Raw genomic sequence first — 250,447 nt, forward strand, 5'->3', positions numbered from 1 at the left:
TTGTAGTTCAAGCCCCCATTCTCTCTTATAGGCTGGGGTACCTGGAGGACTTCATCTCCCATAACGCAATATGGATTTCCCTCTTATTGAGTTGTGTGGAGCATCATGGAACACACATGACTTCTTTTCAGCTGAAAATGTTTAACAAAACATTTTGATGTTTCTAAATCTAAACTGTTCAGAATTTCTGTTCTGCTAAAAGTTTCAAACTTTCAGCTTTTTGTCCCAATCTGTGATGAAACAAACATTGAAATGTCAAACTATCCCAGGGGTTGGAAATTCCCAGTTTCATTGAGCTCTGCTTAAAATGTATAGAAATGGGTCTCCAAAGTGTGGTGTCTGGAGCACTTGCTAGCTGCGCACATGGGGCAGGCTCTCCTTGTTTCCAGCTGAGATCCTGATACTGTTTTGCCAAGTAGACGATAGCTGCAGAAGCCATAGCATGAGAGGCGGTGGCCTATATAAGAGACAACCACCTACTCTTGGGACAGTAGGACCCACGTCGTGTCTCCTTTCCCTCCACCCCTCTCAGCCACAGACTCCAGAAGATAGGAGAAGAAGCTACCAAAGCTGGGATTGCTGCACTGGAGGAAGAGGGTAAAATGGGTCCCAGCCAGGGCCACCCCTCCTCTGAGAACTTCTCAGCCCAGAACTGTGTAGGAAAGACCCTCCACATATTGGGGTACTAGGACCCAGGTATTGTCTCCCTCTTTCCCCCAAGTCCCCATGCGGAGGAGGTGACTGCACAGAGGAGCCATCCAGAGACTCCAGTTGGTAGGACCAAGAGAGAAATTCCTGTACTTTTGACTGGACTTTCTCTGTCCTGTGCCGATTGGCTGTTTGCTCCAACCTTCTCACTCCCTCACAGTCTCTTCACCTCCGCTTCATTCCATCCCACTGCCTCTCTTACCATTTTCTCCCCTTCCCTTGACCCCTCCTCACCCCCTCCTTCCCTTTTCTTTCCACTTGGCTTATCCCCTGCTAAATTCCCCCCACAAATATGGAACTAGCTTGTTTGCTGCCATCGCCTTGTTAATTTGCCTGTCTCCCCTACCCTGTGTCTGTCCTGGCTAGGACTCTGCAACAACTGAAGCAGAGAGAGCTGCCTATAGAACTGATGCTTGGGTTTAGCTGAGATCCAGGACATGCTGGGATTGGTGGGGTTTAATTAGTTGTATATAACTATGCACCCTGAGCAGCTGGGATGCATGAATAAAGCTTGAAATTAGTTGCTTAAATACTGAATCTATGGGCCTGATAAAAGCCCATTGAAATCAATGGGAGTCTTTTCACTGATTTCAGTGGGCTTTTGGATCCAACTCATAAGAGTTGTCTACCCTTTAAATGTTACAATGCCACCGTAGCTCTTCAGTGTAGACATTACCTACACCAGTGGGAGAGGGTCTCCTGTCGGTGTAATCAACCACCTCCCCAAGAGGCGGTAGTTAGGTCCATGGAAGAATTCCTCTTTTAACCTAGCGCTAAGTTGGGGGTTAGGTCAATTTAATTATGCTTCTGAGTGAATAGTTGAGCCAACTTAATTTTTGAGTGTAGACCAGGCCTTAGTGTATTAAATTAGGAGTTGAACTCCTAAGAAATCGGAGTCCCGCATGTATGTTAAAAAAAAAATTTAAAAAAAAGTTAGGCTAATATCTTGGGCTAGTTTTCTTTCCTTTTCCACCTATCTCAATCCTCCGAACATGCCTCTTTGCTCTACATTGAGGCTCTATATTGAGGCTTGTCTGAATTTGATTTTTATTTTTGTATAATTTTGATGGATAATATCGATGTTTATTTTTAAGCATGTCTATTTTTATCTATTTACATTTTCACAGTTGTGGGAAACTGGAGGGGTCAGACAGTTGGGGAAGTCAGATAATTATTTAATGACTGCAGACACGGAGATTCAAAAAGTTAAAGCTTTATAACCGCTAAAACACAAACTGTCAGCATCACATGTTACAATATACAAAGTAAATATCCTTAAATCAAACTCTAAGTTCTCACGCAGCTGCATTTTCTTTACTTTGCCTATTTGTAAATGTTTATCATCAATGGAATACATTTTCATTGGTTTGTGAATGTGAAATTCATAGAATCATAGAATATCAGGGTTGGAAGGGACCTCAGGAGGTCATCTAGTCCAACCCCCTGCTCAAAGCAGGACCAATCTCCAATTAAATCATCCCAGCCAGGGCTTTGTCAAGCCTGACCTTAAAAACTTCTAAGGAAGGAGATTCTACCACCTCCCTAGGTAACGCATTCCAGTGTTTCACCACCCTCCTAGTGAAAAAGTTTTTCCTAATATCCAACCTAAACCTCTCCCACTGCAACTTGAGACCATTACTCCTTGTCCTGTCCTCTTCTACCACTGAGAATAGTCTAGAACCATCCTCTCTGGAACCACCTCTCAGGTAGTTGAAAGCAGCTATCAAATCCCCCCTCATTCTTCTCTTCTGCAGACTAAACAATCCCAGTTCCCTCAGCCTCTCCTCATAAGTCATGTGTTCCAGACCCCTAATCATTTTTGTTGCCCTTCGCTGGACTCTCTCCAATTTATCCACATCCTTCTTGTAGTGTGGGGTCCAAAACTGGACACAGTACTCCAGATGAGGCCTCACCAATGTCGAATAGAGGGGGACGATCACGTCCCTTGATCTGCTCGCTATGCTCCTACTTATACATCCCAAAATGCCATTGGCCTTCTTGGCAACAAGGGCACACTGCTGACTCATATCCAGCTTCTTGTCCACTGTCACCCCTAGGTCCTTTTCCGCAGAACTGCTGCCTAGCCATTCGGTCCCTAGTCTGTAGCTGTGCATTGGGTTCTTCCATCCTAAGTGCAGGACCCTGCACTTATCCTTATTGAACCTCATCAGATTTCTTTAGGCCCAATCCTCCAATTTGTCTAGGTCCCTCTGTATCCTATCCCTGCCCTCCAGCGTATCTACCACTCCTCCTAGTTTAGTATCATCCGCAAATTTGCTGAGAGTGCAATCCACACCATCCTCCAGATCATTTATGAAGATATTGCATAAAACCGGCCCCAGGACCGACCCCTGGGGCACTCCACTTGACACCGGCTGCCAACTAGACATGGAGCCATTGATCACTACCCGTTGAGCCCGACAATCTAGCCAACTTTCTACCCACCTTATAGTGCATTCATCCAGCCCATACTTCTTTAACTTGCTGACAAGAATACTGTGGGAGACCGTGTCAAAAGCTTTGCTAAAGTCAAGAAACAATACATCCACTGCTTTCCCTTCATCCACAGAACCAGTAATCTCATCATAGAAGGCGATTAGATTAGTCAGGCATGACCTTCCCTTGGTGAATCCATGCTGGCTGTTCCTGATCACTTTCCTCTCATGCAAGTGCTTCAGGATTGATTCTTTGAGGACCTGCTCCATGATTTTTCCAGGGACTGAGGTGAGGCTGACTGGCCTGTAGTTCCCTGGATCCTCCTTCTTCCCTTTTTTAAAGATTGGCACTACATTAGCCTTTTTCCAGTCATCCGGGACTTCCCCCATTCGCCACGAGTTTTCAAAGATAATGGCCAATGGCTCTGCAATCACAGCCGCCAATTCCTTTAGCACTCTCGGATGCAACTTGTCCGGCCCCATGGACTTGTGCACGTCCAGCTTTTCTAAATAGTCCGTAACCACCTCTTTCTCCACAGAGGGCTGGCCATCTATTCCCCATGTTGTGATGTCCAGTGCAGCAGTCTGGGAGCTGACCTTGTTAGTGAAGACAGAGGCAAAAAAAGCATTGAGTACATTAGCTTTTTCCACATCTTCTGTCACTAGGTTGCCTCCCTCATTCATTAAGGGGCCCACACTTTCCTTGGCTTTCTTCTTGTTGCCAACATACCTGAAGAAACCCTTCTTGTTACTCTTGACATCTCTCGGTAGCTGCAGCTCCAGGTGCAGTTTGGCCCTCCTGATTTCATTCCTACATGCCCGAGCAATATTTTTATACTCTTCCCTGGTCATATGTCCAACCTTCCACTTCTTGTAAGCTTCTTTTTTATGTTTAAGATCCGCTAGGATTTCACCGTTAAGCCAAGCTGATCGCCTGCCATATTTACTATTCTTTCGACTCATTGGGATGGTTTGTCCCTGTAACCTCAACAGGGATTCCTTGAAATACAGCCAATAAATTCAGCCAGTAAATTGATGTTTACCAACATTTATTGATAAAAATCTAATCCTTCCAAGCCTAACTACATCCTATCTCTTACATGGAGGAGTGTCAGTCTGTTGTGCTTTCATTAAAATTACATAGGTGCACAATGAGTGTGTTTATTGATTTTATTTGATTTTGGCAAATTTGTGAATGTTAGAAATTGAAAGTTGCATGAACATGGCATAGCTTCCAGCAAAATTGTAGAAATGCTATATTCTGCCACTAAGGCCTTGTGTGTACTAGAAGTCTAATGAATTAGATTTTTTTAAACCTATTTAGTTAAACCAGCACAAAACCCGAACACACATACACTTAAAACGGTTTAACTGTTGGTTATATGGATCTAGCTTATGTAAATTACTGATTTTAAAAGAAATTGATATAAGCAAGAGTTAAACTGGTTTGTGTGTCTAAGTGAAGAGTTTGGAATGGTTGAACGAGATTGATTTGAAACTACTGCACTTTTTGAGAATAGATAAGGTCTAATTTTGACTTTCAAATCTATCTTTCATATATCGTAAATTCCAGGGAGTGAGAAACTTGAGGGAAATAACTGCCTTAGGAACTGAGCAGTGAAACAACCAATTTAGGTTATACAGTATAAAGAGTCCTGTGACTAAGGCTACTAATTGGTTTGGACATCTCTGAATTGTTCACACAGCTAGCGTGTATTAAAAAATTCTCTTACTGCCACTGCGTCTTCCCTCCCCACTCCAGCCTTTTTGTCTCACCCACCTGTTACATCTTGTCTTTCAGACTGTAAGTGCTTTGGGGCCAGGCTATATCTCTTATTTGTACAATGGAACTCCAACTTGGTGGAGGCCTCCAGGTGCTATCCTAATACAGATGAACACTAGTGAAAAGTCTAGTTCTACCAGACACTGGAGGTAGTTTACAAACTACTTACTAAATGAACAGTGCCAACTTGTAAGTCATGACAAAGCCATGGTATCCATGACTGTAAAATGACATCAGCACTGACCTTCTGTGCAACATTATAATGTGTCACTTAGATGCCAGAAAAAGATAAACCTATGCTGCTTTTTGTGTGTGTGTGTAGTAAGACTATACTGCAACATCCAGGCAGAAAAATAGGGCAGAACAAATGTAGCTTCCCTTGGTAATGGAAGTCAAGCTGGCATGGAGGGAAGAGAGTTTATAAACTATTTTTTTTCTTTACATAACTTCTTATTAGAGTGACAGAAACAGACTTCTGTTCTTAACTGTTGGTTATTAAAAACAAAAAAGTCTTGGAAAGAAGTTGGTGTCTGAGGACACAGCAGGGTTGCAGGACGCTTAATAAATACCCTGTTGTTATAATAGCCCTCATTTTAGCATTTACAGCCTCATGACTTTAGTTGTCTCATGATCACAGCTATGTTCTGTAGATTAGGGGAGAGAGAGATTGCTAGACTTTTCAAGTAAAAGCTTTCTGCACAGCAGGGTGCTTTAACCTCTCACATCCTGAATGCTATTGTAAAGCAAGCGGGCTGAAAGGGATATTGAAGACGACTGCCATGCCAACAGAGCAGGAGGGAAGCTGAAGCAGTTGGGCTCTGCATGGTTTGGGTTTTCTTTGATGCCCAGAGAAGCTGGCAGAGTCAAAATAACAGGAGTTCTTTTATTCTCATTTTACTAAAATTGGATTCTCCCAGAAGCAGGGCCGACTCTACCTTTTTTGCCGCCCCAAGCAGCGAAGCAAAAAAAAAAAAAAGCAGCCACCGAAGAAGAAAAAAATAAAAAAGCTGCCCATTCTGATTTGCCGACCCAGGCACCAGCTTCCTTAGCTGATGCCTAGATCTGGCCCTGCCCAGAGGTTCTCCCTAGGGAGAACATTCTACCTGGAGAGGAGATTTCCTAAAAAGGCTCAAGAAAATGGACATTCTGGACCATATTTCTGCTGCTGTTGATTGGTATAGTGCCATTCAATTCAATGGAGCAGCACCAATCTGCAGCAGCAGGAAATTTGCTCCAATACCTTTATTCACTATAAAACAATGCTATTAAAACTCTTCAGATGGACCAGAACCAACTGCATAAACATGAAGTCCTGAACAGCTACCCCACATCACCTCCTTTGGTGCTCTCATGCACCTCCCTTGCATAAAGATATTTTCCTTTCTAGAGGAGAGAGATTTTTCCATATCACTTGTAATTCTTCAGTTTTGTTTTTAATCTTAGAAGGTGCTCCTAGGAAGCAATTTCTGCCATGTACACATATTTTTAATTTAATTTTTAAATTTTCAATTTAATTTTTGTATTTTGGCCTCAGTGACCTGAAAGCTGTTTGCAAATCATATATATGATACCACTGCAATGCATGGACTGCTGATACACAGCCTGTTAGATAACAGAGGGAGGAAAGGATATAGTAGTCATTGCTAAGGCAAACCCCTTCTCTTAGGGAAAATCTCATGGGACCTTTACTGTGTATGCAGAACAGACAGGACCCATGTTTTGAAAGTCTCACCTGAGAGATCCACACCTAGTTAATTGCATAGTGCTCAGTTTAATTCCCTTAGGATGACGAACAGATAAGTCTTCAAATATGTTAAAGGCAGTTATAAAGAGGACAGTGATCAATTTTTCTCCATGTTCACTGAAGGTAGGACAAGCAGTAATGGGCTTAATCTTCAGCAAAGGAGATTTAGTTTAGTTAGAAAGTTTCCCCTCATATGTATAAGGGACATTAAACTCTGGAATAGGCTTCCAAGGAAGGTTGAGAGATCCCCGTCACTGGAGGTTTTTAAGAACAGGTTGGACAAACACCTGTCCAGGCGGGTCTAGGTTTACCTGGTCCTGCCTCAGCACTGGGGGCTGGATTTGATGACTTCTTGAGGTTCCTTCCAGCCCTACATTTTTATGAGTCTATGAAACTCTGTTCAATCGTGCTGAGAATCTAATGCAGGGATTGGCAACCTTTGGCATGCGGCTTGTCAGGGAAATCTGCTGGTGCGCCAGGACGGTTTCTTTACCTGCAGCATCCGTGGAAAGATGCAGATAGATGCCTAGCAGGATTTGCAGAAGGGTCTTAGATGGTTAGGTATCATGGGAGTTAAGCATCTGACCTGCTAAGGCTCTTTTGAAAACCCCATTAGATGCCTATCTGCTTCTTTAGGAGCCTAAATACCTTTGTAAATCTGGCCTATATAACCTGTAGGAGCTTAAGTCCAGTTGACTTTCAATGGGAATTAGACTCTTTTCTAAATTTTATTCCTCATGCTAAAAGGAAACAGACTTGAAAACTGCTTTAATGTGCTTGCAACTTCTATGACTGTTAATGAAATGAGGGCAGATGGAACACAGAGAATGGAACCCTAGCTATGTATTTCAGTAGTAGCACTAAGATCTTACAGTTAGGGCTGGGGTGTAATAACTCAAATTATTTTTTAGAATAAACATTGAACTAAATGATTATCTAATGCTTCAGACAAACACTATCCCGTAGTGCTCACAGCGGTTCTCAAACTTCATTGCACCATGACCCCCTTCTGACAACAAAAATGACTACATGACCCCTGGAGGGGAGACCAAAGCCTGAGCATCACTGCCCCGGGCGGGGCGGAGGGGGTTGGGGTGGGGCTGGGGCTGTAACCTGAGGCCTGTCACCTGAAACTGAAGCCTGAGGCCCACTGCCCAGGGCTGAAGCCCTCAGGGTTTGGCCCCAGCTCCAGGCCCCAGCAAGTCTAACACCAGCCCTGGCGACCCCATTAAAACAGAGTCGTGACCCACTTTGTGGTCCCAATCCACAGTTTGAGAACCGCTGTTAGGCTGACAAAACAAAGATTTTCTTTTTTAAACTAAAACAAAACAAAGCTGGCTAGGACCAACCAAAGCATCAATTTTCAATTGAGAAACCATGTTAATTTCTCTTTTTAAAATTTTCTCTTTAAGAAAAGAAAGTAAGCAAAATTCAACATAAAAACACCCTGCTGACGCCTGCCAATTTTTCAAACTTTAATTAGGAAAATCACAGTGGTGCCAATCAAAATGTCTTAGATACTATGGCAATGGGTGCTCTAGAAAGGTCAGAGAGTATGTTAGATGCATGGCCTTTTCTGGTTGGATACATACTTGTAGTGCACATCTAGTGGCATTCCTTTCAGTGTACTCAGCAAATAACTAGGTTCCAGTGGTATGGACTTGAGTGCCTTATAAGCTTGTGTTGTTCACTAGCATATCTGTATGTTGAGGTGTCCACGTGCAGCTTCTCTGTTGTGTAAGTGGTGTCGTAGGGCAGATCTCTCTCGAGTTGCTTTACAGATGATTAGACTGTACGCAGAGTAGGAGGGGTGGGTTGATTGCCAGGTGATTGGAGTTCAGGAGATTGCAGCAAGCAGCTGGAAAGAGGGCAACTAAGTAGAAGCACTGGCAGCTGAGGGCAGGGAGGAAAGCAGCATCATGAGAGTGAAACTGAGCTTGAAGTCTGCAAGTTGGTGGGTGTACCTGGCTAGGCGTTGGTGGGCCAGGAGAGTTGAAACTCTGAAAGGGGTATGTGGAAGGTAGGTTTCCTGCAGCAGGAGGGACTCCATTTTGATGGGGCTGTTCTTTATAGAGGATCCCCAGAATATTTTGCATGACAAAGAAGTTTGCCTTGGAGGAAGAGATCATTCTGGAATGAAGATACATTTATATTAAGGTAGCGCCCAAAGGGTGCTAGGCACTCTGCATACAAATACAAGGAGACCCTAAAGAGCTTTAAATGCTGATGTTTCAAGTCCAGGACACTGAGAGCAGCTGGAGCAAAGGGAGGCAAGTGAGAGCCCTTTTGTTTGGGCATCAGGAAGGCAGTGGTACCTGAGAGAGAAGCTCGGAGAACAAGTGTCTGGATTTCAGCAGAGTGCTGGCACCTCAGTGGGCCTGGCCAGTAACAGAAGTTCAAAGGATGAACTGGAAAGGGGAACAGGCTGGAACGTTGATATTTGGGGGTTGGAAGGGTTGTGGAAGCTCAGTAGGGGAATTTGTGATTGGGAATAAATCAGCTGCTGAGGTGGGAGGGGAAATTGTCCTTGCGCTCTGTAGCTGGGTGGGACTCACCCCTGCGGCACCGCCTGCTGGTCATCCAGGGAATTAGTGTTTCCAGTCTCTGGAGCACCCTCTGCAGGCTGGTGTCCCACTTACCTCTGGGCCCGAGTCCCTCCTGGACCCCGTTACCCCTTGCAGGCCAGGGTACTGCCCCTGGCAGTACCCCCACAGATCTGGGTCTCCCCTCCCCAGGGAACCTCCACCCTCTATCCCCACCTCGCCTCAGTCTTTGGCCACTGCCAGTCACCAACTAGCCCCCATTCCCTGGGGCAGACTGCAGCGTAAGTGCCACTCATCACCGGCAAGGGGGGTTTGGACCTGCTGCCTCTGCCTACCCTTGGGCTACCCTCTGCAACCCCAGTACCTTTCTTTGGCCTTTAACAAGGTCTGCAGCCTGGGGGGTTTCCAGGCCAAAGCTCCCCAGCTCCTGTCCCTGGAAAAATCATGGAGCAGGTCCTCAAAGAATCAATCCTGATGCACTTGCATGAGAGGAAAGTGATCAGGAACAGCCAGCATGGATTCACCAAGGGAAGGTCATGCCTAACTAATCTAATCGCCTTTTATGATGAGATTACTGGTTCTGTGGATGAAGGGAAAGCAGTGGATGTATTGTTTCTTGACTTTAGCAAAGCTTTTGACACGGTCTCCCACAGTATTCTTGTCAGCAAGTTAAGGAAGTATGGGCTGGATGAATGCACTATAAGGTGGGTAGAAAGCTGGCTAGATTGTCGGGCTCAACGTGTAGTGATCAATGGCTCCATGTCTAGTTGGCAGCCGGTATCAAGTGGAGTGCCCCAGGGGTCAGTCCTGGGGCCGGTTTTGTTCAATATCTTCATAAATGATCTGGAGGATGGTGTGGATTGCACTCTCAGCAAATTTGCGGATGATTCTAAACTGGGAGGAGTGGTAGATATGCTGGAGGGGAGGGATAGGATACAGAAGGACCTAGACAAATTGGAGGATTGGGCCTAAAGAAATCTGATGAGGTTCAATAAGGATAAGTGCAGGGTCCTGCACTTAGGACGGAAGAACCCAATGCACAGCTACAGACTAGGGACCGAATGGCTAGGCAGCAGTTCTGCGGAAAAGGACCTAGGGGTGACAGTGGACGAGAAGCTGGATACGAGTCAGCAGTGTGCCCTTGTTGCCAAGAAGGCCAATGGCATTTTGGGATGTATAAGTAGGGGCATAGCGAGCAGATCGAGGGACGTGATCGTTCCCCTCTATTCGACATTGGTGAGGCCTCATCTAGAGTACTGTGTCCAGTTTTGGACCCCACACTACAAGAAAGATGTGGATAAATTGGAGAGAGTCCAGCGAAGGGCAACAAAAATGATTAGGGGTCTAGAACACATGACTTATGAGGAGAGGCTGAGGGAGCTGGGATTGTTTAGCCTTCAGAAGAGAAGAATGAGGGGGGATTTGATAGCTGCTTTCAACTACCTGAAAGGGGGTTCCAAAGAGGATGGCTCTAGACTGTTCTCAATGGTAGCAGATGACAGAACGAGGAGTAATGGTCTCAAGTTGCAGTGGGGGAGGTTTAGATTGGATATTAGGAAAAACTTTTTCAATAAGAGGGTGGTGAAACACTGGAATGCGTTACCTAGGGAGGTGGTAGAATCTCCTTCCTTAGAGGTTTTTAAGGTCAGGCTTGACAAAGCCCTGGCTGGGATGATTTAACTGGGAATTGGTCCTGCTTCGAGCAGGGGGTTGGACTAGATGACCTTCTGGGGTCCCTTCCAACCCTGAGATTCTATGATCCTCTGGCCTTCCCCCAGCCCTGCTCTAGTCTTCATACCCTGCTTAGCTCCTAGCAGCCAGGCCCATCCCTCTCCACATCTAAAGTGAGAGTGAGTGTTTGCACCTGTCCCACTGCCCTCTTGTAAGGGCCAGCTGGGCCCTGATTGGGGTATGGCCGCATCTGTGGCTGGTTCCTCAATCAGCCGAGGCTTGCTGCTTTTCCTAGCAGCAGCCCTTTCACCACCTCAGCCCTCTCCCATGGCTGATTTCAAGCCCTTCAGGGCAGGAGGGGGTGGCCACCCCGCTACACGCTCTGACATTGGAGAGGTGGAAGACAGTAGGAGGACTGGACTGGCTGCTGGTGTGTGCAGGGGTTGGATGGGGTAGAGGCAGCTCACTGGGAGAAATGGGCTAGAGCAGTGGTTCCCAAACCTGTTCCGCCACTTGTGCGGGGAAAGGCCCTGCTGGGCCGGGCCGGTTTGTTTACCTGCCGCGTCCGCAGGTTCGGCCGATCATGGCTCGCAGTGGCCGCGGTTCGCTGCTCCAGGCCAATGGGAGCTGCTGGAAGTGGCGCGGGCCGAGGGATGTGCTGGCCGCTGCTTCCATCAGCCCCCATTGGCCTGGAGCAGCGAACTGCTGGGAGCCGCGATTGGCCAAACCTGCAGACGCGGCTGGTAAACAAACCGGCCCGGCCCGCCAGGGGCTTTTCCTGCACAAGCGGCGGAACAAGTTTGGAAACCACTGGGCTGGAGAACTTATATACCTAGAGATTTGCAGCTCAGAGAAGGAGCTGGATCAGAGCACTGATGTGTAAGGGTTAGGAAGGTGTTGGCAGGGGAAATGGGCTCGTGTTACAAAGGTTTAGACGTAAGGATAGGTATCAACTTAGCTTATGGCAGTGACTATGCTAATGCCTGTGCTAAACCTCTGGGCATGCTGGGTGTGAGCTGGATGGTTCCTGGAACCTGGCCAGGCACTGACTTGCTAAGTGTTCACTTAGTTAGTAGAAAAATGCTGTACTCTCCCTCTGCCTCCAGCATGTTTTTAAATGTTACAGGGAGGGGAGTGGCAGCTTGGGGTGAGATGTGGCTGTTGTGTTGTTTAGGGACGGTAAGTCTAGGTTCAGCATGGGGGAGTTATCCTGCTTGGGCACTAGTATGGACATGCCAGTTGAGCAGTCCCACCCGGACATGACCTGTACTTGCAAATAATATCAACCTTTTACTCCAACAGTGGCTTGTCTCCTCCTGGAACGGCCCAGTGAGCACCCCAGAAAACACAAGTCACCCCAGTGGAACCCTCCCATACCAGAGTTCTTCAGATAGCCAATGTCTTTGAGAACAATTGCTATCATGGAGGTGGAGCTTACAAACAAACAGAGCTGTAGGGCTTGTCTACACGATGGGGTCATGTGGTCTATGGGGGTGTGATTTTTAAGGCACACTACTGTGGTGCACATTAACATAGTGCTGTTTGAAACAGTACTCCATGAAAGCACACTAGGGAGCACCATGAAAGTACTGGAGATTGCAGCAAGCTCATAAGCTCATAAGTACATAAGCACACTCCATGAAAGCACACTTTAGTGCACACCAGCAGGGTTTACACAGACTGATACCACTTTGTGTAGCTAAGCCTGTTGTCAGGCTCATCAAGGTTTCATCTGTTCTTTTGAGAGGAAAATGGCCCAACAGCAAACCTGTTACTCTAGCAGTTGCCGAAATGCTATAAATTGCCCTTTGCAGAAATGAAACCACTATTGCCAAACACATCCCTCTAGAATATCTGAGCAGCACAATAGGCATTGTTAGCAGGAGAAAACTGACAGCACCAATTTCCAATGCAATTAATTTTTACCAAATCAGCAAATAGGTCCATAATCTTCTACCCAATTTTTAGGGCAGTGGTGGGAGGTAGCTTTCCTGTCAGGCAAGCCCTAGCAGTGAAATAAAGGGATCCAAACCCCCATGAATTGTGGGAAAGTTCAGAACAGATCTGCATCTGAACTCTTCATGTCAAGACCACCAGTACTAAGAATGACACTGGCTATTGAAGAGACTGGATCAGTTAGTGCCAGTGCTCCAGGGAGCTGTCCTCATTTATTTATGGCTACAATATTCGCTGAGACAAGGGCGATGTGTCATGGGTTTCTGCAGGAAGGTGATAAGGCATTTAGAAGTAGATGGAAAGGTGTTCACCAAATAAATTAAAAGGAAGAGGCAGTGGTGCAAAATTTCTCATGTTACTAAAGCATGCAACAGTGCATGGAAGAGAAACTGGATGAGAAATGACATGACATGGAAGTAAAGTGACAAGCCACATCTGAGCTGCTTTCTGTGTTCCCAATGCTTTTTGTTCTGCCTGTAGCAGGACAATCAATATCCCTTTGTCACCATTTAATGTTCCATCCCTGAAAATGATGATGTATTCACAGGATAGGGAAAATTAAGTAAGGGTGACTGTAGTCTTTTATCAGGGCTGGCTCGGAGGTTCTTACCTGCATTATACAAACAGGAAAGTTAGAGATGGGCCTGAACCAGAATGTCTGCTGGGAACACCTTTGAATCACAGGAAAGGCTGGATCTGGCTTCGTGCCCAAGCTTAAACTGGCCCCTGTTCTTTGCTGGGCCTAAGCAAAATCCTAGATTTGAACTCACAGAGACTTTGAGGAAGTAACACTTGGGCTGAGCTTTGCCTGTTGAGCTCATCTTGCCGGGAAACATTTGACTCACAGACAGATATGTACACACTAAACACCCTGCTGCCTCTCTTATTGCATCACCCTAGTTCCTCATGGAAAGAGTCCTCTTGAATAGTGATTCACCCAATAGGCTTATAGAAAAAATATTCTAAAATCCTGTATATTTTAGAGAATAGTTTTACTTAACTCACTTATAGAATTCCACAGCAGGGATATTATCTCTTAAATTATACTGAATGAACTTGCCCCAAAAATCTAGAGTTAGGTTCTGATTTTCTCTTCAGTTCTGTAGGACTTTTCCATAAGAGGTTATTTGCAAGTGTGCTGAACCTTCTGCTTCAGCAAAGATACCCAGGGACCCATTAGGATAATCTAGAAGGTGATTGAATCCACACATACCCTACCTTCCAACATAGGGGAGAGAGAGTGAGGTAGCATGCCCATAAGACTGTGTCTGAGTACTCAGTGTGGTCATGTGGTAATCAGTAAAGAGGATGTGGGGGTTGACAAGGGGAGGCAAGATAAGTGAGGAAACCTCTGGAAGACAGGGGAGGCAGACGGAAGACAGGAGGAAGTCTATACATTTACTAGTGCAGCTGGTAGCGGCTCTGAGAAACTTGTATTGGCTGGAATGGATATGATAGAAACAGCTGGAGAACGTGCAGCACTTCGCAGGTGAGGTTTTCAGAAGCACTCAGCACTGGCCGAGCTGCCCCCATAGAAATCAACGAGAGTTTTACTGTTGATTTTAGTGGGAGCGGAGGCAGGTCAGTGATGAATGCTTTTGGAAGCCCACCCTACAGGGAACTGCAGTTTGCTGTAGGGGCACATCTGCAGGTGCAGGTGACTCTCATCTGAAATTCCAGCTTCTTCAAAGATGTGGAGTGACAGAGTTCCACGTGGCAGGCAAAATAGTTTGCCTTGGAGGCCTGACAATAGCATGCTATGCAAGGTGTGAGATATGGGGTCAGAGAGAGGCTCCCCTATTACTCCCTGTATTAGTAGGCAAGAAGGGACTGTGGAATGAATTTCCTCAGCAAAACAGATAAGAACAGGTCCCTTTCTGACTAATGACCTGCTGGGTGGCTGCTCCCACCATGGCTAGAGAATGGGTGTTGATCTTCAAAGACAAAGCACTTTTGTGGGAAACAAAGAGCTTTTTATTCTATTGTGTAATCCTGATATGCATATAGGGAAGGACAGCAGCACGGCTCTGGCTTAACACTCTTCATATGGAGATGAAGTCGTTAGCCAAATTTAGCCTTGTCCTAGGCAGTCACTACTCCCATTAAATTCAGCGGGAGCTGACCCTGTCTACGCAAGGATGTATTTGGTCTTGTGTGCCTAATAGGAAAAGGAACTTGCTTGAAAGGAAGAGGAGAAGTAAGATAGGGTAAAATTAAAGGATTTATGCAATTGGCTACATGGAATGCTCTGATGCTGTGAAAAAGGAAGAGGTGCTTCCAGATTAAGGGCCTGATTCCCAGGTCTCTTACTGAGAGGGGTATATTGTCTTTTCCCTGTGAATACTCTACTTGGGCAACCTAATATCATAGAATATCAGGGTTGGAAGGGACCTCAAGAGGTCATCTAGTCCAACCCCCTACTCAAAGCAGGACCAATCCCCAATTTTTGTCCCCAATGCCTAAATGGTCCCTTCAGGGATTGAACTCACAACCATGGGTTTAACAGGCCAATGCTCAAACCACTGAGCTATCCCTCTCCCTCATGTTGAAAAATAATCAGGCATTGTCTATTTGGGGATTTTGCAATCGTCTGGTGTACACTGGGGCATAAATTTGGGGCTGCTGTGAACTTTCACGGCAGTAAGCGCTGTTTGCCCAGTGGAAGCATTGCAAGATGCATTACAAACATCACTGTGCTGGAGCAAGCCAGCAGGTTATAGGAGGCATTTCCAATGACTGAGAGCTTTTTAGCATGCATTGATGAAAGACTTAAGGATCTGATCTTCTTTGATCTTCTAACTCCTGGCTGTTAATAAAATGTTGTGTCTTTATCTTGGCATGTTTTAAAAAAACAAACAATTTTTCTTAAATGCCCTACTGAGAAAAACATCAGTTAGCGTCACAGATTCCTAGGAGTTAGAGCAATTTGCCAGAGTAAGAATTGCAGGATTATTATGTGCTATATTTGTAAAAATGTTTGTTTGTTTTTTTTAAAGGAAAGAGCTAAGTTCACATTGTCCAGGAACCCCCATGCAGAAATATTCCCTCCATTATTTTTCTTAAAAACTCTCTCTGGTCGAGTTTTAAACGACTCAGACCAGAACTATCAGGTCAAATGAGTGAGTAATTAGATCCTGTAACTGAATGGAAGCTATGTCTCCATTGCCTTTGGTAACTATTATGAGCGTGACAGTCTCAAGGACATACTATTAAGATATAATACAACTGGGAAAAGGCAACTGGACAGTTCTGATTAATTGTGATTAATTTTTATTTGTAAGAGAATGTGGTGCTTTACGAAATCTAATAAGCCCAGATCCCCGCTGCAAATAATTTACACTCTAACACAGAGTAATATAATTTAATGGGAATGAAATGCTATTATTTAATATAGCATAACATTCCTTGTACCTTTTTATGTAAAACTGTTGGATTTGGAGTTATTGTTAAGAGTCTGGAGACAAATTAGAGTGCGTGCACACACGTGTTTGTTGGGGCTGACTTCCTTTTCTGAATGGTAAAATCAATTGCTTAATTAAAATGACATGGCCCCGCTGTCATTGAAGGCAATGGTAAAACTCCCATTGACTTTAATGAGGAAGGAGCAAATCCTTACCTTTTAAATTGCTTGGGACAAGGACCAACTTCTGTGTTTTGCCCTGTGCTCACTAATGATGATAACAGCAGCAGGAAGAGTTGCTATTTCTGGCCCAACTACCAGAAAGCCTGTTCTTACCAGACTTTCCATCCAGGGTTGCAGATGTAAAATTCTTCGGTGGAATATCAGGGTACACATCTGAGCTGAATCACTTAGGCTCGGTCAGCAGCTCATAGTTTCCTAATTCGAACACACAGGGCTGAGAAACACATAATCTCCTATATGTTTCCAACATGGGGGTGCTGAGAGAATGGAAAAGTCATTTGGAATGATGCCTGGTCACGAGCGCTCATATTTAGAAATACAAATAGTTCCCGTGTAATCCTCCAGGAGTTTTGCTGCTATATGTCAGTTGACTCTTCTTCCTATAGAATGTATGTGGCGCCTCATAATCCCATTCTGTGATACTGAAACCCTCCTGACTTAACTACACATTTCTAATGTGCTGATGGAGCAATGGCCAATTTCTCAGACAGCGAGTCTGTCAGGCTGGGGGTGGGGGTTGTTTTTTTTTCTTCTTCTTTCAATCCCATAGGTAAGGATCAAGTGGCTTCCATTTACTTTAATCCAGATTGCAGGCATCTCGGTGTCTTTCATTCCCTGAGTTTAGTGGTGGAGACTGGTTTAGATCAAATCTCCAGCCCAAAACGCTCTGGTCTTGTCTAAATTATAAAGCGGAACCGTTAATGTTAACATCATTCACAGTGCTGAGCATCATTCAGCGGTAAGTGTAGACAAAGATAACCGTGTCCAGCACCATATTAGCTAAATGTTGCTGCTGTTAACTCTTGGTCGAAAGTGAGATTAACAACATTTAGCTGACATAATGATGAGCATGTTCGCCTGCAGTCAGTATTAATAACTGTTGTCAGCAATAGTGATAGGTTGTGGTATAGACAAGGCCACTGGGAGAGGTCAGTGCTGACTCCAAACACAATTAGAACCAGATCCAATACCCATTGAATTCAATAGGGTTGTTTCTATTGGAATAAGCATTGGACTGGGCCATTGGAGAAGAAGGGTAAAAATTTAAAAACTGTCTGAGCCCTGATGTACACCACAGAATTACTTCGGTACAACGTGGCTCAGGATGTGTATCATCCACCCCTCTGAGCGATGTAGCTATACTCACCTAAGCGCTTGTGTAGACAGTGCTATGTCAGCGGCAGAACCTCGCCCACCAACATAGCTACTGCTTCTCACAGAGGTGAATGAACTAAGCCAGTGGGAGAAACTGTCTCCTGTCGGCTTAGAGAGCCTTCGTCAAAGTGCTACTGCAGCACAGCTGCCTCGGTGCAGCTGCACCAATACGGCGTCCGATGTATAGACCTGCCTGTAGCGGATTTATATCTTCCATGAAAATTAAATACGAAAGGAGATGCCTGAATGTCTTAGATCAGTGGTGGGCAGCCCACGGGCCGCACACGGCCTGTCAGGGTAATCCGCTGGCAGGCCGTGAGACAGTTTGTTTACATTTCAGAGTAGCAGCTGTGTTAGTCTGTATTCGCAAAAAGAAAAGGAGGACTTGTGGCACCTCAGAGACTAACCAATTTATTTGAGCGTAAGCTTTCGTGAGCTACAGCTCACTTCATCGGATGCAGTGATGCAGAGCTGTAGCTCACGAAAGCTTATGCTCAAATAAATTGGTTAGTCTCTAAGGTGCCACAAGTACTCCTTTTCTTTTTGTTTACATTGACAGCAGGCAATGGCCCCTGTTGGCACGGCCCCCTGCAGCTCCCAGTGGCTGCGGTTCACTGTTCCCAGCCAATGGGAGCTGCGGGAAGTGGCGGCCAGCACGTCTCTGCAGCCCAAACCTCAACCCAAATGGCTGCATAAGATCCCAGAATCTTCTCTTCTCCCTTCTTCTACTGTAAGGATCAAGAGTTTTGTAAGTGCTCAAGTCTGATAGATGACCTGTATGCAATCACAGCTGAAATATTTCCCTGGTGTGTTGATCCCTGGCTATTTCCATCAGAACATTTTAATTACTACATCCAGTCTGCAAGTTACATTAGTATCTGTCTTTAGCATTTCCTGTTCTTGGGGTGGAATTTTCACCTGTGCCTTTCCTGGTTTCATACATTGAGGAAAATAATTGTGTGTTTGAGATTGAAAAGTGGGACCTAAAACACTATCTAATGGGCTGTTAAACTCTGAGTCCTCTTGTATGGATAGGGGAAAATGGGAATCCCTCCTCTCCCTTTATTCTTTCGTTCTGTGTTATTTTTGTTTCTGACTCAATGAAATTCTCCAAACCAGAGAAATGTATGCAGCAGGGCAAGGAAAGTATGTGGTTTGGATGCTGGGGGAGAAGTGTAAAATGCTGACAGTACAGTAGGAATAATCAGAGAAACATGCTGACCAATACAGACTCTTTTATGTATGATTGCTTATAGCCATGTGACCGCTAATGTACAAGAAAGGGCTTCCTTAAAAGGAATCGTCATAAGGTTTCATTTCCCGACAGCAAATTCACATGATATCAGAATGTTTCTGCTCTTCCCCATTGCATGTGTGCCTGCAGTGCTGATGGTTTTAAGCACACTGGCTGGATTGTGCAGCCAGTTAGCTGATGCTAAAGTTTTCCTAAGCCAAAAGCCTGTGGACTTAGCGTGAACAGTTATGTGGAATCATTCCAGAAAATGTATTAAATAAAGCTAAATACACAGAGCAGTGCTTGAGTCTGCGGAACCAGAACACTTCGCTCAGTTCTGAAATCTATGCAGTCAGTTGTGGGCGCTTAATTAATAACAACCCATGGATGGAGCATTTCCTGAGAAGTGATGATTTCTGGAAGGATATGGAGACTAGGTTCAGTGACTGATCTAATAGTGCTTAGCACTTAGGAGCCGAAATATCTTTGTGCATCTGGGCCTAAGCCTCAAAGCTACAACTGTCTGTCCCTCCTCTCTGGAGGGAAGGTGCTGAAATGGGATTGGGGAATCAGCTGTAACAAGGAATGAAAAAAGAGTTAAAGCAAACCACAATCAAGGCAGAGGAGAAAGCTCACATTGATTTTCCATGGGGACCCTTGTTTTAATAAGTTATCTTTTTCATAAACACAAGGAAAAAACCCAATAGATGTATTTAACCTCCTATGTCGAGAAATTTGTTTGTTCAGCCTGAGCTAATCTTGCCCTTTGTTTCCTGGAGCCATTAGAACCCTCCCAGGCAACATACTATCCCAGGAGGTAAGATGTAAAGACAATCCCTAGCCACTCACCTCTCCTACAATCAGCAGAACTTTGAACTCTGTTCTCCTGTTAGTTATAGTGACTGAGGTGTTGAAGGTGATAGTTAAAGCTGGACTGCCCAGATTTCGTGTGATTTCACAAATGGAAAAAATAGATATAATTATCACCGATTAAACTTTTTACACAATTACATTTTCCTTAAGGGCCTGAGGTGTCTGAGCTGTAAACTTCCTGGTTTCTCTGCGAAGGTCAATGACTCCATGGTTACTGCCAGTATGGGGAGGTTGAAAGAAAATCTTCATTTCAGTTTCTTTTGCCTATGTTAGTTACTCATTCTGACAAAGAAACCAGGGAGGGTGCATCTCAGATTTTGGGGATCTTTGAACTGTAATATTGTTAAAGTGCAAAAGATACTTTTCATTGAACTCTTTGGGGGTGGGGACTGTCTTTTTGATCATGTGTTTGTACTGACCCAAGCACAACAGGGTCCTGGTTTTGACTTGGGCTCCTAGGCACTACAATAATACAAATAATAGTTACAGCCATATACTTTCCCCCTCTTCTTGAGTCTGACTGACAAGTTGTATAACTTTGTGCCAAGCCTGTGCAGTTTATCGCTACAGTTAGAACCTCACTTCCATTATAGCATGACACTTTGGGCTGGTCTTCACTATGGAGCAAAATTGGCGCTGCTGCAATCGATGAAGCGGCATTGATTTAGCAGGTCTAGTGAAGACATGCTCAATCAATGGGCAAGTGCTCTCCCATTGATTTCTGTACTCCACATCAACAAGATGCAGAAGCAATGTCGGCAGGAGAGCGTCTCCCGTCGACATAGCATAGCATGGACCCCGTGGTAAGTAGATCTAAACTACGTTGACTTGAGTTACGCTACTAACATAATACAAATTGCCAAGCTTAAATCAACCAGCAGCTGTAGTGTAAATAAGCCCTTTGTGACTTAAACACCAGGCTGGCTGTTGGGGTAGCTCAGATCTGTTCCTGGTTTTGCCATATCCTTCCTGTGTGCCCTCATCCACTTCGCTGTGCCTCAGTTTCCTACCTTATAAAATGAGAAGACCAAAACTAATTTTACCCAGTGGGGTGTTGTGAGGCTGAATTAATTTAATGTTACATTCTCTGAGGTGTTTGGACAAAAGTAACCACAGAACTACAAAATATGACTCTTTTTGAACCTCCTTATCAGCTGCTCATAAATTCATGAAAAAATATTAATTTCTGTTTGATGTAGGTTTTTATACTGCTCCCATCGGCTCCTGTAATTGTCAAAGGTTGTGTATTTGTAGGGCTCAAAATGTATGTCCTTTTATTAGCCCAACGGTTAATTTGTGTTTTTTGAAGCTTGAGAAAAATCTATTCAGTCATTTTTGAGTTAGGTGAGTGAGAAAACAAATATAGAAGTTGTGGTGGAAGAACAAGGCGTTTGAGCGGGAGATACTTCTGAAGCTAAAATGTCAAGTTCTGGGGCAGTTTGAAACATTTGTCAATCATCTGTTAACTGATAAATATTTTATTTTCCAGAATTGGTTCTATTTTTTTAATCTCTGTCCATTGCAGTTGACAAGGGCGTAACATCACTAGGAGAATGGGAGGAAGCAGAATTCCATGAGAGGCATAATTATTAGTTACATAATGCTGTAGGTGTGCAAGAAATAGTTTAGAAGGAATGAGAGGAGCTGGCAACTGTTGCAAACGTCTGAGCGCACCAGCTGATTCTGGCAGGCCTACAACAGCCCAAGGATTAGAATACAAAACTTCCCTTTGAGGGAAAGAGTTACACCCCCAGAAATGCAATTTACAAATGGGATTGAGGTTCAAAATTGAAGAAGTCTCTAGAGGTTACTGCTGTGACATCTTCAAAAGTTTCCGTCTGATCAACTGGTTTTGAGTCAGCATTCTTTGCTCTTCACTTGTTATATGCCAATGCCATCCTAAAGCAATTGGACTTAATGGATGTCAATGTTTTATCCTGCTGACCTAAATGTTGATTTCATTGGCTGGGTCCCATATTACTATACAGCAAATGCCCTCGTATAAACACAGTACTGCTGACAAAAAAAGTTTTTTTGTCAGCTTACTCCATTTGGGGAACTGGAATAAACTACTCTGGGAAAGACACTCTATAGTTGGTATAAACTGTGTCTTCCACTAGGTGGATTTGCCATGTTGCTAAGCTGGTATATCTATACTGGCAAACCCTTTCCAGTGTAGACAGGGCCTTCGATAAAGGGCTACTGAAAGCAGAATGAAGTGACCTATTAGGCTATCTAACCTACACACCCATAACACTGCAAGATTGTTCCTCAGATTGTGTGAGTGTGTGTGTGTGTCTCTGTTTGGGGAACTCGTTTAAGTTACACACTGACAGTCTGAGGAATAATCTTGTAGTGTTAAGGGTGTGTAGGTTAGATAGCCTAATAAGCCACTTCAGTCTGTTGTCAGGAGCGCTTTATCTAAGGCCTTGTCTACACTGGAAAGGGTTTGCCAGTATAGATATACCAGCATAGCTACATAGCAAATCCACCCAGTGGAGACACAGCTTATACCAACAATAGAGTACCTTTGCTGGTGTAGTTTATACCAGCTCCCCAAATGGAGTAAGCTGTACTGCCAAAAGAACTTTTTTTGTCAACATAACTGTGTGTATGAGGACTTTTGCCAGTATAGCTTAGTTAGTCAGGAAGAGGGGGAAATCACACCCCTAACCAATATAGCTATGCCAGCAAAACTTCAAGTGCAGATCAGGCTTAAGAATCACTTACCTTTGTAAACAAATTACAAACACCTTCAAAATCTGTTCATTAGAATCCTGGCCCTTCGAAATTCTAACTGTCCTGCAGAAAGGCAGTGTCAGGTTGCAGAAATTCAGTGTGATTCAATGGACTTCTTCACCCTGTAGTGCAGGAGGAATTTGAAAGGTTCGAGGATTGCACCTATATTCAAAGGCCAGATTCACAGTTGCTGGTGCAAAAGGTCCATGGGGCAGGTGTAAAAGACTCCCAGGAAATATTCCTAGCACAGAAGGCTAATGTGCTGTGCTCAGAGCTGTCTCTGTGCCGCAGCAGCAGCAGCTGCAGGTTCAGGGGCTGGGCCATTGTGCTGTGGGCATGACCAGAAGGGAGGCGGAGCATGCACTGACTCCAGGAGGGAAGGGGATGTGCTGATAGTGGAGGGTGGATCTTGGCTCTTGGAGATTCTGTGCTCCTGCTGTGGCCCATAGGGCGGTCCTAGTCTGTGCTGGGGGCTGATCCAGTCCCTTCAGCCTCTGAACAGGGAAGCTCCAGTTCCAACGCAGGGATGTGTATCTCCACTGAAGAGTCTTCCCAAGCCCCCTTGGCGCCATCTCCTATTTGCCAACTGTTCACATTTTTCTAAAGCTTTTTCCTAACAGTCATCCTCCATCTCCCCTCTTACCACTCAAATCCCACTATTACTACTTCTTCTGCTCTTGCTGGCTACTGAGAGTAATTGACCTCAGCCTTATTTAGACTCATGCTTTCTTCCAGATGGACAATGCTAATATCTCCCCTCTGCTCTAGCTCTAGTCTAGAGCATGAATTCTTCCTTAGCTTTTCCTTAAGGTTCCTGATGATCATTTGCTAACATTTCTAAGTGGAGTGGGGGGGGAGTTGGGTCTCTTGTTCCCTGCATTCATCTGCATGACTCTCATTGGTTTCAAATGAGGTTTTATGTGGGTGTCAAGGGCGAGAGTAAAACCCATGGGAAAGAAGAGCTAAAAGTTACCAACAGTGAGGACTCAGACAGACCAGGGTAAAGAGAAAACACAATTTGCCATTCAAACGTTCCTGTTACTTTAAATTACAAAATATATTGCTAAACAAACATGTGGAGGCTGCAGTGTATCCGAGCTGAAGGCTTCTAAGCTGTGAATAAAAGGGAGCTGAGTCATAGATTCCAAGGCCAGAAGGGACCACTGTGGTCATCTAGTCTGCCCTCCTGTGTAGCACAGGCTATAGAACTGCCCCCAGAATAATCCCTGGAGCATAACTTTTAGAAAAACATCCAATCTTGATTAAAGTTGCCAGTGATGGATAAAAAGTCTTTGGTGAGATCAGCTGGTCTTGCAAGATTTCTGATGGTGTCTGAAATGAAACTGGAAAATAGGCCCCTTCACTATTGGATTCTGCCCAGAATGAGGCTTTGGTTCAGGAAATACAGATTCAAACATCTTCCTTCCCCTTACTCTGAAGGGGGTTCAGATTTGAAGTTCTGTTCTGGTTTTGACCCACTCTGCCACAGAAACACTTTAAACCAACTTTTAGAGCAGAATTCTCAATCTCTTCCATGGTGGGCCCCCTCACTGAGGAATATGGAAGGTCAGGATGGTCATGACCCTTTAACAAGGGGTTGCTTACAAACCCTAGGTTGAAAACCTGTATCTTAGAGAGCCAGATGGCAAAGGAATAGAGAAGAGCAGATCACCTTTTTTAATTATAATCTGTTATGCACTGTTATTCTCTCAAATTGTCTGTATTACCTCCTTATTCTGCACTAACCTTGAGCACTAACCTTCCATAGGAGGCAGGGTGAACACCAAAGACTCTGTATTAACTTCCTTTGCTCTCTAAAATTAGAAACCCTTAGTTTTGGTACACCCATCGAATAGCTAAAGGACACTCCAAGCAGCATCACACCTGACCTATGAGGGTTGTCCTTCAAGGCACCTCACATCTTTCTACAACAGTAATTTTCAGTGATCAGCATCAGACATTGCTATATACAAGTATGTCTACAACAGTGGCCTATTTCCTAATATATCTGCAGTCATGTTGACAATGCTGGGATGGATACACGGAAGCTGATGTAAGGAGGTATAATCACACTTCCATGAACTACCGAGGTTTGGAACTAGGAGTGTGTGTGTGGAAGGGTGCTGCCATGCCCTCTGACTTGAAGTGGAATCCATTATATACAGGGTTTACAGTTTGGTTCAATGGCTCTCAGCACTTCCCACTATAAAAATTGTTCCAGCATCCCTGCTATGCTGAAGCAAGGATTCCCCCAGGCAGTGTTCCTACCACCATCCCTTTGGGTTCCCAGCATAGAGAGCAGCTTTAACTCCCAATGGGAGCACGACATTCTCTGAGCGGGCCCCATTCATGGTCAGGACTAGCTATTTTTTGTCTGCCTGCAAAAGAGACTCGGGAATTACTCTATCCTCTTAAACCTAAAACTTGTAAGGAGTGGTTGACAACTGCACCTTCCTCTTTCCTCTCCTGTCTGATCTGTCCAAAAATCCATCATGTCCACAAAGGGATTTGTTTAGCAATAGTCCTAGTGTCACGTTGTAAATTTCCTTGGGATTCCAAAGTTTGTCCGAGATGGGAATTCAAACAGGAGGGCAATTAAATAAGCTACAGGTTATCAAGGCATTAGGTTTCTATTTGTCCTAGCAAAATGAAAATTATTTTAATAAATTATTGTATGTAACTAATCTGTCGCACTTTGAGTTTTGTGACATTTTCATAAAAGATCAACTAATGATTGAATAACTAGCTATCAAACGTTTACGCCTCTGGCAAAAAAGTTAGAAAATAAATGGATTTCAGGATTGCCCTTTCTCCGAGAAAATATAAGATTAACTCTTTTCTTCCTCCTACAATACTGGATAATGACATCCTGAGATATCATGGTACAGGGTAATAACAATAGCTGTATCCTAGAAATTATGTCTTCTTGTTGTAGCAAGTATTGGTAAAGGGACAACGCTGTTCACTTGAATTGTTTTAAATTGATAATTTTTTTAAAAATTCCAGGTTCTCGCAGAGTGAGCTCTTTCAACAGGATGTGCTGACATTTTTTAAAAATTTCTTAACTTTTTATAACAAGTGGTTCTGCTTTCTTGCTGATGTTTACAAGGGTCTTTTTGGAAAGAAGAGGCTGATCAAAGTGTGAATCCTGCAACTACCTGTATGCGGGTACATCCTCCAGCTTCACAGAGCCACGTTAGAGTTGATGGGTCATATAGACACAAAGGTGCATATGTATGCAGTTAGTTGTAGGATTGGGGCCTGAAGAGCTGATCCTCCAAAGACTTGTGCACATGCTTAGCTTTCAGCACTGTGCTTCACTTTACACTTGTTGAGTTCAATGGAGCTATGTATGTGTGTGACATTGCACTCCATATGATTTTATGAAAATATGCTAATAAGTGTGAATATAATGTAACTGGAATATGCTTCATGCAAAAGGTATCATTACAAAGCTTAGAATCTACTGAGTGTGGTCATCCTATTTGTATAAATGTATCACTCTTGTATCTGAAACTAGAAATATGAAATATAACTCTGGGGTCCTATTGTAATTATGCTAAATGTGGGCCATTCATGGTGGTTTGGAATCATGATGGCTCCCATCAACTAGGACAATTGACTGTAGATGGCTCTGTTTACTTGTAAGTCTTCCTGTGTACATGTGTACTGGCAAGTGGGTAATGAAGTCTTACAGTGACATGTGATCATGTCACCTGAACTGGAATCCATCTTTAACCTGGTGCTTTTCCATTTAGAAGGAGGTGTGGGAACCCAGAGAGGGACAAAGGATTCCCACCTTGTGCAAAAGGGGGTGGAACAGAACAAAGGGGGGGGCAGTCATGAGAAATCCCCTAGCTACCACCTGAGCTGGAACAAGGACTGTACCAGGGGAAATGATTGTGCCCAGACTAGGAAGGCATCCAGTTTGTGAAAGAAGCTTATTGAAACATCTCTGAGGGTGAGATTTTATCTGTATTCAGTTTTCTTACTGTATTAGGCTTAGACTTGCGTGTTTTATTTTATTTTGCTTGGTAATTCACTTTGTTCTGTCTGTTATTACTTGGAACCACTTAAATCCTACTTTTTGTAGTTAATAAAATCACTGTTTACTGATTCATAGATTCATAGATATTTAGGTCAGAAGGGACCATTATGATCATCTAGTCTGACCTCCTGCACAACACAGACCACAGAATTTCACCCACCCACTCCTGCGAAAAAAACCTCTCACCTATATCTGTGCTATTGAAGTCCTCAAATCGTGGTTTAAAGACTTCAAGGAGCAGAGAATCCTCCAGCAAGTGACCCATGCCCCATGCTACAGAGGAAAGTGAAAAACCTCCAGGGCCTCTTCCAATCTGCCCTGGAGGAAAATTCCTTCCCAACCCCAAATATGGCGATCAGCTAAACCCTGAGCATATGGGCAAGATTCATCAGCCAGATACTACAGAAAATTCTTTCCTGGGTAACTCGGATCTCACCCCGTCTAATAGCCCATCACAGGCCATTGGGCCTATTTATGAATATTTAATTACCAAAACCATGTTATCCCATCATACCATCTGCTCCATAAACTTATCGAGTTTAATCTTAAAGCCAGACAGATCTTTTGCCCCCACTGCTTCCCTTGGAAGGCTATTCCAAAACTTCACTCCTCTGATGGTTAGAAACCTTCGTCTAATTTCAAGTCTAAACTTCCTGATGGACAGTTTATATCCATTTGTTCTTGTGTCCATATTGGTACTAAGCTTAAATAATTCCTCTCCCTCTCTGGTATTTATTCCTCTGATATATTTATAGAGAGCAATCATATCTCCCCTCAGCCTTCTTTTGGTTAGGCTAAACAAGCCAAGCTCCCTGAGTCTCCTTTCATAAGACAAGTTTTCCATTCCGTAGATCATCCTAGTAGCCCTTCTCTGTACCTGTCCCAATTTGAATTCATCCTTCTTAAACATGGGAGACCAGAACTGCACACAGTATTCCAGGTGAGGTCTCACCAGTGCCTTGTATAACGGTACTAAAGCCTCCTTATCCCTACTGGAAATACCTCTCCTGATGCATCCCAAGACCGCATTAACTTTTTTCACGGCCATATCACATTGATGGCTCATAGTCATCCTATGATCAACCAATACTCCAAGGTCCTTTTCCTCCTCCGTTACTTCTAATTGAAGCGTCCCTAGCTTATAACTAAAATTCTTGATATTAATCCCTAAATGCATGACCTTACACTTCTCACTATTAAATTTCATCCTATTACTATTACTCCAGTTTACAAGGTCATCCAGATCCTCCTGTAGGGTATCCCTGTCCTTCTCTAAATTGGCAATACCTCCCAGCTTTGTATCATCCGCAAACTTTATTAGCACACTCTCACTTTTTGTGCCAAGGTCAGTAATAAAAAGATTAAATAAGATTGGTCCCAAAACCGATCCTTGAGAAACTCCACCGGTAACCTCCCTCCAGCCTGACAGTAGGACCCGTTGTAGTCTCCCCTTTAACCAATTCCTTATCCACCTTTCAATTTTCCTATTGATCCCCATCTTATCCAATTTAACTAATAATTCCCCATGTGGCACGGTATCAAATGCCTTACTAAAATCTAGGTAAATTAGATCCACTGCGTTTCCTTTGTCTAAAAAATCTGTTACTTTCTCAAAGAAGGAGATCAGGTTGGTTTGGCACGATCTACCTTTTGTAAAACCGTGTTGTATTTTGTCCCATTTACCACTGACTTCAATGTCCTTAACTATCTTCTCCTTCAAAATTTTTTCGAAGACCTTGCATACTGCAGATGTCAAACTAACAGGCCTATAATTACCCGGATCACTTTTTTTCCCCTTTCTTAAAAATAGGAACTATGTTAGCAATTCTCCAATCATACGGTACAACCCCTGAGTTTACAGATTCATTAAAAATTCTTGCTAATGGGCTTGCAATTTCTTGTGCCAATTCCTTTAATATTCTTGGATGAAGATTATCTGGGCCCCCCAATTTAGTCCCATTAAGCTGTTTGAGTTTTGCTTCTACCTCAAATATGGTGATGTCTACCTCCATATCCTCATTCCCATTTGTCATGCTACCATTATCCCTAAGATCCTCTTTAGTCTTATTAAAGACTGAGGCCAAGTATTTGTTTAGATATTGGGCCATGCCTAGATTATCCTTGACCTCCACTCCATCCTCAGTGTTTAGCGGTCCCACTTCTTTTTTCTTTGTTTTCTTCTTATTTATATGACTATAGAACCTTTTACTATTGGTTTTAATTCCCTTTGCAAGGTCCAACTCTACTTGACTTTTAGCCTATCTCACTTTATCCCTACATGTTCTGACCTCAATAAGGTAGCTTTCCTTGCTGATCCCTCCCTTCTTCCACTCCCTATATGCTTTTTGCTTTTTCTTAATCACCTCTCTGAGATGCTTGCTCATCCAGCTTGGTCTACAACTCCTGCCTATGATTTTTTTCCCCTTACTTGGGATGCAGGCTTCCGATAGCTTCTGCAGCTTTGATTTAAAATAGTCCCAGGCCTCCTCTATCTTTAGATCCGTAAATTCTTTAGTCCAATCCACTTCCCTAACTAATTTCCTTAATTTTTGAAAGTCAGCCCTTTTGAAATCAAAAACCCTAGCTGCAGATTTATTTTTATTAATCCTTCCGTTCAGTTTGAACTGAATTAGATCATGATCACTTGAGCCAAGATTATCCCCGACAACCATTTCTTCTATGAGGTCCTCACTACTCACCAAAACCAAATCTAAAATGGCATCCCCTCTAGTCAGTTCAGCAACTACTTGATGAAGGAATCCATCAGCTATCGCATCTAGGAAAATCTGAGCCTTATTATTATTGCTAGCACTCGTCCTCCAGTCTATATCTGGGAAGTTAAAGTCTCCCATGATCACGCAGTTTCCATTAGTATTTACTTCATTAAAAACATTAAAAAGGGCTCTATCCATATCCAGATTAGATCCCGGCGGTCTATAGCACACCCCAAGCACTATCCCAGGGGAGGCTCTAATAGTTTTCTTCCCCAATTTAATTTTTGCCCAGACGGACTCAGTCATATCCATTTCATCGCTTCTTATTTCTTTACATTCTATCTCATCATTGATATACAATGCTACTCCACCACCTTTACCATTATTTCGGTCTTTCCTAAACAGCACATACCCTTCAATACCTGTAGCCCAGTCATGACTACTAGTCCACCATGTTTCTGTTATCCCTAGAATATCTGGTTTCGCTTCCTGCACCAGTAGCTCTAGTTCCTCCATTTTGTTACCGAGGCTCCTCGCATTGGTGTACAAACATCTTAATTTTTGCTGTTTGGCCTCACTCACATTCTGTACCCTATTAGGCACGGTCATTTTACTACCAGTATAACCTATTAGACTTGTATCTACACTGCCCTTCCTCCTACCCACGGCTGTATCCACTCTTACTTCATTTTCTTTCCTCTCAGTGCTAAATTCTGGTGTGGAGATTACCTGGACATCTCCCAACCATCTCCCCCTAATTCCTAGTTTAAAGCTCTCTTAATCAGTTGTGCCAGCCTCCATCCTAGAAGTCTATTTCCTTTCCTACTCAGATGAAGTCCATCCCGAGAGAACTGTCCTCTATCCATGAAGGCCCCCCAGTGGCCATACATCCCAAAGCCCTCCTTATAGCACCACTGCCTAAGTCATCTGTTGATAGTCATAATCTTGTCACACCTTTGTTGCCCTTCTCTAGGAACAGGCAGAATCCCACTAAAGATCACCTGAGCCTGAATTTCCTTAAGTGTCTTCCCCAGCCTAGCATAGTCTCCCTTAATACTTTCCAGCGAGAATCTAGCCGTATCATTTGTTCCCACATGAAGGATAATTAGGGGATTCTTTCCCACTCCCTTTAGAATCCTTTTCAACCTCAGGTCTACATCCCGTATCTTAGCACCTGGAAGACAGCACACCCTCCTATTCTTCGGATCAGCTCTGATTACAGGCCTATCTATTCTTTTCAGTAAAGAGTCTCCAATCACATAGACCTGTCTTTTCCTAGTGACGGTGCTATTCTCCAGTCTATCCCGTTCCCTCTGGCTGCAAGTTCTTTCCATTTCTATTCTCCCTTGTAATCCTCTTTAACCCATCCTGTATCGTCCTGGGGCTCATATTTGGTGTAATCTCCATTAACTCTTCCCCTTTTCCTATAGGACTAGCTGCTCTTCTCTTCTTCCTTGCCCTTCCACCTTCAGTGACTACCTGCTGAGCCCCTTCTTCATTTTCCAGTTCTGCATACCTATTCCTAAGCTCTATTTCTCCTTCACTAGCCCGTCTTTTCCTCTGCCTGGTTCTTTTAGTCACATGCTTCCAATGACCACTTTCCTCACCCAGTCTCCCCTCAGAATTCCCCAGTCCTGCTTTCATCTGCAAGTCTGAGCTTTTCCCTTCAGATACCTCATGTCTTTGCTCCATAATCTGCTCAAACCCCTTTCTAAACTCTACCAGACTTTCCACCTGCATCTCTAAACCTCGGATCTTTTCCTCCATCAGCTCTATCAGACGGCACTTCATACAGACAAAACTCTTACCAGGTGCCCCCTCCAGGATCATGTACATACCACAGCTTCCACATCCAGTCATCTTCATTGTGTCTTCCGCTACATGGGTCACTCCCACTGCTGCCTCTGTATCTGTCATTGCCTTCCCACCTAAATCCTGTTAATCTGGGAAACACAAACCACACCAAAACACCAGCACCCACAGCAAAAAAACAAGCACCACGAGACAAACTCCCACTCAAACTCCCCTGTTTACAGCTCTGTTTGCTAGCTTCTGTGCCGCTGCCTGACTGGCTGCTACCTTTTAGGACCCCTAGTCAGAGAAGCCCTGCCCCCTAATCAGGGCTCAGCTTCTCTCCCAGCACAAAGCCCCTACAAGCCTCTCCACATACAAATTCTACCAATACAAAACCAAACACAAATACCTTCTCCTCCAACAGAACTGCCAGAGTGTGTATTAATACTGGGGGGGGAACAGCTGTGCATATCTCTCTATCAGTGTTATAGAGGGCGAACAATTTATGAGTTTATCCTGTATACGCTTTATACAGGGTAAAACGGATTTATTTGGGGTTTGGACCCCATTGGGAGCTGGGTATCTGAGTGCTGGAGACAGGAGCACTTCTTAAGCTGTTTTCAGTTAAGCCTGCAGCTTGTGGGGGATGTGATTGAGACTTGGATCTGTGTTTGCAGTAGGCAAGAGTGTCTGGCTCAAACAAGGCAAGGCACTGAGATCCCAAGCTGGCAGGGAAAACAGGCTCAGAGGTAGTCTAGACACACCAGGTGGCAGTCCCAAAGGGGTTTCTGTGATCCAATCCGTCATAATGTGCATGTGTGTAAGGCTCTGCAGGGACAATGCCTCCCTGACTGGATGCAAAGAACTGTCAAGTGCACAACATAAACAAGCTGGAAAAAAACAGGGAAAATATTTGTCCTTACTAACTTCTTCAGTTAGAGTAATCTTAGGGGTCATGTCAATCAGTGTAACGTTTTCAGACAGAAATGTGATTTCCAGTCAAAGTTTTCCCTTTAATAAAGTTTTTAAAAAATCTATACTGCAATTCAACAGGAGAGAGGGATGTTAGGCCCCAATCCTGCAATTCACTGCCTGGATGCAAGGAAGATTTCAACAGTGCTCATGCAGTCACAGCAGTCCTTCAGCACATAAGTTGCAGGAGAGGGCCCCTAACTGGTAGTAAATGGCCTCCAATGTAGCACAATAGGGATTCAAACCTTTTCTTGCCCCCCCCCCCCGATCTGTTAAGTGCTGATGCTGAAACATCATCTCAAACCAAATTTTATGTTTATTTTTTATTGAATAAATACTTGGACCCCTAACAAAAGGCACAAGAATGGGGCCTTTTGCTATATGGAGGTAGGTGTAGCCAGAGACTCAGGGCTCCTGCTCTCCAAGCTTTGAAAGGTGTCTGGCTGGAATTACAAAGTCCTATTCTACCATTAAACTTTTCTGAGGGCATAGTCCTCTTTCCCTGCACTAAGCTGAAATCAATCTTTTTAGTGCTCTGTACTGCTGACCTCAGTGATAACATGACTAATGGAAAAAGACTAACTCTGTGCTGGCTTGCATATGTAGGTGTTAGGGCAAATGTTTATCCAATTCCCGCTCATGTGGGGTCACACCCTAAGTGAGGAGCATGCGTGCTGCTGTTCTTGGACCTGAGTTTAGGTGAGGGCTGGGATCTGCTAGCTTCATTGTGAGTGGCGCTGAATGCAACACGCAGTCAGGCAGCAGCAGGCTGCTTCCCAAGCTCAGGAGGGGTAACAGGCCTGCCTTTGAATCTCCTGGTAACTGAGGAGGAGTTGGAGGTCGAGAGCATATGGAAAATGTAATGGAGCAAGCTTTAAAACGGCCAGGAGAGGAGGAAAGTGGGATCAAGGTACAGAGCAGGTAAAGGAGCTTAGAAATGGGTGAAGGAAAAATGGGGAAAGCAAAGTGAGAAGACGTGCTAAAAATGGAGGGAAAGGAGAGGCAATGGAAAAACAGGAGGGACAAAAGCATAGAAAAAGCCAAAACCCCAGAAGGATAAGCTGGGGAGATGATGGTGTGTGTTTGTGGGGGGGGGAGGGGTGGGTTTGAATGTCTGGCTTCTACATTTACCCTTTGTCCTGTAAATCCTGGCCGTAGCCCTCTTTGTACTCCCTGAGTCTCACTTTGATTCTTTTTTTTAATCAGACCCCAAGATCTCCAAGTGAAACTTCATTCAGCCCTCCAATTTTGGGCCCAAACTATGTGAAACCCTTTGAGTTTTGGTGTTCTCACTCCAAAACCATAATTATGGCCACAGCCCCTCAGAAGTGGCCTGCACCTGCCTTTAGGCTCATGAAATTAGTCCATATTTGGGGTTTGCAATAAAACCAGGTGAGAGCTCAGTCTGGCCTGCGGTTTCAATAGCAAGGTTTTACAGAGTTATAATAAGCGCCCTTGACATGAAACTTGGACACTCAGCCAACACTGTTAATTTAAATGGGCCAGTCACATAACATCACTTTCTGGATGATGGTATCTTTTAAGTTGCTTTTAGGAAGTGGGTCAGAGATAAATAGGGGACTGTTTACTTAGCACCCCTCACCCCACCCCTCCGTCCAAGATTATTATTATTATTATCATAATTAATAATAATTAATAATAAGCAGTGCTCACCTATGTTTGCCAGGGGTATTTCTTACTGCTTTTTGTATCACTCAGCATCTCCCAATAGTGTTGTATGAGAAGAAAAAATAAGGGATTGTTGGCAACCCTAGTCAGAGAGGAGGATGACTGTGTCCTGTAGTGTTACACAAGCCTTGGAAAGGCTTAGGAAATCATTTGTTTTTAACCAGAGTAAGATAATCCTTTATGAATAATGAGTCTCAGTGTAGTGGGATCTCTTGGATTCTCTTGAGACTTGACATTGAGATACATGGATTGTGTCTGCACTTCATAAAGTAGACACAGAGCACTGGTTAAACTACCTGGGCCAAATACATCCCTGGTGTAATTCCACTAAGGTCAATGGAAATACATCCAGGAAGAATTAGGCCCCAGCCTCCTGTCCCATCATGCACTGGACAATCTTCTCTATGGCAGTGTGCTGGTCTAACATATTTTTAGAGGACATTTAAGAATGCACACAATATCTGCAGTTCTCCAGGCCCCCACCCTGGGCTCCCACTGTTCATTCATCACTGCTATTCACTTTTCTTCTCAGATTTACAAGAGATTATATTGGCTCCACTCCCAGCCCCTGTGCTTTAGCCAAAGATGGAATGCCCTGGGCAAGGGATAGCCATTGCGACAGGAATGGCAATTTCCTGGAATGTCCTGGACAAACCCTGTTGAACTACGTTTAATGATCTGAGGACTTCATTGTACTAAAAACTCAAGTGTTTGTGTATTATTGTGGAGTCTGAACGACTGAGTCCTACCAGAGCTTTTGTTGGAGTTGGCATGACCTCTAGTAAGCTTATCAGCATGTGTGTAGGTTCTGTTATCATTTGAATATGTTTTCCACATAATGCTTTCACCTTACAAATAAATGTGCTTGCTTAGCAAGGGCTGTGTGTTAATTTTTAACTGTGGGCAATTACGCTGTTTGTAGCCTGTAAAGAGAAAGCAAAGCAGGCCTGCTTAGGTCATCTGACTTGCTGGGGAACTCTCAGTGTAGGCAGGGAGCTCTGCAGCCTGGAAATATCCCAGTCAGGAGGGAGAGAGAGATGCAGGTCTCTATCCAAGAGAGGTGATGGCTGAAGAGCCAGGAGCCTAAAGTGAGCACCCTTGCTGGACCACGAGGAGGACGTACAGGTACAGTGCCATGAACTGTGACAGCCATGTTCAGTACGGCTGTTGGCATGTCCCTAGGACTAGCTCTGCTCTTCGCTTATTCCAGGTTCTGGTCAGGACTATGGAGGGAGATCTCCCCAGGACAGGCAAATAACAGTCTCATCTGGTATGCTTGTCTTGGGAAATAATCCCTTCCATAAAGACAGGCATAGTAGCGCTAGCTTGAAAGGCCAGTTCGAGGGACAGGTGAGCAGTATGGTCGCCTTGGGTGCCAACTTCCAGGAGCACCGTACCACTGTTCCACTTGGCTTTAAAAAAATAGTTTTTTGGCTCAGTTTGATGGGGGGGGGGGTGGCACAAAAATGTTTTCCACCTTGGCTAGCAAAACTGCTAAGGCTGCTCCTGCTGGCTTGGCAGAGTTTATGGAGCCATACTTCACTGTTGGGGTCACCTTCTTTCAGGGTTATTCCTGAGTCACAATAAAGCTGCCTGAATTGAGGCAATGTTTACACTCCGCAAAGTGATTAGCCACAATAGGTGGACAGCGCCCAGAAGTCCCTGTGCATATGGAACAATTCAAACCTCCCAGAGTCAGCAAAATTTAGCTGGAAATCAAGGCCCCAGTTAATCAAAACACTTAAACACAAGTTTAACTTTAAATTAAATTTAATGTTGTACTTCAGTGGGATTTAAGCACATGCTTAACATTGAGCATGTGCTTAAATGCTTTGCTGAATGGGAATGGGATTATTCAAATGCTTAATGTTAAGCATGTGCTTACATGCTTTGCTGAATCAGATCCAAATGGAGTCAACTTTTCTAATGTGAATTCCTGTGCTTGTCATTTCCACATAGTCCAGGGGTATAGTTATTGTTTATCATTTGTATTGAGGTACCAGGATGGGGGGCTTGTTGTGCTAGGTGCTCTACCCATACCTCTGTCTTGTACCGTTCAATCACTTCTGTTTATTACCCCTATTGAAACTAAGAAGTGTGCATTAAAATAACAACAGTGTTTTAAAAAAAAAGGCAATTGAACACTTTTGAACCTAGGGAAAGTTTTTCAGTGTGGGTTTGATTTGAGTTTTAGGAGAAGATTCAAGTACGCATTGTCGCTAAACTAATTTACTATCCCCAGAAGACGTGGTGTCACTTCATAATGTAGGACCATCATTCCCTGATGCAATATTCTACCTGATTGTTTCACATTGCACATGCTGATCTTACAGGATCCTGTGAAACTGTGGAGCATCTGGAAATTTTTTTTGCATAGTGGCGACTCTGTGTTGTCCTGCGTGTGGCCTGGTTGTGGAAGTATACTACAGGCATCTCATGAGACGGGCTTAAATTGGCATAACACAAAGGAAACAGCACTCAGCCCTTGATGGAGTGGAGAAGGGCAGGGGCTATCTGTCCAGTGAGCATTTCTTATACTTCTAAATATTTTGGAGGTAGAATATGATTGTAATCGCACTGAATTCTCTCTGGGGCCTTTGGTGTTGTATAGTTAATCACGGATGTCGTCCTAAGAGAATTGCTGATGGGATCTGGTAACAAGAAAGAAGAGACTGATTTGCTTAACCAGTTTGCTTAGGGTGCTATGGTTTAATCACAATGCACCTGCTGGTGGAATATAGTCTGTCAAGAATGTATTTCCCAGTGCACTTGATTGTCCATGTGGATAATTTCGGGACTTTTTTTTACTTGAAAATTGGCAATTTTTTTGTAAAATAAAATAAAAATTAGATCTCAGAAACAAAATATTCCTCTCTCACCATTCATTAGATCTCTCAAAGCAGTTAGCTCTAACCAGAAGATCTTATGGACTTTGACCATGTTGGGACCATGTTCCTTTAGGAATTAGCATCCTTTCTATGCTTTGGATTCCTACTAAACATATGGCTCATCAGCATGCCCAAGCACCTCCTCTAAATTCTGCGTCCCAGTAGGTTCCTTCCTTTGACTATGGCAGTGGTTTAGTTTTCCTCTGAACACAGGATTGGGGAGCGAGAAACCCCTGACTTCTAAACTTTGCTTTGACACGGACCCCCTGCTGCAAGTCCCTGTACAGGATTCAGTAACACAGTGCTGAGCTGGAGAGCTTTCTCTGAGGGTATGTCTCCTAGCTTTACGAACACTGGTGCAAGAGCATTGCTATTAGCAATGGTTGGAATGTTTTGTAAATATTTCCTAGCGCAGACGAGGCCAAAAGGGCAAATCCAGCTTGCATTTAATCTGTGTAACTTCACTAATATCAGTGGGGTTGCAATTAAGAACAGAATTTGGCCATTAACCTCTCTGGCCATGCTCTTCAAATCTTGGGGCTTCTAATTAGTTGCTGCTAAATAAGTGACCAGATTTTCAAAAGTTCTGAGCACCCATTGACTTCAATGGGAGCTATCAGAGATCAGTTCCATGAAAGGACTCAGGAGCCTAATTTAGACACCCATGTTTGACAATCTAGGCTTCTGCCTCAGTTTCTCCTCATAAGGCTTGCCCACTAACAGGGAAGTTGTGAGGGTTCATTTGTTAACATTTGCAAGTCCTTTGCAGATTGGAAGTGCTAAGTCTCAATGTTCTTCCTTCCACTTGAGCCACCAAGATCCCATTTTTTGCCATGATTCCTCCTTTTCCCTAAGGCTGCAATCTCTCAGACCAAATCATTGATCTCCACAGGCATTGCAATAAGCCTACCCAAAAAAAATGCTTTGAGTAGTGCCACAAGGGATGATGATGCCTGGGAGATTCAATGATGGTGGTAACGTTTGTTAGGCAAGCAGAGTTAAGTGTCACACACTTTGATAACCTGCGTGTGTCAAATATAGTGAGGTTCTGGCCACATCCTTCAGCATGATGGTGAACACTAGCAGAGCTGAGGAGGCTCTAGTTCAGCTGTAGGCTGATGGCTGATAACGATGAAGCATGGCTAACAGCTTCTATCATATAAATACCCAGGTGTTTGTCATGTATGTCACAGCATAAAACTTTGAATTGCCTGGGACATTTCTTACAGTTACTGATAGGAGCTATACATCACCCGTCCATCCCTCCACCCATTCCTCACTGAGTACATTTCCCTGTGCTATGAATCCTTTACAAAAGTCTGCCTTACTCTCCTCTGCAGATTTTTTGTGGTACTATCAACTTCTCTGCATTTTGCTCCTTATTATGCTAAGAGGTCAGTGGCGAGGCAGATCGGCCCCACACTGGTACGGAGGGGGTTAATCCTTCCCTCCTAGCAGAGGAAGCCCCACCCCTGAGGCTCTGCTGGGCATGTGCCACCTGGAAGTCAGGTATAAAAGCCTGCAGAGCTGCTCAGTCAGAGTGGACTGCTGAGGAGGAAGGACAGTTGGCAGGGGCTTCAGCCCAGGAGCTGTTACAGCCCTTACCTATGGGGGCGGAAGAGCCAGAAACCTGGACAAGAGGCCTGTCGCTATCAGAACCCCAGGGAGTGTCTGGTGCTGAGGAGCCTGGGGACTGTAATACCATAAGGACCACTGCTGCAGGAAAGCTGGTAGGAAGTGACCCAGGGTGGCTAAGGGAGTGGTACCTCCCACCCTTATGAGGTCAGCGTGTTTCAGTAGGATTCCCCACTGACCCTGTGGCAGACCACGCCACTGCTGACAGGGCTCTGGGTTGGGGCCCAGTGGAGGCTGGTGGGCCCAAGCCCCCCCTAATGGGGACTCTGGCCACTAGGCTGTGCTACCCCATTAGGGAAAGGGGAATTAGGGGACCTCTGGCCATTGGACTGCCCTACCCTACGGGCACATTGAATGGACTCTGGCTACTAGGCTGCATTACCCTAATCAGGAAGAGGCAGTAGATTGACCCTGGCCATTGGGCCACACTGTGCTGACTACCAGGGATGGGTTTAGAAAACAGATGTAGGCATAGTGAGGTGGGGTTACCTCCTGCCCCCCGACTTAAGGGATTGATGAGGTACAAAGCCCACCACAAGGTCTCTTTATGAATGTAATGTGAATCGTGCTGCCTACTGACATGCAGTGTGGCTTCTGTGACCTTTATTACCCCACTCTTTGTATACAGTACAAATTAAGGTGTTGAAAAAAGTAACCATGACGCTTATTCTGTGAGGTGCTCAGCACCACCTGTGAGGTATGGAGACCCTCCTCTACCTAGCTGATAGGAGTTGAAGTTGAGGGGAGCTGAGCGTCACTCCCCAATTCATAGGAGGTTCAGCACTTGACAGTAGTGGGAACGCACCTTTGCAAATGGACTATATTTAACAAGGTGAAAATAACACATTTATTTCCTCTTGCCATCACACTAAATGGAATTGACTTGATTGATAAGCATTAGAGATGGGCCAGAAGTTGAAACCCATCAGACAGCTCCTTTGGGGACTTTTGGCAAGTTTGAATCTGTATTCAAAGCCACAGCTGGCTCCTTGTCAGTTTAATGGGCTGATGGAAAACCCAAGATGTGAACACTCTTGAACCTTCATAAAGCTGAGATCCAGTCTGAGATCTTAATATACACTTGACTGCTTGGAACCATCCCAAGTATCCATGGTTTTGCTTAGGCAGTGGTCCAGCAAGGAGCTGGCTGGCTCAGGCTTCTGGCTCTCCTCTTTCCAGCTGCTAAATGGCACTAAAAGAAGTTAAAACACATTGACTATTTCCCTAACATTCGGTTTCCATGTAAGCAATAGATGTAGTTTTCCCAGGATGCTGCAAGATCACAAATGCGAAGGGAGTTGGTCTGCATGCTGGCAAATGAGAGGAAGTGGTCCATAGCTTATTCTCTTCCCCCCCACCTCTCCCTCCAGCAAAATATTTTTATGGACTTCCCCCTTAGCAAACACTTACAAGATGAACTACTCTACTTATTTTTATTTTGTTTCTTTATGAATTGTATATACCTTTATCCTTAATAATTTTAAAATTGATGCTATGAAAAGATTTGAGACTCCCTGTGCTAAGGGATGGGCAAACTGGCCTGGAAAACTTAAGAGCTAGCCTTGACCAAAAACCACAAGGTGAGATTATTTTTGAGTCTAAACATACTGGATTACTTTATTGCATGTGTTGTATTATTTTTTGGCAGCTCTGCAACTCCTGGCCCTTGTTGGGACTAGTGAAGGAATATCCTTTGCTGTTTCTGGTGCCATAGGAGGCAGGGCATGCCAGAAATCTCACAAGAGAATCTGCTCTTGTGAAATAACCACCCTCATTTTGCAGACTGACGCGGTCCTGATCATTTGGATAAATGACATCAGAAACACAGGATTTACCATACCACAGCCTTGCCAAATTCTGCCCACACGCTTGTCCTAGGTGATTAGCTTTTTGATGAGTGAGTAAAATGTGTGTAGTTTTTTTCCCTTATCCCCCAGTTGTGGGTGAATAACTTTTTGTGCTTGGGCTGGTAAATGTTTGTGACAATTATGAGCAGCTGCCAGATTGGGTCAGAGCAATTAATTTGTCAAGTCTGGTATCCTGCCTCTAGGAGTGGCCAATAGCAGATGATTCAGAGGAAAGCAAAATCCCTTCAGAGGACCCTTGGCCTATAGTGTGTGTGTGTGTATAAGGAATAGAAAGGGGAAGTTCCTTTCTCATCCCTCTAAGTTTTTGCCCCAAAGCAGGAGGTTGATTACCCCTTTAAGGACAAATATTGTAATAGTTCATAAACGTATCCAGCCCCTTTATACAATACAATTCATCTGGTATTTGTGGTCAATCCTGACATAAGGCTACACGTCCATATATGGCTGCTCAAAAGGCCACAGCCAGGAAGGGCAGTGTAGGATGCATCTTATGCCCAGATCCTGACTCTGTCCAAGCCAGTGGAGTTCACATGACTAAGCTAATGTCTGTGCACTAGAACATTGCTAGAGGCTAATCATCACCTGTTGCTACATTAATGCATTGGCATTTATGGAGACTTGATGTGAAGCTGAGACATTCATTCTCCAAGCAGGAGATCCTCATCCTGAGACAGTACCCTAGGCTTTATTTCTCTTCTACCAAATGATAGATGTTGATGCAAACACAGCTGTACACTAGAAACTGACTGTCAGGATGCATGATGGCATTCCATGTTTATGCTGCAAGCTCTTCAGGACAGGCAATATCTCCTAGCATTTCCCTCTGCACTAGGCCCAGCATGGAGCAGCAACCTGTCCCCAACCTGCTTGGACCTGTAGGTGTTCTTGCAATATGAATAATAATCGGTATTCTCTCTTGGTGGTTCCAGATCAGATTTGCTCAGTTTACAAGGTTTGTAGCCACCCACTAGGCCATCCACAATGTGGTGGGTGGCACACTTCAACAGATTTGATATTCTATCCAGCAGAGGGCAGTGGTAGACATGTGCACTGACCAGTAAGGTGTAACACTTAACTCCCATTGATATGCATGGTAATTATATGCATATGTAGGGTGACCAGAAAGCAATTGTGAAAAAACAGGCCGGGGTGGGGGGGGTAATCGGCGCCTATATAAGAAAATACCAAACAATAGGTCTGTCCCTATAAAAATGGAACATCTGGTCACCCTATGCATATGGGAAACAGCCGAATAGACACCTGATCTAAAGGAGGATTAGGATGAACTGCTCTGGGACACCACAGGCCTAAATACTAGGGATTGGTATTCTCAGAAGAGAGAACATCCATGGCGAATGGAAGTGAATACTCCTGTTTTTACATCCTGGCATTCCTTGGAGGGCAGGGTAGGGAGAGAGCGTCCTGGTTAATTATTAAAGTCTTATACATAAAGGGGAAAACAGCAATATGCTAAGGGCTATTTCATCATTTTCAGGAGAGTACAAAGGCTGTGATTTCATATTAACCATCCTATCTTCTAAAAACACCTCTGCCATGATGCCTTCAAATAGCTACCAGATGACATTGGCCAGGAAAGTGATGAACTGAGACTTCTGGGTTTATGCTAAACTCTGTTTAATTATTTGTTTAATTGTTACCTCATACTTCCAGCCCTCTCAGCCCAGGCCCATGAGTTTGTTTTATCTATCTGTTTTGTACCGTCTTAGGCCTCTGGGGCAGGGATTGTTGTCTTTGTTATCTGTAGAGCTGATTGCAATTTTTCCAGTCACAGAATCATAGAAATATAGGGCTGGAAGGGACCTCAAGAGGTTTCCTAGTCCAGCCTCCTGCACTGACCTAGACCATCCCTGACAGGTATTTGTCTAACCTGTTTTTAAATCCTCCAATGAAGGGATTCTACAACCTCCTTGGGTAACCTGTTCCAGGACTTAACCTTATAGTTAGAAAGCTTTTTTCCTAATATCTAACCTAAATCATGCTTGTTTCAAACTAAGCTGATTACTTCTTGTCCTACCCTCAGTGGACATGGAGAACAATTGAATGCCCTCCTCTTCATAACACTTTATGTATTTGAAGACGGTTATCATGTCCCCCCTCAGTCTTCTCTTTTCTAGATGAAATGTGCCCAGTTCTTTCAACTTTTCCTCACAGATCATGTTTTCCAACCCTCTGCAATTCACTGTGCTTATCCCAGCAAGGCTGATTTTAGTCCAGTGCCTGCAGTTCTGCTCTCTGCCAGGGGCAATGAGTGGTTACCAGTGACCAGCCAGCTTTCACAAAGCACAGTATGTTTATTTTTAGGATGAAAGCATTAAAGAGACAATATATAATAAAAGAAAAGTCTACATGAATGCTGGCTTACTAGGTGTCATCTATCTTGTGCATGAAGACCCTGGCAGGTTCCAGTCCTTCATGTACTTTCAACAGGGTTTTGCCCTCTTGGTTACAATCTCATGCCAGTTTTTGGATCACAATGAAGGAACTCGGTCAGTTTAGGCTGACCCATTATAGCACAAGTCCTTCCTTTGTCTGAGTTGCCTGAACCTGGTCTGAGCTGATATATGAAATTCACCACAGTTTGGGGCAACTGAACCTGGTATTCTCCCTCCATGGTCCTGCAAGGGTGCCTACTCAGTGCTCCAGGATCCTCAGCAGTCACTTCTCTTGAGTAGAGACCCATATCTCTTGTCCTCCTGACTGGGGTTTTTGCAGGCTGCACAGTTCACCACCTCCACTGCATTATTCTCAGCAAGCCAGATTGCCTAGACAGGCCAATGTCTGCACTTTGCTTTCTCCTGAGAGGCAATGAACTGGTTAATTTCCAGTAGTGTTAAGTTATCACCCAGCCCTTTACATTTGTTCTTAAGGTGAAAGTATTACAGCAAAAACATATTAAAATGATAAAAGAACCGACCCACATGCTAATAAGCTTACCAGACATCACCCACCATCTCCAGCAAGGGCTCTGGCAGGTGATCAGTCCTTCAGAAAACCCCCTTGGTGGAATTTGTGGTTTCAAATTCATCACAGCTGTTGGCTTAGAACAAGCACACTCATGAATCTTTTTTCAGAGTAACAACCATGTTAGTCTGTATTCGCAAAAAGAAAAGGAGTACTTGTGGCACCTTAGAGACTAACCAATTTATTTGAGCATAAGCCTTTGTGAGCTACAGCTCACTTCATCGGATGCATGAATCTGTAAGTCACTCCTTTATACAGTTGGGCCTTTAATCTTGGAACCCTGGGAATGGGTAATCAGGGGACCTTTGTCTGCTGCTCAGGGAAGCTGCAAAAGGCTGAGTTCTTGCATAACCACAAGTGGTATATTAGCATTCACCTTCCACTAGCAATTTCCTTGGAAAGTCACCTAATTCTGTGTGTCCCATACGTTTATTCTTCTCTCACATTGTTTCAAATAGTCCTCTGAAGTTCATAATGCTTCCTGGGGTTTACCTGGGTCACATCTTCCCCCTATAGAAGTTACATAAACTCTGCATTTATAGTACAATGGACTCCAAGGCTATTTAAACTTAATTCACAAGGTCTCCCAAAGATACTGCAGCATCTGTCACAGATGGTACATCTCTAGAGTAGTTTATTTATCTTGGGATCTGAAGTAATAAAGAACATAAAGTGGCTATTCCAAGTCACATCTAGCCTCATCCTGTCTTCCCACAGTGGGAATGAACAGAACATGGCAGCTTATCAAGTGATCCATCCCCTATTGCCCAGTCCCAGCTTCTGGCAGTCTGAGATCTAGGGACATCCAGAGCACAGAGTTACACATCCCTGACCGTCTTGGCTAATAGCCATTGATGGCCCTATTCTCCATGAACTTACCTAATTCTTTTTGGAACCCAGTTATACTTTTGGCCTTCACAACATCCCCTGGCAACAAGTTCCACAGGTTAACTGTGCATTGTGTGAAGTAGCACTTCTGTTAGTTTGTTTTTAAACCTGCTGCATATTAATTACATTGGGTGAAGGGATAAATAACACTTTTTCTCCACGCCAGTCATGATTTTCTAGACCTTGCTCATACCCCCCCCTTAGTTGTCTCTTTTCTTAGTCCCAGTGTTTTTAACCTCTCTTCATATGGGAGCTGTTTCATACCACTAATCTTTTTTGTTGCCCTTCTCTGTACTTTTTCCAATTCTAATATGATTTTTTTTTTTGAGATGAGGCGACAAGACCTGCATGCAGTTTTGAAGGTGTAGGCATACAATGGATTTATGATATTTTCTGTTTATCTTTTTTGCTAATAAGTCCTAATATTCTGATATTTTTTTTTGACTGCCGCTGCAGATACTGTCAGAGAACTAGCCATGATGACTCCCATATCTCTTGAGTTGTAATAGCTAATTTAGACTCATCCTTTTGTATGTGGAGTTGGGATTATGTTTTGCAAAGTGCATTACTTTGCATTTATCAACACTGAATTTCATCTGCCATTTTGTTGCACAGTCACCCAGTTTTGTTAAATCCTTTTGTAGCTCTTCCACTAGTTTTAGTTCCTGGAGGAAGCTACGTAACCCTTCCCCAAGGGGCTAGAATACAATCCCTAGCTCAGAGATACATGTAACATTTTATAGGTACACAAGTTTGACTAATCCTTCAACCCATAGTCTGGCATATCTCAGTATAATAGTCATTTGAAGTTTCAATGCTTCCAAGATCTCACATCTGTCACATTATAGGTTTGCAGAGATTAAGACAGACTTTTTCTTAGTCTCTGATTACTGCAAGAATGCATTTGAATTTATATCACTTCCCCCCCCTCAGAGGGGTTCAGACTATATAGCATATTTTCTTTCTCTCCTTTATTTTTGTGCTCTTCAATTTCTCTCCCTCCCTCCCCACCCCCCCACTTTTTTTGGTACCTGTTCCTCTGGGGCAGTGCCATTGAAATACAGCACAGAGTTTTTAATGAGAATAGTGTTGATGCAAAGCATCGATGTGATGCTAATTATATAACCAATATGTTATTTAAGGGATTTCTTTTTCCAGGGATAGATTAATTGTGCATGGGGAAGGCGAATTGAACATTCCCCCGATTTGCCCTTCCCTTCAATATGAAGATGCCTGAAAGCCTTGGTCTAAATCAGATCTGGATTCTTCAGCTGTGGATGTTTCACCTCTAACCCATTGACACTGATGTGCCCTTTGTAGGTTGAGAGTCTGATCTGTTCAACGAATAGCCGGAGGACTTGAAACCTAACTGCCTCTGAAGCCTCATATTCCAGCAGTCTCTGATCCCAGCTGGGCAGAAAGGGAGGATTTTAATGTATCACCAGTGGTTTTCTACTCATGCAATTTGTTTCTTTTCACTAGCCCTGGCTATATCCTCACGGATGGATAAGATAAACAGCATGCAGTAAAGAACCGAATGGAGTATGATCTTGGATAGAGTGTTGTGGTTAACTCCCATGAAGTTTCTCCTAACTTGGAGCAGGAGGGGATCTGCTCATTAGCACATTTGTAGCTGCTGGAAAAAAGTGGGAAACAAAATGTTAATAGTCAGACTGGTAAAAGTATCACCATGGGATACCAATAGTAATCTGCTATTGAGCCTTTCACCTCCAGATTCAAATAGTCTAGGTCATTTGTGATTAAATGTTGTCACCAAATCATGGCAGTTAGATCTTGTACCAAATGGGTGAATGTCACACCACAGTTGGCAGTCTCAGCAGCAATATCAAGGACTGAAGGGATATTTGAAGCTGAATGCCCTGCTCATTCCTAGAGGTGGTCCCTCCTAAACAGAGTTGAGGCATATTGGTGGACAAGCTATACTTGTCCTGTGGGTGAATAAGTGACTTGAAACTCCAGGGATGTCAACTGATGTCTTTCATGACTACTAAATTCACTAACTTTGGGATACTGTTCTGTACCTTTAAGGGATGAAAAGGCCAATAACTTGTCCTCTGTTATTTCAGGAAGTCATCAGTTGAGCCGCTGAACTTTTGTATGAACTTTTTATTTAGCAGGTGACTTAGTTGGTTCCATAAGGTTCTATTCTGCCCTTAATTATGGTCCTCAGATCTGACTTCTATTTCATTTGGACACAAGTGTTGCCAAGTGCCTTTGTGATTCAAATCCAATGAAGTTGGCATTCTCTCTGCTAGACTCTGGAAGTGTGCCCATTGTGCATGCCTGGAGGTGACAGAGTGGAAGGAGTGGATGGTATATTTCCCAAGACAGGTTGAAAAAGGTGGAGGGACTGGCCTGGCCCACACAAACAAGTAGAGTTACACTTCATTTCTTCCTTTAAATTCCTAGAATTCAGAGATTATGCATAACTGATGGGGGGGCACAATTTAAAGGTTCTGGTGGTAATACAGCATGGTACAGGGCAGGGATGTAAACCTTGGCAGAAATCAGGGGGGCCATGCCCCCCAGCGCATTGCCTGTGCCAGAGTTCCAGACTAAACTGAGTGTGTAAATTTATTCCAGCAAGCCTCAGGCAGGTTTCATTTTATGCAGCCAGTTTTGCTCAGCAAATCCGTGGCCTAACACTCACTGGTCTTGGCAGTGTTTGGAAAATAAACTCTTTAGAAATCTCCACCACTCAAACAAGCTTTTCTGCAGCATCAGGCATTTACATGTACTACTTTCAAATACATATGTTGGGTGGCAATTGAATAGGTGAAACTTGCTCAGCTGCGGATGGCTGAGTTCCTTCTAGGGGTTTAATAAGAGCAGATGAGCCTTAAAAGTTGGTGTGCTCAGGAGGAAAGAGCACAGGGGGAAGCACCAGATAATCCTGTGTTCTAATCCTGGCTCTCACTGTGTGTCTTTACACCTTGCCAAGATTCTCTTTCCTTTCTCCATGTATCCTAATAGGAGAATAGTGACACCCCAGCCCTTGTGAGAATTAATTAGATAATGACAGTATGGTGATTTAAACATGTAAATATGCTCTTATTATCCTTCCCTCACTAAGAGGGAAACTGATCTGAGTGAGGTTAAGTATCCTGCCTGTCTAGTCACTCCCATTCTGGTGCCCTGTCAGCTAGACCAGGGGTTTTCAAATTTTTTTTTTTCCTGGGGACCCAGTTGAAGAAAATTGATGCCCGCAACCCAACAGAGCTGGGGATGAGGGGTTTGGGGTGTGGGAGGGGCTCAGGACTGGGGCAGAGGGTTGGAGTGCAGGGGTGAAGCCTGCAGGGTGGGGCCAGGAATGAGGGGTTCAGGGTGTGGGAGGGGGCTCTGGGCTGGTGCAGGACGGGGGCAGGGCTCTGGGTTGGGGGTGCAGGCTCTTGGCTGGGGATGAGGAGTTTGGGGTGCAGGATGGGCTGCAAGTTTGGGGAGGCTCAGGGCTGGGGCAGGGGGTTGGGGGGCAGGGTTGGGGCACGGGGTTGGGACACAGACTTATCTCTAGTGGCTCCTGGTCAGCAGTGCAGCCAGGGCACAGAGGCAGGCTTCCCACCTGTCCTGGCACCACAGATCGTGCTGTACCCCAGAAGAAGCCAGCAGCATGTCTGGCTCCTAGGAGGAGGTGCACAAGCAGCTTCACGTGACTCTCGCCTGCAGGCACTGCCCCCCTCCTGTTCCCAGTGGCTGGTTCCTGGCCAATGGGACTGCAGAGCCGGTGCTTGGGGCAGGGGCAGTGTGCAGAGCCCTGTGATTCCCCCTGCCTAGAAGCCAGTCCTGCTGCTGGCCGCTTCCAGGGTGCAGCGCAGTGTCCAAACAGGTAGGCACTAGCCTGCCTTAGCTGGGCAGCACTGCTGACAAGACTTCTAACGTCCTAGTCGGCAGTGCTGACCAGAGCAACCTAGTGCCTGACAGGCTACGACCCAGTACTGGGTTGCAACCTGAAGTTTGAAAAATGCTGAGCTAGACCACACTGTCTTCTCGTTTCCTTCTCGCTCAGGATAGGCAAGAAATACAAAAGCTTGCTCTGTAGTCATGCTTTTTAGGTCCTGTGTTAGAGCCCTCATGGAAATGCCAGTGCCCACAGCAACTAGCAGATAGTGTGGTTTCTTTTTTTTTTTTTTTTTTTTGTAGTCTGAAGGAATGACTGGAGAGACCCAGCCTGGAGAGACTGTTGGTGTGTAGAGAGACCCAGAATGTGCCATCCCGTTCTCTCAATAGCCTAGCAACAGGAGACGTGTGGGCAGCAACTTTCTGGTCTTCATGAAGTAGCTAGAGATGGGCCTGAAGCAAAACCTGAGAAGCCCCTGCTAACTCTGGAGAAGAAGAGGCATCTGGATCTAGATCAGGTCCCACGCAAAGAGGAGCTCCATTTGCAGGTAGTTTGCTGAAGCAGGTTTCCCACTCATTTCCTAAGGATTCAGTATGCTTCCCATGTGACGTTGCAGTGAGGAGGCATGACATCCCTCAGTGTGACAGGAGGGACCACAACACACCCCCTGGTGGGCCAAACCAGGAAAGTCACATCCGCCCTGTGAAGCAGAAGGGCAGCACAGGAAGGGGAAGTACAAAGGGCAGGTCCGGCAGCTCAGTTGTGGTGGAGCCACCACAGGAGATGGACATGTCCCGCCTGCTGCTGGAGCCTGCGGAGGAGCTGCCTTCTGGGAACTAGCCAGAGCTCTCAGGACCATTGGCCGACCAAGATGCTGCAGAGCTGCCAGGGCTGCTGCCTGAGGACTGGCCAGATCTCCCCGGGCTGCCAGCTGACCAAGATGCTGAGAAGCTGCCACGTGGGCAGGGTCCCCCCCGAGATGATGGACTCAAGTACGCCTGAGGGGGAGAGTAGGAAGCAGCCCAGGGAAACCAGGCAACTGTCTCGTAGGTAGCTGACCTGATACAAGGTCAGCGTGTTGCAGGCGGATCCCTGCTGACCCAGTGGTGGCCATTCTGCCACTGTTGGGGCCCTGAGCTGGGATGTGGTGGAGTTGGGCAGGCCTGCATCCCCCCCGCACCACCCTACCCTGGGGGTCGCAGTACTCCCCCCTCCTTAGGCCAGGAGGCCTGCTCTCCTCAGGCAACCCTACCTGAGTCCCATAGACTGTTGTTGGTGCTCAACCCTGCCTGAGCCTTTAGACTTTACTGATGCTGACCCCTATCGGGGCTCATAGACTGCTTAGCTGCTCAGCCCTGATTGCAGGCCAGAGCCTACCCATTGCTTTGCTGCCCTGCCCTGACTGGGCCTAGCGCTCATAGACTGCTGTACTGTTCTGCCTGGCTGGAGGGCCGGAGCACTAGGTAAAGCTAATTCCTCCCCCCCCCTTGAGATCACCTTTACAAGTATGCAACAGCAAGCAGGTGTGGCCTCCCTCAGACTGACGGAGGGATGGCCACGCAGCCTACAGATGTGAACTGGGAGCAAAGTTATAGTACACAGTGAACCAGCCTCCTGGGTTGACAATTCAAGATGTGCTGCTATTTTCTGTACAACTGAGGTGCATGTGCCTTGGGTGTGCAAGCCATGATTGGGATAACAGAGGCCGTTTGGGCTGCATTTACAGCCTCTTGTGGCTCCAGCACCCTCAGTCCCTTTTGGTCGCTGTGGCACTATCAGCATCCAGACTCTACCATTTCCTAGTCAGCACCTAGTCAGTTAGTTGGTTGTGTGTTTTTTTTTTTTCTGAAAAAGGAATGTTATGCTGTAGCTAGGGCTCCACAAGCCACGCAAGAAGCAGCATGGTCTAGTGGAGAGGGCACTGGACTGGGCCACGGGAGAGATGCTGTTCTCTGTTCTGCCACTGATCTGCTGAGTGACGTTGGGCAAGTCGCTTCCCCTCTCTATGCCTCTGTTTACCTTCCCACCCTTCATTTGCCTTCTCTATTTAGATTGTAAGTTCTTTGGGACAGGGACCACCTCTTACTATGTGTGTGCACAGTACCTAGCCCAACCTTTGTTAGGGCCTTTCGACAGTATTGTAATGTAAACAATAGTGCCAAGAATGGTGCCAGCTGATCATTGTTTGAAATACCCTATCTTAAAGAGTAAGGGGAGAAGTTTATTTTCTGGTGTTCCGTGACTGGACTCTTTATGGATGTTTGCAGCTCTAGAAGCAGAATGTAATGAGTGGTCATTGACCTCATTCCATCAGGAATCCATAGCTACTGCATGCCCATCAGAACTAAAAAAAAGATGCATTGCATTTGTTAACTGTCCTTAGCACCACCAAGCAGTTACTCTTGAGGAACAGCTGCAGTAACAGGCTCTGCATAAACTCATGTCGTCGTCATTCCTTCAGGGCAGAAAAAAGGGTTTTTATTAATACAAATAGACTTGTTTTGTTCTCCTGGTCTACCTATTGAACTGCCTGAACCACCCTCTGCACATGATGCCAAAGTTTCATGACTCGCACAGGTGTAATCATCTTAATTTATTTGTAGCAGATAGATGAAGCTGTATTGCTTCTGCATAAAAGGATTGTGGGGCAACATGGATAGAATGGTAGTGATGTATGAGGACTCTAAATCTACGTAAAAGGCCAGAGCAAAACTTAGAGCAGCATTGAGCCATGCCAAAGGTATACACCTTCTTTAAAAACAACGATCAGTGTGTGTGTGAGACCATACTTAAGCAATGAAGTCTGAGACTTTGTTATTTTATTAATAATAATTATTAGCATGTATTCTCTGTATTACAGTTGCCTAGAGGTCCTATGCAGGTTGGGGCCCATTGTGCTAAGAACTGTACAGGATATAGTAAAAGATGACAACATTAGTTTAAGACAGTACATTGCAGAAGGATGAAATAAATGACTAGGTTGGGAGGTAGTGATGTGGGAGGAAAGCTGGCGTAGCATTAAGACGTTTTTTCACCGACCAACTGTGTGCTCAGTTTATAGGTGTGGTGGTTTTGTTGGTGTTAGTGCTTGTCTTGTGTAGGCATTGTGGCAGAAGTGAAGCTTCAGGAGGGATTTAGAGGAAGATAAGGTCTTGGCTTTACAGATTTTTGACAGGGCGGGCATTCCACACAGAAGGGACAGCATGGAAGAAAGTGCAAAGGTGTTTGTGGGAGAACGTGCTGAAGGTGTTTGTGGGAGAATCCAGTGGGCAATGGAGGATCCGACTGCGATGGGGTTGAGGGTAGGTCATTTATGCAGGGAGGTTAAATGCTCTTTTGAATAGAGGAATTGAATTGTTCTTTTCCTGGTTTCAGAGTAGCAGCTGTGTTAGTCTGTATTCACAAAAAGAAAAGGAGTACCTGTGGCACCTTGGAGACTAACCAATTTGAGCATAAGCTTTCATGAGCTACTGTAGCTCACGAAAGCTTATGCTCAAATAAATTGGTTAGTCTCTAAGGTGCCACAGGTACTCCTTTTTCTGTCATTTTAGTTTGTTTGTGTGTGGAGCACTTTTAAAGCAAACATCCTCTACAGATCATAGATTCTGTCATGTTAGAACTATTCAGCCCCAGGTATAACTGATAACAGGATGTCAGCAAAGAGCTTCATGTGTGATCCACCATGCTTATTTCTTTTTAACAACAAGTGAACTCCAGCCCCTGAGGTTTCACTGAGTCCCACAGCCTGTATTGCAAACCTAGCACATTCCGTTCCACACCACTAGATGTCACTGCTGCTTAGAATTCAAAGCAGTGATTGCAGGTCAGATGAGAAGGCTTGATCCTGAAATTGTAGGGGGCTGCAGAGGTCAGTTGTGGAGCAGACGAGCCTCAGTAGATCTGGAAAGGGACGGTTCAGTCCCGAGAAACACCCTAAATCAGGAATCCTTTCCCAAACCTTAGGGATCTGTGGAATTATCCCAGAAATCTCATGGAGATCAGGCTTTCCCAGCAGATTTCCTTTGTTTCCTGGCTCTTGGCAGTGCCAGCCTTGGTTCTATGTGGCCAAATAGGGCCCTACCATTCCAAGGGTCTGCACGCTGTGCATGCATCCTGTCTTGATTGCCTAGGTGTGGACCTGTCTGACACACCACCGCCGTAGTGGAGACTGAACCCCCTAGTGCACACCCTTATTGGAGTAGAACAACTGTGAATAGCAAAAAAAATCTGCAAATGTCTCCATCGGTCTACAGACCACTGGCCAACAGGGGATATCCTTCACATATCTGGTATATGAATAGCCCAAGCAGCTCTGCTCAGCAGTGAGTACTATGTGGGCCCAAAGGGAGCTGTCAGAGGTGTGGGCAGACTGTAGGAGGTGGATATGGGAGGAAATGACAGCAGGGCTGTGCTATAGGTCTGGATTTCTGTTTGACTTTGTTATATTATTGATTTTTCACTTATGCCCTATTGTGGGGTTTAGAACAACTTCCAAACTGAGCTCTAATTGCTATAAACACACACAAATTCCTTCCTCTCCCTTTCTGTTGTGCTTGCTGTGCCTCTCACATGAACTTACCTCATTTTAGTCCCAAGACGCCTTACATTTTGGACAAATTTGCTGTGCCCTCACATTGACTGACAGTTATTTACATCAGAAACAAAAAATCATGACATGGTTCTTGAAGGAGCTATTTATTTGCAAGGAAAGATCCCATCGCATTTTAAGTTTCCTGCCTGAGTATTTCTGTGTATGCAATATTGTTGTAGCCATGTTGGTACCAGGATAGTAGAGAGAACAGTTGGTCCAATAAAAGATATTAGCTCACTTACCTTGTCTCTTTTTTTTTTTGCCCTTCTTTTTGGGTCTTGTCATGCCTTGCATCTTGCTTTTGGGCCTTGGCAGACTGAGATGTACATGCCTGAGTACTACTTTCTCAGAGTACTGTCTTTCTACAGGACTCAGACTTGGAGAGATCTGTTTTGGAATGAAGCCACTGTTGAAAGAAACACAATTTCATGATCCCTTCCCATTGCATGTGATAGTCACTCACATGCTGAATATGGTGAACTTTCACCTTCCTGCCAGAGCCAGTTCAGCATGGTGACTGTTTGTTTCCAGAGCTGAGCCCTTTGTCCTGTCAAGCACATCTCATGCAGTAACCCCTCTCTCGCATAGTTCAGAGGCTGAGCTCTGACCAGATCCTGTTAGTTTCAGTTTCTTGTTTTCTCTACTTCCCCTGAATTCAGAATTTCATCAGATCATTACAAAACCTGATGCTGGTTTCCTCTACAGGCTGTCTAAATCACCAGATGTAAAACAGGACGCCAGACCGGATTTCATGTAATGGGCATGCTCTGAACCAAAGCACTCGCAGCCACACAGATACGGACAAGAAAGATTTGGAAGAGGTGGCCCAATACCTTCCTAGCATATCAATATTCAGCACCTACATAACTGTGTGTGTTCAAATCACTTTGCACATACAGAGTCACACGACTTGGATGGTCTGCAAAACCTTAGTGATGGGGAAACCCCCCTGGATTGGAGGCACAGTGGTGCAATCAGCTTGCAATTCCAGCTCAGCTGGAGTCCTGGAGCTGGCCAGTGCTGCCTGGTGTCCCTGAACAGCCAGAGTGGGAGCAGTGCCAGGGCACCTGGGAAATGGGTTTGTGCCAGCAAGTTTCTTAAGTCCTATCTGGAGTTCAAGGCTGCCCTCCCTTGGTAAAGGAATCAAGAGCTGCCAATTATCATGCAGCTCACATGACACTCATGCATCTGGCAGCATTGCCATGCATTCCTGCAGCTTAGCTAGGTCCTTGCTCATCCAGCTGGCCTGCAAGCACCATTTGCAGCTCCTACTGCCAGCTGCTAATGTCTGCTATAGCTGCATGCTACTTCTCTGTGCTTTTGTGCCTAGCCAGCACAGAGCCCCAAAGAGGAGGAGATGGTGGCAGCAGGGGTAGGCCAAGAAGGGGCCTAAATAGAGGCTGTGAAGCAGGAGAGACTAGGACAGGGGCTGAAAAGAAATAGGAAAAGAATGGGGGGTGAATAGTGAGGAGACTGCCTGCCCCAGGCTTAGTATCATCCACTTCCCTAGGGAAGTGCAAAGTAGATTCCCCAATTGTCTATCAGACTTTAGGGCTGGTGACTGGTGTGCAAACATCTTCACGCAGTTAAGGCCAGATTCTGCCCCCTTTGCTCGCACTTAGTGGTACCTTGCCCTGTGAGGAGTGCCATTCGTTCTAATGGGGCTCTTCACAGGGAACAATATTACTTAGTCTCACATAATTGGGTGTTTACTTAAAGCCCCAGCTCCTGGAGTCATGGGGTTATGTGAGGGGGGGAAAAATTTCCTGCCCTCATGGTTGCAGAGAAGAGCTTGAAAATGTTACCTAAGTGCTCCCTGAAAGGCTCAAAATCCAAAAGGCAAATAAACTCCACATTTATTAAAAATTCTTGCGTTTTTTTAAGCCAATTTCATGATTTGGGGGGGCCGGACTCTTGCTCTTCCAAGAGTGTCACAGCAGCTTAAATGAAATTGACTGTATTTGACTCAGAAAAACAGCATCTGAAGAAACAGAACCCCACTTCTCCTGTGTAAGACCCACTCATAGGATAGGTAGAAAAGAAATCTCATCCTAGAGAAATATAGAACAGTCCTTGCTCAGGTAGGACTGCTGCCGTCCTGAGTGGGAACTGCAGCCTTAGATTCCTAGGGTGAAATCTGGGACCCACTGAAGTCAATGAGAGTTTCCCCATTGACTTCAATGGGGCCAGGATTGCACCCATAGAGCATAACTGAGTCCTACATGAGACAGGTCCAAGACACAAAGATCAGAGGTGTTCACATCAGGGATTTTGGCTCATCTCATTACAGAGATATGGCTACAGTCTCCAAATTCAAATCTGGAGCAGAACTTCACTAGAGTCTGGGACTTTTCATCTCTGAGGGTTTGGTCTGGATCCAGCCCTTGTTCAAACCTTAATGCTGGAGTGTCTTCTATTTAGCTGTTGAACTCATTGCTTTTTTATGATAACGCATATGTTCTGTATTCTTCAGTTAGATATGTAGGGCCTGATTCTGATCTCATATACACTGGTGAGGCTCAGGAGAGAGGAAGGATGGTCCTTGGGTTAAAACACTGGTCTGAAACTTGGGAGCTCTAGCTTCAATTCCTGCCTCTGCCACAGACTTCCTGTGTGACCCTGGGCAAGTCCCCTAGGGGTGGGATTCACAAGAGGGATTTAGGCAGAGCATTATAGCGTCTAAGGCTATGTCTACACTAGCACTTTTGTCAGTAAAATGTATGTCACTCAGGGGGTTGGAAAAAAAAAAAAACCACACTCCCCTAAGTGATGTAAGTTACACTGACAGAAGTGCGGGTGTGGACAGCGCTATGTTGGTGAAAGAAACTCTCCTGCCAATGTAGCTACCACAGCTCATTTGTGGGTGAGCTTTATGTTGATGGGAGAGTTCTCTCCCATTGGCATAGAGCAGCTACATGCGAGATCTTACTATAAGAACTTGCTATAAGGTCTCTAATGTAGACATAGCCTAACTTTTAGATGCTCTGCCATCTAGTGGAATTCATATAACCCCAAGTTACATACCCAAGCTCTCCATACGATGCATGGGGAGAGGTAGGCACCTAAAAAGGGGATTTACGGAAGTCAGCACGCTGAGCAGAGAGCCACCTAAACCAATAAGAAATGCCCAGGAGAGGAGCCTGGTGCAGAGGAGGAGAAAATAACTGCAGTACACATTTGGGAACATTAGAGGGAGGTTAGGGAAGTGAAGGGGACACAAGAAGTGGAGAGGTGGACAATGATAAGACATTGGGGCTATAACATTTGCCAGTCTGCTTGAATAAGGTATCCACTTCAACCTTCTTAACTACATGATCGTGTTCAAGGCCCTTTGCTGGCACATTAGAGCTAAACTGATGGGCAAGAACCCCTGATTCGTATGGTAGGACTGCAGTGAATTCTGGTTCATTGTGTGACAGTATTAGCTGATTACAAAAACCTTTTGATCACTGGGAGGCTCCTAACTGGCCAGGTACTGCCAGTAGTCAATTAAACCTTGTCTTGAGGCTAGCCAGGGGAAGCCTAGCAGGAAGGAAGCATCTGGCTGCTGGGACTCTAAGCCCGCCCACAACAGAGCTCCACATCAGGCGAAGGTCCCTTCGACATGGAACTCCTAAATTCTGCTATGGGGGCTCCTTAGATGGCTGCCTCCCCCTGCTTCCTTCAACACTGCGCTTCAGGTCAAGATCCTCACAAGTATTTGTGCACCTAACTCCTATTGATTTCCGAGGGAGTGAGACGCTTCAATATCTCGGAGGATCTGGGCCTCAGCTCCCGCTGCACCTCCTGCTGTGGCCTGATCCTTTCTCCCTCACCCCCAGCGCCACGCTATCCCCATCCTGCAAAGTTCCTGCAAATGGCAGGGGACAAGCTGAGGAGTTGGCAGGAAACAGACACATTTTGGATTGCTGCAGCATGAACTGAGGTTTGTGAGACTTCTGGATGACAAGTAAATTATGCAGCCATTTGTGAAGTCACATAACTGCCTTCCACAAGGCCCTGTTCACTTCAGTCGATGGCAGCAGGGCCGTTCCCCCATGGAGAAATCACTAGATATTTGTGGGATTTAATATAGGTTGGCTCGCCTCTGAAAGCCTGGCCCTCTAAGAACAAGGATGTGTGGACAGGGTATGGCCTTGTAAAATGTGGCCACTTCCTAAATTATTTATGCATATAAGGAAATTGGAAACCAGAGTGTTTATAATTGGCCAGAGTGACACATCTCAGGTCCTGGAAGTATCAGGTTTTGCCATGCAGCTTTGGCTCAAACCACACGCATACAGCTGTTCAGAGTGACTGTTCCTGTGCTGTCCGGTGGTGTCACCCTGTTCACTTCCTAAAGAGGATCCACATTAACGGACAAGTAATTCACATAATGCTGCTCCCAGTGCAAATGAAGGGAGATCAGAGTTAATCCGGCAGAAGGCTGGGAGGGCATGCTCTGTGTGGGAAGGGGGGGAGGGGTGCAAGGGAAAGATTTGATGAAAGAGAACAGTTAACAGGATTAGAGCAGATCAAAGGACAGCAGGACAGAACAATGTGCCTGTTTCCCAGTCGTCATACACCATACTGTGGAATAGCAGGGAGGGGGATTATCAAGCAATCACTATGATGAAGCTTTCTGAAGGGTCATGCCTTAACAGCAAATCTCACCACGAAAGGATGGCATCTAGAAACCACATACAGGCTCATCTTTTGCTGTTGCAGTTGAATGCACTGCTTCTTTTCCCCTCTGCTGGGCTTCACCCCTCTTTGTGAGGTGAGTTCTTCCAGCAGGTTTGTCTCATGAAACTATAAGTAACTCCAGAACAGCTAGAGAGACACCAGCAGCTCGAGCATGCTAAGGGTGCTAAGACTGCTCTTTTCTTAATAGCAGAAATTATTGTTTAAATCAGTGGTTTTCAACCTGTGCGGTCCTCTGGGGTCCGCACCTCCATTTGAAAGCTTTTAGGGGTCCGCACATGAAAAAAGGTTGAAGACCACTGGTTTAAATACAATAGGAAAAAATACTGAAAAAGAAAAGACAGAGACGGAGAAAGGGGGAACAGATGATCTGAGCATGTTTTCCCTTCAGTACAGCAGCCCTTGCCATGTCTTCTCCACATGTGATTATAATTATTATTTGTATTCCGGGCACACCTACATGCTTGAGCTGAGATCACAGCACCATTGTGCTAGGTGCTGTACAAACATGGAGTAGGAGACAGTCCCTGTCTCCAGAACTTGAAAGTCTAAATAGGCAAGACAATTTCTTCTTATTGTGTCCTCATACTGCTTTCCACAACAGCTGTGCAGATGCGATTGCCCAATCATTGCACTCTGCCAAGTCACTGGAAGTGCATTCATGTTCAAGCATGGCATCATAGGAGGCTGTCTACCACAGTCACAGGTATTGAGACCAGTGATGTAGCTCCATTTGATCATCATGTCTTTAGATGGGCCAACTCCAGTGTGGCATCAATTAAGGCAATGCCATGTAGGCCAGGGCTTTTCTGCACTGGGTGGTAGGTGCTTGACTGGTGGGAGCTGGAACTCCCAGGCTGCAGGGTTGTTCTCTACTCTTTTTTTGCCATAACTGAACCTTTGTCTGTTTGGGTGACAATGTTTGGGGTTTAACAGTGGCAAGAAAACTTTATTATGACTTCACTAACACTCAATGTCAGTGTTCTATCATATAGCGGGTGTCTTGGATCTGTGCACTGTCTTATGCACTCGACTCTGCTAGCAACTTCCTGGGGTATAAGCAATACCTGGAAGGACGTAGAGACTGTTGACATGGGTGGGCTTAAGGCATGCTGTCATTTACCAGCAGGAGGTGTTAAGTTCAAGGTCTAGCTTCTTCGCATGAGGGAGTCACGCCCACACTGCAGAGGCGTATTCAGCAGAGGAGTAGCACAGTGCCCGTGCTGTTGATCTCAGAGTGAATGGGTCTGCACCCCACTGTAATGTAACCAGCTTGCTGAGACTGTTGTTTCGTATGCTAAACATGGCTCTAGATTTCTCGATGTGGGTGGTAAAGGAGAGCGGGTGGTTGACAGTAACACTAAGGCATATGGGATTTATGGAATCAACAAATTTTGCCCCCAAGCCAGCTGCTGTTGAGTTTGGGTTTGGCCCCTCAGTTTTTGAGATAGGATGCACTGACTTGCGCCTTCGCTGGGTCTGCATGCGGTTGGTTGGCTGCATAGTACTTGTCCTCGGTGCTAAGTGCGTTCACCAGAGTACTCTCTTATGGCAAACCCCTTGTGCTGGGTGGTGACGCACAGACCATCTGCATAGGTAAAGCACCTTGTGCCAGGACACTTCGGCTGGTGGTTTGTGTAGATGTTGAGTAATGTGGGTGCTAAGACTCTGCCTTGCGGGAGGCCATTCTTCTGTTGTCGCCATCAGATCCGTTTGCCACAAAAGTTCACAAAGAATCTTCTGTTCCTCCAGTATGGTCTGAATTAAGTTTGTGGTGGTTCTTCATTCTCATTAGCACTTTGGCAAGGAGCCTGCGATGATTGACCATATCATAGGCAGCTGAGAGATCAACAAACACCGCTCTTGTAATCAATACTCTTTCATATCCATCTTTCAATTTGTTGTGTCAAGTTCAGAAGCTGTCAAGTGGATGACCAACCCGGGCAAACATGGCCTGTTTGTTGATAAGAAGTGGTTCAATAACTGGTGTAAGTCAGTGATCAAACAATTTTACGCTATCACACAAAAGTGAGCTAGGTTGAAAGTTTTTTTTTTTTTGAGTTGGATAGTTCCTTACCAGGCTTTGACAGGGCCACTACCGTGGCTTGTCGCCAGATTTTCAATATCTTGAGCTGGATGAGACAGGTATTGAACATACTCAGGCCCCTCTACTGTGTGTGGGGGCTGACATTTTTGATATGCTCAGTTCGGATGTTAGCTAGGCCTGCTGCTTTCCCTATTTTCAGAGCATTGATTCTGGCAGCCAATTCCTCCATGGAGAAGGGTGCTGTAAGATCTAGCTTGATGGATGCAAATACCAAATAAATGGATGCAAATATTCTCTGCTAGGAGAAACATACCTTATAGTTATTGGACAGAATATCCCCCCTGGCCTAACACCCCAGTCAGCCATACTTCATGAGGCTTTCAGGTGAAAATTCCAAGAAGACCCCTTTGGAGATGACACAATAGCCACTGGTGAACATCTACTGTTGGAAATAGTTTGAGAATACTTAAAATCCTGGCAGAACTTGATAGAATCCTTGGATATGACCCATAACCGCAAAAAAGCAGGTCACCCATACATAAACTCTCTGACAATACAAAGATAAGTGGACATTTCAACATCTCAGCTGATCAGATTGCCCACCAAATGCTATTCAATGAGAAGGTTAAATACCAACTGGTCATCACTGCTTCAAATAAAGGGTAAAGAGAGGCATGGAATGAAGAATTGACTTGGCTCAGGTCACACAGCAAGGACTAGAACCCAAGTCTCCTGAGTCCTGCTTCAATGTTCCAGCCCCTGGTCCTTTACAGACATACATGAGCTGCTAATTTTGAAGGAGTTTGGTCTAATGTGTAGCTGTGTCCCAGTTCAGGCTAGATTCTAATCTCTTGTCAAATAGTAGTCTCATCTTCCTGCTCCCTGAGTCCCCCCCATACAGTGTTTGACAGGTACTGATTAGTGTGTGATCTATGGACCTTAATCTCCACAAATGCTGTTTCTGAAGAATTAAGATCAGGCTTGGATTAACACAGGGCCATGTGATCAGGAAGGGAGTGGGTAATGGGAAAGGAAAATAAATCCTATCAAAAACATACAAGATTGCTATTTATTAATAATTAACAATTGATTTATTAATAAGCATGCCAGCCACCCCCTTGCAAATTGCTTGTGATGTTGTGCAACACCCTAAAACTTACTTCCTCTAAAAGCTTTAACAAATTAAACCCGTACAGGGATAGTCTGAATCAAAGAAGGGAAAGTGGAATTGGTTGGATTGATAAGTTAATTGAATAGCAGTTTTAAGAGTGGGGGAGATCATTCGAGATTAATGAAGTGGGGGAGCAGGTTGTGCATCCTATGATCAAGTACAGCAATGACCCAATCAGCTGCTGATTTAAGACCCGTGGTAGGAATCCAAAAGCAGTGGATGGCGTCTGAGTGCAGATACTCATCTGGACACGGCTCTCCAAAGATGTCCTGAATATTGGCAAGGGCTACAACATTAAAGGCTTTCCAAGTCAACGCTGTCAGCTCAAAGTCAAATCCCTCTCTATATAAGGCAGTTAGTGTGAAGAATGCAGGTGCTCATAATATGCACGATAGCTCAAGCCAGGGAGCAAATGTGCCGCTTCATTCTGCGCAAGCTGGAAGTGTCGTTGAAGCTAGGCGGTAAGCCCTGCTCAGAGGGAATTACAGTAAGCAGGCCTTGTGGTCATGAAGGCATGTATTTCTGCTGTGAGATCTTGATACGATAAATAAGGGCACAGCCTACGCAAATTGAACAGCTGACCATAAATCCACCTTTGAACCATATCTGGATACATGGGGCTTTCCAAGGAAAGAATGTGGTTGAAAAAGAACACCATGATTTGCAAACTGACACTGTCCCTTGAACTAGCCCTCTCCAATGGGGGCCTGAAGGATGGGAAGGATTCTTCATTATGATGGCTTCTACCAAGCATCAAGACTTCTATGTACTCGGTCTTGAGGACAAGCAAACTCTGCTTCCTCCTCAAGGTCAAAAACTGAGCCATCCATAATTATTAGTCACTGTTGCAAATCTTGGCTTTAATTTAGCATGAGAGGAATGAAAGTCTGTTTGTTTGCATTGAAGCAACTCTACAGCTTCACTGCAGTATAAGCAGAGTTGCACTTTGTCAGATTCTGTTATAAGCAGGTCCCACTCGATAGAGATTACATTGCACAAGCCAATTTTTGCCCATAATAACATACCCAACAAACAAAACCGAAAACAAAACACAGCAATACTGAATCGTGCTATTATCACCACATGCACTGGTTTTCTGTATACATTTTTGGTCATTTTAATTTTTCATAGTCATACATTTTAATGCCAAAAGGGACCATTAGATCACCTTGTCTGACCTCCTGTATATCACAGGCCACAGAATTTCATCCACTTACTCCGGTATTGAGCCCAATAACTTCTGTTTGGCTAAAGGCATCCTGTCTTGATTTGAAGATATCAAGAGATGGAGAACCCAACAACTTCCCTTGGTAGTTTGTTCCAATGGTCAGTCACCCTCATTTTTGCCTTATTTCTAATGTGAATTTGTCTGCCTTTAACTGAAATTAAGCTTAATTAAAAGGTATTCATTAATATGCAAACCCAGCTAAATGCACGCTCATTGTACCATGTATTGTTAGAAGTACTTCCTTTTATTATCATGTTCACCAACAATCAATAAAAGTTTACAGTTTAAAATCTAAATTAAAATATAAATATTCTCCATTGGTTATGATTAAAACATGTTCGCAGGCATGTGTGCACACACACACACAGTGATTTTCTCTTTGTTCTACCTTTCCTGAGTGCATCCCACTATCTGAAATGAGAACAGGGCTAGTCAGTTAACTAAGTATTATCCTACAATTCAGAATAATGATGCTAAAAATGAAACATAAAATTAGGCTGTCATTTTTCTGTCGCTCACTCAAGATATTAAATGTCCTCCTGTAACGCTCTTAATTTCCATTAGAATACCTTGCTGACAAACGCGTATCATTTCAGAAATTCCCAGAACCCCACTGCAGTTTGGGTGCTGACTGCAACATTCTCTTTGTTGCACCCCACAGATATATGGTCACTCTACTCACTGTTCATTTGAAGGAAAACTCCACTTCTCCCACCACAGGTGCAGAGCTCTTCTTGGAGCAGAACAAGTGTAGTTGCCCTGCTGAGAGGACACAGGATTTCAGGAGGCTGTGTTATGGGTTGCCTACACCCAGTACGACAAGTGTCCAGCTATAGAGAAGTTCCCTGTGTGGCCACAGGCAAGGGGTTTGGGGTCAGGCAGGGTTAGGGCTGATGGATTCACTGCTATATGGATCATCCAGTCCATCTCACCCGTGGGAGAGTGTTAGGGCTCCAGAGGTTACCCCAGCTATTCCATTATGCGGGAGTAGCCTCCAATGTGGCACTGGGAATGAACATGTCCTGCCGGTCACACCGCTCCGAAATCCACAGTACCTGGGCTGTGGGTGGATTTCCCCTGGAGGAAGATGCTTTAGCAATTTGCTTATTATGCTGCTGCTCTAAGCCACTGAAGTTTGTTAGCCAGCAGTGATTCAGTAACAACTGAGGTGCAATTTGAAAACCTTGGGGGCAGGATCTGTTTGGCTCAGCAAAGGAGGGGCTCAGCAGGGACCTGGTTATGGCCCTGCAGTTCTCTGCCCCAGTGGAAAGCAGTGCTGCTTCAGCTATGCTCCCCTCTCATTCTTGGCAGGCCCCTTATGCTGGGACTATGCTGGGGCTGGCATAAGTGACTGATTTTACACAAACTAAAAATTCCCACTTGCTGTGGGATGTCTCAGCTGGCTAAAGACAAGCAGTTCTGCATGGTGCTGAGCAGCATCAAAAAGTTGGAAGGAGGAAGAAAATCTGGCCTGTGATTTCAGTTTATGCAATCTGGATGCATCCATCCTGGCAACAATCCCATGTGCCATACAGCACCACCCCATGGTTCCATCTGTGGAAGCTGTTGTGTAGGCAGAATTCAGACATTTTGACCACAGTAGCATCTAGCATAGATAGAGCTTCAATCCCTGTGCCCTGCCTAGCACCAAAGGAGCAGTACAGTGACACAAGATACGGAGTCTTGCACGGTGTGGATGCAGTCCTTCATTTGTGTATGCAGATGATGGAATTTACCTGCCCACAGCTCACGCAAATTCATAGAATCTCAGGGTTGGAAGGGACCTCAGGAGGTCTTCTAGTCCAACCCCCTGCTCAAAGCAGGACCAATCCCCAATTTTTGCCCCAGATCCCTAAATGGCCCCCACAAGGATTGAACTCACAACCCTGGGTTTAGCAGGCCAACACTGAAACCACTGAGCTATCCCTCCTCTAAATTGAACACCAGTGAACACAAGTGAATTGAACACATGTAAATTCCATCTCGTCTGCGCACAAGGGAATGCAAAAACAACACAAGCTAGCAACTTTGCATGCAGATAAATCTCTGCTGATGCCACTTTGAAAGTCTGGCCCTAGGTATTTATACTTCAGGTGATCTGTCAAATTTGATCAGTGTTTTCATCTGAGTTAAGGTGGTTGGTGTTTTTCCCGTGTGGATAGAATTCAAATTTGGCTGCTCTTGGTGACTGAGACAAATGTGTCTGTCCTGATTCATTAGGAGCTTTCTTAGGCAGGTCAGCTAATACTTCAAGTCCAGATCTGTAAACAGCAGCAACATCTTGAGTTAAAGCCTGTGTTCTCACTTTGATTATCTATTCCAGTCTGTTTGGAAATCAGCCACATCAGATTAATTAAACAAAAATGCTTGCCTGTTTTTTCCCTCCTGGTGATTTGTTTGCATTGCACTTTAATATATCTTTTAACATTTACATTTGAACCATGATGGTTAAATGGAGCAAGGGAGGGAAATTTATATTTTTATTAATTTTTTGTTTCTAGTTTTATCTGGAGAACGCTTTTTGTATGTCTCACATTTCAATCCAAAGCCCTTTGAAGCCCTTCACTCAATATAGATTCATGGATTTTAAATCTTAAATGAAAGACCATTATGATAATCTACTCTGACCACTTGCAAAACCCAGGCCATAGAACTTCACCCAATAATTCCTGCACCAAGCCCATATCTTGTGGCTGAACTAGACCGTATTTTTTAGAAAGACAGGCAGTGGATCTAATCTTCACCTCTAGAAAGGGTCAAACTGAAATCCTAGATCCAAATTTAACTGGCCCCCTCTTGGATTGTCAGCGAGGGACCTTCAGTGCTGAAAGCGTAAGACTGCACCACTTGAACTGAAGGACTGAGACCCATAGCCAATATCTGTAGCATACTCATTAACCTCTCATGCAGCCCCAACACTATACAGAGACAAAGACTCGCACTTTCCTAGAAACACCATTGAACTTTGAATCTGAACTTTGCATCTCAGGCCAACTCTAAACTACCACCTTCACGAGCCCCAAATTCACTCACAAATTTTAAACATATACAAATTATATCATAGCAAAAAACAAAAACAAAGAACTCAAGAGTGAAATTAATCTTGCTGACCATTTTGACTCCAAACAGTTCCTATGCACATGGCTGCACTCATGATCCAGTGGGAATAATGGTGAAATTTCCTAATGATAGACCAGCTCCTAGTCCCATTGAAGTCAATTAGAATTTTACCACTAATTTCAATGGGAGCAGGATCAGACCCTTGCTGTAACTAAGAGGCATTCAGGGACATGTCCCTGGTGGTCTGTCGCCTATACAGACATGTTCAAGCATAGCTGCAGCCTAGTAATGAGTATTTGAGCGCTATGCTATTACTAGTTCAAGCTTCATGTTCAATGAACGTGTCTGTTCCTAATGATGCTTACAATAAGTGCAGAAGGAGTGGTGAACAATAGAGTGAAAAAGGACACGTGAGGAAGGATTTTCTTGAGAACCAGGCTGGTGTTTGTAAAAGTCCTAACAATGGCGAATGAATTGTGGAAACTTTCCAGTGGCTCACAGTCTGTTCATCTATTGTGTGAAGTTCTCAGCTATAAAGCTGAACCATCTTTTAGGAAATATACCTCTAGTTCTAACAGCATCATATATGTTTGTGTTTGCTTAAAAACTGTGTGATTTTGGTGCTTCTGATAGTGAACAGCTTCTGGTTTTACCAGTGCACCTTGTTTTTGATCTGTAATATTCTTGCTAGTCTCATCCTGGTTTTTTTTTTCCAGCAGAAATTGTCAATCAGGTTCAATTATTTGAAGATTTTATGCTATAATTAGATAACAACCACTACGGACTGAGGCTACTTACCTCATTGTCATCTCTAACATGGGTTTCCTCAAGGCAGAATGCTCTCTTGTGAATTCTCTCTGGTGCTTGGCCAATTCCCAAGTTCCTGGAAGAGATAGTCAAGAGGGGCTCGTAAATGGTGCTATAACTGGGATTTAGAGATGGGCCCAAGCTGAGAAATTTGAATCCAAACTTCCCCAAGCGTGGCGGAGTTCAGAATCCATTTGGTTTGGAGCCTCTCTCCTTTCAAATGGACTCTAGGTATTCCAAACCAAAGGCTTGTGCCATTAACTTGACAAAGCCCTTAAAATGTAATTTTCAGTTACTTTTATGTCTGGCCATAGAATAAAAATGATTTCTTTTACAATTCCACTCCAGGCCGCCCTGAAACCTTAGCTAGATTTTCATGGTACTGACACTCTGATGTTACGTATGACTGTGACGTGCCTAATCCACCAAGTAAGGGAGCCCAGAATCAGAGCCAGGCATATGAGACTCTTCAGCCAGCCTATCTCAAGCTTCCAAAGAAGAAAAATGACTCATTCCCCCTTCATTCTGCTTCTGACACCTCCACACACCTGCTTGTGTTTTTAGATTTGTGTGCCGGTGATGATAACAGTTTGTTTAAGTGAGGCAAAGCAGGGTTTGGGGCATTTCTGCCACTGATTAATAACATTCATGTGTTCCTAGGGCATATGAAATCATTTTGACATTGTCAGTAGTATTTTAAAGGGGAAACTGTCAGGTAATTTAGGCCCAATATTACAGGATACATTCAGTAGGCTAAATTCAGACCTCAGTTGCACCACACAGCAGACATTACTGAAGTCAATGGGTTGCACAGAGGCAGAATGGGTCTAGCTGATAGACACAACACAGACAGGTTCATCAGAACAAATTCAGAAAAGTGGGTGCACTGACTTCAGTGGAGATATACCATTTAAAACCAGAGATGAATTCTGCTCTCAATTATAGGAGAGTAAAGCTAGAGTCACTCATTTGAAGCTAGTGGGTTTAAGATCAATGTGAAAACAGGGGTTGGTCCCGCATGATAACTTCTCTGAACTGACACCGCACTCCCCAGGTGGGGAGGTGTATGAGTATGCACCTTATTCAAAGACCATTTAAGTCAATGGGCATCTTTCTATTGACTTCAGTGAGCAATGGATAAAGCCCTACCAAGCACCTTCACTTCAGAGTCAGTTACTTGCTAGTTTCAGGTTTCCTAATTAGACATTTTTTCAGATCAGGTATTTGTGGCCTTTAAATCTGTGAGGGTCTCCTCCCTTAAATGTAGATGCTAAACATCTGTTCAGAAAAAACAAGGATTTGTATTTTTAACATCTCAGTGTTTGTGAGGGGCAGCTATAGAATGCAGTAGAAAACCTTCAGTTTTCTGGTATTTCCTTTATTTTCAGGTAAGGTTATCCCAGGCCATACCCTACAGGGGTTCACAATCATTATAACAATGTTGTAATCTGTAATGTTTACAGCAACTCAATCTATGTAATTTCTTATTTGCTGGCCCAACAGACTCACAGCCTACATGAATTGGTGTCTTTATCTCCAGTTCATACATAATTCATGCAGTATAGTTCCTGACTCCCAGGCTACCTGAAACACAGTTTATCCCAGGGATAGCTCATTACAATAAAGTCTTATTTCTCAGCCCAAAGCCTTACTTAGATGAGAGCTACAACTATAGAGTCAGCTCCCAAAATGTATCATATAGGAACTGTTTATATGCCACCCTTCTTTCCTAGATATGATCATCATGAAACCATTCCAAACTGTTAAAAGGCACAGTACATATTTTCATTTACTATAGCGCAATCATTCATTACAAGTTCCAAAGCTAACATTCTGAGAAACCACTTACTAAGCAATAGACCGGGTGTAGAATGGGGAAAATGTCATCTCTATTGTTGCACATCTTTTGATATCTGCTGTTTGACCCGTGCCAAATATCTATATATACCAGCAGCGGCACCAAGTTTGGTTGTATAAAGGGACACAGTACACTCGGTCAAGTTGTACTGCTCCTATTAATTGCAGAACCAGAGAAGTGACATATGGGGCCAGATCCTCAGCTGGTGTAAATCATTGTAGTTCTGTTGACCTAAATGGAGCTACATTGATTTATACCAGTGAAGGATCTTTCCCATTAACTAGGCTGACAGTCTCAGTCTTGTTCCTCTTGGCTAGGTGTCTGCATGGCAACTGCCACTTATTTGCACCATTGTTGGCAGTCAGGCGGAGAGGTCAAGGACTTAGTGTCAATGGTAACTGAATGACGATGCTCTTTCCTCCACAGGTGGTCCCTCCTAGTCAGGGTTGAGGCACATGGTAAGAGTAGGAGTTGTCCATACTGGACCTGTTCTTTGAATAAAAAGAGGACTGGTCTTCAGAATGATTAAACCTTTCATGATCACTATAATAATAAAGCACGCACAAGGCACCTATTGGCTCAAACAGCAAGAAAGTTTCTTAAAAATGAAGTCCTCAGCTAGATCCTGTCACAGAATTCACTTGAATTATGGAACCTCCAAATCCCTGGGAAATTTAACCAGCAGTGTTTCTGCTGAAGGTGGCATTCCTATTTCTTATTAGGATTCCATTTAATTTGCTATTGTCACTCAGAAATCCACTTATCCCGCCTTTTGTCTGTCAGAGACCAGTATACCTTGACATGAAAATAAAATGCTATTCTGTGAGCACAGTGAACTCCTCCACTCAATGAAACCTCATGTTTTCTTCATGTTGCTGCTGTTTTGAGTGTTGAACCTTGTCTTTTAAAAGATACAATAGTGTCACAGCATCAACCTGTTGGCTTCTTTTCTACATTTTTAGTACTTTACAACAAAGGACTCAGTCAAAGCTGGTAGGTTTAGGAAGACCAATAACTCTCCCACACTAAATGATGTCCACTGCCTTCAAACTGACTCCCTATGACACTGCTGGAATAGGAAACAGTGCACACAACTGCACGTATGTAACCAGCCCAGCTTGAGCTGACTGCGGAATTGAACCCAGCACTTGCAGTGCTAAAAGCTTGTACCACAACCACTTGTGTTAAAGGTCTGAGAATATGAGTCAGTGCTCATTGAACTCCATGGAGAGCCTTCCACTGACTTCAATGGGCCTCATATCCAGACCTTAAATAGAAAAGTCTATACTTTATTCCTGCTGTTCTCAGCCCTGGTACTTCAGCTGCCAAAAAGGCACCATAGATTTTAAGGAGCATTGCATGTGATCACATATTTAGTGCATTTCTAGAAAGGGTGCTTCTAGTTGCTCTTTGTCTATTTTACACGTGTGGGCAGCGGCCAGTTCTCTCCCTGAGGGATACAAGTAACTCCCATTTGACTCCAAGAATTGAGCCCCATGATTCAGTGTGACATTCAGTGTGCCTCTTCCAAATCCACAACAAAGCATTTCAGTAGAGTTAATGAAATGTTGTTCTGCAAAGCATTGTGCAGTTTCTGGAACACTGGACTCAGACATTACAGAGCTAATCCTCCTATAGCTCTCTACTCTATCACTAAGAATACATGAGCAGTTGTCTCTGTCAGCGTCTTAGTATCTGATCTACTGTGCGGGATTCTTTCATTCGCTGACTCGTGTTTCATGACTCATGACAAACCCCTCCGTAGAGATGATCATTCTAATCTTCTATTATTGTCTCCTGAAGCATTAGGTTTGCACTGGATAAATGTTTACAACAGAGAATGGGCCGACCTCCAGATCCCAATCTCCCCAAAGTTCAAAGGAGTTAAATCTTGGTGTTCCAGTTTGGGCTCATCTCTAGTCTACAGTTTACCTGGGATTATGACGGACACAAATGACTAGGTGAGGGGGTAGGCAGGGGTGAAATGGAGGCAAGGAAGAGAAGGCATAGAGCAAAGATAACCCTGAAGTATGCATTGTGACCCAGATTCTTAGGTGATGTGAATCCACTTAAGTCAATGGAGCTGCACTGGTTTATACCAACTGAGGATTTGGCCCATGACATAGAAAGTTATCAGATAAAATCCACACCAATCAGAAATGTACTGCATCAAAAGAACTAGATAATTCAGTTATATATACCAAAGTCACCCCGTTTAGAACTGCCTTGACTTTCAGGGATGAATCTCACACACACACACACGTTTTGTCTCATACCAAATCACTAACTACAGATGACTCCTGCCTTGTGTATTCTGGAGTGTCAGCTCATATTTAATTACTAGCTTGCCAGAAAATATTAACAAGGACTCACAGCTCATCCTTGTGTATATTTGAGGGCAGTCCTCAGATTTCACTTTTGTTTTGAAGTTCATTTTATTCTCATTAGGATTTTGGACCAAAACAAGAAAAGGAACAGAAACCTCCATATCCAAGCACAGTGCCAATCATTTACAGAGAATCAGAAGAGCCTCAACTTCCAGACAGCCAAGCAGAAAGACCACAGAGTGTTTGAAGAGCAATATTGCTTAGGCAGAGTGTAAGTCTGGAAACTGGTATTTATAAGAAAAAGTGGCCAAATTGTGACTGCCTTTTGTACATAAGCACCTGGCAGAAAAACATGCCAAGAGGGGCAGTGAAGGAGTGTAGCCAGACAGTCAGCCCCCCCCCCCCCCCCTCAGACCAGCATTGCTGGAAACACAGGAGGAAGCAGGAACAGGGCACTTAACATATATTCCAGCACAGCCTTTGAAGCTGTGAAAGCACAGGTGTGCTGCTACAATGTGCCTCTGGGAACAGATACAAGGATTAAGCTCACAGCAGGCAGAGGCCCTGTGACAGACATGGCTCTTAGCCCCAACTAAATAGCATGATGCACACACACCAACATCCTAGGTGGGAAAATATTTACCCTGATAAAAGTAATGTCCAGTAGTCGAAACTTATTGTTTCTCTCCCTTGCAAGTGTAAACTACTCTTGCAAAAGCTGGCGTCACCCCGACAGACCAGCCTCAATTTGGCATAAGAAAGGAGAAAGAGAATAAAGGAGTACAGAGGTATAAGTAGGGGACCTACAGCACCATGATTTTTGAGTGCTTTTCACTATCTATCTGCTGGTCAGATAAGTGACAGCCTCCCAAGGCTTCTGCAGCTAAGAGGGTCCCTACGCCTTGTCCCTTATTCGTCTTTCCGCGGAATTGAGTGACCGATCCTGGCTTGGCACCGCTGGAATCGAGAGATGCAAGGAGGGTAAGAAGCACCCACACCTGATCTCCTATCTTTAGTGTACACATATTTTGAAATAGAGCTCTATACTTTGTTTTCTTTCTTTGGGATTGTGGCTTCAGTTTTGTAACTTGTTTGTGTGTGTAACATCTCTACATTTAAATAAGTAGGCACTAGCAATTTTGTAACCACATGATTAGAATCTAGCTTAATAAATTTTGGTAACCATTTATGCATAAGCCTGACTTGTTTTCTCTGGTTTACTGTAAAGCAGCCAACACAATTAAAGAACCTCAGCCGTTTTGGCTCTAAAGCCTGGCCATTAGGTGAGAGTACTAAGAGCCTAGCGTTGAGTTGTGCCGCCTCCACGGGGCAAACTCTTGGGGCACCTGTCAGTCAATCCTGGCTGCCCGCTGCGAAGGAGCTCTGAGCTCTAGCAGTTAAAGTCACGGGTGGTTAGGACCTTGGGGCATCCGTCAGCCTAGCCCGGGCTGCCCGCCGCGAAGGGACAGTGTGTCCTAGCGGTTAAAGTCACGGATGGTATAAACGGGCATAGCTGGCACCTCACCAAACATCCTTGGCCGTCGGCTAACAAGGAGCTAATTTTTGGCCTCCCCTCCCCCCAGTTCTGGCTCTCCCCAGTACATACAGAGAAGCCACTGGAAGGCTCTCTGTCAAAGGAATCACATAAGGACATTATGGGGCAGAGCTCAGTACTAGGAGCCAGGTGGTACAGTCTGTTTGTTACTGCTAGAAGTGTAGTAAGCCTGGCAGTAGCACCTGCTGCAGTTTTGACCAAGAGGGGCGATATTAGGGCCCGCTGCTGCATCGCAGCTAGGAAAGGAATCTGACGCCATGTTGGCAGCACATTGTACTGGAAGCACTGCACTAACGGACTCTTGAGACAGCTCACAAACTGTAGGACATGGACAATGTGATAATGTGCACATCTGCTCTTTGGTGACAGGTCATTTTGCCCTTAGCTGTCGGCAGCTGTAAGGGGAACTGGCCATTTTTTTGCCTCTGTTATTTCCACGGGGCACTCTCTCTGTTCTAGGTCAGGTGTTATTGGTGCTGGTAAAAGCTGTGCCCGCAGAGAGCTAGAGCCTGAGCTCAGCAACACCTAAATACCTTTCAAGATTTGGACCATTATTCTTATTATTTTCAAAAGGCTTGGTCATTCATGCTTTTGTCACATCACTATTAATGGGTTGTCTACAAGGGGAAATTGACCAGGATAGCTATTGCACTCAGGGAGCTCTCTTGGAATTCCACAATAGCTGTTCTGGTCATTTTTCCCATGTAGACTAGCCCTAAGGTGCTTTGCAAGCAGAGAGTTGCTGTTTTTTAAGAGCGCTTGTATTCGGGAGGGATGAAGGTGGGTTATTTTTTATAATCAGTCCCCCACCTCACATATTTACTCAGAGAAATCCTGCTCAGTGACAGTGAGCTCCTGACGGTCTCTGTTCAATTCAGCTGTGATTTTAAAAAAATGGTGTGAATTTAGTGCTTGCACATGGTGCCAGACTGTCCGCCCTGGGAAGCCTCTCTCTATCCTCTGAGCAGACACCACACAGGCAGTGGGCGGTATAAGCTTCTCTGTACGCTACTCCCTCATAGTGTTTCAAGCCTGACCTGGAGGAGTCACCTTAAAACTCTCCCCTTGGGTATTTTCAAAGCAGCACCAGCTGACACTGGTGAGGCAAGGGGTGAGCTGATTGTATTCACTCACTTTACTGTTGCCTCGACCCCTGTTATGTCTCATCCATCTGTTATGTTCTAAGAGATTGTGAACTTTTTGGGGCAGGGACTGTCTTTTTACAGTAAATTGTCCTCCAGGTAGCAGCAAACGTGCACTCAGTATTTTTTGCTAACCCCCACAGCGTAATTATTGGTTTGTTTTTTCTCTACGGGTATGGGAACCTGAAACAAAGGTCTTATGCAAGAAGGATGACAGCTTTTTACCTCTGAAAAGAACCTCTCTTACTAGACATTTGCTATCCAGACAGAATCTGCTTCAGCTCTCAGTACTATCTGATCATCCAACTCTTCCGGGTTTGAGCAATCCAAGTACCTTCACTTGAATAGGAACATTTGATCTGATCTACTGGGTTAATGTGATCCACAATGCGGCTGATGCTATGCAGTGCTCCTCAGATCTGTGATCTCTTGACAGGAAAGGTACACATGAAATTCAGTAGTAGTACCTTGCAGAATCAGGTCCTAAAAGCTCTGGGCTTTCTCCCTGAGATAATACCAGATAAAGGAAACAAAAGCCTCTTGTCTGGCCCAGCTGGCACCAACATATTTATAAAGTCAGTATTCTCTCAAGTTTTTTTCTCTCTAAGCTGGTACAGATAAGCCTGAAACAAATCTTTCTTGTCATGAAGAATTTTCAAACGCATCATATCTGCATCTGGGCAAGATTCCTGTCATGTAAGCTACCAGTGCAGGCTTGGTGTATAGAGATCTGACTGGCTGGCCTTGCAGTGACTATGGACTCTGACTGACAGCACCTGGCAAAAATGCTCCTCACCATACTGTTGATATATGCAGTTCCTACAAAGTAGGTGACCTAGAATGGATTTCCTCCAGCTTGACTGCTGTGGATATGTCTATTGAGATAATGTGGCTTGGGGATGGCAAATCTTAATCACATGGAAGCCAAATTCTGCTCTCAGTTAAGTGCAGGCACCCCATTAAACTCAGTGGTGTTCCATGGGTGTAACTGAGGGCAGAATTTGGCCTACACAGAGCTAAGTTTTACCACGGCTAATTAACAGACAAAGAGAGGTAATGTTGTTGTCTAGTGATTAGAACAGCGACTGGGTAGTTAGGCTATGTTACCTTGGACAAGTCATTTACGGTAGCCTCTCGGTGCCTCATATGAGCTACTTCTAAAATGGGGATGATGATAATAATGATGCTAATACCACCTTTGGTGGGGAATAGGAATTCATTTTGTTTGAAAAAGTCTTTTAAATCTTGAGCGAAAGGTGCTATATAAATACCAGCTAGAGAGAAGATGGTCTTGTGGTTAAGACACAGACACAGGCCTCAGAAAATCTGGGGTCAATTTCCATTTCTGTACAAACTTCCTGTGTTACCCTGGGCAAGTCACTTAATCTCTCTGTGCCTCAATTTTCCACCTGTAAAATGAGGATAACAATAGTTCCTTTATATTTAGATTGTACGTTCTTTTCAACAGGGACAGTTTTTTACTATGCATCTGTCCAGTGCCCCCCTAGATATGACTGTCAGACAAATAACATTTTTATTATTATTATTTTTCCAATTTTGCCATGTGGCACAGTATCCGATCCATAGGGGAGTGTGTAAGGCCCAAGTGAGTTGTGCCATCATTTCAAATATAGCTTATATTAAAACTCCCATAGAGCGGTTGGCAAAATGCACATAGATTTTTTTCTGGCTATGCTTTCTTCATGCCTTAGTAGCAGCTAGGCCAGTGGTGGGCAAACTTTTTGGACCGAGGGCCACATCTGGGTATGGAAATTGTATGGCAGGCCATGAATGCTCATGAAATTGGGGGTTGGGATGTGGGAGGGGGTGAGGGCTGCAGCTGGGGGGGGGTGCAGGCTCTGTGGGGGGTCCACAAATGAGGAATTCAGTGTACGGGAGGGGACTCCAGGCTGGGGTAGGGGGTTGGGGTGCGGGGGGGGGTGAGAGCTCTGGCTGGGGGTGCAGGCTCTGTGGTGGGGCTGGGGATGAAGGTTTGCGGTGCAGGAGGGTGTTCCGGGCTGGGACCAAGGGGTTAGGAGGGCAGGAGGGGGATCAGGGCTGGGGCACAGGGTTGGGGCATGGGAGGGGGTCAGGGGTGCAGGCTTACCTCAAGCAGTTCCCAGAAACAGCTGCATGTCCCCTCTCCAGCTCCTACACAGAGGCACAGCCAGGAAGCTCTGCACACTGCTCCGTCCGCAGACGCCGCCTCTGCAGCTCTCGTTGGCCGTGGTTCCTGGCCCATGGGAGCTGTGGGGGCGGTGCTTGGGGCGGGGGCAGCGTGCCAAGCCCTTTGGCTGCCCCTACATATAGGACCAGAGGGGGGACGTGCCGCTGCTTCTGGGAGCCACGCAGAGCCATGGTTCACGCTGAGCGGGGCAAGCCCCTCACCCTGCTCACCAACTGGAGTGCCGAAGCGGGGCAAGCCCTGGACCCTGCTCCCTGGCAGGAGCTCAAAGGCTAGATTAAAGTGTCTGAAGGCCTGGATGCAGCCCCTAGGCCGTAGTTTGCCCACCCCTGAGCTAGGCTATGGTGACCTTCTGAAGAATGATCACACTAGCTACTAACACATGTTTAAAAGGGTTACACGACAGCCCGTTTTCTACATTGACTCAAGTCCATAATGGCAGCACAATGACTCTCTGTTCTTGACCTTTTCTCTCTCTCTTTTAATAACTGGAAAATAACATCAAAAGAACTACCCAGTTTGTTGAGAGGGGAAATGAAAAACTGCACTCTATATTCTATATCTTACCAAGAGAGCTGACAACCCCCCATAGCAGTTTCAGCAGGGTTAGGGGGAAAGCTCTGCAAGCTGGCTTCTGATATGTGCCATTCAATGTTCTCTACTCATTTACATCACCTTTATATCTGTGTGACTCCACTGACTCCCAAAAACTGGTGTAAAGGTGGGGGGGAATCAGTACCTTTGGTATAACTTTTATGATGAAAGCAGGATTCTCATTCAGTGACAAAAAGAGACCTTCCAGTTTACTGCTTTAAACTCCGTTTCAGGAAAGATCTCCAGTACATACTTAAGTGCCCAAGTAGGAGTAAGGGTGCAGGAGTTGGTCCTTTACTCAGCACAGCTTGTTTCACAATTATATAAACTTGCTGAATCTTTCCCAAGGAAAGAGAGGTCTAAAAAGGCACTTCACCTACAATGGGCTCTGCAAAGTAAAGTGGGGACGTGCCTTTCTTTTTGACATATATCAATAAGAGAAACCAGAGCACTGAACAGAATAGAAGAAAATAATTTAAGAGAATTGTATTTGGAAGCACTAATGTACATTTTGAACAGTTACATCTCTGCTCAAAACAAGAGCGTTTCAGAAAGTTGCCAAGCAACACAAAAGCCATATATTGTGAGCACTATACAACCCAGACACTTGTGTCTAAAAAAAAAATAAAACTCTGAAGGCCAAACTGGAAAAAATATCTCCTTTGTGAGCCTTTGTTGTAGTTTCCTCTCTCACACACTTTCCCCACCCCCAGGTTCATTTCCTGAGCTATGTACAAAGAAAAGCATTATCCAAGGAACAGCAGCAAAAAGAATGGTACGGACAATGTACACTCAATACTATGATACTGCAGCTCGCTAATAAGGAAATGCCAACTACGTTAGGCACTAGTAATCCAGTATGGACCAAACAGTGTTGCCAAATAAGTCTTGATATATACACAATGGGTGAAATTCTTCCCTTCGCAGAGGGACAGCACAGGCCCTTCGAGCCATTTATGTCCCTCTGAGCCCAGGAGGCGCAAAGGTAGGAGCTACACTCCTCGGGAGAATTGTAGCTATCAGAGCGGGGGCATTACTGGATTTGGTGAGGGGACCAGTGTATGTATGGGAGCATGGACAGAAGGATATCGTGGGAGGGGGAAGGGAGTATACTGTAGTCTCAGCTAGCATTTTACAACTGGATTGCCCGCTGAAGAAATACAGATTTCCCAGGGGGAATATGGGAACATGGTTGGAGGGGAATTTCTGGGCAGGGAGGAATCTAAGGGGGACATTGCTGAAAGTAGGAGTTTAATGCTACCTTTGCACCTCCTGCTGCTTCTGGTCGTACTTTGCTGGCTGATTGGGAGCACTATCAAAGATGACAGCTGCCAGAGTTGACTGCACTGTGTTGCATACCCATTCCCACACAATCAATTGAGGCTTTACTCCTACAAGCTCTCAGGGTAACTTCAATCAATTGTGTGGCCTGCCTATCAATCAACTGGGGTACATTTACGTGTGGACACAAGGTGAATTTCAATCTATCGAAGGCCATTACAATTGATTGATCTCTCTGAGGTGAACAAGGCCTAGTTCAGGTGAAGAAAAGCAGCATAAGTACAGCCTTACGGCGGGGGGGATTCAGATGCATCCAACTGAAATAGAGGGTTAGTTACCAGCTCCCCTCTGTAGTATAACCTGTCCAGTCGAGTTTGTAAAGGGCAGTGGTGTACAAAAATACGAGTCAGTTCATTACTGCACATGTGAGTGTGAGGAAAAGTGGCAGGTGGTTCCTTGAAATCCTTCCACTTTTCCACCATGTTCCCACACCAGCACACACACTGAGTAATTACCTGGCTCGTATGTCTGTGTCACCTCTTCCCTACACTGGATGCAAATGGAACTGCTCAACTGTGTGTCATAGTCCCTGTATGCCTAATAGAATCATGTATGCAGTGTTGTAGCTGTGTTGGTCCCAGGATATTAGAAAGACAAGGTTGGTGAGGTCATCTCTTTTATTACAAGGGTTCTCAACCTTTTTGTTGCCCCCCTCAGCATGCTATAAGAATACCAGGCCTCTGGGCTGGGGCGGGGAGACATAGGTGTAGTTTTGGGTATAGGTGTAGTTTTACTTCTATTTGGGGGGGCCCAAGGGCTGGCGGGGCTCTAGCCAGTTCCGCACAGCAGGGTCCAAGGACAGCACGCCACCTCCACCTCCGACTCACTCAAGAGGCCACCCAACCTGTCTGGGCTGTGGGGGGATGCAACCAAAAAATATAACTCACAGGGGGCACTCAATTCAAAAAGTTTGAAAACTGCTCAGAGTGCAGGGAGGGGTTAGCTAGGGGCTGTGTGAGGTGAGGGGAGTAGCTCAGGGTGCAGGGAGGGGGTAGCTAGCGGCTGTGTGCGAACAGGGGGGTAGCTCAGGGTGCAGGGAGGGGATAGCTAGGGGTTGTGTGCAGGCAGGGGAGTAGCTCTGGGTGCAAGCAGGGGAATAGCTAGGGGCTGTGTACGGGCAGGGGGGGCTCCCAGTGCAGCTCCCAGCTTCAGCAGAGGGGAGCACTGGGGCTCCCAGCTTCAGCCCTGCGCTGCTCCTGGCTTGTGGGGAGAGGTTTGCCGGCTTCAGCCCCATGCTGCTCCCAGTTGGGGCGGGGGGGCTGCCGGCTTCATCTCCTGGCTGGGGGGAGGGGGGCACCCGCTTCAGTCCTGCGCAGCTCCTGGCTTCAGCACTGGGGCTTGGGACACCAGGTTTCAGTTGCGGGGCTCCGCGGACCCCCTGAAAGGGCTCATGGACCCCCGGGGGGCCATGGACCCCCAGTTGAGAACTGCTGTTTTATTAGACCAACTTCTGTTGGTGAGAGAGACAAGCTTTCGAGCTACACAGAGCTCAAAAGCTCTGTGACCTGAAAAAGAGCTCTGTGTAGCTTGAAAGCTTGTCTCTCCTATGAACAGAAGCTGGGCCAGTAAAAGATATTCCCTTACCCCCTTGGTCTGTCTAATAGGCTAGTGAACAGCCATTCTCCTCTAGCTCAAGCAGCAGGGAGCCTTTGCTTCAGGAGCAGGAGGGTCAGTTCGATCCCTGCTGCTCCTGTGGGGTTCTGAGCAGTCATGGTGAGTAGCATGGCTAATGACAGCCAAAGAGTTCCTGTATGCCTGTGGATTTGTTACAGTATCAAGACTGACCCGCCTGGAGAGCACACTGTCTTATGGATTGAAATGGCAGCTTCAAGCATTATCTATCCCTCTTCCTGACCCAAAGGCAATAGTCTTCTCAATAAACAAAAAATTCCAGGAACCTGGGTATTACACTGCCCCTCTAAAAACGGAGTGCAAGAGAAGAGCAGTTTCTCCTCACCCCAGGAGCTCCCTTTCTCAAGGAATCCCTTCTGCTCTCACCTCCTCGCCTAACAGGCTTTTTTGAAAGTAAAGTTCCCTCCATTAAGGTGAACTGACAGCTAGGCACCTATGTCTCTCCAACCCCATGTTCCCTTTTGCCAGGCCTCAGTAGAGTTGCTACCATCTCTCTCTCTCCTCTTTTTAGCTTTCTTTTTCTCTGGATGGCTGCCCCCTCTATCTTGCCTTCGCAAGCCCTTGTGGCTCCATCCCACTCTCTCACATCATCAGTTGACAACATGTTGCTCAGGGGTGCGGCGGTCCCATGGCCAAGGACAAGAGAAGAGAAGTTTGGGCTGCCAGACTGCTGCCTAAGCCTGTAGTCCTGTAGATGTGAAATGCTCATGTGGCCAACTGCATTAAGGGTTGCTGTGCAAATGAAGGAAAGGCTTTAAAGGAGACACCTGGCACTTTTATATATAACTTTGGGAGTACATGTGTTGTGTGTGTGTAGGGGGGAGAGAGGGGTTGATCTAGGGTCATATAGCTTGCACCTTCCCCACTACTCCTCCCTAGACTGATCTCCAAGTGGAGAAACACCATCTGAAGTTCTCTTACATCACAACTGCTAGTAACTGTTAACTGAGACCTCTCCATTCTTCTGCTGGCAGTTACAAGTGGTCACATATCCTATATTTTTGCAAACTTTACTTGCTGTATATCAACTGAAGTGCCAGAAGAAGAAAGTTGAAAAATCATTAAGCTGCTAAATGTTGTTAATCTTCAGACAAATACCCTCTGAACAGCTCACAAGTTGTCTTGTGATTATACTGTAAACAGTCTGTCAGTTGGCTTCTGTGGGTAATCACTGATTTTTCCGAGATTAGAGCTTAAGCAACACTCTAATTTAACTGCATACCTTAGTCCTAACCATATTACAGAACAGCAGATTACTGTTACTGGTATATAGCTTGTTTAACCATTTAGAATGGCAACAGATTTCAGAAAGCTGCTACGATACAGTGACAATAGCAAATGGGCAGTTACCTCCCAAATAGTTTTTCTTGAGTTAGAATGTAAACATTTCCTCGTCAGATTGAAGGGTTACATCATATAGAATAGAGGGTAATATGGCAGATGAACTGCAAAATATTTAATGCAGAAGAGGATCTCTACTAGGCAGAGCCTGAATTATCCCAAATATAGCTTTGACAGTTGCCGATCAACAGCTGTTGTATATTCTGCTTCCATTTTCAGCCTTCACACTGCATGTGTGTAACTTTACATTCCAATGGTGCAGCAAGTAATCACACAATGTGATGCCACCCATACCTGCATGTAAAGCTTCAGAACAAATGAATGATTGCACCCTGCTGTAGGGAATACAGTTTGCCACAGGCATTTGCTTCCATAAATCATTGTCTGCTTATGAAACTGGGAGGGGATGTCATTGCTGAATAATTGTTTTTAACTTCACCGGTGCAACCTTTTTGGGGCATCCAATGATGTTTCACTGGACTGTTGGGTAATGGGTACATGGGACAGCACAGCAGATGTGACTTGGCCTAGAGAAAGAAGAAATTGTTTAACCCAATTTAGAACCCAGCCAAAAATCACAGGTTCTAACTTTAGAATAAAGCTCAGAATTTTGGGAACCAGAGTTTTAAATATGACTTCCCTTTTTGCGGTTGCATAAATTGGTCCATGAGTAACTGATTTATGCCTGCAAACCAAGTAGAAATTCCACTACACTCCATCAGCATGTGTTTCAATTGGAGGAAATGCAGCTCTGGAAACTAGTAGATCCATAGCTGTTGCTATGTTACCAAAACCTAGCTGAACAATTAGAACCAGTCACAAATCCTCACCTGGAATTTCTACTAGGATAGACATCTAAATGGAAAGAAGAGAAGCCAAGTTGAGGTCTAAACATAAGTTTTCAGGCCCAGATCCTCAAAGGTATTAAAGTGCCGAACTCCCATTGATTTTAATAGAAGTTTGACACCTAAATACTTTTAAGTATGTGGGCCTCAGTTCCTGCTGACTCTGGCAAGAGACAAAGTCAGGGCCACTCCTGCAGATTTTTAGGTTTATTCCCCTGGTGGTGCAGAAAGCAGGGTGAAAATGCCTTTCAGACAAGGATTTTTCATGTTTGCCAAGTACAGGCTTCTTTATAGGTAGAAATACCAGAATATGGGGTTCTAGCATTACATTCCCTTTGAAAAATAATGGCTTTAACAGCAGGGAAATTTGTTCCTTGAAATTCAAAGTGCAACAAAGGCCACACTTTTAAAAAGCAAGTTTGAGCGGGCTTGAAAAACCCAAAGCACCCTCATCCCTAGCTTTGCCTCAGGATGCTGACTCATTAGGGCTAGATTGTGACTTCACACAACCGACCCTCTGCAGGCTACCCAGACCTTGGGTGCACAGTAAGAAGATGCTGAACGATCAGTTCATGCCTCATACAGCAGGTGAGCAGGGAATGGACAGAGCCTTGGCTGTTGGCTCCATCCCCTACTTTTGCCCACACAGCTAAGCCATTGTTCTAATTTGTTTCTGGTAGAGGCCAGCTGAAAATGTCTACCCCCATACCCACAGCAGGAGCAAGTGTGAATCAGCAAGGGAGTGGTTCTGAGGCACAATGCCTTCCACGGCTGGTCCATGGGTGGCACAGTTTACGTTCACCCTTTCTTCAGAGCTGTGCCTGAAGGTGCAATCTAGGCCTTAGGCAACATTCAGAGGCCTGGGAGTGTGTGTGGGGGGGGACGCAATGCGGGATTGTACCTCAAGTGATTATGTTAAACTCCGTTTACAGTCCATTGCTTTCCAAGTGCTGACTCAGAGAATGTGTGCCATGGGAATAACACTGGTGGCATAAACAGTATCCCAAAGGTCTTGATCTGAAGGGCTGCTGAGCACCACTCAGGATCAGGCCCAAAGTAGGCTCCCTCTGTGCATCTGAACATTGGACTTTCAGGACCTTTTATTCTTCTGCAGTTATTGTCAATGGGAAAGTGTGACACTTCCTGGGGGTACCCAGGGTTGTGAGGCACCTTCCTACACTTGCCCTTAGCATCAGAAGCCTCGTCTGTGCCTGCTAGGGAATAGGGTTGCTAATTTTCTAATCCTACAAAACCAAAAACCATAGCCCTGCCCCTTCCCCGAGGCCCTGCCCCGCCGCTTCCCCGAGGTCCTGCTCACTACATTCCCCCTCCCGCTGTGGCTCTCTGTCCCCCACCCTCACTCACTTTCACTGGGCTGGGGCAGGCGGTGGGTGAGGGCTCTAACTGGGGGTGTGGGCTCCGGGGTGGGGCCAGAAATGAGGGGTTCAGGGTGTTGGAGGAGGCTCTGGTTTGGGGTGTGGGAGGGGGTGAGGGCTCGTCTGGTGGTGTGAGCTCTGGGGTGGAGCCAGGGATAAGGGGTTTGGCATGCAGGAGGGAGCTCCAGGCTGGTGAGTGGGGCAGAGGGGTTCAGGGTGTGGGAGGGGGCTCTGGGCTGGGGCAGGGGGTTGGGGTGCAGGGGGATGAGGGCTCCATCTGGGGTTGCAGGCTCTGGGGTGGGGCCAGGTATGAGGGGTTTGGAGTGCAGGAGGGAGCTCTGGTTTTGGGGGGGCTCAGGGCTGGGGCACAGGCTTACCTCCAGCAGCTCCCAGTCGGTGGCACAGCGGGTGGGCTAAGGCAGGCTTCCTGTCCTGGCACCCTAACCCTAACCCTAACCCAGCAGGTCCGCCTCCTAGATGGAGGTGCATCAGGTGGCTCTGCATGCTGTTCTTGCATGCAGGCACCGCCCCCGCAGCTCCCATTGGCCATGGTTCCCAGCCAATGGGAGTGCGGAGCTGGTGTTTGGGGTGGGGGCAGCACACAGAGCCCTGTGGCCCCCCCGCCTAGGAGCCAGACTTGCTGGTAGGTCTAGCCTGCCTTAGCTCCACAGCACCACCAACCAGACTTTTAATGGCCCAGTCAGCAGTACTGACCGGAGCTGCCAGGGTCCCTTTTTGACCAGGTGTTTCGGTCGAAAACCAGACACCTGGTTACCTTACTGGGGAGTCAGCTCCCCAAATCCACCAGCTGCAGGCAACACAAGCACTGCCCCCCTAGACCTATATAGGCTCTGCTGTCTCTCTACAGGTTAGTGATGGGCACACTCCAACCCTCAAACCCTTGGAGCGTCTCCCTGGACTGTCCACTGGACACTCACAGTATTTCCAGATTCGCTGCTTACCATTTCCACCTCAGATCATTGCTCCGCTGAACACACAGCACTTAGATATGTTTATAGTGGAAACAAGTAAAATTTGATTTACCGTACCATAGAGATTCTATTGATAGCAAATAGAAGTATTGGAAACAAATGGTTACATATAAAATAAAATCATAACACTCAGTCTAGAACCTAGACTTACTTACCTAAATAATCTCCTGTCTTACAGAGCAAGGCTCACCCAAAGTCCTTCCAGCATTTTATGGCCAGGCTTGGCTGTGATCTTCCATTCATGAGACATGTCACGTTGTCAGCTTGCCTCCTCGGTGAAAGATTCAGGATGTCTCTTGGTACCCTTAGATATATCAGGAGAGTCCTTTATTCATTTCCATAAGCAGCACACTTCCTGCTGATTGTTCTTTCCTGCGGCTTCCCTCACTTGTTGATTTTGAAAACTTTTGCTTAGCATCAGGCTTAGTATGCAAATAGACCACCGCTGTGAATTGGACAATACACAATAACCAGACAGGGAGATAAGCATCTGTTTGTACCCTCTATCTGAAAGGATCCTGTTTGAGACATTTCACTCTCCTGGTTACCTGTTTTAAAACCATAATTTTCAGTTTAGACATATAACTCCTTAAATAGTATCCGTACACACATTTTGCAATGATTGTGTTGACCAGTGGGCTACTGGCTCTCGGTAGAGACCTCGCCTATCACTCTCTGGTGCATTATGCTTATATCTGACTATGGGGATTCCTATAAAACTCTATGTACCCCCTGTGCCCTCTGCCAATTGGCACCAAGAGGTTCCTGGGGTACAGAAAGTCATGCGTCTACCCATTTGACTTCAGCCTCACTCCCTGTCATTTTGTCACTAGACTTGAAAATCCTACATTTGCTTACAGTACATCCTCTAAAAAAGACCCCCTATAACCTTTTGGAAATACAGGGCGTATTTGGGTTTGCAGTGGGAGAGGAGAACTTCAGTTATCCTGACATGTGCTATTTCTTAACTGCAATCCTCATGGGGACTCTTGAACGCTATGAAGGAGAACTTTATGACCCAGAAGCAAAAGCCACCAACTGGGAGAAGAGAAGCTATCCAGAGGGAAGCAATGCTGAGAATGTGAGAGTATGAGGGAAACTTGGCACCAAGAATTATGAACTAAATGAATTTTGAAGGAGGCTGTGTTCATGTACACAGTACTATGGTGGCAACCAGTTAAAGGAACAAGTTTTGGGGCATTTGGAAAACTAATAGCCAGGGTCCAATGGGTAGAAGTATTAAAATCTTATGCTCCTGAATTGGATCTCTGAGACTTGTCCAGATACATTCCATCCTCACTTTTCCCTGGTCTAATGGTCAGTAGTACATGACCAGCATTGTTAGTTTTTCCTTTGTTTTGCTTTGTTCTTGATTCCTGAATCAGAGGATTTCTCCACTGGTGCCTCCTCCAGTCTCATATCCCATGTTACTGCTTTCATAAATACCTTTGCTTCTTTTCCCACCAGTCTCTCTTATAAGGACCATATTTGTTAATGTTGTTATTCCTGATGTAGTACATCCTATAAAGTTTCAGTGATATGATTAGCTTGCACTCTCCATGTGCAGCAGCAATTATATTCCCCATATGCCTTGCATTTGTATAAATAGAAACTACAGCATTATCACATTCTTTTCCTTGTAAAGTTCCTTTTCCTTTTGTTTTGTGGCCCATCCCCAACTTCATTAAGTACCGGATCCAAAGTCGACTGAAGTCAATAGGAGTCTTTCTGTTTGACTTCAGCAGGTTATGGATCAAGATCTAACAGGGCAAAATTCTGGTTCTATGGAAATCAACGGCAACACTCCTGCTGAATTTCATTGAGACAGAATTTGGCCCTATAGGAATGATCCAAAGCCCACTGAAGCCAATGGGAGTGTGTCCACTGATGTCATTAGCGTTTGGATCACGGTCTATAAGTGCAGACTCAAATATGTAGACAAGTGCATATCTGGGCAAGAGGTAGAAAAAAGCTTGCAAGTTTTATGCTGAAGGAAAGAACGTGAGTGCCTAATATTCTAGTGAAATTATGACCCCCCATAAGGCCGACATTATGGGTTGTGATGTAGGTTCATTTTCAAAGTCAACAACCTTGAGGGTCCTTTTGAGATTTTTTTTTAAATAGCTTATATTAGAAAATCTGGAATCATGCAATCATAAAGAATGCAATTAAGCACATAATCTTGGTTATTTTTGACATCTGTGTACAGTTAGAGTCCATGGCAATTTTTTGCATCTCCCCACCCTGCAGCCTAGTGTCTTCAATTAATTTATCAAGCACCATCTGTGCTGTAATATTTGCTGCTCTGTTTGTGTTTCTGCATCTGTGTTGTTGCTGAATATTCCATGACACTTGGCCATTTTCATTGATGCTGAAAAAAAGCATGGAACGAATAGTTGCTTAAGATAATTATCAAGTACCAATAAGCAACTAAACAGAATTACATTTGCAGTCAACAGATACTAAAATCCCACTGAATGACTGTTTAGAAGGTGAATAGAAACATGGAAAAGAAATGCTGATAATTTTAAAATTGCACACCAGATTCTCTGGTAAAGATATAGCCCCTTTGTGGAGCTTTGGTCATTCACAGGGGCAGAAAGCCACAGGATGTTCCCAGCTGAAGATTTCACCCAGCTCCTACACCGCCCACTCTGCAGCCCTCAGGACAGAGGGTAAGTTGGGGAAGGAGGGGCATTACCTGTGCTCTGGTTATTCTCCACAAGCATAAGGGTTCTTTGAGGCCATGGCTAACCAGCATACATTAGAGCAGTCCCAGGTTGCTATAAAGCAGGGATCTCAAAGTCCCGGTCTGTGGGCCATCTGCAGTCTGAGAACCTCCCCAGTGTGGCCCATGGAGGAGAGACCCCTGCAGCCATGCTGCTGGCTCTGTCTGCTGCAGGCCCCGCCCCACACAGTGGCTGGGAGAGAGGGACAGAGATATCATCACTAGTTGCCGGGCAGAGTCAGCCATGGAGGCAGGGTCACTTTTTTCCACAATAAATGTAAACAAGTCAAAATACCAAACACAACTTACCTTGCTGCAATCCTGAAGGTTTCAACTGCTCAGTCACTGAGGCCAAACATCAACAAATTGACAGAACTGAAGCATTGCCAGGTGTCTGGCCAACACTAAAAACTCCCTGGCAGGCAAAGAATTGTATAAAGTTGTATGACACTTTTATTATTTCTAAGAAATTCGAAATAAAAAATACAATATAAACGTTTTCTTTTCTGAACACCATCTTCAGTGACATTATTGGCCCGCTGGGAGGATTTGGCCCGCTGGCACTGGCCCTAAGGTAAACTGAGTTTGAGACCCCTGCTCTAAAGCACAGCAGGGTCAATGTATAGCCAACTCCTTCCCCCCACCAGTTGTGCTCAGGCTGCTCTAAAGTATGCCAGGGTCAACATACAGTTAGCACTAGCTGGGCTCAGCAGACAATGGATGCAGCTAAGAATGCCTTGTGTATTTTTAATTCCTGGCATCACAGACGTTAAAGAGAGAAACTCCAGTTAAGTCATCCAGCCCATCCCCCTGCAGGGAAGCTCTTTTCTCCACCAGACATTTTTTTAGTGTTTTGACAGGACCTGCATGAATGGGACTTCTTCGCTTGGAAAACTGTTCCCCAGTCATGTAAATCTCATTGTCTGAAACCTTATCCTGATATCTGCTACAGTCCTTAATTTCCTTAATTTAATTTGGTTACTCTGAGTTATACCCTTTGTATTATGCTACATAATCCCTCTCCATCCTTGACATTTCAGGCTCTTGTTTTTTGTGGGTCCATCCTAACAATCTCACTAATTCTAAATTGGAGCAGGAATAAGCCATACAGACATTGCTGGAGATGGGAGAAACAGTAGTTGGTTTTTCAAGACCTCCCTTGTTTAGTTAGCTAAAGACCCTATTGTTTTCTCCTAAGAAAAGACAAAAAAAGGAAGAATAGAGAGGAAAGGCATAATTTGTGCATACCAGGACATAATAGCATGTCTATTCCTCTTCCTCTGTCAGCTGAAAGGGTAGTAGAAAGAGGGGAATTCACCCACTTTGGAGGGCTCCTCTTTCAAGGACAAAAGAATATGCTTATTTGAAGACAAAAATCCCATACGGGGCATATCTCTCTACCTTTAACACGTCCCCAGCTCTCTGTTTAACAGGTTTTTCTGAGGTGGTCCATTCTTCAGTCCTTCCTCCAACTCCGCCAGAATGTGAGGTCCCATTGAAAGTCTCTTTTGTCATACTCAGTTATATGAGACAGTGACTCCTTTCTGAGCTGATGTTTCTCTGCATCATCTAAAATGCATGGATTTTTTCTCTTTGCTGATAGTGTACTTTTGCATGGGCAGACTGACTGGATTTGAACCAATTAACAGGAAGAAACACTTCTCTGTGACTGAAAAGACAACTTTACTGAGAGAAAATAAATGCTACAAAAATACAGCTATGGATTTGGCATCTTTCGCAACCATAGGGCTTTGAACTTCGAAAACAGTAATGTTGTCCCAGTCCTACTTTTTCTTTCAGCAGGGTCTATTATATTTGCCTAGTAGAGCACACATCATTAATTTAGCCAAAAAAACCCAACCAACGGGCCAAATTTTGTTCTGACTTGTAAACCCAGTGTAATGTAATGTAATGTACTGGCTTTGTGTGAGTGAGCGAGTGAGTGAGGTTGCCCTTTTGTGGCTGGGCCCACAAAGAAGATAAAGAACCTACTATTGCTTCTAGTTGAGGGAATCATTCTTTACCTCCAGTGTCCAAGGCCTATGTTCTTAGAGCTGAAAGACCAAGGTTCTATTTTTAACTCCACAAGGATGTGGTTGTGATTTATGTAGTAACTGTGTCTGGATTTATTCCAGTGAGTGAGTGCAGACTTTGGTGTGCTTCTAAACAAACCAGCTAAAACAACTCTACATCTATATAACTGTGAACAGTACAGTGAAAGTACTTGCACAAGATGCCACCTCTTCTCTTAAGAGATTGCTTCAACATATCTTCAAAAATGTACTGAGTACAATTGTGCTCCATCTCTGTTAGAACGAAGAACATCTCCATTAAGCAACTGATTGCTGTTTCTCTTGAATGGTTGTTTAAGAAAGTTTCAATATAATCTGAAAATAGCATGCCTTAGATTTCACCTGCTGGGGTGATTTTAGGAGATTTGAATGATTTTTCTATTATGAGGCCCCATATATTCCCCCCAAAAGTCATAAATTGTTCCTTAGTCATAAATCTTTGCGATTCATTGCAGGTCATTCCTGAGAATACAGCATGTTCAAAGTATAGTAACTAATTTACTAGGCACTTAGAGGTTCCCAGCTAGGGTTTGTTCTGCAGTAGAGATGCAGTTAGAGATAGTTATTTTTGAAAGAAATTTTTGTGGATGTGAACCTAAAGGACTTTAGCCATCTATAGTGATGTTTGCATTAAATTAAAACCCCACAATCCTGTGCTGGATAGAGCATATGCTGAATGTTGTTATAAATCGCTGTAAACCGGGGAATCTGCTGGACTAGAGTTGAGGTTGAGGACAGATACATAATCCTCTCTGATTAATTAGAGCAGAAGACTCTGCTAATCTCTGTGTTAGTCTGCTTGTGGTATTCGATCTAATAATAAACAGCATTTAATAAAAAAACCTCATCATGTTTTTAATTTCATCTGTAATATATATTGTTACAGGGCTCAACCAGGGGACTGCCTAGCTGGTCTGCTCTGAATCTTTGGCCATCCAGTCTCTTTCTTTTGCTTTATTCATATCCTCAGAACCACTTCCCTGTAGTGATATATACATTGGGCCAAATCTCCACTGGGCACTTTGCCTGAGTAAGTACTATGTAGATAATGAGTAAGGACTTCACAATTTGGGCCCTGATTCAGGAAAGCACTTAAGCACGTGCTTAAATCCATCCCTGTTCAAGACAGCACATAAGCATATGCTTAAAGTCAGGCACATGTTTAAGTCTCACATATGCTTAAATGATATCCTGAACAGGGATGCTCTCCTGAATCAGGGCCTTGGCTCAGTGATTATTTGGCCTGGTGTGGCTCCCTATGAAGTCAATGGGAGTTTGGCCACTGACTTCAGTGGTTTCAGAGTATTAGTTAGTCTGTATTCGCAAAAAGAAAAGGAGTACTAGTGGGACCTTAGAGACTAACCAATTTATTTGAGCATAAGCTTTCGTGAGCTACAACTCACTTCATCAGATGCATTCAGTGGAAAATACAGTGAGGAGATTTATATACACACAGAACATGAAAAAATGGGTGTTATCATACACACTGTAAGGAGAGTGATCACTTAAGATGAGCTATTACCAGCAGGAGAGCGGGCGGGGCGGGTACGGGGGGGGGACCCCGAAAAGGACTGGATCCTTAATTAATTTTCAGTCTGCTGTGTGATGCCATAAATCGTCTGTAGCATAGAGAAGGTGAGAGCTAATCTGCATGGGATGGTGACAAGCCATATTCTTCTCCCTTTGTTTCATATTTACCTATTGTGCCTTCCCTGCACACAGTACAAGGTGCTTGATGATGATTAATAGACTCTTGTTCTCATCTGACTCCACTGAGAACTCCACTCTTTTTCCACCTTGATTGAATTGGCCTCGTTAACACTGGATCCCCACTTGGTAAGGCAACTCCCATCTTTTCATATGCTGTAATATATATACTGCTTACTGTATTTTTCACTCCATGCATCTGATGAAGTGGGTTTTTACCCACAAAAGCTTATGCCCAAATAAATTAGTTAGTCTCTAAGTGACACAAAGACTCCTAGACCTGGTCTACAGTACGTGGTTATTTCGGAATTATTTCGAAATAAAACTGATTCCGTCCACACGACCAAATCAGTTTTTTCGAATTAAAGGGTTCTTTAATCCGATTTATGTACTCCACCTTGGCAAGTGGAGTAGCGCTACAATTGAGATCGCAGCTCCAGGTTGCAACTACTGTGGACGCAATTCGACGTTATTGGCCTCTGGGAGCTATCCCAGACTGCTCCCTTGTGACCGCTCTGGACAACACTCTCAACTCCGATGCACTAGCCAGGTAGGCAGTAAAAGCCCCGGGAACTTCTGAATTTCATTCCCTGTTTGGTCACCATCAGCATAGGTGACCATCAGCACAGTCCACCATCACAAGACACCACGCAGTCCCGGATTTGCAGACGAGCTCCAGCATGGTCCGAACGGGAGGTACTGGATCTCATCACATGTTGGGGAGACGAATCTGTTATGGCAGAACTACATTCCAAAAAAAGAAACGCAAATACGTACGCTAAAGTCTCCAGGACGATGACGGAAAGAGGCTACTCCAGGGACACAGAGCAGTGTCGTACAAAAATCAAGGAGCTCAGGCAAGCATACCAAAAAGCCAGGGAGGCGAACGGGCGCTCTGGGTCACAGTCCCATACATGCTGCTTCTACTGTGACCTGCATGCAATTATGGGGGGTGGCACCACCACTATCCCACAACTGTCTGTGGACACATGCAAGGGGGGAGTTGCACAAAGTGAGGAGGATGAGTTTTTGGAGGACGAAGAGGAGGAGGAGGACAGTGCACAGGCGGCAAGTGCGGAATCTGTTTTCCCCCCTAGCCAGGAACTATTCTTAACGGTGGAGTCAATAGCCTCCTCCCACTCCCAAGGCAGGCTCCCGGACCATGACCTTGGAGAAGGCACTTCTGGTGGGTGAGAGCTTGATCAGAGAAACGTGGTGGGGCGTGGGGGAAAACGCAGCCATGCTGGGCTGTTCGTGTTAAGTTTAAAGGGCTCATCCCTGCTCAGAGCCTCATCGGAGCCATGCGGTGGGTGTTGGGGGAAGGTGTTGTGTGAAGCGATCATCCCAGAAAGCCCGCAGGCCCTCCTTTTATATGGCAAACCCACCAGGCATTGCTTGCTATGGGAAAGGGGGCCCAGCAGTTTGAAAGCATTGAAAAGAATGTGGAAGAAGCAGAACCCTGCGTGCCCCTAGGGCTTACCATGCCTGCCTGCAAGCTAAATTCTGTTGCCCGGCCACATGTGATGGCTTACTCACACCAAAGTGGCAGGCACTTCAGTATAAGAGGCAAAATGCGACCTTGTACAGAAAGAACATGTGCTGTGTACTATGAATTGCCTGTTTCACTGAGAAAGAGTGTCCCCTTTGTTCTCTAAAATGTATCTTTTAAAATTACCCTCCCTTTTTCTCCTCCCACAGGTGCAAATGTTTCAATGCAGTGTTTCATGTCCCAGAGGCTGGTCCAGAATAGAAAGCGGAAAAAAAGAACTCAGGATGACATGTTCGCCAAGCTCATATAGTCCTCCCATACTGATAGGACCCAGCTGAATGCGTGGAGGCAAACAATTGCGGAGTACCGTAAAGCATTACATGAATACGAAGAGAGGAGGGATGTGCGCTATGAGAGCAGGCAGGATGCTATGGTCAAGCTCATGGGGGAGCAAACTGACATGCTCTGCTGTATGGTGGATCTAATGCGGGAAAGGCAGCAAGTCCACTGACTGCTGCTGCAGCCCCTGTATAACCGCCCTCCCTCCTCCCCAAGTTCCATAACCTCCTCACCCAGACGCCCAAGAACACAGGGGTGGGAGGGGAGGCTACGGGACCCACACACTCAAATCCAGAGGATTGCACAAGCAGCAGAAAGCTGGCATATCCGAAATTTTGATTTGGTTTCTAGACTTGTCCTTCCCTCCTCCTTCACCCCCCTAACCCAATACCCGGCCCCCTCCCCCCCGGTCTACCTTCTAATTTCTCTCAATGTTTTGTGCAACAAATAATAAAGAACAGTTTTAAAACAATTGTGACTTTATTTCCTTTCATTTATAAAAAGGGCAGGTAACCTCAAGAGAAACAAACACAACTGTCACACCGTACTCTGGCCAGTCATGAAACTGGCTTTCAAAGCTTCTCTGATGCGCAGCGGACCCTGCTGCGCTCTTCTAATCGCCCTGTTGTCTGGCTGTGCGAAACTGGCCGCCAGGCGAGTTGCCTCAACTCCCACCCCACCATAAACGTCTCCCCCTTACTCTCACAGATATTGTGGAGCACACAACAAGCAGCAATTACAATTGGAATATTGGTTGTGCTGAAATCTAACCGAGTCAGTAAACTGCGCCAGCGCGCTTTCTAATGTCCAAAAGCACATTCTACCACCATTCTGCACTTGCTCAGCCTGTAGTTGAACTGCTCCTTACTACTGTCCAGAGTGCCTGTGTATGGCTTCATAAACCATGGCATTAAGGGGTAGGCTGGGTCCCCGAGGATAACTATAGGCATTTCAACATCCCCAACAGTAATTTTCTGGTCTGGGAAGTAAGTCCCTTCCTGCAGCTGTTCAAACAGACCAGACTTCCTGAAGACGCGAACGTCATGCACCTTTCCCAGCCATCCCACGCTGATGTCGGTGAAACGTCCCTTGTGATCCACCAGTGCTTGCAGCACCATGGAAAAGTACCCCTTGCGGTTTATGTACTGGCCGCCCCAGTGTTCTGGGACCAAGATACGGATTTGCATTCCATCTATCGCCCTGCCGCAGTTAGGGAACCCCAGCGCATTAAAGCCATCCACAATGGTCTGCACATTTCCCAAAGTCACTACCCTTGATAGCAGCTGGTCAATGATTGCGTTGGCTACTTGCAGCACAGCAGTCCCCACAGTAGATTTGCCCACTCCAAACTGATTCCCGACTGACTGGTAGCTGTTGGGCATTGCAAGCTTCCACAGGGGTATGGCCACTCGCTTCTCAACTGTGAGGGCTGCTCTCATTTTGGTGTCTTTGCGTTTCAGGGCAGGGGACAGCAAGTCACAAAGTTCCATGAAAGTAGCCCTATGCATACGAAAGTTTTGCAGCCACTGGGAATCATCCCATACCTGCAACACTATGCGGTCCCACCAGTCTGTGCTTGTTTCCCAGACCCAGAATCGGTGTTCCACAGCATGAACCTGGCCCAATGCCACCATGATCTCCCAATCGCTACATGCCATGCTTCTAGGAATGTCTGTGTCCATGTCCTCATCAGTATAGTGATCGTGCTGTTGTCGCTTCCTCGCCTGGTTTTGCAGGTACTGCACATACTGCTGGATAATGCTCGAGGTATTTACAATGGTCAAAACTGCAGTGGAGATCTGAGCAGGCTCCATGCTTGCCACGCTATGGCGCCTGCATGGATAATCCTGGAAAAGGGGCATGAAACATAGGGGAGAGCAGAGTGGCAGTGGAAGAGGTGCTGTTCGGTTCACAGTAGCTGAAAAAAGGCGGGAAATGCTTGTCTTCTGTAGCTTTCACAGAGGCGGGACCCCAGGACAGACAACATGGAGAAGCTCGGTAGTGCAGCAAGAGTAGGAGAGCAGAGTTGACGGCGGAAGCTGTGCTGCTCGGTTCACGATGGCCGAGCAGAGTTGACGGCGGAAGCGGTCGATGAGGAAGAGAAAGAGTAGATACTTATAGAGATTATATAGAAAGACGAGAGGAAATGCAAGGTGGATTCATAGTATTAGGAGAGAAGCGGTGCACCATCTGCTGAAAGCACTATGGCGTCTGCACGCCAAAAAGGCGCGAAATGATTGTCTGCCGTAGCTTTCACGGCGGGAGGAGCAACTGATGACACACGCCCAGAAACACCCGTGAGAATGTTTTTGCCCCACCATGCACTGGGAGCTTAACCCAGAATTCCAATGGACGGCGGGGACTGCGGGAACTGTGGGATAGCTACTCACAGTGCACCGCTCTGACATTTGATGCTAGCCTCGGAACTGTGGACGCACTCCACTGAATTCACGTGCTCTAGTGGGGACACAGAAGACCGAATGTATAAAATCGCTTCCGAAAATTCGAATAGAATAATTTCAAAATAATTTCATACTGTAGACATACTCCTACATACTTGTTTTTATTCTTTTTCCTGACTCCCAGGCAATCTCAGTTTCACCTTTGACTCCTCTCTCCTGCCCCCATAGTTGGTTTTCTGCTAAATCTGGTCACTTCTTTTTAGGATTTCCCTAATCTACACGTCCCTTACTTTCCCCACTGCTCTTCTACCTTTTCCACATTTTGGTCACCTCTCATCTTGATTACTGCCTGTCCCTCACTCTCCCACCACTACTGCCTAAGTCACCTTTCCTCTCTTTGCACTCTGACTATATCACCACCCTCCACTCCATGAAACCCTCCATTGGTTTCCCATCTCCAACCACATCAGATTCCAGCACCTTGTACTCAGCTACTAGGCCCTATGTTATCTTCCCCACACTCTCACCTCTGCTGTCATTCCTCCACTTCCCTTCTCTCTTCCAATCCTCTTGCCTTATTGCCTTCTTCCTCTCCATTTCCCACTCCCTCCTTCTGTATCATGCTGCCCTTTGCCAGGAACAGCCTCACTGCTTTCATCTGCCATGCACCTTTAATTTCACCTTCCATCTTCAAGAAACCACCTTCATCTCATCAGTTATCCTGAGATTCTCCCTATTTTGAACTGTTGCTCTGTCTCTTGCCTGTGTTTGTTTTAGCCAGTTCTTTGGGGCAGAGAAGTATTTGTTTCTATGAGCCAGATTCAACCTGGCTCCAGCATGGGGGAGTAAGCAAGAGGGACACAAAGATCCTGTTCCCACCCTGAGTAAATGTACAGTGATACAGAAATGTTTTATCTAATCATAATCATTTAGATGTCATTGTCCATTTCCCCCATCCCTTCCAGACACACCCGCCTTTCCAGGCCATCATCCCTCAACCTCTGTGCCTCTCAACCATCCCTACCAGCCCATCCCTTCTCTGTCCCCAGGACCCACCACCAATAAAAGATTTGTACTAACTGCTGTGACCTGACAGGGCTGCATTTCGCACAGCTGTAGCTGTGTGTTATTAAACACCCTGGATTCAAAATGGTATCAATTTACTCTGAAAAATTGCAGATTCCATGCCCCAGAGTTTATCACTGTATATTGAAGCTCCAGCTGCGGGGCCTGACTTATTAAGACTACGCTGGCGATGCAGACTTCATGCCAAGGTAACCGGTGCCTTAGCAATTTGGCAACACAGATGGTAACAAAATAAATTAGCGTCTCTTCCTCCCAGACTGCTGGGGAATTTAGAGATGGTCTCAAACCAAACCCCCTGGCTCTGAGCATTTCCAGACTTCGGGAGTGCTTGGATGCAGACGCGAACTTTACACATGGTCCCATGGGCTGACCCGAGCCGCTGGACCCGGACCCCTAACCGTCGCGTCCAGGCCTAGGAGGGCGCTGCGCTGTGGGGACGAGACCACCGAGGAGTCTTGCGAGGCGGGTGGCCGCAGAGCGAGTAACGCCAAGCCGGGACGGCGATTGCAGCGGCTCCGGGGAAGCGGCGCGCGGGCCCCCGCTCTCAGGGCCACGTGGCACCGAGGCGAGCTGTCAGATCAGAAGCTGGCGGGACCCACGTGGGGCAGGACTGGGGGCCCGCACCCTGACAGCCAGTGGAGCAGGTGGCCCCGCGCTCCCGCGAGCTCGGCCTCACCCCCATGCCCCGCCCCGCCCCGCCCCGCGGCTCCTCCCGGCCCAGCCCCGCTCTCAGCCACCTCGGCTTAGCTCGGTCTCTATGGCAACCGCCGCTCAGGAGCTGGGCGGGGGCCGGGCGCTCAGCGGAGGCGGATCCCGCCGGCCGCGGCGACCCGGCAGCGCCTGCCGCCTGTCCCGCTGCCCCGCCTGTCACTTCGGAGTCTGCCGCCGGGCGCCGCGCCGCGCCCCTGGCCGCCGGGCTTCCCGCCGCGCGGCTCCGGGCGCCCCCGCTCCTCGCCCGAGTCCCGCCGCGGCCCGGCCCGGGTAAGGAGCGCGGCGGGGCGCGTGCCGGCGGGGCAGAGTCCCGGGACCGGGACGGTGCGTCCAGCCTGCAGACGCGCGCGGCGGGGGTGCCCACCGGCCTGCCCTGCCCAGCGCCCGGCTCTCGCTGGCGTGCCCGGGGCTAGCCCGCCTTGCCGGAGGTCGCGGCTGGGGGCAGCCCGGGCACTGTCCCCCGCGGGCCGTGTCCTCCGGGGAGCGCCCGGCGGAGCGGCCCTGCCCGGCTCCCGGCCATCGCTCCCCAACTTCTCGGCGGGTGCCAGCCCGGGCACATGCCTCGGGCGGGGCTGGGTCCCCTCCGCGGTGGCCGCCCGGGGACTGCAGCGGCAGGCAGCGCAGGGGCGGCGGTGGGACCCAGGGGGGCGGCGGCTGGGGTTGGGCAGGTGCCAGGGGCGGGGAAGCTGGAGCGCTTCTAAAAGGCGGCCAGTCCCCGGCAGGCGGCACAACCCAGTGGAGCGGTGGGAGCTGGCCCCAGAGGCCGGGCTGGTCTCCAGGTGTCCGGGCTGGGTGCTGCCGCGTGTTCCGCGCACGGGAGCTCGGTTCGGGCGCTGGACGGAGCCTGCGGGGCTTTTCCTTTGCCCGGAGCGCGGGGACCCGGTCTGCTCTGGTTGGAGGTATGTTCCTCTCTTGCTCCCCCTCAGCCGCCTTTAGGAGTTTCGAAATTGGCGGTCAGTATTTACCACTGACTTGGCATAGAAAGTGCCCGGAGTAGGTTCGTTTGTATTTGACTTTCCACCTTCCAAGGAATAAACGAGCACAAACAAGTGACTCGAGACTACTGCAGTCTTGAAATCAAGCAAAGTTACATTTAACTGAGGGAATTCTACCAGGGGAAAATGAGTTAGAATTCACTGGGCAGCCTCTGTCACAGACCATCCATTGACTGTTGTGACAGTCATTACAAGGGGTCATGCATCCACATGAAATCAAATCTTGGTATACCACTGTGCTTGTTTTGGTCGTTTCCCCGGATGCTGTGCTTATTTAAAACACAATTTAAAAACTAGGAGGCTGATTCCTTTCCCAGTAACTCCAGTTTTACGCATGGATAACTCAACCAGACTCTGTGGCAATGACTACACCTGTAAAACTGGAGTGACACGTGAAGAATTAGGTCCTAAAATATTTGTTGTGCTGTCACTTAGTGAGATGAGGGTAATAAAATATCATATGCTTTTATGCTTTTTTTTAAACTAACCCTCGGCTGTTTTTAAAATGAAAGTATATGTCTGTCTATCTAGGACTTATATGTGCTTCATCATAGTATCTTATATCATCCTCTAATTGAAAATTAAAAAAACAGAGTTCTCTGTCCATAAAAACTGTAGGTCTGATCCAAAGCCCTTAAAAGTAATGTGAATAATTCCACTGATTTTAATAAGGATTGGATCAGGCCCTGTGATCTTCTGGTATTTTCAGAAGAACATGGGTTACCAGCTCAGATGTTATAATTGAACTTAATTTAAATAGTGGTCACTAAGATGGTGGTTTAAGCATGAGGTAACAGGGTACATATAAAGAAAAGGAACACAAGAGAAAAGCAATGTTAGCTTCTAAGTATTGTTCAGATCAAGATATTTGTGCGGAATTGTAAGCAGCTGGTATTTTTTACACACTCCCAGAACAAATTCTGCTCTCAATTACATCTGGGTAAATCCAGAATAATTCCACTGAAATCAGTTGTGTTATTCTGCGTTTATTCCAGTGTAATGGAGGCACACATTCTGCTCTCAGTGCTAATTAACGCAATTTAGTTTCAGCAAAGGTTGGTAATGACCAAGAGCAGTTACCTCCTGGAAGGCTGCTTGGAGTCTCAGTGGACAGGTACGGCTGTCCTAATGGGCATTATTGATAGGCTTCTCTGCAGAGAAGCTCGGGACTAAATGGGTTTTGCAGAGTAAGGGAAGCTTGCCTGCTTTTGTCTTTTCTGTACTTGTTCTATGGAGAGAGGAGTTCAGTTTTCAGTGCTGGAAAACTGGCATTGTTGTCATGAGCACTAATTTCATATCAATACGTATTTTTAAGCAGCTACTGTGCTACACCAAACTTTGAGACTGAGCCCAATATCCTGCAATATTTACACAGGCAAAATTCCCATGTAGTAATCTAGGAGTTTTGCCTGTGTGGGAGTGAGTGAGATCTTCAGGATTTAGCCCACAGTAAATATTTTCAGTAGGAATTTTATTAGTTTCATGATGGTGGCTCTGTTGTACACAGATACACATGCTCCTGTGAATATATATTCCCACCATATGCCACTATGGTATCTGTTGTGAATAAAATATCCCTTCAAAACTTTCCAGATGATGGATTGGTTATAGAGTTCATGCCATCCCATCTGCATATTCTGGTTTATGATGGGAATATAGAAATAATATAGGAAACTCTAAAGACTAACAGATTTATTTGGGCATAAGCTTTTGTGGGCTAGAACCCACTTCATTGGATGCATGGAGTGAAAATTACAGATGCAGGCATTATTATACTGACACATGAAGAGAAGGGAGTTACCTCACAAATTGAACCAGTGTTGACAGGGCCAATTCAATCCGGGTGGATGTAGTCCACTCCCAATAATAGATGAGGAAGTGTCAATTCCAGGAGAGGCAAAGCTGCTCTTGCAATGAGCCAGCCATTCTCAGTCCCTATTCAGGCCCAAATTAATGGTGTTAAATTTGCAAATGAATTTTAGTTCTGCTGTTTCTCTTTGAAGTCTGTTTCTGAAGTTTTTTTGTTCAAGTATAGCTACTTTTAAATCTGTTATAGTGTCCAGGTAAATTGAAGTGTTCTCCTATTGGCTTTTGTATGTTACCATTCCTGATGTCCGATTTGTGTCCATTTATTCTTTTACATAGGGACTGTCCAGTTTGGTCAAAGTATATGGCAGAGGGGCATTGCTGGCACATGATGGCATATGTAACATTAGTAGACGTGCAGATGAATGAGCCTCTGATGGTGTGGCTGATGTGGTTGGGTCCTCTCACCTCCACGTCTACTAATGTTAGCATCTGTAATTTTCACTCCATGCATCTAATGAAGTGGGTTCTAGCCCACGAAAGCTTATGCCCAAATAAATCTGTTAGTCTTTAAGGTGCCACCGGACTCCTTGTTGTTTTTGTGGATACAGACTAACACCGCTACCCCTGATAGGAAACTCTGTTAACCTTAACAGATCCATTGATATAAGAATTTGTAATTCGAGGCCACAGCGCATGAGCAATAACTCTGTTCATTTAATATGAAGATAATGTGTTGTGTTTAAATAAGCCTGTGGTATAAACCACAATGCAAGGGATTCCTGAGCTGAAGTTACATCCTTGACTCACCCTTTTGTGGCTAAGGAATACTGTTACAATAACTAAGGATTAACAATGGGTGAGTCAGGGATATATATTTAGTTTTAATTCTGAAATCCTTTAGTATTGTGGATTTACACCAGATCCTTAACATTATTTGAACATATCTTTAAAATTAGATAAGCTACAAAATGACAGGAAAGAGATGTTGCTAATGGTATGTGTTCCAGCGGGATTCCTTTCTACCTCTTTTCAGAGTAGCAGCCGTGTTAATCTGTATTCGCAAAAAGAAAAGGAGTATTTGTGGCATCTTAGAGACTAACAAATTTATTTGAGCATAAGCTTTCGTGAGCTACAGCTCTCTTCATCGGATGCATTCAGTGGAAAATACAGTGAGGAGATTTATATACATAGAGAACATGAAACAATCAATCACTTAAGGTGAGCTAGTACCAGCAGGAGAGGGGGGAAGGGGGAACCTTTTGTAGTGATAATCAGCAGTTAACAAGAACGGCTGAGGAATGGTGGTGGGGGGGGGGTAAACATGGGGAAATAGTTTTACTTTGTGTAATGACCCATCCACTCCGTCTCTATTCAAGCCTAAGTTAATTGTATCCAGTTTGCAAATTAATTCCAATTCAGCAGTCTCTCTTTGGAGTCTGTTTTTGAAGTTTTTTTGTTGAAGAATTGCTACTTTTAGGTCTGTAATCGAGTGACCAGAGAGATTGAAGTGTTCTTCAACTGGTTTTTGAATGTTATAATTCTTGACATCTGATTTGTGTCCATTTATTCTTTTACGTAGAGACTGTCCAGTTTGACCAATGTACATGGCAGAGGGGCATTGCTGGCATATGATGGCATATATCACATTGGTAGATGTGCAGGTGAACAAGCCTCTGATATTGTGGCTGATGTGATTAGGCCCTGTGATGGTATCCCCTGAGTAGATATGTGGACACAGTTGGCAACGGGCTTTGTTTACCTCTTATTTACGGCATAACTGGGTGCAATTTGATAGTCTGTATTATGCAGGAAGACAGACTACATGATCTTTTCTGGACTTAAGATATATGAATCTAGTGATTACCTGCTCCATCCCAGACATGCAGCCACTTCTTGGGTAAAATATGGCAGCCCTGAAGCAGCAAACATCAACATTATACAATTGGCCCAGGAGGCTGAATTAAGGAAAGGGTGTTTGTCTTAATTCTGAACTTCCTGACTTATTAGGTTTAAACCACTCCACTGATATCATTTGTATTATTTATTTATTTGTTTATTGTGGTTTGCATTAGAAAATGTTTAGTGCTTGAAGTCTGTGTGGGAAATTGGCATGAAAATAGTTCTGGGTCTTGGCAGATGAACCTGATTTGCTCTGATAGGTAGGCAGACTGAAATGCTATTATGCATTTGAAGCAAATTGTGAAAAACAAAACAAAAACCCTTTTGCTTCTGCAGATAACATAAAGGTTAGCTTTTGTGGAGATTCCTAGCCATAGTTAGGGATCTACTCTGTTGGCTTTTTTTATTTGACATATAAAGGTCAGCTGCCGTAAATCAACATAACTCTTGGCTTCATTTGAATTATGTGGATTTACACAATGTAGTTCCATTAAAGTCAATGGAACTATGGCTCTTACATCAGCTGTAGATCTGGAGTAGATATATTTTTTTCTGCTTAGTAGCACATGGTCCTTGTTATATTTTCTCATAATCAGCCAAAACACATGCTTTCTCTATAACTTCTGATCATGACCGTTGCAGTGTTCATGTCACAGTCCATGTCATGTTCCTTTACTCTCTTGTAATTAAAGTGTATGTTGAAAACACATTGAAAAAAGTTTTTCTTTTATAACAACAAATCTCTAGGAATCAAAATATTTCAGAAATTATACAATCATACGGAAGGTCATGTGCTTTTAATTTTATAAAAAGGTTTCTTACATAATCTTGTGGGTGCCATTAAATGTAGAAAATGCAACACTTTTGTAGTATGCATCTTGGAAGAAATTATGATGTCTTTATATCCCCTGATTTGTGTTTAGCCTTTTATCTCACAGCACCTTGTGTAAGATTTTCTTGTTCTCCCTTAAATTACCCTTTAAGCGGTACAATATACACTGGGCCAGGTCCTCTGCTCAGTGTATGTACATCTACTCCATAATATAAAATACAAAAATGATATGCTGTACTTGGAGCTAAAAATGTACTCATCACATGCCGCTGAAAGTTACTGTCAGTCATGTCACATCTCTATCAAAAGCAACCTAATATAATGGCAGGGCCCAATCCTGACGTTGACTTGTTCCATTGATGTTACTGACTACTTGAGTCAGTAAGCTCTACTCATGTAAGAAAGGGATGGGAGGATAGGGCCTTACCTGGAAGTCGACTGCTAGCATTCCAAACTGTCACCTTCGAATTAGCTCATCCCTAGAAATCATGTCAGACTATTTACAGCCCTGCAAAGCCTATAGCCAGGAAGACTGACAATAAATACGTTTCACTTAGACCTGGTCTACACTTAAGATTGACTTAGCTATATCAAATGTGAAAAATCCACACCCTTGAATGCCAAAGTTAACCTGACCTAAGCCGCAGTATAGATACGGTTAGGTCTACAGAAGAATTCTTTCATCAACCGAGCTACCGCCACTCTGGGAGGTGAATTAACTACAGTGATGGAAAACCCCTTTCCACCAATGTAGGAAGCCTCTACAATATGGACCTACAGCAACACAGCTGCAGCACTACAACTGTGTGACTGTAGCACCCTTAGTGTAGACATGGCCTTACAGTGTTACACTTACAGGTACCTCAGTTATCCAAACCTCCCTGGTATTTGAAACAGGGTCATGTCCTCTGACATCTGTTAATTACTTTGACAATTCCCTTTGTATCCCATATCTTGTTTCCTCCATAACACTTGGATAGTCCAGCTTGTAAAGCAAAACAAACAATATTTTGTCCACTGTGGTACAAAACAGAATAACTGAAATGTGCGCAAGAATTATGCCTTTTAATTCCACTTGTCGGGAAGAAGAAAGATGTTGCATAACTCATTATATTTGTCCTGCTTTGTAGGTGAGACGGTCAATGTGCTTGACGGCACTAACGAATTAAGCCTCACAACATCCCTGTGGGATAGATACATGTGATTATGCCCATTTTACCAATGAGGAAACAGAGAGGTTAAGCAACTAGTCCAAAATCACACAGGAAGTCTGTGGCACAGCGAGGAATATAACCCAGGTTTCCTGACTTCCAATCTTGCCTCTTAAGTACAAGACTTTCCTTCCATTTTTATGGTTTATTACATAGATTGGCTTCTCAAACTGCGGTCATGACCTCCAAGGTGGTTGCAAATAGGTATCAGGAGGTCATAATCACTTTGCCCTTCCCCTATTGCTAAGTATAAAGGTGGGAGGATCTTGGCTAGATGGGAAGGGGTGGTGGTGCTGGGGGCCCTGGTATGGAAAAAGAGGTCCCCGTATGGAAAAAGTGGAAAACTTTTGATGTAGTTCATTCTACTGAAAACTATGGGAGGAAGAAAGCAGATATTTTTATTACAATTGTATGGCATGTTATATAATTAATATTACAGAGGCGTCAGTAGCAACTTCATAATTAGGGCTGTGCTGAGCTTTTCACTTAAAGCAGGATTAAAACTCCCATTTGAGATGTCAGTGATTGAATTTAGTCTCCAGATTTAACACAGTTGCTGTTCAGAGGACAGTTGGATTGATGATCACAGAATCATAGAATATCAGGGTTGGAAGGGACCTTAGGAGGTCATCTAGCTCAAAGCAGGACCAATCCCCAACTAAATCATCCCAACCAGGGCTTTGTCAAGCCTGACCTTAAAACCCTCAAAGGAAGGAGATTCCACCACCTCCCTAAGTAATGCATTCCAGTGCTTCACCACCCTCCTAGTGAAAAAGTTTTTCCTAATATCCAACCTAAACCTCCCCCACTGCAACTTGAGATCATTGCTCCTTGTTCTGTCATCTGCTACCACTGAGAACAGTCTAGATCCATTCTCTTTAGAACCCCCTTTCAGGTAGTTGAAAGCAGCAATCAATAGAACTCTATAGTAAGTTTGACAGTGTGCCCCTCCAAGATCCAAACCCTGCTTTTCAACCCAATTTGACTGCCAGTCTCTCCTTCTGCCTCCTCCCTCCATTTTGTTTGTTGCTGTCTTCTTGTTAGTGTATGTACAACGTGCCTCAGGTGGCATGTGATCAGGATTCATCACCAAATTTGGTCTGCTGGTTAGATGATTAGCTTTCCTGTCCCAGGCCAGGTAGTGACCGGGAGTGTGACCTGAACACTGATTCATGCCCCCTTTTGTTGGTGTTGTAGGCAAGGACATGGTGTCAGGGAGAAAGGGAGAACTTTGCTTGCTGAACTCTTCTTTCTGCCATGGAAGCACATTCTCCAACTGATAAACCTCCTGTGATTCACAACACAGCAGACATCTTCTAACAAAACTTAGCAAGTTTGTCAGACTGGGTTGAGCATGACTGATCTCTAGGACCCTGAAGGGGATCAGGGTCTGTCTGTCTATATGTGCAGCCTGCAGTCAGAATAGCCTCCTAGCTAGTCAAAGAAATGTATACCACAGCTCAGTAGTGGGTCTGGGGGAAGGGTAGGTAGCTGACCTAGGAAGCCACAACTAGGGTTGCCAACTTTCTACTTGCACAAAACTGAACACCCTTGCCCTGCCCCGCCCCTCCTCTGAGGCCCTACCCATTCCCCGCCCCTTCTCCAAGGCCCTACACCCTGCTCACTACATCCCTCCTCCCTCTGTTGCTCACTCTCCCCAACCTCACTAACTCGCTCGTTTTCAATGGGCTGGCTTGGGGCTCGGGTGCTGGAGGGGGTGAGGGCTCTGGCTGGGGGTGCGGGCTCTGGGGTAGGGCCAGAGATGCAGGGCTTGGGGTACTGGAGGAGGCGCTGCTCCCATTGGCTGCGGTTCCCAGCCAATGGGATCTGCGGGGATGGCACTTGGGGCGGGGGCAACGTGCAAAACCCCTGGCTGCCCCTACGTCTAGGAGCTGGAGGGAGGACATGCCTGCTGCTTCCTGGGAGCTGCACGGCATGGCGGCTAGCAGGGAGCCTGTCAGACCTGCTGCATGGCACTGCCAACTGGACAGTCAACAGCCCGGTCAGCGGTGCTGACTGGAGCTAACAGGATCCCTTTCTAACCAGGTGTTCCAGTAGAAAACTGAACACCTGGTCACCCTAGCCACAACACACATAGGCTTGGTACTTTCCTGGCTCCTCAGTTCATTGTCTGCATTAGCTCCCCTATTGATTTCCTCCCTTCCTGGCTCTTCCTCTTCTATATCTTTATATTTATAAATGTTTAAGGGTGGAACAGGGAGCCAGAGACAAAGAGCACAAGGGGGAACATTGAGGGAGTCAAGGGAGGCAGACTTGGAAGAGGAATGGAGGCAATCACAGGGAGCTGGTGGAGATACAGGGGATGGAGTGGGGAAAGGATGGGGAGAGAGGCCTGGAACATATAGAAGCAGGACACAAGAGGGTGGGGGGGAAAGAAATCCAGGGGCAGTTGGTGAGTCAGAGCACATAAGTGGTGTTGAGAGGCAGGTTAGGAGACTTCATTTTATTTATCATTAACAATACAAGGAAATTCCTACACAGAAAGAGCTGTTAGTTTACAGCTAAGGTTACTCAATGGCATTTCCTCTGAATGCAATCACTGACAATTAAGGAAACACCCATTAGGCCAACATTAACATCCAGCAATGTATAGAAGTATTGTATAATCCAGTTACATGTACATCTAGATACAGTTATAGTTATACATGTACATTGAAAAAGCAACCATGTAAAATATACTATCTGATGTCAAACATGGTCAACTCTGAGGAGAAGGTGTTATTTCCAAAAGGAAATATAGAGTTGAATAGGCAAAATTCCTGAAACTCTACACTACTTCTGGAGTGGAGCTTTTTATGAACAGTTTATATTTTTAATTTATTAGTATTTGACCAGTTTATAAACTGAGCATGGTCAAAGCCAGCTCTCTGAAACATGAATGGACTACTCTGAGTAGCAGCAAAACTGACTTATTGTCCAACAGAAGGATTTGTATCCAGATGCAGCACTGTTTTTATTTACCACAGATGCCCCCTTGGTCATCAGCATCCTGCAACCTGACTGTAAGCCCCAGTCCTTTGTGTCCTTCCTAATAGAAAAGACATTTAATGTTACTTAATGATTAGCCCCAGTGTGAACTTTGAATTGAAAACAGTTGCAATTAGTGGAGTCCCTGGTCCTTTCCCTGGGCTGAAAAGACCAATGGCAGGATGAGTGGGGGTGGCTTGTCAGTTCCACTGAGTGTGGCCAGTTTCCAGTACTAGAAAGGAGGAGGATGGAGAAACAGCTTCATGCAAACAAGAACCACCTCGGGACAACTAGCACTGACTGTAGCTTTGCATGAGATGTTTGGACTGGATTTTCCCTCTGTTCGAAAACAGGCAGTGTGAATTGCAGGTAATCTGCTCTGCCTGCCCTACACCCTTCTTGTTGGGGTGTGTGATTTTTCAAAAGCACCTAGGACACTGAGGACTACAAGCCCTATTGAAAGCCTGTGGGACTTGTACTCCCAAGTCACTTAGGTACTTAGTGGGGATTGGACAAATCAACTCGCAGTCCTTGCTCAGGCCAAACTCCCTTTGATGCCAGTGTGCCTGAACTCTTTTCCTAAGTGATTATCATCTTGCGGCACAGCTCTGATGCCCTGCTACAGCAACACCTTTCAAAGGTGTACTCCCTCACAGCACTAGTCTCTTTGATAAAGAGCCACTGAAACAGATCAAAAAGCTGAAGGCCATAAGAAGAGCTCACCACATTGCAAGATCATACCCATAGTGAGTCTGTGGGAATTAAAACCCAGGTTTCCTGACTCCCAGTTTCCTGCCCTATCCACTAGGGGCCCTGCTGCCTCTAATGAAACAGCCAGCAATGGAAATAGCTGGAAGATGTTGGAAGGTCATAATCTGTTCAGCTTCACAAGTTACCCGTTCAGGGCCTAGCTCTTTTCTCACTAGGCTGTGTGTACACTGGTGCGTATATACCAGTGTGAGGTCAGACTCAGACAGTAATAAGAACAGGCTAATTGACAGTGGTGTTTTCAGTTACTTAAAAAGTTTTCAGTTACTTAAAGCTGAAAATTTGTCTACCTTTTTATGAAAATCCAATTTTCTTGTCACACAGATGGACACTTTTCATAAAAAAATTTTGATTTGCCAAAAAAAAAAAAATTTCCATCAAAGAAAGCATTTTGGCAGAACATTTTTGACTAGCTCTATTATGAGGCTTTCATTCTGCTAGTGCATGGCTGCTGCTGCCTTCTATGTTTTAAAAAAAATAGACTAAACTGTTCAGAAGTGTCCATTAATTCTGCCAGGCTTCATTTTGGGGTGCCCAACTTGAGACTCCGAGGGACTGATTTTCAGAAGTGCTGAGGATCTGAAGTCAAGGCCTCCCATTGGACACTCAAAACCTGAACCATCCCAGATCCCTGCCTTCTTTTGTAAACATGCTGTTAGCAGGGTCGAAAAGAGACCCTGGGGGCTCCGGTCAGCATTGCCGACCAGACTTGCAGCGCTAAGGCAGGCTAGTCCCTACCTATCCTGGCTGGCACCACGCTGCCCCCTGGAAGCAGCTAGCAGGTCCAGCTCTTAGGTGGGGGGTCATGGGGCTCTGCGTGCATGAACCGGCCAATGGGAGCTGGGGGGGCACTGCCTGCAGGCGAGAGCTGCGCATGGATCTTCCTGGACCATGGCCAAGGAGCCGGACCTGCTGGCCGCTTCCAGGGTGCACGCAGCACAGTGCCAGGACAGGCAGGCAGCGTGCCTTAGCCCCTCTGCTGCCCCGCTGACTGGGAGCCGCCCAAGGTGAGCCCACGCCCCAACCCTGAGCCCCTGCCCCAGACCTGACCCCCCCAAACCTGGAGAACCCTCCTGCACCCCAAACCCTCAGCCCCACGCCAGTGCCCGCACCCCCAGCCCAGAGCTCTCACCCCCCACACACACCTCAACCCTCTGCCCCAACCCAGAGCTCCCTCCCACACCCCATACCCCTCATCCGTGGCCCCAGCTGAGAGCCTTCACCCCCTCCTGTACCCCAACCCCATGCCTCAACCCGCAGCCCCCTCCTGCACTCCAAATACCTCGGCCCCACCCCCCAGCCTGGACCCCCCTCCTTCACTCCAAACCACTCATCCTCAGCCCCACCCCCGACTCCGCACCCCCAGTTAGAGCCCTCACCCCCTCCTGTACCCCCAGCCCAGTGAAATTGAGTGAGGGTGGGGGAGAGTGAGCCACCGAGGGAGGGGGAATGTAGTGAGTGGGGGGCGGGACCCCAGGGAAGGGGCAGGGCCTTGGGGAAGGGGAGGGGCTAGGGTGTTTGGTTTTGTGTGACTAGAAAGTTAGCAACCCTACTTGTTGCTCACACAGCAATGGATGAAGCTGATAAATGACACTGAGATATTTAACTGGTGCCATCACAACATTTGGATCATGATGCAATACTCTTCATTTTGAGGGCAAACCCTTTCAGAGTGTTAGGCCTGGATCCACAGATGTAGGAACACCCTGTTGGAATCTCGTCCTGCAAGCTGCTGAGCACTAAAGCTGTTTGGGGGCAGGGGGAAATCCCCCATGGAAAATTTTGACTTTTTTCATCAAAAAAACATAACCACAGAACCCCAAAATGTTCAGCTAAAAACTAAAAAAAATGTGGGTTTTGAATTTTCAGTTTTCTGTTTAAAAAAAAAATGGTGACAAAAGCAGATATTTCCTGTGAAAATCTTCATTTTGTTGCAAACAATCTTCCATTGGAAAAAAATTTAAATGAAAAATTTTTGGCCAGCCTACTGAGCCTGCTCATTGTATTGACTTAAATATTTCTTCATGTAAACATCTCTCCACCCTCTGATTATTCGGTTAGTCCCAAGTGCTTTGCAGGATCAAGGCCCTTAGCCCATCACCTGGTTCATATGCCCCTTTGAGTCATGGCATGTCACCTCCTGACCGAGCTAGAACTGGTTGACATTAGCCTCTCTGTAACCTCCACTGCTGATATCCTTTGTGCCCATCCCTGAGGACTAACGGACAGAAGCAGCAAGGCATGTAAGTGTGTTAGGAGAAGAAATAATAGATGCTGTTTTGTGCATGCTCTTCTTCATGCTCTGAGCATCTGCTTCGGACTCTATTGTGTCAACAATAATCGTCATTACAATGGTCGATACAGAGTGCTGTTAAAATGACTACACTAGGAGGAGCTGGTTGGTGTTGTATGTTCTGCCCAAATACAATATAAACACATCCAGCAACAGTTGCATTTAATTTGAAAATAATAGTGCAAGCGTATGCATGCTTTCACTTCCCCCCCCCAGGACAGCCCTTGCTGTTCCATTAATAGTTGATATTAATAGCTGATATTGCCTGCTTGTACAGTTCCAGCACACCAGAACAGTCAGGCCACCTGTTTTTAGAAGTCAGTGGGGGTCCCAGGGCCTTCCCTCAGTGCATGTAACTCCTCCGTTTAAATCAAAAGCTCTGCATGACACTATGGTTACTACTACTGCGACTAGCAATAATATAATTAGGGATGAGCTGACCCCCAGCTCCAAACCCCTTCGTATATTAGACAGGAGAGGGTGTTCACATTTGAATGCCCTGTTCCAAACCTGCTTCTCTTGTTTTGGTTCTGGGTCAAATCCCAAACCTATCTTCAGATGTGGCTGAAATATGAGAGTGGCTGGTCTTAGCTTGTTCCATGACATGGTGGAACTCTCAACACTCACAACTGACTCAGGTTCAGCTGAAGCAGTTTCAGGCTTTATTCCAAGAATACAACACAGCACGTAGCAAGTAAGGAACCAGGCAGCCGTTGTGTTGAGCAGACTGTGACTGGCACTCACTGAATTCTTCTGTAGTTGGCATGGGCAGCTTCTGGTGGGCAAAAACCAGTAGGGGTAAGGTATACTGATTCAATTACAAGTCTTGCACAGGCTGCCTGAGTTCCTTAAACTCTAAGCAGGAAGATGGAACTTTTGTGGGATCAACTGATCTTGTGAGGCTTCTACTACTTGGTGCTGAAATCTTATGATGGCAGCTCATAAGACTTTAGCACTATTGAGCCCAAAGGCAGGATTCAGCCTCAAATCCAGGCTCCAGAGCTGAGCCTAGATCTAATCTCCACCTGCACTCTGCTTCTTCAGCCCATCGTTACTGTCACAAAATTGTCCCTCCAGTGCTTTTCAATTGAGGATCTCAAAGAACTTCACAGATGTTATTGGCCAGGCAAAGCGAGGCCCTAAACACAACTTGATGGCATTTCTCTGTTTGTCTGTATGCAACGCAATAACTTTTGAAGGCCATGTCCAGTGAATTCCAGAACTTCCCGGAATGTGCTAGGCATCAATGGGCAGAATCCGCTTGATTTTGGTGACAATCAGAAAACTTGGAAAACCATTTGTAGGAGTGTCAAAGAGACAGACACAGCCCAACCCAGTTCTCGCATGCGAGTGGCTTTTCTTCGCTGCACTGCTCTCAGGGCATTACATGGCACCCCACACACTTCTGCCCCTACACAGGCAGGATACTCGCCAGCCCCATGATGGGGGGGATACACTTTGTTGCTTATGTAGTTGAGCTGTAGTGTTTCCTCATCCCTCCCCACAATCCCTTCTGGGTAAGGTGGCCATTCACACATTCCTGGAACACTGGGTGTTCCAGTACTTCTGGGAATGGTGTGGGCCTGCCCATGCTGGTGTGTCATCAAATGTGCAGTGTGTGCAAGGTCACGCTACACAGGGGGTGCCATTTTTGAAGAGCATGATGCTCTGCCCCCGCCAGCGTGATCTGTGCAGAGCAATACTCTCTTCAAAAGGGCATCCCCCATCCAATACTGGACAAAACCACGTGTGGTTTTGGGGGACAAACCCTAGAAAAGCAAATGACTGTTCAGTTTAATACTGAGTGAGTGGCCTGCCTACTTCTCGGTCCCTGCTTCCACCACTAAAAATGCTTCCTCTAAGGCTTGGGAATGGGGGGGAAGCAGGGACCTGGAGGGGAGTGAGCATTGTCAGGGGAGAGGGAGTGGAGTGAAAGGAATACAGCTCTGCCTACCTAAGCAACATAAGCAATGAAGTGTGCAACCCTCTAGGAAAGGAGACACATGCAGAGCCCCTGGCATGGGATTGTGGGGGGAGAATGGGGCACCCTGGTATGGGGGAAGGGAGCAGTTGGGGAACAAAGAACCCCTGGCATAAGGGAGGGTGGTGGGGTGCAAGGAATAGCTGAAATAGGGAGTGGGGGAAGGGTAGCACATGGAGAGCTTGTGGGGGGAATGGAGAGATGCAAGGAGCCTCTGGTGCATGCAGTGAACTCAGCTGACAGAAGCAGTGGAGTGTGTGACCCCCATCCCCCATTTTATCAGGTCTCACAAAGCTCCTGTGGGGCAGGTCAGTATCATTGTCACCATTTTACAGATATACAAACCAAAGCACACAAAGGTTAAGTGACTTGCCCAAGGTCAGGCAGCAACTCAATGTCTAAGCCAAGAAAAATCTGTCCAAAGTCCTGGGTGCCAGCTGTCTGCTAACCACTGCCATTAACTAGGAGGAATTCCTTATGACAAGGGCACTAAGATATATCATCAGATACAATAATATGCTGGTCATTAACAGGATGTGGCTGCATCTGCACCTCCACTAGGGGGCCACAGAAGGCTGAAAAGGGAGTGTGGCCAGAGTGAGCGCAGGATGTGTTAATTCAGCACACTGCCTCAATCTACTGGCAGGACTCGGGACCCCTGGCTGCAAACTGGAGCTACCTCTGCCAGTGGAAGCTCCAAGGGAGGGTAGGGGTGGTAACACAGCTTGTCCTTCTTTGGCGTGAATACCTCCTGGGGTGGAAGCTTTTGCTGGAACAGGAAGGTGTGAATGGTAAGAAGGAACCATAGTAATCGTTATGTGTTAAAAACATGAGAGAGAGTATGTGTGTACGTGTACATACAGGAGAGTCCCAGCTTTGCCACTGACTTACTCTATGACCTTGGACAAATCATTTTGCCTTTATGTGCCTCAGTTTCCCCATCTGTAAAATGGAGATGATCATACCCACTTTTGTAAAGCACTTTCCTATCATCAGATCCTCGGTTGGCCAGATGTGAGATATTACTGTAATTCACACCACTTTCGATCAGCACCAGTGAAGCTGCCCCCAATACTTGATCAGCTCCTGAGAGCTCCATTGCTACTGGAAGAAAACTGCAGGAACATTCAAGGCCTAGGTTGGGGGTGGCGTGGAGCCTCTCTGTCCCATAGGGAGTGTGGGGAGAATTGTCCTATAGGGCACAGTCCCTCTCTCTCAGCTCTCAAATATGCTGGGGTTTGGCAGTGGAAGTTGCTCAGGCATTGGCCCTGCCCCTGTTCCCTTTAGTGCATTATTCTTCCCCATGGTTAAATGAATAAAGCAGCAGGCACTGGGCTCTTCTAAACTCAGACGCTGTGATTGTGACCGGTTGGCCCTTTAATGGGCATAGTAGGGGTCGGGGGGGGGGCAGTGTCTCCTTGCACCTTCCTTCTCCCCCCTGCAAATCTGCACAAAGGCCAGGCACAATCAGGCCCCTATTGATGAGATTTTCAAAAGTTCTCAGCAACCAGCAGCACTTACTGGTCTGGGTGGGGAGGTGCTGGGTGCTGAGCTCTGGAAAGTCCAGTCCTGCAAATTGGAGAGATGCAGCAAATGCAGTGAAAGCATTAACAAAAATGTGGTTTTTCTTTACAGGTAAAAGAACTGGGGAAGCATGTCGCTGGCTTCCTGGTTCAGATGGAATGAGCCACCGAGCCGGATTCCCCAAAGGAACCCCACAGAGATGGTGGTGGAAACACTAATGATGGAACTAGGCTGGCAGATCAAGCAGGCAGAGAAACAGCAACTAGAGAGAGAGAATGAGTATCGCAAGATAAAGACGGGCGTAGACTACGGCTGGCTGGTTAGCTACCCAAAGCCTAAGCACAACTATGACATCAGCCCAGGGGAGCGGCTGCAGCTGGAGGACATGTGCACCAAAATACATCCCACCTACTGTGGGCCAGTCCTACTCAGGTATAATGGAGGCTTTGTAGACACAGGACTGCTGCACATCCCACACAGTGAGGCAGATTTTCTAGTGGTTAGAACACAGGACTGGGAGTTGGCATACCTGTGTTTCAATGCAGGCTGTGACAGTGACTCACTGTATGACCACTGGCCAAATAACCGTTATGCCTCATTTTCTCCATATGTAAAACAGGTATAATCATACTTGCCTTGCAATGTTAGTATGAGAGTCAATTAATGTTTGGTGCTTTCAGATACTCAGATGAAAGGTGCTACAGAAGTATTAAGTATTATGCATTATTATTAATTGTTATCATGAGAACCTTGTCTTTCAAATTCACAGTCAGAAAGCAACACTACATGTAGGATCACGGTGATATTTATTGCCATTTACTACAGCTGATTATTTCAAATAGAAGCAGAACGGTTCAAGTGGAAGTAGTCTTGGAGGTTGCGGAAACAAAGATCTAATAGCTTAGGGTCAAAGTTTGTTAATACAGGGGTGAGAGATGAAAGTATTTCCTGCTGCAAAGAAGAGATGCAAAAAGCAACTTATAGCTGAGACAGGCTGAGAAGGAGCTCCAGCAAAATGCTCCCTTTTGGCTTACCTGGTAGAGTTACTATGGAGGGACCACGAGGGTCTGTGTTTGAGGCCTGTAAGGTGCACACAGCCTGCCCAGCCACTGGTTGGGGGAAGCTCTGCTCACTGTTGAGTCAACCTATGTGGCAGTCACACCACTCTCCTATTGTGCGGATGGTTTCAGATTGGCTGAAATAGATCTGAATCTGTAATAGGGCATCAAGCTTGAGAAGAGAGAGAATTATTTAAATTTGATATTAAAGATAGGGTCTGCTTCTCTTCCCATTTATGGCAGTGGAGATCAGTAGTGACTCCACTGAAGTCAATGCAGCGAGCCTGGTGTAATCAGGAGTGACTCAAGTGAAAGTAGTATACTTATCCTGGAGTAAAACTGATTCAAATGAAAGGAGAATCAGGCCCTGAGCCTCTCTCCTCTCCCTTTGTTTTTGTTTTTTTAAGATACATTTCCCATTCTTTTGATTAGGAAACAAAAGATTTTGGGGGTGGGGGGAAAGAGAGCATATACCTTTTTACAGGCACTGAACATATATCCCAAAGTGGTTAACTGCTCTCCTGTTTCCCTCTCTCTGGCCACCAGTGCCAACAATGCAGGGAAGTGAGCCACAGCACACCCTGGGGCCCTTCTGCTGCTGCCCAATGGGATCAGCTGCCCATGCATCCTTCCTGCAAATGTAAGGAGACTGGGAAAGGTGCTCCTCTTCCCCCGTTCGGGAAGTTGCTTCTCTTCCTGTGGGATGAGACGGGGAGATAGTCAGAGGCTCCTCTGTTCCCTTGCAGGACTCCCAGGTGATGGCAGAGTCAAGAATTTATTGATGGTTGAAACCAAACTGGGCAAATTGGCCCCTGCAAGGTTTTACCAGTAATATTCATCTGAAAGCAGAACAGTTCAAAACAGCACTGGCCATACACTCATTTGCACCCAGAACACCAGAAACCATTATAAGCCACACAGGAAGGAACGGAACCTGAGCTCTTTTCCCCTTCTTCTGGAGGACTGAGCAAGGATCCCCTTGCAGATGGGCATATCTCATGAGACTGGCTTCCTGTGATGGCAGTGGGTGGTTACAGGTGAAACTTGAGGCCTCCCATCTTCTAAAGTATAAACCAAAAATCAATCTGACTTACAGCATGATTCATTTTCTCACTGGGTTGGATCACAAGAGGAGCTGAGCATTTGCATCTTCCATTGACTTCTGTGGCTCCTGCAGGTACTCAGCACTGTTCAGGCTTTGGCCCTACATTGCAGCAAATATATCTGCTCCCTAGTACGAGTTGGCTGTGTTTGTGAAGCAGTTGTGACTAAAGCCAATAGGACATAACCTTCCTTATTAAAAAGGATCCATCATCATCATTAATTGTATTACAGTATCACCTAGAGGTGCCGGCCACGGCCCATTGTGCTAGGCATTGTACATGCACAGAGTCAGAGATTCTCCCTGTCCTAAAGAGCTTACAAACTATTAGACAAGACAGGCAAAGGATGTACAGTCAAACCTCGCAATAACACGCCCTGCGATAACGTGAATTTGGATATAACACGATCATAAGTTGGCTCCCCTTTAAGGCCGTAATACTGTTTGCGTTTTGCCAGAATACTTCTTTTACAACATTTATAAATAAACAGCGTTCTTCCAGTCTTATAGGATAAAGTGACCGTGGCCATTGCAGGCCCATTGCACTTGGTTCTCGGGTTGTACATGTGTATGGTGTTTGCCTATGAACTTGTTTTTAATTTCCTATATTTTTAAAAATATTTTACCGTTATGGATATGCTAGTTTGCAAACACAAGTCATTTTCTGCCCAAGAGAAATTGTATGCCCTGGATCAACTAAAGAAGAGCAAACAACAAACTCAGCTTCCTAGAGATCTAGGAATTAGCGAGTCCACTCTGCAAGGGTGGAAAAAAGAAGAAAAGCTCTGTATCCTATCCTGCATTCTTGAAGAGGAAACTGGTTTACAGTGTAAAATGATCAAGTTTGCTAATGACGAAAGCCTAGATTCAGCCTTGTACCAATGGTTTGTCCAGGCTCGCTCAGAAGGATTTCCCATTTCTGGCCCTATTCTGAAAGCTCAAGCCGAGAAATTTGATCACCTTATCAATAGAAATGAATCCAAATTTAAGGCGAGTAACGACTGGCTGGACAGATTCAAGAAAAGGCACGCTATAAGCCAAGTTCTTGTGTCTGGGGAAATCTGCTCAGCTGATAAAGAGGCTGCCAATTCCTACCCAATTGAGCTTAAAAAGCTGCTGGAGGAAGGTTGCTACACAGCCGATCAAGTTTACAACTGCGACGAGATTGGTTTATGTTTTAAAATGTTACCTGATCTCACCCTCGCAACCAGGACTGATAGTCACAAACGAGAAGGCTTTAAACAGAGGAAGGACCGAGTCACTCTCTTGTTTTGCGTCAACAAGTCTGGCAGCCACAAAGTCAGACCTCTGATGATCGGAAAAGTGAGGTCTCCCAGATGTTTTCATCGTGTTAATATGAAGCCCCTTCCCTTTGAATTCACCAACAGCAAGAATGCATGGATGAACAGCTCCATATTTGAAGACTGGTTCCATAAAACTTTCTTGCCAGCCGTTCGGGCTCATTTGTGAAAACTCAAGCAGGAGCAAAAAGCTCTTATCCTGTTGGATAATTGCCCTGCCCACCCCCCAATGGAAAATCTTGTCAGTCGTTGCGGCAAGATTAAAGTCTCTTATCTCCCGAAGAACACTACGTCAGAAATCCAGCCACTGGACCAAGGCATCATATCGGTATTTAAGCAAAACTATCGTCACAAAATGATCAAGCAGATGGTAGCGGATAACAACACCCCCATCGACACATCACTGGCGTGGCTCAACTTGAAAGAAGTCTGTCACCTCAGCGGGAAAGCCTGGGATGCTATTGCTGCACGTTGCATTGAACGATGCTGGTTAAAGGGTCTTGGTCCAGCTTTTCCATCATCTACACACGATGATGGGAACGATGACGAGCCTGAATTTACAAGATTCATTGAAGATGACGTACGTTTAGCCGAAGAAGCACTCAGAGAATATGAGCACAGTCATCATGATATCCTCAACTGGTTTCAGCAGATGACATCTGCCCCATATATGAACACATCTCAGATGACGAAATTGTCGCAAATGTCAGCGGGAAGAATGAAGCTGCACCACCAGAGCCCAAAACCAGTGGCAGTAATGACGACGACGACAATGATGGCACCTCAACTCCCCCACCAAAAGTGTCCGAGGCAGTAAAGCACCTAGAAGCCAGTTTGCGGTGGCTGGAAACTCAAGACGTGGACACTGTCAAAATCCTCCAACTCAGAAGCATTCTTGACTTTGCTAGAAGCCAACAGTCTGCGGCAAATAAGCAGACCACACTAGATAGCTTTTTTAAGAAGTGATGAAATTTAAAATTATGGAGTCATGCAACCAGATTGACTTTGCGCAATGATTAGTATAGTCAATTTCACATGTTTCTTTCATGTACATATAATTAAATTACTACTTTTGTGTTTAAAACATGCTGGAATAACCGTTGTTTTTTTTACAAGACTTAAACTGACCAGCTTGAAATGGTAAATTTTCATAACCCCGCTATAAAGCGACCCCACATTTTTTGCGATCGAATTTTTTGGACCCCAATTATTGCGTTATGGCGGGGTTTCACTGTATTATCCCATTTTACAAATGAGGAACATAAACTCAGGGAGATTAAGTGACTTGCCCAAGACCACACAGGGTATCTTTGGCAGAGCTGGGAATTCAGCTCAGAACTCCTGAGTCCAGTGACTTAATCTCAAGACCATCTGACTCTCAATCCTTCCTCTCAAGAGCATCCCATAACATTCTGTCATGCCATAAGTATAAAGATCACTATTAGTTTAAACACAACTGCTTGTAAAAGAATCATCTTGCATTTAAAAAGACCCACAAACTTGTAATTGGAAATTCAGAGTCTGCACAAACAGTTGTAGCTTAGAAGAGGGAGCCTTTAAGAGAGACAGCATACAATTCTGCAATCTGCATAATGTGTTACAGTGAAGTGCAGATAAAAGGTTCATTAGGATTGCACAGTAGCTTTTCCTTCCAGCTCAGGCATTTGAAGGGCTACTGTCACATTTTGATACTCAGCAAGTTGATTATAATAGACTCCATTGTTAGGGACCATGTCATAAAATTGCAGGGTTCATTCTGTTCATTGTATTTGCTATTGTTGGGCAGGGTCTCTTCCTTTGATAATGTGAATTGCTAAATTAAGAGTCATACTAAGAAAAAAACTTCCTATATCTTTTGTCAGCAATGCCATGTGCTCCTCTAAAAGACCCAGGTGATTTTCATATGATCACCCAAGTCATCATTTGACTGATATCTAGCAAAAGCTCCAGGTTGCTTTTGCTAGATATCAGGTATATGCCTGCAAATTCAACTCGATTTGGATATTAAAGTTTTTAAATTGAGATTGTCAGGTCAAACTGGCCTAGAATGTAGGTATTGTACAAAATGAGCATTTGCACAACCTAACAAAAATAGATGTTTCTTTGGTGGATTTTTTCCTTTTCAAATTCAAGAGGGATCTAGAAATAGGCCCAAAATGAAACCTTAAATTCAACTACCTTTTCCATCAAATTCTAAGGGATTCTGATTCATCTCCTTCCAACATAAACCTACCTCATTCAGTTTTGCTCTGTGTTGAATTCAAAACCAAAAGAGACCTGTTTTATATATCTAGGGTGAAATCCTGGCCTCAGTGAAGTCAATGGGAGTTTTGCCATTGACTGCACTGAGTCTATGATTTCAATCCCGGTACTCAGATGCTAGAGTGATATGCACATTAGAAATGCTGACATTAGCCTAGACGGGCTGATTGATCCAGTTTAGATGCATCATACAATGGTGAAGTTTTCAGGAGCATAGTTGATCTCACAAGATTTCTACAGTTAGAGCTGAGATTGTGCAAGAACAGCTTGTTGGATTTCACTGCTCTTGAACTTCAAACCTACCCCTAATCCAGATCTAATCACTGCCTGTTTGGCTCATTTCTTGCCGAAAGTGAAACTGACTAGAAACAAAAGGGAAACCACCAACTCTGTTTACCCTGTCCAAGATGGAGAGGAATGTAAAAAATTGCATACTTAAGAGCAAATCAGATTTTACTAAACTAAGGTATCATTAATACCACAAGTTATTAAGGGTTATAACTTTAGTAAGGATTATAAATAAGGAAGCAGATTTTATAGTTTACCTGACATTGAATGAGAAACAAATTACTGAGATCAAAAATTTATTTGCTCACAATTTATTGGCTTAGCTGCAAAGCTGATTTGTTTGGAGGGTGGGGGCTGGTGTGAACAATGCAATCTTTTGACCGTTAAGTAATTTTCCTCAGTAAAGCTGTTTATTGCTGCAAAGTATAACCAAAATGTCGTTTAACAAAATAACTTTGGGAATCAACTAGCAGCTAATCATCAGCATTTAGCAGTTAGTAGGTTATTTAAGCAATTCAAACAATTTATAGTCCCAGTTCAGCAAAGCACTTAAGCACCTGCATAACTATAAGCAAGTTCTTAAACCCCCCTGAAACATTACTTAAAGTGAAGCCTCATACTTAAGTGCACTCCTGAATTGGGGTCATAGAAAGAACATAAGCAGACAAGGTTAGTGCATTGCTCACAAAATGGGCTGGCATACAGCACAACCTGAATTAACACCAACTTCCACTGGACAATTCCCTGACCTAAGAAATTACTTTTAACATCAGATATTTTAAAGAATAGTTTTGTTCACAAATTATACTTTGTAAATAAAGAGGTAATCTTCTGATGAGTAAAAAAATGCTGTTGCCTACCCAGCACGATGGGTTTTGCTAAACATAAAGGATTGTCTGCTTTGAAATTATTCTCTGACAGAACACTAGGGTGTTAACCCAGCCTAGAAGAATGGTGACCCGGATTCCACTGAACAACTGCATGTAAGAACTCTGTGCCCTAGTGTAACAATAGACACTGGAACTGATGGATACTAACCTTTTGTGCCTTGTGAATAGTCTTACCACTGCGTTTGTGTCACACCTTTTACACCGAAGCCACCATACGTGCCAACTTTTCCCGGCGCCAGTGGGTGCTCAACCTACCCCCGGCCCGGCCCTGCCTCTTCCCCGAGTGCCACCTTCCCCCTCCTCCCCGCTTCTTCCCAGCGCTTGCCGCCGCAAAACAGCTGTTTCACGCGGCAAGCGCTGGGAGCTAGGGGGAGAAGTGGAGCTGTGGCGCACTCAGGGGAGGAGGCGGAGCGGAGGTGAGCTGAGGTGAGGGGGCTGGTGTAGAGAGCTGCCAGTGGGTGCAGAGCACCCACCAATTTTTCCCCATGGGTGCTCGGGCCCTGGAGCACCCACGGAGTCGGTGCCTATGGAAGCTAGTACTGTTGGATCAGTAAATATTGCATTTGACTGATACTCCTGCTAATCTGACTAATACTGGCATGGAAATGCTTAGTAAATGATGGTCTCCATATCTGAGAAAAGATTCAGGAATGCACCTAGTGCAATTCTGAATGGCATTAGGGATGCTGACTGCGGAGATATCTGAGCCATTAGTGATTATCTTTGAAAAGTCATGGAAGACAGGAGAGATTCCAGAGGACTGGAAAAGGGCAAATATAGTGCCAGTCTATAAAAAGGGAAATAAGGACAACTTGGGGAATTACAGACCAGTCATGTTAACTTCCATACCCGGAAAGATAATGGAGCAAATAATTAAGCAATCAATTTGCGAACATCTAGAAGATAATAAGGTGATAAGTAACAGTCCACTTAGGAAGGAACAATCAGTTGCACACATACAAAATGGAAAATGACTGCCTAGGAAGGAGTCCTGCAGAATGGGATCTGAAGGTCATAGTGGGTCCTAAGCTAAATATGAGTCAACTGTGTAACACTGATGTTTACTTTTTTTGCAACATTCTGGAATGTATTAACAGGTAAACAAGACAAGAAGTAATTCTTCCAGTCTACTCTGCACTGATTAGGCCTCAACTGGAGTATTGTGTCCAGTTCTGGGCACCACATTTCAGGAAAGATGTGGACAAATTGGAGAAAGTCCAGAGAAGAGCAACAAAAATGATTAAAGGTCTAGAAAACGTGACCTATGAGGGAAGATTGAAAAATTATGTTTGTTTAGTCTAGAGATGAGAAGATTGAGAGGGGACATGGTAACAGTTTTCAAGTACATAAAAGGTTGTTACAAGGAGGAGGGAAAAAAATTGTTCTCCTTAACCCATAAGGATAGGTCAAGAAGCAATGGGCTTAAATTGTAGCAAGGGCAATTTAGGTTGGACATTAGGAAAAACTTCCTAACTTTCAAGGTAGTTAAACACTGGAATAAATTGCCTAGGGAGGTTGTGGAATCGCCATCATTGGAGATTTTTAAGAGCACATTAGACAAACACCAGACTGGGATGGTCTACATAATACTTAGTCCTGCCATGAGTGCAGGGGACTGGACTAGATGACCTCTCAAGATCCCTTTCTGTCCTATGATTCTGTGTGCTTGTTTTGGTATGGAAGGGAACCCAAACAGTTTAGTGGGGAACCATAGTGACCCTGATTTTTTGATTAAACACTCTGCTCTGGGCAACCTCTGTAGCAAGTGTATCTGGTTCTTTCTTGGCATGAGATGGTACTTGCCTGACCATTCATCCCTCTGTGGTTGGTGATGGCTCATCCCCTGCAGCATCCCAGTTAATATGACTGGGGAGCCATGCAGATTTCTTACCAGGGAGGCAGTTTGTTAACCATATGCCAGCTAAGCATTAATTCCCTTGACAAAGTCCTAGATGATGGGCAGTGGGGTTTAGTGAGTGGAATGTTCTGAATCCCTCCTCATCCTTCCTTCTTGTGTTGGAAGCTGTCAGAATTTGATGTTTGCACAATTACTATGTGCACAGAAGAACATGTCTGTCATTGGTGCTGAAGAAGGGGGAAAGGTACACGAGAAAAAGATGCACAAACCCATTCTAGATGTTGAAATATGAGAAACAGGACCTGATGTGGGAAACCACCACCCTGCACACAATGTATTGATTACACCCCAGTCGCTTGAAGGATCCCTCAACAAGTGACAAACTTCAGGCCCAATCCTGCAGTGCTTACTCAAGAAACGCTCCTATGGAGTTTTGCCTGAGTCAAGACTAAGGACTCTTATCTTACTGTAAGAAAGCACAGAAGTAAGATGATTATAGCTCATATCCATCTTGACTCATCCTAAGGAGCCAAAAAGCAACAAAATTAAATTGGAGATGAGGAGGAAAGGGTCTGAGACTGATAGTCAATCCTTTTTTTTTTAAATTGGAAAAATTACAGAAAAATAAATGTTTTGCAATAACTAGCTGTTTACAAAAGTGGCTTATGGATGAAAAAAAGTTTGCTGTCATATATTTACTCTGTTAAAAATAACAATAAGGTGATTTGTCTCAGGAAAGGCAGTCTCTCCTGTGATGCACAAGTTGCCATGGTTAATACATATTTTTGTCCAGCAGCAACATAAATAGACATGTAAACCTCAGCTGGAGAGTGAGCTGGCTCCTGCCTTGAGCCTGTGATAACCTGCCCACTCTTCCTACTGAGAAATAGTTACCTCTTTGTTCCACATACATATTTTGCACATTATATCTAGGAACACCCCTTCCTTGGTGTGACCAGAGTCCCAGTGGGGGCCAGCTATAGTCCCTCAATTAGGGTGAACTGCACAGAATGGGGCAGACAATCCCCATAAAGGTGGTGGATATTCCAATACCTAAATTTACCAAGTCAGCATAAAACAGCTTCTTTATTACCTTACTGGTTACTCAGAAGTCCAAACAACACAGTTCCCTTAAAGTGATCCAGCCTCAGGCCTCCGTCCGGGTACCCATGTCAAATAAGATTACTTATTTCATCATATAAAAGAAAAGGTTCTACCAATCCCAAAGGATTGGACACATTGCCTCCCAGGTTATTAATATTACAGATCTTACCCAAATACACGCTACAGCTAATTCTTATTAACTAAACTAAAATGTGTTAAAAACAACAGAGAGAGAATATAGTTAAAAGATCAATATACTTAGAGACATGAGTTCGGTCCACTGAGGTTCAGATTCATAGCATAGGTGGTGAGCTTTGTAGTTGCAAAGAGTTCTTTCTGAAGTAGTTCATAGGTTATAGTCCAATGTCCAAATATCATATTCAGAGCATACCAGCATAACTGGGACCTCAGTCTTGTCACTCAAACTTCCCTGATGAAGCCTAAGCAGATCTGAGATGACAGAATCAGGACCCAAGGATCTTTTATACAATTTCATGTCTTTTGACAAGTTGGAGTTCAAAAGGTAATTAGCATGACTGTTAAGGAGGTCCATCTCTGGTACTAAGCTATAGAATTAATGTAGGCAATTTGCTTGTTCCTCCACCATTCACGGTACATTTCAAAGAGAGATGAATACCGAGATATCCCATGTTTACAATTCATTTAAATGCTAGGATGTTCTTTTGATCTCTGAACTATCAGAATACACCATAGACAGGGACTGTTGGTTACATTGTCCACACTACTTATACGTATGTAAATACACAAAAATACAAACATTATCTCCCCACATGACTTTTGAGGGTTATTTATTTTGCAGGAGGTTTAACCCGTTCTAGCTATGTGTCACCCTTGGCAATTCCTTTTGCTGCACTTATGTGCCCCTAATGTGCTGACATTTTAATGGACAGAGTCAAGGAGCTAAATCTACATTCCCATTTTGTTTAAAAAGCACAAAACCTCAGATAAATTATTTCAATCTTTTTTTAAATGTCAGTGAAAATAGGCTTTGGGGTTGTTTATGTTCATTGAAACATGCTCCTATTCCAATGCTGTAGACTTTTGTTCAATATCTTCATAAATGATCTGGAGGATGGTGTGGATTGCACTCTCAGCAAATTTGCGGATGATACTAAACTGGAAGGAGTGGTAGATACGCTGGAGAGGAGGGATAGGATACAGAAGGACCTAGACAAATTGGAGGATTGGGCCAAAAGAAATCTGATGAGGTTCAATAAGGATAAGTGCAGGGTCCTGCACTTAGGACGGAAGAACCCAATGCACAGCTACAGACTAGGGACCGAATGGCTAGGCAGCAGTTCTGCAGAAAAGGACCTAGGGGTGACAGTGGACGAGAAGCTGGATATGAGTCAGCAGTGTGCCCTTGTTGCCAAGAAGGCCAATGGCATTTTGGGATGTATAAGTAGGGGCATAGCGAGCCGATCGAGGGACGTGATCGTTCCCCTCTATTCGACATTGGTGAGGCCTCATCTGGAGTACTGTGTCCAGTTTTGGGCCCCACACTGCAAGAAGGATGTGGATAAATTGGAGAGAGTCCAGCGAAGGGCAACAAAAATGATTAGGGGACTGGAACACATGAGTTATGAGGAGAGGCTGAGGGAGCTGGGATTGTTTAGCCTGCAGAAGAGAAGAATGAGGGGGGATTTGATAGCTGCTTTCAACTACCTGAAAGGGGGTTCCAAAGAGGATGGCTCTAGACTGTTCTCAATGGTAGCAGATGACAGAACGAGGAGTAATGGTCTCAAGTTGCAGTGGGGGAGGTTTAGATTGGATATTAGGAAAAACTTTTTCACTAAGAGGGTGGTGAAACACTGGAATGCGTTACCTAGGGAGGTGGTAGAATCTCCTTCCTTAGAGGTTTTTAAGGTCAGGCTTGACAAAGCCCTGGCTGGGATGATTTAACTGGGAATTGGTCCTGCTTTGAGCAGGGGGTTGGACTAGATGACCTTCTGGGGTCCCTTCCAACCCTGATATTCTATGATTCTGTTGTTCATGAAAACACAGAAGTGAAACTGACCATCCCAGTCTTGTTGGCCACACTGTCTAACAGATAGTCAGGATTGTGAGAAGTTAATTTGATTTAGAAAATTATTTCAGTTGTACTAATCTGAGTTCTGAGTACTAACACAAAAATGTATCATCAAATTCATTCCTGTGGGGTGAAAGATCCCTTGAGGGCACTTTTCCTACATGCTGAGGCTACTTCATTGGTGTTGAAAGGACCTCATTTTTGGATAGTCCCGTCTCTGGAAGTTTAGTTGGACCAAGCAAAGAGACAAGAACACAGTTTAAGGGCACTACTTAAAAGCAACACTTTGCCAATGTGACAGCAACATTGTCTCTGTCAATTAACACCATTACACATTAACCCGTAAGCATTGCCCCTTCCCCCATTTGTTCAGTCCCTGCATCTGAGTCGGTTCGGCCTATTATTTTAAATGGTAAAAGCGTGTGCTGCTTATGTGCATCCTGAACACTCATGTCAGTATGGGTTGGTGGAATCAGACCCTCTCAGTCCAATCGGGAGAGTGCAGGGGTTCTCAGAGCCTCTGTTACTCAAAGTTCATAAGGGCTTTGTTTACTGCATTAAGGAACTGTTCCAAAGTCATTGAAGTCAATGGGAGATCTTCCATTGACTTCAGTGGGCTTTGGATCAGAGACTATAGGCTCAGTCTGGGAAGGTGCTCAGCACTTTCAACTCCCATTAACTTTTATTGGAGCTGAGTGCACTCAGCACCAGGCAGCAATGGGCAGTGTTCATATATGTTTACTGTGCTAGCATTGTAAGTGAAGCACATTGAGATGTTTGGCTGTGTAAAACTATTGTTAAAACACTCATTCAGTGCCATTCACCAGTATAGTCGTGCTTCACAATGATATTCTTGCACAGTAAAAGTCAAACAGTTTGAATTTTCACATAGATTTACTTCATCCCATATGGAAAAATCCTTTGGAATACAAGGGAATGATAATCTTTCTGTAGGATTTTAAATGAAACTATACAATTCTATTGCAGAGATGTAATTTCCCAGTACATTCCATAGGATGGTTCAAAAACTTATAGAAAGAACTTAATTCTTCAGGTTTTTAGGACAATTTCTGCAGCATCATATTTAATTTCTAGAGAAATCTATTGCTTTCATCACTATTAAATTCTATAGAAGAATCTACAAATGCTTTACAAGCATCATATAGTTTTGGTTTTATTAAATATATGCAGTCCTCAGCATTAAACAGTTATGTCTGTCTGTTTATGGGTGTAATTCACTAGCATTTAACTAGAACTAGAATATATATGCTACCAGTATGTGAGTCAGATGAGTGGAACTACATGCTCTCCAAGTGCAGGTGGGCCTAGTGGTTAGACCACAGGACTGGGAGTCAGAAGTCGTGGGCTCTGCACCTAGTTCTGCCACCGAGTCACAGTGCGACCTTAGGTAAGTCACTCTGCTTCTCAGTGCCTCAGCTTTCCTGCCTCTCAAATGAAATAATACTGTCTCTCTATCCCCCAGTATTGTAGTGAGGCTAAATTCATTAGTGTCTGTAAACTGCTTTGAGATCCTCCCTGAAAAGGTACCATAGAAGCATTATTATTTTAGATACACCGTGATTTGCAGCACAGACCAGTGCCATACCAAATTTGTACTGGACTAACTGTCTTATCATATATTATGAGCTGATGAAATATCCCCAAATTAAAGTGATCAAATCCATTCCCAATGGGAATTGAATTTCTATATCAAACTATGGACTAATGCTCAGCTTTTTAAAAATTAAAGTTGTGCATTGATTGTACTTTTTCAGATTCCGGCAACTTATTGCTGAATATGAGCCAGAGGTACAGGAAGTAGCCCGGCTCTTCCGCTCTGTCCTGCAGGAAGCCACTGAGAAAATCAAAGAGGAAGAAGAGGCCAAGAAGCTTGCGAGGCAGTGGAACACAAAGCACAAAACCAGCCTGTCCCTAATGACATTTAAATCCCGGGCCAGGATTTCCCCATTCAGCAGCAACATCAAGACCATTTCAGAAGACGTGGAGCGAGGCACTGAGCCAACCAGGAGAGTATGGAGTATGCCGGAGTTTAGGAGTGCCAAGGATTACTGACTTTATTAATAACCAGAATGAGATTTGAGAGAGAGCTGGTTTGGTTTTTAAAGAATAAGTTAACCATTATCTAGCCATGTGTTATTTCACCTTCATCCCAGTTCTCTCTCTTTCTGTCTGCCTCTGACTGTCTCTCTCTTGGGAGCTGTGGTTATAGTGACAGATGGTAATGCACATAGTCTCTCACCTATCATGCTAGCTTTAGCTTTAATTTAGTGGTTTACAGTAACTTGATGGTCAATGGTCATTTCTTATTTCAGTTTGATTGTTTCTGCTCTTTGGAGAACAGTTTGGTGCATGGGGCATTACCATCATCCTCCCAGCCTTCTACATGGCTGTCTGCAAATGCAGTGCACCCGACCACGTGAGACTTGTAGCCCCATTGAGTTAAATGGGATTACTCATGTGAGCATGCATCAGTAAGGCTTGCAGGATCTGACCCACCAAGTCAGGGTCCCTGATTTAGCTGTCTGAGACAGACATTAAACTCTATTCATCTCAGCGCTATAGAGAAGCCTCCTACATCAACACTGATTCCAGCCTATTTCTACTCAGCTTGATTGTAAAATAATCTGTTGCTTCATGCGAAATAGATGACAAACTTCCTAGACATAGAGGGTCACATTTTCCAGAGCAGCCGATTTTTGCATAGAATTGTGGATGCTCAGTTTTTTGCATGTGCAGGTCAGTCAGATGTCTACCTACCAGCTTTGCAGACACATGCTGTCTGCATGCAGTAACATGGACTCTGGCACACATACAAGGCTGTGCGTGCACATCTGAGGATCCATTAAAAGCCTCTGAGCCCCCCTTAATTTTCATTTTTGTTGCAAGAAGAGATTAGGTTATAAACCCAAGTATTAAAACCCAACTGGATTAAAACTGTCTCATATTGAGACTCCCAGGCAATTCCAGTAAGTGCTACAGCTCATATTCCAGTTAATAAGTAGATGCATTGAAATGATTGGCAAGGCTGATTCCGAAAGCAGATTACTGGAGTATATGACCAGGGGAAAAATCAGTATTCACATCTAGGGATCTTTCTATGTCCCAGAGTGTTAGAGGTCATTCCAACAAATTGCTGATGTAATTTATTTCCACCGTAGGGAAAGAATGTAGGTTCATGTCATAATCTTTTTGTTCTGGATATCAAGAGGAGAGCTTTTCTGTGTATAACCGGTTTATGGCCAGTGAGGCAATCAATCTTTTCAAGGGGGAAAAAAATCTCACAGACTATAGCAAAACAGAGGTTCTGAAATTGGCCCTTTGAAGATGCAGGAAAATGCCATGGTAGATTTCTGAGTGAGGCCCAACCTGCCATCCTTAGGGAGAACTCCAAGTGGGAGGACTGGCTCTGCTGTCTGAAAAGCCTCTGATTCTGCATCAGTGCTAAATCTTAACACCTAGGGGTTAACACCTTCAGCCAGTGGGAAAACTCACAGGGAAGGACATAAGGTAAAGAGTCTTCCTGCAAGCTTTGCTTAGGGCAGTTTGATCCCAGATCAGCATGCTGGAAGGAGGGTTTGCCCCACTCCCAGAACCTGCTCATCACCAGATATTGGCTGGAGGTGAAGCTTATTCACACAAGGGCCCTGTGTCACTGGACTCTCCATTCACCCGCCAGCCCACACCCTGGCAGTGGGGTTTCCTACACTGGCACATGGCTCCAGAACTCTTTCTCTGGGGTTGGCAGCACCCTATGGGTGCCCTGGAGAAAGTAATGCAGTCTCAGGCTATGTTAACTCAGGTAGCTTTACCATGACAACGCTCATGCCCCTTGCTCAACCTCTCCCTGTACAAATACACACAGAACACTCAGACATAGGTGAGAGGTTTTTCGCAGGAGTGGTGGGTGAAATTCTGTAGCCTGCGTTGTGCAGTAGGTCAGACTAGATGATCTTAATGGTCCCTTCTGACCTAAATATCTATGAAAAAAAAAAAAAAAGAACCTCAGACTGCCTCCTTAGGGCCCCACTGGAGCACAGGGCAGGGGGGATGGTGAGTGGAGTGGCCCTGTGTGTAGTGGCCCTTCCATGGATGAGTCCTGGGGAAACAATCCACCCATTAGCCTATTAGGGCTACGCCAAACTATTGAGCAATTTAGGGTTAAATTTACTATTGGCACAAACAGGCACAGCTTCAGCCAGGTCCCTAGGGTCATGCCTGCCGACAGCAAGGGCACATTCGGCCCTTTAGCTGGCTTTAGTCAATCTTTGAAAGGAACAATTGAAACAGAAACCTGAATTTTTCCCAGGGAATAATTTGTATTGTGATAATGTTAGTACCAGAATAGCTTGTTTTGTTCATGGGGGGGAGGGGGGGATATGCTTGTTTTATTCATGGGGGGGAGAGGGGGGATATGCTTGTTTTGTTCACGGGGGGGAGGTAGCTTGTTTTGTTCATGGGGGGGAGGTTACTATATTGGTACAAAGTGCAGCTTTGCTGGGAAAGCTGCACCCCACGCTAGGAGAGCTTTGCTGGCGTAGCAGACTGGTCTTCCTATACCGGTAAAGTGCTCCTAGTGTGGATGTAGCCTCAGGTGGGAGGTGTGGGAGGGGGGCATGTGTGGATATTATAAAAAAGCAGCTTTTTCTAGCTGTAGCTTGAATTTCACGGGCTTGTTTTGGGCCACTTGTTCAAGGGGCTGGGATGGCCCAGGGGCTAAGTCTGACTTCTGCGGCATAGAATTAGAACATTAATGGTGTGGCTGACTAGAGACATTTTTGTGACCTCAAACCATCTTCTATCGCTTCAGGAAACTCTTGTGCTCTCCCATCGTTCTGGCTATAACTTTGCCATGTTGTCTGTTGAGAGAGGGGGCAGCTAATCTGAAACCCACCACACTGGGTGCAGGAAGAGAGCAGTTTGGAGTGCATGGGTCACAGACCTTCTTCTCTCACGGGCACAGGGCCAGCATCAGGTATGGCTGTGGTGTTCACTTGAGCACTAGGCAGATGAAGTAAGGGTCGGGGGGAACACCTCAGCCAACCAGCAACACTCCAAGGTGGAACGGGCAGCCCTCTTGGGACGATGGCCACCTTCCTGACTGCTCTGCACAAACGGTCTGGCCTTACTCACATGCTCAAAGCCACTGAAGTTGGTCCCGCAGTGCTGGGGGTAGTTGGCAGAGAAGGGAAAGCACATGGTGCAAGCTGCCTGGTGCATGTAGGGTTTCTCCAGGACCCTCCACTCAGTTACTCCTCCTACATCAGCATGCCGTATGCCCAAATCACAAGCTAAAAGCAGATGGCAACAGAAACTAAGGCCAGGACCAAATCTTCAGCAGCTGCCCAAGTATGTGCTGGAATAGCTCCTACATCCACTCTACGTGAACCACTCTGGGCTGAGTATTCTGACTAGACGCCCACTTTTGCACAGTGCTGGAAATTCTGGTCTCTGATTAGACGCATGGGCCCTCCTAGAGAGAGTGAGCACAGAGGCTCTGGCTGCATTAATGAAACTCAGGGCTTCCAAAACTGAGATCCAGTTTGAGCTGGGCTACTTCCACTCAGGGTCAGAGAGAGCTGAAAATCTGACAATCAGATCATTGGTTTGCGACTTGGTGTTGTGTGTGTAGTTACACGTGATAGTGCGTGTTTGTTTGGTTTAAGATATAGATTTTTGAGGACAGAATTAGTTGGTCTTAGCTCTCTGGTATGTGTGCACTAACTGGAGAGGGAACAAGAAAACCTAACAGAAAAGCACTAATCCAAACACTTAAAAAAACCTATGATCAACTTTTGTATGTATTAGTAAAACCACCGATTGTATTAAATGCTCTTGGAGTGCATCTTGTGGCACTGTAGTCATTTGTAGGCACTTGCCTATTCTGTATTGGCACCTTTAGTACTGGGTGTATCAATGCAATATGTGATGGATTTCTGAACAAAGAGGGGCGTTCTGATAAAATGATATACAGCTGTTATTACAACACAGAATGTGTCTGCCATGTGCTCACTCTCATGGTAGGAAACTATATTAGCACCGAAACCATTGGAGTACACTACAGACTTACATTAGCAGTAGCCCTCCCAGCACCCTTGAGAGACAGGACAGAAAGTTTCAGGGGCTTGCTCAAACCCACAGCTGGAGTCCACGTCAGACCTGCGGTTACAGCACAGTAAACCCTGGCTGCCAGGTCGATGTCAGACCACTGGACCATCTCTCCTTTCTAACCACAGTGTCTATTTCCTGGAGAAGGAAACAACTCTTCCTTTTCAGCAGGACAAACACTTCAGCTTACCTTTTGCAGAATTTCTCTTAGGCTTCCAGTTGAGCCTCTGATATCAATGGACTCTCAGATGCCAAAATGTGGGAGAAAGTCCAATCACTGGGCAAGATCAACCATTTAGAGAGGAATGAATAAACCAGTGATTCTCAAACTTTTGTACTGGTGACCCCTTTCACAGAGAAAGCCTTTGAGTGTGACCCCCCCCTTATAAATTAAAAACACTTTTTTATATATTTAACACCATTTCAATGCTGGAGGCAAAGCGGGGTTTGGGATGGAGGCTGACAGTTCGTGACCCTCCCACATAATAACCTCACGACCCCCCAACCCCTAGTTTGAGAACATCTGGAATACATGAAGTGCCAGATTCATCCCTGGCAGGAACAGTAAGCCTAGAAGACCATGGGGTTAGAGCAGGGTTGGAGCTGACCCATCAGACCACTTGCCAATGCCTCCTCTGTGTGTCTGAAGAGAGGCAGCAAGGAGGGGACCTGGGTGCATGGCTGTTGTGCCCGGCTCCTGGCTCCCATGAAGACCATAGAGATCGCCCTACTTGGCACCGTCGCAGTCACAGCTCTAAAGAGCTCAGTTAGGGCACAGTCATCTTGTTTTAGCTCAGCAACATCCAGTCGTGCCCCAGATTTTACAAATGTTGCTCCTCCTAGTCCCACCCTGGAGGAGATTATCTGTGCTGTGCTGGCCGGGGCTGGGGGAACAGCCAAGTCATCACATAGTCCCATAAATGTTGCTTTTGCAGAATCCATACACCTATTTCTTCCACAAAATCACAGAGGGCCTGATTTTGGGCTATTGAAAGGGACACACAATGTTTTCCACATCACCCACCGACACTAATGAGGGCTGTGGGTACTCGGCCCTGCTGAAATTCAGGGCAGCAATGCCCACAATACGTCTGCAAGATCATCTTGTTTGTGGAGCTGAGCGTTTTACCAGCAGTAGCTTGGAGCTGCTTGTCTCTCTTATGTTTGTCACAATATTGTACACAGGGGACTCTCGAATCAGCGTAGTGAGCGTATTTCACCTCTGTGTTTGGCACTGGCGTGACCGCTACTAGAATACTGTGCCCAGTTCTGTCAGCGTTGATTTACAAGAGGAGGCTGGGGAGGGGGAGAAACGAGCGTTCGGCAAAACATCAAACATTGCGGGAGTTGGGTAGTAGCAGCCATAAACAGTTTGGGGCTTTTCTCATCCTGGCCAATGGTGTCTGCTTCTGGCACCCCGCTCCCGCCTCCCAAGGCCCTCTGCACATTTCATTGGCCGCCTCGTCTGTCATGCCTCCGCTCTTGCGGCCGCCCTTTCCCTCCCTTCCTCTTCTCTGCCCCCAACCTCAAGAATTTGTATCCCCTCCCCGCCCCACAACAACTTCCCCTTCCAGTTTCTCGTCCAAATTCCCCTCGTGAGCCTAAACATCATGTGAGTCTCCAAACAAAACTAGCAATTAAAAATAGAGCCAGAATCACCACGAGCCACATAGGACAAACCCAGACAGCCACACCCTCGTATCCCTGAAAGCCAGGCCCTCCCATTGTCTAGCAGCACTTGTCCAGGCTTTGCCTCTTCGGGGCAGGGACCAGGTCTTCTTGCCTGCAAAGTGCCATGCACATTTATAGTGCCAACTAGGTGACAGAGAATGACTGAACAGTAACAGGCCCAAATCCAGCATGCCGGGCCTGTGCTCCACCCGGCCACACAAGCAGTGAACGGGGCAGCATACAGATGTTGAGATTTAAGGAGATAAAACAGCTGGGATTAAACAACTGCAAAGGAGCTGAAATTCTCTGAAGCTCAGTGGTTTACAGTTGTAACCCAGCATTTAAATCTTAAAGAATCTGTTTCCAATCAGGTCCGTTTGGGTTAATCAGTGCACCGCAAAATGGGCGAGCGGGGAGAGCAAGCAGCTGTTTTTACTCTAACATGGTGCTCTTAAAGTCGCTGCTGTGGTTGTATTTGCTCCTGGGTGCTAGCATGCGTTGTTATTAACATTGTAGTTGTGCTTAGAGCCCCAGCCAGAACCAGGGCGCCGATGTGCTGGGCATTGTAGATACAGAGCTCCGTCAGGGCCCAGGCGTCCCAGCCAGGGGCAATGAATGGTTGGGCTGCCCCAGGAGCAGCCTGGGAAGCAGATAATGACTCTGGGTGTCTCCTAGTTTTGCTCTGTTCCACGTGCAATGGAAGGACCTGCAAAGCCCTGCCCAGTCCCATCTACAGGTACAGTGGTAGCAGCCCTATAGAGCCTGCCATCCTCCTGGCGCTGCTACCCTGATTTGGGTCGCTTGCACAAAGGACCGCCGTACTTTCTTGTGTAGCCACCTTAACTGGGCCATAATCTGGCCCATGTGTAGTCCCAAAGGCTTGTGCACCTGGCTGATTTTACACAATGCGAGTGGTCCCATGGAAGTCGTGCTGAGCACATGTAAATATTTACAGGCTCAGGGGCCTTAATAAGGACAGCGATGGAGTGGGAGGGGGGCTATCATATAAGCAGTGAACCAGGTGATGATTTATGAAAGTTTTGCAACTCAGCTTTATAAATTAATGAACCTGTGGAGCTCTCTCCTTTCTCCCCACCTTATAATCCTCTAGTTAATACAAGGGGCAACTCCATAGTTTAGTCACAATTACATTTCAGTCTAACCTTGCGCAGTGACTGGCATAGCAGAGGCATGGGAGAAAATGTGTACGTGCTTTTCTGCACCAAAGCAGCTAATCCTGGAGTAGTATTACTTCATCTTTCTAGCCCGGAAGTGCCGCGAGGCCAGGTCAGGGCCCCAGTGCGCTGGTCCCTGCCCCCAAAGAGCTCACCCTCTGAAGGTGCCAGCCTGTTGTTCCTCAACAAGGGAAGTCTGCCCAAAGAAATGGCAGAGCTCCCTGCTAAGATCCCTGGGCCTGCTGTAATCCTGAACCGTAGCATGCTGTCGTGACGGGATCCTTTCCAACGGCTGAAAGCGAGGCTGGCTTTCCCTCCTACGACACAATTCTAGCTACAACCCTTTGATCGCACTGAAGTGCCTGTTGCTGCTACATGTGCTCATTGGCCTAAGGCTGTGCTCGGAAAACCTGAGTGGGGTGATACTTGTGGTACCAGGGAGGGAAGCTGTAATGCAGGCCTGGGCCAGCTCTAGCACAGGTTAGATCACACATGTCTTGCTTTTCCACTACCAGATGAAGCATCCAGCAGAAGAAGGCTGCCATTTTAGTTTATGACTCATTCACTGGTCCAGCTCCGCATTAAATCGAGCTGTGGGACTGTTTCCATTGCGAGGTGCTATTTATCAAGTTCTCATACAGAAATGGCGGCAGAAGCCTGAAATGGTTTCTTAAACAGATGGTGAACAGCAAAGTCCAGATTTCCAAAAAAGCACAGCCCCCCGTGGGAGTTCCTGGGTACTGAGCCCTATTTGAAAATCTAGCCACTCCATTCGGGTGCCTAATGGGAACTCTTTTGAAAATCTGGCCCTTCATATTCCCTTGCTAGCCAGGAGTCCCTAAAGATAGAGCTTACTATGCTGCAGCTGTGTTCTAGTTAATAACAGTGATTTTGAAACCAATAGTGGGTTCTACTCTGCCCTTCGCTAAGCGGAGGTAGCCCAGAGGACTCTGGTCTCAATAATACAACCAAAAGTGGGGAAATAACAACAAATGGGGTTAAAGTCATAGGAAGTCATTAGAAAAGGTGCACAAATAAACAACCTGTGCTTAAGTCTTTGCAGGATCAGGGCCTTGTAGTCAAATTGCAGGGGCTGTTCAGTTTCATAACAAGAAAGAAAAACAAAACAAAACCCACTTGCAAGTCTTAAAATGTTCCCTAAGCTTCAAATGGACAATGATGCCCTCTGCTGGGGCACTTCAGAAATGTCACCAAACAGAAACAACGGTAACTCTGAAAATTAACTGTTGGCAGCAAATTTTCTTTTTTAAAAAAGTACAGATTCTTTTGCCCTCAAATCATGCATGGGAGATGAATTTAAGCATTGTGCATCAGTACTGTTGATGCTGCATCGAGATATATTTTACACACTGCAAAGTAATGTCTTCCCAAACAAAACAAAAGATGTTTAAAGTCTGAAAGTACGTTTCATTATAGTCATATTAACACCCACATCCCCTCCCCCCACAAAAAATTATTTAACAAAAAATCTACAACTTTTAAATATTTGGGTCATTTTTACAAGTGTAGAACTGAGCAAGAATAAACTCTAATCTTCACAGCTAAATAAACCTTCATTAATCCTGATCGTCCCACCCCAATGACTCCTACATCTCTGCTCCTTTGTTTCATTCTGTCATGGAAATATGCAGTTGGATATAGACAGAAATTTCCTTTTTTGGGATTTATCGAGGCCCAGATTTTCAAGAGCTCTGTGCTCAGCAGCTCCCATTTAGGCACCTAAAAAGAAATGGATGAATTTTCAATAGCGGTTAGCATCCAGCCGCTCCGAGGGGAATTATGCATTTTTTAAAATCTAGCCATTTCATTTAGTGCTTAAATGAGAGAGGAGCTTTTTTGAAATCCAGCCTTAGCTGTCAGGTAAGAACTTTTGAAAACCTGCCCCTAGGTGTAAGTAAGGATTTCCAGAGGAATACGTTCCCTGGGAACATTAAGTTGTGTCAGCATTCTATACGCATTGGTTACATGGTGTTGGTCCAGTATGAAGTTGTAGCACATACAGTGGAAGTGTGTGCTTTGAATGGGACACTCGCTGTTCCTAGTCGTTTCTTTTGACCTCTACTTATATTTTCGTGCAAGATGGGGCAAAGTTAAGGTTATATGTACAATGCAAACAGAATGGGATAAAAGTAAATGGTGGAGGATGGTATTCCCATTAGGACCTGGCTGAATCTCTTCACTCTTCCAATGTTCAAAAAGTTCCTAAAATGATGGGGGGGGGAGGGAGGGTTAGGAAATTTGTAAAGAAAAAACAGAGAGGAGGGTGGTGGCAGCTGGATTCCACAGAAACATAATGCAAAAGAGGGTAAGATTGAAACTCAGATTTATGTTTGGAAATTTCTGGGTTTTTTATTAAGTGCCAAAAGTTTATATCTATGGGTTAACTTAGCTGTGATCCCCAGGAGGGATGGTGGTGCCAGGATGTAGGAAGCTTTTGTTCACATTGAAGAATGCTCCATACCACCATCTATGTGCCCAGACTCTGTGTCTCTCCAGGTCTCCTAGCCCCCATCCACGCACACAATTGTTTTAGTTCCTTCCAGTTTCATCCAGATCTCTTACCCTATATTTCATGCCCCCCACCTCCAGTTCAACCCAGCTGCTGCAGCAACACTGACCTGCAGATGAATGTCGATATTTACAAACCTTCAAAAATACTTGAGATGGTTGTACCATATGGATGTGAAAACAGCTCTGTGTGGATGTGGCCCACATAGCGGTCTTTGGTAACAGGAAACGAAGATAAACCCATGTTGCCAGCTCTTGTGATGTATGCTTCACTTAAAGCCCCAACTCCAGGACTGGTAGGTAGTGGGCTGTGATATGCAGGTCAGACTGGATGATTTGGTGGTCCCTCCTGGCCTTACACTCTGACACGAAGAGCTCAGAATTCATTTAAAAAAATAATTTCCATTTCTAGCAGAGAAAAGTTTGGAACTGTGCCCAGGGTGAACCTTGAAGGCTCAAAAAAACCCAAACCCAACAACAGGCAAATAAAAAGAATCCCCAAATAATTATTTTTAATCTCTTTTGGGGGGCCTGATTCATGATTTTGAGCATTTGCAGATGGCGATACAGCACCACAAAGTAAGAGAACGCTACAATACCATGCTATAAAGACAGAGCTTCCTCTGTGTAGTCTTTCTTTACACTTGCCCAATGCACAAAATCACAAACCCAGAGCAAAACCGCACAAAAGTGCTTATTTAAGATGGGATCTGAAACACCCAAATATTCTAATATTCTGTTTAAAGAGAAGTGCAGTTCTGAATAAGCAAGATGGTCAGTTTCCCCAATTCCTACTAGCTTCTTCTTGGTCTTTCTGAACTGGGTTGGACATTTTTTTACCAGGTGTCTGACCCCACCTTCCACTGCCTCTTCATACCCCTGCTCTCATAAGGCAGGGAAGGGGGGTTTAGGGTTGCATCTGCATACCCCATCTTTGCAGTTATCCCAATAATCTCCTAAATCTCCACTCTCCCCAAACCCCCACCCCCAAAAAAAAAATCCAACCAAAAACCAGCTAAACTCTCCTCAGCAGGGCTGACAAGACAAAGGTGGAGTTTGTAGGCCAAGCCATTCTGGAGATATGTGAAGCCCAAAACTACATTTTTGCAAAAAGTCAACCCACTGGGGAGTTCTTAAAACAGCTCTTTAATTTAAAATTCTGATTTCCCCCCCCCCCATACTTCCTAGAGAAATTCTAGCCTTCCATACAACGTGCCTGTGAAATTGCAGGGACATTGGTTTCTTTTGGGAATGGGATGGAAAACAGGATTAAAATGAAAAGTCAGTTTCAACTTTAATGACCAAGAGGTTAGTGCTACTCCATACAACTTTGCACTTCTCCAGTACTTTTCATCCCAGGGAGTCAAAACACTTTACACAGATAAATATTATCACTCCCATTTTACCAATATGAAAATGGAAAGCGATTAAGTCACAGGTCAGTGGCAGACCAAGAAATAGAACCTAGATTTCCTAATCCCCAGTCTTCTTCCCCAGGCCCTAATACAGGACAGCACTTAAGCATATGCTTAAACTCCACTGAAGCCAATGGGACTAAGCACCCACTTAAGTATTGTTGGGAATGGGGTTGGACACAAGTGCTTTGCTAAATCATAATTCTCTAGTTATTAGAATCTCTATACAATTTTTTAACATCAAATACTTTATAAAACTGGCTTCCGGATTGTAAGAAGGTTTCACAACGTCTCCTTGGAACACTGCTGTGGTTCTTCAGATGTCACATACTTTGGTACTCTTGTTCAAACTCAGCCCCAAGTGTTTTTAGCTGTGTGTTTTAACTAAGGCCCATGTATCATATGATCATTCTACATGTAAAATTCCCGCTGAAGTCAACTGCTCTTAGTTCTGTTGCAATGTACACTGGAGCCTCTCTCCCTGACGCATGGGAACCTGTAAGAGTGATTAGCAGTCAGAATGTGTAGCAATCTATACATAGCAAGAATATGCACTAGTGTTCAAAACATAACTGATCTGTGCCCAAGGAGGAGTCCTTTCTGCTTCTAGTTTTGAATAAAAATATTCAGCTAATGTTTTTATTACTCTAGAATATTTTAATTATAAATTTGTTACCAAGCTTTGACAAATGGTAATAAACACCTGTGAGAAGGCCCGAGTCTCAAACTTTTTGAGAAAGCAACATATTGAAGAATGACTGTTAAAAAAGATATTCATTTCTGTAGATGTACTATTCACAAAGAGTCATCGTCATCTTTAAAACAAATAAAATCACTACTAAGGAAGATATATACAGGAACACCTAATTTTTCAAGCAGACGACCTACAAGTACTCTACTTTGTTTCAGCTATTGCAAACATTACAGACATTTGAAATTAAGAGTGTACTCTGCATGCAGCTCTGGGATGTATTTGATACGCTGAAGTACAATAATATCATTTCACTTCAGATCATCATCAGCAACAGATTTTAAGCACTCATACAACATTGCAACTTGGATATTACTTTAGGATCTCAAAAGGAGGACATGGATATTAATAAACAAGTTAGCAGTAACTCTTCATTTTGCCAATTATAAAGGACACTGATTGTCTTCACAGCATAAGAGCCTGGTCTTGTCACAAATGGTGCCCTTTTCCCTGAGTTTCCTTTGTGTTTTGCTAGGCATGATGACCGGTTGGCTTGGGAGATTTACAAGTCCTTGCTCGGCACTCTTTCCATTACAAGGCAGAGTTTAGGAAATCAAGGAGTTCAGCACGGTTTCGGTCTCTCTGTGGATTAGAAAAGCAGTTCTTATAAATCACGCATTTGTTCAGTAAACAATTGAATTTGTTAAGAAGTCAGCTTGGAAGTGTACATTTCTATTACACGGAAACTTAAAGGACCCCTCAAGGGAGACAGAAAATCAGTGAAAAGAAGTAGTTTTCTCACAGGAACAGAATAGTACTCAATGGGCCTGATACTCCACTGCTTTGCATTCTGTGTAGTAATTTACACCTGCGTAAAGTGCATGTCAACTGCTACCAAATCCAGATGGCTGGATATCATGATCCCCTGTGTTGCACAGATATATATGGCTATGCTGTGTGCAAGGCAGTGGAGAATCAGGCCAGATATGCAGCCTCAGGATGCCTTCTAAGGGTGGTCCCTTATGCGGGTTTCACTCTGTTTTTCTGAAAGTAGCAACATCTATGTTATAAAGAGTCACAGTTTAGAATGTAATATTTATGAACACAACTTTTATTGCAAATACTAAATTGTTTGAACAAGTGGCACAAATGTACCAACCTCATCAACCATAGGTATTATAGTCACTATAAATAATCAGATAAGGAACTATGAAGCACCATCATCTAGACATCAGGCAGTTTGATTCTTCGGATAAATGTGGCAAAATAAAGCAAGATTCAGCATGGCTTGAGGGCAACAATAGCCAACCAACATATTTTTGACTAAATCTTACCTCAGAATGGTCAGTGTAATATATCAACTATAAAGTGAGCAGTTATTACTGAACAGTTAGTCAATCAAATTCAACAGCACTGGCTAGCCAAACTGAATGCCTGCTGATTGGTGTCTCACAGACTGCAGACAAACAAGGGGAACTGCTGAGAAGTGTGAAAATATAATTTGGGTCGTGACTCTCAAGCCTCCCTTTAACTGTCTAAATTTAACTATTTCACAGCTGACCATCTTAACAGAATCATCCAGAAGCTCTGGAGCTGTGGGGAAAGCATGTGTGGAGGACCACCCCCTTTTCTCCCATTTGACACCTGCGCGGCCATGGCTAGCTTCACACACTTCAAGAAAATGGGGGCAAGGAACATAGCCAAATGTAGAAACACAGGACACTGGGAAGGTGGGAGTACTCCCTCTTTCATAGAAGAGTAAAACCAACTATAAATCACACCAATGGAGAAAACCATGAACTGGTTACAAGAAAATGGTAGAGAACTCAGGGTTCCTTACTTAACCTAGACAGGCACCCTTTACATGGCTCGAATGTCAGAATAGTCCACGCAAACATCTTAAAACTATTTTATGCCCAAGGGACTAAAGTCTAGTCTCTCTCTGGTGGCCCTATAACTACATAAAAAACTGCACTCAATTAAAACTCTTAAAAGTATGATCAACTCATCTACACAATGCAAGTGATCTGGGAAAATATAAAAAGATACTGTACTCCCTCTTTTGGGACATACAGACCATTTTCAGCCATTACCTCTTTATCCTTTTTACTCTTCTTTATTTTCATCTTAATTTTTTTTCCTGTTATCATACTGTAGTTTTCAGTCTTCTTTTTGTCTTTAAGGTACTAAAACGAGATCATGCACTGTGATACATTTCAAGGAATAAAAATATGCTCACATTTTTCAAAACAACATTATATTAATAAGCACATTTTATCATCAAGCAGGGAACAGATGCTAACTTCCGTGTCCTGGAGAGCAGAAGCTAGGGATGCTGTGGCCAACTGTATTCCATTTCCTGGTTGGTCTTTTATTTCATAAACACTTGTGCATGGGGAGGAATGGGAGTGTAACAGAGCACTATGAAACCGACACCAGCATATGTACCTTGGAAAGCTGGACAGGTCCTGATTTCTCTCTCTTTTTTTTCTTTTCTTTCTTTTTCTTCAGCTTGTTCTCTTTCTTCCTCTTCTACAGGTACAAGACACATATGCAAAGCTCATACTTCTCACAGAAACACAAGAGAAAAAAACCCAACCCAAATATGCATGAACTCACAAATTTCCTTCTACTGTCCTGAAAGTCACTTTTGCCATAGCTCCCCACACCTGGACCAACTCTGGGAGATGTATTAATTGGGGGGCAGCAAAGAGGTTGATGTTTGTTAAGGCCTCGTGACCCCCAGGATCCCAGGAAACAGAAGTGGTGGTGGGTTCCCTGACCCCGTTTCTGGGGAGTCTGGTCCTCCCTGCCTCACTAAATATCTGAAATCCCTGAGCAGAAAGTGATAGAAATAAAAGGTATTAGACAGTAACAAAATGCAGATTACATTTTTATATCTAAACTGCTTATATTTTCTTGATGGATATCACAATCTTATTTAGCTTAAACAGAATTTAGGAAAATCTGTAGTCTGTTCCACATTACTTGCAAAAAGTTATAATTTGTTTCTGATGTCCACAAACATTCGGTGGAACTGAAGCTAATACATTTCTAAACACAATGGTGAATTCATTCCTTTTTGTGCGGCCAAATGATGGAGACCAGAAATGTAGACCAGAGGCAACTGTCTTCACTCATAAGCCCATTATGGCATTTTTATTGCCGCAAAGCTACCACAGGAGAATTGGCTGCTGTTTTATATAGCACCCATCACACAAAGTCCCTAAGGTGTTTAACAAGAAGTTTCATACCGGTAGTGCAGTGATTGTATAGACAGAGGCAGCAGCTCAGTAATATAACTCATACCAGGGTCCCCAATTCCTCTCAGAGTGCCTTAAATTCTACCTGCACCCATTCCAGACACTACTAGAAGCTCCATTTAATTTCTCCTCTGAAACAGTCAATTTGTACATTTTAATTTCAATTCATTTAATATCATGACAGAAATGTTTCCTTTCAAATGAACAATTATGTTCCTTATTTTGATTCCCAGGTGAGTTTTAATCACACCAGAATACAGTAGCATCTACATTTTTTTGCCCGGATTGCTATTTATTTCTGTCAGCAAATATTTACCTTTTTGTTGCGTTTTTCTTTTTTCCTTTTCTTTGATTTAGACTTGGGAGAATCTGGAAGAAAATAAAAGTCTGTAATTTACTATTTTAAAAATATGGGTTATTTTAGATAAAACAGTGAAATGAGTACTGCAGGAGAGGGACAGTGTTGCAAGTGTGAGTAAGAAAAGAATACTTAAGTCTAGCTAAAATATATGAACCTTGGCACAAAATGACACAAACACTAACTCAGTTTGCTGCCACCTCGTGGTAGAATATCGACATTATAAATCTGTAATTCACCCCCAGTGATTCCTTGCATCAATATATTTATATTATTTCAAACAAAGGCTATCTGTTTCTGCAGCTACTGTCACAAATTATGAACCTATCCAACATACTATCTAGATCAGTGTTTCTCAACTGATGGGTATGTGACTCCAAGTGGAGTTACAAAATGCAGTTACAGGGGTCATAAGCCCTGGAAAATTTTAGTACAATCTAAAGCAAAGACAATCTCACTTCCACACTCGCCCCTCCCTTCCCCTTCAAAGTCAAGTATTCTGTCAACCGCTCAAAACACACACAAATTATATGGTCTTATTGTTATCACTGATACATTTTTATTTTTATTTTTCTAGTATATGTAGAAGAGTTGTGACATTTTTTTGACTCTGAATAAGGGGTTGCCAAGCTCATAGTCCAGAGAACAGATTATAATGACTAAAATTAAGCAATTAGCTCTATAATTTCGTCAGACTATTACATAAAAAGGCTATATTAAAAGAATGTTAACATTGCAGCGTAAAGCACTCAAAAGTTAAGAAATGCCAGTATTTTGGACCCCCCTGTGCATCAATAAAGTCTTTAATTATATAATCACATTATTTTTCCACAGGACCCCGGACTCATTCAGTGCACAGGATGGACAGTGCTCAAGTAATGGGCAGTGATGCACTATTTTGTTTTATCCTTGTTCAATGTGTGGCCCTAGGCCTTATTTACCCCACGCTATTCAAATCCTGCTCTGAAGACAGAATTAATTTCCTCCTGGGCTTTTCTATGATACTAATCACTACAGTATCTTAGTGCTTTGCAAACATTAATAGCTTAGCATCTCTGTGAAGTGAGAGGGTGGTACTTTCCCCTTTTTACATATGACAGAACAACTCGCTATGAGCTTGAAGGGTGGTTTCCTCAACGCGTTGAGAACTAGATTAAGGTCCCAAGGTGGAGCAGGGTCTCTGTCGTGAGGAAAAAGGTTGGTTAAAGTTGAATGTTGAGGTCACAGGGTGCATGGATACTGAACACCCCTAAATAGGTAAGTGAAAAGCAGTAGTAGTAGCCAGGTGGACTTGGATGGAGCTCAGTAACAAACCCAGGGTTTTTAAACTCAGTGAGTGCGGTGTGACTCAGAGGGTGATAATACCTGCTGGGTGAACCAGGAATAGAACTGCTTCCACTTTTGCAAGTAAGTCTTTCTTGGGGCGGGTTTTCTACTATTCAAACAGCACATTCTGTACTCTACTACTACACTCTACTGTACCCAAGGGCCATTGAGGAGCCAGGCCTTGAAATGTAGTGTGGAGAGACGGGGGTGAGTATTGTGCCCAATCCTTCGGTCAGTAGGTCTGCGGTCAGAGGCAAACAAAGAGGTAGCCACAGAGACAGGCGAATCGGGTCCAGGAAACATACCTGCCTCATACCAGGTTGGTGCTCAGGGGATGATTACTGCTTTCTCTTGCTTTACTTTGTTCGGGAACTTAAGGCACAATGGTATTAGGGGACAGGCACAGAACAGAGTTCCAGGCCAATGGGTGAGATGAGGGAGGCATCTCCGAAAGAGTTGCACCTGCATCCTCCCCTGGAGCAGAACTGCTGGTATGCTGTGTTGAACAGTGTTGGAAAGAGGTCTATCCCTGGGAATCCCCAGGTGACAAAAATCTTTCATTGGATAGGATCACCCAGTTCCCATTTGTGGTCCTAGCAAAAATGTCTGGTCAGTGTGTTTGCTATGGTGTTGTGCAGACCTGGCAGATATGCTAATGGTATGTCAGTTTGGTGGGTTATGCACCAGTTCCAAAGTTTGTATTGCCTCTGTGCACAAAGACTGGGATCTTGCTCTTCCTTAGAGGTTCGTATAGCACGTGGTCACTCTACTGTTCATGATGACTCTGACCAAGTGACCCTTGATCTTGGGTAGAAAGTGGGTGGATGCATGCCTACCAAACTTCTCTCGTTGATGGGAAGAGAAGACTCTTGTGGAGTCCATCTGTCTTGTTCCATGAGGTTCTGGAGATGAGCTCCCCAGCTTACTAGGGAGGAGTCTGTTGTGATGGTCTTTGTGGGTGGTGAACACAAAAATGGGACTCCCATTCCAAACTTGTGGGGATCCTTCCACCAACTGAGAGAGCTGAGAACTCTCAGAGGAATAGACATCTGTTTGGACTGGTTGTGCTTGTTGGAGTGTACATGGTTCTGGGCCAGGGTTGGTGGCATCAGGAGAGCAGCCTGGCGTGAAGTGTTATGAACCTACAAGCTGCCATATGGCCCAGAAGCAGCAGGCAGGCCTCTGCTTGGTTTATTGAGAATGGGTATGTGATGACATTTATTAAAGTTTGTGCCACCTTTAACACTACATATAATAAAACTTGCTACTGTAGTCTTGTGTGCAAATTCAACACTTTATTCTAAACATGTAAAAGTAAAAACCAGAAAGGCTGACTAGCAGCAATCAAAAAGTACAACACAATAATCAAACTCAGTGACAAACCAGTGGAAGATGCATGCTGCCAAATGACATGGACAGCTATTTCTGGGTATCTTCTGTCCCTCTGTTGTCCTTGGCCTTTCTGGTGCATTTTATATGTGCAGGTCACAACTGGGCAGGAGTGGATGAATACATAGGTTACATGTGTCTATTCCACGATGCTAGTGTTCATTGCCTTGACTGAGATTTTGCTCTTATAACATGACAATGTCTTATTAGCTAAATTTGGGCTCTAGTATGCCCATTATAGCTTTATTTTATATGGAACACTTTGTTTCCAATATTTCTACTTCTGATCATTTGAATCGGTTCTTTGTTAAATAAACCAATACTACCTTTCTCTATAAACAAATCTAAGTGCTGTGTGTTAAATGGAGCTGGGTTCTACAGTGTAACTGGTAAGCTGTGGTGCATTGTCCTTTGGGGGGGGTCTAATGGAACAGGAGCCTGACCCTGTATGTGGCTGTTCGGAGGGCTTGGGTTTGGAGTGTGCTTATCAGTAATCTGTCTACAGAGAGTCTACAGAGAAGGCAGTGCTTGTGTTGCCAGAGACTGGTGGTGTTAGGGAACTGATCCCCACCAGGCATAGACAAGGCTTCCTCGTGCTAAGGCCAGGTGGTAATGAGGTGCCTCACAACCTTGGGTACCCCCAGGAACTGTTACAGAGGGGGCTCGTGAGTTACAGAGGTAACCCTAATAAGCACGCCTCATCCTGGAACGTAACCATCTAGAGTTCCTACTCTGTGAGAAGTTCACATTTGTCACAAGCCAGTAACGAGTGAAAATTCCTGGTAAAGATCAACAAGATGCTGATTTAGCATGGAGATGTAATACAGCCTCCTTACAAGCACCGTGTCCATGAACAGACCTGGCTGATCGCCAGTGAAGGGGACTCCTAGCACAGAGAGACCGCCATACTCTGCTGTAATTTGGATTCATATTGAAGGCAGCTGTGAACTAAATACACACTCTGGTTTCGTTTGAACAGCCAGGGTTTTTTGGGACTTTACAGGCAGTCCAGGCCAGTACAGGTGTGGCCTATTTATAAGCTGTGTTGTATTACACAAGAAGGGTACATGAGACTGTTATTTGTGGAGCCCCAACCTATACTTGTAACAATCAGCAAGTAACTAGTCTATGTTTCATGCTAGCTGCTTAACTTTTCTTCCTCATTTTGTGGGGTTCATTTTGAATCCCACGTGGTACTGGAGGAAAGTAGGGTGGAGGGTGTTAGGGGAATGGGTGGGTTTCGCACTGAACAGAGGCATACTAAACCCCTGGCTTATATTAATAACTTCCTAGGGCCATAAGCTGGATATCTCTCCCATCCATACATTAACAGCAGCAAACATGGCAGCAGAAACCCAGTAGGCTCTGGAGCTTGCTCTGATGCAGGGTCTGTAGGGTGCTGCTTCCTAAGGTCATCTCCAAACAGCTGTTCCAAGTACAGACCCAGCTGTGCTCTAGTTGCTCCGGTGGCATAGCCTCTTTGGTTACTGGCCAGAGCACCAGGGTCACTTCAGGTGGCACCTGTGGCTGGGAAGTTATAAGGGTGCCATCCCTGCTCAGCAGATTGTCATGCACCACTGTGGGTTCAGTGCTCGTTACAGGTCTGTTGTGGGGTAGGTACAGCCCGTCACGGGTGCTGGGTCATGTATGGTGAGAAGAAGGGAAAAAAACTGTAGAGCAGCCAGTTAGGTCCCTCGTTTGTCACCCTATCAAATGTGATATTTATGGCCTAGTGGCCAGTGTCAATAAAGCAGCCCTTCCACCCACAGCAGCGTGGCCCAATGGCCAGAGTCAATAGAGAGGCCCACCTCACAATAGGGATTATGTGGCCTATTGGTCCGCTGGGGAAGTGGGGTACCATTCAGGGGGGTGTGGCACCCAGGGTAGGGGGACTCAGCCCCCCACTGGTCCTCTGAGTCCCAGCCTAGGACCGTTGTGGTGGTGGGGGTGCTCACCACCGAGTCAGTGGGAATCCTCCCGAAACACGCTGACTGGTTCCCTAGTTCACTCACTGGAGAAGAGTCTAAGTCCCCTAGACCGCTTCCTATCATTTCTCCCTCGGCAATGCTCCACGTTTCCCCTGGGTCTCTAGGGTCCTCAGGTGGAGTAGCTCTTGCTGACACAGTCTCTTCTCTGGGCTCGTCAGGCAGCCTGGAGTCCGTCTGGAACTCTGCGTGCTGTGGCTTATAGTCAGAACCTGTAGCAGCTCCCTGGAGAGAGTCTGCACACCCTCCCCTTTGAGCAGCCTGCCCAGACTGAGTTGGGCTGTTTCTTTTTATACTCTGCCTCCAGGCTGAGCATGCCCAGCAGAGTCAGAGGGGCAGGGCTTCCTCAGCCTGCAAAGCACAGTTAACCCTTGCAGGGCTGGTGCAGGGTAGGTACATCCTGTCACAAGGTCCCAGTAGCCAGTCGAATTCCTTGTAAAAGAGGCAGGAAGACAGGGAGTTCCCATAGGTGCCACTAAAATCTTTATCCACGTCTACATTACAGACTTTTGCTGCCCCAAGTTACATCAGCATAAAGCCACTGCAGTTAGTGTTCAGTTGGCAGTGTACAAACTCACTGGGAGTGCTTGTTTCGATGTAGAGGACAGTGCACCATGAGTAGGTATCCCAGTGTGCAACTCGACACCTTTCAGTGCACTGTCTTTTGAGACGTTTTGGCAATGCATGGGGAGGCAGAAACAAGTGACACAGCGGCATGACTGGGACTGCAGCATCAAGTTCCTATCATGCAGTTTTCTCCATCCCATAATGGCATCTCCGTCCCATAACTGTCACACCTATTTTGAGAATCCCACAAACCCGCATGGGACGTATCGCTATCCGCCATCTCTGACAGATGCATGGAGCCTGCACAGCTCTGCACTATTGTCATAAGCGTTACAAGCACAAGATGCACAATCCTCTGGTATCTGGAGAGCCACTTGGAATGTGATGATTTCCTGGAAGGTAGATTATCCGTGGGCACATAGTGAGAACCCATTCAAGATTGTTGGTAGCATTCACGGAGCTGCTGCAAACAGTGGACTGCTGCTTCTGAGCCTGAGAAACAAGCACAGACTGGTGGGACTGCATCATAATGAAGGCTTAGGATGATGAGCAGTGGTCGCAGAACATTCAGATACACAAGGCCACATTCCTAGATCTGCATGCTGAGCTTGCCCCAGCCTTCCGTGCAGGTACATCAAAATGAGAGCTGCACGATCAATGGAAAAGTGAGTGGGGATTGGACTGTGGAAATCTTCAACACCAGATTGCTACTGGTCAGTGGAAAGTCATTTTGGAGTTGGAAAATTCACTGTGGGGGCCACTGTCATGCAAGTGTGCAGAGCCATTAATCATCTCTTGATATGCAGATGTGACTCTTCACAACATGCAGGATACAGTGGATGGATTTGCAGCAACAGGGTTCCCAAACTATGGTGGAGAGATAGACAGCACACATATCCCTATTTTGGCACCCAGACCACATTGGCACAGACTACATCAACTGAAAGGGCTATTTTTCTATAGTTATGAAAGTGCTGGTGGATCACCAGGGATGCTTCACTGGTCAGGGAAGACACACGACCCTTGCATCATTAAAAAAACAGGATTGTTCAGAAAACTACAAGCAGGGATCTTCTTTCCTGACCAGTGGATGATGATTGGTGATGTTGAAATGCCAGTGGTCACCCTGGATAACCTAGCCAATCCCTTACTTCCCTGGCTTATGAAGCTGTACACCAGCCACCCTGACACCACCAAAGAAAGATTCAACTACCGGCTCAGCAGGTGCAGAATGACAGTTACATATGGTTTTGGTAGATTAAATGATGCCAGCATCCCTTCGGTCATCAGACTGGATCTCAATGAGAAGCTGTGATTGTCCTTTCTGTTCCCGCAGTATGGAGTGGTGGGGTAGGGATGCGGCTCCAATGCCACGTGGAATGCTGAGGGAGCGTGTAGGGAGGCGCTATGCTGCAGTTCTCCATGGACTGCAAAGGCAGACAAGCCTGGGATGCTTCAATGTGGAGGTCCACAAGAGCCTACAGCATCTGTGTTTGCTGCTGGAGAAGCCCCATTATGTCTTGGTGTGTCTCCCTCTTCATTTTCCGATGGGCCTCTTGGGACTTTCGCCTGTCAGCTCTTTCCCTCTCCATAAAATCTGTGATATTCATCCTCCAAGCCCTCTCTTCATGGTCCGATGCAGCACGGGCTTGCAGGGTCTTAGTGAATACGTCATCTTGAGTCCTCTTCTTTCTCATCATTTGCCTCAGGCATTTTGCGGGTGTGTAGGGAACCCTTCAAGGCCACAACAGCAGTAGCAGCAGACAAAATACAGGGTTTATATGTCAGTATAGTCATAACAGAAAGCACAAGTTAAAATTCAGAACTCCATTCCCCTTGCTCCCCTAAAGTTTTAAACACTTATTGACACTTCTGCTTTGGAGCGCTTGTGCATGGCACCACTCAGAGCACCAGCCATGGGGAGTATGGCCCAGTAGGGGTAAGGGAAACGAGGAGGGAATTGCTTGGTTGTATGAAGCTATATGGGAGTATAGGACAATGGCTCTGAAGACTGGCACCATTTTCCACGAGCAGTGGTGGTTTTAGCTGATCTCACTCCTGAGGGTGACAAAGCCACAGAGAGTACAGCTGCTGTTGGCATCCTGAAGCTGCCCTTGCCTGTATGCTGCTAGCCTGCGTACTGCAATGGTACCTGCCAAAGTTATCATTGACTGGCATAGGAAAGTGCCCAACCATGGGGAAGAAATAAAGCTGCCATCCCTAGAAACCTTTGTCAGCAGATTGCAGAGTACGGCTAAAAAAGTTTCATCAAGATCTCTCAGGAGGATTCAAGGGACACCCTTGTGTACATAAACAAAATGCTCTGCGTCCCCCATCCTCTGCCAAAGGAGGGGAATGAAAAGCAGATAATTCTACCTCTCACTGTTGTACCTCTACCTCTTCTAGTCTGAGTAAATTAATAAAAAGTCAATGGCTGTCTCCTGCTAAATTGGGAGTGCCACTGTAATGGGAAATAAATGTACACACCCGAGGTTCCTTCCCCTGCATCAGGCTCACCTGTGCTTGACTGACTGGACTGCAGCAGATTCTCAAACAGGGCCTGGTTCGCAACATAGCTTGAACCCCTGGTCACATCCCCTACCCTCCTCCTCAGTGTTTATGGCAGGGGCCTGTGACTCGGGCTCCTCCGGGGAATCCATGGTGGTGTGCAGGGTGGGGATGAGGTCTCCACAAGCTATAGCCTGTTGCTCTTTGTAAAAGCTGCAGGTCTCTGACTTGGCACCAGATCGATTGTTGGCCTCCCTGGCCTTCTGATATGCCTGACGCAGTTCCTTTGCTTTCATGCAGCACCGCTGCTGACCCGTCATACCCCTTGTCCTGCATCTCCTGGGCAATCTGCTCATAGATGTCAACATTTCTACGGCTGGTCTGTAGCTGTATTTGCACAGCTTCTCCACAGGCCGAGAAGATCCAGTATCTCTGGGACGGATCGCATCTGGAGTGCGTAGATGGCACAATCAGCTGGGCAGTTACACACAACCCCTCCATGGACAGTTGCTAGAGGTGTGCTCATCAAGAGGCACAATCAGGAAAAGGTATTTCAAACATTCATGGGGTTTTAAAGTTGGGCATCTTCTGGTCTATGTAACCCTTGGGCAGCGGAGTTAACTGTGACCAGAACGGTCAGTATGGGCATTGTGGGACAGCTGCTGGAGGACTATTAAGGCAGACATAGGTAACGCAATGTCTACACTCATGCTGTGACAATCTCAGTACATTGACCATGGTTCAAAGGGGCTCAGGGAGATGGTTATATTATGTCAGCATAATGGACAGCTTACGATGGTGGCAAATTTTAGCACAACTAGGTCTATGCAAGGCAACTTACATCTACCTAACTTTGTAGAGTAGAGCAGGCTTTTGACTTTGAGGTACTGTCTTCAGCCACTTGATTTGTTCTCTGCATTGCTCATCTGTTCATTCAATCCTCAATGCTGCCAGCCACTTGGCTATACCTTTGCAGACATGATCATTTCTTGTGCTTTTGCTGAAGTCAAATGTCTTGCTCACATTGCTCTGGAGGTTAACCAGACTCTAGCTGTGTTCCTCTGGCCAGCTAGCAGCGCACTTGATGCTGGGCTTCTTAAGTGCTGGCCATAGGTAATATATGTGAAGGTTTACTGTGTTTCCAGGTGAGCTGTCTGTGTGGAAATGAAGGGTTAAATGCTGAGCAGCTGCATTTCAATGAGGAGGTTGCTTACGGTTCCTGGCAACTGAGTGGGAAGTTTTTGGATGGAAGGGGCTGGACACAAAGCCCTAGGGGATTGTGGGTTAGTGTTGTGTGTTCATCTAAGGCTACATCTATACTACCAAATTAAACTGACTTAAGTTACATCAACGATCATAAACCACTGTAATTACATTGCTTGTGCATGTTCACACAATGCTCCTTGTCAGCGGAGCATGTCATAGAATCATAGAATCTCAGGGTTGGAAGGGACCTCAGGAGGTCATCTAGTCCAACCCCCTGCTCAAAGCAGGACCAATCCCCAACTAAATCATCCCAGCCAGGGTGTTGTCAAGCCGGGCCTTAAAAACCTCTAAGGAAGGAGATGCCACCACCTCCCTAAGTAACCCATTCCAGTGCTTCACAACCCAACTAGTGAAAAAGTTTTTCCTAATATCCAACCTAAACCTCCCCCACTGCAACTTAAAGACCATTACTCCTTGTTCTGTCATCTGCTACCACTGAGACCAGTCTAGATCCATCCTCTTTGGAACCCCCTTTCAGGTAGTTGAAAGCAGCTATCAAATCCCCCCTCATTCTTCTTTTCTGAAGACTAAACAATCCCAGTTCCCTCAGCCTCTCCTCATGAGTCACGTGCTCCAGCCCCCTAATCATTTTTGTTGCCCTCCGCTGGACTCTTTCCAATTTTTCCACATCCTTCTTGTAGTGTGGGGCCCAAAACTAGACACAGTACTCCAGATGAGGCCTTACCAATGCCAAATAGGGGGGAATGATCATGTCCCTCGATCTACTGGCAATGCTCCTACTTATACAGCCCAAAATGCCATTAGCCTTCTTGGCAACAAGGGCGCACTGTTGAATCATATCCAGCTTCTCGTCCATTGTAACCCCTAGGTCCTTTTCTGCGTCCACAGTTGGTGCTTTGGATCGACAGAGAGAGCAGTGCACCATGGGTAGCCATCCCACTGTGCAACTTGCCATCTTCTGCCACTAGTTCTGGGAATGGATCACAGTCCATCATGGGGGTCAGCTCACTGTCCCATGATGCAGTTTTCGCCATCCCATCATTCCATGGGCTTCTGACTACGTTATGCGCCATTTTTGAACATCGCCTGCAAACTTTGTGCCCACCATCTCTCTCTGAAAGCATGGATCTTACACTGCACTCCAGTCTTGCAATGAGCATTATGAACACAGCGCAGCAGATCCTGCAGTATTTCACAAGCTGCAAAACAGAAAGTGAATAGTGCCCTGCTGTGTGCCATGGAAAAAAACAATTCCGGATTGACGTTGACATTCAGGAAGCTGCTGTACACAGTGGACCATCACCACTGGGCTTGGGAAACAAGCACTGAGGGGTGGGATCACATGGTTATGCAGGTAGGGGATGATACGCAGTGGCTTCAGAATTCATGGGTATGCAAAGCCACTTTCCTGGACCTGTGTGAAGTGCTCGCCCCTGCCCTGCAGTGCAAGGACACCAGAATGAGAGCTACCCTCACAGTGGAAAAGCAAGCGACAATCGCTGTTGGGAAGCTCGCAAATCCAGACTGCTACCAGTCATGTATCAGTTTGGAGTTGGGAAGTCCACTGTGGGGGTTATGGTTATGCAAGTGTGCAGGGCCATTAATTATGTTTACTACTAAGTACTGAGACTCTGGGCAACGTTTGGGAAATAGCGGATGGCTTTGCAGCAATGGGATTCCCTAACTGCAGCAGGGTGACAAATGGCACACACATCCCAATTTTGGCTCCATGCCATCTTGTAACAGTGCAACAACAGAAAGGGCTACTTCTCTATGGCACTGAACGCGCTGGTCGATCACAGGGGTAGTATCACTGATATCAACACGAGGTGGTCAGGGAAGGCGCATGACACATGCATCTTCAGGAACACTGGCCTGTATTGAAAGCTGCAAGCAGGGACTTTCTTTCCAGACCAGAAGATTCCAATAAGGGATGTGGATAGTGCCCATAGTGATCCTGGGAGACCCAGCCTACCCCTTACGCCTGTGGCTCATGAAGCCTTACATGGGAAACCTTGACAGCAGCAAGAAGCGTTTCAACAACAGGCTCAGCAGGTGCAGAATGACCACTGAATGTGCCTTTGGAAGACTAAAGAGTTGCTCGAGCTGCCTTTTTGGCAGGTTTGTTTTCTTCATTGAGATCTTTTTCATGGTCATAGCAGCCTGCTGTGCTCTGCATAACATTTGCAAAGCTAAGGGGGAAAGTTACCCCAGGGTGGAGCGTTTAGGTACATTGCCTGGTGGCTTATTTTGAGCAGCTAGATTCCAGAACTATTAGAGGGGCTCAACAGGGGGCTGCTTGAATGGGGGAGGCTTTGAAGCAGCATTTTGACAATGAGCCCCAGTAATGTGTCTTTCTTTAATGCATTCAGCCAGGCATTGTTTACTTTCTGCCTTGAATGACCCTTGTAATGATTGCAGACTACAATTAATGCTTTGGCAGCAAATATGACAATTGCCACCATATAAGAATTTCAGCAGCAACTACTGTGTGCAGGACACAAAAAGATTCCTTTTATTGCTAAGTCTACATTTTTATTAAACAGCAATACACAGATTTCCATTTCCTATAAGGGACATGACCCTAAGGATTACTGTCTCAAATGAGGCTCTCACAGCTGTGTGTAAGTCCAGTTGTCATTATGAAACATATCCCTGGGGTCAAGGGCAAGGGGTACTGCGACAGGCTGGGAACATGCGAGGAATGTGTGGGGGGAGTTTGGGGATGGCATGGAATGCAGTTCTGTACAGGCTACAGGGGAAGTTGAGCACGGATGTGCTCTGCCTGCAGTGCAATCAGGGACCTCAGCATCTCTGTTTGGTCCTCCATCAGTTTTATCATCCGCTCCTGCCCCCGTCTCCTCTCCTGGCTATCCATTCTGAGTTTTTCATTGATCGTCTCTCTCCATGCTCTGCTCTCACTGTCTGCAGCATCAGTTGATTGCAGCAGTTCTCTAAATATGTCCTCCTTACTCCTCCTGGTTCGCCTCCTTATCTGATGGAGGTGCTCCGCTGGTGCGTAGGAGGTGGCCCATAAGGGCACATCTGCAGAAACAACAGAAACAACAAACAGAGGTAGTATTATGAGTGCACTCACAGCCTTGAATCATAACAGTTACATACATCTCTTTCTCACTTTCCCTTAACAAGCACACAGCACAGCGAGAGCCCAAAACATGGTGAGTTTGGCCTGGGAGGGAGGGAGAGGGAAGGGGCAAGATGGGACAAAGGGTCTCGGTGGTTTCCGAAGGGGATCACTAGAAGCGCCTAGGAACACTACTCTGAATACTGGCACTGTTTTTCACAGGTGGGGGGTGATCAAAGCTGATATCTCATTCCTGAGGGTAACCAAGGATGCAAGGGTGCATCTCCTGCATGCATGCAGCTTCTGACCGGGTCCGTATGCTGCTCGCCTGTGGCTTGCTTTGGTTCCTGGAGAAGTAACTGCTGATTGGCGTGGCAAAGTTTCCTACAGCGGGGGAAGAAACAAAGCAGTTCTGCCAAGGAATCTTCGGCAGAGGATTGCAGAGTACCTCCAGGAAAGTCTCCTAGAAATCACTATGGAGGATTCCCAGGACATCCTGGCGTGCATTAACAAACTTTTCCACAGGGCCCCCATTGCATAGCTGCACAGGGTAATGAGAAGCAGGTGCAAAGAGTACCTAGTATTGTTAATTTCTATCCCTTATCCCACTTTTATCATGTAACAAAATAAAGCGGAGCTCAACCTCCTGTCACCATGCAGTATCAAAGCAAAATTAGTACTTACCAGAGATCCCTTTTCCTGCATCAGGCATGCCACAGTCTGAGTGCTCGGACTGGCTAGACTCCTCCGGAGTCAAAAAGGAGGTCCTGGCTCGGCTCGCCAGGCCATCGGACGACCCTGTTGCATGTCCCACATCCTCCTCCAACTCCACTTCCTTGTCCACCACTTTGTCCCCAGGGTTGACTCCGCTGGTCGCTGCCTCCAGTCCCCCCCGAAGCATCCAAGCGACTCTTAGTGGTAGAGGTAGGGTTGCCACTGAGGATGGTGTGCAGCTCCTGGTAGAAGTGGCATGTCTTCAGCGCCGCACCAGAGCTACGGTTGGTCTCCCTTGCCTTCTGGTACACCTGCCTCGGCTCCTTGATCTTATCACAGCACTGCTGCATGTCCCTTTTGTGCCCCTTCTTCAGCATGCCATGAGCAATCTGCCCGTAGGTATCAAGTTCCTACAGCTGGAGCGGAGCTGGGAATGCGCAGCCTCCTCGCCCCACAAACCCAACAACTCCAGTGTACTCCAGGCATGAGTGCATTTGCTGCAGAAAGTTGGCATGGTTAGCTGTGCATTTACTATATGAGCTGTCCACGCCGAGTAAACAGGAACTTCAAAAATTCCTGGGCTTTAAAGGGAGAGGGGCGCATGCCTGCATGCAGGCAAGTCGGCAAAGTTTAAACTGCTGACCAGAGCGGTCATGATGTGTATTGTGGGACACCCCCTGGAGACCAATTAGGGCAACATAAGCAAGCGCAGTGTCCACACTGGCACTGCATTGCTCTAACTTCATCACAAAAAGCTCTATGCCTCTTGTTGAGGTGGTTTTATGTCATCAGCGTATCAGGAGAGTTAAATCAGCGGGAGGAGCTTTGCTGTGTGTACACCATTGTTTTGCCGACGCAGGCTGCCTTTTGAGGACAAAACTGTGTAATGTAGACAAGAGATGTGGTGATACTCTGGGACAGGGGAACTATACATCAGTACTTTCAGAAGATCTCTCTTCATACATCTCAGTAGACGCGACTCAGGTTCTTCTGACACTCAAAGATCCTCTTGCAAAAGGAACCTAGTTGATACCAACAAAGTAGGGCTCCAAGTGGCTGGTTAGGATGAAGCTGATGTTATCAGGGATGGTACGGCTGGACGATCCATATGGCCCTTTCACCCATTACCTGTAGAAGTGGGTCACGGTCAAAGACAGTTTCTTCGAGGAGTCTCTGGAGGACTCTGAGAAGGGTACCCACGTCAGTGTCTAGTGAGGCTGTTTGCTGAGAAATTTCTCAGGAAGTACCATGCTGCAGATGATCTTTGAGGACGTAGGAACCACAGCAGTACTCATACCAGACGCAAGGTATACTTGCTACCTGCTTCGGGGATGACTTCTCCCTCTTCTTAGACCCTCTGAAGCTTTTCCCAGGTCTCCGCTTGTTGGAGTCAGGGCTGTGAAAGTTGCCAGGGCACTCAGGTTGTCTGAGGCCAATATACAAGGGGGCCTGAAATGGTAGCAGGTCTCAAGGAATGCTTCATGTGGAGAAGATTGAGCCTGTTGTCCCTCAGCTTCCTAGATCTTCTCCTAAAACCAGTGCAGACCCTGCACTTAGATGGAACATGAGACTCTGAGACAGCTGGAATGTCCATCACTAAGGCAAAAAGACCTATTACGGGTCTGACAGGGTTTGCTGCCTGAGATTTTGGGCATACCCCGCAACACAGAAGGTGAAAGACAAGGAGAGGTCAAGGTCAGGTGTGGAAGGGGTGAGGGGGGACCCCCAAAATCACACAGCATGTTTGGGAAATAAGTCAGCTAGCTAAAACTTTGAAGCTAATGGATACCGCAATGCTGCACCTCTAGTTGCAGGTTTCTGAGAAGGAACTGGAACAGTGGCAGGTCCACCCTCCTCTATATGGTCTTGGATTGGAGCATAGGGATGTACATGGTGCAGATGTGGACCCCACAGACACTACCACCAAAAGATCTCTGATTGAAAGCACACAGGCACACAGACACCTAAAGTGGAGCACCCGTAGGGACACCCAGTCAAATAACATTTACATATCTGCTTAATTTTAATCATAAAGACAAAGGGGGGGGTGAGGTAATATATTTTATTGGACAAACTTTTCTTGGTGAGATAGACAAGCTTTTGAGCCACAACTTTAATCATGAGTGCAGTCCCATAGACTTCAGCGGGACTAGTCCTATGAGTAAACTTCACACCTTTAAGTATTCGCAGGATTGAGACTAAAATTCAGATAAAACCAAAAAACTAACTTTGGTCTGGACAGGCAGGCAAAATAGAAAAAAAATTTCAATTGTTTTGTTTTAAAACATTTTAAACGTACGCGATGTTATTTGAGATCTTACTTGTTGCTTTGAGTGAAAATAATTTTTTTTATTTCTAATGTTGATTTGTTATTTTACATGACAGCACATGCAGTGTGTAGAGAGACGCTGGAGTACCTACAGGAAGTGGTTACATGGAAACAGTCTGAAGAAAAAGACAGCAAAGGTTGTGCACTAACTTGTACAGTTATTTCCTGGTAATTAAGCTACATTTAAAGCAAGTTTCAAATGTGTGTAGCAGCACCGTTCGAACGAGTAAATACACACTCAAGTGCAGTAATGGCAACTTACCTCTGCCACTTGAACTGCTTCTGCTGCTTGAAGAGGAGGAAGACCTTGATGAAGAGCATGAGGAGGATGTAGTAGTAGTGCTAGCAGATGATGTTGATGAAATGGATGATGATCTGCTTCTGCTGCGTTTTCGCTTTCTCTTGTCTTTCCCTGAGGAGAATACAAGGCCTGGTTCATTAGGTTTCAAATAGTGACAACACAAAAGCTAATAACTTAAGCTCAGAAGACATATTTTTATAGAAATTAAAATTTAAGACAAGATTTGGTGAATCCATTAAAAAAAGATAAAACCATTGTCCTTGCCTTCTGTCATTTCCAACATAATGTAGCTAATGACAATGCCAAGCAATGCCATCAAACATTTTTACTCATGCAAAGCATAGTATACAAACAAGAGTCTTTCTGCAGCAGCTATTGTCCTAGACTAGAGTTTGATTTCATGACTCCCACCTCTGACTTTCATCTCTTCTTGTGACGTAGCGCATGGTGTTCCACATTTCTCATCACGTCTGTTATCCATATCTAGTGAAAAGAAACATATATGAATATCCACAAAAAGGCTTTCTTTGAAACATACATGTAAATGGTAGTGGAGATCAGGGAACGTTTCCATGATCAATTCCTATTATTTAGATGGGGGAAGAAAGATAAATATCAAACTACACCAGGATGAACATGGGTGTAGGGTCTAATCTTGCTATGCCAGGAATTGCACAAAAAAATCCCAAGTATTTACATACGTATATATATATATACACATATATATACACACACACAGCCACACTCAAAAATTGCATTCATACTCACCACTTTTAAATTCATATATATAAATATTGTGTGTGTGTGTAAGTTAATTTAAGACTGTTGTACCTTGATTAAATGAAAAATTCTGTGCAACTACTTGCATATCATTGTTCAAAGCAGATTTTAAAACAAATTTTGCAGACATCTAAGTTTGTACATAATTAAAAAAACATGCTATATACTACCTTCTATTCAGAAGGCTCGCCACAAAGGGCTTCATAGGCTAAATACAACACAAAGCCACTGAAATACATCCACCTTTGGTGTGGAGCACTCAGCAGACAGTACACATCATATTGCTCAACAGTGGCATGGAGAGGGGGAATTTTGGCTAGGATACCAGAGAAAACACACACACACACACACACCCTCCCCCGCCTCCCTCTCTCTCTGTGCCATGTTACCTTTAACATCCATGCATAACATAAGAAAATGTTCCCTACAGTGCAATCTTACATTAGCAGGAAGATGACTTAGATGATCTAATAGGTCTTTTCCATTTTTAAATTCTATGATTCTAAAAGACAGAATCTGTACTCTAAAATTCTCATCCGACATACAGAAAATTGCATAGAACTCATGGTTTTCCAGTTTCTAGTGTATTCTTATTTTAAAGCAGTTTACATTAAGAGAACTTTAAATTTGAAATTAATCCCTAAGAACATGAAGTGGTTCATTTTCATAAGTTTTACTCTTGCTTAATTCCCATAAACAAACTAAAGAAATATAGCCTAGATGGTGCTACTATAAGGTGGAAAACTGTTCCCATAGAGTAGTTATTAGTGGTTCACAGTCAAGCTGGAAGGGCATACTGAGAGGAGTCCCACAGGGATTGGTCCTGGGTCCAGTTCTATTCAATATCTTCACGAATGATCTAAATCAGTGATACTCAGCGTTCGGTAGTTAAGGAGCAAATGAATGATCAATATTACCCAGAAGAGCCACAGTAGTGTGAATTCATTGTTTCATTTACTGTACTCTCACAGCAAAATGACTGACCAAGTACACTTATTTTATCAACTAGAATTGGTTAACAACATAGTAAAAGCATCCTGATTGGTTAATAATTAAATCAAAGTGTTTTAATGTCATGTGCTGCAAAGAGCCACAGGAGACACACAGAGCTACTTGTGAACCACAGTTTACCGATTTAGATAATGGCATAGAGAGTACACTTATAAAGTTTGCAAACGACACCAAGCTGAAAGTGGTTACAAGTGCTTTGTAGAATTAAAATTCAAAATGATCTGAACAAACTGGAGAAATGATCTGAAGTAAATAGGATGAAATTCAATACGGACAAATGCAAAGTATTCCACTTAGGAAGGATCAATCAATTACACACAGAGCGGGAAATGCCTGCCTAGGAAGGAGTACTGCGGAAAGGGATCTGGGGATTATAGTGGATCACAATATAAATATGAGCCAACAATGTAACACTGTTGCAAAAAAAGTGATCATCATTATGGGATGTCTCAGCAGGAGTGTTGTAAGCAAGACATGAGAAATAGTTCTTCCACTCTATTCCAAGCTGATAAGGTTTCACCCGGAGTACTGCATCCAGTTCTGGGTGCCACATTTCAGGAAAGATGTGGACAAAAAGTCCAGAGGAGGAGAACAAAAATTATTAAAGGGCAAGAAAATATGACCGGTGAGGAAAGATTGAAAAAACTGTGTTCGTTTAGTCTGGAGAACAGAAAACGGAGGCGGGATATAACGGTTTCCAAGTACATAAAAGATTGCTACAAGGAGGGAGAAAAATTGTTCTCCTTAACCTCTGAGGATAGGACAAGAAGCAATGAGCAGAAATTGGAGCAATGGAGGTTTAGGCTGGACATTAGGAAAAACTTCCTAACTCTCAGGGTAGTTAAGCACTGTAACAAATTGCCTAGGGAGGTTGCGGAATCTGTTATTGGAGGTTTTTAAAAACATTCCTGACAGGTGGTCTAGTTATTCCTTAGTCCTGCCTTGAGTGCAGGGTGTGACCCTATCCCCCATATTCTTCATAGAAATATTGTTAGATGATTATAGCACACCTAAGATGGGTCTTGTGAGATATCATTGGAAAGGTTATGATTTACTGAAGATTATCCTATTTGTATGCATGTATCATTTCTATATCTGAAGTTAGGAATATTGACTTTGTAAAACTACAAGTGGGCTTACACCTGGGGAACTCCCACCAGACAGAATGCAATCAGTCTGGATGGGCTATTAGGGAGAACAATAGGACTTTGAAGATACTAATCTCCCACCTTCCTGAGAAGCTTCCTGGGATGTTACAAATGGCCTTTGACTCATGGCTGCTTGACACTGCAGGGTCATGTGATCATGTCACCTGGTACTGGACTCCATCATAGAATACCAGTATTTTTCCACTGAGGGGGATGGGAACCTCACTGGCAAACAAAGGGTTTCTGCCATATGTAAAACCTATTTAAGACTGGGGATTGACTTAATCAGTGTTCATTCTTCACTGAATCCCTGCCCAGGATGACTTCTGAAAACATCCAAGAAACAAGGACAAAAAGGCAGGGGAGAAAAGATGAGCCCAGGCTGAAAAAGGTGTCTGGCTTGCGAAAGAAATGCCATAAAACATTTAATGTGAGAAATTACTAGTTGTAACCAGAAAGAAAAGGAGTACTTGTGGCACCTTAGAGACTAACCAATTTATTTGAGCATAAGCTTTCGTGAGCTACAGCTCACTTCTGTAGCTCACAAAAGCTTATGCTCAAATAAATTGGTTAGTCTAAGGTGCCACAAGTACTCCCTTTCTTTTTGCAAATACAGACTAACACGGCTGCTACTCTGAAACTAGTTGTAAACAGGTTTCAGAGTAACAGCCGTAGTCTCTAAGGTGCCACAAGTACTCCTTTTCTAGTTGTAAACAGTTTCTTTAGTTTGCGTGTTTGTTTTATTTGCTCAGTAATCTGCTTTGAGCTGTTTTCTATCCCTTATAATCATGTAAAATCTATCTTTTGTAGTTAATAAACTTGTTTTGTTTTCTCCAAAACTAGTTTGTGGAATTCATAACTGGGGGAGGTAAGGGAGGGGGCTGTGCATATCTTCCTCCACACTGAGGGAGGGGGTGAATTTCATGAGCTTACGCTGTATAGTCCTCTGTGCAAGACAATATAATTTTGGGTTTACACTCCAGAAGGGGTGTGCACTTGAGCACTGGGCAATTCCTTAGCTGAAGCCTTCCCATGCAGTGCTGATTTCAGACTCTGTGTCTTTCTGCAGCTGGGTTTGTCCCTACCTGTGTGTACGCTGGAGGAGGCTTGAGGGCCTGGCTCAGCAGGACAGCGTAAGGGAGCCCAGGCTAGTGGAACAGGCGGGCTCAGTGGTACCCTAGTACATCAAGTAGCACCCCAGAGGGGCGGTAACCCGTCACACAGGGGACTGGACTAGATGACCTATTGAGGTCCCTTCCAGTCCAACACTTCTATGATTCCATTCATCGCTGTTTTAGGGCAAGTCATTAGCACTTAGTGTTCGGCCGTTAAGATGGTACGTGATTAGAGCAAAACATCCATGCTATCTGACATCCAGTCACCATGACCTCAGAGCAGTGGAGGGCACACAGGTAAAGAGACAAACCGGTCCTGGCAACATGCAAAGCAATGTGGGATAGCAGTTTGCAGACTGCCAAGCTAGTGGAAATGGGAAGAGCACACACACATATATTAGTCCGCACTAATTCAATACACAGTGAACTTAATATACTTTCAAAGTGAATTATAGAACATGTATTTCCTGGCCAGTTAGTATACTTTGAAGAATTATGTTGTATGGACACAAGTCACTTGAATGCACACTAAGTAAAGTTATTGTTGACTAAAACTCTGTGTAGACAAGCCCATAGTATCTGCAAATGTAAAATAAGGATAATACTTATCTACTTTTCAAAATGACATCAATATTAATACTATAGGTAAACTCTTGAGACGGTGCTAACAGGAGATAGACTCAGAAATTTATTTAATTCATTTAAATTCCCGGAGACCTCAAAGGGATGAGGAAACAGTCAGTGCAAGATGTTGATAGCATCACTGAAATGCAACTTTATAGGAATAGTTAAACTAAAAGTTCATGCAAATTAAAATTTTAAAAATTCTCAAAAGAAGAAAAATTGCTATGATCATGATATAAGCCTGTGACAACAAATGAATACTGGATTAATACTACTCTCTGCATCTGGTGATCTTACGCCAAAAGGATCTCACAGCCTGAGCAATCTTACGCACCTTAAAAATGTAGGCACAATTGGGCTAAATTAAACATTTCAGGGTTGACTGGCCCAAAAAATAACCTACTGTAATAATAAAAATCTTTCATTTTCCTAAGTTTTTAAATCATAAAATTTAGTGCCAGGGCACTAAGAAGATTATGATGCTCAGCATTTGTTACAACTTTTATTCAAAAGACTGAATATAGTGGCCTAATGTACAAGTGCAATCCTGAAAACATCAGAAAACTAAAATCAAGTCAAAACACTCTTCTTTGCTAGGCAACCTAACACACAGTGCAGGCTCATTTGCAACTGCAGATGCACATGTACATGGCTTTTGGAGATGACCTCTGAAAGTTAAAAATGTGCCTAACCCAACACATGCTGTTACACACAGCATCATACTGTGTGCTCCACAACTGTGAGCAGGTGGAAACAGCAAGTCTAGCTTTGGGGAGGGATAGACTTCTCTCTTTCAATCCCTTTTTTAGGGCAAAGATTGTCCCTCAGTGACCAGCGCTTGAGGAAGCTGTATCAACCATCTCTCAATTAGTGAGCAAGTCAGCGATATGCAGAACCACCATGTGGCCAACTCTAGCAATATCCCGTGTTTTACTTAAAACCCCAGTCTGGTTATTACAGGAGAATCTCAGCGTCCATAAGCAAGTTTCTGGTGCTCAGGGCAGTAGAGAAAAACATGGCCCCAAACGCCCCGTAAAGCTGCGGAGAGCAGAAGGCAGCAGAGAACCCCCTGCCCGACGTTATCCACAGGGGCTGGAAGTAGGGTTGCTGCAGCACCTCCTGACTGGGGTGGTTTCCATCACCGGCAGGGTTTACGGTTTGGGCCAATGGCTCGCCGCCAGCCCCACTGTACAGATTGCTCCCGCACCCCTGGGGGTCTCTCGACATCTCACAGGTTTTAAGCCAACCGTGTGACGCCGCGGGGTCGGAGTCAGACGTTGTGAGTACCTCGGGGCGACCACAGAGGATCCCGCCAGAGCGGGGCGGGCAAGTGAAACCGCCCCGCGCGACCGGCCGCGATGTACTGCGGGGGGCGGGCTCCTGCCAGGGCCGCGGCCCGGGCGCAGCTCAGCGCTCCGCTCCCTCCCCCTGCGGGCGGCCACCAGGGAGCTCCCGTAGGAAGCCACCGGCCGCAGCGGATGCCGAGAGGGCCCGGGGCGGGCGGTGTAACGCCGCGCGGGAGGGGCCGGGAGAAGAGGGGACAGACAGTGGGGGGGGGGGCGGGAGAAGAGGGGGCAGGGCGGGGAAGCTGCTTCCCGGGCACCAGCGCTGCGCCGCTCCCAGCACTTACCAGGGCCCACGTCCCGCCTCGGACTCCCCACCTTAGCGTCCAGCGTCCCCGTTACCCGGAAGCACAAGACTGACCCCCGACCGGAAGGGAATAGGGTCTACATCCGGGAGATCCGGGTAGGCGGGGCCTGAGTTCAGAGCCGCGGGGTGTCTCCCAATGGGACAGCCTATGTAAGGACCTTCTTCCTCCTCCTCCCCGTTTACCTCGCGCGTGGTGCGTGCGGCCAACGCAGGGGGCGGGGTCACGGCTGCCACGTGCCGCGGGGACTCTATGCGAGAAGCGAATGAGGGTAAATCAGTGGGCGCCGTATGCAAATGAGCTTGTAAAGGTTCGCGTCCTACTTGTGCCCAGCCCGCTGTGGCGGGTGTGCGCCCGCTGCCCTCGCAACGGCCCGGCCCGCGGGGAAACCGTCCTGGCGCGTGAGCCGCGGAGGGCCTGGGAGATTCAACCTTTGCAACCACTGACACGTCACCAGCAGCACCTGGCTGCCTGCACAGTCCCCAGCCTTCGAGCGCCCTGAATTCCCGCTTCTGCCCGGGGCTGCGCGCGTGGCTGATCCGGAGCGGCAATGGGTGTAGCCCTGGCGTGAAAGTGACGTTTACTGACACCAGTAAAAATCTCCGCTCTGGGAGCCTAGCTGTGCGGTAGAGCAGGCTCGCCCCTGGGTTGTAGGCACACGGGAGTTGCTTTTCCGGCTGCACTCTCTCCTCTGCATATAAATTACGTTGCTTGGCAAAAGCGCACTGCGTGCCAAATTGGACAGCGTACCTTGTTTCTTTTCACATATCCATTTTTAATCCACTTTCCCCTCAATTATCGTACACAACAGTTTGTCACTAGGGCTGCTCACAGCAGGTCTGCATTTTTCCTGATGAATTTACACACGGTAATCAAACAACATACCTGAGAGTATGCACTGATTGCCACTGTGACTAAAAAAATCCCAATAGGAGCACAAAGCTAGTTTTCAGTGCTAACATTGCCGTCTAGGTGCCTGCAGCTTACCTGGCTATGTATATGGCATTGAGACCTCTAAAGATAAAAGGCAAGATCCAAGGGCTATTTCAATCCCCACTTTAGAGGTTTGGTTGGTTTTTTTTTAAAGCAGCTGGCAGTTTCTTCCTGGTCTGTCCAGGCAGCTGGCATCACTGAATGCCCCATATTTAGAGCCATACTAAGGGGAGAGGGAGCTGTTTAGAATGGCGGATGTAGCCCCAATCTGAGTGGGTTGTACTTCCTCTGACATACAACACAATAACCTAGACAAACCTTAATTCAATAAGGTTTAATTTAATTCTGTACGTATTTTAAAAGTTGTCCATTGTATTAAAAATGCAATTGCTAATATATTATGGAATTATATGTAATTTCTCTAGGAAATCTGACTAATGCAGTATTTTGAAGTATTAGGAACTTAAAACAACTCCTTCGGATAATACACGTGAAGTGGATTTCCCTAGAAATATTTGGGATGAGGGGAATGCAAAGGACTCCCAACTTACCTTTTGAATTTTCACCTTGTGCAGAAAACCATTGTCTGGGTGATTACCCATTCACAATCTCTTCAAAGGCCCAAACTGGATAAATGACTCAAAGTTATGAGGGTTCTTGTTCTGCACAAAATCGTGTTATAAACTCAAAACCACAGGAAAACCCTCATGTGGGATTTTGAAGAACTGCTCACCTGCCAGAGCCCATGTTGGAGTTGGGGGGGGGGGTCAACTCGAGTTAGCTTATTAGCATCCGTGTAGGTGGTTCTGTATTTTTAGTGTTTTCTCTTATGCTTTTACCTTAAGAATGAAGTGTGCTTACTTAGCAAGAGCTGTGTGGTGACCTGTATCAGTGGTGATTACATGGTGTACAGTCTCTGAAGAGAAGGCAAAAGAAGCCTGGTTGGGCAGCCTGTCTTTTGCTGAGAATATCATCATTTAGTCAGGGGACTGTGCAGCCTGGAAATACCCTGGTCAGAAGTGAGAGAGATCCATGTCTCCATTCAAGAGAGGAGATGGTTGGGGAACTGGAAGCCTATACTAGGTGACCTTGCTGGACGAGAGAGGGCGCATACCAGTGCAGTTGCCCTGAGCTGACACGCGTGCCTCTCAGATACCTTGAGGATCTGCTTTCTTACACTTGGGCAACACGTACATTCCTGGTCATAGAATTGAGCTTGATGGGGATTCTCTCCCACAGGAAAGAAAGGAGGACAGACTTTGGTTCTTGCACTGGAGAAGGGTCCAACACCTTCTATCTCCAGCCTGGCAATTCAAGTGTGAACTTTACTGTTGTCATGGCCAAGCCAGAAGCGGGCACAGTACACCAGAGAAGTTACTTTGATAATCCTGCCATGTTCATGGAGGATAGGCCCAGCAATAGTTATTAGCTCTGGATATCCCATAGCATCTGATTGCCAGGAGGTAGGACTTTACAACAGGGGATGGATAGCTCAATAATTGCCCTGTTCTTTGTTCATTCCCTCTGAAGCAGCTGACATTGGCTGCTGTCAGAAGACAGGATGCTGCGCTAGATGGACCATTGGTCTGATCCAGTATGGCCATTCTTATGTTCGTACCATCATAATTAAAGCTACGTTTTAGTTACGGGTATTTTAAATGAAAGTCATGGACAGGTCATGGGCAGTAAACAAAAATTAATGTCCCGGGACCTGTCCATGCCTTGTACTATATACCCTTGACTAAATGTTGGGTGTTGGCAGGGTGGAGGATGGCGGCACATGATCTGGGACCCCCGCTGCTGCTTTCTGCTAAAGCATCTGGTATAAACTGCTGCCAGAGACAGAATACAAAACCTGATGGATTGCTAGTCTAATCCAGTGCAGTGAATTATAAATTGGTACGTGCAGCTGCTTTACGATGTTAAAATATGAAATACCCTTACATAAATAAGGTAGTTTTCATTTTCTTTGTAATAAAGGAGTGTCCTTTCTTGGATACATAGCAAAAAACTCTGGGATGCAAATATCTATCCAGTATCCCATTCTCTTCTGTAAAAATGGTTTAAAAATTCTGCCTGAAGTTGTTAATGCCACAACCACTTTAGAAGGATGATGAAGTTCAGTTTATTCTTTACATATTTTACTGGTACAGGTATGACAATGGGATAAAAAATGACAATATATTAGTAAAGAGTTATCCAGAAAGGCTAAAAACTGGTCAATAAATACATTAAAAACATACCACATGTTGCTGTAGAAATGTTGTATACTCATTAAATATCATACATTCGCATTGAAAAGTTTTTGGTGTTTTCCATGCAAGTTACAACTTGTCTTTTCTCTAACATCTATGCTATGCAACATTCCTTCCTTACTAGGAACGGGATGATATCTAAATTCCACGTTATAAGTAAAAACACCTGAAAAAACAAAATCCCAACTCTCAACTGCTTTTATAAATAAGTTGATTAAAATGCTTAAAACCCTTAAAAATGTAATTTACTGAGCAAATTCTTTATAAAAGGCAGTCTTTTAAAAGAAAGCTGTTACCATAAACCCAAAATGGGTTGCTTGTGCTTCAGCATGTATTTCTTTAAATTATTTTAAAACTATATTCATGGCAAAAAAGTAAATATAGTCAACAATTACAGAACAAGAGGTTGCAATATGGATTGGATGCAAGTTTAACATGCTTCAAAATCTGTCCAAGAACACACTAAACATTTGTCAACATCACAAAACCATCACCTAATCTAACCATCTGAAATGGAGCTCTGATAATACTTAGTTCTTTGCATGCTCAAAGCACTTCCCAAACATTTTCTATTAGTTCTAACACCCCTGTGATGCAAGTATTATCCCCATTTTACAGTTGGGGAAATAGAGGCAGAGGGAGTTAAGTGACTTGCTCAAGTCCAGACCATGCCCTCCCATCTCTCTGAGTTCTATAATACTTTTCTGTATTTTACTACTAACATTCTAGTAGTTTTATGGAAACAGGTGGTAGGTATCACTTCCATCAGTCCTAGTAGTCATTCATATTACATCATTTTGAAAGTTACAGCACAGATGTTACTGTAAAAAAAAATCAACATTAGATCCACTTTAATGCACCATATTGGGTCACAAAGTTCTAGCATGCTGCACCTTTTTAACACACACCCATTCTTTTCAAAACAAAGTACTAAAGACATAAGATCAAATTCTGCTCTCTAGTATAGGTGCAACAGCTATTAAACTCAGTGAGAGTTGCAGTTGTACAACAGATAACAGAATTTGGCCCATAGCATCTGTCCCTGGGAACATCTATAATCCCCACAGCGGCCCAATATATACTGGCACAGTACCATCAAAATTGAAATATACCACAAAGATGTGGAAACGTAGCAGCATGGAGAACTTTCCAATTTTAACAATATGCCTATCTGAACCATGTCCCATAATCCATCTGAGAACACCAAGTTAAATTTCTACCAGTCTGGAAATTTCATCTAAGACGATGACGGCAAAAATGTCATGTTTTCTGCCAATTACCTAAAGCTATAGCATTCAGCCAATATTAAGATTTTCATATGAAATGTCAGGGCACATTAGTAATTTTACCCGTTCTTGTCCTTTTCCTGCATTTTCTACCTAGTTCCCTACAGTCCTTGCTCCACTTTGGTTTTTGTCCTCTTGTCACAAGCTTACTCCAGATCCTTCCTGATGTCTTGCTGCCTTTTCAGAAGAGTCTCTAAGTTTGCCCCCACTGTTGGGTTGCAGGAGCAACTAATTAACTTTACATATCTAGCTATCTGATTTGCAAGTGAAGACAGACATCTAAATTCTATTACTTGTACCCACAAAATGATTATGGATGCACAATTAGAGCCCTCTTAAAAGTGTCCATAAAGCTTCTGCAAGGCACACATGCACTTGTCCCCACTCCTTCCTTGATAGTTGTTCCTGTAATCCCCCGTGCCTGAACTTGGCTTGTTTACGCAGCCAGTTTCGCCCCAAAACCCATACCCAGGCATAAATTCACCTGCAATGGAGAGGGAACTCAGAGCAAAATTCCTAGCTCTCCCACTTCATCTGAAATGCAAAACAGAGCCTGAAAGAAATGAGGGTCAAATTCCTAAAGTGCAGAGTACGCAGAGTTGGGGCTGGATTTTCATGAGAACTCAGCTCCCAGTTAGGCCCCCTAGATTGTGAGCTCTTTGGGGCAGACACAGGCTTTATGTTCTGTGTTTGAACAGCACCTAGCACAACAGGGGTCCTGCTCTATGACTATGGCCCAAAGCTCTATGGCAATATAAATACTAATAAATGAAGTGGTCAGATTTCCAGAAGTGCTCAGCAACTAGCATTTCCTTTTGAGGGCTCCTGGGCATGAAGCACTTTTGAAAAGCTCATTATTTAAAGTAGGGCTATCATGTGATTAAAAAAATTAATAGTGATTAATTGTGTGATTAATCCAACAGTTAAACAATAATAGAATACAATTTAAATATTTTTGGATGTTTTCCACATTTTCCGATATATTGATTTCAATTACAACACAGAACACAAAGCCTACAGCGCTCACTTTATATTTATTTTTTATTACAAATATTTGCACTGTACAAAACGAAAATACAAGTACAGTAATGCAATCTCTATCATGAAAGTTGAACTTACAAATGCAGAATTAAGTACAAAAAAACCCCTGCATTCAAAAATTAAACAATGTAAAACTTTAGAGCCTGCAAGTCCACTCAGTCCTATTTCTTGTTCAGCCAATCACTCAGAGAAACAAGTTTGTTTACAATTACGGGAGATAATGCTGCCTGCTTCTTGTTCACAATGTCACCTGAAAGCAAGAACAGGTGTTTGCATGGCACTGTAGTAGCTGGTGTTGCAGGATATTTACATGCCAGATGCACTAGAGATTCATATGTCCTTTGTGCTTCAGCCACCATTCCAGAGGACATGCGTCCATGCTGATGACGGGTTCCGCTCGATAACAATCCAAAGCAGTGCAGACCGACGCATGTTCATTTTCATCATCTGAGTCAAAAGCCACCAGCAGAAGGTTGATTTTCTTTTTTGTTGGTTCGGGTTCTGTAGTTTCCACATCGGAGTGCTGCTCTTTTAAGACTTCTGAAAGCATGCGCCACACCTCATCCCTCTCAGATTTTGGAAGGCACTTCAGATTCTTAAACCTTGGGTCAAGTGCGGTTGCTATCTTTAGAAATCTCACGTTGGAACCTTCTTTGCAATTTGTCAAATCTGCAACTACAGAGAATTCTTTCCTGGGTATCTGGCTGGTGAGTCTTGCCAATGTGCTCAGGGTTTAGCTGATCACCATATTTGGGGTTAGGAAGGAATTTTCCTCCAGGGCAGATTGGAAGAGGCCCTGGGGGTTTTTTGCCTTCCTCTGTAGCATGGGGCACGGGTCACTTGCTGGAGGATTCTCTGCACCTTGAAGTCTTTAAACCATGATTTGAGAACTTCAATAGCTCAGACATAGGTGAGAGGTTTATCGCAGGAGTGGGTGGGTGAGATTCTGTGGCCTGTGTTGTGCAGGAGATCGGACTAAATGATCATGATGGTCCCTTCTGACCTTAATATCTATGAATCTATGAAAGTGTTCTTAAAATTAACATGTGCTGAGTCATCATCTGAGACTACTATAACATGAAATACATGGCAGAATGTGAGTAAAATAGAGCAGGAGACATACAATTCTCCCCCAAGAAGTTCAGTCACAAATTTAATTAACGCATTGTTTTTTTTAACGAGCGTCATCAGCATGGAAGCATGTCCTCTGGAATGGTGGCTGAAGCATGAAGGAGCATACACATATTTAGCATATCTGACACGTAAATACCTTGCAATGCCACCTACAAAAGTCCCATGCGAATGCCTGTTCTTACTTTTTGGTGACATTGTAAATAACAAGTGGACAGCATTATCTCCCATAAATGTAAACAAACTTGTTTGTCTTAGCGATTGGCTGAACGATAAGTAGAACTGAGTGGACTTGTAGGCTCTAAAATTTTGCATTGTTTTGTTTTTGAGTGCAGTTATGTAACAAAAAAAAAATCTACATTTGTAAGTTGCACTTTCACAATAAAGAGATTGCACTACAGTACTTGTATGAGGTGAACTGAAAAATACTGTTTCTTTTATAATTTTTACAGTTCAAATATTTGTAATCAGAAATAATAATATGAAGGGAGCACTGTACACTTTTTGTATTCTGTGTTGTAATTGAAATCAATATAGTTGAAAATAGTAGAAAAACATCCCAAAATATTTAATACATTTTAATTGGTATTCTATTAACAGTGCAATTAAAACTGCGATTAATTGTGATTAATTTTTTTAATCCAATTAATTTTTTTTAGTTAATCGCATGAGTTAACTGTGATTAATCAACAGCCCTAATTTAAAGCAATGCTTCTCCACACACATCCTCTTTTCTCCATCTTTGGGGAATGCTTCATGTTAGCAGAAACCCTTCAAGTGCAGTTTCCAAAGTTCTGAGCCACTGCAGGGCTGCTAAGTCACCAAAAAAATAAAATAAAATAAGTTTCCTCCACAGGCAGAAGAGGAGCAGAAGTTTCAAAGCTTTTGCCCCTGCCTTCCAGCAGTGGACTCAACTGGTCTGCTACTCTTGTAGGTTAGTAGATGGGCTGAGAACCCCAATAACGATCATATCTTGGGAGGCGATAAGCACCAGCAGCTTCCATTGACTTCTAATGGGGACTGGGGATGCTCATCACAAATCAGGATCTGGCCCAAAGCACTGAGCAGGAACACAGGGGACACTAATGACATCAATGTGAGTTGTGGTTGCTCAGCACAGCTGAGTAAGCAGGCCAGAACTATAAGACATCTTCATCCAGACTTTCCAATAACTAGGAGCTCTGAAATTCCTGGCTAGGTTTTTCCTACCTGGCTCAGCTTTTCTCCCTTGGTTTTTAAAAGTCAAGGTGCTGCTGGGAGCAGGATTCAACTCTTCATTTGCAGGCAGTGTTGAAATGATTCCCTCGCAAACCCACAAGAAATGCACCTAGACACCACTATGATGGGAGCCCTATCAACGTCTGTAAGTGACTGGAACCACAAGCTTGGGTTCCAAAGTGCCTACTGCAGTTTCATCTTAAAATGCCAATCTTGAGATGTGAGCCAAGCATTCATTCCCAAAATATATTGAACAGAGTCAAAATACTGGTTTGAATATATTGATTTGGTTCACACCATCCAACTGGACTTACAGATCCCAGACACAGAGAAAGTAAAAAAGAAAGGTTGGTGATTTGGCAACTCAGTAGCTATCATGCAGTCAAAAATATAGTTGGACTAGTGGCAATTCACTGTTGTATGAAATTGGCCAATAGTCACTGAGAGAAAGCATTTCTTTATCATTAAAATAGTCATGTCTTCCAGGTACTTCATAATTCCTCTAGGTCAGTTAAATCCACAACAACTTTCAAGAACAGAGTGTCATCTTTGACATAAGTGTTCTTTGCATTTTCCAGCACAGTGTGTGCCACAAACCTTGGGCACCCAGAGGCAATATTCATCTCTCCATCTGGCCTTTTGAAACTGCTGCTGTTAGGGTCGGCTCTGAAGACTTCCACAATGTGATTTTTTTTCCCACTTTGGTCCAGAAGCATAAGTGTAACTTTTTGCTTGAAAGGCCATGGTAGCAATGAGTCAAACTCCCCTCTCATCACTACGAAGTATAGGGAGACATGCGTCCCTTTTCCTGAGCCATCCCCATTCAGATATGCTCTTGCACATAATCTGTACCCACAGCGGCTGGTATAAAAAGGCTGGCTGAATATAGAGACAGTGCGGCCTTCCATGGCTTCCTTTTTCTTCATCTTGTAGTCCATGATTTTCCAGATTAGTTTTCCATTGTAACATGTGCCCTCCAAAAGCTTAAACCGCTCTTCGTTTTTATTGATCTGTGCTTTGTGAAGACCGATGTGGACATCATGTTTGTTGGACTGGCCTTCCAAAACAACTTGGGAAGAAAGACACACAAAACATCCAGTTAGGGAAAATTGTGATTGAGACAAAGTGAATTACAGACTAGGGGACCGTAACAACTATGTGGCTAGAGCCCAGAGTTTAGAAATAACTGAGGAATCACAGGAACTACACAAGACAATTAACTTTGTGGCAGTGGCCATTTCAGTGAGTCTGCTGCCATTAACATACTTTAAGTCAAGAGAAACCTCTTAATTCCAGCACAAAAGACCCCCGTTTGAAGACTGCCGTCACACATGCATCTTAGAGATGTGACAGAGATGCAAAGTTTGGATTTGGATCTCAACTTCCTTCAAGTTTGGGTGTGTTTAGCTATATGAGGTTTTGGTTCAGATCTGTTGGATAGACACATCCGTGTTCTAGTCATTTATTCAAAAAGCATTTCTTTGTAATTAAAACAGTCATGTGTTCCAGTTACTTTTCATAATTCCTCTAGGTCAGATAAATTCACAACTTTCAAGAATGGAATGTCATCTTTGACATAGGTGTTCTTTGCATTCTCCAGCACAGTGTGTGCCACTGATTATTCTAAGAATTTATGCTAGTATTTTCAGGTTGTAGCAGGAAAATAACCTGACACTATGGGGCCTAATTCTGAGCTCACAGGTGAGAGTGAGGAGTAACACATTAGAAGTGACAGGAGAACCAAGCCCCACGTGTCCTACAATAGCGGAGCATTACAGGCTGCACAACAAAAGCAGCTTACATAGAACCCTGTTGTGCATAAATTTCTTGAACATGACCTAACAACAACGACAACAAAAGCAGCCCACTGGAATTTAAGGAACAACAGGGTAACAAATAGCAGCATTAGTACAGTGGAAGTTACCAAAAAGTGTAATCTTCCTGTAGTAAATTTACCCTTACTCTCTCAGGCTAAAGTTTTTAACTTCAGAATCCTATAACAACTTCACTGTAGGATTATTACACTTTTTGATAACTGCCACTGCAATTACAAACGTTGTCACCCAAAGGGCTGTGCACCAAGAACTATGACCAACTATGGTCAGTAGAAGAAGGCTGGAGAGAGGGCACAACTCAATGCAAGTTATTGCAAAGGTTTACCTGTCATCCACCATGAATATCAAGGACATTTATCACAGAAATGTCGTCATCATTTTGGTTAAACTTTTTGTTCGGGCTGATGTTCATTTTGAAGAGCCACATCAGGCTAATTGTGCAAACAAGTTGATGGGGAAGGTGATCCAAACTGATAAACAACATCACAGCCTCTAGTAACACCAGTTTTTACTCAAAAAATACAAAACAAAAAAATCCGAGCATACCTAAACGCTGATCATATGTCTCCATAAAGGAAATCTTCTGCTTTACATTTTCAATAGTCTCCAACAGTGGCCTCAGGTCAAATTTACTTTGCTGCTCGTTTGACATTTGTATTAGCTGGCGCACTTGTGTTTCCAGCCATGCAGATTTATCAATATGACTGGCAAGAGTCTTCAAGTTTAATGCAGGAGGAGGGGAATGAACACACATTAATAAAATTAATCATTTCATTTGAGATTCAAAAATGTCTTTGTATAATAGTAATGTTGACTACACATTACATTCAAGAATATCCTCATTTGCCTTTGGAATCCTTCAAATGTTTCCTCATGATTAATTCAGCATTCATTCACTAAGAATCAATGTCTAATTCATTACCATTCACCATTTATTACTTTCATCTCAACTGGTTTGATTAATTTACACCAGCATAACTGAAATTGGAAACTGGCCTTATGAGTCCTATTCAGCACACCTTACTCTGGTCAAACTCCCATGGAACTCCCAAGCTCCCATATTAATTATAATGGGAAGGCTGTATGTATTGTATTTTAAAAAACAATAGTGGTTTAAATCCATATATGGAGCACAGTGCACTCCAGAAATCAATCCAAATTCATGCAGTAAGTGGCTTTGAAAGCTGGTGTTCGTTATTGTCCTGGCATTAATTACAACTATTGCTGGATAATTGTATTCCAGGCCATAAAAAAGCAATTTGTCAGTAAGATAAAGTAAATGTCTCACCTGCGTGTTTACCATCAAATTGCTGTTTTTCCCAAGCAGCTGTGCAAACTGTCTGAATTCCTTTTCACACTTTTTAACTGTGTCTGCTAGCTGTTGGATTTTAATCTCTTTAAATTCCAAACTCTTATATAGGTCAGATATCTAAACAATGGAAAATGAAGAGTGAAAACTCAAGCCTATCCAAAGCATACAGGAAACAGATTAAAACGTATGGAAGCTATATAGGTACACATGGAAGGGTATATTGATGTGCTGCACCAACATACTTAGATATAACAACTATTTTCCTGTTTCAAAATGTTAACCCAAAATCCCTGGATGGGGCAGAGGTGAGGATGGAATCCCTGCCTGTGTGTGTAAAAACCATAAGCGTTTATTGGCTTTGCTAAAGAACCAGATTTTTTAGTTCGAATGCTGTAGGAGACTCAGACCACCAAATGTTGACTAGCCACTAGAGGGGGACAGAGAGCCATACTGTGTTAGGAGGGATTAAAAATGCATTGCACTAAAATTATTGGCACCTAGTCAGTGTAACAGATGAGTTAGGGGGAAGCACTGGCTCCTAGTACTGCAGTAATGTGCTACATTGTAGAATTCTGAATCATTTACTGTTTTTGCTCCTTTGTTTTTAAATAAACACACATATTGGTCTGAATTCATTCTGAGGTTTATATCTGCTTCTGCTGATAGAAGCCCCAGGTGCTGGGTCCCAAACAGCGGAACATCTCTTGGGGGTAGAGAGCAGCTGGTTGCTGGGCATTCCAGGGTGGCTGCAACTTCCTCTCCATTGGGAGGAAAGGGGCTGCAGATAGTGGATGGTGCTGCCTGTAAACAGGGCCTGGCCTGGGAATCCCCGAGGCACCTATCCCTTGAAACTGCATCTTTGCCACCGCCCCCCCAGCCAATTTACTATGGAACCCTAGACAAAACTTAGGATGCCATGTCCACAGCCCTTCCCCCCAAAGGGAGAGTTTGGGGTGAAAAACAGCAAGGAGAGCAGTGGCAGTGAATACACAAGGGTGCAGTGCAGGGGTGGGGTTCAATCTAGCTCAGTGGTTCTCAAACTGTGGGTCAGGACCCCAAAGTGGGTTGCCACCTCATTTTAATGGGATCGCCAAGGCTTGCTTTACACTTTCTGGGGCCCAGGGCTGAAGCCCTAGGGCTTCACGCCTGGGTGGCAGGGCTCAGGTTACAGGCTGCCCATCTGGAGCTGAAGCCCTTGGGTGACGGTGCAGCTTTGGCCCCCCTGCCCAGGATGGCAAGGTTTGGGCTCCCTCCTGGAGGGGAAGGGGGGTCATGTAGTGATTTTTGTTGTCAGAAGGAGGTCGCAGTGCAATGAAGTTTGAAAACCCCTGATAGCTTATTGGCTTCACTGGAAAGGGTTTTTGACTGGCTTGCAGAATGTGGGATGAAAAGTTTAATATTCTTTAAAGAGGAGGCTGGGCCAATCCCAACACATGTGCAACCTGGACTTTTCTTTTACCAGTTAAAAACTGTTGAAGAGTGTTCATTACATATGTTCATTACCTGTTCTTCCAATTTGGAATTCTTGTCTAAAATTTGTAGCATGTGTTCCCTCAGAGCAGCGTTCTCATGTTCTGCAAGCTTTCCTCTTTTAATCTGGGGGTGGGAGGGTAAAAAAAATAAAGGCAGATAAACAGAGCTGTTAATAGAAAGTTCTGTGGGGCAAGTGGTTAAATGTTTCTTTGCCTGCTTCAAAAACAGACAAACAGCTCCAAACAACTGCTTACTTTGATATCTTAAATCACATTGAAAGGGAGTCTGAGAGGACAGAAAAATAGTTACTTAGGCTACCATCCTTTAGTGCTTTTGGAGGAAAACCCCAGTCACAGTACAAATGGAGGTCTAGATTACAGTACCTTTACAGGACAGCCGTATTGTTTATAGGGACAATCTACTTCTGCCTCAGGACACACACAGAAGTGCTTATCCATCTGCAAGTATTAAAACAAATTGGTAGTGATAAATTTATTGAATTATACATTCATTGAACCTAAACTCTTGCATAAGGGGTGCAAAAAGGCCAAAGTGATGTTAAGATACCATTTGTCACATACAATGGAGACTGATTAATCAGTGTCAACGAACGAGACAGATGGTTTACAATAATGCAATGTGCAAAAGCTCTGCAAAGCATAGCATGTTCTATGATATGCTTTGATAAGGTCATGTATCAATTTTAGGAACAAACAGAAGTAGCATCTAGAGGAATGAAGCAAATTCATCCCAAATGTGGAACGGTGAGGCCTACGATGTAAGTTCTAGTTTTCACAAAACGATACAATTTGCCAACTTACAGTAAGTGATCAAACAAATAATACCTCCTTTTTCAGAATGATCTGAGAACAGTTGTGGAGACAAGGCACAGGAAAATCAGGACATTCATTTTTCTCATGGTTCTGGGGGAGAAAAAAAAAAGATTAGGAATGGCTTATACTTGTTATTCATGAATAACTCAATTTTTCTAAGATCGTACAGTGCATGCAAGAAGGAATAGGCAAGATATATATTCTGCACAGCAGCACATACTTACATCAATACACACATTGTTGGCACACACACACACACACACACACACCACGTTAAAAGAATGTTATGGTTGCAAAAATCAAGCACTCAATCGTTAGGAAATGCCAGAATTAAAAGTTGCTTGTGCAACCTTAATTCAACCCTCTAAAACGTGCATAGCATCCTAGGTCCTCTCAAAGGAAATGTTGCCAGAATTTTTTTAATATGAGCAAAACAACATACTTTTCCCTAGCCTTGATCTCAGAACCAGCTAAATCATTTTGGCTGAAATATTCAAAAACCAGATTTAGACATTTGAGGCCAGATTTGTCCTTTATGTAATTCCACAGACTGAGAGGATAAATTTGGCCCATTGGCTTCAGCACACGCACAAAAAAATTTACTAATTTGTCAGAAATAATATTTTTAAATATACAAATTTTATTTTTAAAAAGTATTTTTTAAAGGGAACAGATGTCAACTTTGTACCTACAGTTATCAATATTGTTATAAAATACATGTATTATATGTTCTTCAGATACTCAAATGAATTTTGTTTCAGAAGCATAAAACCTCATAGCAACTTTGGAACTTTTTTCACAGCAATTTAAACAGTTGAACTTTTAGGAAATCTTTCGCAATCTTACCTTTAAATGAATTGAAACCACATATTGATTACAGTACTGGCATATTTCTTCTCGAAATTTACAGTGCAGACTTAGGTGATCTTTTAAATCTTTCCGAAGAATCTGATCCTGACATTCATCATTAGTGCACTGAACACTTTCAAATAAGCATTGCTGAAGGTGATCCTGTGCCATGCAACAACAAAACATCATCATACTTTAAAAGTCACATGAGTGTAGAATGCACTGACTAGGTTAGAGTTATGGTTAATTGTGTCCTTACTTAAATACCAAAGCGTCTGCTAGAGATATTAAGACACTACATAGGTTTAGTTAAAGAAAACTAAACAACGCTTTCCCAGTAATGGCTCTGATAATGAAAGTCAGAGAAAGGTCTGAAGACTCAGAGAGAATCTTTGCTTTGACTTTCACTCCTTGTCCAGTTAATGTCTCAAACAGGAACCAAACTGAAACAATGTATGCTGCACTACCTCTTTCTCTAGGTCCTCAGAGCTCGTCAATCACCGTGGCAGCTACCTGCCTGAGTCTCCTTTCTCTCCGTTTCTGCAGAATTTTAACTTCTATTTTAACAAAATTACTGGTTTGTGCTCTCATAGGAGCAGAGAAACCTTCTGAATGTGACCCAATGTAGTACTGTCTTACTGAGTCAGCTGAAAGACAGAGACATTGTCACAAAGAGAAAGGATGTGTGTTAACAGGAGTCCTTATTAAGCCAATTATTTAAAATATAACGGATGTGGACTTACAACTGCAACAGGTTCGGCTTAGTATTTAAGTTTCATGTTTACATATAGTAGTACACTGAATAGGTCAAATCAAGACGTATGTTCTTAGGCCAAACTCCAGTTACAGTAATCTCAATGCTGTAATAACCCTGAAACCTAATGACAATAGTTTAAAGGGGAAAGAGCAAATTAATTTATGACAGGTCAAAGTTTTGACTGACTAAAGTCTTCAGAATTTTGGCCAATATATATATAAAGATACTTTAACACTAACCTGGTATCGTCCCAGAATTATTTTTGAATTGCATTGAGGAACATTTTTGCAAAATACTTGCAAGTTGAGAACTTCTCTTTTACAGCAATTGTCTTTGAACACCTGCAAAGGAAGCAATCTACAATCACAAAATTTACGAACTTGTGTCATTAAGAACACAAAGGACAGCAACCTACCACAAGAAATCTTTTAAATGAGAGGCGTCCACTCCAGCTGCTAGTGTGATTCCAAACAATGTCATACTGAAAACATATACTGAGAATAGCGGTAAAAGGAAATCACTGACAATACCAGGAGACTAAGAACAACAGTGGGATGTTTTGAAGCATGAAATAAAAACAGGCTGACTACATGGATTATGCATTGAGCTACCTATCGTATTGCAGCTTTGGAAACCTGGGATTGAGGCTAACCTTGATATTTCATTCTAGGACCTGCATTGGGCTGAAGCTGTTGTAGAGGTGATGCTTTTAGCTTCTGGGAGGAGGGGATACAATGCATTGCTCATAAGCATCTTCCACTTGTTGGATGAGAGCTAAATTAAGCTCTCAGAGCAGACTGTCAGCCTTCTTTTGTGATCTTCAAATGAGAAGCACTATAACAAGCACAAAGTATTACTATTATATTAATGGTCCCAAATCTTTTTTGTGTGTTACTGTTGCCACCACAACTCATGCACACAGTAAACGGGGGATGAATCCACTTAATAAGATGGTGAGTGAAATACCTACAACATCCCTAACACGTGGAATGACAGGCACAACCTGATACCCAAGTTCCTTGCTGGGTAGGGGATGTGAAATCCACTGGGACTCTGTCCTGGCAGAAACACATGGGTACAGGGAGGGCTCATGCTCACACTCTGGGCCAAATAAATATATTCCTAAAAGGACGTGGCTTAAAAAATAGCCATTGTGTGACCTTTCCCCAAAAAAAGAATACCAAAAAAAAAAAAAAGAAGTGTGCAGGATTAATGAGTTACATTGAAAATAGGCAAGGTGATAGATTACGTTAAAACTAAGTACTGTTAAATAACCAGAATAGGAGGCCGGATTAAAAGAATAAGAAACCTATTCTCTGCTGTAAATACATTTCAAGACCAGAGACATCTTATGAGTCCACCAAGTCTGTGGGTATAGGCCATATACCACTGGGTTTAAGGCAGGACTCCCAAAACAGAGTACTAAGATGGCTTTATTTTGAAACAATTCAGTGGAGTGTAAGGTAAAAGCTCCAGCTGTAAGGCATTAATGTCTTACTTCACTAACAAAACATCACCAAACACAGAGCTTCCTTGCTCATTGTTTCCAGAGATGAAGGTGGCAGTGCCCTGGTTCATTTAAAGGCTGAGAGCTGCATTTGTCCCTACTTTATCTTAGTCTTCTGTTGGAGCCCGCCCCCCTACAGGCTGGATGTCCAAGCAACCATAACTACCAGAATTATTCCTTTTCTTACCTCATGCGCTTTTATTGTTTCTTTGTCTACAGGACACGTGGGTACTGCATTAAATTCTCTACATTAAAAAAAAAAAGGGCAGAAAAATGTTAATTCACAGAATGCTTAATTCCTTCTACATAGGCTTGGCCATACTGATTCAGACTATTGGTTCATCGACTTCATTATCCTAGTGGCCAATACCAGATGCTTCAGGGACAAGTGGGAAAAGCCCCATAATGCACCTTGCTAATTTTCAATACTGCATGTGGGGATTAAATGTTTGAATAGCACTTTGAAAATGTATTGTGCTAAGAATTATAAAGCCAAGTTCTACCCTCAGATTAAGTAGGAACTGCATTTAGTATGAGGAAAATTTATCCTGTTATTAATAAGTATTTTTTTAATTAACAGAATTTTATTACCCAATGACTATACATTGCTAGTAAATGATGTTATATTTGGGAAAAACCTCACAGTGTAGGTGAAAGGATCATTATCCTTTGCCTAACTCAAGCAATGCCTTCCCTTCCATGCTTGAGACCTTTTAAATGTGCCGAACTATCTCAACAAGTTATGAGAAATACTAAAAAGAAAGGGCAAGAAACAAAATACCTAATGATATATTATCCAAGGAGTGACAATCCAAAAGAAAGAGAACCAAATATGAAACATTAAAAAGTATATTTAAAGATACTGACATCTTTATGTGTAACAAAGTTTCAGCGAAGTCTACATGGCCAACTCCAACCTTCAGTTATATAAGGACCATATATCAATGTATCCCCACTGTGCAATTAGATCTGTGTGGGTGAACGAACCCCTTTTACCTCTGATGAGCCCCCCATGAAGTCAACAGACCCTTTCACCACTGTGAGCTGACTGCAGGATTGGACTGATTCTGATCTCTCATCAGATTTATAATGGTATAACTCCATTAAAGTCAATGGAGTCACACCAGTACAAGTGAGAGCGGGATCAGTCTAACCACCAATATAAACTACTGTTTAACGCAAATAACAACAGGCACCTAGATATCATGGTGACAGACAGAGTTCTATGCCCATTCAATCACCCTGCTGGCTGGTCTCTCACCTGTCATATTCTATAGTATAAAAGCTCAAAATTTTTATCTGAAAACAATTGCATCAGACCCACAACTTGATTTACTTTGTTTGAATTGCCAGAAAGACCTCATGTTCCTTACCACCACCTATCCAAACTGTACTCAGGACCTTTTTAAAAAACAAAAAACAAAAAACCCAAACACATACACACATGTACACACTCCTTGATCCCCAAATGACAGATTGTATCTCAAGACATATGTACCTTTAGCCAATGGGAGTAGGTGCCATTCCCGGTCTGCTTTCAAACACAGTCCACACACTGAGTAGAGTCCAAACTTGTCCCCTTCCTGGGGTTTGGTTTTATTATAACAGAGAAATTAACCAGAATAAAGTATAAAGTTCAGCTCAATCCTATTGTGTGGGTTTGACCACACCTAGGGTTGCCTACCTCGACACTCACTCACCCCCCTAGATTCTTTCTAGTCTCCCATATAGCTGAGGTCTTGTCTACACACAAGAGTTAAATAGATTTAGTTAAATCGATACAGAATCTGAGGTAAACGGATGTACTTCCCCCTTCTGCGTACACACATCAGTTTCTAAACCGATTTAATTAGATCAATATAACTTTTACTTTAGAGAACGCCTCAGAAGGGTAGCAAGTTGCCAGCCTCTGTGAGTCAGCAGAACTAACTTAAGCCTTCCCCCCAGTCTGATCAACAGCTGCTACCAGATTGGAGTGTTTCAGGCTAACATTGCCAACCTGCTACACCAACAGAGACTACGTACTTTACACACGCATCTCATAAGGTTTGTTATTGAGCCCAAGCCCACTGAAGTCAATGCATTTTTCTGTTGAATTCCATTGGCTTTGGATTAAGTCCTTTAATATTGTTATGGCATTTGGTGTTGATTTTTGAAAGATGTTGACTATTGTTAATTGTTGGGGGGAATTATTTGTAGAGGGAAGAGAGAGAACTGTATTGTTCTTACCTCAGAGAAATAATACAATGCTGGCAAAATCTGTGACCACATCCTGTCTGGTGAGGATTGTGAAGGACTAAGTGGCAATAGGCACATTTGTACCGTTCTTCTAAGGTTTCAACAAAGTGGTAGTCAGTGTCAGGTTCAAAGTCTAGAGAAATGCCACTGGTGGAATTCTGGCGTGCGAAGATGTTTGAGAGACCAGTAAGTTCTTCAGAGGCCATGGAAGCTGTATTGGAAAGCCAAGGACAAAAAGTTTCAATTTAAGTACCTTTATGACCAGTAAAATCACCTCCACTACAGTTTGCAAGATGAACATTAATGTGTTTTTGGACTCATTCTCTCGCCGTAGACTTCAATACGGATTTCAGATTCGAATGCAGGATCAGTTACTAGACAGCAGTACAAAAAATATCATCAAGGCACTCCAGAATGATGAATGATTTATTTCAGAGCTAGCACCAACGTTTATGATTGTGAAGAGGTTCACAGTCTGAAAATTTCTCCCCAACAGAATGGAGGTTACTTTTCCCTAGTTCTCGTGCTAGATCCTGCAATCCTTACTCAAGCAAAACTGCCACAGACTTCAATTAGGCGTAACTTGGTCCTACAAGTCCCAGGCATCAAAACTTTACATACAGTAATAAAAATGCCTTGGATTTGAGCCCACACACCTTTACTAATTCATTTAAACTAGTTCAAAAAGAGTAATGTCTCACCAGGGTTCACAGCAACTGGAAGAAAGAATGATGACTTTACCATAAGTACAGATTTGACAGAGATCAAAGACTTGGGACCCAATACTTCTCTTTCTGATTGATCACCGATTTACACCAGAAGGCTAGAATTCTATTTTTCAGAATCTTACTTTAGTTAGTTATTTGTATGTTATTAACTGCATTAGTCATGTTTGAAAAGAAGTAGGGAGAAAAGCAAGATTGCAAATCAGAATCGTAACTTCATTTTTTTCTCTCTCAGTCTTATCAGGGTTTGAAATAGATACACCATTAATTTCGAGCCTAAATGGTTCACCAAAATAAATAAATAGATAAATAAATAAAAGTCATCAGACCTTAAATCTGTGTCAGGTCCCTCAGTCTAGGGCAATGGGTCTCGGACTGATAATAGCAAATCCTTACCCTTGAACGAGTGTAATTTTCATCCCTTAAGATGCAACATACATAAGAATTTTTTTTTCTGCTCCTGTTGCTGTTTACTGACCAACAGAGAAGTTTACGTAGTGATGTTAACCTAATTAAATACATTTAGATATGGGATGTGTGTAGCAGCAGAATACACCCATCATATTAACCTACATTTAAATGACAAGTTCACTCACAACACACTCTATTGATCATTTTTCCATCTTCTTCCTTACTCATAGCGTAGAGCACAACTAACTCGTGGAAACATGGTTCATGGTAAGGTAATTAAAGTGTTTACTTTTCTTTTACAGCACTGTCCTTAGGGCAACACCGATATACAAGTTACCTTACTGTATATCAGTGTGTAAGAAACTCAGTCAAGATCTTAGGTGCTGCCCAGGGCTGTCAAGCAATTAAAAAAATTAATCATGATTAATTGTGCTGTTAAACAATAAAAGAATATCATGTATTTAAATATTTTTGGATGTTTTCTATATTTTCAAATATACTTGATTTCAATTACAACACAAAATACAAAGTGTACAGTGCTCACTTTATATTTAATTTTCATTACAAATATTTGCACTGTAAAAATACAAAAGAAATAGTATTTTTCAATTCACCTTATACAAGTACTGTAGTACAATCTCTTTGTCATGAAAGTTGGACCTAAAAATGTAGAATTATGTACAAAAAATAACTCCACTCAAAACAATGTAAAAGTTTAGAGCCTACAAGTTCACTCAGTCCTACTTCTTGTTCAGCTATTGCTCAGAAAAACAAGTTTGTTTACATTTAGGGAGATAATGCTGCCCGCTTCTTGTTTACAACGTCACCTGAAAGCGAGAACAGGCGTTCACGTGGCATCGTTGTAGCTGGTTTCACAAGATATTTACGTGCCAAATGTGCTAAAAATTCCTATGTCCCTTCATACTTCAACCACCATTCCAGAGGACATGTGTCCACAACAATGATTGGTTCTGCTCAACAATGATCCAAAGCAGCGTGGACCAATACATGTTCATTTTCATCATTTAGTCAGATGCCACCAGCAGAAGGTTGATTTTCTTCTTTTGGTAGTTCAGGTTCTGTAGTTTCCACATCAGAATGTTGCTCTTTTAAGACTTCTGAAAGCATGCTCCAACCTGGTCCCTCTCAGATTTTGGACGGCACTTCAGATTCTTAAACCTTGGGTCGAGTGCTGTATCTATCCTTAGAAATCTCACACTGGTACCTTCTTTGTGTTTTGTCAAATCTGCAGTAAAACTGGTCTTGAAATGAACAACTTGTGCTGGGTCATCATCTGAGACTACTATAACATGAAATATATGGCAGAATGCAGGGTAACACAAAGCAGAAGACATACAATTCTCCACCAAGGAGTTAATTCACAAATTTCATTAATGCATGATTTTTTTTTAACGAGCATCATCAGTGTGGAAACATGTCCTCCGGAATGGTGGTTGAAGGGGCATACGAATGGTTAGCATGTCTGGCACGTAAATACCTTGCAATGCCTACTACAAAAGTGCCATGCGAACGCCTGGTCTCACTTTCAGGTGATATTGTAAATAAGAAGTGGGCAGCATTAGTTTGTGATAGCGATCGGCTGAACAAGAAGTAGGACTGAGTGGACTTGTAGGCTCTAAAGTATTACATAGTTTTAAATATTTGAAATAAAAAATAATAATATAAAGTGAGCACTATACACTTGTATTCTGTGTTGTAACTGAAATCAATATATTTGAAAATGTAGAAAAACATCCAAAAATATGTAAGAAATTTCAATTGAATTCTATTGTTTAACAGTGCAATTAAAACTATGATTAATTTTTTTTAGTTAATCGCGTGAGTTAACTGTGATTAACCAACAGCCCTACTTCTATCATATCTTGTTGGCAGGATTCCTTTTTATGTCTCTTCTGTGGCACACTATTTCTCTTCCACAGTTATCTCCTACCCCTTAACCACTTTCTGTTCAGATACATTTTGTATATTTTTGCTGTTCTTTGAGTTTTCATGAAATTCTTAGTGGCACAAGCAGCTCTTAAAGGGCTGAATCCAGATCCTATGAAGCCATTGGGAGTCTTTTCATTCACTTCAGTGGGGGTCGGACTGTGTAGGCATATTCTTAATATTTGTGATTCTGTTCATAATAAATTGTAAACCTGCAATATTGATTTATAATATTTGTAAATCTGCATTTATAATTCTTCTATTTGACATAATTGTAAATCTGCAATATTGATTTACAATTCTGTATTAAAGCTTGCAAACTGTACCTTGCAAACCGCAAGGTATGGACTCTAAATTGATACTTTCTCTCACTTGTTATTAAGACTGACGCTTGTAAAACTAAACCGCTCATATTGATTCTAAATTGATACTTTCTCTCAATTGTTATTAAGATTGACGCTTGTAAAACTAAACGGCTTAATTGATTCTGCTTTTTCTGTATTGACGCTTTCCATTGATTGTAATTGAGATTGACGCTTATAAATGTAAATCAATGAATTAACGTTACTTTCTTAAATGGTTATGTTCAATTGGCTTTACTTTGCCAACAGATACTTTGTGATAGAGATTGACATGCTTTTTAACCAACTTCACTTTATGTTCAATTGGCTCTACTTTGCAAACGGATACTTTGTGATGGAGATTGACATGCTTTTTTGTAACACCCGTGAAGAGCCGCGAATTGGAGCGGCGCTCATAGAAATGTCACATAGAGACTCCCACCCTCTATAGTTTGGATCAGGAATGTTAAAAAACGGGGAGTCTCAAATAAATAACACCTTTGTATGATAAAAGAAAGTCAATACCGAAGGAATGTTAAGAGACAGGGAGTCTCAAATAAAATAACAATACTCGGTGAAATGAGAAATGTGTTTTTATTAAAGTAAGGAATGTATGTGAATGAATGGTGGGTTTTGGAATAATCAGGGAAGTGCCAGCCTAGGAATTTAACATCAATTGGCCGAAGAAGACACCAGGTGGAGACAACCAGAGAACCCCACCGGAGGGCAAACTGGGATCCACCCGACCAATTCAAAAGGATGAAGAAAGCTGATGAGCACCTGACAGCCGTCCTGGAGCCGTCATGACTAACAATATGACAAAGCAAATTCCACGGACTGGCATAGGAAGAAATTCCTATAAAAATGGACACTAAGGACTGAGAACTTTGAGTCTCCAGTTCTGCCACTACCCTTCAGGAGCATCGGATGCGCATCTGACACGGACTCGGCTCCATTCTCGTGTACAGGTTACCTGGCCTGTACTCTGTCACGAGCAACTTCTAGGCTGTTAACTAGAACCCCTATGCAGAACTGGTCTGAATGAATGAATGAATATATAGATAGATAGATAGTTAAGTAAGGAATAAGTAACAATACGACAGTGTGAGTTTTATATTTCTTTTTATTATATTTACAATAAATGTGGCATTTTGCCTTGTCCCTTTAATAAGATCCTGCTGGTTTTTATTTTATTGGTATAACAACTGGGCCCAAAACGTAAACTCTGATAATCTGACTACTGCAATAAGTGAGATACCACTACTATGTGTTTAATTCTGCAACATAATTCTGACCTGAGAAGCCCCTCTAGTGTGGATATATTATTACAGAAAACGGAGACAAAACCATACCACTTTCTAGCTCAGGTTCAGTAGGTAAAATTAACCAAAAGTTTAAAATAGAATATTAAAGGCAATTAAGAATGTGAGATTAAAAAAACAATGATTTCATGATAAACATTTTCATTCTCTTCACAGGTCAGTGTCCTAATTCTGATATTTACATTACATTTAAAGTGCCAAATTCATCTCAGCCCCTTTGCCTTCATTTAGATGGAACGTCAGACTTACACAAGTGTCTCCAACCAGGCATAACCTAATGGCTGCAACCCACAGGGGACATAAGCCCTAACAACACTATACAAGCATAAAGCTTTAGTGGGGTTCTCAAACTGTACTGCACCGTGACCCCCATCTGACAACAAAAATTACTAGTTTCAGAGTAACAGCCGTGTTAGTCTGTATTCGCAAAAAGAAAAGGAGTACTTGTGGCACCTTAGAGCCTAACCAATTTATTTGAGCATGAGCTTTCGTGAGCTACAGCTCACTTCATCGGATGCATACCGTGGAAACTGCAGCAGACTTTATATATACACACAGAGAATATGAAACAATACCTCCTCCCACCCCACTGTCCTGCTGGTAATAGCTTATCTAAAGTGATCATCAGGTGGGCCATTTCCAGCACAAATCCAGGTTTTCTCACCCTCCACCCCCCCACACAAATTCACTCTCCTGCTGGTGATAGCCCATCCAAAGTGACAACTCTTTACACAATGTGCATGATAATCAAGTTGGGCTATTTCCTGCACAAAACCAGGTTCTCTCACATCCCCCCCACCCCCATACACACACAAACTCACTCTCCTGCTGGTAATAGCTCATCCAAACTGACCACTCTCCAAGTTTAAATCCAAGTTAAACCAGAACATCTGGGGGTGGGGGGGTAGGAAAAAACAAGAGGAAACAGGCTACCTTGCATAATGACTTAGCCACTCCCAGTCTCTATTTAAGCCTAAATTAATAGTATCCAATTTGCAAATGAGTTCCAATTCAGCAGTTTCTCGCTGGAGTCTGGATTTGAAGTTTTTTTGTTTTAAGATAGCGACCTTCATGTCTGTGATTGCGTGACCAGAGAGATTGAAGTGTTCTCCGACTGGTTTATGAATGTTATAATTCTTGACATCTGATTTGTGTCCATTTATTCTTTTACGTAGAGACTGTCCAGTTTGACCAATGTACATGGCAGAGGGGCATTGCTGGCACATGAGGGTGAGAAAACCTGGATTTGTGCTGGAAATGGCCCACCTGATGATCACTTTAGATAAGCTATTACCAGCAGGACAGTGGGGTGGGAGGAGGTATTGTTTCATATTCTCTGTGTATATATAAAGTCTGCTGCAGTTTCCACGGTATGCATCCGATGAAGTGAGCTGTAGCTCACGAAAGCTCATGCTCAAATAAATTGGTTAGTCTCTAAGGTGCCACAAGTACTCCTTTTCTTTTTGCAAAAATTACTACACGACCACAAGATGGGGAACTGAAGCCTGAGCCTGCCCGAGCCCTGCTGCCCTGAGCGGGAGGGAGGGTGGGGGGGGGGGGTGAGGGGCAAAGCCAAAGGGCTTCAGCCCCATGCATGGGGCCTGTAACCTGAGCCCTCGGGCTTCATATTTGGCCCTGGGTGGTGGGGCTTTGGCCCCAGCAAGTCTAAGCCAGCCCTGGCGACCCTATTAAAATGGGGTCCCGACCCATTTTGGTGTCCCAACCCACAGTTTGAGAACCACTGGTATACAGTAAAATATATATAGTACATATAGAACTGCTTGTGTACAAAATCACCCTTGCAGATTGCTCTGTTTAGTCACCCCAAGTGAACAGTCTTCTGTTTCAACCTAGGGACAATTTTCCATTTCTCTCCATTTATTTTACAATTGCTGATCCTGTCCCCTCTGAAAATGGACTTCCTACTTCTCTGGCACTGAAACCTTGACCAGGAACAATTTTGCTTTTCTGCCACTAATCAGAGACATAAAAATGCAGAACAGAAGAATTGCCAGACCCGTGGTTTGTCTAGTCCAGTATCCTGTACAATCGACAGTACCAGCTGCTTCAGAGGAAAGTGCAAGAATCACCACAAGGGCCAAGCATGGAATAAATTTCTAGCAGGGCAGTTTTATTACTACCCTCTTCAGTTAGTGGCTAGAGTGCCCTGAAACTTTTCCCCTATGATTTTTTTAACCCCTCTCATTATCTATGTATGGTGTCCAATGCTTTTTTGAATCCTACTATGCTGCTGGACTAAGCAATCTTTAATGGTGATGAATTCCACAGTTAACTGTATGTTGTGTTCAAAAAGCACCACCACCTCTTTGTAGGAGTTTAAATTTTTTTTTGGCCTTTACATTGACTGTACTCTTGTATTTATCTTCTCTTGTAATATTTTTGCCCAGCTTATCTATGCCGTTCAGTATTTTATACACCTCTTTAAGGTCTCCTCTGAACCGGTGTTTCTCAACCACTGGGCAATGAAAGGAAAGCAAGGGGCTGAAAATTTTATCACATTTCCTATATGCCAGGAAAATAACATTTCAAAAACAAATTTGGGGTGGCCACAACCTTCTATATTTGTGGGTCAAATATAGTAACTGATACATTTTTTCTTACTTTTATAGCAAATGTGATTATTATTATTATTATTATTTAACTTAAAATAAGTGGTGGCGAACCTGGAAAAGTTGAGAAACACTGCTCTAAACTAATCTTTTCAATTTTTCCTCATATGGAACCCCCTGAAGTAAGAGATATTTAAAGCCAACACAGGAAATTATACAACATGCAGGCATTACAGTCCACTCATCTCATGAATTTAAATAAGAAAAATGTTAACCAAACCAAAAATAGTCAACAAAAAAACACAACAAGAAGTCTCTAAGCAAAAATAGCCAGAGGTCTCCAGCATGGTATAGTTTAATATCAAATAAATCTTAGCACAGAACAGTGACTAGAAGAATAGCTTCCAGAAAATAAAGTTATTGGTAAATACACTCAAGAGAGAAAGGTCAAGGCTTGAAACAGAAAGCCCACAGAATGAATATAGTCAGTGTCATGAAAACACCCTAGAGTTACAGCTACAGCTATTCCTAAACCTCCCTATGTAACATTGAATCGTAAGAATGGAAGGGACCTCGAGAGGTCATCTAGTCCAGTCCCCTGCACTCATAGCAGGACTAAGTATTTTCTAGACCATCCCTGACAGGTGTTTGTCCAACCTGCTCTTAAAAATCTCCAATGATGGAGATTCCATAACCTCCCTAGGCAATTTATTCCAGTGCTTAACCACCCTGACAAGAAGTTTTTCCTAATGTCCACCTTGCTGCAATTTAAACCCATTGCTTCTTGTCTTATCCTCAGAGGTTAAGAAGAATATTTCCCCCCCCTTCTTCTTGTAACAACCTTTTATGTACTTGAAAACTGTTATCAAGTCTCCTCTCAGTCTTCTCTTCTCCAGACTAAACAAACCCAATTTTTTTTTCAATCTTCCGGCATAAGTCATATTTTCTAGACCTTTGATCATTTTTGTTGCTTCTCTCTGGACTTACTCTGATTTGTCCACATCTTTCCTGAAATGTGGTTCTCAAAGCTGGACACAATACTCCAGTTAAGGCCTAATCAGCATGGAGTACAGCAGAAGAATTAGTTCTCATGTCTTGCTGACAACACTCCTGCTAATACATCACAGAATGCTGTTCACTTTTTTTGCAACAGTGTTACGCTGTTCAGTCATATTTAGCTTGTGATCCACTATGACCCCCACGTCCCTTTCCGCAGTATTCCTTCCTAGGCAGTCATTTCCCATTTTGTATGTGTGCAACTGCTTGTTCCTTCCTAAGTGGAGTCCTTTGCATTTGTCCTTCTTGAATTTCAGCCTATTTTTTTTCCCCACACCATTTCTCCAGTTTGTCCAGATCATATTGAATTTTAATCCTATTCGCCGAAGTACTTGAAACCCCTCCCAGCTTGGTATCATCCGCAAACTTTATAAGTGTACTGTCTATGCCATTATTTAAATGATTGATGAAGATATTTAATAGAACCAGACCCAGAACTGATCCCTGTGGGACCCCACTCATTATGCCCTTCCAGCTTGACTGTGAACCACTGATAACTACTCTCTGGGAATGGTTTTCTAACCAGTTATGCACACACCTTATAGTAGCTCTGTCAAGATTGTATTTCCCAAGTTTGTTTATGAGAAGGTCATGTGAGACAGTATCAAAAGCTTTACTAAAGTCAAGATATACCATATCTACTGCTTCCTCCCTATCCACAAGGCTTGTTACCCTGTAAATGAAAACTATTAGGTTGGTTTGACATGATTTGTTCTTGACAAATCCATGCTTTCTGTTACTTATCACCTTATTTTCTTCCAGATGTTTGCAAATTGATTGCTTAATTATTTGCTTCATTATCTTTCTGGATACTGAAGTTAAGCTGTCAGTGGAGATGAGGATGAGACTGTAGTACAAGGTTATTACAATGCCTAGCACCTACATCAGGGACGGGCAAACTTTTTGGCCCAAGGGCCATATCTAGGTATGGAAATCGTATGACGGGCCATGAATACTCACATAATTGGGGGTTGGGATGCGGGAGTGGGCGAGGGCTCCAGCTGGGGGTGCGGGCTCTGTGGTGGGTCCAGAAATGAGGAGTTCAGTGTGCGGGAGGGGGCTCCGGGCTGGGGCAGGGGCTCTGGCTGGGGGTGCGGGGTCTGGGGATGAAGGTTTGGGGTGCAAGAGGATGCTCTGGGCTGGGACCCAGGGGTTAGGAGGGCATGAGGGGGATCAGGGATGGGGCAGGGGAGGGGGTCAGGGGTGCAGGCTTCAGGCGGCACTTACCTCAAGCAGCTCCCAGAAGCAGCGGCATGTCCCTCCTCCAGCTCCTATGCGGAGGCGCAGCTAGGCAGCTCTGCATGCTGTTCCATCCATAGATGCCACCCCTGCAGCTCCCACTGGCTGTGGATCCTGGCCAATGGGAGCTGTGGGGGTGGTGCTTGGGGCAGGGACAGCATGCCAAGCCCCTTGGCTGCCCCTATATGTAGGAGCTGGAGTGGGGACGTGCCGCTGCTTCTGGGAGCTGCGCGGCACCCCGGTTTGTGCGGAGCGGGGCAAGCCCCAGACCCTGCTCCCTGGTGGGCGCTCTAGGGCTGGATTAAAATGTCTGAAGGGCCAGATGTGGCCCTCGGGCTGTAGTTTGCCCACCCCTGACCTACATAATGCTTTTCATATTCAACGTGCTCTACGCACACTAATGAAGTCAATTTAATAACACCCATGAGTCAGAGGTGTTAATAGCCTCAATTTACAGATGGAAAAATCAAGGCAGAGAGATTAAGGTCCAAATTATCAAGAGCGTCCACTAATTTGTGGGACCCAAGTTGCAACACCTAGGATCCAATTTTTAGAAATGCCATGTACTCACAATTTGACTGAAGTCAATGGGAGTTTGGGGCAAAAACCAGGCCCCAGGTGTCTCAAAATGAATAATTTAAAAACATTTAAAGCACTGAAAATTAATGGGCACTTTTGAAAATTTTGGCCTAAGCAATTTGCCTAATGGTCACAGGAGTCAATGTCAGAACTGAGATTAGGATTGTGGAGTTCCCAATCCCATGTTCAGATCCCACACCTCTTTTCTGAACACATCCAGAACCCAAATTTCACCATCTTCAACCCCTAAACCCCCGCACCTGAAACAAAGTTCCTTCACCTAGACTGACATAGAGACAATGTCAAACAACAAGATAAATTCTTCCCTTATGGGCTACCAATAGCTGTGTCCTATCCAGTAATGTCAATACATAAACACGCAAATCAGTGATAAAAGAATATCACAAGCCTGATTTTACCAATAAAAACCTTAAAGAATACATTTAACTAGAAATGCAATTGTGATCCAAAGTCAAATCCAAAAACTCATTCATAAATCTCTTTGCTAATTAATTCAACAGCACTAGTCTATCTCCTTCTGAAAAGCATTCTTTTATTTCACCAATAGCTTCCAACTACTTTGCTGGAATTAACATATTCCCTTCCTCAGGCATCTTTAAGATGCACACATAAGATCTGAAGAGCGTTACTTTTAGCAATGTAAAATACTAAAACTATATTCACCCCTCTCACACACCTCTTTTCTTCATGAAGGCTTCTGCTCCATTTCAGCAATGCTTACATGTTCAGAGAAAATTTAAAAAGTCCAAGTGTGCAGGGAGGAGTACTTTCAATGAAGTACTTTCTATATGCAAGTCTGCCATCAGAAATCTCAGCTAAGACGTCTTCTTGATCCAATTCAGTCAAAGCACCTATAGGATCATATAAAGGCCAAGTTCCCTATCTGCCTCCCTTCTAGGGGATGGAAAGGGGAGCTAGTTCAGCACATAGTGATGGGGACAAGGAGTTGTGGAGCACATGACTGCAATTCCTTGTCCAATAGGTTTGTATTTTCTGGTCCAGGCTTCTATTACAAACTAATCTTTCAACAGAGAAGTAAACCATCAATGGAGTCAGCACCTGTAGCCTTCCAGGGCTTGCACTGCTCAAAAAGATCATGGGTTCACACTGCTGAATTGAGCTATTAGGGCCAAATTCACTACTGGTATAAGTCACTGAGCTGCACCTGTTTGCATCAGTGTTGAATTTGGCCCAGCATGACTAGTTCAGCAGTGTAGCTATGCATTACTACTGTGTAAACAAGCCTGTTGCTACAAAACATCCAATATGATATGATCTGAACCATTACAAATAAACATGATGACTATATGAATGTGTATGTCTTGTGTAACTCACGCTAGACACAGGAAACTAGGATACAGATACTGTAATACCACTTCCGGCTTCAACTATTTGATGACTCTGTTCCTTCAACTCATACCAAAGCAAAACAGGCAAAGGAAAAAGTAATCTTTGCAATATAAAGAGCTCTATGGGTTAACTGAATCAACTTTCTGCTTAAACTGATGTCTGACCAACACAGGAGGTACTGTATGCTTTAACTTTTGTATGTCAAACAGCTAAGTATGCAAAGTGAACATATTGTACTATTATAATGCGTGCACACACACACAGCAGAATATTCTTTTAAAAACATTAGATGGGGTGGATAATATGAGACACACGTGTCAGAAGGGAAACAGACATAAAGGACAGATCTGTAAATAGACTTTCACTGTGTCACTACAAAAATGTAAAATAAATTAAACCTCTATTTCCACAGTAACCCTAAATACAAAAGAAGGATTTTATTTAGAGGAATTTCTACATGCTGTATTAAATAATTAATTTTGATCTTACATTGCAAAACTGGTTTAAATAGTTGTCACTAAGCCCATATCCCCACATGAGAACTAATCACACAGCTTCAGAACAACTAGATCTTGGTAGCAACACAATAAAGAGGTGCTCGCTGTCACCCCTCCTTTTTGCTTTAGCAACCTACACCCATGCCACCATAATAAAGGGCAACCTCATCAAAGGCAGGATAAACACATTAAATACAAAATATCTTTCTGTATGCAGATGCTGTTTTACAATAGGTTTCTCACTCTCATAAATCCTTAAGCCACACTGTTTTGAAAAAAAATCTACTATGGGAAGTTTTCAGTACAAAAAAAATAAATTGTCCTAAATCAGGTCAATTCCCCCTTAATTAGCACCAGATCAAATGAGGCTATGCACCTTCCATTTATATGGGCCACGTATAATCGAAATTATTTGTTCATAAATATATGCAGAACACATAGTAGGACCTGAGTGGAACACGGTATGAGTCAATCAGGGTGATACTACTCCCTAGAATGTTGCCCTCATGCCAACAAGTTAGTGAAACAGGTCAACCATTCATCTCAATCTTCAAACTTGCCAATGTGTGACACCAGCAACCACAGGTGCTGACTTCCCTGCCCCCTGCTCTGCCCCAGGTTCATCCTCACTCCACCCCTTCCTCCAAGCCGCCACCCCACCTCTTCCTGTCCTGCTCCGCCCCCAGTCCTGCCCCTTTCCCCAAGGCCCCACCATGCTTCTTCCCACCCCCTCCCCACTTCTCCCCTCTCCCAGCACCTCCTGCATGCTGCAGAACAGCTGTTCCATGGCATGCAGGAGGCGGTGGGAGGGAAGAGGAGGAGTTGATCAGTGGGGCAGTGGGCGGGAGGTGCTGGAGGAGCGGAGGGGAGGGGAGCTTGACTGATGGAGTCGGCGCCTATGCCAGCAACCAAAATGTGTGACAAATGGCCAAAGTGTGGAATTCCTATATTGTGTGCACTATCAATGACACATGTTTTTAACTATAAAACCAGTTTTCAATGATGTTCTCTCACTAAGTGAATTAAATACATTTTAAAAAGAAAACTGGGAAAAAAAACAAATTCAATCACATGCAACCATTAAGTCCACCTATATGGGTCATCAGCTGGATCTGAATCCTAGATCTTCAAATTCCCAGCACAGACTCTACCACTTGAGCTACAAAAGTAACTATAAACCTGTCTGGGAACCAGCCACTAGAGCGGGACTTGGAACACACCTTGCCAGTATTGCACAACTATTTACTAGACAGCAGTAGAATATTAGAGACCAGGAATCCTGGTTTCAAGTCTTAGCTCCAAGATAGGAGAATGATGTAATAATTAGAGATAAGATAACCAAAGCACATTATTCAGTACATTCACTACTGAAAGACAGTGTGGCTCAGTGTATACAAGTTGAGCTTCCCATTCTAGAGACCTGGGTTCTATGCTCACCTCTCTTATCTATAAAATGGGAGGCTAAATCTTGATTGCCTGTTAGGGTTGCGGTATAAGACATTGTTCAGCAGTAAGGGCTGTGAAGTACATGGAAGTAAACACAACAGTGATAAGCAATAAAATTTAAACTCATCGTTCCTGGCTCTCAACTTAGTATGCCTGTGACTCCAGAGTATTTGGCAGAGCAAATGGAATCTCTCTGTCCCTCCCTCAGAAAACTGTCTTCCTTTGTGGTGCACTAGGACAGGAAGTCTGATTCAGCCAAAATGTGAAATGTCTTGCAAAATTTGGTATACTTTAGAGGTCTAAGATCAACTCACTGCAGTGGAGGTGTGGGGAGAGAAACATGAAGGAAAAGAAGGGAATACCATTCATTAAATTATCCATTCAAACTGCCTGATGGACAAGGTGGTCCAACTGACTCTATTATTGGGCTATACAGTTACAGCATCCAGCAATGTGATTTACTGGTAACATGGAGCCCTGACATGCATTAATTGTATTGATGGGGACAAGAGAGTGCTCGAATTATATCACAATGTATGGAAATATAAAATTGGCTAAAGAACTACTGCATATAATTAAATACAGATTAAAGATATGGCAGATTATACGGAATCACCTGAAAATAACAGCTGGCCTACCACATATTAGGAGTATATACTTTAAGCACTGGCAATGCAGTCCACATCCATGGATCCCCACAACCCTGTGGAGTGCTTCCCGTAGGGGAGGAAAGGATTCTGGAGGTATGCTGGGTAGCTTCTCAATCCTGAGGATCCATGAGGAAGAAGACCCCTCATTGTATTGGAGGGCTGGCTCCCATTCCACCTACCTGCACAGTCCTCATGAGCTGTTCTGCCACTGGCCTAAGCCCTTAGTGGCCACACAACAGTAGCCACAGTGGTATGCAGGAGCTAATACTTCTAACAGCAATAATTCCTGATTGGATACTGGCTTGAAGATCCACAGGGGATGCTGCTGCAGAAAGCACAAAAACAAATTCAATTAGCTTTATAAATAACTGATTTTTATGCACCCTGAATTCAAATGTCACCTTGTTATAAGTTCACAGTAAAACCTTGCTAATTATCAGTTTGCTAATCCTCAAACCCAAATTCTCATTAACACCCTGCAATTTCACTCTACTTCTTTGTGAAGATTTAACAGTCAAGTATTGTAGTGAGATCCCATAAGACTAAAAGACTTCTTTATTTTTTACAAAGTACACTATGGTGTGTACATATATATAATAATTAAAACTATACATGTGAAAAAAACAAAAAAGGACTTTTTGTGCTACAGAAGTTTTGAGTTTGTGTTTTTTCTGCTGACTTGCTTATTTGCAATGTTGGCTGATTTACTATGGATCTCCCAATCATTAATGTTAATTAGCGAGTTTCTACTGTACAAAGAGTTCTCTATAGTATATCTACATTGGTATATTTGGCAATAACGTGGACAGCATTAGTCTTAAATATAGTGTTTTTTAACTGTGGAAAAATAATTTTGTCCTTAACATCTAGTAATAGTTGTAACTATAAAAAGGTAGCACTCAAGAGCTATAAGCCAAGTAAAATTGGTACTACACTTAGTACACAGTAATCCAGTCACTCATTAAAACACTTTAATTTTCCTACAATAGTATCTCAAGTGTGTAGAGTATCACATTAACTTTATCAAAAAGAACACTGAGATGGTAAGAGTCACCTTTCTTGCTCAAACTATAATATGGTGAAATTTAATAATTAAGTCTTTCCTTTTCTACAGTCACTTTTAAATTTCTGTGCCAATGCTTGGATGTCTTAATGTCTCTTCTGGCAACAATATAATCTGATGTGAACTCTTAAACTACAAAATCATTCTCAACCCCTTTTAAATTCTAAAGGTTTACATTAACAAATCCACATGTTATTTAAACATCAGGTTTAAAATTAGTTAATGTTTGAAGAGTGCTTTGAACCTGCTAAATATAAGTGCCGTTATTAGTCTATTGCCAACAGTTAGAAGATTTATTTTGATAGAACCGTACCTGAAAACTGTGGCTGTTCCTGAACAGAAAGTGAGATGGCTTGTGGTTAAAACAACACTATGGTAGATTTTAAACAGCAAGACAGTGGAAATCCCCCAAGACTAGCTTTGCAAAGATCACCTCTACAAACAAAACAACAAACACAGAAAATGTTAGGACAGAAAGGCAAACCTTAAGAATATTCCTCCTTTAAACTTCTGCTGCAGTGACTGAAATTCTACCCACTGCAGAATTATTGTCTCTGGAGAAACATAAGCTTAGAAATACCCTTTTTCACATTTTTCCTTGCTGAGCATTTTATAGTTTTCATTAAAATGTTGCCAGTTTCAATGGAGCTGTATCTGATTTGACAATTCTTTGGTCACAAGGAAACATGGCATTTGTAAAGACGTAAAGAAAACAAAGGGCCCAATCTTGCAATTCCCTACACAAGCAGTCCTTACTCACACAGGTAGAGCCACTCACATCAGGTGAATAAGGGCGTGTCAACATGAGAAATTGCCACCGGTTTAATTTAAGATGCTATTTTAAATGGATTTCATTAGATCTGTGCAAAAGGCTGTGTGGATAGTCTTATTTTGGTTTAAGCCAGACTTGCCAATTTAACTGAAGTCAACTATACTGGAGTTTGCAACAGTTTAAGTAAATTGGTTTAGAAACAGATTTAAACTGGATCAGCATTTTTCAAAATTTGGGTCATGACCCAGTACTGGGTCACGGCATGTCAGGCACTGGGTCTCTCTGGTCAGCACCGCCGACCGGGATGTTATAAGTCCGTCGGCAGTGCTGCCCAGCTAAGGCAGGATAGTGCCTTCCTTTTCCAACACCGCGCTGTGCCCCGGAAGTTGCCAGCAGTGGGTCCGGCTTCTAGGCAGGGGGGCCACAGGGCTCCGTGCGCTGCCCCCGCCCCGAGCACTGGATCCACACTCCCATTAGCCACTTCCCGGCCAATGGAAGCTGGGAGGGGAGGCAAGAACCACGTGGAGCTGCTTGCACGCCTCCGCCTAGGAGCCAGACCTGCTGCTGGCTGCTTCAGGCACAGTGCGGTCCGAGGTGCCAGGACATTGGGGAAGCCTGCCTCTGCACTCCGGCTGTGCCGCTGACGGGGAGCCACCGGAGGTAAATCCCCTGCCCCAACCCTGAGCCCCCCAACCCAGATCCCCTCCTGCACCCCAAATCCCTGACCCCACCCCAGAGCCTGCACCCCAAGCCCAGAGCCCTGACCCCCTCCTGCACCCCAACCCTCATCCCCAGCCCAGAGCCCCCTCCCACACCCCAAACCCCTCATCCCCAGCTCTGTTGGGTCACGAGCATCAACCATTTTCTTCAACTGGGTCCCCAGAAAAAAAGTTTCAAATCCACTGAACTAGATGGTCGCCCACTTTGTTGCTTCTGTCTGCCAAGCTAAATGGATATAGTGGGGGGCTCCTTTCATCCTTCCATCTCCCCCCGCCCGCCACCACTTCCTTTGTGCTACCCTCCCAACCCCCTCTATTTCAGTGACTTCCTGAAACCCTACCACTCTTCCCTCATACCAATGTGCAACAGTTTTCAGGGAACCCAGCACTGAGATACCTTTATACCCTCTGCCACTGCCAACCTTTCAGCCACTCAAGCCCCCTCCTCTGGGCTATGCCAGCCCTGTTTTTGCCTTAACAATAGATGCACCCCAGTCCCCAAGTCCCCTTGAAACATTCCCCTGTGATATCCAGCCCCTGACACTGGCTATTCCCAGAAATCCCAGATCCTCTGCCTCCAAAGGAGCAGTGTACCCCAGTTTACCAGTTTTACCTTAAACCACTGCTCCTGTAAACCACACAACACTTGTAATGAAAGAAAAGGTTTATTTAAGCAAGCAGAGAGACTGCACTACAAACAAGAGAGTGTGATAGAAAGAAATGGTTACCATACAAAATAAGATTGTAAAAAACAAACTTGGGCCTACACTTATAGTTACTTTTTCCTATCTAAAAGTAAGTTTCCCTCGCCAACGTGCAGTCTGTTGCAGAGCTGGATCGCTTTACAGGAACCACGATCCAAATATTTTACGACAAAAACCCTCATTCAAGAAGACGTCTCTTCAGTAATTGGATCTAATATGCCTCGCTCCACTTGGTTATACTGTAACAGTCTTTTATTTTTAGTCATAGACCTGACAATTCCCCCAAATGATATAATGTTTCTTTTTTACCTCCAAGTGGTTTTGATTGTTTGCAGTTGTCTTTGATAGTTTTCCATTGACTGTTCTGGGATGGGCAATGGTAAACAACAGAGCCTTGCATTACATCACCGGCTAACCAGGGCCGGGTGGCAACTCCCTCCTGCATGAACGGGCCATCACTCCCATGTTACTCCCTTGTGACTCCTTTTAACTTTAGGACCATACAAATATAAACTTCAATATAGTTTCATTATTCCTTCAAAACTACCCGCACACAGATCATGCTACAATTATGAACATAAATGAATTGCAATCTTTCAATAGAGACCTTACGTGTTACCCTTTATGGACAAATACACTGTAAGCAATGCATTTGCGGTAGTGAATTTGCCAAGTTTGAGATGAGAGCTGTTTACAAAGAACAGGGGACCTTTGTGTCACACAGGGTCTCGGTGTGTCCTCCCCTCCGCCCCCACATTTCTCTCTGCCACACTCCATTAGTCCCATTTTTCTTCCTCCCACCGAGGGAGGCTCTGGGTGCCCTCTCATTCCTCCATGCCCTTCTTCCTCCCTAACATTCTTATTATTCCTTTCTATCTGGGAGATAAGTCAGGGTGTCAATATTATAAACAGCATTGGGACAATGGGCAGAGCTGAGATGAGGTTGTTGTTATGCTGGAAGCTGTTAATGGCTGCCATCAACCAGTTCTTTGATCTAGTTACAGAGATGGTTGAAACGGTCAGCTCTGTTAACCAGATGCAAGGGACTCCATTTTCTTGTCCTCTGTCTTTTTCCAGTATTCTGATTTTCACCCAAATCAACAAGTTTCTGCCCACTGATTCCTAGAACATTTCCTGAAATTTGGAATGGATCAGATTCAGTGGTCAAAAGTTATTGTGCTGCATACAGGCAAACAGACAGATGGAAATGCCATCAAGTTTTAGTGTAGGGCCTTGCTTCAGTTGGACAATTAAACTGGTGAAACTCGTGTACAGACAAGGCCTAAGACTACTAGCATGGTTAAGGGTTTGTAGGATTGGGACTTTGATTTCCTCCCCTCCCCCCCACATCTTTACAAATGACATCTGCCCTCAGGACTTATCATGACTGAGCTGTTGAGTATATGCAACCTTTGCACTTCTGGAGGTCAGAATAACTGCGTTATATGGATTTTCCACAAAAGTCTGGTAGATGTAGAAGGAAGTGATACTCCTACTTTGTTTCATTTGCGCAAGATAGCACTTGGAGGAAAACATAATTTTATGTGAGCACAGCACCAGAAAATGTCATCTGCTTCTAGGAAAGCTTTGGGGAAAGCCCTGAAAAGAGAAGTTGAGATGCACTAGGATCCCAGTTTTAGTCAGGTTTCAGAGAGGTAGCAGTGTTAGTCTGTATCAGCAAAAACAAGGAGGAGTCCTTGTAGCACCTTAGAGACTAACAAATGTATTTGATTTGTTAGTCTCTAAAGTGCCACAAGAACTCCTGACAGTTTTAGTCAATTTCACTCTGCAAGTGAGAAGAAAGCACTAGTTTCATGCTATTGTTCAGGTACCCCTTTCCAATTTCTTCTGCAGCTAGAAGTATTTTGCAGACCCTCCAAGAGAAAGGAGGAAGGAAACAGTAAAGGGTGGCAAAGGATTATTTAAGTATGTGGGGAGAGGATGAAGGTAAGTGAGAAAACAGACAGGAAAGGATAATGAGAGAGAGTGAAAAGAAATGTGGTCGTCCATCAACTTCATTAAAAAACTCTTACAGACACAGACAGACATCATCTTCCTTTCCAAATGCAAACAGATGGACATCATACCAAAAGGACAGAAGGTAAAAAATCCATTACAGTCTACATACCACACAGACTATGCTGACAGCTTGTGCCACACACTCTCAAAGAAACTGCGGAACCATCTGATCAACATCCTATACAGCAAACAGGGAAAGATTAAGAATGAGCTCTCAAAAATGGATACTCTCATAAAAAACCAACCTTCCACACAAACTCCCTCGTGGCTGGACTTTACAAAAACTAGACAAGCCATTTACAACACACACTTTGCTTCTCTACAAAAGAAAAAGGACACTAAACTATCTAAACTACTAAATGCTACAAGGGGCCACAACAGTGGTTCCCTTAACCCACCCAGCAATATTGTTAATCTATCCAACTATACTCTTAGCCCAGCAGAAGAATCTGTCCTATCTCGGGGCCTCTCCTTCTGCCCCGCCACCCCCATGAACATGATACAGTTCTGTGGTGACCTAGAATCCTATTTTCAACGTCTCTGACTCAAGGAATATTTCCAACACACCTCTGAACAACATACTAACGCACAGAGATCTTCCTACCAACACTACAAAAAGAAGGATTCTGGGTGGACTCCTCCTGAAGGACGAAACAACAGACTGGACTTCTACATAGAGTGCTTCCGCCAACGTGCACGGGCTGAAATTGCGGAAAAGCAGCATCACTTGCCCCATAACCTCAGCCGTGCAGAACACAATGCCATCCACAGCCTCAGAAACAACTCTGACATCATAATCAAAAAGGCTGACAAAGGAGGTGCTGTCGTCATCATGAATAGGTCGGAATATGAACAAGAGGCTGCTAGGCAGCTCTCCAACACGGCTTTCTACAAGCCATTACCCTCTGATCCCACTGAGGGTTACCAAAAGAAACTACACCATCTGCTCAAGAAACTCCCTGAAAAAGCACAAGAACAAATCCACACAGACACACCCCTAGAACCCCGACCAGGGGTATTCTATCTGCTACCCAAGACCCATAAACCTGGAAATCCTGGATGCCCCTTCATCTCAGGCATTGGCACCCTGACAGCAGGATTGTCTGGCTATGTAGACTCCCTTCTCAGGCCCTAAGCTACCAGCACTCCCAGCTACCTTCGAGACACCACTGACTTCCTGAGGAAACTACAATCCATCGGTGATCTTCCTGAAAACACCATCCTGGCCACTATGGATGTAGAAACCCTCAACACCAACATTCCACACACAGATGGACTACAAGCCATCAGGAACAGTATCCCTGATAATGTCACAGCAAACCTGCTTGCTGAACCTTGTCCTCACCCATAACTATTTCACATTTGGGGACAATGTATACCTTCAAGTCAGCGGCACTGCTACGGGTACCTGCATGGCCCCACGGTATGGAAACATTTTTATGGCTGACTTAGAACAACGCTTCCTCAGCTCTCGTCCCCTAATGCCCCTACTCTACTTGTGCTACATTGATGACATCTTCGTCATCTGGACCCATGGAAAAGAAGCCCTGGAGGAACTCCACCATGATTTCAACAATTTCCATCCCACCATCAACCTCAGCCTGGACCAGTCCACATAAGAGATCCACTTCCTGGACACTACGGTGCTAATAAGCGATGGTCACATAAACACCACCCTATACCGGAAACCTACTGACCGCTATGCTTACCTACATGCCTCCAGCTTTCATCCAGACCATACCACACGATCCATTGTCTCCAGCCAAGCTCTATGATACAACCGCATTTGCTCCAACCCCTCAGACAGAGACAAACACCTACAAGATCTCTATCAAGCATTCTTACAACTACATTACCCACCTGCTGAAGTGACAGATTGACAGAGCCAGAAAACTACCCAGAAGTTACATACTACAGGACAGGCCCAACACAGAAAAAAAACAGAACACCACTAGCCATCACCTTCAGCCCCCAACTAAAACCTCTCCAACACATCATCAAGGATCTACAACCTATCCTGAAGGATGACTGACCCATCACTCTCACAGATCTTGGGAGACAGACAGCCCCCCAACCTGAAGCAAATACTCACCAGCAAGCACACACAACACAACAAAAACACTAACTCAGGAACCTATCCTTGCAACAAAGCCCGTTGCCAACTGTGTCCACATATCTGTTCAGGGGACACCATCATAGGGCCTAATCACATCAGCCACACCATCAGGGGCTCGTTCACCTGCACATCTACCAATGTGCCAGCAATGCCCCTCTGCCATGTACATTGGCCAAACTGGTAAGTCTCTATGTAAAAGAATAAATGGACACAAATCAGACGTCAAGAATTGTAACATTCAAAAACCAGTCGGAGAACACTTCAATCTCTTTGGTCACTCGATTACAGACCTAAAAGTGGCAATTCTTCAACAAAAAAACATCAAAAACAGACTCCAACGAGAGACTGCTGAATTGGAATTAATATGCAAACTGGATACAATTAACTTAGGCTTGAATAAAGACAGGAGTGGATGTGTCATTACACAAAGTAAAACTATTTCCCCATGTTTATTTCCTCCCCACTGTTCCTCACACCTTCTTGTCAACTGCTGGAAATGGCTCACCTTGATTATCACTACAAAAGGTTTTTTTTCTCTCCTGCTGGTAATAGCTCACCTTACCTGATCACTCTCATTACAGTGTGTATGATAACACCCATTGTTTCATGTTCTCTGTGTATATAAAATTGCCCCACTGTATTTTCTATGGCATGCATCCGATGAAGTGAGCTGTAGCTCACGAAAGCTTATGCTCAAATAAATTGGTTAGTCTCTAAGGTGGCACAAGTACTCCTTTTCTTTTTGCAGATACAGACTAACACGGCTGCTCCTCTGAAACAGAGAAGGGGGAGTGTATTGGGACAGAGGCAACAGAGAGAAGGGGCAGGAAAAGAGAGAAGAGGCAGGAAAAGAGAGAAGAAAAGGAAGATGAGAGATAAAGAAAGGTCATAATACTAGTTCTTTTTTAAAAACATTCTTAAATGGAAGTGCATCAGGGCCAAAATAAGGTCTCACTTTTGCAAACAGATGAGTCGACCATCGCATTTTTTGTAAAACTGGGGTCTTAGTGATAGGCTATAATCTGCCTATTAACTCACTGAGAGCTACTATACAGGGATTCAACTGATTTGCTCATCACCATCCAGTGCAAGGCCTAAAAGATTTTTGTTTTTAAATTTTCACCACTCTTGGCAATTTGATTTGTCCTGAAAGGACTATTTTAATCAGCATGTGAATAGAAACCCCAGAATCAACTCCGCTTATTCATTTGACTTACTACAATAAAAGTTAAACTCTTATCTTAATTCACCCCCACAAAAGGTTGCCCCCCCTCCCATGCTCAATTACATTATTAATAAAAGGAGTACTCACGGCACCTTAGAGACTAACAAATTCATTTGAGAATAAGCTTTCGTGAGCTACAGCTCACTTCATCGGATGCATGGCTCTCAGATCAGTCCTCCTTCATGAGCTCTCTTTCTTATTCAGTCACACCACTATGTCTGACGTGATTAAGAAATAAGACTGAACTTTTAGCAGTAAGAGACTATCAAATGTCTGAGAGCAGAAGTGATTTTCAGCGACCATCTGAAATCGCTACTGGCAGCAGTGGTGACACCGAAGATTGGCTGCTCTTAAAATAAAGGGGAAATATTAGCTTAAAAAAAAACAATCTTCAAAATACTGTGCATGGTAAACAGAGAAGGATGTTAAACAAATATACTTTCTTATTAAACATACATCCTGTATGATTAGAGGGCTATAATTTTACTATCAATCATTTACAGAGCAAATGCAAGCCAGCTGTTTTGAACAAAGCCCTCTCCTTAGCAGCCAGCACAAGCCATTTGACTGGGCACCAGGGACCTCTGCTGGGAGAAGGGGAACGAATCCTTTCTGCAGACTGTGGAGCAGGGACAGAGACACTCTGTGGAGGCAGCTTTACTGTTTTGTACTTCAGGGGACTTAACATTTAGATCAACAGTTCTAAACCCACAGTCCAATTAGCACACAGCTGCAGCCCAGCTTTGTACTAAAAAAAATTCAAAATTTGTGGCTCTAATCTGAAAGGGGGCTGGCTGAGGGGGAGACAGCGTCTGGCAGCCTGCATGAGCGCTCCTGCCAGCAGAGGGCTGGTAAGTGCCCCAGGGAGGCAGGAGAGTGGGTCTCTGGGCAGGTTTGTGGTGCGGGCTCTGAGCAGTGAGGGGGTGGGGGATGCTGCAGCACTCCCAGATTTTAGGTGGGGCCCCGCTCCTGGCCCCGCGCCTCAGGTCCTGGCTGCTGGCTCACGCCGGGCGCTCCGCTCCTGGCCAGGTGCCAGGGGTCCGGGTCCCGAGACAGATCCGGCTGCTGCCCAGCCTTGCACCCAGGACTCTGCTCCTGGCCCCGCTCTCTGGAGGGGTCTCTGGGTGGGGGACACTGGGCATAGGGGACTTTGGGGGATTTTTGCAGGGAGGGGAGGTGGCACGCTGTGGTTCTCAACCTGTGGCCCACGTAATGCACATGCGGCCCACAATGATAAATAGGTTGAAAACTACCGGTTTAGATACAGTGGCCTTACCAACCCCTCTCTCAGTGGTAGAGCCCTGCAAATCCACCTATATCGTTTTTGCAGATCGGATGCTGATACAAATGTTGTGTCCGTGCAGAGCTCTACTCATTGGGAAGGAAGATCCTACATCTGGCTTCTTTCTTGAGTGACCGCCTCTGGCCGGCCCTGGGCACAGCACAGACATGGTCCACATGGAGTTACGACCACTGGGTACTTGAGGGAGGAAGAAAAGCCGTAATACAGAGTCGGAGGACAGTGGTCATGGATGAGATAAATAGAGGTGGATTTCACAGACAATAGCAAGCAGCCCACATTTGTATTGTCATCCATTACATTTCTGATTTAAGTAGTTGCGAGACATAGCTATTATACTTAAGGGAATAGTAAACAATAGCTTATAATTATTCTTTGATCTATTATTAGGAGCCATAACCTGGCTCTTTAGGCACAAGTCCAGTTATCCCAAACTTCTACAAGGGTAACTTTGTATCTTAAACCAGAATAGGTCCCAAAATAGCAAAGACTGAAAAATGCAATATGACTGGGTGTTTGTATTTTATAATGACTGAGTTGGATGAAATTTGTTTGTAGGTTGCTCTTCTCCTTGTGGTTTATGTAGTCACTAGGGGTTTTTGCATTTCTACACTACCTTCCACTAAATGATCTCAATGCAATTTACAATTAATGAACTTAATCTTACAGCACCCAAGTGAGGTAAGGAACACACACAAGGAAAAACTTAAGCATACATTTAACGTAACATACTATGAGTGTCCCCATGAAGTTAACTGGGCCCACATTGCACAGAATTCAGCATATGCTTAAGTCTTTGCAGGACTGGGGTCTATGTACCACAATGATTTGCCAAGGTCATCCAGTCAGTAGGTAGTAAAACTGAGTACAGACCCAGATCTGCCTCCTACTTCTCTACTCTCAAACTGGATAATTCTTTTCATCTTGTGTTTTTAAGTCCACTGGACAGAGGGGTCAGTTGCTCTAGGGATCATTTCAGAGTCAGCATACCATGTGCCCCACTAAGAGTGCTAATCAGCTCAAATCATAGAGGAACTGTGCAAAGAAGTCCCCAGGAAAAAAAAATACAAATGCAAACAAGATATTTATATAGGCCAGTGCCTCCAGTACCATAAAGTGACGGAACAGCTGAAGTTTTCTGCTTATTTGTTCATTTTTGTACAGTGCTGTGCTCTTAGGCCTTCAAATAGAATGGTTTAAAAATAGAAGTGTATATTACTGTTCCCAGCCTAGAGCCCCCCACTGACCTGAATTCCTTGACAGAACTATTTCTTAGTAAACAAAGTACTGCAACCTTTCGTTCACCGCACGTGTAAGAGGAAGTTATGAAAGGAAAAATGGTACTGGCTGATGCCAGGAAGCACCAGCCACATGAACAAAAAGCAAAGTAGTACAAGCTTCAATAAACGCAGTAATATTAGTGCTCCTTTCTGCCAGTTCTCAGATGGCTGACTGTACTTTACATGATCAAAGCCTCGTGCCTCACAAGTCAACACATCCCTTGCACATCTTTAATCAAGTACAATCACATCCCTCATTGCATAATACAATGCAGTAAGCTTCTCTACAATTTAAAAAGGTCAGAGCTGCTAAAAAGGCATTTGTCAAGAGAGTTCCTCCACTTTTGAATTTGCTCTCCACCTCTCATTGGCCAGAATCCAGATCTGTTAACCTTCAGGGCATGCTACAAAACACCCACATTTTCAGTTGAGCATTAGGAGGGAAGGAGGTGCACTAAGTGTTAAAGGGGAGGTATTATACCTGCCCTGGGGATCTTCTATTTTGTTGGCTGGTACTTATTCGTTAGGGTGGTAAGAGAAATTTATGACGTTAGAGGTGCCCTGATGTAATTTAACACAGGAAACGGGTGCTTATTTATGCTTTTATAAATAAAAAGGAAATCATATACTGTGGTGATGAGGGTCTTATAAACACAAAGAGAGAGAAGATAAAGAACTCTATAGTGTATTATCTGTGTTCAGGTTCTTTAAATTGACCTTGTCACACTAAAAAGAAACTTGTAAAGCGTTATAAGTGCTACATCTAAATTCATAATAAAGGAGGAAAGCACTTAGAAAGGTGTTTTAGAGAGCATTTAGTGGCTTAGCTATATTAAAGAATGACTGACAATCCAATAGGAAGCTGCTGCTTTGGCAGCTGTTAGGACTTAGGGAGTGCACACACCACAAAACCGGAGCCAGTGAATATTGTTGCAAGGAAAATTTTGCCTACTTAAATAAGGGTGCACGTGTGTGTTAATTTAATCTAAGACGAAGGGCCCTGTACCCACACTGGGCTGTCTCAACCCAGCAACCCTGACCCTAATTCACTCCCTCAGAGGGGCTTGAGCCCTACCAGAAAGTAACTAGGCATTACTCCAAATGATTCTTTTAAAACAACAGAACGGTACCAGAGTTGAGGTCACAATAAGTTCAAAAGGTTTCCAGTTTTGTGTGGCTCAGACCTTCCGGAAACAGAGGCATTTCCTGCCCGCGTTTCCCGCCAGCAGACAGGGACACCTGCTGCCGGGCGTTAGGGGAGCTCGAACCGAGCCAATTCCCAGCCCTGGCTATAGGGAAGAAGAAATAACGGGTACTTCCAAGCACGCAAAAGGCCAGTTCCGCAAACCCGGTGCAGCCCACGCGCTCGGTGACTTGCAGTGGGACTCCGAGGCGTGGAAGGGCGGCGCCGGCGGCCCCCGAGGGGTTCGATGCTCCCAGGCGGCCAGCCGGGCTCGCCCCGGCCGGGCCTCCCCCGCAGGGCGCACACCCCGCAGCAGGCGGGCGCGGGAGCGTTGCTACGAGAAGCTGAACTTTTGCATTTCCCGGCGCCGGTGCGCTGCGCCGCGCCTGCCTCCCCCTGCGGGCTGCAAAGACCGGGCTGCGGAGCCAGACACAAAGACCCATAACGCCTCGGCCCAAGCCCCGCGCGAGAGCGAGCGGCACGGAGGCGGCCCCTGGCAGCCAGCCCAGCCCAGCCCAGCCCAGCCCGCCGCCTCTGCAGCTGGCGCCCCGGCCCCGCGGAGACAGGGCTCGCCTCGCACGCGGGGCGGAGCTGTCAGTGCGGCCGGGCTTTGTTCTCAGCGTGCCCCGGGTCGCAGGGGCCGAGCTGCGGGGCTGCTGCCCCTCCCACCCCCGCCCGCCTGGGCCAGCTGGCGCGCTACTCACCGGCAGCAGCCGGGTCCGGCTCGGCAAACTTTCCCGCCAGCCGGGCTGGCTCGGCAGCCCGAGCCCGAGCCCGGCCCCGTCCGCAGGGAGGCAGCACAGGGCGCGGCGAGGCTCGGGCGCGGCGATGGAAAGCGCTGGCTGCGACTCGCTGCTTTCGATTTCACGGCAACTGCGCGCCCTGCTGCCTCGGGGGTGGGGAGAGAGAGGGGCACAGCGGGGCTCGGCTCAGCTCTCCCAGAGAGGGGCGGGCCACCAGCGGGGTGGGGTTTGCAGGGTCCGGCCATCATTTACTAAGCAACCTCGTGGCTACGGCTCATTGTGGCTTTGTTCCCTACCCCTCCGCGAGCTGTGGCTCGTCTCTAGCCTCGTCCGCCGGAGGCGCTGGCAGCGTTGTCCCTGCACGGACGGGTGCAGCCCCACAGCCGCTGGAGGGTGCAGGGAAAAGCCAAGCCCCCGGCAGCTCTCTGCGCGCTGAGTCTCCGGCATCACCCCACGCCGCAGCTGCGGGCGCGGCTAAGAGCCGGGCTACGAGCAGCAACAGCTCATGCTGTACATCGCCGGGCAGAGCGAGAAACAACGGGCAAGTGTCTTCAATTATGCAAGTGCATGAGTGGGGCCTAGTTAAGGCCCCATTTCTGCAAAAGCTTAAATATGATTGTAACTTTATTCACGGTAGTCTCAGGGGACTAGGCCCGTGTAAAAATTACACACCTGTTAAGTCACTGAAGCCACCAGGCCAAAATTTCAAATAGTCTTATGAAATAAATAGAAAATATTACCCATTTCCAAAATGCAACTGGCTACATGGAACACAACAAACAGTAATGCTAAACACTGGTACCATGTAGCGCCTATGATTTTATAGACAGAGCCAGACACCCACCCACTTAAAAAAAAAATTGTACATTTCAGAAGTCAGTCAGTGGTATGTCTTCATAAATAGTACAATGCAGAAATGACACCACCACACATTTCCTAATTAAATTAAATCCACTACTAGTCTACTTTTGTTATGTGCTGTTTAGAGAATGTTCACTTCTCTTCCAGAAGTGGCTGCTTTTCAGTGCTGAAGTGCACCCAGCATACATATAGACATAGTTTTAAGATTTGTGAAACACTTTGGCAGATTTGAATGAAAGACAACAGGATAATAGTACATAGCAATGGAAAAGCGCCATCAGACCAAGCTGATTCCCCTGCAAAGGCTAAAGCAAGTTACCTGCTAAAGGAAGTAGCAAAATTAATTATTGTCCTGAATCTCATAGTAGTTCTCAGGCATGCAAAACATTGAAAGTGACTTTAGCAATCTGAAGTTAAGCATCCTTGCTGGTGGAGAATGGTACTGAGGAAGCAAGCTCTTCAAAGCGCTTCCATAGAATCATAGAATATCAGGGGTGGAAGGGACCTCAGGAGGTCATCTAGTCCAACCCCCTGCTCAAAGCAGGACTGATCCCCAATTAATCATCCCAGCCAGGGCTTTGTCAAGCCTGACCTTAAAAACTTCTAAGGAAAGGGATTCCACCACCACCCTAGGTAACGCATTCCAGTGTTTCACCACCCTCCTAGTGAAAGTTTTTCCTAATATCCAACCTAAACCTCCCCCACTGCAACTTGAGACCATTACTCCTTGTCCTGTCCTCTTCTACCACTGAGAATAGTCTAGAACCATCCTCTCTGGAACCCCCTTTCAGGTAGTTGAAAGCAACTATCAAATCCCGCCTCATTCTTCTCTTCTGCAGACTAAATAATCCCAGTTCCCTCCGCCTCTCCTCATAACTCATGTGTTCCAGTCCCCTAATCATTTTTGTTGCCCTCCGCTGGACTCTCTTCAATTTTTCCACATCCTTCTTGTAGTGTGGGGCCCAAAACTGGATATAGTACTCCAGATGAGGCCTCACCAGTGTCGAATAGAGGGGAACGATCACGTCCCTCGATCTGCTGGCAATGCCCTTATGTATACATCCCAAAATGCCATTGGCCTTCTTGGCAACAAGGGCACACTGTTGACTCATATCCAGCTTCTCATCCACTGTAACCCCTAGATCCTTTTCTGCAGAACTGCTGCCAAGCCATTCGGTCCCTAGTCTGTAGCGGAGCATTGGATTCTTCTGTCCTAAGTGCAGGACTCTGCACTTGTCCTTGTTGAACCTCATCAGATTTCTTTTGGCCCAATCCTCTGATTTGTCTAGGTCCCTCTGTATCCTATCCCTACCCTCCAGCGTATCTACCTCTCCTCCCAGTTTAGTGTCATCTGCAAACTTGCTGAGGGTGCAATCCACACCATCCTCCAGATCATTTATGAAGATATTGCTTATTGCCATGAAAAGCTTAATTTAAGGAACATTTAGTAAAAAACACAACAGGAGAAAATATTTTTTTTAAAAGGCAGGTTCAATTTTAGAGTCATCATCAACTCTGATAGTGTCCTAAGAGCTGTGCAAGTAACTTCCATGCACTTCAATATCCCTTTAATAGTATTCCTTGTAAAGCACTTAAACCTAGCTTCCCATTCTTCTCTCCATTTAAAAAAAATCAAAGATTCATATTAATTTATACCAGTCTATAAATAATTTTAGCAGGACCATAATTATATTGAACTTGTTTGTCCATTACCCTTCACTTACTGTCCTGCTCTCTGAAGACAAGTGTCTTTATCATAACATCCTGTAACTACTTTTACAAACCAGAGATTCAGCTCTTACTCTTACCAATTTTCAGTTTCAGAATAAGAATTTGTAGTTTAACTACACTTAAAGTTACCCAATTTTTACATTAAAATAATAAAATGCTCATTTTGCACACTAGTGATTTATTTTAAAGGGCTATTTGCTCTTTATTCATTTTTTTTTTTTAAAGATTTCAGAGCAATCCCTCAAATCCCTTCATTGGTTTTCCAGTTTAACACATTCTGAAGATCCCTGCCTTTCCCTTATCACAAGCACAACCTATTCCTCTTATTACTCCCTTCATTTCTTTCTCTGAGCTTCACACCTTCTTTCAAGCTGCTTCCTCTCCTTTGCAAGCAAGACACACAAGCCCATACTAGTCACCTTTATACGCAAGCCACACTTTTTTCCCCAGAGTCCCTCTTACAGTTGCAATGTCACTGTGTCCATCTAGCCTCCCCCATAATGTAACGGTTGTTCCATGTTTTACTTTATATGGACTGTAAATTCTTCCAAGTAGGAACTGTCTTAGAAGTGCTATGTACACTTTTTATAGTACCAAAAGGTAATGTTCCAATTCATAATCAATGTCATTTAAAGCTGAACAACTAAGACTGGAACTTTGTGTGCCTCCATATTCCATTTCTGTGCATCAGATTATTGAACCTAGAAACACTTTGTCCAGATCAGACCTTGCACTTTTAATTTTCCCATTCATTTTGAGTAGTCGCTGTTTAGATTTCTTTATTAACTGAAAATAAACAGTACAAAAGAAGAGCTGTAAAGTTATATTGTTTCTGAACAATGTAGGATACACTTTCTCTGCCAAACTTAATAAAAGGTGTGCAATCATTTTATATTTCTTAAAAGTAACAAAATTAAGACAACCTGAAAATTAGTTGAGTTCATTTCCTGAACTAGTTATAAAAAGACAAAACCAGGAGATTAGTGGTATGGCAAAAACAAAATCTCCACTGAAATTAACACCATTGTATAATTTTATTTCTAATTATTAAAAAAATATAAGTGAATTTAGAAGATAATCACAGTATAAGGGCCCTAAAATTTCAGACCATTACAAGGTACATAAAAATAGAAGACACAGATTCCTTTAAAACTTTAATCCTTTGATTAAGCAGCAAGCATATCACTCTTCCAGGCAAAAACACTGTTTAAAAAACAAACTCCCACCCCCAAAACAAGACGTGCAAACTGTATGCACATATTCTGCAAAGCACACAATAAAAAGGACATCTTGCTATGTACATGTTTTTAGTACTACAACTGCTAAGGTTTCCCTCCTGTGTGCCACAGTGTACGTAAACTAAAGTACACTACACCCTTGCCCCCCAAATACAGCACCTTTGCCCAGTTACAGAATATTTAAACAGGATTAAATTGAATTACAATGTACTGAACAGTTGATAGCAGTCAGTGGTGTCCAACTGTACTGGAACACCCAACATTTTGCATACTGAAATTCTATTGACAATAGACAAGACAAAAATTAGCAAAGGTACAGTACACACACCAGGGAGACTTGATATCAATACTTAAAAAAATACTGAAAGATGCATTCTACTTAGGTAACAATTAAAATTAGATATTTATTTAAACAGTTATGTCAAAATGCACAAGACAGGGTTCTTGTCAGCCTGAAAGTCTGGAGGTCAGCCAGACTTCATGTAGTTGTCTGAGGGACCCTTTTGACCCCCAAAACAAAAGTTCCAATGATCACGAAGAACTCTTCATGGTTTTATAATGCTGCTTTTCTTTCTGGAACAGCCACTATCTAATGTCCATGTAGTGGCTGGGAATCTAATTTTGGTGTGAAAGAAAACCCCCAAAAGGGACTTCTGTACTTAGAGCTAAGAACATTAGCAGAGACAGATGTTTCAAAAAACAAAGTCTCCTAAATTTACCATTTCTGAAATGTGTTTTTATGTAGGGTTGACATTGTAACCATAATTAAGGCTACACGTCTGATTTTAATATTAAAGTTACAAATGTAGTAGGTAAAAGGCTTCTACAAGAACTTCCCTTTGCACAGATACAAGATTTCAGCAAAACTGTTAAACCGTAAAACATCAGAACCACTGAATCTGTAGGAGACTGAGGATTGTAAATTCCAAATTCAAACTGAAGATCCAGTTTATTTTTAAGGCCAGTCTATATTAGGCCTAGAACAGAGAGTTATGAAATTACACTTAAAATATTCAAACACTGTTCCAGCTAAAAGAGCTTCTAGAACAGTGTGGTGATCAATATGGGTGCAGGACACAGTGTTTTAAAAGCAAACACTTTTCCATAGCTTGACCCAGTCCACACTGGTTCCCAAACAATTTGATAACAGTAACTTTAAAAACGCTTCCTTACCCAAGTTTCTGGCCTAAGTTTTTTTTTAGGAGAACTGACAAACTTACAATTTCACATTTTACCTTTTTGTCACTGAAGACACAAATTATAATTTCAGATAATTTAGTTTCTCCAGTGAAGTCCCCCAACTCCTAACCAAAAAAAATTTAGAAGGATCAATAAACACCAAAATGCAGACCTGCATTACTATTTAATTGTTTTGTATTTGATTTAATACAACTAAAACAAAACAAAACAAAAAAAAACAACCCAGATGGGGGAAGGGAAATCTGAGATAACCATTTAGCCTTCTCTGAAATTAAGTTGTTTCACATAGTCCCACCGTCATAACATTTGAGGACACACTCCCTGCTAATTGGCATTACCAGTATTTTAGTTAAAGCTTTAGGTAAAGAGCAATAATACAGAGTATGTAACTCTAGATATGACCATTTACAAAGGGATTAAAAACCACTGTACTGCAACTGTAAGTGTAATAAGTGGAGTAGCCACATTAAAATAGTGGTCATTACTGGTGTTTTTCATCATCTCCTTGGACCTGGAAGTTGCTGGCACATCCACTTCCTACAATTTTGCACTAGGAAATCAGAAGCCTGGTATCAGAGGGTTTATAAGATTCGAACACATTGCTAGATTTAACACTTTTGGTACAACAGCTGAGCAGATCTTCAGATTACTCTTTCAAAAGGAGTATTTAATGAGAAAGTATTTTAAAGAAAGTAAAGTCTGTTTTGAGAAAGCTATAAAAAAAGTCTATAGTTTAAAAGTGCATGAAATACTTCTATTGTATATCTGAACTGCAGGCTAACTATTGATTCTTACACTCCTAACATAGGAAAACATAAAAATAATCCCTCACATTTATTTCTACTGTCAGTTAAGGAGTTGTCACAGTTCCTAAATCTGCCAGACTCTTTGCATCCCTGTACTAAGATGTTTCAATATAAAGAACTTTAATAAAATAAATAGAGTAAAAAAATCAGTTAAACAAAATCTTGGTGCACAGAACATTTATTTGCTAAAGAGATTAGCTTCCTTCAACAGTTATTTGTATGGATGAGGGCTGAACTGTAGGCATTGTTTTGCTGTACAAGTCTTCTGCACAGAAGATTCTTTTCTATAGATGGTCGTTCCTGTGGTTCCACTGCTAAGATTATTAGCTTGCTTCTCTGTGTAAAACTGCTTCACAATACCTTGGAAGGCTTGCTCTTTTCTCCCCTTCATTATTTGAGAAAAGTGGACACTGATAAAATTTTATCGAAGGAGTTATGATAGTTCTGACCTATTTCACTTCTTTAGTGCAGAGTGGACTGTGATTCTGTCTGAATTCCAATAAGTGAGGGTGGCTGTTGGCCACTGACTGTGGATAATACCGGCCTTGGATTTAGACGAGGAGGCATAGAATTAGCTGGGCGGATAAGTGGTGGTGGGGGCTGGTTTAGGGTTGGTCTTGGCTGAATAAATCGAGCCTGTTGCTGAAGTGGTGGAGGCTGACGATGGAGAGCAGGAGCAGCCGGAAGTGTTGGACGAAGTAACGGAGGAGGCTGGTTCAAAGTTGCTACCGGGGTTGCTGGAGCAGATGCCTGTGCAGGAGGCGAAGGGCCTAAACCCTGAGTGATCTGCGTGGCTTGTCCCTACACAAAGACAAAATGGAATGTAAAAAGAGCCATACTGTCCAGAACAAAATGCAGTTTGGGTTGCCAGTGTCCACTATCTAGAAAGCACAAGCTTTTTTTGACATTGAAAAAAACAAAAGTTACCAAGCATTTTAATCTCTAAATTGCTGAATAGTGCAACGAAAAAATAGAATATTGATGAAACAATACAGTTCTCTTTTCTAGAATCAGGTATCTTCCTTTTTTTAAAATTTTCATTAACAGTAAATACAGTCATAAGAAATTCACTATTAGAGGCCCAGTCCTGTTCCCAATGAAGCTTATCAGATCAAGATCAGGCCTTCAAGTACACTAGTGTATCACAATCAGATTAACCTTACATTATATTTCACTGAATTAAATGCTATTCCTCAACTCATGCTTACTAATACGTGATACACAAAACACACCTCATCTTCTTCATCAGTGCTCTTTCCTGATGGCACATTAGAAGTATTTTTTGTGTCCTCCCCTAAAGTAGAAGCATCACCATTAGAAGCCAGGGTTCCTTGTTCAGCTTCCCATTCCTGCAACACCTCCTCTAAGTTAAACCGACGCCTGTAGTTTACAAAGAAGTTCTTCACTTGGCCAACAGTCTTGTTGCCAATTACATCTGCAATAGCTTGAAAATCTTTACCATATTTGCGTACACCTGAAAGGCAAAGTAAATAATACACCTGTGAAGGACCGGTCAAGCACAGCTATTTGTGAAGTATGTATACAAATATGGCCTTTGGGGCCTACAGCTAAGGGCTCACTTTAATTTTAAGAACCTCTCCATTAGAAGGTAGACTATAGCTTCCGTTTAAAATAAATAAATAAATAAAAACCAAACAAATCAAAAAGATTCCCAAAAGCCACAATGACTCTTCCTTGCAAAGATAGCCTTGAAAGTATAAATTATTCACTAGGGTAAGGGTTTGTCACTGATTTTTCTAAAGATCCTGGTAATTGATAGGGCCCTCCCTACAGCCACACACGGCTGGTCTCTGATGTGTGAAATAGACCATTTGATATTTTTGGAGGGGGAGAGAACAGTACTCTGTGAGCTTCAACTGATGGTTACAGGTCTTCTTTGTAGGCTTCCCCCAGCTAGTTGCATGCTAAGCTAGCTCCTTTTCCAAAAACCCATGTGGCATCTGACTGAAAGGAGCAGCAGAATTTTCAATAGCATGAGTCTACTGACTCAGCCCAAGGCAGAGCCAGGACATTAGAATTCTAATCCTGGCTCTGACACTTCCTTTGTGCCCTAAGAGGAACAGGCTAACAGCCTGTCATTTAGCTATTTATGAAATGGGGGAACAGCCCTCTGAATATAGGACAAATTGGCAGATATTCACTGGGCTTATTTGGGACAACTGCCCTTAAAAAAAAAAAAAAAAAGTAGTGTTGGCAAAAGAGCTCTCAGCAAAAGCAGCTGAGACCCTAGGCTCCCAATGCAGGAGAATTGGAACAGTCCAATTCTTCTCCCTTCTATTCATTTTAATATCAGTCAGTTTGATTTGGGAGTGCCTCAACTTATTTCTGGTCCTCCCCAAAATCTTAAGACCGCTTTTGGCACTAGTAGGTCAAAAAAAGTTAGTTATACCCGATTTTGTGGAAAAAATGTACTTGCCCACTCAAACACAATAAGGCTGGCTCTGTATGCTTCTCTCTCCCAACACAATGTACTAGCACTGAAAAATTCCATCTGAAATTTTGATATGTCAGTTATTTAAGGAATGGTAGATCAAATAAACCAAATACATGTATTTTAAATACCTGAATCAGGTTGTCTCAAAGTGAAATATTGAAGTTTACCAGTTCTCCCTCAATTCAGTTTTCATTTTCTTAAAAACAAAGATATTTGAGTCTCTCCCCTTTAAATACATTAATGAGAACCCTTGAAGTTTCTCCTCTTTCCTGTTCTCAAGGGAAAAATCCTCATGTTCTCCTGCACTCTGAAGCTTTGCTTTTAGCTACTATACTAAAAACGACGTTTTTGATCAAAGAGTCCAAGAGTTTTGTACCTTTCAGACTCCAGAGACAAGGCCTGCTTGCATTTTATAGCCTGGGATAAAAATTACTCTACAGTAATCCATAAACTGGAGACAGTTATATGATTTTTGCTTTCTGCTAGGGAACCTTTCATATGTCATGAGCAAAATAAGATTTGACTTATGTAATGTGGAAAATTGCTGATGACTTTACCCATTCAGAATCCATTATAATACTTAAAGGACATGCATTTTCTCCCCCAATAGCAGAAAGTTATATGCCAAATGTAATACCTCATTTCAGAAAGGTAAAGGATACAGAAGGAGAGTTATTTATTTCAAATTAGAAACTCTGAAATGTACGCTCCTAGTAACTTGATAAAAAATGACATGACTTTGCTCTTTCTACTTTTCTTTTTGAAAAAGGGCTTCTAATATGCAGTGTCTTGTTCATCTGCAGTGAATGTACAAGAGAAAATTCAGTGCCAATAAATAGTTCAACTACAGCTGAAACTAAGTTGAAGCTTCCATTTTAACCATTAAGGGCCAAATAAAATTATGGCTGGTTCTGCACGTATGTACTAGTAAGCTCCTGCTCCCCCCGTAGAGATCTGCAGGGGGGAAAAAAAACCAAACTGGCTGCAGGGAGACAGAGTGTGCAAGAGGGAGCAGTAGGGTCTCTAAAGAGGGTAAGTCTGGGCAAGACACTGTGCTCTGTGCACTGACAATGGCAGGGGATGAGAGAGAAAGACAAGCGATATAGCTACACCTTTTCAAAGTATGCTCCCTCCAGTACTCAGTCTTTTGCCTGTCATAATAGAAGGCCAGGTCCACACTACCACTTACTTCAGTAGAATTTCATCGCTCAGGGGGGTGAATACACCACCCTCCTGAGCAACGTAAATTATACCTACCTAAGCGCCAGTGTGGACAGCGCTAGATCAGTGGGAGAGATTCTCCTGCCAACATAGCTACCGCCTCTTGCAGAGGTGGATTTATTATGCCAATGGGAGAACTATCTCCTGTCGGCATAGAGCATGTTCGTCAGACATAGTGCTTCTAGTACAAATGAGCTCTAACTCACACGGATGATTAGAAGACCCATTGTGACTTACTTAATGAATTCTGCAAATTGGTAAGTGAACAAAAGGATAACAAAATGAAATGCATTTCTCTCATTTGACCACTGAGGTTCGGGTTCCTTTTGGATTCCTTTTAGCATACTAGTAAGTATCCAATAGTGTTACTGAGATTGATTTATACAAGACTTCAGTACAGCACTCTTAAATCTTCATTGGGAGACACAGAAAACCTAACATACTGACAAAGTTCCTTTCAAGATAAATGTATACTATCAGCTTTCTAGGTCATATAACTGCAAACTGGTGCACAGACTACTCATCATTACAAAATCAAGTTTCAAACACTACCGTAAGTTATTTCCTAAAGCTTTCCTCCTCTCCGCCCAGGAGACTGATTAAGCTTGATAACTTGCCTAGTCTTATAAAATAAAGCTCAAAAAGTAGAAGCTCTAGTCCCAGACCGGAAGTCTACATGGCAATGAAACAGCCCTGCAGCCCAAGCCCGAGTTGGCTGGCATAGGCCAGCTGTGTGCTTTTCTTTGCTGTGTAGACATACCCTAAAAGGCAGCACATCCTTAGGAGTGAAGTTAAGCCATGATCTGGCACAGAACTTAAGAGTTCAGCACCTGAGTATCCCCATTAAAACTAATGCTTTGCCAGTTTGGGGCCTTAGTGCATGGCATGGCTAAGTAGTACTCAGCATATCACTGTACAGTCATTGGACTAGAACTGAAATTGTTGCAGACAATAGATTAGAAGGGCAATGGGAGTGGAGACTCCAGCATGGCAGCGGGAAGCACAGGCCACTGGCTGCACAGAGGTGGGGGATCACTCTGCAGGCCCCCGCCCCCTCTGGGATATGGAGTCGGCAGTGAGGCTGCACCTGATCCTGACACAGTGCAAGGGCAATGCCTGACCCAGAAACACTCTGGAACCCTGCCCTTTCATGCCAGCAGCAAGTGAGAGGGACAGAGTCTCGCATGCAAGCCCAGCCCTGCCACCTGATCCAGGTGTGGGGCAAGCAGGCTCAGCCCAGCAGGATCCAAGCGTGGAGGGATCCAGGTGTGGGGTGAGTGGGCTCTGTGTGGGGCAATTTGGGTGTGGGCAGTTTGGTGGGAGGTCTGGGTGTGGGGGGAATCTGGATGCACAGGGGCTCGTTGGAAAGTCAAGGTGCAGGGGGAATGCGACTCAGCAGGGGAATCTGAGTTCAGGGGGTCTGGGAGTCCGTGTGCAGCTCAGTGGGATGGGGCTTGGCAGGGTGGGTGAAGGGTCTAGATCAGTGGTTCCCAAACTTCAACAACCCGCGAACCCCTTTCACTAAAATGTCAAGTCTTGTGAACCCCACCTTAAAAATGATTATTTCCAGGGATTTTCTCCCTTACCTCAGCATAAATTATAAAAGCAGTGATCTTGGAAATATAAAATGTGTTTTTAAGACATGATTATTACACACTATTTATTATTAGTTATCATTACAGTATTTTTATTACATTATGAAAACAGCAACACTCTTCCAAGATCTCACTTTTGTAGCTTGTATCAGTTTTGATTAAGCCTGTTACAAGACAAGGCTCCTATCAGAGGTGCCAGTAGAAAAAAGGGGTACAGGGGCACCTCCGGAAGGGGGGGGGCCCACAGGGGCAGCCGGGAAAAAAGGGAAGGGACCCGCGGAGGGTGGTCGTGCCGACACGGGGGCAGCATATGACCCTCATTGCCCCTCCGTACTGGCACCTCTGGCTCCTATGTTTCATCAAGGAGTATCAGATGTGAAACAGCATGAAGCCAACTCAGGTATTTAAGAAGCCAAAGAGTTCCTCCTACACAAGCATTCAGGTCTTGAGCAGTCCAGGCAAACAAACAAAGCTTAAACTTGTTCTTCATGATAATTTAAGAACACCACAAGCAGCCTATTTAATTTTAAAAACAGCAAAAAATATCCACCTCCCTTTCTATTTCGTATAAGGAGTCTTGAAGTTTAAATCGCCTCAGTGTGATAGATATGCTTGCTTTGATCTGCTTAGCTCTTGGAAGTCCCCAAGGGCTGATGGCCCCACACTGCCCAGGGTCCCTATGGACAGCTCTGTCCACCATTGGGGGAAAAAATTCCCTAAGAAGCCCCTGTAACATTTCGTGAACTCCCAGGGGAACCACTGGTCTAGATGCATGGGGGTTGGGTGGATGGGGGAGCAGCTCGCTGTACAGTGACCTCTTCTCCCGCATCTGGGGAGCAATGGGGGCAGGGAGCAGGGCTGGGTTGGATCCAGCGCCAGGAGCAGCTGATGCAGGGGAAGAATAAGTCTTGTTCCCCCACAGGACTAGCAGCTGGAGTTTGGCGCATGGTAGAAGCTATTGGCCAGGTGTTGCCAGGCCTGCCCCTTTCTGGCTCCAGGCACATCGTGATAGCAAATGAGAGGGACAGAGTCTTGTACGCACACCCAGTCCCAACCCCTGAGGTGGTGATTTACATCTTCCCTGGCTGCTCCCGATGCCCAAACCAGACGGCCTGTTAATCAATTATTCTGCAGGGAAAGAGTAAAATCTGTAGGGGACATGAATTCTGCTCTTGCACAGAATTCCACCTTTAGTCCCAGAGCCAATATGCCAGTGATGCCTTATCTTTTCCCATCATGTCCCCCCGACCAGTAATGAAATCTGTCCACATTCCCCCTCCATTACTGTACAGTTGGCTCAGCAGCAGAGCTTGGGCTGACGGCGGAGCTGGGGGTAGAGGGCTGGGTGGTGCTCCCTCCCAGTCCCCCATGAGAGCTGGCCTGGGCCCTGCCACATGCCCCCCCGGCGAACGTTCCTTGGCGCCTAAGGGGGCGTGCCCCACAGTTTGAGGGCCACTGCAGTATACAGAGTGAAACATTCAGAAAGATAGTTTGCAGTGATCTTATTTGGGTCATATTTCCTAAGCATGGAATAGTTCTCGTACTTTATGTACTTGCAGCAACTTGATTTCAGAAAGTTAGTGTCACGACAATACAATTCTTCAAGTTAGTGTCATGCCCCCATCATGCTCCATCAAATGTAATGGGTTCTGTACTTGCAAACAGTAGTTTAAGTTTTTGCAGACCACATGGTATGAAAAATGACTGAGCATGAACAAAGCTATGTTTTTCCTTAGCCATTTCAAAACCATGTTCACCAAAAAATACGAGGACTTATTCAAAATAACCAATTCGGCAGTAGAAAGCAAGCACGAAAACAGTTTATTTCTTTTATACGCAACCAGTAAAGACCATTCAACTTTTGAAAGAACCCTAACTTTCGAAGCAGAGTCAGCATACTAAAAGTTGTCGAATACTGAATGGTCAGTAACTTATATATTATGATAGTCTAACAGAACATGGGGCAAGTTATACTAATTAGTCTAAGCATTATTTTAAAGCAGGTAAACAATGTACAGCAGAGGTTCTCAAACTGTGGTCCGCAGACCACTTCCATTCAGGTGGTCTGTGGATAGTTCCCTCTAAGGTGCGCGCCTGGGTGGCCGCACAGGAAAAAATGATGGGCCACCCACCTAATTAATGGAGCCGTGCAGGCATGGCTCCACTAATTAGGTGCCTGGACCCTGGAGAAGATGCAAATGTAAGGTAAGGTGGTGGCCCTGGGGGGAATACGGGGTACGTGGGAAGGGGCAGTGGGGTGAGAAGAGGGGGTGGGGGGGAAATTGGGACATGCAGGGACAGAGAAAGAGGTGACTTTCCCCAGCTCCAGGGCTGCGGCTGCTGGGGAGACACCCCCCTTCCTTCCCAGCCCCAGTTCGGGGACTGCCGCGGTGGGGAAGAGAGGGAGAGACCGTCCTCCTTCCCAGCCCCAGCTCGGTGGCTGCCGCAGCCAGGGAGATCCCCATCCTTCCCAGCCCAGGAACTGCCACAGCAGGGGAGAGAGGGCACATCCATCGCATTAGAAAGGTAAAACTACTGATATTGAAATATGAATTGCATGCTTTTATTTGTAGAACAAAAAACAATTAAGGGTTTTTTTAATATAGAACTTTTATCCAAAATGCTTTACAGTAGTTAGCCAATGGTACAAACAACATTTGGAAAGATCATTAAGTGGTCTGCTGAGACCCTCAGCAATTTTCAAGTGGTCCGTGAAAAAAAAAAAAAAAGTTTGAGAACCACTGACGTAGAGAACTAGCTCGATTACTTCACTGAAGTAATATTGAGCTGATGTATAGTATCAGAAAATACAAGAGATGCAACTTATCACACTTTGAAGTTAATACACTGAGTTTCATTTTTATGTTTATATTTCCATCTGAATGCTTTTTCTGGACTGTGCAGTGCAATGGTTTAACAAGACAATAATCTGAGAGTTTTCATGCTTAGGTAAGAGATTACTGCATGTTAACTGTACCCAATATCCTGTTGGTAAAGTGCACTGCTAGCCACTAAGAAAATGTGTTAGTACAGCATCTGTCTCCAGCCTCAAACTTTCACAGCAGGATGTTGGATGGGAAGACTGTGTCTTGTCTCTTCATGCCTAGTTAAAGGTGACCTGCAAACGAAAGAAATTGGGCTTCTGCCTTTTTGCTTCTTTTTGGATGTATAAAGGCAGCCTGAAATATATTTTTTCCCTACTTGTTTCCTACTTTATTTCACGTCTGTTTAGGCTAGAAGACCAGGAAGAAGAATTAGTGTCTTGTGATGTGTAATTTATATATTAAGAGAAAGGATTTTTAGTCAGACTGCTTAGAACACCAGTAGGCTTAAAAAAAAAAAATTAACACCCATTTAATTTCAATGACTAAACTCTGAATCTACTCAATGTTTAGCATATACCACTCACACCCCTCCAATTAAAGGAAGAGTTTACAACAACAACATCATATGCGTTCCATTAGTCTTCCAACAAAGCCAGAGACTCTACATTCCCAACATTTCTAAGGGGGGGGGGGGAATGAGCAACCTCACTCCCCAGCTACCTTTAAAAAATAAAAATAAAAAGGAAAAACAAAGCATCTTCTCAGGTGTTCTTTATACATAAAGCAGAAAAAGGGCACAGGCCCAATTTTTAAGAAATCTGCAGGTCACTTAAGATTTTTAATAGTTATCGGTCATTACTACTTTTCTGTGACATACCTTGTACTGCAAGAAGCTGCTCTTCTGTAGTCCAACGGGCATTGATTTTCTGATTCAACTATTAAAATTAGAGAAATTGCACACTAGGGTTATTAAAGCACATTCCAAACCCATTGTAAAATATCTGAAAGTCATAAAAGCACATATTTTAATGCCTGAATTTCTTTGATAGTTTTCCCTGTTTGCAGTAAGGTGCAATCAAAGACTCAGTTGTCACAGAGTAATAATCATTTTCATGAAGGTAAAAACATTTAGCTAGTTTACTGTTTAAAATTAAATTGCATTATTAGAACATAATTTCTAAATTATTTTGCATTTTTCAAGCAATACACTCACCATTAAAAGAGTAGCTTCAGTAATTGAAAAAAACAAAACAAAACAAAACCCCACCCCAATGCTTGTGACATGTTGGTGAAAGTAGCAACTAATTAGCCGACAGTTTCACCAGAAAAGCTGGTTTGTAATGGCACATGATCCAGCTCCCTAGCTTTATGTATAATCATGCTAACCTTGCTGCCTCTGTTGTCCCTCTACCCTCTCACCTCCCATTTAAAAGATTGAGGAAAGGCATATTTTGCCAACTTCCTCCATGCAATGGTAACTATTTTGGTTCCCTCTGAATTTCAGTGTTCCAGTTAAACTGTTGCTGAAACACACACACTGTGCAGCAGCAAACGACTCAAACTATACAATAATGTATCTTCCCACCAATCCAAGTGCAATGCCACACATTCTAGCACATTATATTAATTTACCTCAGGAGGTTTGAATTCTTCAATCCCACCTTCCATTTTTTGTTTCAGTGCACTGTTTACTTGCTTAGCATTTTGAACCTTGGTTTAAAAAAAAAAAAAAAGTTTATCAGCTCCACAAACAAAGTTGATCACTTTGTACAAACATCTCCACTAGGATTCCCACAAGTATGCCTCTTAAATTACAGAAGTAAACATTATGGTTTAATGCTTCTCTACTTTTAACTGCTGCTTCACAGACAAATCATATTTTACCCTGGAGAGTGAATGAGAGAGACATGACTCAGACAGGGTTCTTTGAAAGGGCTGGTTAAAAATCAGTCCACCAGGATTATGACAAACCAGGAGGAAGATAAAAGCTAATTTTCAAAAAATTCCACACCTGTATAGAATAAGGAATATTTCAGGATACTATAAACATCTTTTCATTTGCCACTCTTACATTTTTACTGAGTGAGAGAAATTCTATACGTAAATTGTTTCTCAGAAGGCTAGGTTCTCTCCTTCCCCAACAGAACTCTAAAAAGTGATGAGATATTTCTTGTTACTTTCTTGTTGCAGACTTCTTTTTACTGGTTTTGCTGGCTTCAGGTTATGATCTCCTGATATAGTTCATTTTGGATTTATTTTGACACATTTAAATTAGAGATTAATTTTTGTTTACAAAGGTGTACTTTAACTCACACTTGCACATTACTATTAACAAATTAAAATGTGCTGACGCAATGCACAGATGAACGCATATATGAGAAAATGGATTTGCAAGGCTGGTTTGACAGCATGCAAAGGCTTGAATGCGTGGGAAGGCACTGAGTATAGAGAAAAACTCTGTTGCACTCAGTCTAGGCAAAGAAAGAGCTGCACACTTCCAGCATTTTAAACAGAAATACATCTGGATCCATGATTTTTCCAATGTTTCCCCCATCCTATACACACATTAAAAAAGTTATAATACATGATAAATAAACAGATCACTTCCACCCCTATTAGATTTTATTCAGTTTAAAATCAGATAAGATGTTAAAATACAAAAAATTCTATTTCCCTTCAACATAGAAATTAAGAAGCTGTTGGGAGGATTACCCCTTTACAAGAATTAAATGTACATGTGTTTTTAGAAAGAGGTAGTCCCACAAAATTATATCCTCAATAGTGGGCAAGGGTAGCATTAAAACAGGAGAGGTTATTTTCTAACTTCCAACCTGTTATCAGTGTAGAATTAACAAGTCTAGGAACAATCAATTTAACAAGACACTTGTGTTGAAGCAAAAGACCCATGATTTCAGAAACCCCATAAAGAGAGGGATTAGGACAATGGTTCTCAACCTGTGGCCCATTCAGCACATAGCTGTGGCCCATGTGACATCCTCAGGGCCAGACTGATAGTGTGTGTATATATTAGTGTGGATGTGGCCCACATAACACAGAGAGCTGCGTATGCAGCCCACAATGGTAAATAGGTTGAGAACCACTTGATTAGAAAAATACACACAGTCTCAGGAATTCACAGCAAAACAAAACAAGACAGATGACCCAAAGTACCTGGCGCTTCAATGAGATTAACTCCATGTCCAGCTGTCTAAGAATTGTGTTGGCTGCATTGGGGCTACAGGAAACTGCTACCACATCTTCCTGGGTCAGATACATGCCCTTAGGTGGACGACATTTAGAACGCTGCGAGTGATGGCGATGCTGTAAGCTCTGATACTCTCTTCTACCCAGCCCTATTTTACTGGTCTGAACAGGTTGTTCATTATTGCCCTTAAAAGTTAGAAGAGGTAGGTGGATTAAAGTACACAGCTTTTGAATACCATGCAAGCATGTTTTACAAACAGCTTACACGAAAAAGAAAACTAGGCCATTTCTACAGCTACCCAAAAGGGGCATTAAAGCCTTAAATTAGAGTTATGCTCCCAAGTCAGTTGTTGGCTAGGTCAGTCGTCAACCTTTAACATATTCCTAACCTCTAACGCTTTAAATAAAAGTTACAGGTTATAAAATATGCTTTACATAAATCTAAGCTCCTTAGTGTCAATATATTCTACATTAAAAAAAATTAAGGTTGCAAAGTGAAGCACTAGAGCTGGTTAAAAAAAAAATCATCAAAAATATTGTCTTGTTAAAACTAAAATGTTTCACAGGAAGATCTCTCAGTCCAGAATGGACTCCACTCAAAATATGAGAGAAACAAAGAGAGAGACACTCTTCAGCCTGGTGGTTAGGGTCCAGGTTCAAGTCCTCTGCTCCGAATTGAGAAAAGGCTGTTCCATCCCAGATTACTCTGAATGCATTCTAATGCAGAAGGAACACATTTTGAAACATTTAATTATTTCATGAAATGGAACTGTTTTCTGGACAGCCCTACCAAATGCCAGAATTAAGGTTGCCTGTGCAACCCTAATTCCCCCACCTCCACCCTTTTTATGTATGCATTATTACACAGCCTTTAATAACATGATCACATACTGATTTTCCTGCAGGACCTCGGCTTCATTCAGTCCACAGGATTTTGTCCCCATTGTTCAGTGTGTGGCTCTAGACCTTATTTACAGCATACTATTCAACTCTTACACAAAATACAATTAAAGTATATTTCCTTAAAGTAATTAAAGTAATTTCCTTATAGCTTTTCTGAAGTACTCATATATACAGTTTAATTAAGTCTTGGATATATATAGTATTCAAGATCTTCACAAACATTAATTTATCTTCACAAAATTCCTGAGAGATGAGGTATTATCCCCATTTTACAGATGGGGCATAAAGTCCAAAAAAATCCATTAATTTCAGGTGCCAATATGAGATGCTTAGGACCTGATTTTTTGCCATATTTTGCATTTTATAGCACTTGAAATATTTTAATACAGCTCCCATTGACTTCATAATGCAGTCAGTGCACATCTGCAAATCAGGGTCTAGGGCCTCAAGTCAGAAAATGAGGAACACATAATTAGGGAGCATCTCTGAAAAGTTTGGTTTAATGGATTTGCTCATCATCACACAGGATCTGTGGGGCAGAGGCAGGGATAGAATCCAAATCTCCAGGGCAGCATTCAACTGTCCTAATAATGAAACTATCCTTTCTATTCCTGCAACCCCCTAACTCATGCACTATACACTTTTCAGTTTCCACAACAAATGAAGCAGGGGTCCTACAGACAACAGCCTTCTTTACTACACAATTCCGATTCATTTCCAAAGCAGGTGCATCTGGCACACTGATGGAATGAGGCAGAGTTCCTGGTGAAAAAACAGTATGTGATCATGTAACTGAAGTCTAACAATGCATATGAACAAGAGGGCTGAATTAGGGTTGCATGAGCAATCCTAATTCTGGCATTTCCTCACTTGTGAGTGCTTGGCTTTTGCAAGTTTAATAATGTTCTTTTGAAGAAACTGAAAATATAAAACAAACAACCAAAAAATCCCATTATCAAACTGATACCCCATGGTTCATCAGCGGGGTAGAACCTTCTGATCCATCACAGAGACCTCTGCCACCTAAGCTAACTGAGTAACTGACCGTAGTGATAGGCTGTCCTCCTGTATTCCTCCTGGGGGCATTCTGCACAAAGTAGTATTTTGCAGAAATTAACATTGTGTGTGCACGTGTGCACAGAATTTCCTTTCCTCCACAGAAATGGGCTGCAGTACTGCTGGCTCCCACATAGAAGACACTGCTGGGGGCAGGGGGAGGGAGCTAGAGGGTTCCTGGCAGCTGCAGTTCCCAGCATGCCCTGAGGGAAGGAGAGGGTGGAGCACAGGAAATGCCATGCAAGCCTAGGACTAAGCATCACATGGTTTCTCCCTCTGGATCCCTGCGCTTGGAGGGAGGGAGGTGGGTGTCGGGGCTGGGGGTGCCGTGGCTGGGCTGAGGGAGGGAAATCTGGGCTGGGGGGCCCTGTGGCTGGGCTGTGGGTGTCTGGCCACCCCGGCTGGGCTTGGGGGTGGGGGGGAGCAGGGGAAGAGAGGGGAAGCGGGCAGAGAAACAGGAACTGGGTTGTCATAGGGGTTTCTTTAACTCTCTACTCCTGGGGGGAATTTATGTGTGTGTGTCTGTATTGTTACAGATATACTTGCTGACAGGTATTTTGAAATAAATTACCAAACTAATTAGGGCTGTTAAGCAATTAAAAACATTAATCGCGATTAATTGTGCAAGAAAATTAATCGCAATTTATCACACGATTAATCGCGCTGGTAAACAATAGGATACCATTTGTTTAAATAGTTTTGGATGTTTTCTACATTTTCTAATATATTGATTTCAATTGCAACACAGAATACAAAGTGTACAGTGCTTACTTTATATTTATTTTTGATTACAAATATTTGCACTGTAAAATACAAAAGAAATAGTATTTCAATTCACCTAATACAAGTACAGTAATGCAATCTCTATCATGAAAGATAAACTTAAATATGTATAATTATGTACAAAAATAACTGCATTCAAAAATAAAACATTGTAAAACTTTAGAGTCTACAAGTCCACTCAGGCTTACTTCTTGCTCAGCCAATCACTCGGACAAAAGTTTGTTTACATTTTCAGGAGATAATGCTGCCCACTTCTTGTTTACTGTATCACCTGAAAGTGAGAACAGGCGTTCACATGACACTATTGTAGCCGGCATCGCAAGATATTTACGTGCCAGATGCACTGAAGATTCATATGTCCCTTCATGCTTCAAACACCATTCCAGAGGACGTGTCCAGGCTGATGACGGGTTCTGCTCGATAATAATCCAGAGCAGAGCAGACTGCTGCATGTTCATTTTCATCATTTGAGTCAAATTAACCAGCAGAAGGTTAATCTTCTCTTTTTTGTTGGTTCGGGTTCTGTAGTTCCCACGTCGGAGTGTTGCTCTTTTAAGACTTCTGAAAGCATGCTCAGCGCCTCGTCCCTCTCAGATTTTGGAAGGCACTTCAGATTCTTAAACTTTGACTCAAATGATGTAGCTATCTTTAGAAATCTCATATTGGTACCTTCTTTGTGTTTTGTCAAATCTGCAGTGAAAGTGTTCTTAAAATGAACAACATGTGCTATGTCATCATCTGAGACTACTGTAACATGAAATATATGGCAGAATGCAGGTAAAACAGAGCAGGGGACATTGAATTCCTTTGGGGAGACAAATTGTGTCACAAATTTAATTAATGCATGATTTTTTTAATGAGCATCATCAGCATGGAAGCATGTATTCTGGAATGGTGGCCGAAGCATGAAGGGGCCTACGAATGTTTAGCCTATCTGGCACGTAAAGGCCTTGCAATGACGGGTTCAAAAGTGCCACGTGAACGCCTGTTCTCACTTTCAGGTGACCTTGTAAACAAGAAGCGGGCAGCATTATCTCCCGTAAAATGTAAACAAACTTGTTTGTCTTAGCGAATGGCTGAACAAGAAGTAGGACTGAGTGGACTTGTAGGCTCTAAAGTATTACACTGTTTTGCTTTTAGTGCAGTTATGTAACAAAAAATAATCTATATTTGTAAGATGCACTTTCACAATAAAGAGATTGCACTACCATACTTGTATGAGGTGAACTGAAAAACACTTTCTTTTGTTTGCCATTGTTAGGGTGCAAATATTTGTAATAAAAAATATAAAGTGAGCAGTCTACTTTGTAAACTGTGTTGTAACAAAGATATATTTGAAAATGTAGAAAACATCCAAAAATATTTAATAAATTTCAATTGGTGTTCTACTGTTTAACAGTGCAATTAAAACTGCGATTAATCTTTTTAGTTGCAATGAATTTTTTGAGTTAATCGCGTGAATTAAGTGTGATTAATCGACAGCCCTAAAAATAATTGAAACTGGCATGATTATGTAGTGTTATTTGGACAAATAAAATTTGCAGAATTTTAAAATATTGTGTGCAGAATTTTTAATTTTTTGGCACAGAATGCCCCCAGGAGTACCTGTACGTGAGCAAACACTGGAAGGGAATGAGACCCCCTGTCAGATATTTGCTGACATCAGAGAATTGGTAAAATTCAAGAAACTCAGGTTCCGTTTTGGGGGAGGAAATGTTCTAGAAGGCACAGACTTCTGCCCCTTTCCCCCAAAGCCTGACCTCTTCTGCCCAGTAACCTACCCCTGTTCTAGTCCATTCTCTTGACCCATCCCTGGCTCCTTGTCCCAGTCCCATTCGACCCTGGGCTAAAGCGCGCTCAGTCACTCAGTGGGCATGGTGCAATCTGCTCAGCACTAGAAGCTAAGAGAGAGGGGCTCAGGCACGCTAAGGATACACTCTTTGGCTGTTAGTTCTAGCAAGTAAGTCTCTGAGCTTCTGTATAAGTACTCAGTTTAACTTTTCAGTTTTCAAAGGCTTATAACTTTGCCAAATGTGCATGGAATCTCACAGGGGCAACAAAAACCATCAGCTGCATAGGAGCATGTAGGTATTTTGGTGTTGCGGTGCTCAGCATTGCTAGTCTGATTTAAGAGCCTAAATCTCATTTGCAAAAGGGAGTTAGACACATAGGAGTCTAAATCTCATCACACTGAGCATAGCAACACCTAAATACCCTTAAAAATCTGGGCCTAAAGCTTTTTTTTTTTTTTTTTAAGTTTGCTCTGCCCACGTTAAAAAACCCCCACAATGTATTACTCCCTCGCCTCATTTTCTAAAACAGTTGAACCATTTTGGCTGAAAATTTTCCAAAAGCCTAAAGCAAAGACCCTGGGTTTTTTTTGCCTTCATCTGCACCATGGGCCACTTGCACATTTAAACTGGTGTAAATGGTGGATTCTCTGTAACTTGACGTCCCTCAAATCATGATTTAAAGACTTCAGTAACTTAGCCAGTGGTTATGCGTCTATTACAGGAGTGGGCAGGTGAGGTTCTGTGGCCTGCAATGTACAGGAGGTGACTAGATGATCATGATGGTCCCTTCTGGCCTGAAAGTCTATGAAAGCATCAGCCATGCCATCAGCCAACTATAATTATATGCAAAAAAGAAGTTAAAAGAACCCAGTGTTAAAGTTGCAGAGTCAGGCAGTCATTGAAGTGTAAAAATTAAGGTTTCTTCCTGGCAGTACCTCCTAACTTTTGAGTGCTTGACTCTGCAACATAATGACTATGCTTTTAACTTTGTGTTTAATATATACTTATACTTCTCTATGATCTTAGTTACAGATTATTAAATTAATTCCTGAATTGCTCCACAGGTTCTGGGGGGAAAAAGAAACAACTCAACCTTTCTCAAATCAACTTACCTACTTCATCATTTATAGGACTCTCACTGTTCACTTTCTGTTTTCTGCCATCCCATATTGCCATCTGCATACCGTATTTGTTCCTTCTCTTCCTCCGTTCCCCTATAACTCTAATATACATTTCCCCCTGAAGTTTCTATGGGCTTGTCTTCATTACCGGGGAGATCGACGCTTGATTTAGAGGGTCTAGTGAAGATCCACTAAATTAACGGCAGCGTGCTCTCCAGTTGACCCTGGTACTCCAGCTCTCCAAGAAGAGTAAGGTAAGTCGATGGGAGAGCATCTCCCGTCAACGCAGCGCAGCGAAGACACAGCGGTAAGCTGACGTAGGCTACGACAACTCTAGCTATGTTATTCACGTAGCTGGAGTAGCGTAATTTAGGTCGATTTACCCCGGTAGTGAAGACAAGCCCTATTTTGCCATGTTGTGTACCTTCCTCTCTCCACAACAGGATGTTTCATTCTGCCTTAGTGGGCTCATGGAAATTTTGTACTAGATATATGCTCTAGAATAGATCAAAGCCAGTTTTTTTTTAAAAAGGATCTATACATCGTTTGATGTCTCTACTTTTCATTTTTGAAGCATCAGCCATACCTTACCTGTAGACTACTAAAAATTATGATTTTTGTTTTAGAAAAATATAGGATTACACTACTTGGCTTAATTTTGCTTAGAAAGTCAAGATATGTAAGAACTAGAAACATCAGACCACAAAATAAATCTTGATTTAGGTCTAAAACTTATTAGTCTACCTGGCCAGTCCCTACAAACTTGTTAGTTATTTTTTAACTCTTTAATTTTATTCTGTACCATATTTAATGGTTCAAATACAGTAAATCATGAAAGCAAATTGGGCAATTCTTTAAAAGTAGCTTGTCCTCTTTTTGGGTTGCTGAATCCAAAAGAAAGGACCTTAGAGCTTTCCCCCATTAGGAAGGGAGGAACAAGAGGCAGAAAGACTCTCTCCACTGGATTTGTGCCATACCAATTCCAAGAAACGTTGAAGGACACACAAGACAGTGGCAAAACTGAGACTAAGATCAGTATCTTTGGACTCCCAGTCCAATACCCTATCCTCTTGACCATTCTATGTTCCAGCTTTCTTTTGTCAGAGATACAAAGTTTATTAGCAGTGCTATTCCTTTACAGTCTTTGAAAGGACCCTTGCTAATTTGTGTTTTTCTCCCCCACGCTCAAAATATCTTTTTTTTTTTTAAAACCAGCACATTTTCTAATATGTAGAAATGTTTTCTCTCTCCTGTGGTATGGAAGACCCAAAATGTGCTAAGGTAACTAAGGAAACTTACTACATACAAAGTTCTGTAAACATGAATAGTTTTTCCCATAGTTTTTCAGTTTTAATAACCTTTAGAGTCTTATTTGCAAGAACAGAAGGTAAAGGGACACCACACTTCTGACTTAAAGTTTTTAAAAGATTAAAGATACTTTTACAGATACCAAAGAATTTCCTTCCCTCTTAAAAGGGACAAAGTAAGGTCATATCCACCATAATTTCTACTAGAAAGAAGTATTCAGACAAATTAAAGATATCTATGGCCTCATTACTTTGAATGAAGAGGACATGCCATACTTTGAGAAACACCACTTTGTATTTTAATGCACAAAGAAAGTACTTGATATCCAATTACTCAGCATCAGTTAGAAACTGGAAAGAGTATTTGACAGAACAGCCAAACAAATGTCTCTTATTGATTAGTCTTGAGCTACTCTTTGAAATTTCTTCTCACTGGCTGATCAGCAATTTCCTTACTTCTCTCTATCCCCAAAGAGAGGGGTGTTACATACAAGAATGAAATTGTCTCAGCAAATTAAATAGTAAAGGTTAGCTTCATTCAAAAAGCATCAAAATCTTCTATATTTTAAGCATATGAGGATTTCACCATGTTGCAAGTTATACTCTTTACAGAAGGCATCATGGAAAAATTACTAACATTCATTTGTAATTAGAGTGTTACCTCCTTTTTGGTTTCTTTTTTTGGATCATAATCACTATCGTTTCCATCCATTGGATGTGCTTCTTCCACATCATCATCACTGAGGATAGACAACAGATGAGTAAACTTGGTTCTATTAGCCTGTTATTCCACTATTTTTGCCGACGCTATCTACAATTATACAGTTAACATACATTCTAAATAATGTTAGTCATACTGTTACAAGACACACAAACAGACCCGAGTTATGGTTATTTTGGAATTTCTTTTTAAGATGTAGTACACCCTGGAAGCATTTTTCTTTTGTTAAGCTTGTGTATGTTGCCATAATTAAAGCAACAGTTGGAAAAAATTATGTTTCTCTTGGGAAAAAAAGAAGCAGGAAGACTTGGATTCAAATTTATGATGTTCAGGCAATAGCACTTCTGGTGACATGAAAAGTAAAACACACTCCTCAGGAAGTTCAGTGTGTCTGTAATAACTGGAAAGTCTAACTAGACTGAAAGCAAATGGATTTGATTTTGTAGTCCTTAAGTGAAAGTCACTAATTATTTTGAATTTATTTAAAAGGCTTGCCTCCTTATTATACGTAGTTAGGACCTTTGCCTCTATAAAAAACTAAATAGACCTAAAAACAGTATTTACCATAAAAATGGAGAATAGTAATTGCATGTTAAAATTTTTAAATTGAAGGCTATTTAAAGGTTTAAAAACAAAGTACAGTAAACTGCAGAATGCCAATAAAACAATATTACTGGACATTTCAGCAATTTGTAGTTTAGTTACCTTTTCCTTCCCTCCTGATCCCACCCCCAACCAAGATTTCTAAGTCTTGTTTCATAGGATTTGTTTCACAGGACAACTTAGTAACCAGTCTGCTGTGCAGCTACGGCATTTGCCACAGAGCTGTTTACTTCCTAGAGCAGAAGTAAAATACAGTTTTTCTGTTGAAAGGGCATACGACTAAACTAGTAGTACTCTCACCATTAGAAACGGCCCCTCCAGGTTAGAGTTGAAGCATATTGTCAAAAAAATGCTGCCACATCTGTATCTAAACAAAGAACTTCACTCTCGGGCAATTGGCTTTTTAAAAGTATTCAACCCACCTGTCACCTTGATTATTTCTATTGGCTAGTTTTCGAGCCTGTCGATCCATCAAGCTTGTCCTAGAGCGAGTTTTTTTCCACGAATAGTAATATTTTACAAGGCTTGCAATAGTCTTGTCTGGAAGCTAGAAGAATTAGTTCAAATATTAAAAAAATGCAAACTATGTAAACTAGTAACTGAAGCATAATTATCTTACAATAACCCTTATATGAATGCTTTCTTAATTTTCCATGCATCTAGAGAAAGAAGAAAACACTTATGTTTTTCCACTTTAAAAAACTATTTCATGCTTTAACCAAAAAAATCTCATGCCACTCTTGTAAACAGAGAGTTTTACAGCTATAAAAGGCTGAATAATACAGAAGCAAAAACTGAATTTAAGTTTCTTAGACTAAGTTATTTAGAGTAGGAACCCTATCTTTGAATGTTTATATGGTACTTAGCATAATGGGGCTTTATTCTGATAGGAGTCTTCAGATTAAAAATATTTGTATTAAATAATAGTTATCAGAAATATTACCTTACCATTTGTTGGATCCTGTGAAAGCTCTTCCCATGGAAACTAAAAGCTTGTTCAAACAGGACTTTATCTTCAACTGTCCATTCATCAGGGAAAGGAGTGAAATTAGGGAGATCCGCAAGGGATTTCTCAATGTTATGTTTATGCCAGAACAACATGCCAAGTGCCTTTGAAAAGAAATAATCCATTTTTGATTTTAGCTGACTTGTAACAAAGCACACTTTAGAACATTACATTAAAAAAACCTATGTTAAATGTGACTACTATCAAAAGAAATTCACACTTAAGCTTCTCTTCTATTATGAATATGTAATACAGCTTATAAGGTTCTCGCCACAGTTACTTTGATCAGTGGGCACTTTTGCATTCCATCCATGCTGCAATACCTGGACCAGTCAGTCAATTCGAGGTCAGTGTGGCAGTATCACCTCTGAATTAGTTAGCATAAAATAGTGGTAGGCTCAAAATCTGACCTACTTTCTCCCTCTACAAACAAATATAGACTACGTAGTTCTTTACAAATCTTCCCGGGCCCAACTCCCAGCCCATTCAAACAAAAAGATTGCTGCTGTTCAGTGACCAGAAACCCACCCAGCCCTCTACCCTCACCTGCTGCATGTGCACATGCAGTAAAAATATTCATTAGGGAGACAAGGAATTTGCAATTTTAAAAGGCTGCTTGTGAGTAAATAAAATACAATTCTGAAACTCTGAATACATCCTGAATGTCCTTTTAACGATCCCCCAGCTCTCAAATAAAAAAAGCTGTCTGGCTTGTGTCAGGCATTTCCATTGTCCATGGCTGTGTATGATATACCATAAAACAGACAATTTTAAATAAATCTCTATACTGGGTGTAAATAGTGAGTAATCTCTCTGTATTTCTGATAAAGACTCTAGAACAACTGGAGACTTCCCCTCCATCCCCCCCCCCCCCCCAAAAAAAAAAAAAAAAGAAACCTTCATAGATTTTGCACCAAGTCTTGTTCATGACTTGGGGAATACTCAAACAGAACTGACTATATTAGTTTCATACAGAACATATATGATAAATAACAGCTCATCATCAAGTCTCAGTGCCTTGATTTAATGGATCTACCAGCTTTTCCCCGACAACATTTTTCCACTCTAAGCACAAACTACCAGCAGTTTGTGTATGCAGACCTACTAATGAGCACTGTATCTTTTTCCTAAAGAGCACTGGGAAAAACAATACAAGCTAATTTTTTTTCTGTACACATTGTAGACACCACAACATTGTCTGCCTCTCCTTCCAACAATACAGACTTAAACAGCCAAGTATTGCAATGAGTTCTCATTACTAAGATTTCATTATTATTTGCCCTACTCTTCTTCCCCAAAACAAGGTTATACAAGAGGATCTTTTACTGGTACAATAACTAAACTTTTGTTTTCGGTTACCCTTACTTTTACTATATTCATTCACTTGGTAATCTTTAAAATACAAGCTTGCTACAGATCTTAGTCATTAGCGTGAACTAGCAATGTTTACCTATACTGTTTTTTATGGGATAGTGGTTAAATAGTAAAACCAAAACACAGCTTTAACTACAACCTCCAAACACTGCAAGTTTTGAAACTTTGATAGTGTTTTTCTTGCTTTGAAACATGCCAGTTGAATTATTTTTGTATCACCCCACTAGTTGAAATGCCTTTGCAACAGCAACATGGAGAGCATTAAATCAATGTTAGCATTTAAAAATATTTAAAATTCTTACTTCCAAAATGCACAAGTCCATACCCAAAATTGCTTGCCTAAGAAATAGGTTTTTTTTTTTAAGTTACATAAACACACAATTACATGACATGCTCAGTGTACCAAAACATACCAAACCTTTCAAAACTGTGCATTATAAGCTGAGTATGTCATGAAAATAGAGCGCAATCTTTTGCGGAGAATCCAGACCACACGAGTATGCAGATCCATAAACCTGCAGTGTTTGCTGCCACGCCTGAAGAGATAGCACTAGTTAATGGAAGCCAGTTGAAAAAACTGAGTTGTGTTATACAGTAAACACCACCTTAAAAATCATTCATAGAACTTACCTGTTCCACATTGTATCCATGTTTTTCCTTTGCTATTGCAATATATTCATCCACTGTAAGAAAGCAATGCCAGAATTAATTTCTCTGAAAGTGTGGGTTCTGCTACAAAACCACAAAAAGTTAGTCACTTAAATGTAACAAAGCAGAGGTGTAGTTATGGATAACTGATATCAAAGTTTTGATTATGTGTTTCAATCCTTCTTCCCTACCTTTCGTACACTGCTTGTTTTCACAGGTCCTGATCTTGCAAAAGGTTATGCATGTGCTTAACTTTACACACTACAAGCAGTTCCATGGAAGTCAGTGAGGTTTCTTAAAGTGTGTAAAATTGAAGCAGTGCAGAATCTATTTTCCTATGTTTGTACAGTGCCTATATTGTAGGGACTACAGTAATAAACGTACATAATGGTATCCACTAAGATACTTATGTCAATTTTAACAGTATTTACTTATTTACCAGAGATTTGTTGATTGATTGATCTTTCATAGATCTCACCGCTGGGGACTTTCAAAGAGTGGAGAATTGGAAGATTTCAAAAGAGAATTGAGAACTTTTATTTTAACATAGTATATTAAAACATTCAGTTAATCTAAAAAAACTCCTCAACTGCATAATCTCACAGGTCCTTAGTTTTTAATCCCTTGATTTATCAGCATAACATTTAGCCACCCAATGGAGTCAATTGTCAATAGAAGTGTATATATGAAAGTCTGACCGTTATCTTACCAACAGTAAATTTGTGACTTAACTGCAATACTCTACTTATGCCTAACCAAAATGCTTGGACAAAGTATCTCTCACTGACCTTAAATACAGTACTCCTCACTTAACATCATCCCGGTTAACGTTGATACGTTGCTGATCAATTAGAGAACATGCTTGTTTAAAGTTGTGCAATGCTGCCTTATAACGCTGTTTGGCAGCTGCCTGCTTTGTCCACAGCATGCAGAAAAAGCAGCCCATTGGACCTAGCTGGTGGGGGCTTGGAATCAGGATGGACCGGCTGCCCTCCTAAGTTCCCTGTGCGGCAGCCGCCCAGCAGGCTAACAATTGCAGGGCAGTTCAGCTGTCCCTCCCCCCACTGCTGTGTACTGCTCCTGCGAGTCTCCTGGTTGCTGGGGGGGGGGAGGGGGGAGAGAAAAGGGGTGCTAATGTCAGGGTGTACCCTCCCCCCACTCCTGTACCCCATCTCTACAGAGCGGGGGGACATGACAGGGCTCAGGACAGAGGGAGCTTGCTGGCAGCAGCTGCTGTCTCAACTTGCTGATCTACTTAAAAAGGCAGTGTACTTAGAGTGGGGTCAGCGTACTTAAAGGGGCAATGCGCATTACGGGCGCTCTCTCTCTCACTCACTCACACACAGTAGGTCTCGGTCTCTTCCCTCCAACCCCCCCCCCACACACACACACAGTGTGTGCGTGTGTCTGTCTCTCTCTGCCATGCTGTGTCTCCTTCCTCCATTCGTGCTGCCTTGTAAAGCGCGAGGCTACGTTAACAACGTGTTAACACTTGAGGGCTCAGCCGAATGCTAGTTCATTATTTCGCAGTCAGGCATTCCCTGGGAAATATCTCACCTTTTGACTCCACCACCTCCCTTTTGTCTGGTGAAAAAAATTTCCCTGGAACCTAACCCACCCCATTTACATCAATTCTTATGGGGAAATTGGATTTGCTTAACATTGTTTTGCTTACAGTAGCATTTTTCAGCTTTGTTGTTTCATACACAACATAACTTATGCAACTTTCCCACACTGCAAGAGAAATTATGTGCTAAAAATTAGAAGTAGACAGTTCAACATCAAATGCAGTGAATCAGTTCTAGTTAATAGAGTATAATTTTCTTGGGAGAAGAGGACTTACACTTGGCATCTGGAATACTATGGTATGGAGACCACACAAGCATCCCTCCATTGTCTTTATCAGTATATTTTGTAGCACCTGTAAGAAAAGTTGTCTTAGTGTTTATTAAAATGACCAAAAGAACAGTGTATTCACAGTTATTTCCCTCCACGCGTATAAGAAGACTAGCACAACTGAAGTGACCTAACTGCCATTCACAACTGGATATTAGATATGACTCCAATTACCAGAATTTGACAATTAAAGCTGCTTGCCCAGGTTGGATTGGATGCAGAGTTTAAGGATCATCTCGCTGGGGTAGTTCATAGTTGAGCTGGAGGCAGTAAGTGTATTAGTTTCCTTGAAATGGACAACATTACCACAGTCTGATTTGTCATATGTTCTTGGTTGGGTTTCTTTAAAAGAGACTAAATTACTTGTTGAACATAGCTGCTGGATGATGCTTGACCCTTAGAGCAAGAGAACAGCAATACTGACCGCTATATTCTTACACAGAGTTAATAAAACCATACATGATATCAGCCTTTTTACCACCTTTCTTGCCAAGTCTCTAGCCAGCAGTTAGAGTAGACACTCCCTGGATTTATACAGAACCACGGTTTTCCTCGAGAAGCTGTCCTCCCCAGGGAATCCAGACCCACCTCTCCTTACTAGCTACTGAGTTATTTATTTAAAGTTACCTATTGGCTCCCCCCACACCCCAAAGATTCCTTCCTTTGTTTTTGCATTATCTCTAGCTAGTAGGCAAATGATCATTTTGGAGGCGAGGTGAGCGTAATGTTTTCTGGATGTGTACTATATTTAGTCAGTTTTCTTCCTTTAGATTTGTAGTGTTTTGTATTTGGTACTGTCTTTGCAGACTAATGCCAGTTAGTTATATCGAAATACAATAAGCAAAAGTTTCATTTTAAAGAATGAAGTTAGCACCACAATTAGTTATGCAAATATATTAAATGCATCTCCTTCACCTGCAGCACAAGTCAAATATCTGTCAATCTGAGCCAGCAATAGTACCTGATCTCTTGAACGCAGGATAATTAAAGACAATGAAATAAGAGGACTACCAGAATACATGCTTGTGGAATGTTCAAGTTTAACATGGACATCAAAATCAATCAATTCATGTCCTGGATACCAGCAGCTATTACATATTCAATTTTAGAAGAAGATTCAAAGCTTGAAGTTATCACAGAACTATAAAATGTAGGGCTGAAAGGGTCCTTGAAAGGTCATCAAATTCAGCCCCTCCACACTGAGGAAGGACTAAGTAAGCTTAGACCATCCCTGACAGGTGTTTGTCCAAAAACCTCCCAAAACCTGTTCTTAAAGACCTCCAATGACGGGGATTCCACAACCTCCCTTATAGTAGTGTTACTTGCACTTTGACATAATCTTTCATACAAGGGCCTCAAAGCACTATGCAAAGAGTGAAAAGATACAAACTAATATTAAAACCAAAAAGTAGTAAATAAAGAGAAGATGGTTTTATAAGTCTGAGAAACAGGACTGTTTTTTTTTTAAAAAATATAAACAGTGAGCTCTGTGTTATTTTGAAGAGCGCTCAGCAGTGGATTAACTTTTCCAAGGGAGAAGTAAATTGAGTCCAAAGCTGAGCACTTATCTTGTACTCAGTGATTTTTTTTTTAACCTCACTCTGAAGAAGATAGTTGTAAAGTTTGAGACATGGAAGTTTTTAAAGTATTGTTATTTTAAAAAGCCAAGTTGTTTTAAAAGAAGTATCTGAAATTTAAGGTGCTTCATCTTTTTGAACTTAAACCACACTTTTAACCATTTAGGGGAAAAAAAAATAAAGATATCAGAGTCTACCTGGGTTACTTATAAAACAATGCAATATATGGCCAAATATTTTTGCTTGCCGAGCATACATACATGAAAGTCAGCATTTATAGAGTTTATTCTGAACCAAGAAATAAGTCTTGAAAAAGACACCATTGAATACTGAAAAAGCATGCTAAATTTTAAAAACACTCAGTATTTTTATTATTATAAAAGTAATATCTATTATTTACAGCCAGAAGCTTTGTACTTGGAATGACCATGGAATGAACAATTCCATTATGCCCCACTCCCAAGAGTTGAGCCTAAACCAAACCAGCTTAACTTGCACGTTGCTATTCCCTCCCCATGTCCTAATAGGGTGTCACACTGTTCCCTCCTACAGGAAAGCCCACAGATGGAAGGATGAAACTAACAAGGACTCCTTCCTCTTTACCTTCTCCCACATATTCTACTGCAGGAAGGAGCAACCTAGACGCGACAGGCCACTGCAGGAGTAGGATGGCAGATACACTGGTTGGATCAAGGCTTTGTGAGGGGAAACTTGAATGATTAGACCATTCCATCATGCCTCATCCTCCAAGTTTCTCCTAAACTGCTGTGTCCTGTAAGGGACTGGTGAGGGGGGGAGAAGAGGAGAGAAGTGGGGTTTTAAGGGTTGTATAGGTGGAAGGTTGGAATATTCTACTGAACAAGCCCTCAGACCCGTCACATCCTTTTAAAAATGGGTGATGTTTTTCCATTGCAGAATGGATTTCACACGAAAGGTAACCTTTTCTAGGTAATTTTCGTAGGGAGATGTGAATCCCATTCTCCCCACATATACGACTTCTCACTCCCTGAATTCAACCAAGCAGAATTCTCCACAGGACCCAGGGAGAGGATGCGGGGAAAGACCATGCTGAAGAGGCATCTGACCCAACTGCCTTCAGCACAGGAGGGAGAAGTCCATTTGGAGAGGACCCTTTACATGCAATGTAGGGGGAATGATGCGTTCCATGTGAATTGGAGTGAAAGTAAGCTAGCTGAGGAAAAAGGACTCCAGCTCAAAAGACCACATGGTCTTTGACATGCAGTTCCATTCTGCTTATTGATAAGCGGTAGAGGCAAATAGATGGAAATACTAGGGAAATTAGATACTAATAAACATGAAAAGAAACGAGCTATCAGTCTGGGAGGATTAGGCAGAGAACTATGCAGGCTGAAAAATACTAGAATTCTCAGCATAAAAGGTCGACCAGTAAAACCTCAATGTAAGCTTCTTTTGGTAAAGCACATATGTTGCACTGTGCATTGTACATCACAGGTACACCAGTGCTGGTCAACAGTTGATACTTCAAAAATGAGATTCCATCCAACTGAAGATGGCCTTTAATTCATCAGTTCTCCTATTCGTTACTGTGCTAAAGTTATTCCACTACAGATTTGGAATGACACCTGTTAATTTTGAATTAATGTTAATAGCAATTACTTACGCACACAGGTGGACACACAGAGAAAAAGTGATGGGTACAAAACTCAAGACTTTGGGTTTGAAGTGAATACTACTCTTAAAAGGATGTGTCAACTTCAAAAATACACCAAAGACAACTAACTGAAAGAGCAGAGAAATGTGTTTCAATTTTACTTTGTACCTTCAACAGCGCTTCATATGTAGTCAATTTCTCAGCTTAGTCAGTTTATTTGGTTTGGGTGGGTCTTTCACACAGACAGGGAGAATGAACATTTTAAAAAATAAATAAATAAGCATCTCTGGAAAAACTGGCACAGGAACTTGGGGTGGGGGAGGTATAGTATGTGAGGCTAAGTACATTTTAAAAAAGCTGAGTAGAACCTGTTCTGAAGAGCTTGTACTGAATATAATGGAGAACATAAGAAGAGCAGTTCTGATACAGGAGACTCTCTGAAACGAGGGTGATTAGGGCCATGAATACTTCGATAAAACCCATAAAAGGGCCCTAAAAGAGGCAATATCTTAAAGTCCACAGGGGGCTCTTCTGGGCACACCTGTGAAAGCTCCAAAAATAAATGGATCGAGCTCAGGTTGTAAGCCTTGCTGTACTCCAAATAAATCAAAGTCTATCAGATTTAGCAGAAAAGCCAGACAGAGGACCATCCTTCTCCCTCCCTCCCTCTTCTAAATACAACCAAAACCTTCCTCTGCTATCCATCTCCTCGCCTTTCTCCCTTGAAGTACATTCAATTGACTCATGAACCACACAATGACCCATTTTCCAACACAGCAATTTCTTTATCCTCTCTTCCAAGGGCCCAGCTTTAGAAAAGAAAGCAGCTTCATGTTATTGACACTTCTATGGTGTCAGTGGGATATCTGTAAAAATAGGGGCTTGTTTGATATGGGATTGAGGGCATGTAGGACTAGGACAAAGAGACTTCAGTTTTAGCAGAGGTAGGAAACAGAAAGAGTAGTTCCAGTGACAAAGCAGGAGATGACAAATTCTGGTTCAGTTGGGCAGTAGAAAATCAAAAAGGTTTATTTTGTTAATTGGCTAATTTCAGAATTTAGGCCAGTTATTTTATCAGAACTGTTTCTTCCATCCAATAAATTTCTCTTCTTCCTATTAAAGAGGTATTCTTGTGTAACTTAGGTGTTAAAGTGACAACTACATTATGTCTCCCCAGCTGTTCTATTTAACGATAATATACATGTAGTTTCCTTTGGTCACATAATAGATTTCAACATTAAGGATGTGAACATAAAAAAAAAAAAAAGTTGTCTGACACATTAACTTCCCCTCATGCTGCTCTACTCTCAACGAGAATCCCCTTTTCATGTTCTACAGTGGCATGACAGCAACAGTACTAACTCTGAATTTTATGACAACTACTTAAGATCTAATAGAGTCCACCCAATTATAATACTTAACATCTAGTTTACCATTATCTGAGTGTCACGACTTTAACAATTAACATATCTTGTCATTTAATACAGCTATTTGCTCAACAGAAATAATTTGCAACGATGTAATATTCTTAAAAATTTGATCAAATGAAGCTGAGGATTCACTGCTCACACATGTACACACAAAATGAATGCAACTATCAGAGGGCAAAACTGGGCGTTAGACTTTATAGGCAGTTTTAATCAGCCACTGATTTTTCTCACTGTTTTAACAGAATGAAATTTAAATATCAATTTGATAACTACCTACTTAAAAATCTAATGGAGTGCACCTAATTAGAACATTTAACACCTCAGTATACTCTACATAAGAGATATTTTAATGCCAAGAGCAAAGACATCAGGAGAGACATTCAGCTTTAAAGCTGCAGTGTTACATTTAAAAATAGATATGCTTTTAACTTTAGCAGGCATACAAAATGTATGCCATCTTATTTGCTGTGAACAAAAATGTTGATTTTTCTCTTTTTTAAAAACAGTGATCACTCCACAGAATGCACAGCTTTGTTACAGCATGATGTCTGGCTTTCAAACTGATGATGCCTCATAAACCTGATCAGAAAGGAGAACAATTGTTCAGACAGATTTACATGGCAACATCTCTTTGGTTAAACACAGCACCTTACTAACGTGGTAGACATTTATTCTTACAATTCATGGGAGCAGTCATTCCAAGTTTAACTTTAATTTTGCAGTACTAGTATCAAGAAGGCAATGCAGGAGACATTTTAGAAAGTTTTCCAATACTAGTTCAGAAAAAATGAGAATTACAGTTCTTCTAGTTACAAAAATTTCCGTAAGTAGATATAAATTTTTAAGTTCCTTCCTCTAGAACTTCTGCATAAGAGGCAGGAGTATGCACAAACCTAAAGGCAATGCTATATTTTTGGATTCAAAATATGTAACATTTAGTTTTTTCACTAGTTACACAACAGAAACTGTTTTCAGAGATCACTTCTAAGATGACTCCCATCCACTTATAAGCTCTTGAATACATACAAATTAATTTTATGCTGATAGTTTCAATTCTACTGCATGTATACATTATATATATGGTGTTTAAGAGAAAAATTTTAATTGCAGGATTTAATGATTTTGCTGTCCTATAAAAGCTGGAGGATGTTCTCTCTTCACTGCCCAGTTATTTAAAGTATTAAAACAATTGCTAAATATTTTGCTTCTCTAGGTGGCCTCTAGGCAGAACAAGCCTAGACTGCATGTCAGGAGTGATCATTTTTATCTGTTAAAACAAACATGTTTAGACTTACTAATGTAAACATAATAAGCTTTAACCATAACACTATTTATTAACAAACACAGAAACCTGAAGTATGAAATAAGGTACTAGTTTCCAGAGGAAACCTCCTTACATCCCCAAAATTCCTAAGGGATGTACCCACTCCTAAGACAAAATCATTTTCAAAAGTGCTTCCAGACCCAAGAAGCAGGCTAAGGGCAACTAGTCCCCATCGACAGAAGCTCCAACTTGGGAGGTACCATGGGAGGAGCTCTGGCCCAATCCTCTTCCCGGCACGAATCATCTGACACCAATGGAGCCTGTTTGGAGAACAGGAAAGTAGACAGGCTTCACTGTGACCACCACAGCAGGACTAACAGATGCGCTTAACACATTATTACTCTATTATAAATGTACACAAAATAAGTGTCTCATGTTTAGCTTATTAAGACCGAATGTCAGAGTGTATGTGGCTAGCCAATATCCCTTTCTTCCCCCACCCACTGTGTGGGCAAGAGAAGCTAGTCTGCAACAGTACAGATATTGAGACTACCCCACCTTACAAAACAAGGTGCTTGAAAACCCAGCCAAATGGGTCTACATTTTAGAGGTGCTAGAACAAGGTATCCACTGTTTCTGCAACTCCTCCCACCCCACCCCAATAGAGGTCATATTAAGAGCATTATAAAGCAAACATTTTTTCATTCCCTCTTGTAACCTGCACCTCTTATCTACAATTGGGGGGGGGGGGGGAGAGACACCGAGGCTTTGTCTGTAGCCCTGCCATCCAATCTTGGTAAATTAAACACAGCTTTCCCCCTCAATGCTTTTCTCCCCCTCAGCTCACACGGAGCAGATGCTGCCCCTGCAATGCTCTCGTGACTGACAGCAAACACAAAACCTAAAAACAAAAATCCACGTTAACCTTTGCAATGCAATGCTCCCACACAGTATCCAAGTGAAAACAGAAACACAAACCCCTCTCCATTATAAATCATTATATTAACCCCCATTTTCAAAACAGCAGCGACAAGATGTCAGGTTATAGTACAAAAGCTATTTACCAGGATCAAAGTCAGGGATTCGAGCTTGATATTCTGCTCCGACCCGCATTCCTACATCTGCAATGCAAGAGAAAACAAACGCATTACTGGGATTTTATCTTTAAAGGGCGGGAGGATGAGAAGGGGGGGTGCTATTTAAATGAAAACTAGGAAATTCAACGATCTAGGCGGTCTGCACTCAATCCGAGGCTACCAACAATCTTGCAAATTCAAGGGCTGCTCCCTGCGACCCTTGCGCTTCAAAAAGCCTCCAACCCCATCTCCTACACCAGCGATGCAAAAGCAGAGGCCCCTCCCCATGGATTAAGGTCTATTACTTAGTGAAGGTGGGAGCTATTTACGGGGATTCCGGCGGTCCGTCGCAGCCACTCCGCGCAGCGCAGCGCACCTCCACCCCAGCCCCCCATGTGCAGTGCGGTGCGGCGCACGCACACGCGAGCCATGGCCAGGCACCGCGCGCGGCCGCCCGACCTGCACGCGCGCAAAGGTCCGAGATGCGCAGTCTCCCGCGTTGGCCGGCGCAGGCGGCAACGCTCGTGCCCTGAGCCGCGCTGCGCCCCGCCCCCTCCCCCGGATCAGCCTCGCCCAGCTAGGCCCGGCCGCGAGTCCGCGGCTCGTACCGTGCTCGTCGCCGCTGTCGCCGCCGCCGCTCTCCGGCTCCGAGTAGTGCCCGTTGGAGGGGCTACTGCTCTTGGTGCCGTTGGGGGCTGCCCGGCTCTTGCCCCCCAGGAACTCGGCTCCCTTCTCCATCATGCCCGGCATGGCGGGGCGGGGAGCGGCGGCGGCGCTGCCTGGCGAGGGGGAAAGTTAAGACGGAGCCGCCATGTTGACCCCTCCCCGCCCCAGGCCGCCGCTGCTCCAGCCGGCGCCTCCGCCCCCTCACACTCTCTTCCCCCCCCCCCCCCCCGCGCCTCGCCCGGCCCCTACGCAGCCCACGGCCCGAGGATCCCTCCGCCTCGGCCCGGCCGGATCTATCCCCGAGGAGGAGGGGTGGGGGAACCGCGGAAGGATTACGGTCAGCGGCTGGGGGTTCACGATTATGGCCATTAGCTGCTTCCGACCTATCTCCCTCCGGTTGGGAGGTGGGAACTACTTAGCCTCTGGCCGCGCGAGGATGGGGAGGAGGAGGAAGGAGCGAGCGCGCGCGCGCGCCACGCCAAAGCAGCCTCTGAGGCGGCAGGGGCGCGTCGGCGCTAATCCCCGCCACGCCGCGGGGAGCTCTGCTAGGGCGGGAGAGCGTGGGGGAGGGGAGCTACAGGCTCCGAGCTGTGTCCTGGGGTCGGGGGGAGAGCTGCGGGCTGTGTCCTGTGGCGGGGCGGTGGGAAAGGTGCAGGCTGAGAGCTGTGTGGGGGAGCTACAGGCTGTGAGCCTGTCCCCAGGGAAGAGGAGGGGGTGGGAGAGCTGTGCGCGGGGGGGGAGAGCTGTGCGCGGGGGGGGGCGGGAAGCTGCAGGCTGAGAGCTGTGCGCGGGGGGGGGCGGGAAGCTGCAGGCTGAGAGCTGTGCGCGGGGGGGGGCGGGAAGCTGCAGGCTGAGAGCTGTGCGCGGGGGGGGGAGAGCTGCAGGCTGAGAGCTGTGCGCGGGGGGGGGAGAGCTGCAGGCTGAGAGCTGTGCGCGGGGGGGGGAAGCTGCGGGCTGAGAGCTGTGCGCGGGGGGGGGAAGCTGCGGGCTGAGAGCTTTGCGCGGGGGGAGGGAAGCTGCGGGCTGAGAGCTGCGCGTGCGGGGGGGAAAGCTGCGGGCTGAGAGCTGTGCGCGGGGGGGGGAAGCTGAGAGCTGTGTGCGGGGGGGGGCGGGAAAGCTGCGGGCTGAGAGCTGTGCGCGGGGGGGGGCGGGAAGCTGCGGGCTGAGAGCTGTGCGTGGGGGGGGCGGGAAGCTGCAGGCTGAGAGCTGTGCGTGGGGGGGGGCGGGAAGCTGCAGGCTGAGAGCTGTGCGTGGGGGGGGGCGGGAAGCTGCAGGCTGAGAGCTGTGCGCGGGGGGGGGCGGGAAGCTGCAGGCTGAGAGCTGTGCGCGGGGGGGGCGGGAAGCTGCAGGCTGAGAGCTGTGCGCGGGGGGGGGCGGGAAGCTGCAGGCTGAGAGCTGTGCGCGGGGGGGGGCGGGAAGCTGCAGGCTGAGAGCTGTGCGCGGGGGGGGGAAGCTGCAGGCTGAGAGCTGTGCGCGGGGGGGGGAAGCTGCAGGCTGAGAGCTGTGCGCGGGGGGGAGGAGCTGCAGGCTGAGAGCTGTGCGCGGGGGGGAGGAGCTGCAGGCTGAGAGCTGTGCGCGGGGGGGAGGAGCTGCAGGCTGAGAGCTGTGCGCGGGGGGGAGGAGCTGCAGGCTGAGAGCTGTGCGCGGGGGGGAGGAGCTGCAGGCTGAGAGCTGTGCGCGGGGGGGGAAGCTGCAGGCTGAGAGCTGTGCGCGGGGGGGGGAAGCTGCAGGCTGAGAGCTGTGCGCGGGGGGGGGGGAAGCTGCAGGCTGAGAGCTGTGCGCGGGGGGGGGGGAAGCTGCAGGCTGAGAGCTGTGCGCGGGGGGGGGAAGCTGCAGGCTGAGAGCTGTGCGCGGGGGGGGGGAAGCTGCAGGCTGAGAGCTGTGCGCGGGGGGGGGAAGCTGCAGGCTGAGAGCTGTGCGCGGGGGGGGGGAAGCTGCAGGCTGAGAGCTGTGCGCGGGGGGGGGGAAGCTGCAGGCTGAGAGCTGTGCGCGGGGGGGGGGGAAGCTGCAGGCTGAGAGCTGTGCGCGGGGGGGGGGAAGCTGCAGGCTGAGAGCTGTGCGCGGGGGGGGGGGGGAAGCTGCAGGCTGAGAGCTGTGCGCGGGGGGGGGGGAAGCTGCAGGCTGAGAGCTGTGCGCGGGGGGGGGGAAGCTGCAGGCTGAGAGCTGTGCGCGGGGGGGGGGGAAGCTGCAGGCTGAGAGCTGTGCGCGGGGGGGGGGGGAAGCTGCAGGCTGAGAGCTGTGCGCGGGGGGGGGAAGCTGCAGGCTGAGAGCTGTGCGCGGGCGGGGGGGGGAAGCTGCAGGCTGAGAGCTGTGATGTGGCAGGGGAGTGCTACAGGTGCCAACTTTCTCATTTTCCCGGCCGTGATAGACTCCTGCTCTACCCTCACTCCACCTCTTCATTCCTGCCCCATTCCGCCCCCTCCCCTGAGAGGGCTCCACACACACCCCAGCGCCTCCTGCTTGCCATTGAACAGCTGATCCATGGTTGGCGGGTGGCGCTGGGAGGGAAGGGGAGCAGCTGATTGGCGGGGTCCACTGGTGGGTGCTGAGCACTCACTATTTTTTTTCCCCCATGGGTGCTCCAGCGCCTATGGGGAGTGCTGTATACTGTGTGCATGGGGAGGGTTGTGCTGGGGGTGGGAGAGGTTGAAAGGAGGAGAGTGGGTGAAGGAGGCCTCTGTACAAAGTAGGGTAGTGGGCCTGAGTTCCACACAGCAGTGGGGATATGAGCAATGCCACAGAGTAGATGAGAGCTGAGCAGGGTGGTGAGTTTAGCAAGGCCAAGGTGTGGAAGCTGCATAGAACAGGAAGCTAATCAGGGCCTGAAGGGGCGCATCCAAGGTACGGTGCCCCTTGAGCTGGAAGTATAATTTTGAGCTCCAGGAGACATCCCCATGCTAGCTCTAATCCAGCCAGCATGCTAAAAATAGAAGTGTGTTAGCAGTGGTGGGAGGGGTTAGCTGGCCTGAGTACAATCCTATCCAAGGCACTATGTGTGAACTCAGGCAGCTAGCCTGTCCAGCCCTGTGCTACCACAGCTACACTTTTGTCTTTAGCCCACTCGTTCATCAGAGCTAGCACAGGTATGTTTCTTCGAGCTGGAAATTTACTCCTCTAGCTCAAAGTACAGGCTACCCTGGGAGCTCTGCAGAGTGGAGGCAGCTGAGTAGGGCTGAGGTAGAAGGCAAGATGTCTTCATAGGGTTGCAGAGAATGAGTTCTGCACAGCATGGGGCCAGGAGAGAACTCTAATAGATGGTGGGCACACAAAGAATGACACAGAAGGACTAGGATGAAGGAAGGGGAGGAGCAGTGAGGTGAGTAGTTGCACAAGTAAACATAGTCTAGATGCCACTTAAGAGTTGCATTAGACGAAACAGATCTTTGCATCTAGGGCAGTGGGTCTCAAACTGTGGGTCGGGACCCCATTTTAATGGGATCACCAGGGCTGGCTTAGACTTGCTGGAGCCCAAAGCCTGAACCCCACCACCTGGGGCCAAAGCCCAAGCCCCTCTGCCTGGGGTCGAAGCTGAAGCCAGAGGGCTTCCGCCCTGTGTGGTGGGGCTCAGGTTACAGGCCCCCTGCTTGGGGCTGAAGCCTCTGGGCTTCAGCTTTGACCCCCCCCCCCCCAGCTCAAGGTGGTATAGCTCAGGCTTTGGCCTCTCCCACACTCGGGATGGTGGGGCTTGGGTGGGCTCAGACTTTGGTTCCTCCTCCTGGAGTCGTGAAGGAATTTTTGTTGTCAGAAGGGGGTTGCAGTGCAATGAAGTTTGAGAATCCCTGTGTATGGAGTTAAGCAGAGACTGATGGTAGAAGACTTGCACAAAGGTGAGAGGTGAGCTAGGGAGCCAAGAGTTAAGAATAGATCACAGCTAGAGAAGGGGAGTATTCTGCAATGGGGATGAGTGAGTTCAGGAGGGAATGCTAAATTGGGGTTTGGGCATGGGGGGAAAGCACCTCACTGGAGGGCAGCAGAGACTGAGATGAGGTGACTGAGTGACATGAAAAGTCTACAGAGTTGGGGTGCAGATCACCACATACTAAGAACTGTGCAGACCAGTGGGCCTGCTCCTACCAAAATTAAAACTCATTGACTTATATGAAAGCAGGATTGCACCATGTGCTGCACTACAGAGCAGAGGATAGGGGTATGGAGATTTTAAGGGTATGTCTACACTGGTAGA

General features: G+C 44.1%; 4 protein-coding genes across 11 annotated transcripts; 1 reads left to right on the forward strand and 3 right to left on the reverse strand.

Annotated features, from left to right (window-relative positions):
- The first annotated feature begins 95,207 nt into the window (after positions 1 to 95,207).
- Positions 95,208 to 127,712, forward strand: RD3 (RD3 regulator of GUCY2D). 2 transcript variants are annotated; one of them, XM_084622704.1, is made up of 3 exons: positions 95,208 to 95,397; positions 111,539 to 111,859; positions 125,116 to 127,712. In XM_084622704.1, the coding sequence occupies exons 2-3, from the start codon at positions 111,558 to 111,560 to the stop codon at positions 125,411 to 125,413; spliced, it is 600 nt and encodes a 199-aa protein (XP_084478830.1). In that variant the 5' UTR covers positions 95,208 to 95,397; positions 111,539 to 111,557; the 3' UTR covers positions 125,414 to 127,712. The 2 variants fall into 2 exon arrangements, with proteins under 2 accessions (XP_084478830.1, XP_084478831.1); XM_084622705.1 differs by lacking the exon at positions 95,208 to 95,397 and adding an exon at positions 95,992 to 96,026.
- An 8,398-nt stretch (positions 127,713 to 136,110) lies between these two features.
- Positions 136,111 to 162,443, reverse strand: LOC311517671 (uncharacterized protein). Of its 2 annotated transcripts, XM_084622707.1 has the most exons (7): positions 162,308 to 162,443; positions 156,411 to 156,482; positions 155,961 to 156,110; positions 140,527 to 140,579; positions 139,396 to 139,479; positions 139,041 to 139,133; positions 136,111 to 137,589 (listed from the first exon to the last, which is right to left on the reverse strand). In XM_084622707.1, exons 2-7 carry the CDS (start codon positions 156,478 to 156,480, stop codon positions 137,539 to 137,541), a joined length of 501 nt encoding a protein of 166 aa, XP_084478833.1. In that variant the 5' UTR covers positions 156,481 to 156,482; positions 162,308 to 162,443; the 3' UTR covers positions 136,111 to 137,538. The 2 variants fall into 2 exon arrangements, with proteins under 2 accessions (XP_084478833.1, XP_084478832.1); XM_084622706.1 differs by lacking the exons at positions 136,111 to 137,589; positions 139,041 to 139,133; positions 139,396 to 139,479; positions 140,527 to 140,579 and adding an exon at positions 152,063 to 152,615.
- Positions 162,444 to 169,503: 7,060 nt separating this feature from the next.
- TRAF5 (TNF receptor associated factor 5) lies at positions 169,504 to 208,699 on the reverse strand. 3 transcript variants are annotated; one of them, XM_084622245.1, is made up of 13 exons: positions 208,233 to 208,699; positions 196,524 to 196,645; positions 195,327 to 195,469; positions 180,985 to 181,204; positions 178,943 to 179,000; positions 177,488 to 177,589; positions 176,489 to 176,653; positions 175,655 to 175,732; positions 175,193 to 175,267; positions 174,840 to 174,932; positions 173,313 to 173,453; positions 172,571 to 172,739; positions 169,504 to 171,258 (listed from the first exon to the last, which is right to left on the reverse strand). In XM_084622245.1, the coding sequence occupies exons 4-13, from the start codon at positions 181,197 to 181,199 to the stop codon at positions 170,681 to 170,683; spliced, it is 1,674 nt and encodes a 557-aa protein (XP_084478371.1). In that variant the 5' UTR covers positions 181,200 to 181,204; positions 195,327 to 195,469; positions 196,524 to 196,645; positions 208,233 to 208,699; the 3' UTR covers positions 169,504 to 170,680. The 3 variants fall into 3 exon arrangements, with proteins under 3 accessions (XP_084478371.1, XP_084478369.1, XP_084478370.1); XM_084622243.1 differs by having other exon boundaries at positions 195,327 to 195,472; XM_084622244.1 differs by lacking the exon at positions 208,233 to 208,699 and adding an exon at positions 207,476 to 207,970 and having other exon boundaries at positions 195,327 to 195,472.
- A 3,305-nt stretch (positions 208,700 to 212,004) lies between these two features.
- Positions 212,005 to 246,459, reverse strand: RCOR3 (REST corepressor 3). 4 transcript variants are annotated; one of them, XM_084622708.1, is made up of 12 exons: positions 246,207 to 246,459; positions 245,587 to 245,643; positions 238,566 to 238,643; positions 236,705 to 236,757; positions 234,643 to 234,804; positions 234,117 to 234,241; positions 233,032 to 233,110; positions 225,375 to 225,593; positions 223,836 to 223,913; positions 223,081 to 223,138; positions 215,340 to 215,581; positions 212,005 to 214,908 (listed from the first exon to the last, which is right to left on the reverse strand). In XM_084622708.1, exons 1-12 carry the CDS (start codon positions 246,346 to 246,348, stop codon positions 214,570 to 214,572), a joined length of 1,632 nt encoding a protein of 543 aa, XP_084478834.1. In that variant the 5' UTR covers positions 246,349 to 246,459; the 3' UTR covers positions 212,005 to 214,569. The 4 variants fall into 4 exon arrangements, with proteins under 4 accessions (XP_084478834.1, XP_084478836.1, XP_084478835.1 ...); XM_084622710.1 differs by lacking the exon at positions 246,207 to 246,459 and adding an exon at positions 246,058 to 246,079; XM_084622709.1 differs by lacking the exon at positions 246,207 to 246,459 and adding an exon at positions 245,928 to 246,049.
- Positions 246,460 to 250,447: the final 3,988 nt, after the last annotated feature.

This window comes from Lepidochelys olivacea, assembly GCF_965140295.1.
Source record: "Lepidochelys olivacea isolate rLepOli2 genome assembly, chromosome: 3".
Lineage (NCBI taxonomy): Eukaryota > Metazoa > Chordata > Testudines > Cheloniidae > Lepidochelys > Lepidochelys olivacea.

What these genes read in the sequence shown, in the direction of transcription:
- RD3 (XM_084622704.1), top strand. Translation starts at nt 111,558, where the DNA reads ATGTCGCTGGCTTCCTGGTTCAGATGGAATGAGCCACCGAGCCGGATT. An exon ending in TGTGGGCCAGTCCTACTCAG is followed by an intron (nt 111,860 to 125,115) that starts GTATAATGGAGG and finishes GTACTTTTTCAG; the next exon opens with ATTCCGGCAACTTATTGCTG.
- RCOR3 (XM_084622708.1), bottom strand. Translation starts at nt 246,348, where the DNA reads ATGCCGGGCATGATGGAGAAGGGAGCCGAGTTCCTGGGGGGCAAGAGC. An exon ending in CGACAGCGGCGACGAGCACG is followed by an intron (nt 245,644 to 246,206) that starts GTACGAGCCGCG and finishes CTTGCATTGCAG; the next exon opens with ATGTAGGAATGCGGGTCGGA. An exon ending in ATGGATACAATGTGGAACAG is followed by an intron (nt 234,805 to 236,704) that starts GTAAGTTCTATG and finishes TTCTTTTCAAAG; the next exon opens with GCACTTGGCATGTTGTTCTG.
- TRAF5 (XM_084622245.1), bottom strand. Translation starts at nt 181,199, where the DNA reads ATGGCCTCTGAAGAACTTACTGGTCTCTCAAACATCTTCGCACGCCAG. An exon ending in TAATTCTGGGACGATACCAG is followed by an intron (nt 176,654 to 177,487) that starts GTTAGTGTTAAA and finishes TGCATGGCACAG; the next exon opens with GATCACCTTCAGCAATGCTT. An exon ending in AATACGGCTGTCCTGTAAAG is followed by an intron (nt 174,933 to 175,192) that starts GTACTGTAATCT and finishes TCCCACCCCCAG; the next exon opens with ATTAAAAGAGGAAAGCTTGC.
- LOC311517671 (XM_084622706.1), bottom strand. Translation starts at nt 156,480, where the DNA reads ATGGATAACAGACGTGATGAGAAATGTGGAACACCATGCGCTACGTCA. An exon ending in AGAAGAGATGAAAGTCAGAG is followed by an intron (nt 156,111 to 156,410) that starts GTGGGAGTCATG and finishes TATTCTCCTCAG; the next exon opens with GGAAAGACAAGAGAAAGCGA. An exon ending in AAGCAGTTCAAGTGGCAGAG is followed by an intron (nt 152,616 to 155,960) that starts GTAAGTTGCCAT and finishes TTGTTTCTGCAG; the next exon opens with ATGTGCCCTTATGGGCCACC.